This window comes from Pseudonaja textilis, chromosome 3 (genome assembly GCF_049901715.1).
Source record: "Pseudonaja textilis isolate UNSWEBS1 chromosome 3, rPseTex1.2, whole genome shotgun sequence".
Classification (NCBI taxonomy): domain Eukaryota; kingdom Metazoa; phylum Chordata; class Lepidosauria; order Squamata; family Elapidae; genus Pseudonaja; species Pseudonaja textilis.
The window spans coordinates 131,732,515-132,020,872 of NC_141992.1; the positions used below are offsets into that span (position 1 = coordinate 131,732,515).

At 39.1% G+C, this 288,358-nt stretch overlaps 2 protein-coding genes, 1 long non-coding RNA gene and 1 pseudogene across 8 annotated transcripts; 1 reads left to right on the forward strand and 3 right to left on the reverse strand.

Moving 5' to 3' along the window:
• Positions 1-1,819: 1,819 nt before the first annotated feature.
• SLC22A23 (solute carrier family 22 member 23) lies at positions 1,820-94,801 on the reverse strand. Its single transcript, XM_026715086.2, has 10 exons — positions 93,349-94,801; positions 64,721-64,824; positions 59,291-59,445; positions 23,778-23,946; positions 22,352-22,479; positions 16,860-16,962; positions 12,723-12,955; positions 9,264-9,296; positions 8,071-8,194; positions 1,820-2,617 (listed from the first exon to the last, which is right to left on the reverse strand). The coding sequence occupies exons 1-10, from the start codon at positions 93,922-93,924 to the stop codon at positions 2,260-2,262; spliced, it is 1,983 nt and encodes a 660-aa protein (XP_026570871.1). The 5' UTR covers positions 93,925-94,801; the 3' UTR covers positions 1,820-2,259.
• A 2,636-nt stretch (positions 94,802-97,437) lies between these two features.
• LOC148126326 (uncharacterized) lies at positions 97,438-136,822 on the forward strand. The gene is made up of 3 exons (XR_015743099.1): positions 97,438-97,562; positions 99,069-99,292; positions 136,023-136,822. It is a non-coding gene; the product is annotated as an uncharacterized LOC148126326 (long non-coding RNA).
• PXDC1 (PX domain containing 1) lies at positions 129,571-237,460 on the reverse strand. 6 transcript variants are annotated; one of them, XM_087930791.1, is made up of 6 exons: positions 236,354-237,410; positions 217,819-217,910; positions 212,838-212,955; positions 207,926-208,037; positions 138,707-138,784; positions 129,571-130,580 (listed from the first exon to the last, which is right to left on the reverse strand). In XM_087930791.1, exons 1-5 carry the CDS (start codon positions 236,607-236,609, stop codon positions 138,709-138,711), a joined length of 654 nt encoding a protein of 217 aa, XP_087786917.1. In that variant the 5' UTR covers positions 236,610-237,410; the 3' UTR covers positions 129,571-130,580; positions 138,707-138,708. The 6 variants fall into 6 exon arrangements, with proteins under 6 accessions (XP_087786917.1, XP_087786916.1, XP_087786918.1 ...); XM_087930790.1 differs by lacking the exon at positions 138,707-138,784 and having other exon boundaries at positions 129,572-130,580; XM_087930792.1 differs by lacking the exons at positions 129,571-130,580; positions 138,707-138,784 and adding an exon at positions 184,400-185,138.
• LOC113445755 (U6 spliceosomal RNA) lies at positions 205,591-205,688 on the reverse strand (annotated as a pseudogene).
• Positions 237,461-288,358: the final 50,898 nt, after the last annotated feature.

The window sequence follows — 288,358 nt, forward strand, 5'->3', positions numbered from 1 at the left end:
CAAAGATTAATGGAGGAGGGGTGGTCATGTTGTTAAAACCAGGTTACTAGAGTGTGCAAAAAAGGGGGGCTGGAAAAACAAGTTCTACTGAGGTGAACCCAGCAGTAACAACTTTAGAGGGAAACCCAGAGTCATGATGCTGGGCAACCCAGTTGCTTTATGTTTCCCTCCTCCTATCAGAGTTTACAAAGGATTTCCCCATGCTTTTCATTCTGTGTATGAGAGTTAGCAGCTTTATGACGATTATTTCTCTTTTCAAGTATTTCAAAAGTCTCATCTCTTCTGCAGAATCATTTTTACTATCCCCATTGGAAGCTGTGTGATACTTGCTACTGGATGCAGGTCTATATCTATATCAGGGATGGGGAACAATGGCCTTTTCATGGCTGGCTCAGGAATTCTAGGAGTTGAAGTCCACAAGTCATAAAGGGGCCATTGTTCCCCACCTCTGATCTACACAAAACAAGTCTGACAGGAGAAGGAAGAAAATATATGAAGAAGTCAGCAGACAATATACAGAAAGAAAAAAAGAAAGTGAGAAAGAAGGGGCATAACAAGGAGGGGTGCACAAAAGTGGGTCCCTAACACTTTACCTACAAATGCAAAATATACATCAAACAAAATGGCCACCAAGCGAAGAGCTCTACACATCACCACATTGGCTGCTGTGATTTAAAATGGCAGTCATGTTGGCCAATCGGTCTCATGATGGTGATGTTAGTTTAAAAAGAAGGGAGTAAGAATAGTTTAACTAGCCACAAGTACTGATCTCCTTGCATGAAGATGACTTTGGGTGACTCTTGCCTAAGAAGCACTGTTGAAACTGCCAAGGCTTGAGCAAGAGCAGGGGGAAGAGGAAGGAAGAGATGTTCTGTTTCATTAGCTTGCTGCTCTTAAACACAGCTGTTGCAGGAGCAGCTGAGTTTCAAGAGCAGTTACCTTCAGGTATACTTAGGACCAGGGAGTTAAGAATCTGCTTTCAGCCCCAGTGATCATATGGGTCTTGGCTTTTATTTATCATAGGGTAAAAAAAAAAAGAAGAATCCTACAACAGCACTTTGGATTTTGTGTTGGTGCACTTATGGCAGCCATTTTGTAAGGTTTCTGTAGTAAAAGGGGTAGCTGGCTGACAGTATATGCAACCTAGAAAAATAATTACCTTGGATGTCACATGGAGGGTGCTCCAAAGTCTTCTTAAAGAGGCATTTTCAATCGCATTTTTGCCTATATTTTTCCCCCTAAATTTGATCTTTAAGTCATTGCACTCATCCATCAGAATCATCAAACATTCCTTAGAACAAGGAAGATGAGGTTGTGGCTGCCTAGAATCCCAGCCCATGGCTTCTGGGACGGCCAGTAACTATTTTGCCATCATTTTCCCCCTTCTCAGCTCAGAAGTAATTTTCTAAAAAGCATTACCTATTTCTTTTGAAGTTAAAAAATAATTCTTGATAGTGTTTATTATTGAGTGTTTTGAAATGGCTTCTTGTTCTTAATTAGCAGGCATTTAAAAGAATCATCAATAAACATCTTTCCACTTAAAAACCCTATCCATTTAACCTCTTCTTGAAAAAAAACACCTCCTTGTGCAGTGCTTTTTGTTTTTACTGTAAACAGCAATTTACATGTGGATTCCTCAACTTCTAGATTAAGAGCTGTTAAAAATACCCTACGGCTTCTGATCCAAACTTTTCTTTCTGCTACTTAAAACATGATTGGAATTTAGCTTTACGTGCACACTTTCACAGTAGGTAGGACTAGGAGGTTGGAAGGAGGAAATATTAATTATCTGGAGAGAAAAAAAAGATGATTCAAAATGTCAGTAGCCAACAAATTCATTGTTGCAGCAAGAGATGCCTCATACCCCTAGTAAAAACAAAAATGAACAATAAAGTGAAACCAAAACCATACCACCTCGTGATTTCTTTCTTGGAATGGCTGCTTTTCTTGAGAGTAACATGGCTTCATGTTTATGGTCAACAAGAGAAGAAGAACAGAATAAAGTGCTTTCGTGGGGAAACTCAACAAAATAAATAGAACTATTTCATGGCAGGAAAAAAATGGACAGTGATCTCCAGCCAGTTTTTCTGAAAATACATTTCCCCCCATAACTGTGCCCCAAAGCAATTTGTATCCCCATCACAGATTTCTAGAAGTGGCTTTAGCAGCAGAGTCTAATTTCCCTGTATATTCATCCCTTCTTCTCAATGCTTTGTAAATCTTGGACGAGAAGCAAGCTAAACGCTCCTCCTCTTCCTCCTACATTGCTTTCATCCCGTTGGCAGTGACAGTCTCGGTCACTCCATCATTTACGGTTGTCGAATCATGGAGGCCAGAGTAATCTTTAAGTTCAGAGTTCGTCAGCAGCAGGGGCTGCTCCCCCTTCTTATGCGGTAGGAGAGGCTGCCGGGTATAATGTTCACCATCTGGAATGTTCTCTGGCAGGTTCTGGTTTTTGCTCTCTGGCAGGAGGAGAATGCAGATGATGCAGATGAGGGTGCAACAAGCAAAAATCACATGGTGGAGGAAGTAGCCTTTCTGGTTGTGAAGTTCCATGATGGGTGCTGTCAGCATCCCAAAGCCTGCACTAGCCAGGACGAGGCCAAGGCCACCACCCCTGTGGAAGCAAGCATAATTCTTCAGTATAGGCCAATGGTCCATGCAATCATGTAATAACATTAGAATAGCTGCCCTTGAGCACCTGCTTTCATGGTACAACCCCTCCTCCTTATCTCTGAATGCAGCTACCTTGTTTAATACTTTTGTTTAGTATTAAATATATAAACAAATATATAAACATGTTTTTAACAACCAAAAACTCAACACAATTTGCAACCATTGAAGGATTACAATAAAACGATAAGAGGAACACATATGGAACAGAACCCTTTAATTATTTAACTGAATTATAATAATGATGGCAATTAGTCATCACAAATAATTTTCCCAGCATCTGCCTGGAATATAAAAGTCGCCCAATTATATCCTTGACCCTAATAGAAGCCAAGAAACTAGTCCTCTTACTATTGACTTTTTAATATTTGGTTACACAGTAATGAGAGAACCAAAGATGCACCATAGCCAAGTCTGAGGACTTATCTACATTTGTTGGTCTCCTACCAAGGTTGGCATTGGTCATAAAAGTAAAAGGAGTAGCTGATTGGCTAATAAGTGACAATAAGTGACAACAGTTGACAACAACAAACAGTCATGGAATCTAATCGTTTCCTTCAAGAAATATTTTGAGACATCAAATGAATTTTTTACTCAATAAAGTCTTATTGTGCCAAGCCTTTGCTTAGATGTTTAATACTCTCTATCCCTGTGATTTATTGTATATGTATACTTCGCACATATTTGAGTAAAATGCACAAAAAGCTGAACGGTTGGATATAGGTGAAAATTACTTCATAACTCGGTTCTAGCAATAATCAGCATTACAATGACGTGTTCCGCTGTCTGCTTTAAATCTGCATTTATCATCAAGTACAATCCAAAAATAGGTAAATATATTATTAAAACTATTAGAATAACTTTAAATGCCCTCCTCCCTCTTTCTGTGTATTTATGTGGGCATGCTTTAACTATTTTTCTATTCCACAGATCAATCTTTGTTTTCTACCAAAAAGAAAAAAAGAAAAGAAAAGAAACCTGGAACTTATGTAATTCTTTGTTTTATCACTAGAGAGCAAGCTTTCCTCAAATTTATTTTATAAGCACTATAAAAGCAAGGAGTTGGGTTACTGGAAAAAGATATACTGATGACAGGCTTCTTTAACCAGCATGCCTGCTCTCCTTTCACTCTCATATTTTAGATGCACTATTAATTTGAAAGTCCTTCAGGACCTATCATTTTTTTTTAAAAATGTTTCTTTTAGCTAATGAATTAAGTACATATGAATGTGTGCAGACCAATGACAATACTGGCCTGGATCCAAATATAACAAATGCAATGACAGATGGTTTAATCACATAGCAAACTCTCACAGATTTCTAAAAAAAAATTTTTTTTCCTAAGTGTGACTCTCTGGATTTAATCCATTATTCAGAATAAAACCATCCTTTGATCAAACAGTGGAAGACAGAACAATTTCTATCCACATTTTCCATACTATCCATGAATTCAGGTACTTTTGTTATGTCCACCTTTACCTATCTTTTATCTAAGGTCAGCCTCCAAAGATTTCTTTTTAAGGAAGGTACCAAATAAATGTATCTGCTGTTTTCTCCATCTTTCTTTTATCTCTCTGTAACAGTCCTCTTGAGATCAAGTGATCACACTCTTTCAGCTCCTGAAATTCAGTCTGTGGAATTTATTATCCACTGACTTCTGGTAGTGCTTAAAATCAGGAATCTGTACGAATATATTGGCTCTGTAAGGATTCTAAGATAGGCTTTTTTGGGGGGTGAAAAATGTTTTTACTTATATATTCACACTTTAGGGAGTTTCCAAAAGCTGCTCCTATATTTTCATGAAATATGCACATATACTTCAATGGAATATGAATGAGAATCATTCCCAAGTAATTTCAGGGATTACTCTCTCACACATTCTGATTGCTCTCTCTCTCACTCTCTGAAATGATTGGGAGTGATTCTCCTTCAGCTTCCTTTGAATTTTCTGCTTGTCCTCTTTGCACAAACAATAAAGTAAAGGACAACATAAATCCAGGTTTTTCTATCCGGAATGAAGAGAGAAAATGTGATATAATGATAAAGGTGCTGGACTAGAAACAGGGAAAGCCAAGTTCTGGTCCTCCCTTAGGACAGAAGCCAACTGGATGGCCTTGAGCAATCACTCTCTCCATACAAACCAGCAAACTGCATGAAAAGTACAGTCTTTGTCACAGCACACACTGATAAGCTTCACTGAAACAATGAGGCGAGTTCTTTCAGTGATACTAAGAAGAAAAACAGACTCTTAGAAGAGACAATTTCAATTCCTACCCCGACCCGTTTGCCCAGATTCTGATCTGGGTAAGGAGATTGAGAAATGTTTCAAATGGGAAAGGCCCAGCTTCTTACCACCTGTACCCTCACTGAACCTTTTTCTTCCCTCATAAATATCTCATCCTATTGAAAAGAATTCTGCTTTCAGTAACCAAAATACACAGTTATTCCACACCAAAAAATACTACAGGAGATTTAGGGTGTTCACTTTGCGAAGTGTTTGGACGCATATCTATTATCAGTCCTTTGTAATGTGGAATTAGGATTCTTCAGAGATGTTTAACTGCTTAGCAGCGAGAAGCTGGAAAAAGCAACCAGACTTGGTGGATTGGCATTTATCTCAGGAGTGGGGAACTATGGCCCTTTTTTGACTTGTGAACTTAGTTGCCCAGAATTCCTGAGCCAGCCAAGTCATAAAGGAGCCATATGAATGAATGAAACTGTATTGAAGGATCTCTCCACTTCTCTTTACAGCAGGGGTCTCCAACCTTAGCAACTTTAAGACATGTGGACTACAACTCCCAGAATTCCTCCCAGCTTTGCTGGCTGAGGAATTCTGGGAGTTGTAGTCCACAAGTCTTAAAGTTGCCAAGGTTGGAGACCCCTGCTTTACAGTTCAGTTTGAAATTGTTCACAACATATCTTTTCTTGTAACAACACAAATTTTTAATAAATGTCAGTAATTGCCCCTCCAGTCAATGCCTTTGATTTTTGAAAGCTAAAAGTGTTTTTTATGAACTTATCAAATTTAGAGCCAGTGAATTATATAGCTTAGGAAAATTAACAGGAAACATCGAGACTCAGAAATACAATTTTAATGACACTGGTTCATTGTAAAGAATAGCGTATTGAGAAGATTTTATATTGATTCGATTTGAGTTATCCGTTCTTGAAAATCAAACTGGGTTTATATTCTAAAATAAACCTAAAAATATTTTTCTAATAACCTTAGCAAGAAAATAATTTAATATTTATGCCCTTCAAATTTTTTCTTTTAACAACAGAGCTAAAGGAAGCTTAATCTTCTCCCTTCCAATATTAATTCAATTTACTACAAAGTTATATAATAACAGTATGCAAAAAATTGTATATCTATCATCTCACTAATATTTACAATGCCCCGTAACTACAGTGTTCATGATAGCAATACAGATGCAAAGTCTAATATAGTTTCTAATATCTCATTTGCCGCAGGCAAAAATAACAGCAATAATACATGTGTTAATGGTATTGGAACAGCTTACATTCTGTGACAATACCTTTAGCACAGCCACATTTACCTATCCCGGATCCTTGGAAAAGACTCGATAGGTTGATAAAAATGCCAAATCCAGTCTGAACATTTGGCTGACTGCGTGACAAACAACAACAATAATAATAGTACCGATATGAGCAGGAGCACTGGTGCTACTTGAAACAATGCATGCATTACAATTTATTTCACTATCCTAAATTTTTGGGAAAGATCTGATAGTCAAAAGTACTAAACCCAGCCAGAGATATCTGGAGGGACAAATAGACTGAGAGGAATGATTGGTCCTGGAATGAGAAAACTCATCATGGCCAATTCATCAAGGCCAACTCACCATGACCAATTTGCCATGGAACAATTCGCTGCAGGACAATTCAACAATTCAACTTAATGATTTAAAATAATTTAAAAATTATTTTAATTTTTCTCATTCCCATTTAATTTTTCCCTCCTTTGGCATTCTTTCTTTAATGCTTCTATTCCACTATTTCTTCGATATTGCTGTAACTCTTGTCCCGCGGCAAATTGTCCTGCAACAAATTGGCCATAGCAAGTTGGCCTTGGCAAACTATTGTAGACCACACTGTTCCAATGTCGCCCAGATGGGCTTACTGCATATGGGATGACAAGGTCCTAGGTCTCTCTCCAAGCCTAGACAGTCCCTCAACCACTACACCACATTGGCTTGCCTTCAGTGAAACTTCCTCTGCAGATTATAACCACTAGATCAGGGGTCTCCAGTTTTGCTGGCTGGGGAATTCTGGGAGTTGAAGTCCGCCAGGCTTAAAGTTGCCAAGGTTGGAGCCCCCTGCACTAGATTATGCAAATTCTCACCAAAGCTGATGGTAGTCACAAAGCACCCGGCAACTGCCATCAAAACCTGGACAGACCATTCAACCACTAGCAATAAAATTATGAAATCCACCTTTATTTTATTAAAAAAATCATTATATTTTTGTCTAAGGAGCTCAAGCCATCACATGACCCTCCAAGAAACAATGTCTCCTGCCTTTCTTCTTGCAACAACAGAATAACTCTGCAAACTATATGATGGTGAGAGGGAGGGGTTTTTTAAATTTAAAATGTAATAATAAGAGAATATTAGGTCAATATATGCAACAATTTGATTCCATCATTATGAATTGATTAAAAGTGTACATATTGCTTCTTATGTACACACTCCTGTAATGGTTGGCCACAAAAGTGTAAAGAATAAAGCCAGGTAAAAAGAACAATAGTGAGCTAACTGGACATGCCAAATGTTTGGTTTGCCAATATTCTGAAGAACCCTATGGCATGGAGAAGACCTTTTAAAAAGAATATGATTGTGATAATCCCTTCAAAATCAGCATTTTGATTGGACTAGAAGACAAGGACTAAGGAGAGACAGATTAAAATTTCTATTAAACAAAAATGAATATTTTTATTCTTTTTATATTAAGCCTGTTAATTCATTGATAACTGAAAGCTTCGGTATTCCCCAAGCTCAAATCATTTTATGACACTCAAAGAGACACTGGGATAACTATGTACACTGACTGGAATATAGATTAAACAAAAAGAAAAAAAGAAAAAAAGAAAAATGCAGAGGACAATTGGAGAATAACCACAATCATTTCCAATTATAGCAAACAGCTTTCCTTTCATTAGATTTAAGGATCAAAGTTACTGTATGGACTAATCACAGGTGGTATACAAAACAACAAAACAATGTCCTTACTAGTTTTTGGAACTTTACATAACAATCATAAGACTCAGTTGCCCCAAATGTCTAACCCTAAAACTACTTGATCGGAGGATCAATGTCTATTTAAGGATGGAACTTCAAAATATCTTCTCTTCCTAGAATGAACTCTTTATTGAAATACCTTATTACTGTTGGAGTGATCTCTGCACAGAAGAATACACTCAGACTTCCAACTGCGTGCGATGAAAACATCCCCACGATGGAAAACGCAATGGAGAATTTGTCCTTTATGGTGTCACTCATACCTGTTTAGAAACATGCAAATATGTCATTTGCATTCAGCTCTCAAGGACTGGCAGCTCCCTGTTCAAAGTGCCCCTCTACAAACTACAACTGCGGGCTCTTGTACACATTTAGGAGAGTACAATGAAGAGAAAGTATAAGGCAATTTGAGGGCCATTGTGTATGTTCGTTTGCCTTTGTGAATTGGTGCCTTTGAATCAGTGTTGATTGCTGATGACTGCATGGACTAATTCCTGCAGTTTGCTTGGCAAGGTTTTGGAAGTGGCTTGCCATTGTCTTCTTCCCAGGCTTGAGAAAACATTTATTGGCCCAAGGTCACCCAGCTGGCTTCACGCAGGACTAGAACTCACAGTGTCCCAGTTTCTAGGGCAGCATCTTAACCATAGCACCAAACTGGCTCTCTTATCTCTCATCTGAAGTATGGAGAGATAAACCTGCCCTTACCAACCATCCATGGCACTGAAAATAAAAACGACCTCCCATTCTTATGTAATTATAATTAGTCTAAAAGAGAAAAAAACAAGACCTTGTTACACGTGCAGATAAAACATGCCTTTGGGCTCAAGAAATAGATATTCCCATGCCATGGAAGTCAAGGCTGTGCAAATTTAGGAGGTGGGGCTGCCCAAGGAAGTGCTCCAAAAAGGAGACACAACCAGGAGAAAGTCTAAACTTGATTCATTTAAATTTACATTTGATTAAAATTAATTACACATTAATATTACAGATATTGTAATTATTTCCCATATGTCTGATATTTTCCCTTGTTTTGTTACCTGCACTTTTGTGGGAGGTTTTTTTTTGGGGGGGGGTGTGCCTTGACCAATAAGGTTTCTGCCTGTTCACCCCGATTTAAAAGTATGCTTGTTGGGGAAGTTAAAACACAATAACAATAGATATTAAATGGAACCAATGGACAAAGCTATGCTGAAATAAGGGAATAATATGGGTGAAATAGGATTTTCTAAAAACTGGCTTATAGTACTTAAAATGGTTGAAATGCACCCCCAGAGCAAAAAGATTCAGTAACATTAATTAAATCACATTTTAAAACTGGTTTGGAAACGATACCTGAGTCTGGAAGTTGACTATATTTTCCTATCACTGGATTCCAAACGATAAGATGATTAAAACATGGGAAACAGAAAAAGAAGAAAGAACATATGAAGGAAAACACACATGCAATTGCAGTTGTTTTAAAAAATTACAGTGTAGAATTGCTCCTCTAACTACCTCAGCACATTTGTTGTTGAACGATTTGATAAAGTAGAAATACATCCTTTTCCCAGAGGGCCTGGCCTGCCGTTAAATCTCCAATTCCCAATAAAAAGATAGAATTCTAATGAGACGATAATAATGATGCATAATGGTGAAGGATTACAGGCCTGCAAGGAATGCAAAGGCTCAGCAAAAGCTTTTATATTGGTAATGTAGGGAAAATAGAAAATATTAGACAAAGATTCAGTATTAAAAAACCAAACTCTTTCAAAATTTTAGGCAAGTGTCACTGGAAGGGACCTCCCACAAAATCTTGTTATTGTAAATATTAGGACTCAACCCTTCTTGAATGCTTAGATGTGGAAACCTGATCTCCACTTTTTTTCCTGTTTCTCAAGACATCTTTCGGTTATTTCAATATTATTTTATGCAACGCTATATAAAATTTTACAAAGCTGCTTTGCTGTCATTTGTATTTATATGAAGGTAACATTTCCTTGGAGTTAAGCTTGACCTGTGTATCTACATGGATAATATCCATGCAGTTGAGAAACAGAATGGAAGTTATTTGTTACTGTCTTCTTCCAAAGAAAAGTTTCTCTGTCTACCCTATAGGCTGAAACTCTCTAATGTTCTTCCTTCCATGTATGAAATGTCTACAATCCTTCTTAGCTTTTGAATGCCAAAAAAAATCATCATTTTGCATCTGCTAAGAGCTGTATGTGGTATGTTCAAAGTTTGAGGGGAGGCATAAATCGCATGGCGCTTCTGCTAGAATAGGCCTCTCAAAAGCCTGGTGCCATATTTCATTATATCTGTCATCGTCAGAATCACCTGATCGTAACAATCTCTTACTAAAAGGCACACAAGGCCAACATTAATTTAGGCTTTGAAAAGGGAAAATAGTATTGAATAAGAAAAAAATAGATGGTTATAACTAGCAGTTTTCATGGCATAAAACCACAAATACACAGGGCACAACTATAAGTTTATAATTTGGTCTTTCTCTCAGAAGGAAGCTTTTGGAGTGTGTCAGCGCATTGCATGAGCCTTCTAGCTAGTGGAATGTCAATATATTGGCTTATAAGGTGGTATCCAGAGATCCTAGCCTGCATAGAGTAGCTTGCCCTACCTGGGGTAAAACTGGCATTTGTGGTACCCTGACTAAAATATCTAAACCAACACCATGACCAAAATATCTAAATCAACACTGAGATATGCAAGGGTAGAGATGCAGTATTTAGTAATAGGCATTCTGATGTGAAGAATGAAAGGCTATCAAAAGAAATAAAAATGGCTACGTATTAAAATGTGCTTCTGCTTTGTTATATCTGAGAATAGGATATGGTAGGGGTGTCAAACTCATGTCGTCATGGTGACTTTTTCCCTCTTCACTAAACTGGGTGTGGGTGTGGCCAGCATGTGATGCATCTGCCTCACAGGCTGGGAGTTTGACAGCCCTGGGTTAGGGCAAGGGAAACACAATGTATATTGAAGGCAGTGGAAATAGAGTTCTTAGCATGCATGTAAAAGAAGAGATTGAGTCAGGGTTGAGTGGGTAGTGTCTGAATGTGGATTCAGTGAATGAGCCACATGACAAAAGTATGCTGATGGTTTGGTCGTGTAGAGAATGCAAATCAAATCACAAAAGAAATATATAAAGTGTGTCTGGATTGAGGGCAAAATGAAATCAAAGGAAGTCATGCTTACATGGAGTTCAGAAAAGAGAGGTGAGAAATTTCAGGAGCAAAAGGTAATGTATGAAGAAGTGAATGGATATGGTAGAAGTGTTTGCAAAGATAGAAAGGTATGGAAGAATACAGGGAACGCTGTCGATGTACAATAATTTAACTATGCTTCCCTTTCTTTTCTTTTTCTCATAATTTGCATATGTGTTGTTTAATAATTTATACTCTTTTCCCCTTGAGCTTTGTGTAATTGGTGCTTTCCCCAAAGGGTAAGATATATATGAAAATGTGCAAATGAAAATGTGTACGCATAGGAAGCAAATGGAGAAATCAGAAGACTAAAAGGGCCTGGTTTGTTTTGCCAGGATGAGATCCAGTCTACCTGTTATTCACACTCCAAGGTGTTAGAATTTTCTGCCTTTAATTACAACATCTCATGCTGGTTACAGTGTGACTTCCTTTGTAGCACATGGATAACTGCCTCAGTAAAACAAGACGACGGTAGTCTCCATTGGAGAAAACTTGATACAGGTAATCCTTGTTTAGCCACCACACTGAACCTGGCAACCTGATTGTTAAGTGAAGTGGTTGCTCAGTGAAACTGTAACTGTGGTTATGATGTTGCTTGTGTTTTCCTTTGCTTTACTGACGTGCAGAGGTTGTAAATGCTAGATAAATCATTTTTCCATCCCTGACATAACTGCAAGCAGTCACTGAATGAGGTAGTGGGAGTTATAGAGCAAAACAGCAAGGATGGCCCAAGCAAGACTGCATAATGCCTGATACAGACTGCTAAATACAGTAGCCAGCTGGATGCAAGGCATTCTTTACTTCAACACACAAGCAATGGGCTAGCCTCCTCCATGCAACTAATGGCTAACGTTGACTTAAAAGATCCAAGGTAAACTGCATAGTGTACAGCACTTCTAACCTCTAACACCCACTCCTTTCTCCAGCATCTGTCACCAGAGTCAGCTGCTTCACTTTGCTTAATGACAGAGCCTTTTATAGCAGGGGGTCTCCAACCTGGGCAATTTTAAGACGTGTGGACTTCAACTCCCAGAATTCCTCAGCCATCAAAATGAGCTTTGCAAAGGAGCAAAGCTGGTTGAGGAATTCTGGGAATTGAAGTCCACATGTCTTAAAGTTGCCAAGGTTGGAGACCCCTGTTCTATAGCCTTGCTAGAAGTTAAATTGGGAAGATGGGGAATCAACTACAACAGGGGTGTCAAACTGGCAGCCCGCGGGCCGGATGTGTCACACGCAGGCCACGCCCACCCCAGCTCCGTGAAGGGGAAAACCATCGCGAAACGTCATGTGATGGCAACGCGATGCTGCGAATTGGACACCTGTGAACTACAATCAAGAAGACGAAGTAATACACAGAGACTATATTAAGCTTTGGCAAAAGAAAGGTCTAAAAAAATGTACAAATTTACATTGTTCTTTCTCCCCCCCCCCTTTTATTCATAATCAGGGCTTCTAACTGCCCATTGTGCTGGTTCTCTTATCTTTGCTACCTACAACTAAGGGTCGTAATCAACTGGAAACCCTGCAGTAATCTGAAAGTCAGGGCTCAGCGAATCTGAACTAAGCTTTGCAACAATCCGATGCTGATACTCACAGTTGAGAAGGCCCAGTTGTAAAAGAGAAGCGAGTGCAGTGAGAATCATGAAGAGCAGGAGCCCCCCTCTTCTCCCGAGAAAACCAACCACTGGGCACATAGCCAGGCAGGATACCAGCGTGATGCTGGCCATGGTGTAATAGTCTGCATAAAAATTGTTGGTGAAGGACATCTTATCTTCATGACCCATCATACTCTTTGCAAAGCAGTGATGTATTCCATATCCTGTCAGCCTGTGGGAGACAACATGAGACAAATAACAGGAACCATTCCTTTTATGACCGTATGCTAAATGATTACTTAAGACTATCATGTGGGCCTTAGCTCAATCCAGAGGTGGTATTCAGCAGGTTCTGACCAGTTCTGGAGAACCGGTAGCGGACATTTTGAGTAGCTTAGAGAACCGGTAAATACCACCTCTGGTTGGCCCCGCCCCCATCTATTCTCCAGTCCTAGCTGATTGGCTGGGTCTTCTTTTGTTGCCCTGCACAGGAGAATGGGGCTGGAAAGCAGGTTAGTGTGGTGGGGAGGGAATGGGGATTTTACAGTATCCTTCCCCTGCCATGCCCACCAAGCCACACCACGCCCACCAAGCCACACCCACAGAACCATTAGTAAAAATAAAATGAATACCACCACTGGCCCAATCCCAAAGAAATAGATATCCTTTTTAAGAATCATGGGGGCGGGGAGGAGAACCGTGAATGATGTATTTCTCCCATTTGCTTGGATTTCAGGAGAAAATTTAGCTTTATCATACCAGAATTGTTCTAGAAACATTAAGGAGAGCTTGGTATGTGGATCTCTATATGCCAAGACTTGGCACGCAAGCTACAGTGCCATTCAGTTTAAACTGCCTACATGAGAAATCTCTTCCCCCTTGTGGAAAAAGACACCGTCACAATAACTAAGCAACATGCTACAGAAAACTGTACATGAATGCACTTGGTTCCCAAAGATTTGCTTAGATTCATGGTGGAACAATAATTCTGCTCAATATATCTATATTGTTCTGCCATGAATTTAAGCAAATCTTGGCATGGAACAGCTGCAATTTGCAATTAAGTAGTACCTGGTAGGAATCTTTTTTTATCTTCAGTGTCTGATATCTGCTGGTATGAAACACCCAAAGCTGTGAAAACCCTTGTTAAAATATACATATTCTGAAACATGCTTAGGTTATGCAGATAAAGTGAGCTGCATTGTACTCCTCCTTTCCTTTAGGGAAAGAACAAGGAACGGTGCAAAATAAAGAAATCACACCCTTGTCCATGAGAAATGAGCTGCTTTTTTCAACATTATTTCACCGATCATGGACCAAATCTTGGAAGACAATGTTTACAACCAAAAGGGACTATAAATTTGTTTAATTTCTTTAAAGCAGTTTCAAATAATGAATTCTAAACTAAAAGACATTTTTTTCTACTCTAACAAAGAACTGCAGAATCTAAAGGCTAACATAAAGCCATGTACCAAAGCAATCTTTTCATGAAACCTCATAGTTTGTCTTTCCCACAATGAACAATTTATATTAGGTTAGCGCATCAGTTAACACAATCAAAAGAGCAACCAATATTTGCATAATTTATTTTTGTTAAAGAATCGTTTCCTACAAGAGCCTGATAAATTAGCCCACAGTCTCTACCCACTACAGGTAGTCCTGTATGGCATATGACCAAAATTGAGCCCAACATTTCTGTTGTTAAGCGAGCCAGCTGTTAAGTGAGTTTTGCCTCATTTTACAATTTTTTGGGCTACATTTGTTCAGTGAATCATTGCAGTTGTTAAGTTAGTAACCAGGTTGTTAAGTGAATCTAGTTCCCGCTGACTTTGCTTGTCAGGAGGTCGCAAAAGGGGATCACATGACCCCGGGACACTGCCACCGTCATAAGTATGAGTCAGTTGCCAAGCATCTGAATTTTGATCACATGGCCATGTGGGATGCTGCCACAGTCATTAAGTATGAAAAATGGTCATAAATCGTACATCACTTGTTTCAGTGTCATCGTAACTTTGAACAGTCACAAAATGAATTGTTGATAAGTCGAGGAATACCTGCATCGATGATGAAGAGTTCCTGAAATCATAGTGGGTTGATATCTCCATAGACAACCCTTGTTCAAACATCCCAGGCAGCTGGATGTTTGAAAAAAATACTCTGTATTTGAGTGATATGAGATCTGCATCGGGCATAGCGGTAGAGCATTTAATGCTGCAGTCACCAAACTATGAACATGCCTATGCAATCATTCCTAAGATGGGTCCTAAAGAACGTTTACCATCCTCATTATTGAGATAAATAGATGCCTTACATAAAAATATTATGCCAGCGGGCAACCCATCTCCAAAATCAACCTGCTAATGATGTTTTTTAGTTGTTTGCTGTTTGTTATTACAGTCATTCAAAGGTGATATTGTTAAGGGGGGAAAAAAATAATCAGTTCAATTTGAAGGGGCAACAAAATAATCAGTTCAATTTGAGAGGGCCAGGGGTATCTTCGAGTCAGTCATGGTGACTGCCTGAACTAATACCTGTAGTTTTCTCGACAAGATTTCAGAAGAGGTTTGCTATTGCCTGCTTCTTAGGGCTGAGAGAGAGTGACTGGCCCTTGGTCATCCAGCTGGCTTCATGTCCAAGGAGGGACTAGAACTCACCATCTCCTGATTTCTAACTGGGTGCTTTTAAACACTTCCTCGAACTGGCTTTCATAATCCGTTCAATAGTATGCATTTATGATACTATTTAACCCAGAGGATGGCAGATGACTATTTTTCTTCAAAAGATCACTTTCATGAAGAATAAGTGAGCTTTGTTGTCATTTTATTGATCAGCTTAGGTACTTGCAGTTGTCAATGAAGCATCTACATCTATACATTGTTTTAGCTGATTTCTCTCCTCCTTTGTTAGATGGTCATATTTTTCAATGAGATTTCAGTGAACTTTGCAGCAAAGATTATGGGACCTTAATAGTGCTAAGGGAGTCACTGAAAAAGTTTCAAGATGAAACTAGCAAATAAATAAGCACACAAATATTTGGATAAGCAGGACGGAAGGCAGAGTAATTTTGTGACTGCTATTGTTAAACAGCTAGAATCTCCTCTCTTGTAAATCATTATCTTCCAAATCATTGAGAGAGCTATTAGTCATAATTGTCTCAAAAGTACTTTAAAAAAACAACAACTGGACTGTTTTTTTCCATGCATATCTTTGGCCAGCTTGTCTTAGTCTTTGTCTCATCTCAATTGGAATCATAGGAAAACCAAACCGGAAAAGCCACTCTCATGGAATGGATGGTAAGATGCAAAGTAATTAAAACAAATTCTTCTGCTGTAAACTGCCTCTTAACAATGGTAGGAGTAGCAATTCTGGTGTAAAATATACATGCAATGCTCTGTCTGCATGTAGAGCAGGTGTCCCCAACCCTCGGTCCGTGCACTAGCACTGGGCTGCAGCCAGGGGTGGGATTCAAAAATCCCAACAACCAGTTCTCTGCCCTGTTGCCATGGTGGGCATGGCCTACTGGAACTTCTGGGAGGGCTGTTTTTTTGCCTTCCCCAGAGTCTGGAGGCTTCCCTTGGGCCTCTGGGAGGGCTAAAATGGTCTCCCCCGGGCTCTGGAGGCCCTCCCTGGAAATAGGCCCATTTCTGGCCTTCTGGAACTTTCAAGAGGGTCATTTTTCACCCTACACTTACCCACATCCAAAACAGGCCGCGTGGAGACTCCTGGGAGAGGCAAAGTGGATGGGGCCAGCCGGTCGGTTCAACTATTCGTTTGGTGAACCAGATGTAAATTTAACACCTGGTTCACCCAAATCGGCTGAATCCCACCCCTGGCTGCGGCATGCCAGAAACGAGGCCGCGCAAGAGAAGCCCCATCTGTGGGGTGCAGACCACGCTCCCTCTGGTCCACAGAAAAAGTCTCTCCACAGAACCAGCCCCTGGTGCTCAAAAGATTGAGGGCCACAGTTGTAGAGAAAAGGCAGGCAGTTTTCTGTTATTATTATTCACTTAAAAAGGTCTAACATCCAAGCTACATGGGTTGCTAATGGTGCTAACAGATAGAACATTTTCGCTATTTTCCTCATTGTCCATGGAGGCGCTCTTCATAATGTTTCTGGAAGGCCCATTCATACTTACGAATTGATGCAGAGCACAACAATGTTTTTCCACAGGTTTCTTGTTCCCACCACCTTAACAATGCAGACTTTTTTTGGTCTCCTGGCAAGCTCTTTCTCTAGTTCTGAAACAAAAGCAACATTTCATTATTTAAAAGGTAGGCATTTGGGAAGGAGGCAGATCAGCTCAGCGGAAAGGAGGAAGTTCTAATTAAAGCTCCTTGTTTCTTTTATCCAAGGTTCCATTAGACAGTGAATTGTGTTTAAACCACACGTGCCCATGGTTTCTGAGGTTTGGGAACCATGCAACAGAAAAAAAGAAAGTAATACGGCTTTCCCTAATCTTGATCTCATTTCTGAATTAATTAATTGAACCTATCCCCACTTTTCTTTTTGAGCTATCGAAGCCTTGGAGAGTTTTACGATTAGATTAAGGAGGCATAAATTTCAGGATTATGTTGTGCTTTCCACAACCACAGCTGGCAGGAGATAAAATTAAAGAATTCTTAACCCAGTCATTTGGTTTGATTTCCAGAAAGGAACAGATCTTGTATGCTCACAAAAATCTTACTCTGGATTTCTTATTTCAGCTTAGTATAGTTTTGGCAATGTACAATCTCTTCGTTATTCCCTTCTGCCCATTCTTGAATTAAATGTTCTATCTTGAGAGTTGTTAACCCTGTTAAAAATGAATGAAGCCACAAAAACGTTTTGAAACGGACACGGATTTGGAACTAGGGCAGGCTTATAAAGCCAGTCAATTACCTCACTACCTTTGGCAAATTAGAAATGCCAGTAGTTGACCAGGCAGATTAGAAAGGTGGGTTTTTATATATGTATTTGTTACTAATTTGAAGATGACAACTGTTGGACTACTGAACATTTTCTGAGGTTTAGCATTTCTTCTAAGTTTTATATGCAAGACTCTGTTCCTAGATACTATATAGTCACCATATTGAACTACCTGATATTAAAGTGTCCATTCAAGTTGGAATTAATATGCATTGAATACAGGAAGGAATAACTGAATAACACAATACTCTTGAGACTGTGATGGTGTCTGGGGGAAAAAAAAGCTGTGTAGGGGAATTATTTGGATCTACATATTGGGAGTTGATAATTCCTTCCCGCCTCTCCTTTCACAATCAAGAATAAAAAAGATTCATCTTTCATAGCAGGAAGTAGCAATAGCAATAATAGCACTTAGGCTTATGTACTGCTTCAGTGCTTCATAGCCCTCTCAAACCGGTCTACAGAGTCAGCATTTTGCCCCCAACAATCTGGGTCCTCATTCTACCGATCTCGGAAGGATGGAATGCTGAGTCAAGGTTAAGCCAGTCAGGATCGAGCTCCTGGCAGTCAGAAGAATTAGCCTGCAATATTGCATTCCAACCACTGCGCCACCAGGGCTCTTATCTCGAAAGTCCAAATAAATAACCATTTGAATTAGCACAGGAACCATAAAAGCACTAACAGACAATTAGATTTCAATGTCCAACCAAGCTATATTCTCAAACAATAGAAAAAGAGGGAGGTAAAACCTTCTTGATATTTTATATTTTGAAATAGGATTTTTCCATTTATTATCCTAGTATGCTTTTTTCATATCTAATTCATTTTGCCTAGTTCTAACAGAATGATTTCACATCTGTTTTCTATTTTATCATTGTTAAGTCTGACCCTATACAGAAAAATGGTTTTCTCTTTAAATTTTTTTAACTTTCAGCTTTAAGAAGACTTCTGCGTGGCTTAAAAACTTCTACAACCAAGCCATAAAAACAAGCAAAATAAAGATAATTGCTTTGACATGCCCGTAGATTTATTTCCCCATTCCCTTGAATCTTTGTAATAAGTTCAGCCTCTCCAAATTCTTGAATTAGTGAAACATCTCATAAGCAAGCACAGGAAATAGAATATAACATGAAGAAAAGACCAAAAGAGAAAAAAAGATTTTTAAATTCATCTTCTTATAAACATTATTGACTTTCTTAGATAGCACAGATAAGATAGGGTTGCATCAACAAAATAATCAGACAGAAGGCCATTTCAGAACTGGTTTTACTTGGTTTTTTAAAAAACTATGTTTGTGGATATATACCGTTGAAAAAACTGAAATGCCTGTAGGTTTTCAGTGTGACAGTCCTTTTACAGAAGCTTTTGTGAAAAGGAACAAGGATCTATATCTTTATTTTCAGAGGGGTTGGACAATGATGGTTTTCTGATTAGGCTTATCAAGAGGTTGTCGGCAATGGAGAGCCAGTTTGGACTAGTGGTTAAGGCACCAGGTTAGAAAGCAAGAGACCATGAGTTCAAGACCTGCCTTGGCCGTGAGTGTCTTTGGGCCAGTCATTCTCTCTCAGCCCAACTCACCTTACAGGTCTGAGGTTATGGGAGAACAGGAGGAGGAAAGTGTGTTGGATATGTTTACCACCTTGAGTTATTTGTAAAAAAAGTAATAATAAAGATGGGATATAAAACAAACATGGCAAAACACATCATCTAATCAATGTGTAAATAACATAATGACTTCTTCTAAAACCTGTATTCTTTTCATACATATTCAGCAAACTTTTCTGAAAATTACCTTTCTATTTATACCTCTGCAACATAAAGGATAGATTGCCCAGTTCTGGTTTTTATTCAACATATGAACAAACCAGCATTATAAAATCTAGCAGGCAAGAAGTTCTATAATACCTCCATCAGAAGAATCAATAAAATGTGACCAGCAACCTTACATAGAACTCATGGTCTCTTGCTTTCTAACACATTTGCTATCTTTATTGGTTCAGATAGATTATCCAAATACACTATATCGAAGCACAGCCCATATCACTCTACCTACTGCATTTCAAAGAATCCATTGTAGTATTTACTTTTTATTCTAAAGCAGCCAATGTTAATGTGGCTACAAATTAGTTTTTACAAACATCCAGCTAGCCATTTGATTCAGAAGCATCCTTCTCCCAAAATTCAGTTCATGGCAGCACACAAAATATGAATTCAAGGGAACACAAGGGTCAAATTACAATAGAGAACAAGACCATTTAAATGACAAGTGCTGTTCTATATTTCACTTTATAGAACAAAGTATCGAGTTGAGATAAGTAAGACATTTGGTGGGGAGGAAACCTAAGTACAGTATATATGATAAGGAGGTTTGGACAAGATGATGCTTCTTCTATTGTAATTCTTGAATCTGCTATACACTTTTCAGTTTACATAATGAGAGACCAAGTAACTTTCTGGGATAAATGAACATTTATAGTCAATGACTTCTAAAATTATGCTGTGCAAAAATGAACAAAGTTACCACCTGCAGTTTATTTATTTATTTTGTCAAACAATTATTAGATAACAGGTATAAGTATAATCATGGTTATAAATACATGAAATGGATACAAATAAGAAAAAATAAATAAACAATAGGATAGGGATGGTAGGCATGTTTTGGTGCACTTATGCAAGCCCCCTACAGACCTCTTAGGAAAGGGGTGAGGTCAATAGTAGATAGTCTAATGTTGAAGATTTTGGGGTTTGGGGAAGAAACCACAGAGTCAGGTAGAGTATTCCAGACATTGACTACTCTGTTGCTGAAGTTGTACTTCCTGCAATCTAGTTTGATGTGGTTTATCTTTAGTTTGTATCTATTTCGTGCTCTTATATTGTTTCGGTTGAAGCTGAAGTATTCATTGATAGGTAGGACATTGCAATGTATGATTTTATATACTATACTTAGATTGAACCGAAGGTGGCGTAGTTCTAGGTTGTCTAGGTCTAAAATTTCAAGTCTGGTGGCATCAGGTATTCTGCTACGAGTAGAGGAGTGGAGGATTCTTCTCGTAAAATATTTCTGGACTTTCTCAATTGTATTAATATCAGATATGTAATGCGGGTTCCAGACTGATGAGCTGTATTCAAGTATTGGTCTAGCAAATGTTTTATATGCTCTAGTTAGTAGAGTAATATTACCGGAGAAAAAGCTACTCAGGATTAGGTTAACAACTCTTAATGCCTTTTTGGCTATGTAGTTACAGTGGGCTCTAGCACTTAGATCATTAGAGATGACTACTCCAAGGTCCTTGACAAAGTTTTTGTCATCAATAAGGTCTTGACTATTCAGCTTGTATTTTATTTTTTGATTTTTTTGCCAATAAGTAAGACAGAGCATTTATTTGTTGAGATTTGAAATTGCCATTTGTTTGACCATTCTGACATATAGTCAAGGTCTTTTTGAAGGGTAGCAGCATTGTCAGTGGTGTTGAATAGCTTTACATCATCAGTGAAAAGAACGCAGTTGCTCTTAATATGGGTCATTAATATAGAGTATGAAAAGAGTTGGTCCTAGAACACTGCCTTGGGGGAAACCACTGTTGACAGGTACAGGATTTGATAGGACGCTCCCAATTTTGTCCAATTGAGGTCAGCATTCTATGGCCACAATCTTGAGCAAAATACCCATTGCCACAAAATTATATTCCTAGTTTGTTTGTTTTCTTGTTTCTTTCTGGCTTTCTAAGATATTTTTTTCCTAATGCTTGTCCTCTCATTACTTTAATTAACTTTTGAGATAGTTTAAAGGAAAAAAAGTGTGGTGATAAGGACAAAAAGGAGAGAGAGGTGGAGAGAGACGAAAAAGAATTACCAATTGATTTGGTACGACTACAGAAACAGATGTGTCCTGTTTTTTAATATTACCTAAACAAAGCTTGCAAGATGTAAGATAGTGGTATATCTCTGCTAATGTGGTGTGTATAGATAGTTTAAGCCTTTTAGACCTGTGAAGCTGTGATTGTTCTGTCTTCGAAGTAATATACCCAGCTTATTTAGGTTATATTAAGCATTACAGGTAGTCCTTGACTTACATCAGTTCATTTAGTGTTCAAAGTTACAGCAGCATTGAAAAAAGTGGTATATGACTATTTTTCACGTTTACAACCATTGTTTCACCATCCCCATGGTCACATGATCAAAAGTTCAGACGCTTGGCAACTGACTCATATTTATGACAGTTGCAGTGTCCTGGGGTCAAGTGACCACCTTTTGCGACTTTCTGACAAGCAAGGTCAACGGGGAGGTCAGATTCACTTAACAAATGCCTGACTAAGTTAACAACTGCAGCGATTCCCTGAACAAGTGTGCAAGAAAGGTCATAAAATGGGGCAAAATTAACATCTGTCTCGCTTACCAACATAAATTTTGGACTCCAGTGTGGTCATATGTCGAGGACTACCTGTACTTCTATATTCCTTACTCTCTATATTCTGTACTTAATTTAGTTCTTAGTAATCAATTATTTACTCCGTATTTAGATATGGAACTTAACTGAGGAACCGAAACCTCCCCCATGAACCAAATAATTCTTTTCTCCATTTTGTTGGTTAAGTAACCCGAAGGAAAATAGCAGATGAGTTGTTATACATTTTTTTTCCCCCCAAAGCAAAAGTGTAATTTTTAAGCCACAATTGATAAAACCATCCACGTGTATTTTCACGGTCCACTTCAAACACTTACCAGGCATCACTCCCTTAATATTGTACTCTGCGCTTGTTCTATTCCTGTGAGTCAGACGAAGGATGAGCTTCTTTGCAGCTTCAAACTGTTGCGTGGCCATCAGCCAGCGAAGAGATTCTGGGAAAATACTTCAAGGAGGGAGAAATGTGTTAGTGAAGGTTCTGAAAGGGTCACCAGTGGGTTTTGTTTTTTTTTAAAAAAAAAAAATTTTGTTGAATATAAACATTAAAAAATATTGACCGTACATTTCTGTCAAAAGATTTTACATTAGAAAAAATCAAAAGATATAAACATTTATATACATATATACATTTAAGCTTTGTACCTTTTTATTTCTTTTTCTTATACCTCAGGTATGAGGTCTCTCATCTCTTTTCTATTTCATCTTAAATTCTTATTTCCGTTTTGTGAACTCCCTTTCATGTCCCTCCAATAATAGAATTTATTCCATACTTTATAATATTCTGATTTATCTTGTCCCTTCAATTCTAGTGTCAACCTATCCATTTCGGCGCATTGAAAGATCTTATCAGTCATAGCATCTTCACTTGGAATTTCATTCGCTTTCCTATTTTGGGCAAATATCATTCTTGCTGCCGTGATTATGTGTATAATTAGATAGGCATCAACTTTGCTAAAGTTCTCTTCCATTATTACTAGTAAGAACATCTCTGGTATATAACTAGTATTTAACCTCGTCATTCCCTCTAGCCGTGACCAAATTTTGTACCAAAACTCCTAAGTCTTTTTACATGTCCACCATACATGATAGTACGTTTTCAATATCTCCTTTTTCTGTCCGGGTGTATTTTGTTTTCTTTTTTAAATTGAACTATGAGTAACAAATATTATCAAGCAGCTAAATTAACCCAAATCCAAGATACATAAAGAAAAATAGATACAAAAAAACACCCCTATAGAGGAAGTGGAGAAACAGGTAGTATACATGTTCACACTTACCATATATTAAAGTATTATCCTATTGTGAGCTATTGTAATTGAGGTTAAACCATAAAATCCATCCAGATTTGGTAGAAATATGGTTGTCTCATTGGTTTAACTTTTCCTGTGATTTAAAGAACACAGGCTGGAAGAGAAATGGCAGAGGAAAAAGATGACAGTCTGGCTCCTACCACTATTTCTCTTGAGTTTCCATATGAAGCAGGGTTTTGCAACCTTGGCCACTTTAAGACTTGTGGACTTCAACTCCCAGAATTCTTTGCTGGCTGAGGAAGTTTTGCTGGCTGAGGAATTCTGGGAATTGAACCCCACAAGTCTTAAAGTGGCCAAGGTTGGAAACCCTTGATATAAAGAGTGTCAGGGAAATTTGTGACCAAACACCTCGTTTCTCCTCTAACATCTGGCTCCAAACATTCAGTTGTTACTAATGAACCACTTCTGAAAGTAAAGCATTGCAGATACTTACAACCAGTACAGTAACATCAGCAGGAAAGGGCAGATGATCACGGCTTGGAGAATTTGCCAGTCCTTGCAGAGGGCAGCCAACCCTGGCATCAGGAACTGTCCTGCCATTGCTACTAAGCTTGCTATCATTGTGATCATGAAACGGTGGTTAGGAGGGCAGAGCTCTATCCCTGAAAAAAAAAATATATATATAAAGAACATTTTGAGAGCGATGACAATCAAAAAGGAAAAAAAAATCTTTGCAACCGTCTCTCAGGTACTTATAAATATATAACTGTACATTCAAAGAGGATAATTCCTATCTGAAATATTCTACATGGCAAATTTTGTTTTAAGGTGTAAGGAAAAACTGTAAAGTTACCCAGCTTGCTTTGAACCTCTCTCAGAGTGACAGTCTGCATTTAGAATAGAATAGAATAGAATAGAATAGAATAGAATAGAATAGAATAACAGAGTTGGAAGGGACCTTGGAGGTCTTCTAGTCCAACCCACTGCTTTGGCAGGAAACCCTATACCGGGCAGGGTGGGGGTCTTCAAACTTGACAGCTTTAAGACTTGTGGACTTCAACTCCCATAATTCCTCCTCCAGTCATGTTAACTCGGGAATTCTGGGAGCTGAAGTCCAAGAAACTTGCCAAGTTTGAAGACCCTTGCCCTATACCACTTCAGACAAATGGTTATCCAATCTCTTCTTTAAAGCTTCCAGTGTTGGAGCATTTACAACTTCATAACTGCAAGTTGTTCCACTGATTAATTGTTCAAACTGTCAGAAATTTCCCCTTTGTTCTAAGTGGCTTCTCTCCTTGATTAGTTTCCACCCATTGCTTCTCATCCTGCCCTCAAGGTGCTTTGGAGAATAGCTTGACTTGGCAATTTATTTGCATGAATACAGGTGTAAAAAGGAGAAGGGGCTGCCATAGCATCCTCTGGCTGGACACTGTAAAAGATAACACCGAAATGACCATGGTGGACCTGAAGGAGGTAGTGCAAGATAGAGGGGCATGGAGAGTGATGATCCATAGCAGGGGTCCCCAAACTTGGCAACTTTAAGACTTGTGGACTTCAACTTTCAGAATTCCTCAGCCAACTATGCTGGCTGAGGAATTCTGGGAGTTGAAGTCCACAAGTCTTAAAGTTGCCAAGTTTGGAGACCTTTGATCCATAGGGTGGTGGAAGGTCAGGCATGACTGAATGTCCGTCAGAGTTGATGATGATGGCAGGAGTTAGTAATAGGTAAGGCTGCATTTTATATTTTGTGAATCACATCAAAACCAGTTAGACTTGACTTAATCAAGAGTCACTGTTTTCAACCAAATTAATCATAATAATCTCACTTGGATCCAAACTATCTCTACAGCTGGAAAAAGAGTAACATCTTTTTGGTTTTGGGTTTTTAATAGCCACCACAAATATTGAATATTCGCTTGGCATCATTAGATACCTATTCCCATTTGAACATCCCAGAAAATCGTTAGTGGCCTGAATATTTGACTGTCAACATGTAAATATTTGGATGTGCCATAGTTCACCAAATTAAATGGCACCCAACATATTTAGAAAATAATTCTACTCTGGGTTTTGGAAACACAGCTGAAGACATTATTTTGCTCTAGACCTTATCAGTCAGACTGTATTGAAAGATAACACTGGATTAAAAAAAAGACCAATTGTTTCCAGTTCAAAATATTGATAGTTCTTGCAAGCTCAACTGTTGTTTGGTTTGGCTGCACTGTATTTATTCTGCCCAAAAGAGAAAAAAAATCTACAAATATAATATATGCGCAGTTGTTTCTAATACCAGCAGGGGACAACAAGAAAGAGCTGTATTGTCCATCCATTCTGCTTATAATAAGATGCATGTAAACTGGTCTTGGATGGAAAAGATTGCTCACACATGCTGCAGTGCAAAGCAGCATAAAGGATTGGTTGATTTTATTTTCCCCCTTTTGATTAAAAATGAGAAAGAAATGCAAAAGGGGGAAAAAATGAAATCAAAGAAAGCCAACCAATCTCACACTGCTTTTGTAATAAAAACACAGCAGGAATGTAATAGCATTCAATAAATTATTCCAAATTAGTTTACGAATGAAGGCAAATATACATGTCCAAAGTTAAAATTGTAAGATCGAATTTGGATCAGTCACCAGAGATTTACTCTTCCGAACTTTCGGACTCATGCTGGAGCCATCTTTAGAAAACTTCTCCCTACTGGGATATGTGCTTTGGACTATCCTGGGAGTCATATTTATTTGGTGCCTTCCTATTGATTCATTGGTGTGTTGATGGCTGGTGATTGCTGTTGTTTCTTCAAGCTGCCAAGCCCTCAGCTCCTAAGTACTTGATATCTAGGAGCCAAGGGCTTCTTAGCAACACAAGGAAACAACAGCCAATCGCCAGCCATCAACACATGATGCCTACATCTCTGACTGGAATTAAAAATTCAGCCTACATTTAATATATTTTGTCAGTTTTTCCACAAAGGTACAGATTGGAGGCACCCAAAATTTGAGGCACTCAAAATATTTCTTGGAAGGTCACATGCCAACTCCCCTCCGCTCATATTAATTGTCCTGTTCAATAGCCAAACCTATTTCCTGCTGGCTACTCTCTTCCTTGGGAAAAGATATCACTAAAACACTAAGTGCCTGAGAAAATAACTCTACCAAATAGAGGATTATATGACAACCCTATTTAGATTTTGGGCAGAGCTTTCGGCCTTTGATATTAACTGACTTGGCGATTTTGTATTTCAGCAAATAGGATTGGTTATATACGGTACAATAAAGCCAGATCAATCAGGATGGTTAAATATGACATCATTAAGTCTATTCAAACTGAGAAGAAACATTACCTTACTTTGAAGGTATGTGAAGTAGGAGGAAGAAGAATACAGTAAATGACATTTGGGTATCTGTGAAATGGGTTGGGTGAACATTTTTGTTCTTATTGCATTCTCAACTGAAGGAAATCAGGATAAGCATTTTAAAGGTTACAAAAACCAAATTTATCATATGGTCCATGAACAATGCACTAGGCTAGGGACTCTCCTAAAAATGCAACTAGTGATATACAGCAATTTATAAATGGTACGTTTGGAAAGCTAATTTTATAAAAGAGGTAACACAGAGGATCACGATTAACAGAATATGAACCCTAATCCTAATAAGTATTTATTTATCTGTGAAAAGTGTTTTCATGAAAACAATAACATTCCTATTGTCTGATTTTTGTCTCCTTCAAATAGCTTTCTATTTACAGATGAGAAAGGAATAACATGGAAATGATTTGATACTTATTGTCCTTGTTATTGGTTCTTTCAGGTTAAGGCTGCAATGCAATTATCTTATGGAAACAAAAATAAATAATTTCAAGTTTTAAGTGAGGATAAAGGAATGTGGACGTGAAGAAGTGCTGGATTGAATTATGTCTTAAGAGACTGTATTCATAGTCGACATAACAATTATCTGCATAACTGATAAATGTAGCACAGGCAAACGTACATATAAATATTATTACTGGTTTATTTATTTGTGGCACCCTACTGCTTACTTTCCTCCATGTAGATGTAGTACCAATAAGGTCTACTCATTGAGTATGGTTTGTCAGCCAGTTACAAATCCATCTATGCTGTCTATCATAATTATATGAAAATTGGAAACTTCTCACATTTAAGTAGAATCCCACTTCACAAAATAGCAGTAACAGTGTTTGTGGACCAATATAAATTGAACACAAAATCTATCCATATTGAAATAAGCCCGAGCTACACCATACAAGATAGTGTCTCTGTGGCATACATGCATATTATCTTCTATTATTCACTTTTAGTAAGGAACAGGATTGCCATCCCAATGTGAAACTAGTATTTGGTTTCATTATTGCTGCCATCATCCACTTTAGCCAGTTTGATATTTTAACAACCTGTGGTTACTTACTTAGTAATAGTAGGCTCATAAACTAAACTTCCGAGTTTCATTGGTCAAATTAGACTAATTTTTCCTTATTCTACAGTAAATTAAAGCTCATAGTTTAACTTAAACGATTTGCATAGTATGGAAAGAACATTGTCCTTTGTATGGTTTAGAAATCCAGTGAAGCTCAGTTTCCAAATTAACAAATATTTAAATAAAATGTGGAAAACAGAAGAAAATCAGTCTGTACATGACAAAGCAGAACTAAATCATTTACTAATCTCAAACTGACCTTTTTGGGTTGGGAAGAAATATTTTATAGAGAATCAAAATTCCATAGAGAAAAATGCTCAAGAAGTAAGTCAGGTGGATGTTAAATGACAGTCAAGAGGTAATCAATCAAACTAATGGAGTTGAAGCACAAGCTTTCCACCAAAATAAGAGAATGTCTCAAGAAGAAGAGATTGTGCTAGCTGGTTTTAAGGAATTTTACGACATGAAAAATCTCAGGAAGTTTCATCTAACAATGGTAAAAGTTATAGAATTCTAAAGCAAAAAAGGTTCTGGATTTAATTAGGATGATGATGTTAGTCGCATCCAACTTTTGGAGAGAATATGGACCAGGTCTCTCCATTTCTTCCAATCTTGCATTATTTCTTTGAATTTTTCTAGGCTCTGCTTGGTGTCAACTTTGATGGTGGCTAGCCAAAATGTTCTTTTGATGGTCTGCCTTTTAAACTGGTAACTTATCCAAACATAATTGCTTTCACCAGTGAATTCCCTGGTGAGACATGGCCAAAGTTAAGTGAGATTCAGTTCCATAATTTTGCCTTTAGTGACATGTCTGATTTAAATCCCATCACAAACATAATATGGTAAGTTAGATTGCTCTAGGGAACTCACAGAACGGAGCTGTCACAGTTGCCTTTCCAGGACCTCATTTTCTCACTGCTACATTCTACCTCAGGAGTCTCCAACCTTGGCAACTTTAAGCCTGGAGGACTTCAACCCCCAAGCTTGGAGACCCCTGTTCTAAATAACTAACCTCCATCAAATTACAAGGACAAAAAAGCATCCACCTATTAAATGTATCACGGGAGCAACCAAGATCCTGTTTTTCACACTTTGATTTGACTTGGATGAAATATGGCAGCTGCTTTCTGAATCCTGGGAAACATAAACTGTCTTCAGGGGTTACAAAATTGCTCCAGCTCCACCTCATCAATCTTATCTATGCTGTGCTGACAGAGGAAGTCTAAAATCACGTGGTAAGCAGGTTCAGCTGAACTTGGTTGCAAAATTTAATTTTACATTTAAATCTAGGCAGACAGCAGGATCGTGCTCAGCTAAACATCGGTATATCTGTCTTTTGATCATTTGGGCAATCTAAAAGAGTCAAAGTCGAAGAAGGAGGAAGACATGAGGTACAAGTTGTCCAACAGTTCAGGAAGTACAACAGTTCATTTAGTGACCATTCAAAGTTACAATAGCACTGAAAAATGTGACTTATGATCATTTTTCAGTTGTGACCTTTGCAGCATACCTACAATCATGTGACCAAAATTCAAATGCTTAGCAACTGTTTTTTTATGATCGTTGCTATGTCCCAAGGTCACGTGATCAGCTTTTGCAACCTTCTGATGAGCAAAGTCAACGGGGACCCTAGATTAACTTAACGACCGGTTTACTAACTTATGACCTGCGGTGATTCACTTAACAACTGTGGCAAGAAAGGTAAAATGGAGCAAAACTCACTTAACAAATGCCTCACTTAACAAAATAAATTTTAGGCTCATACCTGTATTACAAACTACAATTTTGTAGTGCTTTATTTAAAATGGTTTGGGGTAAGAAAGTGAGAGAGGGAAAGATGGAAAGAAGGCATCAGAAACCATATTAGTAGGCAAATTAGTCAAATAAAACTATGCTAGACTTTGCACAGCAAAGAGGAGGTAATTATAATAAAACGTTCCTCAAAATAGACCTGGATTATCATCAGCATTATTAATTTCTCACTGCAATTTTCTCTCTAACATTTTACATTCCATTTCTAGTCACACTTTCATTCTTACAATAATACCCACTATTTTTAGCAGCAAGCTACTAAACACACACCTCCCTTTCCCCATCCATGATACCTTAATCAGAGCTTTCTAATTTTATTCCAAAGGGAAATAATATTCAAGCTATTAGGTACACATTTTGCTCAAAAAGACTCCCCTCCCCCATCCCAATTTCTATTCTTGCCAGCCAAATAAAATTCAGTCTGGCAATATGCAGGTATAAGAAGTTCTAAATATAGGACTATTAATTGGAACGTTTGAATTTTAGACCAAAATGCCAGTTGCTTGAAGTTTCTTTCTTGTGTTGTACATGCACAGAAAGAGAACATAGCAGCTGAACTAATTGCTTTTCCTGCAATTACTAAGGATATCCTCCAACATTTTCTTAAATGTAAATAGGGATTCTGGTTTTAAAGAACTTCTGCTCTCAGATAAGTTTAAGGAAGGCACATATTTTCCTGTATTATGTTAAATGTTGCTACTGCTTTTTTCAATCTGTCCAGTATTGGATATTGGAGCAGAGTGTTATTAGCAAATCGAGCATCCAAGTTAAGATTAAGCATATTTTAAAAGAATGGCAATACTTAGTTTGCAATAGATTTAAGGGTTTTGAATGGAGAAAAATCACCTCAGAAAAATTCAGAAATAAGTATTGTTTGTGGTGACATTAGATAAGTTTTGTTTTAATCTAGTTTTCTGGTCACATGAAGGGTTAAAAAGTGGGAGAAATGAATGGGTTGGTATAGTCCTCCAACAATGTGAAGGGGAAAAAAGCAGAAAGGAAGTTACAGCCTTTGGATCTATTTTGCACCAGCTGGGACGCTAAAAAAATGGCTGACAGAAAACTGAAAGCCATCCTGTTCATGCTACAGTATTTGGTGTAAGAGGGTAGCTGGAATGGAGAGGAGGCGACTCAATAGCAATGTCATGAGACCATGATCAATGAACAATCAACGTAATGAGACATCAATAGTGATGTCATGAGATCAACTGTTTATTTCTGGTCATATTGCAAAGATAAAATGTTTGGGGTTTTTTTTACAAGTGAGGGAAGTGTGTTCTATAGCACCAGCAGGTAAAATGCTTTAATCTAATCCCATTCCTGACTGTATGCGGTCTGAGACAGTGTCCTTCTCCACTGGGAAAAAAACACCTAGGAAGCAGATTTGGTTTATGGTTCAATGTAAGATATAAATCCAATCAACTATGGTCGATTCATCAAACCTCCCCCAAAAAACCCAAACCACATCTTAGCAACATTTGTGAACATAATCTGAAGAAAACACACCTTTTGAAGTTACTTCTAAAGCATCTCAGGCAAATGACTCTACCTCTTACAAAAAAAGGGAGAATATGAATCTCTTATAAGGCAAACTACTCCCTCTTGTTTTATTTTCCTTTCTCAGTTCCTTTTTGATATACACCTTCTGCTGGATCACCTTGTCTTTTAATCTATCTTGCCCTTTACCTTAGTGAAAAAAAACCACAGGTAGGTGTTATCTCAGTTAAATATTTGCTTGGGGGAAGAACGACAACAAAGTCCTTTAGTTGCTGTGAACAAGTAGAGGAATTATTTCAAAATAGGTAGCACTTAAATAACTGTTCCAAAATAGAACTTCTGTGCATTCTTGCCTGAGATTCTTGCATGTAGAAAAAGTAAGCAAGAATGAATATCTGTTCCAGTGCCATGGGGTGAGGTGGGGGTAGGGGTTTTATATGGTGGATTTTTAAATATTGTAAACTACTTTTGTGTGTGCTGGGTGGCCATATGAACTTGTCAAACGAATAAATAATACCCCAGGTCATGCAAACTGTCACTTCTCCTGACACTAGTCCTTCACATAACAAAATTCATAGCCTAAGCAATCAGTGTAGAAAATTTAATATAAGGGGCGGGGGTGGGGGAGGAAACCACATGCACCAAGAAGCACAAGTATCTTCTTCTTTTAATTAGGAAACTGAACTTCCTTCTTTCAGTTTCCTCCAACTTTGCATTTAATACCTAAATCTTTGTTAATAAACCAACAGTGATTTACAAACGTTTTTGGTGTCAGGACCCCTTTATATGTTTAAAAATGATTGAGGACCTCAAATAGCTTTGGTTTATAGAATAGAATAAAATTCTTTATTGGCCAAGTGTGATTGGACACCCAAGGAATTTGTCTTCGGTACATAAGCTCTCAGTGTACATAAAAGATATAAGTGATAAATCATGATCATACTCATCATAAACACATTCATCATGAATCATAAGATACAACACTTATTGATAGTCATAGGATACTAAATAAGCAATCAAAATCGTATTAGGAAAGTAAATAAAACAATAAAAATAGCAAAAATACAAGCAAAAAGGTTATAGTCATAAGTAGAAAAGGAGATAGGTAATAGGAAGGATGAGAAGAATAATAGTAATACAGTCTTACTAAGTAGTTTGACAGTGTTGTGGGAATTAATTGTTCAGCAGAGTGATGGCATGCGGGGGGAAACTGTCCTTGTGTCTAGTTGTTCTGGTGTGCAATGCTCTGTAACATCATTTTGAGGGTAGAAGTTGAAACAATTTATGTCCAAGATGTGAGGGGTCTGTAGATATTTTCACAGCCCTCTTTTTGACTTGTGGAGTATACAGATCCTTAATGGAAGGCAGATTGGAAGCAATAGTTTTTTCTGCAGTTCTAATTAGCTGTTGAAGTCTGTGTCTGTCTTGTTTGGTTGCAGAATCAAACCAGACAGTTATAGAGGTGCAGATGACAGACTAAATAATTCCTCTGTAGAACTGTATCAGCAGCTCCTTGGGCAGTCTGAGCTTTCTGAGTTGGTGCAGAAAGAACATTCTTTGTTGTGCTATTTTGATGACATTTTTGATGTCAGGTGTCCATTTTAAGTCTTGAGATATAATAGAACCTAGAAACTTGAAGGTCTCTAGTGTTGATACTGTGTTGTCTAGCCCTGTAAGAAGTAGTAGTACAGGAAGGTTTCTCATAAAAGGGGCGTTGGTTCTTACCTGATACGCTTCTTTTCATGGAGCTGTCGAGAGCGTCCAGGTTGGGAGGAGCTCCAGTCTCGGCTCTTCCAGGCTGAGCTTGAAATTGAGGAACGCCCCCTCACCGTCACGTGGTCCTCGGGCGCTCCCCAGGTTTTTGCACAGACGAGAAGGAAAGTCCTGTTCTCATCACACTCAGGAAAAAAATATATTAGATTGCTCGGTCGAACAGCCAGGTTTCCCACCAGACGGCCTACGGGTGGGGCTGGACGCTCTCGACAGCTCCATGAAAAGAAGCGTATCAGGTAAGAACCAACGCCCCTTTTCCATAGAGCTGTCTCGAGCGTCAGGTTGGGACATACCAAAGCTTGGCTAGTCCTGCGGGTGGGGCCCCGTCTGGTATAGAATCTCTCCTGGAACCCTGATGACCCGCTGGAAGGCATGCCCAACAGGAGAAAACCCTGGATATTGGAATGTCTCAACAAGGGGCCTAAGGAGGAGGCGGAGCTATCCGGGAGGCAGTCCCGCCAAAGAGGCCAACAGGTGTGCACTGGGACCGGGATTCAAAAAACTGGGAAGATCGACCCGTGTTGGGAATTCCCTGGGAGAACTCTGGGACAGAGAGAAGGAGGGAGGCGCAGAGATCTGTGTGAGGCCCGGGAGCGCAAGAAGGGACCCGGCTAGCATTGAATGGGGGTAGATGTGTTGCCGACCAGTTGCCCAGGGCAGGGTGAGGAGGACAAGAGTGCTCCTGGAGTAGGAGCCTGTTGCAAGCAGGGGTTAAAGGTCGGAGTAGAGATAGGCCTTCTCGCACTCCTTCCTCTTTTTTTTTTTTTTTTTTGTTATTTAAAAGGACAAGCGCCTGGGGCGACTGCATTATCGAGAACGACGGAACGAACCTCTCTCCGGATCCCGGGAGGGCTTCCTGGAAGAATTACCTCCGGACCCATCCGGCTCCGCACAGTAGGGAGATCTATAGGGAGAGGATCGGTAGTATCTGGCAAAGGAGGAGGAATGGGAAGAACCCTGGCGAGGAGAGGGGGAGCCTCTGAAGTCGGACCTCCTAGAGAGGGAAGGGAGGTACTTGCGCTTGTTCCGGGTCTCGCCAGGAATGGGTCGAGAACCGGTCCAAATAACTTCCCCCAGAGATGGGGGCTGTTGCTAGCTTAGTCTTGTTTTTAACGTCCGCTTGCCAGTGGCGGAGCCAGAGTAGACGGCGGCGGTAACCTGGGACGAAATGGCCCTGGTGGAGAACTTTGCCGCCTGGAAGGTGGCGTCTGCGAAAACTCGGCCGCGGCCAGGATCTTGGCAATGTCCTGGTGCGCCCTGAGATTGGCTGTGGGAACATGCTGCTTGAGCTGCTGGAGCCACTTGATGGAAGACCTGGTGAAAAAGACGCGGCAGTGGAAGCCCTGACTGCCCAAGCGTCAGAGAGGTGAGCGCGGCACAGGGCCAGTTCAGCTCGCTTGTCCTCGGGCTGGAGAGCATCGGTGAGTCGCTGGGAGTAGAGCGGAAGCCAGGCCTACCACGGGCTCGTCCACGGGAGGATCGAGCAAGGTGGAGAACTGCGGTTCCAGGTTAAAAACCGCCTGTCCTGGGCATTGGGGGCGAGGAGGCCAGCTGCCTAGAAACCATGTCTGAGAATATGGGCGGGACAGGGATCACCTCAGTTTCCGCCACGGGCTGAGAGAAGAGAGAGTCGGGAGGAACCCCTGCCGCCGCTGGGTTGGGTGGGGAGGGGGTTCAGGCCCGAGGTGGTCCTGGCTTTGAACAGGAGGGACCTAAATAGGTGCGGTTTAAAGAGCCCTAGAAACGCGGGCTGACCTGGAGGGAGGCCCTCGTCCTCCGACATGTCCCCTTCTAGGGGACCTGTTCCAAAAGAGTTCACTGCCTATGAGGGACCTCATGTCAAGGTCCTGCTCGTCCCCAAAGAGGGAAGGGTCCCCGGGTTCTTGGGCCTCCATTCCCTCCATCTCCAAAGGTAAGGTTAAGTCCTCTTGGGAGTTGCCTGACCATGCGAGGCCGCTGATCCTAGGGCCTCGGGGCCGCGGGCTGAGGAGCCGGACCGGCCATCTGCTGCATCTGTTGCGCTACCCTTTGCCGGATGGCCAGCTCCATAGCCTGCATTAGGTTTTCGGGTATTTCCGCCATGGGGAGAGACTCCTCCGGGCGCAGTTCTACAGCAGTGGTGGGCAAGGTGACCTCAGGGGCCTGTCCAGGCTGTGGGGAGAAGCAGAAGCAGGAGGGGAGGGGAGAGGAGGATGGGTGGAGGTTGATGGAACGGAAGGGTCCCGGGCACAGAGCTTGACTCCTGAGAGCGTCTGTCAATTTCCCTTTCGAGGGCCCTGTGTCGCCTGAGGGCATCCCTTTGGGAAGCTTTGGATGGTTCCTGTGCCTGTTTGCGCAGGTGGCGGGATTTGGCCTTGGCCTTCAGAGAAGTGCCACGAGAGGTATTGTCGTCTGCCATCTGGAGAGGAGAGAAAAAAGGAAAAAAATTTTCTGGTTAATGCGAGGCGGTTAACGGGTCTGGGTAGAGCCTAAGCAGAGGCTGGAACTCCCAGTGCTCGTATTGCACCCCTTTTTGTCAAGGCCACAGAATTGTTCTGTAACGTGTTGGGAAGTAGGGCCTAGCCGGGGGCCAATCAGCCAGAATAAACGCCAAGCTGTCCCTGCCGGGCGAACCGGGAAGGGACATGGCAAGCAACTAACTCCTTAGTTGGGGGAGACTTAGGCAGGATTGCAAGGTATTTGAGCAGTCCCAGGATCTGCCCAGGAGTCAGGGAAACAATGCGGCCTACTGGTAGGCCTCTGATAAAAACCAATGACCCTGGGGCCGCAGGCAGAAGGGAATAATGTAAGCTGAAACCAGGTCTGGATGCGGCCTACGGGAGGCCGGGAATCCCAACGCACGTTCCACGCCCCCTTTTAGTCAAAAAAATTTTTTTTGTTTAAAATAGAGGTTTGGTACGAACCAGGGCCTGCCCAGAGACCAATCAGCCAGAAAGGTGAACGCCAGGCAGCTACCCCTGCCGGACGGACCGGGAAGGGGTGGGAGGGGGCAGAGCTGCTACTTCGCCTGCTGGGGAAAAAGGCTGCAGGGCCAACGGGCCCTATTTCTGCAGGAGGCCTGTTGGTAGAATGAAAGACAGGCTGAGACGAGGGAATCCCAGGCTGCCTAATAGTCAGTTAAGGCTGCGGCCTGTAAAGGGCCTCTAGTAATGGCGGACGGCCATGCGGCCACTCCCAAGATGGCGGCCGTTCCAGGGCACACCCAAGATGGCGGCCGCTCCAGGGCACACCCAAGATGGCGGCCGTTCCAGGGCACACCCAAGATGGCGGCCGTTCCAGGGCCCACCCAAGATGGCGGATGCCACAGGGGGCCCAAGATGGAGGCCGCAGTAACGGAGGCAGCCCCAGCGGCGGTAAACTCCCAGGGAAGATTAGAGCCTTTGGGAGAACCAGGAAGCGTACCCTGGGCTAGAAGGCGTTCGGCGGGGGAACGGCGGCTAAGGCGAGGAGAGGCAGGCAGAAACGGCGGCCTCGCGCGGAGCGATTAGGCGGCAAATGAAGTGGGGGAGCGCTCGAAGCGCTCGTTTTCTCCCTAAAGAAGCGGCTCGGATATTAAAAACACTCCCTGGGGAGTTCAAACCTGAGTTCCTGCGCTGCCTGCCGGTGATCCACGTGAAAGCGATGAGAGAAGAGGCCTAGAATGCTGAACGACCGGAGCAAGGGAAAAACAGCCTGTTAGCCACGAGGCTGAGCAAAAAACTGGGAGCGCCCGAGGACCACGTGACGGTGAGGGGCGTTCCTCAATTTCAAGCTCAGCCTGGAAGAGCCGAGACTGGAGCTCCTCCCAACCTGGACGCTCGAGACAGCTCTATGGAAAATCTACCACCATTTCTATGGTTTTGAGTGTGTTTAGTTCAAGATCGTTCCGGTTGCACCACAAGGCTAGATAGTTCAACCTCCAGCCTGTATGCAGATTCGTCTTGAATAAGACCAATCACTGTTGCAAACTTCAGTACTTTAACAGAGGGATCCTTTGAGATGCATGGATCCTCAAAGATACAGAGAGAAATGGAAAGAGCATATAGCCCGGGGGTGGGGAGGGGGCTGTGCTAATTGTACAGGAATCTGATGTGATTTTGCCTAGCTTCACCTGCTGCTTCCTGTCTGTTTAGTAAGCTTATCAAATATCCAATAAGGAGTTATATGCATTGTAGTTATTGATATGTACTGTATTAGAAGTTAAAACAGGAAAATGAAAACAAATATTTATTATTTGACTTTGCAGACCTCCTAGAAGGGTCTTGAGGATGTCGAGAGGTTTCCAAATGCCAATAACCCTTGGCCTATAGGATTTGGAACTCACATTTAGATTTCCTCTGTACTTATGAACAGCAATAATTTGGACAAACTTTTGAGTTGAAGAAGCCACTAATTCTGAGAATCAGTAATTTAAATAAACAACTGAAAAACTGGAGAAGTTTTTTTTTCCATAGGTAGTTTACAACTCAGTGCAGGAAAATAAGGCTGTGTTGCCAATTTTTTATTCTAGAGCTTGTATTATCAGCGGTTCCTCATTTCTATAGGAACGTCCCTTCTTTTAGTGAACCTTTTCTTCATTTTCTTCATCCTTTTATAACATTTACAGCACATTAAAGGTATTCATTTTTATTCCTATTTGTTTTAATAGACTATAGGTTACTTAATATACCACATCTGACTTGGTTTACACAAATGCTAAACCAAAACCATATTGCATATGGTAAATTCATATTGCAGCCTTGGTGTGTTTATAGTAAGCAACTAAGTGGAAGTGCATCTCAATTCTAAGTATTTGGTAACCTTCACTGGGACTCCCTTCTGAATATACACAGACTGGAGTTGTGCCTTGCACCTGTGACATTTCACTAGAACATAAATAAGTTCTTACAACAGCTAAGCACCTAAGCTGTGTGTGTTAGCAAGACAGTGTCTGTGCTTATGTGGAGGAGGGAATTACATTTCCAGAACAAGTAGGCAACAAATCTGGAGGGAACCTTCCTCCACAACATTTCAAGTATCCATAAATAGTTTTGTGATATTCTATGTCTGTTATGAAATATAAATACCACAAGGAACAAGCCATCTGCCTCACCATGTTGTTTGCCTTTTCATTCTAGATCCAGTTTAGCTTAGTATCCTTGTCCATCTGTGGAGAATTCTTTTTTCTTCCTTGGCCGTCTTAAAAAAATCCACCATAATGAACCTTGTGTCATTCATTTTAATGCTTTTAATCTCTCAGTTCAAATTTTGATTTTATGCATTATTTTAAATCAGTATTAGATACACAGTTCTTAAATATTCATATACATTCTAGGTACTGGGCTAGAACTTATAAACGAGCAGCTAGGTGCTCTGCTTCATTTCTTAACAAGATAGTTTCAATGTACAGTAACAGCTCGTATTTATTTACAGTGGTACCTTGGTACTCAACTGCTTTAAAACTCATTGAATTTGGTGTTCAACACATTTTAATGTGAACATTTTGTTCCGGTACTAATTGTTTGTTTGATACTCAATGCACAAGCCAGAACTTGTCGTCAGCTTCATTGTCACTTACTACATTATTCCTTATGGGAAAAATTTGTTTGGTACTAATCATTTTTGGTACTCAAAGCACTTCCCAGAACAATTAAGGATGAGTACCAATGTACCACTGTACTATATTTGTAAGATGCTCATTCCCAGAGGCTCTAAGCCAGTGATGGTGAACCTATGATATACTGCATGGGTCAAAGGTGATATGTCACAATGTTTTCAGTGACATGCCAGATTGCCAGAGTTCACCAACACCTAACAATTATTCTTAAAAGCAATTCAAAAGAGTTGAACTCCTAACAAGACTTAAAATGTCTCATCAATCCCCAGCACTGCTGTTTTCAGTAATATTCCTTCCTCCCAAACAGATTCTAAAAGCCATCGGAAAATATAAAAATGATGGGTAGTTGCAATGTTTTGTTTTGCAATGCTTTGTTGGGAAATTCGCTCCGCCCCCCAAAAAGGATAATGAGCATCTTGGAGGAAAAATAAAGGGGGTAATGGACATTGTTATTGGTATTTTTTATGTTGTTTATACAAAATCTCTCGTTCTCTCACCTGTTGCATTTTAAAGTGTGCCTAGGTCTTTACAAGGATCTTTTTAATGATGTATATGCTTTATTTAGGGTGTTGTGTTAGGTCCAGGATCATTCTGAGGTCTTTTTTCAAGCAAAATGCCTCAGAGGTTTTTATGGGTTTAAACATGTGAAGTTTCTGAGAAGCTTACAAAAATGGCAACTGTCTTCATCTATGATTGGCAGTTTGCTTCTGAAAATAAGAATTCAGTTGAAAATTAGCTAAAATACGATATGTACCAAAACCTCCTGTTCAAAGATAAGATTTAAAGTTCTGCAAGCAGCAGAGACCAGCTCAAACTGTTCCAGCAGTGTTCTCTCATTTGATATGATGTCTAGATCTACAAAGAGAATTCAAAACTGGAGAGTCTGGACAATACCAGAATGGAGAAGGCTGCAGAAAGCTACCCATAAAAAGATTTGGACTAAAATCTTGGGGAAAAAGTACTTTTGTACAATCATTCTAGTTGTAGACAGGTGGGAGTTCTTTGTACCATCTGTATAATTACGTTCAATCTGTAATTCTTTTGGAAGTTATTCCTGTTTACAGGAAAGAAGTACTTATCCTATTCTTCCCGCATCTGGAAAGTAGAAATTAAACACCCTCATATGGTATCAATAAATAGTCAAAGTACGATTTTCTGCTTATGATCTTGCTATTCCTTTCATTATTAGAATTATCAATAAAATAAACTCTTTTGCAGACTCTGTCCTTTTAAAAATGTAGTACAAATATCTACAAGTAAGAGGAATTGATATCCAAGTAAACAAACTTAGGTCAAAGCCTAAAAGCAGGCTGTAAAATAATATACAGTTTTTGATTCAGGGGGATCTAGCAAACCACACTGTAATTACTATGTCATAAATTTTAGCGTGCTGCACAAATCAAATCTATGCCTTTCATTAGAAATAGCAACAGCACTTAGACTTATATACCACTTCATAGTGCTTTACAGCCTAAGCAGTTTACAGAGTCAGCATTTTGCCCCCAACAATCTGAGGCCCTCATTTTACAGACCTCAAAAGGATGGAAAAAGCTGAGTCAAACTCGAGCCAGTCAGGATCAAACTCCTGGCAGTGAAATGTAAAGTTAGTCTGTAATATTGCATTTTAAACACTGCACCACCACGGCTCCATTTTTGAACATTTTAGCTGTATCCCTGGCTTATTAATCTCGTAACAAGAACTGAAACTAGGGCCTGTTCTTCAGAATTGTATGCCGGGTAAAACAAGTGGCAAATCAAAACAAAAAATTAAGCAACATTTAAGCTAGCTGAGGAACCATCTCACACCAATGGGACTGGCTTGCCCAACTGTGTTGTCAGAAGGGGCATGCTGCAGGCCCCGTCAGTCAAAGAACTTCAGTGGGTGGGGTCCAGGAAAAGAGCCTATTTTTTTGCTGTGGTTCTGCCTTTTGAAAAGGTGAGATCTGTTCCCATTCTTCTGACCTTCTTTTAAGGGTCCAAAGACCTGGCTTTGCCTGCTGCCTTGGGGGAGGGTGTATCATGCTGGAGGTGGTTGATGCATTAAAAGAAGCTTCCACCTTTCCCTGCTGCACATCCTGCTCCCTTCCTCCTCCTCTTTTTAATTGTAATCTTTACCGTTATTGGAAATATTTATTCTCCATGGTTTTACTGGCTTTTATCGGTGTAAGCCATCCAGAGTCCCCGCAAAGCAAGATGGGTGGAAAAATATCTAATAAATAAATAGGTATACACTCAGTTTCCAAATTCTCCCAGAGCTCCAACAGCCCAGGGAATGGAGGCAGCTTGCTATAGACTTTCCTAATAAAATGCCTTCCAGGTGCATTGGAAATACAGTATCTTGAATACCCAGCCAGCAATGCATCTAGATGCCTCAAGGCTGCATTAAATATTGGAAATTGAACTAAACAGCAGTGCTCTAATCATAGCTTCTTTAAGGATCCACACAATCATTTAATGACCACAGGGAGAGCCAGGACTATGGTTATTAAGCAAAATGGTCACAGGGTGACTGCTTCACTCAACTACCAACATCTTAGGCCCAACTGTGATTGTAAGGGGAGGATTACCTATATCCTAAAGATGTATTTACCTATCCGGTGTTTCTACAGATATTTTAGAATTTGTCATGCACCTGTCAGACTCTGGTATGCATTCTGGAGCCTGGTTCTAAGTTGATAAGCAAGTAAGGTGGAGAAAGTCATACAAAGCTGGTTCTGGTTTATTTTTATTTTTTAATTGCTACATTTAAGTACAGGTAGTCCTAGACTTGCAACCATAATTGAGCTCAACATTTCTGTTGCTAAGCAAGACAGTTGTTAGATGACTTTTGCCCCATGTTATGACCTATCCTGCCACAGTTGTTAAGTGAATCACTGCAATTAGTAATATAAGTTGTAAGTCACTTTTTTTCAGTGCAGTTGTACCTTTGAATGGTCACTAAATGAATGGCTATATGTTGAGGACTACCTGTATCAAGGAAGGGCACTGAATGTGCTGCCAGGTTGCTAAAGGGTACCTTAAAGAAATTAAGCCTTATTTGATATATCCAACCTTCAAATGACTTAATACTAAGTAGGCTCTGCTCCAAATTGTCTCGTTCTGCAAGAGCTAGCCCAAGCCATTTTCTGCATGATGGCATAGCACCCAGTCTCTACAATAGCCACAGAGATGGAATTAACTAGTGTTTGTATTTTAGTTTAAGACTGGCAATGGGATACACTAACCTAATCTAGCAGGCTAATATAGGCACCTGTAGCAAGTATTAGTTCAATTTCCTCATTGAAGATTGAGCCTAACAGGTGGGCGTATTAAATCATATAAAATTCTAGCTTTCTCATGCTGTCATAGCCCTTAAAACATCTCATGTTTTTAAAATGACTGAGATAGGCAAATTAACAATGCTATACATTTTTCCTTGATAATGTTTAAGTTCTCCTTTAAGACTCTTGGACCCAAAAGACAAATCGTATTTTAGTTTGCTTCTTTGGGTTTTTGGTAACATAGCAATCAAGAATGAACAAGAAACCGAGATTTTATCTATAAAACACAACAGCTCAAACATAAAATAAAGGAATAAAAGTGTATTTATTAATTTATCAATATCTAAGATCATAACCAATTCTATTCAGATCGTATTAATTTATCATATATATTATCTATATGACCATGTTCTATTTTTATATACATATACATACATACATATGTATATAATAACATAACTTGGGTCAGAAAAGCAATCATTTTGTACCTATTTATTCAAAGCTGACCATATAATACTATATCTATATTATATAAGTTATAATATAACTTGGTCAGAAAAGCACCTACTTATTCAAAGCTCTTAAAAACACATGAGTTGCCATCCAAATTATATTGTTCTTGATATAATAAATCATCCCTCTGTAAGAGTTTTGTCCAGCAATCTTAACTTGGACATTTTTTATGATAGGGGCAAATGTCAAAATTACAAGGGACCCTGATCAGCCACATTCCCACTTAAAATTATCCTAGACAATTAGCCGTTCACAGTCATTGGAAATTCTTGTTTGCAAATTAGTCAATGTGTTCACACAAATATCTCCCTAATTGATACTAATGGACTGTGTCAGGTGCTTTGAGCCAGGTTAGTAGGACACAGTACTTAATGATTTAGAGGGGTGAAGCAACTACTATTCATTCAAAGCCATAAACGTTTGAGAAGATCACATCTGACAGATGGTATTTCTGAGAGGGAATATTACTCTGAGCCAGTTCTTAAATATGTGGAGATTTCGCAGTTGAGATTCTCTTTCTTGGAATAATTTCTTAGGGAATAATCATTACTTTCAGAAATGTTGCTAGATAATCTGCATAAGTAAAAACCATGTAATTAAAGTGACTGAAATTAATTTGGGGGTGGGGAAACAAATTTGCAAGAATCCAGATAATCAGCATTTAAAATATATGAACAAGCAAAAGTTTAGAATCATCTGGCACAATTCATATCGTAACTGGCTGGAGGCTTCATGTGCCTTCTTCAGTACAGTAATCATGAATTATTCAGGCCTTTTTCTAAAGGGGAAGGAGTGGGAGTAGAATAATGACAAAGGAAAGTATTTTCTTATTTCTGTCATGCTAACAGGAGATAAGCAGAGCTTAAGGTAAAGTGAAGATCTTCAAGGTTGAAGGTTTCTGAAGAAACTCGTAATTGCTTTCCCCTGCCTTTTTCTAAGGGAAGACCTTTTTGACTCCAGATAAAACCTAATGATCTATATGTAAGTAAAAATTCTTATTTGAGTTCAGTGACGTTTGTTTTCATAACCTAATGACATAAGAAATGTGACAGAACAAAACAAATGTATGACCCGTGATTGGGCAAAGAATAAATGTTAACACAGCACACTGACATCTATAATCAAAGTACCTTGTTACTTTAAGGGAGAAGATTGAATTAAAACTCCTATAACAGTTACCAATTATTCAGTGAGTGAGTGAGAAAAAGAGAGGCAAAGCTTTTTTTGTGGGGGGCGGGGGGAGAGCAGTATGGGTTTGAGGCTTTTTAAAATACAGACCAAATATCTGGGCATATAACAAAACAGTGCCTTCCCATGGAGTGCCAAAATCCAAGGGTTTGAATTTATTATGTTTATAAACTATCATACAATACTGGGGACTTAAAAGATAAAATTTCTTTATGTAATTTCCTACATGCAGGGGGTTCCAAAAAACACAAGTCCATTCAAATTATTATATAACAAAGGTGGGGAATATGAATTAAAGTCCCCACCACCTTCTCACTTCAGCCAACATGTGAAAAAAATGACACAAACACTTGTTTCGCTGCCCAACCTTTCCCTTCCTATTCTATAGAGCATCAACTATTATGTAGGTGGAAAAGTTCAATCAAATTAAAGTGCAGTCATAGAAAACTCAATTCAGTTAGTATTAGCAACACTTGAAGTCCAAGCTCATACATGAATGAAATTCTGTGCATTAATCGAAGAAATCTAATTTAATTATATTTAATTACAGCATCCGTCAGAACCCTGACATCTAACAAACTGTCTCTCCAACAAATACTGATTGAAATCCTAGGTATGTGGAAGTCCTCAGTCAGCAGCACCATATGAATACAGGTTGTCCATGGCTGACATCCATTTGGAGATCAACAGACTGAGGTAGGCTATGTAGTTATAACACTACAAAGTCTGTATACAGTTAAGAGCCAGTTTGGTTTTGTGGTTAAAGTGCTGGGTTAGGAGTTGAACAACTAGAGTTCTATTCCTATCTTAGCACAAAAGCCAGCTGGATGATCTTGGATCAGTTATTCCTTCTCCATCCTTAGGACAGTAATGGCAATCCACTTCTGAAAATGCTACCTAAAAAATTGTATAGATTTAATCATCAGAAGTCAGGTCTGATTCAAAGGTTAAAAAAGGAGTATAAAACTTTATTCACTCCAGTAATATTACCAACTTTTCTCTGTTTATCATTACACAAAATGGAATAGTCTGACACAATGATGCCCCTAGATCAAGGCTATCAAACTCCCGGCCCACAGGAGCATCAAACACTGGCCATGCCCACACCCAATTTAGCAAATGGGGGAAAAAAATCCCGATACGTCACATGACACTGTCATGACGATGTGTGTTTGACACCCCTGCCCTAGTTAAAGGCCCCATGCAGTGGTGGGATTCAGCCAGTTCGCACCACTTCGGGAGAACCGGTTGTTAACTTTCTGAGCAATTTGGTGAAATGGTTGTTGGAAGAAATCAGCAGGGCAGAGAACCGGTTGTTAAATTATTTGAATCCCACCACTGGCCCCATGGCTTATCTGGATTTGGTTCTGTCTTTCACCTCTAGAGTTACAAAAGAAGTATTACATATATATCTTTTACTCAATGCATATTTACCAATGTAGGTTTTTTAATACCATGTAATTCAACCCCAGTGAAGTGAAATTACCCGATTCTAAATTTCTGTTAAATAAAGTTTTCCTTCAGCGCTGTAATGCGAAACTGGTGGGTTAAATGTTATCCTTCCCAACAGTAGGAATACTGCCAAATCTCTGGACAAAATTATTGCTTCCAGGAGGCAGATTATTTATTAATATCTGCATACATCAGGCTTTTATTTATTTTCAGCTGTGTTTCCTTAATGGCTGTTAGCAAAAGCTCACGTTATCATTTCATTCACTTTGATCTAACAGTTAGATCAAAGGCCAGAACTTGAAAGCTGACTGTATTTTTTTAAAGAATCAAGTTCAGAAATATACTGAGCATAAGAGACTCATTCTGAAACAAAATATAGTCTAAGTATTCATTTAGAAGTTCATAAATTGTATGAGTAGCTATGGAAATAATTACTATCCAGAACCAGTGAGCTTTGTACACAGTTGTACATATAGTACCGACTCTCATCTGGTTGAACATAGAAGAAATTCAACTAATCTCAAAGTCTTGCTCCAAGATAGTTTATTTTGAAATGATAAGTAATATTAAATATTAATAAATATTAAATCAGTCACTGTAACATGAAAAATAATTGCTTGCTGGGGACTCCGGTTTGAGCTTCTTCGGTGACAGACTGAAATCTGCAATTGTGCGCAGCTTCGATCTGTGCTCGCCGCTGGAGCGCCCCGAGCCGGCTGGTTTTGGGGCTAAGCCACCCCGTAGAGGTAATGAAGAGGGGGGAGACTTCCAGCAGGGTCAAGGAGAGCCACATCTCTCCTCCCCAGCTGGCCATTACTCCCTTTCCCGAAGGTGGTTGCAGCGGTGGTCAAAATGGCCACCTCAAAGAAGAACTCGACCGGAAAAGAATGTGCAGGAGGAAGATAAGAGGAGAACGTTTTTGGCTGACTGGGTCGAACTGGAAAAACAACAATACAAGGTACCCTGGAATTTGAATTATAAAGAATAACATTGCTCCCAAAGAAGACTTTGAAGTGGTGAATGAGAGAGGGAAGGGAAAGGATTTGGATTTTTTTCTTTTCTTCCCTATATTGACAACTAAGAGATTTAAGCAAAAAATTGGCAAAATCCACTTTGACATTAACAGGTATTTAAGCTGAAAATAAAATGTCAAAGGGAGAATAAAGCTTTCTGGATTCTCAAACACTTTTAGAAGAAGGAAAAAAACAAAAGGGTGGGATCTGAAAAAAGGGAGGAGACCGTCTGGAAGTGAAAGGAATTAACAGTGAAACTTTAACAAGATTCCTAAAAGATACATTTTAACTGAAATTTTGTAACAAGATAAGAGAACCCAGGAAGGGAAAGTGGAAAAAAGAAGCAAGAAGAAACAGCTTTGGATTATTTGGATTACTTGGTGATTTTTGGATTTTTGGCTATTGAATCTAAAGGACTAAAATTGATCAGATGGTTTTTTAAAAGTTTCTAAAATGGTATCACTCTTGGAAGAATTGAGAATGGAACTTAAAAAAACAGAAAGAAGATGCACAAGAAGAAAGAGGTTCTTTTGGCTTCGTATGTCAATTTCTAGAAATGGCGATCCTGAACTATGAGAAACAACAAGAAATGCCTGTAGAACAAGAAGGGCGGGACAAAGAAGAAGCCATCTTCAATGACCAAGTATTTCTATGTGGAGAAAAGAAAGGAAAGGGGGGAAAGAGAGTGAAAAATTTAAGATTCGAAAAAACAACCCCAAAAAAGACTAGTTTGCATCCTAATTATAACATTAGGAAGAAACAGAAGAGAGGATTACAGAAGAGAGAATCAGAATTAGAGAGAGAAGGGATCAAAAAGGGAAGGGAGAAGAAGAGGGAAAGAAAAAGAAATTATAAAGGACAGAATCAGGACACAGAGAAACAGGGAAAACGTACAAGACATGGAGATAATGGGTGAAAACTTAATTGAAAGGGGGATTCTGCAAGGGTACATAAGATAGTATTGTTATATTAGAAATAGAAATGAACTTTGAAAATATGAAGCAAGTGTGATTAAAATGATAGATAAAATACTAATTGTAATGTTATGGAATGTTTAATAAATAAATGAAATAAAGAGAATGAGAGAATGAAATTAGGAAAGGAGGGGAACATTTTAATTATTATAAATGTATTATAAAAATTTAAGTGAAGAGGAATATGAAAGAAACATGAAAAATTATGGAAATATTATAAGTGTTCCTAGAAGTATGATATCCTATTGAAAAGGAATGTTAAAAATGTTAAAGATTATAACTAACATTAATGATAGAGCTGAATGTACCAAGCAGAATTCGACTGGAAGTTGTGTGTTATATTGAATGTTATAATTGTAAAGGCATAAATTAAAGTTTAAATATGAGTTGAATGGATAAAAATTAAAAGATACAAAGGTGTCACACTCCAATTAGTAACTACAGGGGAAAATTTTGTTTAATGAGAAAAGAAAATATGAAATTGAAACAGGACAGACAAAAGTATAAATATGATGACTAGAAAGGTATTGAAACTTAGAAAAAGATATATATAATTGAATTTAGAAAGGAATGAGATATTAAAAGTAAGATTGAGAAAACTAAGGGAAGGGAAAAATTATTGAGAAAATGTTAAAAATAGTAATAAGATATGGAATAGAACACAGATGAATATGAAATTGAATTTGTGTCTGTATGGAGAAGTGATAACCCGGGACCATGCTATTCTCAAAAAAAGAAATTTTACTTGTATTATGTTTTGTGAAAACCCAAATAAATTTTTTATATAAAAAAAGAAATAATTGCTTGCTCGAGGAGGATTATGGTATCACCAAGAGTGGATGTTTGATTCCATCAACTGGAAATAACACAATGTCTGACATTTTATATCAAATATATTGAATTTTAGTTTAATCTTTATGAGATATACCAATATAAAATTTGACTTTTTAAACTAGGCTCCTGAATTGGGATTAGCAGCTCCCAAGAACAATGTAAAGCTGAATGTTGCTCTGAGCACTTTGTATTTATCTTAGTAGGGTTATACACCATTCCAGTACTGAACGTAGTTTTGCTTTATAGTTCATTCCTTCATTCCTCTTCTAGGGCAGCCCATCTCAGTCAATGACTTTGGGTGGCTTAAGTTCATAAAATGTGTGTGTATGTGTGTGTGATAGGTGGCAAACAAATTAAATAAACAATACAATTAAAAATAAAACAAATTAAAATAATGAAAACAGTAAAATTAAAAAAATATCAAAAACTTCCAATTCATCATACATAAGAGCAAGATATTTGGCCTATTAGCAATACAGCTAGGAACGGGGCCCTTGGCACACATTCAGAACCCCAGGCTTGGGAACATAAATGGTTTTTTAAGGCCTTTCACAAAAGGCTAAAGACTGGTTCAAATTATTATATCATCAAATTCCATTGCTTCCATCTGCCTTAGGTTCGAGCCATCAAAAAGAAAATGTAGATCTTGATTTACAAAGAAATAAATCCACACAACCCATAAAAGATTAACCTTTTGTCTGCATGCTATTACATAACACAAGATAAGTAAATCAGCTAAGGTATAAAGTCATTTCCAGTATGTCGTCGTAAATGTGTCAATAAAAATTATGATCCTATAATGCTTTTTATTGTGACATTTCTGTAGATAATTCTGCTAGCCAGAAAGAAGCTAAGATTTCAGAAAAACTATTTGATGATATCACTGTCAGTATGTATATCACCCCTACAGAATCTTGCCTTCTCTTTATAAGTACTAGGGCTGGGTTAACATGCATTACATTAAAATTAAAATGCATTGAATAGCATTTTTATTTTAATAAAAAGGAACCATGGAACAATTCAAGTTTCACTGCTTTTAATTAAACCTAGTTTTAATGAGACCTAGTCTAATCTGTGGTGAGATCACCTGTAACTCAGATTTATTCTCTAACAGCTCAGTTCACTCATTTTTAAACAAATAATCAAACTTATGTGCAAAATAGGAAAGACACAACTTTATTTGGGTTCATATAATCTCTATTCGGAAATAACTAAAGGTGAGATTTACCAACCTTATAATTTACTTTGGAGATGTACAAGCGAAAATTTGGGTCCCTGATCTCCCACACTGACCACTAAATTGCACTCTTCAAAGTGTCAGAAATAATTGCATTAACTAAATGTAATTAGTTAAATTTTAGTTAATCCAAAAATATTTTTCTACTTGTCCCATCTTTGTGTGTGTGTGTATGTATGGGTACCCTGGTATTATAAAGAAAGACTTTTGGCCCGAAAAGTTGAAGTGAAGATAAGTATAAATGACCTCATTTCTCCGTGTCTGTGCCAAATCTTACTTCAGTTTCACTACTAAGAAAACTGGACTTCAGAAAGATGAACCACATCCATTTCTCAGTCATCAATCATCTCAACAACTCTTTAGGAGAGGCTGTTAGGAAAGTCACTGAAGGGAATAAAAGGTCACAATCTAAGGTAAACAAGCAAGTATCTTATTTCAGATAATTTAAGAACTATGAGAATACACATCCAGTTAATATTATCAAGATACATACACAAATCTTGGCTAAAAGGTTCTGGAAGATATATATTATTGGCAAACATCTTGACCACTTATAACATGGCACAGAGCAGCATGCCAGAATACATCACCTGCATAATTTTATTCTGCAATCCAGGGATGAGCTCCTGGAAGCTGCTTTCTTTTTACTTCTACTTCCAAGATCTAACTAGAAAATCAATGATTTTTCTCCTTTTGCCTGCTCCAATTACTGCCTCATGATCAAACCATTTATACTGTATACAGTATATCAAAAAAGAGAGAGAAGGGCGAAGGAGGACAAAATTTTATAACAAAATGGAGAAAACTGATGTCCTCTTTGAACGAAGGAGAAAAACAGCTTAATAATGCTGTTAATATACTTTTTCAGTATATAAAAGTAGTAGGAAAGTCCTTGTGGAATAAGGGTTTTTTGCTTTTATAAGCTGTTTCAAAAAGAGGCCTGGCCTCTCAAAGGCCCCCACCAACAGCTACCCATTCTATATTGTGCTTTGCTATGTTTTTTTATAAATTATCAGACACCCAAAATCATTATGCTGAAATAGGTGGCTATGGTGAAATAAAAACTAAATTAAGAAATATGTGAGGATGGAAAAGCCTCACGTCAGTCTAAGTAAATAAATAATATCTTGAAAAGAGGAGCTATATGTGTGTGAGAGACGGAGGGGAGAGGGAGGGGAGGGGAGAGGGAGAGAAATCCCTTTGTATTGTAAACACAGTGACTCAATTAATAGACTAGTGAGAAACAAAGCGACATGTATGAAAACTCTTCCACTCATCTATTGTATCCCTAGTAGTGAAAAAGACACAAGTGTGCACTTATTAAGCGAGTTATGCCCCATTTTACAACCTGCCTTGCCACAGTTGTTAAAGTGGATCACTGCAGTTCTTTAGTAACTCGGTTGTTAAACAAATGTAAGTTCCCCATTGACTTTGCTTGTCAGAAGGTTGCACAAAGTGATCATATGACCCTGGGACAATACCACCATCATGAGCCAAGCATCTGAATTTTTGATCATGTGACCATGGGGATGCTGCAATGGTCATAAATGGGAAGAACAGTCATAAGTCACTTTTTCATTGCCATTGAACTTTGAATGGTTGCTAAATGATGGTTGTAAGCTCAAGGACTGCCTGTATAGGCTTTTTAAAAATGCAACTTGCACAATGCCTTGCCATCAACTGATTTTGTTTTGTTTTTCTATCTTTGCTGTAGTAGACCATACATAGGTTTGCTTCCAAAATGCTTGGGAGGTATAGATTATGGATGGTTACCCCCATTATTATTCTAGAATTGCAAAGATCTAATAGGTCAGAAGAAACCACATCTAAACTTTCTGCACAAAAATTCAGAGAAATCCATTTGAGGTAAATTTGTGACACCATATTACTGATGTAGACATCAGGTCTGCATTCTGAAGATTTACAAAATAGTAATCAGAGGTGTCAAACTGGATTTCTTTGAGGGCCAGATCAGCATTGTAGTTCTCCTCTGTGGACTGACGGCGGGTGTGTGTGTGTGTAATGGCAGCACCCTGCCGGCCAAATCGGGGGGCAGGGTGTCCGTGTGCACCCCCCCACACACCTTGTCTTTGCCCTCCATGGCCTTCTGTGGCACTTTGCCAGCCAAAAATGGGCCGCATGGGCCGTATTCAGGTCGTTTTTCAGCTGTTTTCAGCCCTCTTTTTGGCTATTTTCAACCAGCTTTTGGCTGGCAGAGTGCTGCAGGAGGCCATGGAGGGTGAAAACGAGGTACGGAGGACTGCATGTGGCCTGTTTTAGCTGCCAGAGGCAACGGGCCAATCCCTTGATATTTCCAGACTGGCCCTGTGAGCCGGATTTAAGCACCCGCGGGCCAGATCTGGCCTGCAAGTCTTGAGTTTGACACCCCTGTAGTAAATGGTCCAAAATGTCAACAAAATAAGTAGTAGCAACAATTTTAAGAAAATAAATAAACAATGGAATGGTAAAGTAAAACCCCCAACAGCATTATGCCTGAATTCTATGTATACATTGTGATTCCACTGAACTGAAAAAACAAAGGGTAATTCTGCATATTACCTCAAAAGCTGCAACTTGCAGCCACTCCGAATTCTTTAGAGAACCTCCTTTCCTCAATAAAATTGTGAGAGGAAATCTTTATTGAAAGCTTCAAGGAAATCTCTCTAATATTTCCTGTAGCTTTTGAAATTTATGGATCAGCTCAGTTGCAGCTTTATTATAACAATTTGTTGTGTTACACATAGTAGAAAATACCATGGTAGTTTTCACAAGTTACATATTGCTGAAAGAGAAAAATCTGCATATTTTCAATGAATTGTTAGATTCATTTTCCCCACCTTAAAGCCATCACGTTTTTCTTTTCCTTTCTTTAATAACCTTACTGGCTTACTGTCATCTTAATTTAATTTCTTTTGGCTGAATTAAAAAAACACACTGCCTTGTTAAAATGTTGAATTACAGCCATTCTACTATAACTCTATTTGATTTAATAGTTATTTCCATAATGTTTATTTTAAACATAGCATACATTATCATTTTAGCACAGTTGAAATACCAGGTAAACAGCCTCATAAAATCGCAACCACCATAAATATTATGTTGAATCTTTACTGAAACGTAAGGGTTTCACCTATCTAGCATTACCATCTACCTCCAAACAAGATTTTTTTAAAAACGAATGGAAGAGCATCAATCAACTATATCTTTGTGCACATTTCAATATTCCTGCACCTTCCTTGAAAAATAAAACTTGTAAAATGTGCCAGGAACACTGATACATTTCTGTCCTTCACATGTTTGTGTGCATCCCTGCATGCATGTCTATCTTTCTACCCTGTGGTCTAATATTAGTATGTCTTGTCAAGTGAAAAGAAGGACTAGGAGAGAGATGATAGCAGTTTTCCAACATGTAAGGGACTGCCCCAAAGAAAAGGGGCCGGCCTGTTTTTCAAAGTACCAGAAGGCAAGACAAGGAACAAGGGATGTAAACTAAGCAACCTAGAACTAAGGAGAAATTTCCTAACAGTGAGAACAATTAGCCAGTGAAATGCTTTGCCTTCAGAAGTTCACTGGGGGCTTTTAAGAAGAGACTGGACAGCCACTTGTCTGAAATGGTGTAGGGTCTTCTGCTTGAGCAAGGGGTTTGACTAGATGACCTCCAAGGTCCCTCTCAACTCTGTTATTCTGTATTATGGCAGTCAACAAGGAAGGAAGAATTGGGCTGCTAATGCCAATGTCTGATAAACCTGGGTGTTCTTTGTTTGTTTGTTTGTTTGTTTTACTACATTCCGAGTTCAGGAAAAGGAGTCACCCTGTGTAACCTTTTAGCAATTAAAGTGCAGGTATGTTTTCTCCTTCCTTTATCCTGTTCACTAGAAAGTTTACAGCAATGCGAACAACACCGCCACAACCAAGACCAAGTCTACAGATAGTCTTCAATGTGCCACCACAATCAGCCCTGGTATATCTGGCTGTTAAATGAATTGCATCTGATTTAAGGACTCTTTTTCCCCCCACATAGTTCTCAAGCAAATCACTGGGCTTGTTAAGTGAATCAAAAAATAGTTAATTGAATCCAGTTTCCCACCACTGACTTCGTTTGTTGGATGCTGGGTGGAAAGTCATCAAATGGCAATCATATTATAACCCCAGGATGCAGCAATAGCTGTAAATATATATTGGTTGCCACACATTCGAATTTTGATCACATGACCACGGGAATGATGTGACAGTCAAAACCGTTACTAAAATCGGTCATAAGTCTTTTTTTTCAGTGAGTGCAACTTCAAACCATTGCTAAACAAATGGTTGTAAGTTGAGAACTACCTTATCTTGCCTGTATGGTGCCCTTGCATTTTCCCTTGGGTGTATTTCAGTTCAGAGATATGCCAGTTATTTTGTGCCAACAGAGAGGCTTATTCTCTACACAAACAAAACTATTTTTAGAGCCCAATCACCTGCTTATTCTTGCTTGTGCTTCATAATTCTGCAGCGTAATTTTTAGCACAGCTGATTTTTTTTGAATCCTTGACTTACAACAGTTCATTTAGTGACTGCTTGAAGGCACTGAAAAAGTGACTTATGGCCATTTTTTCACACTGATGACCTGTGCAGCATAGGATCAAAATTTGGATGCTTGACAACTGACTCGTATTGCAACTTTCTGACAAGCAAAGTCAATGGGGAAGCCAGATTCACTTAACAACTATGTTACTAACTAAATAACTTCAGTGATTCACTTAACAACTGTGACAAGAAATGTGATACAATGGGGCAAAACTCACTTAACAGCTGTCTCACTTAGCAGCAGAAATTTTGGGCTCAACTGTCGTCGTAAGTTGAAGACTTATCTGTAATAAATAACAAACTACCATGACAGCTGTCAGAAACCCTTTTCAGATACATGTGAGATTTATCATTTTTGCTAGCAACTATTGATACTTAGATTTGGAAACTTTAGAAACAATATAAGAGGAAAGAGAGAAGAAATATTTATTGATGTAGAACAGTGAAGGACAGCTAGGTATTATTGGACTTCAATTCCCATCAATCCCATGCAGCTTACTAACTGATCAGGAATTAGAAGAGCTATTTTTGAAGATTTGAGAAAAACCAAAGCTTCTTTAACACACTGAAATGGGAGTCCGTATTCAAGATTTGAGTATTCAGAGGGTGAACACGTCCTGTCCTTAAAGTTAATAGAATGATCTTGGCCAGTATAATATACCAGTAACAGTCAGCACTGAAAATAATCAAATGTTATTACTTCCAGCCTTCCTGACTGCTCAATTGCTTATGAGTATTTTTACTTCAATCACTAATAGCAATAGCACTTAGACTTATATACCACTTTACAGTGCTTTACAGCCCTCTCCACATGGTTTACAGAGTCAGCATCTTGCCCCAACAATTTGGGTCCTCATTTTACCCACCTCGGAAGGATGGAAGGCTGAGTCAACCTTGAAATGTAATAACCTTACATTTGTCCACTAAGAAAGAGGAATATTTGAACATTTTATTCAGTCTAGGTTTTAATGGTCCTGGACTAACAAAGAACATAACTGTTATTTCATTGTCAACGCCTTATATATAGTGAGGAAATTCTGTGTGAAAAATACAAATATTTGTAAAATTGGGGATACATAGAATTATAAACCTTGACAAAAATACATTTGGCAACTAGTGAAACGTGAATACTTCTTTAGAGAAATACAATGTTATGTAGAAATTTTTAAAAATTGCTGATCAAAACAGAAATTAGATGGAATGGATTTACAGATGAGCATATGTCAAACTGATATGGACTACAAATATCAGTTTATCTCTGAAGTAATATTTAGGTCCAAGGAAGTGATCACAAGATTTCAGCTGGACTGAGGCACTAAGCAAAATATATTCATACCCATAATGATAGCTTATGGAGATTTAAAGAGGCCCATTGTGGTTTGAATTGATTTAAAAAAAAAGACTAAAAAGAATACGTACAATCTGAAAATACCAAAAAAATACTATGTCACAGAGGTGAAAGCTTAATTATTATAGATTGGCAGGCTGCAATTAAAGGGGTGTGTAACTCTAAATTCTGTTCTGTGGCGATATGGTACATAGAATGAAAATAATTGCTAAGTGATAATTGATAAATCACAGCACTGACAAATACAGTCAGGTAAAAGCTGAACAGAATGAGAAATTCGTAACCTGGAACATAATTCTATAATTACTTTTTGCTTAGCAGTTCGAAAGTAGAGCCGTTTCCCCAGCGATGTGGTAGGTTCCCTTCATCAGAAATTGTTTTAAGTGGACACTAGACAGCCATATGTCAGAAATGTTTAAATTTCAATCTCTGTGTTAAGCAGAGGGTTGGACTCAACGCTCTAATGGTTCCTTCCAGCTTGTATGAGTTCATCACATTCTGACACAGATTCATTTTCAATTAAAATTAATTTCATGCCTGTTATAGCCATAGCCAAATATATTTTTTGTAAAAAAGCCTATAGGAAACGAGCAACTTTTGCACAACAATCCAGAATATAAATGCAGCTAGCCAGTATTTCTGAAGCTGCTTAACTGCATTACTTTCTTATATTTTTACATTATTACAGGAATAAGGAAGGAAGGAAGGATTTATGTAATAGATTCCAAAGTTGTCTGGGAATATTACTTTTCTTCTTGGGTTATCTGCCCATACATTTATCTACTGCAGTTGGGACAGGCAATTCAGGCATTAAGCAAAGTGGTTACTAAGTGAAAACACAACTGTGCTTATGGTCTTCCTTCAGCTTTTTTTTTGCTTTACAGCCTTGTGAAGATCATAAATATGAGGATTGGTTGCAAAGTTTTTTTTATCACTGTCATAACTGTGAATGATCACTAAATTATGCAGTTGCTAAATGAGAACTATTTACATTACTCAACTTAGCCATGGAGATATCATTTTAATCTAAACAAAAGTTTGCTTGCGGTTGTGTACATTATGACTTTTGTTTGGGGAAAAAAACAGGTTCCATAAAGCGCTTTGGAAATAGCTATTATTTCTTATAATTAAGTGAATCTAGTTGATTCATAACTTATTCAGGACTGATTTATATATCCCTCCTGTAATATTACACTTAGATGCCCTTTTTCAGAAGAGCGAAACCTTTGACAGAATGTTTGTTGGAAAGCTAGGATTGACAGATGTTTTCCTGCTATTTAATTCTTAAAAATAAAGCAAAACAAGAGGCGGAGGAAAGCATTCTATAAATATTCTTTCCAGAGGTGTGTGACTTCACTACTATACACCATGTAGCCTCAGAAAGAAATATTTGGTTTGTCTTAAACTGAATTGAAATGATTTGGAAAATACTTCCGATTCTGAACAAAGATATAGTAAACTACATTCATAAAGGCAGTTTTTAACTGCCTTTTAAATGCCTGTTTAGTTTTTAATGCCATGACTGAATTAACTGATTATGTGGCATCAGGTCAATATCGATTCTTTATAACCACCCAGATATATTTTCAACTGGACAAATAGTACTCAGCCTGGTCCTTCAGACCTTCCAATGGTACATTCATCATAACTGTAATTGAATCAATCCATCTTACGGGAGTCATCTTCTCCTTTTCTTTCCTTGCAACTCACACCATAAATCACATTTTTTTGAAATTCCTCACATTTTATTAAGGAGTGCTAAGCACCAAAAGGACTGCACACTACTCAACACAGATGTCAATCAATTTATAGTCCACTGGGCCATGAAATCTCAGTTTCCTTTTCTACTGATTGAGGAACTTACTTTGGCAAAGTATTCTTATTGAAATTGTAAACAACATTCCACTTCTGAGGAGTTAAATGATGGTTTCTGATATGATTGCATAAAGCATTTTGTATTTGTAATCTAAATTAATTGCATGGTTCTTAATGATTAAACATTTCCCCTGGCACCCCTCCTACTTTTTTTTAACTTGGCAAGCACAATTCATTAGATTTCTCTATTGGGTATAACACTTTAAACATGATGTAATACTGTTTTTGAAGGCCCCCTCAAGGGCTTTCATGGTGAAAAAGCAGAGTATGCATCTTTAAACAAAAGAAGCAACATTGTACTGAAATGGGCCTGGTTCCAACAATTGTTTAGCTAGCAGAAAGATATTGTGTTTCTAGAAGAGCTATTTCTGATCAGGTGAAATTATACTGTGTCAAAACAAGGATCACAAATCCTAAGATCTTCTAATTGTTCAAGGTCATCTCTAATAATACTTTGCATCACATTATGGTGTGCCTGTATCTTTTTATGTGGTATCTTGTGACCTACATTCCATTCCTATGTTTCCAAGGCATATTATGAAAATTTTGTTTGGTACACAAAGATATCAAAGGATATGGGTACTAAATCAGGACATCCAATCTACTCAGATTCAAAATGATCAGCTGTCTCCTGGTTCATCCAACTCAGTAAACACAGTGTTTACTGAGTTTTGGGGATGAGATGGGGTTGTATAAACATAGCCACTGTGGTTTGTTAATCATTGAGCCTACAGCTCAATGCTCAGTCAACTGTGAGGAAGTGTTTTCCAATAAACTATCCTTAGATAAGTCACGCCTTTGCAATGGTTTCAGGGAATATTCCCAGCCCTACCTCAATGATAGGAAGTGATTTCTTCCTATACGGATTTGAAAACCTTTACATATTCGCACTTTTCAAAATTTTACATACAAAAAATATACGTAACAAGGTAGCCATCACATATGACCCAGATGTTTACAATTTGCAAAAAGGAATCTTCAAACAGATTTAGTTTTAAGAACACTGCTTGCAAAAAGCCAACAGATTTATATTCATGTTTTAAATAAATATGCATATAAACATTAACATGGGCTTAAGTTGCAAATGAGGAAGAAATGAGGAAGAATAGGATCACCAGTTGGAATGTAAGAATTTGATAGTAACTGAGGCATACATCAATTGCCTCATCTCTTTACTTGTTGTCAGAGTCCACAGAACAGCTCTGAGAACTTTTTTTCATTTGTGTAGAGAATTTTGGATATAAGCCATTTTTATGACCTTTTACCCTGCACAGTACATTCAGTACTTAATTTTCAGGTGTAACTGCTAGAATTGATTCACATGCACCAAGTTTTCTGACTGAATTTTTTTGAAGTGAGCCTCTTCCCTTCCCTTCCCTCTTTGCCCAAGAAAAGGATTTGTGTTTAAGAAAACTTGTAAAACAAGTAAATAAAGCACAGCTACGTGGCAAGTCCTTTTGCCTATGTGATGTCAATATGAAGACAAGAGCAATACTGATGGATATTTCCTTATCCTAACTCCACATGAACTTGTATTATTAACTTAACTGGGATCTCCCTACATGGGAGTGGATTTGCAGAACAAACTTGCACCATTGCATGGATGACATGCTATTTGTATTCCTCTGAAGACCATTTAGCTCAGGGGTCTCCAACCTTGGCAACTTTAAGCCTGGGGGACTTAAGCTAGCTCGGGACTTCTGGGAGTTGAAATCCTCCAGGCTTAAAGTTGCCAAAGTTGGAGACCCCTGAGCTAGCTGACCTTAACCAATCTTACTAAAATTAATATTTGGCTAGACTACAGAGCCCAGGAAAAAAGACCATAGGAATCTAATTTGATTGATGCAAAGAAATTTATCATTGCCAATAAATATGTACAGTATTATATATGTCCCACCCTGTTAATTGAGGGGATCTTTAATTTTATTCCATAAGAGGGAGAAATAGAGAAAAAACTGAAGATTGTAAAATCCAGGCAAACTGTATTTAGTATATTAGCTGGACATAACGATAAACTGGTTTAATGAACACTTGGCTGATTTCAATGGGATCAATTAGAGAGGGTATTCAAACTGTTTTCTCTGGACAGGTTAACAATTACTATCAGAAAAATGGTCTGTTCTGATCTCAGAACATGTTGTCTAAAGACTGCTTGGAGATCTGGGTGCACAGTATTTTCCCAAAGCAACTCCGCAGTAAGTTTTAATGTGAAATGTTGGCCTTTAGCCTACTTGCAATCGAGATATGTTTTGGTGCAGTGGCCAATCAAAAAGGCATTTGGCTTCAATGTGTAATTATTTTTAATGATGAGATGGAAAAGGCATCTTATATAGTCTATAATCATGCCCTACCCACATATTCCCCAGAGCATCTAACTTGCCATACTTGGTTGGTTAGTTTAAATGTGATCCAAGAGAATATCTACCCCACTCTTAGGTTATCTTCATTCTGCATCGCTTATTCTGGTGTTCTGCCTAACACCATAGCTGCACCAGCCAGTTTGACTAGGTTTTTCAGTAATATGACACAAGAAGAAATTGAGTAATTCATGTAAGCATAATCATACAAAAACACAACCAACAATGACATGAGGCTTATAACATAAACGTTTTTTACAAAGATATCCAAGATGTATTCTGAAGACAATACTCACGTAGTGCATACAAGGAAAGGGTTATTCCAGCCAGGCAAAACCCTTCAAAAAACCTGAGTGTGCTGAACATGGTCACATTCACTGAGAGGGCCACTGTCAGTCCAAATATTAAGATGAGCAACACTGAGAAGAGCAGCACTGGGTGACGACCAACCCTGTCAAAATAAAAGAGGAACAAAAGGAAATGTGTTACATCTTCCATATTATCCATTCGCAAATTAGAATTCAGCACTGGGTACAATGTTCTCCAGCCGATTTCAAAGAACCGATGATTGTTAACCCTTTCCATCAAAATATTCCCAAAATGTTTTGGGGACAGCATCTCGCTGGAGATTTGTGATTCAGATTGGGTTTATTTAAAAAAAAATTATATAAATTGATTTTGGAGCTTCTCTATGTAGAATATAAATTGTGGTATGAAAAATACCACATATAAAAAAGGGAGGGAGGAAGAGAATACAATACGTCTGAAGAAGCTTGTTCCCTCTTACATCTTTTGAAAAATACCTGCATAAAAATGTTCAACCTGACTAAAATGTTGAACTTTGGCTGATATTCTATTGCTTCTAGTTATTTTTTTTCCAATGATTATATGTATCCCTTCGAAACCAAGCTTTCCTGGCCCCAAAAATTGAATGTCATGAAATACAATTGGGAATAAATAATGTCACAAGTATGGTAGCCTTCCACAATAGACACCGTGGATCCAGTCTGTTCTGGAAGAATCAGTTGGGGTTTTTTTTTTAATTTTGTTTAGAGATGTTTATAATCTTCTGGACTTTATTCCAACTCTCTGTAAATTAACAGAAGGACAATAGAAGTGACTATTCTCTGCTTTTATAATTGCAAAATAATTGACACTGAAAGAGTGAAAGGGATTCTGTTCTTTATCTGGTTCTATAAAGGTCAGAGAAACCTACCCCTCTTTCTATGAACAACCATTTTACCAAAGGGAAATTATCAGGCAATTATCTCCCCAATTTAATTCTAAAACATATTATTTACATAGAACTAGATTTATTTGGTACAAGAGGTGTATGTTTGTGAGCCTTCCTTCCTTCCCTCCCTCTTTTTTTCTCTTTTCCTTCCAAATAATTACAACAATAATATTTTTTTAAAAGCACAATTGTTTTTATTTGTTGCTTCACCCTCATTTTATGCAACAAGCATGAAAATGCTGCAGAGGTTTCTTACGTTGCTGAACTGTAGTTCTCAGGAGCTCTAGTCAGCATTGTTAAAATTAAGGGATTTGAGAAATTGTAACTCAGTGGTATCTGGAAAGGCCAGAGATTCTCCACCTCTAATCAAGATCAGGACTCTCCAATCTTCTTGCTCGACATGTAGTCCTCCGCTTACAACCTTCATTTAACGATCGTTTGAAGTTACAACAGCACTGAAAAAAATTGATTTATGACCATTTTTCACATGAACGTTGCGGCATCCCCATGGTCACGTAATCAAAATTTGGATGTTTGGCACCTGATTCATATTTATGATGATTGCAGCATCCCAGGATTATTGGGACGCTGCAACCATCAGCGATCACCTTTTGTGACCTTCTGACAAGCCAAGTCAATGGGGAACTTAATAACTATGCTACTAACTTAGCAACTGCAGTGATTCACTTTTCCAACTGTGGCAAGAAAGGACATAAAATGGGGCAAAACTCACTGAACAGCTGTCTCACTTAGCAACAGAAATTTTGGGCTCAATTGTAGTGACTAGTCAAGGACTACTGTATTTCATATTTTGAGATCAGGCTGTGGGGCACACAAAGAAAATGTTTTTTTTCTTTTTTTGGTGGGGGAGGCAGCTAGTGAGTCGATCATCTGTACCTCTATATCTGTCTGGTTTGGTTCTGCAACCCAACAGGACAGATACAGACTTCAGAGAGTAATTAGGACTGCAGAAAAAACAATTACTACCAACCTGCCTTCAATCGAGGACCTGTATACTACACAGGTCAAAAAGAGGGATGTGAAAATATTTACAGACCCCTCACATCCCGGACATAAATTGTTTCAACTCCTTCCCTCAAAACGACGCTATAGAGCACTGCACAGCAGAACAACTAGACACAAGGGCAGATTTTTCCCAAACGCCATCATTCTGCTAAACAAATAATTCCTTCAACACTGTCCAACTATTTACAAAGTCTGTATTACTATTACTATTAATCTTCTCATCACTCCTTATTGTCCATCCCCTCCCACTTGTGACTGTATGACAGTAACTTTGTGGCTTGTATCCTTACAATTTATATGGAATGTTTCCTAGTATGATTTGATTGCTTATTATACCCTATGACTATCACTAAGTGTTATAACTTATGATTCTTGACTCGATGATTGTATCTTTTCTTTCATGTATACTGAGAGCATTTGCACCAAGACAAATTCCTTGTGTGTACAATCACACTTGGCCAATAAAGAATTCCATTCTGTTCTGTTCTATTCTATTATTTACAGATAATCAATCATTCAACATTTTTATTTTCTAAGAAACATATTGTTTACTTTAACAACTGCATTGTTTAGTGGCTGTTCAAAGTTAAGATGATGCTGAAAAGGTAACTTTACAAACTGTCCTTGCACTTACAACCATTGTAGCGTTCCTCAGTCATGTGATCATCATTTGCAAGGCTCACAGCTGGTTTCCAACAAGCAGAGCTGATAGAGGAGCCGGTGGTAACATCTTAAGTTGTGGTCACATCTCACTTAATGACTGTGGGTAATATCATAAGTCTGGTGTGGTCATATGGCTATTTGCATAATGACCGCATCACTCAGCAATGGATTTACCAGGCCCAATCGTGGTTAAATGAGGATTACCTGGATCTATGAGAATCAGTGTAGAATCCAAAGGAATTCTTTGCAAATAAATATGATTGGAGGTTGGTTCTTTCCTTTAGAACATACTGACTTCCCTTTTCATGTTATTTAAAATAAGCCTTTAAACAACTGAAAAGCGCTGGCATCTAGAAGGTGAAAAGGAAGGTTTCCATAGCTGCATGATGCTCATAAATATAATGTTGGAGATAATGGCAGAAAAATGGTGGATTATAAATATCTGGATCAAAACCTGACTTTGAAAAAGATGATGTCTTTATAGCCAATAAAGGCTTTCTCCTGGCAGTATAGAATTTACCACCAAAAGAAATTCTTTCTTTGCCCTCTCAACTTACCACAAACCTCACCAAATTTCTTCCAGAATATTGAGAGGTCTTTTGGAGAAAATCTGAGGAATGCTAGAGAAATGGTGAGGAGAAGTAGCAGACGTCCTGTTGCTTCGGCAGATATATTTGTAGATGGTTAGATAAATCCCATACCTCATTTTTCTTAGGATTACTATTTACAGCACTATACTTTTTAAAGTTTTTCTAAAATATGAAATTGTCTTGTTCAATGAAAACATTAATGAAAACATTAAAAAGAAAGAAAACGTGTTAGTGAATGGTGAAAATAAAAACAGAAAAAAACACTAAGCCTGTATAATATCCTTTTTTGTGTTGTTTTTCCAAAACCTATGGAATTGCATCAAGCAGCCAGTGAATTCTGTTGGTGTATTTTACATAACCAACTCAGTAGTATTTTTAAAAAAGGCTAGAATAAACCTACTTAACATTATCGTTTCTTAAACATCCATTTGCCATATAATTTAATCTACCCACAGAACAACTCTAAAAGGATTTTTAGGAAATAATTTGTTTTGGTTGGTTTTTGTTTTTGTTTTTAAGGAAATAAAAAAATATCTAGTCCCTAAAATAGCCTGCTTTCCAAATCAGCCAGATCTAGCTAGGAAGCAAAAGCAGGTAAAAATGACATTTATATTATTTACCCTGTTTTTATATTTACCTGTGTTTATATTATTTATTATATTATTTACCCTGTGATAGACTGCAGCCATTATCCAGATAAAAAGCCCCAATGTCTAATCCATATTCAGGTATCCACATGCTTAATAAAACACAGTCTCTGCCTGTTACCAAGCAACTGTAAAATGCTCAAACCTCTAAATCATGATTTTTTTAAAAAATGATATTGTTTACCCAATTCAAATCACAAAATCACCATTAGGTTAATCACCATTAATCCTATAAAACTTGAAGAAAATACAAGCATCTTATATGGATGATTTTCTGATGATTGCTGATGAATATATAATTCTGAGTAAATAAAGTAAGTATAAGGCACATTGAATGGGCTTCAGTTAATATTACACTGATGCATCTTCCCTTCCCATTAACTTCTTGATCAAAACAAGCTCATTGAAAAGCTGCTTGGCCAAATTATCAATTCGAAAAGCCTATCTGGGGAAGTGCCAAGCTATGACAGCAAGGCGAATGGAAATATGTGGAACTGGAGCTGGCGAATTTTTGCCCATGCAGGACTCCTGGCATTAGGAGCTGCAAATATAAATCCTGTATCCGTTTTGCATAGCAACAAGTGGTATAAAAGTTGTTTGAATTGCATACAGATGTGTATGAATGTACAACATTCTACATTCCCAAGCAAGTCACGGCTGAAAAATATATATAAAATATTTCTATTTTGTGCTTTTCTAAATTTAAGAATGAAAGTAATCCCTTTTTTAATACTTGATTATTGGATGCTTCTTTTCAATTTTATCTACAATTCCTAGTTCTTTTCTTACTAGCAATGACTATAGAGATATAAATATTTAGCTGCATTAAAATTCCATACGGGGATAGGACATTTTAGATAAGAAGTACTGTCATTTTCTCTAAAGTACCTCAATAGCTGGGAGATATTGGAAGCTGAATTTCAACATAAAATGGACCTGAAGGTAGCTTTAATTCAAGCACCCCCGTTTAAGCCATCCCCCATTATCTCAAATGCCTTTTATTCTTTAAAATTACTTTATTTAGCACAGCAACAGTACCAATCAATGGCAAGTCATTTGTGAAATACTGTGCTTGTGTATGTGTGCATAAATGTTACTGAAGATTTTTATATCGATAAAACCTAGATGTAAAATATATATAAACCAGTGAGAAAATATGTGCAGAACCAATTAGAGAAAGAAAAGAAGAAAAAGATAGTTAAAGAAGTGACTTTTGATCTTATTCACAGTTGCAAATGAATTTATTATTAACCCTTGTCCCTCTTTAAAATTATATTACAGAAATTCCATCGCATGTTCGACCCTTTTTTTCAATCAAAAAATACAGAAATCAACCATTTCACTTTGTCCCATTTTCAGCAACCTGTGGTTTTATCCTGAACAAGACAGGTCCATTTTTCTTATTCCTGCTAATTCTTTAAAATCCATTCCTCCCCTGTGGGTCTGAAATTCTGGGCTTTTGTGCATTGAAATGGAAACATATGGAAAATATTTAAACATCACCAGAGATGAGAAAATGCCATTTCCTCACGGAGAGCAATTTTGTAATGTTTTAGTTAAACTTACCAATCAGCGATACATCCTGTTATAAGGTAGCCAAAGATTAATCCAACAAGCAGGGAAAACTTCGCAATGTGAACTTTCCAGGCAGAGTCACAGACCAGATCCCACTAAAAAAAGAAAGAAAGAAAGAAAGAAAGGAAAGATGATACACTTAAAATGGACAGGGTTATTTTCATATACTTGGAGCAAGATCACATATAACTATCTAGTACAGGTAGTTCTCTATTTAAAAACATTCTCTTAATGACTACTTGAAGTTACGACGGCACTGAAAAAAGGGACATAATCATTTTTCACCCTTATGACCATTGCAGCATCCCCATGGTCATGTGATCAAAATTCAGACTCTTGGCAACTGGCATGTATTTAAGATGGTTGCAATGCCCTGGAACCATGGGATCACCTTTTTCGACCTCCGGATAAGCAAAGTCAACGGGGAAGCCAGATTCACTTAACAACCAAGTTATAACTTAACAATTGCTGTTATTCACTTAAACAACTGTGGAAAGAAAAGCTGCAACATGGCACAAAACTCACTTAACATCTTGCGTAGCAACAGAAACTTTGGATTCAGTTGTGTCAAGAGGCTACCTGTATGTTCACTACAGCGACTGTCGGTAATTTTACCTTGGTGTTGTCATGTTTACAAAAGGCTAAGAATTGCTTCCCGCATTACACTTTCTCCCTAGAAGCAGCTAGCGAAAAACTAACAGAAGCTGATAAGTAGACCATTTTATAAGATTTTACAATTCTAGTCATTCACTCTTCCTTCCCTCTGGCAATTCAGAGTTTTGACATATATTCTCTGAATATGGAGATCTTCTGTGGTAAACGTATCGATAATAAATCTGTCTAATTTTTAAAAGCAGATTATGTATTTACTAACATCATCTGCTTTTGGTACTAACTTGTGCCAAAAAGAAGTGTCTCCTCTGTCTATTGAATTTATTGCTTTACTTCCATCCCTTTGTTTTCCCTTTTATTTTTCCTTTTTCTATTTCCCATAAGAAAATATTCTAATGGCTCTTTAAAACAGCACCCGGAACTCATTTTTTTTTTGTTTTTCAGTGGAGGTCGATCTCTAAGGTCATTTAAGCGAATGGTAAACAATCGTATTATTTTTCTGTATTCAGAGCAAGTATTAGCAGAGGTTTGGCCAGATCATCCGTAATCAGAGAAGGAAGAGTTATTGTTAAGCTGTTCAGAGTTCTGGGAAGCTTGTATATATCCAGTAACATGAAATGACTCGATAAAATGTGCTTTCTGGCATCTTCTAGAACTAGTCTTCACCTTGAAGAAAATGGGAAGAATTTCAGTTTGTACTGTTAACTACTTAAGGATTTTTAAAGATAGTTTCACATCTCTGAGCCATTTAAATAAAGATTACAGTATCTAAAAGGAAGCAATCTATAGGGATTTATCTGACTAAATATTTAACTCAAACAAATCTTGAGTTTAATCACAATTGCATTCAAGAAGATTTATATCAATATTTTTAATCCTGGAAGCTTTGTCAGAATAGTCAGTTCAGACTGCAAAGACATATTTAAGTGAAGTTCTTTAATTATACTTCCTTCAGGACTTGCCCAAAATCCTAGTTGTTTAGTAATGTTTTTTAGGTTAAGCAGCAAAGGATAGAACTTCAGACAACCAACAGTCAATTCAATAGGAACTATTTTCAGTGTTCCCACATCACAAGAGGATCGAGGCAGAAAGGAAAGGAAATCTCACTAAGTAGATTAACTAACACAAGCAGAAATCTCAGGCAAAATTTGCTGCAATGAATTTTATGTAGCATCAGTGCCAACCAAACTAGATATCCTGCCCTAGCTTTCGTTAAATGCCAGTTAAAAACAATTTAAAAAACCATTAATATTTTTTGGAGAATGGGATGCTTGAGATCCTGCTATGAAGAATCTTCATTGCATGACTTGAGAAAGCTGTTCAACCAAACCAGCACAATAAACAAACACAACAAACTGCCCCATTATCCAAATCTCTTCAATGAACTGTTTAGAGAAGATCTGTCAGACAAAATGGGCAGACAGGAATGCAGACAAGAGCACTAGCATCTGATCCCTTTGTTGAGATAATATTTCTGTGGCACATCTGCTAGCTAGCAGGCATGCTTGCTGCTGCATCATGAGACAGTGTGGCTAAACCACAACAAACCGGGTTTCCTAGATTTCTCCACAAACACTTCTTTCATGGCAAGAGCAGTCTAACCACAGTTTTCTTTATGAAGGAAGTTCATCACAGATACGAGATTCTGCAGAGAAGATTCAAGCCAGGTGCAAAAGACGAGCAGTTTGGCTCTGATCCTCTATAGACAGATCAAAACGTTGTTGTAACTTCTGCACATGTGTTGCTCCACTGAGTTACAGCACAACTGCATCGCTTAGTGATGGCATTCCCTGAAGTTCTAGTTGCTATTGTTAACCAAATCCCACAGTTGTTAGGGAAGGTAACTTCCTGCTGGCTTCCCACAGCCAAGTCAGTGGGGAAGCTAGCAGGAAATTGCAATTCCCAGGCAACTCGCAAGCAAGCAGAGGCAGGTGAGTGACTGCTGTCAGATGAAGGTGTAAGGAAAGGTGAGGAAGGGTACACATACGGCCAGTGTGGTGCAAGCAGAAAGGGAGGGTGCCCAAATGAGAAAGACAGCCCAGCAATTTGTCACCTTCTCTGCTGGCTTCCCTATTGATGTTCTGGGGAAACAGCAGGGAAGGTTGCAAATGGTGATCATGAGAACACAGGACACTGCAACCTGTCACATGTGTTAGCTGGTTGTCAAGGACCCAGATTGGATTATGTGACCACAGGGATGCTGGGATAACCAGACTATCCAGTCCATAATCATAATTGATTTAGCACTGTTCTAACTTTGAACAGTTGCTGAACCAATGATGATAGGTGAAGGACTATCTGTAATAGAAACCAAAGCTATGTATCATATCTACAACTCATTCTGTCAATACCATGAAATGAAACTTGGAAAAGAGCAGATAGAAGAGGTAAATTTTTCCCTCTATCTTGACCACAAAATCAATAGCGTACACAAAATTGACAAAGAAATATTGCATTAGAATAGCAGCATGGCTCAGCTTTAATTGGGTAAAATCAATCCTCCCAACAAATGGGCAATGCCAGGGCAAGAGCAAGCGCTTTCAACACCACGGTTTTTCTAGCCATAAAAGATATGAAACAGAAAAGCTTGGGGCCATACAACATGCAATGGAAATATGAATGCTAAAAATCTCACTCAGATATTAGTTCACAAATAGGGAAATTCAGCTCAGCAATGGATTAACTTCAAAGATGTCTCAGCAACGGACTACCTTCAAAGATGTCATAAAAACAGCATAAAAATCTAATCTAAGTAGACAGGACACATTGTACATTTACCTGACAATAGGTATACCTGGTGGTGGCCCCAAAATTACATACACTTACTTTAACGATCTTCTACAAGATGGAGGATATAGAGATGGCCTTGTGTTCAATATAGGGACCAAATGTAAATGCCAAGATAATGATTACTATCTAAATTCTTCGTCTCTTTCCAGCAGGTACAAACAGATCATCTGCCCAATAAAGTACCAGATTATGAATATCAAATCATTCTGGAACATTTTAAGTGTATTTCTTTCTCTACTCCCAAGCAATCTTGACAGGATGCATGTGAACCAAGACCAAATTTCTTGTCCTTCCAAGACAACTGTGCCACATACTTTTGAAAAGCTTGACCTGTTTTCATTATTTAGAAATATTATTTGGAACATTCTTTTATCGATTTCTTTAAAGTAACAGGCTCTGTTCCAGTTATTTGAGAAGAGTGAAAAGCCAGAGTTTATTTCCAATCTTTCGCTTGGAAATTCTTCTATCCAACACCTCTCTACTTCATCTTACTAAAAAGACATTATTTCAATCTACTAATTCCCTATTTCCTAACCTGCTGTTTTCTAACACGCATGGCACTGCAACAACCAGAGTCTCCAGGAAGAATGGCCCCGCAGCCTAGGAATGTGCTGACTTGAAGTTGCATCCTACTTAGAAAGTACCAAGTTGGAAAAGGCTAGTCTTAACTTTTAAAATATTTGAAGATAGACAGTGATCAATCTTACTAATGAATAGCTCCTTTTGCAAGCAATGCTTATCTACCATATTTTGAAAGCCCCACAGCTACAATATCTAAACATACAGCAGTCATAACCATCAGCCTCAAAACTCATCCATAAGCCAATCTCAAAAATGTTGAGGTGCATCTTGAGTATGACAGTGTACTAGCAAAGCAATAGTTTGCAATGTCTCACTTTTTCTAGGCTGCTCCCAGCACTCTCACCAATCGTCTTGTTTGCCCAAATGTCTGACTCAAGTGCTCTTAAAGCAGGCCTCTCTCTGTTTGCATGGTGCCCTCAGGATAACTAATGTCTCATTATTATTGTTGGTTGCAACAGTCCGCCAGATTTTAGACTGTCTTTGATATTTTTATTGATATTGGGATAGGCGTATTGTCACAGAACGTAAGCTGTTCCAAGTGAAGTTGCCTTTTTCAATTGACTGATGGTGGTTTTGTCAATGTTCAAGTGGGGTCCAGATGAGATAGATAGATAGATATGATATATATATATATATATATGACAAATAATGTCCCCAAGAATGTCAGATCAGGCAGTCTGATTGGCAAGAATGCCAGGTATGCTGTGCTCTGCTATTCTCACCACCAAAGGAGTGTGAAATCTTACATTTACACCTTTGAAGTGAAAAGAGCTCAATTGTTAACTGATCCTTCAGCTACTATGCAGAACATTTTGAAAAAGTGAAGCCATGAAAAAGGCTTTTTAGGGATTCCTCTGGAGGAACAGATTCATGAGCAGATACCAACACCTTTGTTTTTAAATAAGTGCGCCACTGCTTTACGTACATTGTGTGGGCAGTAATTCTCCACCCCATCCCAAGTGTGCCTATATAATCACATGTAACTATATTTGCTCATATCCTTAAAAGCAGATCATTAGCTTGGATGGAGGCTTGTCCAATGGGAGGTCTAAGGACATTCTCAATCATCCAGGTCATGGTTGTCCCAAAGGTGTTTTTCCTAAAGACAACTGGGCTTTCTTGGGTTTTTTTCTTGAAAATATTTCGCTTCTCGTCCAAGAAACATCTTTAGTTCAGAAAACTCCAGGTGCCTTTTGGAAAAGCATCTTTGGGATTGTCCAGCTGGAGGTTACTAGGATCAGAAGGCTGAGCTTCTAGGAATCTACTGTGGATTCCCCTGGCCATTTTAGCAATCAAAATTGTTGCTATAAAATATCTATCTCAATTAGAACTATAGATTTGGAAGGTACCTCCAAAGTCAACTAGCCCGCCTCCAGGCAGGGCAAAAAACTGATTAAAAGAAACTGGCATGAACTTTGGCTTGAAAACATAAAGGAGGACATTTAATCAGCTTCCAAGACAGCTGGTTACCCTCTCAACAGTATGCTGTACTCTCAGGAAATGCTTCCTAAATGTTTTGTTAGCCTTTTTTCCTTATCACCTGAACCCAAGAGTTGAGTTTTTTTTTCTATTTTTGCTTATTGTTTTTCTAGCCTAGGTGATTTTTTTTTTTGATGGCTAGGATCACCCGAGGAACTATATTAAATTTATCTACAGGCTTGCAATTACACTTTCCATGTGTTTACGGGCCACAGATGCAAGATGTTCATCACTAATACAAACGACAGCTCTTCCAATATACAAAGACAGCTCACATGTCATGCCTCATCAGTCCTAATTCCAGACTACACATTCCTAATTCCTCCAATCTTCCTCATTGACTTGGTTTGCAGGAGCCAGTGATTCAAAGGTTCCTGTCCAGATGTAACACCTTCCTGGAGGAAACGATCAAAGTCATCCTAGCCTATTTATAGAATAATCGACCCGTAAGTTTCAATATTTAGAAACATCCCAAGATTTAATACCTTTGCATACATGAATCTAAGGCGGGGAGTTGTGTTGCAGGCTACAGTATAGCAGAAACCAAGGGTTTATCTCTTTATAAGCATAACTATGTAGCTATCAGACATGTCTTTTACTGAAACTAGGACTTTTCTGCAGTAGCACCCAAACTTTGATTCAAACTCTCCAGAAAAGCTTTAATTAGCTTCATTACTGCTTGTGCATTCTAAACAAACTTCTCAACTCTTTATTTTATAGCTTTGTTGCCATAGAAACATGAAAAGGGGAGGGTGATTTTGTCATATGTCTGAGTCATTACTCATATCACTATTCATACTATTAACTCTTTATTTTTTCCCGTCTACCTTTTATCCATACCTGACCCCTTTTTCTTTCTTGTCCATTTTACTAGCCCAGGGGTCCTTACATTTTATGGTGCCAGGAACCTTTAAAATAACCAATTGTGAGAGAACAATCCTCTCCATGAATAATACAGACTGTAGAGTTGGGACCCCCAGAAACAATAAATGATGTTGATCTCCTTCAAATCTATTCTTGATTCATGACGTACGGTTTAAAAACCGCAGATCTAGTCCCTTGATACCACCAAGAACTGATGCACAGAATCTAGATCTAAATCTGTATGTACAGAATTGCTTTATTAATTTCACCGAGTTGACTCAAAAATACTTCTGACTCATCGGATCAAAGCTTGAATGTTTAATACTTCAGTATAATCAAGATAACCTCTGCTCAAGACACAGGAGGTGTATACATACACTGGAAGGAATGCTCCTTAACCTTAACAGCTACCTCTGAGTAACGGTTTGTTATTATGCACATCCCAAAATAGTATAGCCCCAAAGATTGTGATTCCTGTATATTCTCCTGTTTTTCAGTGGCTTTAAACCAGCTGAGGCAAAACTGAAGTCAGTTGCCATTTCATGTTACATATTGATTGGGCAAACTAATTTACTAAGATAATCTACCCTTTTGACATTCTGTCTCTCTGAATAATATAACTTGGTGTTACAGTTCCTAATGTAGTGCCTGATGGAACTTCCCTGACCACAAAGCTTCAGCACTGAAAAGGCAGAAGGATGCTTTCAACCCAGACTCTTGAGTGCACAGTCTTTCAACAGGGCCTTGACATGTCCTGTTAACCTTAAACAACACCGGTCAACATCATCACCTACTTCCAAGGCCTAATTTCTAATTTGCTGGATTTGTTTCTATATTTAAAAATACACATAAGATGCATCTGAGAGGGGTTTTTTTTTTGAAGCCTAATAATCAATGAAATAGGACTTGAACCAAATTGTCATTTGCACAATGGCGAAATGCAATAATCAGGAATCCAAGACAGCTTATGATGGGTAAATGGTCAGTAAAAAAAAACATTATGTTCCACAGGACCTCTAAATGAGCAAAAGCAAAAAATGCTGAAGAAGCTTCTTGGATGAGAAGCAAAACATCTTCAAAGAAAAACCAGAAATTCCAGTTGCCTCTAGAAAAAGCACCTTTTGGACAAGCAAAAAGAAGTTAGTTTGGGCTCAATCCATCACAAACATGGTTCCAAGAAGGTCTTCCTCTACTAAATGGAAGATCTTTCACTGTATTTGACAATTCAACAGGCTTATCTGTAAGAACTATCTGAACAGAGGGCTGCTGCTTTCAGTTCCAAGCACCTTCAATTATGCAACCGACCCCTACAAGCAATTCCATGCTTAGAATGCAAAGGACTCGCCCCTGGCAAGAGATTCAATCTGGCTTGGAAACCCCCCCACAATTTTAGGGATCATCTTCGTGATAAACTTGCCCCAGGAAATCAACCAGTCAACTGAATAGGAGAGGAGGAGGAGGAGGAGGAGGAGATGGGGAGACCTGACAAACACTTTCAATCAACATGGTTCCTGAGATATCAAATATTCAGTAACTACAGATAACTACCCTGTTTCTCCAACAATACGGCCTCCCCCGATAGGAAGTCCCAGCATGTTTTATAGGCATGAAATGAAATTAAGCCCCTCCCCCCAAATTAAGGCCTATATTAAAACATGCGAAATGGGGGGGGGGAATGGTGGGGGGGCTTGCCGTTAAGAAGTACTTTTGTTGCACACCCGGATATGGTGCTGCCTGCATTGACTCCGATATGAAGTTCCCCACCAACGCTGAGGTCAACATCCAAGCCATCGCCGCCCGCCTGCCCGAAGATGCAAGGGGGGGGGAATTAAGTCACCCCTGAAAAGATGGCCTAGCCATTTTTTCGGGGCTCAAAAAAAAATAAGACCCGGCCTTATTATATGAGAAACACGGTACCACCCTTTCTAAAGTGTGCTGCCTCATTTTGATGAGAGGCTGTTCCTGGGTGGAATGAGTGAAGAACATTGCTAGTGTGTGTTCCTAACAGGGTGACCTTAGGTGTGAACCAGAGGTGGTATTCAGCCAGTTCGGACCAGTTCCGGCGTACCGGTAAGGGAAATTTTGAGTAGTTCGGAGAACTAGCAAATACCGCCTCTGGCTGGCCCTGCCCACCCTCCCCCGCCTTTTTCTGTCCTATATTCCCTTGGTTTTTTTTAGCTCAGCTGATTCCCTCAGCAGGTCGTGCCTCAGCTGAGCTAAAAAAAAACAACTCATTTCACTAGCGCTGACACAGAGGGCGGTTTTTCAGTGCTGTGCGCACGTGTGAAGTGAAGCGTGCTCTCATAGAACCAGTAGGAAAAAACTGTGGAATCCCACCACCGGTGTGAACGTCATCCCATCTGCCCAATTAAAGCAAGCAGGCCCCTATAGTGAGCAGCAGTAATAAAGGAGGTAGATAATCACTTTAGCGGCAATGGCAAAAGACATCAATTCAGAATCATGGATAAAATCTATTTATGCAATTGCTAGGAGATGAAAAACTACTTGATGGCATATAATTAATCAATCAATCAGAATATAAGCCAGCGTCCATCTGCACATCTTCTCTGTAAAAACAGAAATCCCAGGAACATCGTAGTAAATCTACATTCAATTCCTCCCATTCTTTAATCTTTATGGAACCATTTCAAAAAGGAAATATGCTTTTGGCAAAATGTATGTGTTTCTTCTAGTCCAAAGGGATGCTTGACGTGAAAAGATTAAAAACTACCCCAAATGCCAAGGAATTCTTGGTTCATTCCACATAATCCAGTGTCTGGTGATGAATGCAGAATGGCATTTTCAGCGTTCTGGAGCTTTTAAACAGCACCAAAATTTACCCTATGTGATAAATATAAGTTCAATAAGTTGCTCAGAAGAATATTTCAAGACAATAAAATAACTAAGAGATATAAAGGCAGCTGCACAAAAGCCATTCATCTTATCCACTGCTGTGGACAAGAGAAAAGTGCCATCTCAAAGCAATTACCATAAACTACTGGTTCTTAAAAATATAGTACATTTTACTGAGAATAAATGGCAGTTCTGACAAGGATGAAAGGTTCTTCCGAAGACTTGTCATATTTGAAAAGTCTCTATATTCAGCATTTATATTTTGAATAGGCCTACGGTAAAGAATTCCGATTCTGAAAATATTGGGAAACCTATTGAAAAGTGCCTGACTCAAAACTCAGCTTGGAATAGGCACTGAACTCTACTATGCTCATTATCTGAGTGTACTTTTTTAATTTAGACCACAGGAACAGGGGCAAACACTGCTTCACACCCAATTACTCAAGTCTTGCTTGGATTCAGGAGTATTCATAGGAAGGGTTAAAAAAAAAAAGAGATGGTGGTCAAAAAAGTCCTATCCTTTTTTATGTGCATTTTGACCTTTTTTCTACTTTCCTGTTTGGGTCTGTCCTCTAGGATTAAGAGCCATGTTGCAGTTCTATCTACTATAATAGAGAAATGGAAAGCTAGAGACTACTTTAACAAGACAGAAATATACAGGACAAAAGCATCACAGCCACAGGTTTACAAAGTTATTTAGAATTGCTGATCTGCTCTATTGTCTGTCTTGGACTCGATCAATAATCAAAATTAGGTTTTCTTCAATATTAGATGGGTTTGTTTTAAATACAGTATAACTTCTATTTTGCACCACATGTTTTACATTTAAAGAGGTGCTGTCATGCCCCTGGTGGAGACTGACTCTGAGGGAGAGGAGGAACAGCCCACAGGGAGTAGAAGTGTGGCTCCAGAGGTGGTGGAGGAGGCTAGGGAAGGGCAGAGGCTGGCTGGGCAGTCAGAGGAGGACCCAGGCCCATCCCCTCTCCATCCTAGGGCACGCAGGGAGGAGAGGATAAGGGAGAGACGTGGTCTACTTGGGAGGAGAGGGCCTTGATCCTCTTCATGGGCTACAGCTGTGATAACTGAATAAGAGAACAGACCTGCGTACGGGACGAGTGCTGGAAACAAAGCATGTAAATATCTCTAGTTTGGTGTCCTTCCCAGTGTGTGTTATCTGTGGACATCCTCCAGCCCTTATCTTGCCTGGTTTGTGTTGCTTTTTTCCTTCTTCATGCAACTGTGTGGCAGGTTTTTTTGTCTTCTGTCAAAGAGATTCCGAGCTTGGAAGCAAAGTGAAGGAATAAAAGGGGCTTCGCCCGTTTTTTGTGACTGTTTGTTTTGTATCCCACCCTGGGTCATCACAGGTGCCCTTAGGTTATCTTAACATTTTACAGGTCTGTCTTAAGCAGAGGCAGAAATCACATTGTCCTTAGTCGTGGTTTGTCAAATTAGCTAGAATTGGATTGTTTTCCATAACTGTGAAGTCCTTGGTGCTCTCTGAGCTAAGTTGCTTGCTTGTGGATATTTCATTACCTGAGTTGTTAACAGAATGTAGAATAGCAAGAGTTGGAAGGGATCTTGGACCTTTTCTAGTCCAACATGCTACTCGGGAAGGAGACCATCTACCATTCTGGGCAAATGGCTGTCCAATCTCTTCTTAAAAGCCACCAGTGATGGAGCACCCACAACTTCCACAGTCTTAACAAACGGTGGCGCAATGGTTAGAGTGTAGTACTGCAGGATACTTCTGCTTGCAATTTGGCAGTTCAAATCTTACCAGGCTCAAGGTTGACTTAGCTTTCCATCTTCTGGGTAAAATGAGGACCCAGATTGTTGGGGACAAGATGTTCACTCTGTAAACTGCTTAGAGAGGGCTGTAAAAGCACTATAAAGCAGTATATAAGTCTAAGTGCTATTGCTATTCTGGAGGCAAACCATACACTGATTAATCATCTTCATCATCAGGAAATTTCTCCATAGATCTACGTTGGAGCTCTCCTGCCCTCAGGTGCTTAAGAGAAAAGATTGACCCCCTCTTCTCTGTAACAGCCCCTCAAATACTGGAAGATTTCTATAATGTCACCTCTAGTGCTTCTCTTCATTAGACTAGACAAACCCATATTCTAGCCTCCAGGACTCTAATCACCTTTGTTGCTCTTCTCTGCACTCTTTTTAGAGTCTCGACATCTTTTTTCTGGTAACTCAAATTAGATGTGGTATCCTTAATTGACAAGGGATCTACCCTAAAACTTCCTGATAGAAAAAAAAACATACAGTAGATCACTGCAAAGTTTATCTTTGCCCTTCCGTTGTCCATAAGCTACAAGACAAGGCAACTGTTTGGTGCAGCAACACTTTGGAAATCAGCCATCAGCCGTATTAGGATCTATTCCAATCAGAAATCCTGGATGACCAAGGAAGTCCAGCACCTCTTGCATGACAGGACCAAGGCCTTTAGGTCCGGTGATGGGGCAAGATACAGTGTTGCCAGAGCTAATCTGAAGAAAGGTATTTGGAAGGCCAAGACTGATTATAAGAGGAAGATTGAGGATAATTTTTATAGCAATAACGTGAGGCAGGTGTGGCGAGGGATTCAACAAATTACAAACCATCAACCGACCAATGTCATCCCTGCTGAGGGGGATGCTTCATTGGCAGAGGAACTGAATCATTTCTTTGCTCGCTTTGAAGTGGAGACATCAGAGTCAAAACGCAACTGCCAGCCAATTGTAGCCCCCACCTCATTGTGGAGGAACAGGAGGTGAGAAGCATTCTGAGGGCTGTGGACCCTAGAAAGGCTGACGGTCCTGACGGTATCTCTAGCCGAGTGCTTAAAGACTGTGCTGATCAGTTGGCTGGAGTCTTTACCAGGATCTTCAATCCGTCTTTATCCCAGTCCACTATTCCATCTTGTTTGGAGGCTTCCACCATTGTTCTGCTGCCAAAGAAGTTCCCTATCAATAACCTCAACGATTACAGACCAGTTGCACTCACTCCTATCATCATGAAGTGCTTTGAGAAATTGGTCTGCCGGCACATCATTTCTGGTCTTCCGCATACATTTGATAAACACCAGTTTGCATACCGAAAAAATAGATCTACAGAGGACGCTATAGCCATCACTCTTCACACTGCTCTGACTCATCTAGAACAGCGGGAGGGCTATGTGAGGATGCTTTTTGTGGATTTTAGTTCTGCGTTTAACACAATTCTTTCACATAGACTAGTGTCTAAACTTCTGGACCTTGGGCTTTCTAATTCAATCTGCCTTTGGATTATGGATTTCCTATCTGGCCACTCACAGAGGGTCAGATTAGGTAATCATACCTCTTCAGCCCTTATTCTTAACACTGGTACACCACAGGGTTGCATGTTGAGTCCCTTACTCTATACTCTTTATGTGTATGACTGCATTCCCACTCACGCTAGTAATACTATTGCTAATTTACAGATGATACAACAGTGCTTATCTCCGGAGGGGGGATGAGTCTGCCTACCGAGATGAGGTGGAACAGTTGCTTTCATGGTGTGGAGACAATAACTTGGTCCTCAACACCAATAAGACCAAGGAGCTTATAGTGGATTATAGAAGGAACAGATCAGACATCCAGCCCTTGCTTATCAGTGGAGACCGAGTGGAGCAAGTGGCCAGTTTTAAGTTTCTGGGTGTTACCCTAAAAGAGAACTTAACCTGGGGTGCCCACATTGCAGCCCTGGTCAAAAGGGCCCAGCAGAGATTGTACTACCCGAGACTTCTCAGAAAACAACAACTAAATGAAAAACTGCTGGTGACCATTTACCGCTCCCCCATAGAGAGCATTTTAACATACTGCACCTCTGCATGGTTTGCCAATTGCACAGTGGCAGATAGGAAAGCACTCCAGAGGGTTAACGTCATTGCCCAGAAGATCATTGGTTGCCTTCTCCCCTCTTTGGAAGAGCTTTACAGCTCCCGCTGCCTAAGAAAATTCAAAACATTCTCAAAGATCCATCTCATCCTGGGAACCCTTTTTTTTGAACTATTACCATCTGGCAGACAATACAGAATAATAAAAACAAGGACAAATAGGCTGAAATACAGCTTCTATCCCAGGGCAGTAGCTCTTTTGAATTCTGCTGTATAGTGCAGTATTGATGTGGTGTCGGGGGTTTCTGGTTCAATGTGTGAAGGGTGAAGGATGTGTGTTTGTGTTTATTTTCATGGTCATGGTAATGATGTACATTGAAAATGGTGTTTGATTTCATTGTATGAGGTACAATGACAATAAAGTAAACTAAATCAAACAATTGTGATTGTTCCACAGGAAACATTTAAGTAGGAGAAAGAGGGAAAGGAACACAAAGGAAGAATAATTAGGCGAGAAGCAATTGTGCCAAGGACAGAACATATAATGAAATGAAACAAAGAGTTTGGATGGTACTTAACATTATATCCCTATTCTCTTCTGACAACTTTCCTGCTCTAGAAATATTTCTTGTTTATCTTACCTTACCCGTAATACCATACTTTACCCTTCAAACATAATTGCTTACCAAGAAAGCACAATTAAGTTAGACACAAAACTGGGATGATAAATATACTACCACTGGATACTTAAAAAAAAAAAACCTAAAAGAGAGGCTAAGTATGAAGACAGTGTTGATGCTCATTTGTTTTTACCATATGTCCCTTTGAGTCAGTGCTGATTCTTTGTGACTGTTGGGATAAATTCCTGCACTTTCTTGGCCCCATTTCAGAAATGGCTCACCGTTGCCCGCTACCTAGGACTAAGATGGTATGACTGGCGCAAAGTCACCGAGCTGGTTTTGCACTCAAAGTGGGACTAGAACTTATAGTCTCCCAGCTTCTAACCTTAACCACTCACCAAACTGTCTCTCTTTGATCTAGAGCAGGCTTGTCCAACCCGCGGCCTGCAGGCGGCCCAGGTCGCCTCATAATGCAGCCCAGTGCCCACCCCAACCTTCGTGCCAGAGCCAGCAAGGAAGAGGAGGAGAGGCAGGCACGAGGCGGGGCGAAGCGAGCGCCACGCCAAGCAGCAAAAGAAAAGGCGGGCGCCGTCAGAATGCCACCTCCTGCTGTTGCTGCCCCCGCCGCCGCTGCCGCTTCTGCCTTCCAGTCCTGCTGCATCCAGCCAGGCCATTTGCAGAAGGAGAGGTAGGCGCGAGGCAGGTGAGCTTTCTTCCCCCCTCCCCCCCACCCCGCAAAATTTGGCCAGAAAATAAACCGTGATAAACCGTGATAAAAAAACAGATAAAAAATAAATAATTTTTAATAAATAATTAATAATAAATAATAAAAATAATTTGGCCGTATTTTGGCTGGAGTTTGGCCGCAGAGCCAAACTGCGATCTGGCAACCCTGCGCCCCATCCATTATATTAGCTCCGCCATCTTATATTAGCTCCACCATCTTGCGGCCTGTGCCACTTTCTGGTAGTCAGGAGACTAAGGCTGGGTTCACACAACAGATTTTGACACAAAATTGGCTGTGGAATTCTACATCAAAATCCAATTGCATTCCACTTCCCATTAATTTGAAAGGAATTAATGCACATAGTAATCACATTGATTATTAAACCAAGCTTTCTAAAAGTCCTTTATTTTTACATTCCAGCATGGCTTCTGAAATCTCAAAAAATAAAAACAAATACAAAAAAAGAAAAATTACAGATGAAGGAAGAGTGTTCCAAGAAAAGTGGACAGATGAATACTTTTTTGTTGAGTCCAATAGTAAGGCAATCTGCTTAATTTGCAAAGAATCAGTGCCAGTTTTCAAAGACTACAATTTGAAAAGGCATTACATGACAAGACATGCTGAGAAATTTTATTTTATAAAATATATTTTATAATTTTTATTTTATTTTATGTGCGGCCCAAACCAAATTTTCATCTTCTAATGTGAAGGTGAAAGGTTGGACAAGCCTGATCTAGAGACTGGGTAAAGGAACGGATATAATTCATACATCGGTAATGGAAATGAGGATTTTCCTTCTGCTTTTTGCAGTTACAACAGATGTGCAAAGCTATTATGGAGAAGGTTGTTTTTAACCAAGAAAGCAACCTTTAGAGGATGTCGCTAAAAGAGAAAAGCTGCAATAATGCCTGGCACCAAGAGTCTGGAACTCTTGCAATAAATGAATATAGCTTGTGTGTAGGCTCCGACTGAGGAATAAGTATAGCCAACTTTTCAAAAGACCACAGCAAAAAGTGGTCAGAAAAAAAAAGTAAAAAGATGTGTTGGAGAAAAAGCACTGGCTTAAATATGTTCTAAATTTAGGGCCTCATTGAGAGTTCTTTGCAAGATCAAAATTACTGCCTGTCCTCAAAACCTGTATATACAAAGTGCCACACTGAAATGTAAATTTACCGTAATTGCAACGTGACAATCCAGCACAATCCTGAAAACACACACTGCTATATTATGCTGCATTATAGTTATCCTTCTTTTTAGGGAGGGGGAGAGAAAGAACACCTATCAAATATGAAATGACTTCCAAGATCTTACCTGTAAAAGTCCCAGTTTAAGAACTGGCTACAATGTAAGTCTATTAGCTGCATTAACGATTTGCCATCTCCTCGTATTATTGGTGCCCCAGTGGGAATTCAGGGCTCAGAGTGATAGTTCCATCAGAAGCAACTAAGCAGGACTCTTAATTAAAGACCTCAGGGTTTGAGATAAATAATTGGCCCTTACCACAGAAGAGCAAGAAGAGGAAGCCATTCAAAAACATAGATAAGAAGCATTTATTCTGAACCACCAGTCTCACGGAAACATTGTGAACTAGTAACTTAATCCGGTTAGGAATGCTGACTTTGTGCAATTATAAGTTTTACTGGCACAGGCAAATGCATTCCAATGCATTTATTGGGACTTACTCCCAGGTCAGTGTATTATAATAATAATTTTTAAAAAGCAGGCCTTAACTTGGGCATTTAAAGTTATGGAACCAGAAGATAAAAATATGTGAGGTGTTTGTTGCTAAAGCAATTTCTTCTGATAAGAGAGCAGAAATATGTCTTAGCATTCGGGATAGAAAGGGGGAAAGTAACTTTGTTATAACTTAATCAGGAAATATTCCAAATATCTGATTTATTTTACTGTAGTATACTAGAATTTCCTGAGATAACTGTATTCCTTACAGATTTGTTTATTATTGTTTGAATATTGTCTAATGATAGGATACTGGGTAGCTTACAATATATAAAACTAGAAACATCCATTAAAAGCTTAGCATTTCTTGGAGGCTGATGCTCCAAAGAAACCCTGGGGTTGTGAAAGAACTTGAAAGACAACAGGCAAAATAAATTCACTTACACTCATCCATAGTAATTTTTATAAATAACAGCAGAAAGGGTAAAAATGATGGCCAAGATCTTTACCTAGAAAAATACCTTGGTCATGTAGTTTTCTTCTGTGGTAAAACCTCAGAGCTACCATTTTGTTCATGTCTACTCTTGTTTTCCGCCCTTTCCTTGAGCAAGAAATTTTCTATTTCTAGAACCAACTTTCCTTTCCTTTCTCTTCCCTCCTTCTTTTTCTTTCTTTCTCTTTCTTACTTCATATGGCTTCCCAACTCAAAAAAATGGCTCTGGCTAGTTTTTAAAGACCTTTTTCTGTTAATCAGGGGTTCTAGTGATTTTTTTTGTTGGTTTCTTTTGAATTCTGTTGTATAGTGCAATGTTTGTGTGGTGTCAGGGGGGGTTAAGCTTCCTGAAAAAAAGGCTCTCGTTTTTTGGCCTTGAAAAAAAGGGTTTAAACCCTCAGCAGAATTGGAGAAATGACAATCCTGTGTGTCTTTGGTACTTCTTGATGCAGGAACAGGTGTAATTAGTAGAACTTTTGAAGCTGGCCAAAGTATCTCCTGGCCACAGCTTCACCTGTGAGTCCAAGAGATATGGCAGGTTGTACACCAACTCCTTTGGGGGAATCAGACATTTCAGAGCAGTAGGCAGAAACTCCATGAGGGCCTCAAACCTAATGCCATTTTGTTGGGATTCATCCGCAGTCTATCTTTCCCCATCTAGGCCCTCTCAAAGCCTCCAGTTACTTGGATAACACTTCCTCCACATGTTACGTTACCCAGAGTTGTGACCTAAGATGGGAAGCCATGTAAAACTTTCAAATAATTTAAATAAATATATGCCACAGAGGATCCTGCCAACACACTTAGCTGATAAGCAAAAAAAACAATTCCCAGATGGTGCTACAAGGCATTTACCTGTTGGCTTGTGAGACTCCACCTAGCTCGCAAACTTGTTCTCAAAGGGCTTGGCAAGCTCTTCCCAGAGGCCAGCAGGAGAAATTTCCTGTGACCCAGAACCCTTAAGTGAATAAGTCAGTCTGCATTCAATTCAAGGAGAGAACTATAGCATGGTATTTAACAGGTCAAGTGGCATACTGGTTCAAATAGCTGCCAAGCCATATATTTGCTGCTGGGTGACCTTTGACAAATTTCTGAATCTTAAGATAGACATCTCAAAGTATCCAAGGTGAGGTGAGGGATATAAATGGTCTGCCTTAAATAAGTAAATAAATAAGCTACTGGTGCCCTTGAATCAGTTTTGACTCCTGCCATCTGCCTAGACTAGTTTCTGCAGGTTTTTTGGCAAGGTTTTGGGGAAGTGGTTTGCTACTGTCTCCTTCCTAGAGCTGAGAAAAATGATCGGCTCAAGGTCACAGTCCCCCCATTTCTATCCTGATGTCTTAATCACTAACTCCAAACACACTGAATGAGTATGTAATGTGCGTGTGTAGGTATATGTAAGTTTCTAGACACCCTTATTTAGTCCCACTATGCTCAATGAGGCTCTGTTCATCTATCACAGATATGCTTACTTTAAGATACAGGTAGTCCTTGACTTATAACAGTTCATTTAGTGACCATTCAAAGTTACAATGGCACTGAAAAAGTGACTTATGACCGTTTTTCACAGTTACAACCTTTGCAGCATCCCCATCATCATGTGATCAAGATTCAGATGCTTGGTTTATGTTTTATTAAATCACTTTTCTCTTTTTGTGTGTGTGTGTGTGTATGTGTGTGGATCCTTCCACAGTTCTATCACAGTTCTTCTAAGCTTGTCTTGCAATAGATTTTGCTGTTGTTCTTTTTCTTATTTCTTCTTGCTAGCCCTCGCACGCATGCTTTTGCCGTACCCCAGACATTTTGTAGGAATGTTTCTTCTTTTTTATTTTCTTTAAAGAAAAATTCCATTTCTCTTCCCACCATTTGTGTGAACTCCTTGTCTTTTAAGATGGCTTGATTCATTGTCCGTCTCAGTTTTCTTATTTTGTCCTGTTCATGTAACTTTTATGGGATTGTGGTCTGCCCATATGTTCGTTGCTTGCTCTACCTCTTGGACATCGGTTCTCATTCCTGTTGTCATCCACACCATGTCTATTCTCGACCATGATTGATGTCTATTTGAATAGAATGTGTATTGATTTGCCTTAGGGTTAAGCTCTCTCTCCATATATCCTGCAAGCCTATTTCTTGTGTCATATCCGAAAAGGTTTTTGGAAGTGTTCCTCTTATTTTTTTTTAATTTCTTTTGTTGTCTCTGTAATCCTTTTTGACATCCACAATTGCATTGAAGTCCCTTATAATCAATCTCCTTTTGAGACCTTCTGATAGGCAAAGTCAATGGAGAAGCCAGATTCGCTTAACAGCCAGATTACTAAATTATCTACTGCAGGGATTCCCTTAACTAGTGTGGCAAGAAAGGTCATTAAATGGGACAAAACTCACTTAAAACATCTCACTTAACCACAGAAAGTTAGGGGCTCAATTGTGATTGTAAGCCTAGGACTTCCTGTACGAGCCTCAGCATTTCTTATTTCTACTACTACAAATAGCAAGGTGCTATTTTGAGTGCTGTGAGGTCAGAGAAATCAAATATTGTAGGGTTCCTACAATGTTGTATGTATTCTGCTCTTTGGGGCACCCTGTGTGAGTGAAACTCAGGGTAAACACAGACGAAATCACAACCACTCGCTTGAACAGCAGACAATAAAGGAGCACTGTTACAAAAAGAGTTAAATCTATATTTTGTCCTGAAATCAACGCAGTAGTCACTAAATGTGATTTCTTAACTTTTAATATCAGCATACTAAGAAAATTCTATTTTCCTGGATTTTCTTTAACAAATTACTAGTAAAGGGATCATTCTGAAAGCATCGACACAAAATCTGGAAAAACTGTCTCATTGTATACAAACATCTAAGAGCTTGCCCTAAGCAAAAATTACTTAAATTGGCATCTCATGTTAAATTGGGTCATTTAAAAAAAAAAAAGCTCATGGAAAAGAAATATCTGAGGGATTCAGTTAACTTCTACATTTCTACAATCTGAGCTGTGGTGCTGTGTTGGTGTAACCAAAACACTACCCTCATGCATAACAGGGAAAAAAATGGCTATCTTGGGGAAATCCAGGATTTGCAAAAGAACAAATAATATTCAGAAGATGAACCTGAGGGGAAAAAAACCCTCTAAACACTAAATCAGGTCCAGAATGCTCATTGAGAAGCAGAAACTCACCACAAAGAAAAGCTGCAGGAATTCACTTTAGGATATTTCAGAAACTATATATAGACTTCCTCATACAGAAATATGATCCCCACCAATTTTGCAATGCCTTCACAAGAGCAGGAAGTCCACTATACACAACAAACAATTTCTTAAATATTATAAAGCGGTTTCCAAGCTGACTTTCTTCCACAGGAAAATCCATCATGGCAATGACTGTTTTTTTTTTGAACTGTGTTGTATATCTCATTAGTTTTATTCTGCAAAAACATTCCAGGTCCTGCATTGTTCTAGGTCAGGGGTGTCAAACTCAAGGCCCGAATGTTGGATCCGGCCCATGAGGTGCTTAGATCTGGCCTGTGGGGCCGCCCTGGAACAGTGAAGGACTAGCCCATGGTGCCTCTGCCAGTGAAAATGGAGCTCGGGAGCCCGTTTTCTCTGGCAGAGTGCTCAGGCCACCACAGGAGCCCCCGACACAAGTGATGTTGACCTGGCCACGTCTACCCCAGCCACGCCACCCCGCTCCCTTGAGGTCAAGCACAATCCTGATGCGGCCCTCAATGAAATCGAGTTTGACCGCCCCTGATCTAGGTGAAGGCTTGCTCACATTGCTCTGGAAGATCACAGATCATCTCACAGAATCCTCTACAACAGGGGTTCTTAACCTTGTTGAACCCCAGGATACTCTGAGAATCTGATGAAACACAAAGACCCTTCTCAGAAAAATGTACTTAAATACATAAAATAAAATGGTAATTCTCTTCCATCCAAGCTCAGGGACCACCAAAAGTCTATCACAGTTTAGAACCACAACGCTACAACAAGGACAGGATGTAACAGCCATCAAGCTGAGATTTGGAAGCAAAGTTTGAAATAGACTTACTACAGATGTAAATTAAATAACGTACAGTATTTTATGAAAACCTTTTACATAGGAACTGAAATATTATTATTAAATCCAGTCTCTAAGTTTATCTAGCTAACACTGAACATGTGTATGGAATTGGGTCTCTATAAACAGGAATTTTAGAAAATGATGACCTATACAGTTGTTGTAACTGCTTTTTTAAAAAATCACACACAGAGAGACATGGAAATAATGAAACATACTAAATAAGACTTTCAAGAAATGTAAAGAGAAAGCTGTGTAAACTTTGCAGTGGGAAGTATCACAAAAATGTGCACTACACACACTGTAACACGAATCCTCGCATTCTTTACTTAATACAGTAAGCCATGAATCTTGTAAAAATTATGATCAAGTCTGTTTTTCACTGTTGGGATAAAATAAATGTTCCTTTTATTTATTTCTTACCATTATTTTTATGGCTTAAAGGAATTGACAGATGTAACAAAATGCTACGGGAGACTTAGCAGCAAGCTGGTGTCTCCAGATTCAGCAAAAACAACTACATCCTGTAGAGAGAGTTTGTGTATGAATGTGTGTGCATACCACAGGTTGGGTTTTATGGACATTAGCTTTCACAGACATACTTTGGGTACAAATAACTTCCAATCTGATTACAGAAATAGATGCTATCGGGAAATTGATCAAATTTCCAGTGAATATAAATATTTATAGACCATTAGGAACTTATCCTAGGATATAACAGAATGATTAAATGTAAGTAGCCCATATATACTATTGTTGTAAGTGCAGACCCAAAGGACTGGAAGTTATCTGGGGAATGTCTACACACCACTGAAATCTTGACTATCTCTACTATTACAATCTTAGTAAAACAAAAATATATATGCAATTGTCCTTATCAGATGTTTTTGCAGGTATTATGTAAAACTGACATATCTAGAGCTTTTTTAAGGAGGACAAAGAAAAACCTACACTGTAAAATATTAAATGCATGTTGCAACACACATACACACACCGTACAAAAACCAGAATAGACACTAATTTCAGATCCAAAGGATCTTGCTGAATCCTGGGGTGTTTTGTTTTGGCATGCTGTATGAACCAGACATTGTGATATAAAATCAAGCTTGTCTGTTCCTGGTCAACTAGGATGCATTCAATAAATCATGTCTAAGATTACACAGAAGATTTTTTTTTTCATATGCCAAGCAGGCATCAAGAAACATTTACTCTGTTTATTTCTCTTATATCCTGCCTTATCTCTAACAGGTCAAGGCTGTATTCTCTATTCACACCTGAATAAAACACCATCAAATAGATAGGGCCAAAGCAACTGATTAGGCCAAAGTTACTAGAAGAATCATAACCAATTAGACAATGAATCTCCCTAGTCAAAATCTAAATCACAGCAACCTAAGTCGTTTAGAATTTAAAAGATTCAAACCGATAATGACTGGCAATCAGAGCTTTTAGCATTGGGGTGATACAATTGAGGATTACAGTATCATTCATTAGTTAGCAACAGCAATGTAGTTGCCATACTTGGCTCCAGCTGATTTTTTTGGATACTCTTCAGGGTAATATTTTAGTGGTAATGCAACCAGGTACCAGATTGGATTAATTCAGTGTGCATGAAGATCTGGCTCATGAGTTCCAGAAAGCTGCTATGAGCTTTGCTTATTTGGAAGCTAGTGCTATGAATGAACTGGTCACTCTTTAGCAAAACTACTATCTTAAATATACAGAGAAACAGGAGAGTAAAAAAAAAAATTATATATTTTGGGCGGTGGGGGGTGGGTTCTGCATCAGATTTCCTGCTCCTCAACAACACCCCCAAATTGTCTCATAAATCACTTCCTATGTCCTTGAGATAACTGTAAAAAGCTTTGGATAATCCAGGGACTGTCCATTCCAAGAGCTACCCTCAAACAAATCTCTTTGAGTTTGGCCTTATCTCCTTCCATATGTTCTGGCATTGCTCAGTTATCCTGAATATCAGGAAATGAGCTGCACTATAGAAATGTCCTTATTTTACAGTGCCAACACCACAACAACCTTTCACAAGGAAAGTGATACACACTACATCAAATCTCTGGAAAAGGAAAAGCCATTAAATTTAATCCTGTATTAACATTAATTTGAAAATTTAGGAAACTCATGAGGACATGTAAAGATGTATAGTGGTGGGCTCTACATATCACACCAAGCTATAATGTGATTTGTCTGATTCCAGCTGAGCACATTGTATGTGGTTGATGTTTTAGCATTAGGAACACAACCAAGTATGGATTTCTCCAAACATTATTGTTAAACCTTGTATGAACAAGATAATTGGGAGTGAGTTCCCATATTGCACTAAGTCATGGTTTACTAAACAGTGAATTTCACAATAAAACACACCACTGCCTACAATTTTTTTTCTAAATCCCATTTAGAGCAACAGGTTTTGTTTTAATACCACGAGCAGATGGCCTCCAACACCCAATATCCCCAGCCAATACACTCAATAACTGTGCCTGCTAGCTACAATAAAATACAATCTACCTGGAAATTGGGAAAGTGACTTATAAGAATTATGTCCTTGGTCCATTAGACATTTGTATTCGAGAAGTGGAAGAATAAGAGGGTACTACTAACATCTTAAGTAGTTTTATTTCTTTCCCAAATACATAACAATATGGAAAACAACTAATTAATAACTCTACCACTAATGCAGTTTTCTTCCCCAACTGGACACCCAGGACCATCAATGCCCAATAAACATTGTGCTGTTATTTGGAAGTCAGATTATGCTTTAATAGCCACTGTAAATCCAATCAGAGATTTAGAGATCTAATTCTCTAAAGGAATACAGATTGATAAATCTAGACTCTAGAACAAAGAGATTTACGGATGCCCAACATTACTAGCTCTGAATTATGACCAGAGTCAAGACCTAAACCCAGGCCTGTGATTAAATACATTCACTGGCAGCTCTGAGTTATGTCATCAGCTATTTTTTCCATTTGTTTGAGTTGTAAAAAGGACTCTTGGTTGTGTATTATCTGCTTCAAATCCTAATTGCTAAAACTGACAGTTTAATCTGGGTTCAGTATCAGAATTCAGCCCTAGCAGAAAGCAGGAATAGCAGGATGGGGTCACACAATGTCAAGGCCATGTTTAATCACAATTTGCTGAATAATCACAAGAGCTGCGTTTTTCCATCTCACCATCATCAATCTAGAAGTAAAGTATAACAAATCTCCTAGATCAACCGAGAAGGCTTTCCACAAACATATTCCATCCCAGTTACAAATTGTATTACACTCCCATCAATGGCTAAATATGTTGGCTGTATCTATAAACATATTGGTAAATGATGCAATGGGCATCCCATTGCTGTAGAATTGCAATACTCATTATCCACAGCTGTCATGCAGCCTAATAGTGCTAGACCTCCTAGAGCACGAGTATCAAACTTGCCGTGTCATGTTGCCATCACATGCTGTTTTGTGACATTTTTCCCATTCACGGAGCTGGGGTGGGCGTGGCCTGTGCGTGACACATCCAGCCCAGGGCCCACCAGTTTAATACCCCTGTCCTATCAGTTGGAGGCTATCAGTTGGAGAAAGCTGATTTACTTTAACAACAACATACTTGGTCTAAAGCTCAGAATTTTCACAGCGCCCCATTTTCAAGAGATATTAAAAATGAAACTTGGGATTTTCTGCATGCAGAATAGATTACACTATGGTATCGCCAGTAATTTAGCTTCTTACCAATTTGGATCTTTTACAAGAAATAGCACGTTGAATTTGGACTGTCTCCCTAATGCTTAGCTATGGGTATCTGGTGATTATGCAAGAATACATTTTCCTGTATGAGTTTCCAATTAGGAAGGCAGAGGATCAAAATGAGATATTTAATTAAATCTGGGTTACAGTGAGGAACATTACTGGAAAAGCAGTGTACGATAATTCTGCATGAAATAAAACAGTATTGAAAAACCCATTTCTGCCACCAACTCGGAAATTCAGCCTATTTTTTTTGTCTCATTTTTTTATTATTTAACTTCTACTTCACAAAAAGGTTTTTGAAATATTCTCGGTTTTTCAGTCTAATAAACTAATCCTCCAATAATCACTTTTAAGTTATACACCTTTTACTTGCTTCATGAAACTAGCTCTAAAATAAATGAAAAATATTTCTTTTACTCTAAAAATTAGCACCTATTTCAATAATGGAATTTCATTCCTACTTTTTGACATACAGTACATATGGTTTTTCAGTAAAATTGTGCTCCTTTTTGTAATAAATATATACTGTGCAATGCTTTGGATTTGATTTCCAAAAGGTTTTCCAGAATGCGGTAACTCTCTCCCAAGAAAACACACACACACTTGCCTTAAAATGTTGCTAACTGATGTTGTACTCCTAGAAATCGAAAAGAATTTTTGGGGAATCCTACATTTCTTCTGGCGGATGAAAAATGATATATGGGACTTTAATCATAACATAGCATTATAGGATTAATAAGAAACGCATATGGAAATATTATTTGTCCCTGAAGGAATGAAGTAACCATAGAATCATAGGATGTGCAGGAGCCTTTTACCATCCCAGTCAAATGGCTGTCCAGACTATTCTTGGAAACTCCCATGATGGAACATCTACAACCCCAGGAGGCAAGCTATTCTGTTGATTAATTGCTCTGTCAGAAAATCACTCCTGACTTCTAGGTTATCTCTCTCTTAGAGAAGCTTCCACACATTACTTCTTGTCCTGCCCTCTGTGTCCTCGAGCAGGGGTCTCCAACCTTGGCAACTTTAAGACTTGTGGACTTCAACTCCCAGAATTCCTCAGCCATTCTGGGAGTTGAAGTCCACAAGTCTTAAACTTGCCAAGGTTGGAGACCCCTGTCCTAGAGAGTAAGAAAATAAATAACGATTTGAGTTATGGGCTTCTTCTAAAGGTCCAACAGAATGGGTGTGTCCCAGTCCTCTTCCTTGGACAATGTCATCTGATGAGATTTAGGAAGAATCTGTCTCTTCTGCTGCCCTAGAGAACAATCTCTCCGACTTTCTGTTCAAGATTTGATTGTCCCCAATTCTGTTAGTCTTCAAGAAGGCGTTGAGGACCGGCTATTTCTTCACTGGTTGAGCCAGGATGTTAGAGGAGTCCATCTTGGGTGGTAAAATACAGGTTGATGTGTCCCAACTGTGGATTTGTTGCCTTTATTGATTTTCAGTTCTTCTGTTGCAGGTGACACTAATCTCATTTTTATTATTGTATGCCCCTAGGAGTCACATTTTTACAAGTGGAGTACCTCTATAATTTCTTTAACAAATGAATTCTTAATCACAGTTAATAGATTAAGAATGTAACTAAAACAATTCACACTCTGTCAAGATACCATGTTTTACCTACCATTGTTGCATCTCTTAAAAATAAACTAAGGGAGGTCCTCTACCACTTTCAAGAGGAATTGAAACAATATTTAATCCTTATCACCAGGCAGTGAAAATTGCAAGGTAAAGCAAGAATGCGCTCACTTGATTAGCCCAAACCACCGGGCAGTTAATTCTAACACAGTTCCCAGAAGGACTGCATTTTGCTGAGCTTTGGTGTTTGGGGACTAAGGGAACTACAATACAATCATGATGAACAGTTTCATTTTATAGTGTAGTTGTTTATTTGAGTCATGCTGGAAAGGCAGGCAACTTGAGTTGAACATGACTCCTGATGACTTCATAGTATCTTCATGAAGCTTCTTAGCAGCAATTGGAGGTGATTTGCCACTGCCTTTTTCTGGATTTTTTTTTTTTAACTTTCTATACTAACCTGTAGCTTTGGGATTCCCTAATTAATCTGCCATCCAAATAGTACACGGATCTGGCTCAATTTAGATGCCAGAGGCTAGAGAAGATGCAAAACACCAAAACAGCTTTCTATCTGTTCCCAAAGAAAAAAGAACCATCTGTTTAAGGAAGCAAGTGAGGAATACATTCTAAATATTAAGAACAAGTTCCTGCATCAAAACATTATACTGCAATTCCATCCTTAAGAGCACCAGTCTTATCTGTGATTCTTACGCTTCTGCATACTATGATAAAAAAAGTCCAAAATAAATTTAGCATTTATTTGAGATTAAACCAAATTAACATCAATATATCATGAATTATAGTGAAATTGCTTTGCTGTAATTTTGGAACACAATTTTTTGGTGTGTTTGATAGAAACCTTCCTTCTATTGAAGTAGTCAGTGTATCTCTAACTGGCTCCATCCGTTCATCGACTAGGTGCAGTCATGTTAAGGTCTATTTGGCTTTAACCATGATTTATTAAATTAGCAACTGGCTAATTATAAATTCATGTTGATAAAACATAATGGCTAGTTCACAGTAACCCATCAAATCACATTATAATTAGACTACTGTGCAAGTGTACCAGCCTATTCAATGACACTTTCACTTCTTTGTAAGCGCAGGATTAGCATTTGTAGTCTAAAACTAACAGCTCTTGTTTAGTCCCCTTGTGTTTTAAGCTTGTTTTGTGTCAACTTGCTCTTCACCAAATATATATATATATCATCATCATCATATGGCAAAAGTGCTTATGAAGCAGCACAAGCAAAATTCCCAAGTGAAAAATGCATGAATTGGAATTTTTGGGTAGACTCTAGAAGCTAGGCAGGCATTGTCCTGTGTTGTAGTATGGGTCATCTGGTTTGTCTGAATGATGCCATTAAGAACCCAAAACTTCATTTATGGTTTTGTTTCACAGCAACATTAAAAAGGACCTCCTTATCATAGGAGCTTCGCTTACAAACATATTATTGATTTTGCCAAGAAGGGAAAAATAGATGCTTTGGTGTCTTCTTGGCTTAAAAATCTAAAGCAGGATAAGTTATAAAAGGATTGTGAAAATATATGCTCACATCTTACTGACTTAAAGCAGTCAAAGAATCTTTTCACTTTAGTCATCAGGGCAAAGGGCATCCTTAGGAGGGTTTCCCCGAAAAAAAAAATAAAGGTATTATAGGAATGCAGTTCAAACACAACCAACGTAAGTATTTTTTTGGGGGGGGGACCATGCAAAATGAGCGCACATTCTTTATTAGGTTCATGTCAATATTGTGTTTGAGAAGCAGCTTAAGAAACATTACAGCTCATAATCATCACTCCCATACAACTAGGCTGCTTTTGTACAGCTTAATTACCATCATTAATTTAGCCACAGTTATTCCATTAACCCAATTTTTCTGGGTCACCTGACATACCATTTGACTACAAGGGGCTGAATTCACACTGGGTGAAAATGTGGTCGAGTAGCTTATATTAACCTTTTCCTTCACCACTGACCCCCTTTAAATACCTTTTTGAGGCCACGGACCCCATGAAAATTAATTCAAGATTTAAATCATAGCATTTCTTCAAGCTTTCTCAGATCCTTCTCGGACTCTCCTGCTCGAGCAGGGGGTTGGACTAGATGACCTCCAAGGTCCCTTCCAACTCTGTTATTCTGATTCTATCCCTTGTGATGACATCACAGGCCCCCCCCTCCAGGGAACCACAGACCACTGGTTGAGAACCACAGGCTTATATTAATCTACTTCTAATCTAGTCGGCAGTTACTGTTGCAATGTCCCATGACAAGGCATCCTTTGTCCACGCAGAGGTATTAGAAATGTAAATGCCCTGCTCCAAATTCTTGTTGCCTCCCTTCCTGGAATCTTCTCAAGCTCAGGCATATATGAAGCCTTTGCACAACCAGAAAACCCCTCACTCAAGAACTGCATTCAAGGAACTGAAGCGATGCATGATCTCTCATCCATTCGTTCCCCTGCAGCTAATGTGGACTGCAGAGAAGAACTTCACTAGAAGTTGCAAGGTCCGCTCCTCCCCACATGTAAGGGATACAGGTAGGAGGATGGGCCACCTTTCCTGCTTTAAACTGTGCTGCAGGGAAGAGGCCAACAGTCCCAATGAGCCACACTGCCCCTGGGGAGGAGGCAAGGCGGCTTCCCACCCCCCAAATCAGCCTCCTACCTCCATTACTCTTACCTTACTCACGATATTCTGCTGTAGGCCTGCAGGGATCCGATGGTACCTCTCACTGCAGTGGCAGTAACTGTCGTTCTTTCCCTCAGGAGTGGGCAGTTCCGGGGCGGCCAGGATCCCCCTACTGTAGCTGTGGTTGCTGTGGTTGTAGTAGCTGGGGCTGGGGGCGAGGCCCCTGGCTGGCGTTTGCGCGGGGAACTCGGTCCAGTTGCTCTGCCCATCCGTCCCCTTGCACCAAGAGATGGGCTGCACCAAGAGGAAACTGTCCGAGAACTGGCTGAAGCCGATAAAAAGCGCGGGGATCCAGGTGAGGAAGATGAAGGTTTTCTGGTGCCCGCCGCCCAGGCTCCCCAGGAAGGGCAGCACGGAGCCATCGTAATCCAAAAGCAGGGGGCTGCAGGACCCGGAGGGAGGCGTGGGAAGAGGCAGGCTCTGGATCTCCGCCGAGGGACCCCCTGCAGGGGGTGCGGCCGGAGCTGCAGCGGCCGGGTCCGCCTCCCCGGCAGGCAAAGAGCCGTTCTCTTCGGGGAGGGGCCGGGCCCCCCCGCCGCCCTCCTCTCGGCGCCGGTCAATCGCCATCCAGCAGGAGGAGGAGGAGGAGGAGGAAAGGCAACCTCACATAGAGGAGAGCCGAGGAGGAGGCGGCGCCCGGGGCAAGATCCGCGGTTTCGTAAGCCGGCCGGGCTGGGGGACGAAAGGCTCGCCTGCGGGATCCTCGGCGAAGTCGCGCATAGGTGTGAACAGCTCTCAGAGGCGGCGAGATCCCCGGGAGATCCGAGGGTCGCCCGCCCACCTTTCGCTCTTCGCCTCGTTTCCCAAGCACGGCTCCCGCCGGCCGCCCTCCTCGGCCGCCACACCCAGCACTCCCCTTTCCACGTTGCCCTTAAAAACCACCCCTGCGTCTCTTTCGCCGTACCCGCTTCTCCCCCGGACACGCGGGGCCCGTTTCTTCCGCTTGCCGAGGATCGCCGGCGGGCCCGACCACCGGCCCCCTCCGGGTCTATGGAACTGGGAGATCCGGGATCGACTGGCGAGAAAAGATCTAAAAGATCTCTTGCTGGTGGCGGGAGCTGGGTGGAACCGGCGAACGGCTCCTGCGGGTCCTCCGCCAGTCCACGCTACCGCCCCATTAAGCACGCCGGCGGGGAGGGAGGACGGCCGATATCCCTTCGCCGAGGATCGAGCGGGAGGAGAGTACAAAGGAGCCGCATTCGCTGCGCTCAGCCACAGGGGGATCCGGTCCTCTCGCGGCTGCGGATCGCCTCCTTTCTCCAGTGGGGGGTTGGGAGGCTCGGCGGCGTCTTGCCTCTCGCTTTCTCCTTCTCCCGCCGCGGCTCTCCTCCGTTTGGCTCTCAACCTGCAAGCCCGGCCCCCTGACCCAGCTCCCGCCCCCGTCTCCTCCTTTCCCGGAGGTAAAGGTAACAACTGCAGCCGACGCCGCACCTGCTGCTGCTGCTTCTCCCCCTCCTCCTCCTCCAGCCGTATTGAACCTCTGCGGCCGCTCGCCCCCCCCCCCAACAGGAGGCGGTCGCGACGCCCCCTCCCCCCGACATCGGGTCGCTTGGCACGACGGCAGTAAGGGAGAGCTTCCAGCCAGGCCCGCCGATCTTTGGGGCGAGTGCCAGAAAAAAGAGAGAGAGAGAGAGAGAGAGACGGCAGAAAATAGGTCGGGCGCCTCAGCGAGTATCAACTCCTTGGGTTCGCCCGGTACGCTAAGCTGCAGCGGGGGGGTGGTTGGGTTTCCGACGGCGGAATACCTTGTGAAGCTGAGGCGTTTGTAACCTGGAACTTATTTTAACGCTTAAACATGCTGGGTCAACCCACACCACAGGCTAAGTCATAAACTGTGGTTAGTATCCATGGAATAGGGCCAGGCTAGGGAATTCTGGGAGTTGAAGTCCTCCAGGCTTAAAGTTGCCAAGGTTGGAGACCCCCCCTTTGCTGCCTGGGGAATTCTGGGAGTTGAAGTCGTCCCGGCTTAAAGCAAAGCTGACTGGGGAATTCTGGGCATTGAACAACTCCAGGCTTAAAGTTGCCAAGGTTGGAGACCCCTGGACAAGATGTAGAAAACTAACCAATTGTGGGAGAATAAATCTGGACAAGGCTCATCATAGCTTAATGTGATGTGTGCATCTACAAATGTGGTTCAAGCCTATATAGTCTGTCAAGGTAATTTTCTGGTGGGGTTTATCTTGATACCCTCCACTGGTAGAACAAACAGGCCCCATTAACCATCTTCAATGCTGTGTCCTCTTTTTGTCTCATCTTAAATCACAGCGGAGGCATCTTTAAGTGTTTCGGCTTTAAACTTGCATTTTCCCCTTTTCTCCAAAGACCCTTTTAGCTGTGAACCTAGCCCTATATCCATGGTAGCCAACCTATTGATGGGCACATGTGCCATCACCCCAGTTCAGCTCCATCATGCATGCACCTGTGCTTCCCACCGACCAGCTGGCCTTCGGGTCTCTGCCATGCATGCATTGTTGCATTTTGGGTATGCACCCACACACGTGCACACACTTTGGGCACTCAGTTCAAAAAAGGTTTGCCATCACTGCCCTGTACATTAGAGATGATGAGGTAGTCAATGTGGGGTTCCCTATTGGCCATACCACACTGCTGTACTCTCCCCTCCAAGCATTGCCCTTCGTGACTGGGCTGCAGGACCAGACAGGTTATCTGGTTCTGCAGAAGCCTCTGTGTACCTAAATGCAGGGGTTCCCAAACTTGGCAACTTTAAGACTTGTGGACTTCAACTCCCAGAATTCCAAGCCCACAAGTCTTAAAGTTGCCAAGTTTGGAGACCTCTAGCCTAATGCTTTACCCCAGCACCTTTCAGACCTCATAGGAGGTCCTTGCATACATAGGTTTTAAGATCTTTTGAAAGTGCTTGGCCTGTGTTTAAAACCAAACAAAAAACACCAGCATTTTCTTCCACTAGGAAAAAAAAAACTCCTAGCTTCTACCCGCCGCATGTTGTTGGTTTTGCTGCCAGAATGTATTTTCTATTTATTCTACTGACAAGGGGCTTTTTAGGATTTTTATTTGGGGGGGGAGGGTGGCACTATTTTACTCACTTCACATGCTACTTCCAATTACAGCCAGCCACAGCTGCTGGGGGAGAATCCTTAACTTGTCCTGTCTTAAAACAATTAGGGTAATAATACCACTTTCTGGTTTTCTTACTGAAGCAGAAACAAAGCACTGCAAAATATTCTGCTTTGCTGTCTAGATAGGTGAAAGAACTGTGAACAGGCTTCCTTTTTAGTGGAAGGTAAAATAAATAAAAACCTTTGATTTCCAAGGATTTGCATATCAACCTTTCAGTAGGGTTTAATATAAGTCAGGGGTCCCCAAACTTCTGGGAGTTGAAGTCCACAAGTCTTAAAGTTGCCAAGTTTGGAGACCTCTGATATAAGTGAATCCAGACATAGAGACTATGCAAGATGGATGATGCCTAACAAGGCTGTTCATGTTGCAGAGATAATATGTCCTCCCTTGATAGGGCTTGGAGCCAGAGCCTTTCCTTTTTCAAAACCCTTTACATATCCAGAAACACCACAGGTGCTTCCTTAGTGCTTTCTCTGCTTAGTGTGATGCTTTGCAGTTTACAGGTAGATTCATGAAGCTGCTTCAAAGGAGTATTTTGCACGAAACCTCATAGAAAGCAGTGTACGATAATTCTGCATGAAATAAAACAGTGTTGAAAAACCCATTTCTACCAGCAATTCGGAAATTCAGCCTATTTTTTTGTCTCATTTTTTTATTATTTAACTTCTACTTCACAAAAAGGGTTTTGAAATATTCTTGGTTTTTCAGTCTAATAAACTAATCCTCCAATAATCACTTTTAAGTTATACACCTTTTACTTGCTTCATGCAACTTGCTCTAAAACAAATGAAAAATATTTCTTTTACTCTAAAAATTAGCACCTATTTCAATAATGGAATTTCATTCCTACTTTTTGACATACAGTACATATGGTTTTTCAGTAAAATTGTGCTCCTTTTTGTAATACATATATACTGTGCAATGCTTTGGATTTGATTTCCAAAAGGTTTTCCAGAATGCGGTAACTCTTTCCCAAGAAAACACATCTTCAAAGAATTATGCAGCCTTGCTTGAAATCTCATTGATACTTTTTGTGTGGGATTAACACTTAGAAAAGTGTGAAGGAAGGTTTTATGCAGTGCAATTCCTGATGTACCTACTGAAAAGTAAGTATATAATTCACATTCATTAAGCCAGAATGTTTGATTTGTTGGACAAGCCACAATGCACATAAGTACCTTAAGTACTTCTGGATGCATATTAGCACTGTCCAGTAGCACTCCTATAACCTCATTTAAAATTGTGTGTGAACCCAGCCTCTTGATAGTTTGCGCATGAATTTGCAAGGAGAGTCTGTCACCTTTGTTCATGCAAACATTAGTTTTACGATGGGTGGAAGTTGGAGAAAGTTCATAGGATGTCACAAATATGAAAGGCTAAATGTTCTGGGAACTGGAGCTGAAGAAAATAGCAAAGGAGAGAGTTGAGACAGAATATAGTAAATACTATCTTTTAAAAAGAGACGATAGATTAAGTTATTTTTTTCCAGAATCTAGCTATCTCGTATTGTTCATAGATATGACATCAATTATTAAAAAACCTAATTGTTATTAATTTGACCGTATTATTTCTTTTAGATTTTAGATTTTTAGATAAACCTGTCTCTTTGTAACATTTTATACATGTGTGTTCAGACAATTAGTATGTACATGCTGTTTTTTTTTGCCCAAAATAATGGAGAGGGATACCTATTCAAGAACAGGCATTCTTGAAAAAGCAATTATCTAGATCTATTTTAGATTAGCTTTTGGCCTGGAAATTATACTGAAGTAGTTTTAGTTGCCCTGAATGTGACTGATGACCTTTCCAGTAGTGGCATGAACACAGGGGAATGCTACTGTGTTGGTTCTTCTGGGTGTTTCAGCTGCCTTTAATCGTGAGCTATTGATCATGAAATACTGCTGAAGAAGCTTAGTTAGACTGGGAATAGGAGGCATATATGTCAGTTTCTTTTTGTATTCTCAGCACATTATCAGAGTCACAAAAGCAGATTCCTGTTCATCTCCATGCCACTTAAGTTATACAGTCTCATCAAACTTTTAGACTCAGAAAGAAAAATATATCTTGTTCCGGGCACTCCAGCTTTCTCTCGAGAAAGAACCAGGGCCAAACTTCCGGGTTCCTTCTGATTCTAAGTAGCTTCATTAGCTAAATAAGCTTACCTTCAACTTTGGTGGTGGTGTGCTAGCTTTGGTGATCCATGATTTAAAAACATCTCAGTTGGATTACAGTAGTCACTGTAATGGAGCTACCCTTGCAGAGTGCCTGGGAATTTCAACTGATACAGAATGCCACTATGAATTCTTAATTGGGCCAGGCAAATCAGGCCAAATAGCACAGTCATGAAAACACTGAGTTGTAATCTCTTACTTACCAATCCCAAATTAGGGCATCAACATTAATCTGTAAAGTCCTTAAATGTCTGTAAAAGATCACTGCCCAACACCAAATTATATATTAATGTCAACTGCAAAGATGCTGCTTTTGTAAAGAGCCAATATGGTACAGTGGTATTGGTTCAGGTGATGGGTCTAGGATTCAGTCAATCCTCAGTCATTCCCAGTGGATGACTTAGGTTGTTCACTTTCTCTCATGTTCAATCTATCTCACAGAACCATTGTTGTAGAGAAAAAGGAAAGGAAGAAGCACTTCATAGGCCACCTTGAGCTTGTGAATGAAAGGCAGGATATACTTTAATAAATCTATAAATATGTGGTCCACCAATGAGCTCAACTCACAATGCAGGATTTGGATCTTCTCAAGGGCAGCACTACAATTATGGAACTCCATAACTCCAAGAAATTACAATGGCTTTCTCTTGTTTTAAAAGACAAAGGTAAGACGGTTGTATTTTAAATTGAAGCGAGTTAGCATTACAAGTTATCCTGGACTAGATAGCAATTTTGGACAGCTTTTTAAATCAGACTCTTTAAAATAGGTATATTTTAATACCTTTTATGGTTGGTGAATTTCTTGTTTTTATTGTTCTTGTGGACACCACTTCCTTTTTGAAGGAGGAAGATTAATATAAAATAATCCCATCTAGAGAAGGAAAATAATAAATGGACAGTTTATTTGCATCTATTTATAAAGGTGTAAATTAATTTCCTTGTGCAAAAAACCATTTGCCTAGAAACAAAATCCATTGGACCCAATATGACAATTTGCCATGGCAAACTTGCCATGGCAAACTCACCAAAGCCAACTTGTGGTGGCCAACTTGGTGTGGGACAAGAGTTACACTAATATCAAAGAAATAATGGAATAGAATCATTAAAGAAAGAATGCAAAAGGAGGAACAGAATGAAATGTGAATGGCTGAAATTTATATATTTATTTTAAGTAATTAAATAGAATTGTTAAATTGTTCTGCAAGGTGTTGTCCCATGGTGAATTGGCCATACTAACAGTTGCGTTGCTGATTCCTAAACCTGTTAAACCTGCTTTTTTAATGCTCATAACTGATTTCCTGATGGGTAAAAAGATCTGAGTTGATCCATTGTAAGAATGGCTGAGCTTGACCACATTTCTTCCGTTGAAACAGGAAGTCAGACCTGCTTGAAAAAATATTGCTCAATGTCTTATGTAAATTGAAGTGATTATTTTTAACAATACATCATTAAACAAGCCACGTTTAAGGCAAGAGGTAAGGGCAATTTTGCTCTTAACAATTTATCTAGAGATCTGAATGGAGGGGTAAGAGAAGGCTGCATATCATACAAACGAGTCACATTCCTTTGCCTAAGGTGGAGGTCTCCAAACTTGGCGACTTAAGATTTCTGGACTCCAGAATTCCTCAGCCAGCATAGTCCACAGGTCTTAAAATCCACAAGTCTTAAAGTTGCCAAGTTTGGGGACCCCTGGTCTAAGGTTTATGCTAGCATAAGAGCAATGAAATGTACTTGAAATTAGATACAAACCTGGAACTTCTAATTCTATAACAGTGGATGATGCTGGCTTGGATTTAGTAAACGGATTTCAGAAGTATTAGTGGGTGGATGTAATTTATCCTTTCCACACCCTGCTATAGCAACAAAAAAGCAAACAAGGTACCCTTTATCTCATTCCAGTTATATCTTACCTTCAAACAGATATGAATATCATTGCAGGCAAATTGTGCAAATTCCATTGTATGCCTAGATAGATATATAGCCCAGTGTTGTGAGCCATGTTTCTTACAGCCATACTTTCTTTGTTTCCGTGTGTGCACATGTAGTGATCTTGATACAATTGCTTGAACTATTAGTATTTTTTTCTGGAGTTATTTCTAAGGCTGAAATAATAAAAAGGACAAAGCAAGGAGAGAACATACCAAGGGCAATAGAAGTAGACAGGGCATATTTGGTAGGCACAGATTATTAATTAAAACAGAAAAGGAAAAACTGAAGAACAGAGTGACTCTCCTGGAGGGAATGGAACAATGAACAGGAACAGAGTTATTAAGAAGGAGATTAAGAGGGAATATTATTGCTTATTGTACCTATGACTATTATTAAGTGTTGTACCTGATGAGTCTTGACTCCTGATGGATGTATCTTTTCTTTTATGTATCCTGAGAGTATTTGCACCAAGACAAATTCCTTGTGTGTCCAATCACACTTGGCCAATAAAGAATTCTATCTATTCTATCTATTCATTATAGGTAATCCTCAATTTATAAGAGTTCATTAAGTGACTGTTCGAAGTTACAACAGAACTGAAAAAAAGTGATTTATGACTGTTTTTCACACTTATGAAGTGTGCTACGTTTTAGCATCCCTATGGTCACATGATCAAAATTCAGATTAAATTCAACTGACTCATATTTGTGACGGTTATAGAGTCCTTTTTGTGAAGACAGATGCATTTAAGAGCCGTGTTACTAACTTAACAACAGCAGTGATTCACTTAACAACTCTGGCAAGAAAGGTTGTAAAATGGGGCAGAACTCAACTGTTTTACTTAGCAGGAGAAATTTTCAGCTCAATTGTCAATGTAAATTGAGGATCAACTCTACTTGTTCTAGATTAGGGATTGTAAAAAAAAATGTGTTTTTATTTTAGGAACTGTTTTAAAATCCTTGCATTATTTTACACTTTCTATTTGGGTTTTTGGCCAGTATTATGTGCTCTTAGTCGTCATTATCCTGGGTTGCCATCATGGTTTTATTGTTGTCCTGTATTTTATGCTCTTAATATATACAGTGCCCAGAAAATTTTTGTTTATTGGTGATTTAAAATGCACCACGTGTAATTGAAGGAATAAAAATGGAGCCAATATGCACTCTTTTAATTTTTCTTCTCTAGAAAAACAGCGTGGTTTCAATGTAAAATTTGCTAAAAGTAAAACTACTTTAAATCCTTTCCACTCAAGCCATTAAAATTGCCATTTCATTCTCTATAATAAAAGTGCAATCTAATACAATATTAAGGCTGAGAAATCATTTTTTAAATCAATGCTAAACATTCAGCTGTCGTCTTGTTTTTAAGATATTATTAATAATTAAATATAATTGTAAACAATTATATAATATCTGCATGAACTTGGTAAATAGAACAAAATGTATTGCCAACCTGACAGTTTAAATCAAAATTATGAGAAAATTGGTATGAGACAAGATTATCTTAAGGTTGTTTCCAAGGCTGGTGAGTTTAGATGCTCTGATCTCATTCTTCCAGCAGAAAATCAAATTATAGAATGTAAGAGTTGGAAGGAAACTCAGGAATAATCTAGTCCAATTGCTTGCCCAGTGTAGAAATCCAGTATTCTACCCATTGCCAAGGCTTGTTCCCTTGTGGAACAGCTCTTACCATTTAAGAAAGTCTTCTGAATGCCCAATCAATATTTGCTTCCTTTGCACTTTAAACCCATTGTTTCTGGTCCTTTCTTCTGGAACAATTTGACCATTATCTACATCTTAGCCTTTCAGATGCCCCCCCCCCCTGCAATCATCTCAGTGCCTCCAATTGTTGGTCTTAGGTGGTCCCTTATTAGACTGGTTGCCATCCTCTTTGTGCTCCACTTCTTCAATATCCTTCTTAATATATTATAGCGCCCAGAAGTGAATGGAATATTGTCTGAATCGTGCTCAGAATGCTCTGGTCTTTCTGTTAGAAGAGGAACAATTGCTTCTTTTGATTTGCATACTCAAATTCTATGGATGCAACCTAGGATTGCATTTTTTTTTTCCTTGCAGCTGCATCACAAGTACAATTAAAGATACATTGCTTTTTGAACTTTTTAATCATTTAAGCTAGAAAACGCTTTGCTTTCTAGCCCAAAGTATCCTTAGCGGTAATGAGTTTCTGTTTGTATAATCGTGTTGTGCAATTTCAGTCACTTCTGTTTGGAAACCATTATCTAAGGTCTGTTGTTTGTGAATCAAGCCACTAGGGCTTGTCCCACAAAGCATATATTTCCCTTATTCTGTGAACCAGGCTATCTAGGGACCAGGATATATTAATCAGGGATGATGAAACAATCTTTACTGCTATTTACATTCAATTTCTATTAACAGGGACTACCAGATCTGGTCTGCTCATCTATTGGTTATTCAGATTTTTCAGCCCAGGCCTGGAAGCTTAAAACAATTCTGGTCAGCGTGGTATATATGATGAAAGAGGTTTAAAGTATTAATTATAAATGCTTGGAAGTCTACGAGTCTGTTCTACTGATTAAAATGTTTACCATTCCAACAGAGAAGCAATCTGGACTTTTCTGGAGAAGCACCATCACTTTGCCCTGACTCCATGGGTGACCTGATAGCAAACTGGTCTTCCAATATTTGAGGGGCTGCCACAAAAAAGAGGGGATCAATCTATAATCCAAAGCACCAGAGGGCAGAACAAGGAGCAATGTGTGGAAACTAATCAAGGAGAAAAGCAACCTAGAACTAAGAAGAAATTTCCCAACAGAACAATCAATCAGTGGAGCAGTTTGTTTTCAGAAGTTGAAGGTGCTCCATCACTTGGAGGCTTGTAAGAAGAGATTAGACAGCCATTTGTCTGAAAGGGCATAGGTCTTGTGCTTGAGCAGAGGGGTTAGAAGACTTCCAACTCTTTTATACTGTATTTGGTATTCTGTAAACAAAGATCTATTTCTACTTTTGAGCGATAGGACTTTTCCCTCTCTTTGCCTGGCATCCCTATGATTTTACTGATTTCTTGTACACAGGTATTCCTCAATTTATGACCGCAATTGGGTTCTGTTGCTAAGCAAGGCAGTTGCAAAGCATCCAACTTTATGATATTTTTTGTCAGGGTTTTTAAGCTTCCGCCATTGACTTTGCTTGTCAGAATCTGGCAAATCACATTGACCCCAGGTGATTTTGCATTTTTGCATCTGTCAAAAATACAGTATTTGCCCCTGGCCAAGGGTCTGAATTTTGATCACATGACTGTGAAGATCCTGCAATCATTGGAAATGCGAGGACCTGTCATAAGTCACTTTTTTCAGTGCCGCTGTAAGTTTGAATAGTTGCTAAACAAATCATTGTAAAGTGAGTACTACCTGTATAAGTGATTTCCCTTTCAGACAGCCTGAAAAGGGAACCCTCTTAGCTGTTTACACAGGTGAATGTGATTCAGCATTTGCTATCTAAATAATGAGCAGAATCATCAATTGAAAAGCTGCAATCTAAGTTGTGTGCATTCTAATGAAGTCACGAAGGTTTAGCAACTCAATTGTCTTCTTTCTTTTTTAAAGAGTACAGTAGAGTTAATTACTCAAATTCTGTATATAGTAGCATGATAATAAATCTCTCTGAACTTTTAAATAAATATAAATGGGATGTGGCTTTGAGGTACTCCACATTAAATTGCTGGTTCACATATACTAAACCACAGTTTGTTAGCCATGTATTGCTGAATAAGAATTGGTTGGGTTTGTACTACAATGTAAGCTTTAACGCTATTGGTTATTAATTGCAATGGATAATAATTTGTCATTGGTCATAATAAACCATGTTCTGATATAGCATAATTTATGTTCCACACAATAATGGTCTGATGCGGTGCAACACCTTAAGCCATATATATATATATCATGCTGCACCACAATATAAATCAGTCACTCCGAGAGGGAGAAGGGCCTAAATTTGACAAAAACCTAAATAAAAGATAATGAGTAATTGTTATTAGTCATTGCACCAACATCTTACCACTATTCATTCAGAGGGTGTGAACTAGTGATGGTACAATGCAGAACTGTTGAAACTTGCAGGTATAACCAGAAATGTAAACTATTGCAAGTGTTGGAACAAAATATCCATCTGGTTCAGTTCCAAGTTGGGAGAAAGACACTGGAAAAATGGAGGCTGATTAGAAAGATGGTTTATGGATGAAGCAGAACCACCAACCAACCACATGAATTCTGGGCAGCTGACAAAATGGAGTTGAGAGTGGATGGGTTTTATACCTTCTTTGGGCTTTGAATTTGAGTTCCTGTTCCTGTGCAAGAACATGTCCTTTAATATTCTATTGGCTGTTGTCAGATTCCTAGGGGGTTCATGTAGGGGTCATAGCTGGCTCTATAGGCAAAAGAGTAAATGCAAATCCTAGGTGTTTGTCTGAGCTAATCTGGTCAACCTCTAGCTTATTGTTTATCTGAGCTCTCAGGTTTCTGTGACTTTGAAGTTTGGACTGTTCTGGGGGTGGTTAATTGAAGGGGTTGTGTTTTGAAAGGGTGTTGGGCAATTCCTATTGTGGCTAATGGCTTTTGGATCTTGGGTGATGGGCTGGTTTCTAATCCTACCATTTGACAAGGAGTTTTGAAATATCCTGTCTTGAATTAATTTTTGCCTGCAGTATTTGCTTTGCTTATGAATAGAGCTATCTAGATACTTGTCTTCCTCTTTCAATAAGCTCTTTATCTCTTATCATCTGCTGTGGGCTATTAAGAAAGACTTGGGGACTGCTTTCTGTTTTTAAGAGCATGTTTCTCCATTTCTCCTTTAATGAAATATATTATTCTGCCTTTTTAATATTTCCCAAAGTATTTCATTCTTTTAGGAGCGGGGGCTTCCCACACAGGAATAGTTCATTTATTATCCCAAACCACAGGTAGCTCCAAACCTCCCTTTAGTTGGCTTTGGGAACCTCTCTGAAAATTGCAGTTTTCCCCTTTTTGAAATGCAAAACACATGCACTTTCAGTCCTGAAGTTGGCATGAATCAGTTACAAAATTATGAGCGTATAAACTCCCACAACCCCGTTTCATGGATGATGCAGTCCTACACACTTTTGTAAGTCCTCAGCCTCACAATGTTAAATGTGGCCCTTGTCTGCTCTTTCAGTACTGTACACAAATGATTGTCCATTCTTTACGGGAGGGGGAAAGAATTATGTAACTTTGCAAAGCATTTTTAAAACACTGGGCTCTGCAAAACAAAGTTGTATTATAGTTGCATTTTAAATATATAAAAATAGGATCATATGTAGCCAAAATTCCTGGTGCATGATGTTCAATCTGCTTAGTCAACTCTTACAGCCAGTTATCATATGGGAATGGGTGCAGGGTATGCTTGGCATTTCAGGTAGTCCTTGCTTAATAACCGGATGCCTAGAAAGTACCATTCAAAGTTACGACCGGCACCCTCAAAATACTTATAATCTGGATTTGAAATACTGATGGCTGCTTCCCCCACATGGTCACGTGATTGCATTTTGGCCATTCAGCAACTGGCTTGCCTTTACAGCCATTTGCAGCACCTGGAAGTCATGTGGTCGTGGTTTAGGATGCTTTTTGCTGGAAAACTCCATTGATTTCCAGCAAAAAAACAACAACCAAAAAAACAGCCAATGTGTTCACTTAATGACTGTGGTGCTTAACAACAATGGTTGTTGATTCTCTTAACCATGGCATTTTCTTAACCACAAAAAAAGGGAGTAGAATCAGGTCAGTCACATGATGACCTGCTTAAAGACTAGTATGACTTATGACCATAATTTCAGGCTCAATTACAGTTCTAAATTGAGGACTATCTGTATGCGGACAAATATTTATCTCAGCCTCTTAGATTTGTATTATCCTATAAATCCTTAGCAAAATGCTAGGTATCACTCACACTTTCGTAACTACCCTAATGTGATTGCAGCAGAAATGTAGAAGACAGCTAGCTATGTTCCACTTCCAGGGATGGGGGATGAATTCATATATAGCAATAGATTTATTAGACCAACAGACTATTCGGAAATAGCATGGAAACGTTCATATTTCTGAGAACATCTGTCAAAATGACTCCTCCCTACCCACCCCCAAAATCTGGAAGATGGGAGAAGAGGAAAAAATGACTAATGTTTAAGATACATCTACATCAGATTAGTCCTAAATGAAAAGTAGAAGAAATGAGCAGGCGGGCAAATTGGACCTATCGGATGCAAGAAGCGGTATTGGCTAATTAAATTTCTTTTAATTTATTCCCTAAGTGCACACATTCTCATGTAAAAAGAAGCAATGAAAAAGGATGTGTGTACAAATTAGCTTGAATCAAATTATCTGAGAGATTGCTTTTTCTTCCTTTGAAGCGGCCTGAATATTGTTATATTGTTATAAATCACAATTCATAGCTTCATATTCTAGGTAAAACTAGCAGTTGGGAATAATATAAAGTATAAAGGAAACCGTGGCTAAATAGTAATGTGAGAATCAGTAATTGCACCCAGTTTTTAAATCCCCTCCCTTTCTTTGCTTCCATTCTTCATTTAGGCACAATTTATTATTCTATCTAGACCAGTGGTTTTTTATGCTCAAGCAACCAATTAAGTTCCTTTTTTGATAGTCTATTATTTTACTATCTAATGCTTTAGTCGTTTTTAACATGCACGTTTGAAGTTTATTTCTGTTTATTTATTTATTTTAAATGGTAGCACCTAGAATGCCTCATACATGGAAATAAATAAATAATGTGCACATATAGGAGTTATAATTACACTGAAATTCAACATGAAAAATAATCCCCTAGTCCACTTTTGAACATTTGATTTCAATTGATGTAGCTGCAGCTAGATGCATAGTAGAGCTCAATGTACTATATACAGGGGTGGGATTCAATTTTTTTAACAACCAGCTCTGTGGGTATGGCTTAGTTGGTGGGCGTGGCTTAGTAATGTGACTGGCTGGGCATGGCCAACTCAACAACATTCACATCAAGGCATGCATCTCCTCACCTAGCCTCTCATGACTGTAGGGATGCTGCAATAGTCATAAGTGTGAAAAATGGTTATAAGTCTCTTTTTTCAGTGCCATTGTAACTTTGAATGGTCACTCCACACAAGCAAAGTACCAGCAAAGGAGAGACAGGAAGTCTAGTCCTGCCAAGAATGTAATAAGGGTTAACAGAGAGGCAGTTTCTGTAAGCAACACCAGAATGTTTCCTTCCTGCCTTCCTTACAGGATTAGGCCAGTAATTTCTTCTAACAACCGGTTCTCCAAACTGCTTAGAATGTTAACCGGTTCTAGCGAATAGGTGCGAACCTGTAGAATCCCACCCCTAACTATATATTCCTTTTGTTTTTTCACCTGTGGCTTCTCCATTTTAACACAATATCAGAATTATAATATAATATAATATAATATAATATAATATAATATAATATAATATAATATATAATTATATACAGTATAATAATTATTATATATAGAATCAGAATTATATAGTTGGAAGAGACATTGGAAGTCTTCTAATCCAATTTCCTGCTCAGGCAGGAAACTCTTTACTATTTCAGATAAATGGCTGTCTAATCTCTTCTTAAAAACCTCCCTTGTTGGAGCTCGCACAACTTCTGGAGGCAAGCTGTTCCACCGATTAATTGTTTTAACTGTCAATAAATATCTTTTTAGTTCTAGGTTGCTTCTCTCCTTGATTAAGTTTCCACACATTGCTTCTTGTCCTGCCTTCAGGTGCTTTTGAAAATAGGTTGACCCCAGAGGTGGTATTCAGCAGTTTCCGACCAGTTCTGGAGAAAAGTAGCAGAAATTGTGAGTAGTTCAGAGAACTGGCAAATACCACCTCTGACTGGCCCCACCACCATCTATTATCTGCCTCCCATTGAGTCCCAGCTGATTGGCTGGGTCTTCTTTGGTTGCCCTGCACAGGAGAACGGAGCTGGAAAGCAGGTTAGTGGGGTGGGGAGAGAAAGATGCACAATTGTCATTCATCACCTTGGCCATTCACGTTTTGCAATAAAGCACATACTAAGTGATATGAAAAAAAAAAGTTAATAGTCTGCTGCTCTGGCTTTTTAAATAGCTAGACATACAAAGCCATCAGCCAATGAAGTTTTTTTCCTGGGGTAATAAAGTAAGTCATTCCCAAAACTTGATCTCTGATGTCTGGTTGCTATCCTAGTCACAAGAGCAGTCATGTGAGATTGGAGATGAAAAATCCAGACTGCTGAAAATGTGTTTTTTTTTTCTTTTCCAGTTGCACAATGCTGATATTCAGACCCTAACTATACTCATTGACTCATAGGCTGATTTGCTGCCCTAAAAGTCAAATGAAAAGACAGACTTTAATGAAAAAAATGGACTAGGAGGGACATGATAGCAATCTTCCAATATCCAAGAGGCTGCCACACAGAAGAGAGGGTCAACCAGTGGTGGGATTCAATTATTTTTACTACCGGTTCTGTGGGCATGGCAGGGGAAGGATACTGTAAAATCCCTATTCTCTTTTGATGTTCAACCAATATAGTTAAATTTTGAAACCTAGAGCCCATTGTTTGAACACATGTCTTCACCAATACTTAATAGGAATTAAAGATTAATGTTCACGTTGCCTAACATCTCAAGTGTCAGATTGTTAAATGCAAGAGTTGTGTGAGTTTGGGAAGCTAGTCCTCTCTCATTCTAACAGACAAGTATATGTATCCCTTCCTGGTCTTAAAATAAACCTGCTTAAGAGCAGACCTTGAAGGTTATTTCCCCCTTGACCTCTTTGCTTCAGTGAAATGCGATAACCGAGTGCATAATACGCATGGAATAATCCTCAGAGTTGCTTCCTATTTACAGGGAGCACTTGCTGCCACCTTTTCCCTCCTGCTGCCTGCAACACTACCTATCATTTCCCAGAGCCAAGTTATACTATGAGGCTACAGAATAACAGAGTTGGAAGGGACTTTGGAGGTCTTCTAGTCTAGCCTCCTGCTCGAGCAAAAAACCCCATACTATTTCAGACAAATAGCTGCCCCATCTCTTCTTTAAAATGCCCACTGTTGGAGTATCCACAACTTCTGGAGTCAAGTCATCCCACTGCTTAATTATTCTAACTGTCAGGAAAATTTCTCCTTAGTTTTATGGTGGTTTTTTTCCTTGATTTGATTGCTTCTTCTTGTCCTGCCTTCAGGTGCTCTGGAGAATAGATTGACTCCCTCTTATTTGTGGCAATCCCTCACATATTGGATATCATGTCATCCCTGGGGCCAGTGGATGGGGATGGTGACAGCCCACAGATCAGATTGAATTAGCTACTCTGCAGGGTCCTTGGACAAGGTCCCTTAAGAATTTGTTTCTCATATATGAATCTGCCCCAATACATACATTGGTAATGGAGGTTGTGCTCCACCATCCCTGGCTAGTTTTGATTTGTCAATCGCTTACAAGATACAGGTATAAGAATAAACATAGTTTGAAAACATGAGATAGGTATAATAAAAATAAAAAGAAACAATAGGGCAGCGATGGTAGGCACGATTGGTGCGCTTATGCACGCCCCTTACAGGCCTCTTAGGAAGGGGGTGAGGTCAATAGTAGACAGACTAAGTTAAAGTTTCTGGGGTTTGGGGAAGAAACCACAGAGTCAGGTAGAGAATTCCAGACATTGACCACTCTGTTGCTGAAGTCATATTTTCTGCAATCAAGTTTGGTGCGGTTAACCTTGAGTTTGTATCTATTGTGTGCTCTTGTATTGTTATGATTGAAGCTGAAGTATTCATTGAGAGGTTGGACATTGCAATGTATGATTTTATATATTATACTTAGATCGGACTGAAGGCGGTGTAGTTCTAGGTTTTCTAGGTCTAGGGTTTCAAGTCTGGTGGAATAAGGTATTCCGCAATGAGTAGAGGAGCGGAGAACTCTTCTTGTGAAATATTTCTGGACTTTCTCAACTGTGTTAATATCAGATACATGATATGGGTTCCAGACTGATGAGCTGTATTCAAGTATAGGTCTAGCAACTGTTTTGTATGCTCTAGTTAGTAGTGTGATGTTACCAGAGAAGAAGCTATGTAGGATTAGATTAACAACTCTTAATGCCTTTTTGGCTATGTAGTTACAGTGGGCTCTAGCACTTAGATCATTAGAGATGAGTACTCCAAGGTCCTGGACAAAGTTTGGATCCTCAACAAGGTCTTGATTATTTAGCTTGTATTTTATTTTCTGATTTTTTTTGCCAATATGTAAGAGAGAGCATTTATTTGTTGAGATTTGAAGTTGCCATTTGATTGACCATTCTGATACATAGTCAAGGTCTTTTTGGAAGGTAGTAGCATTGTCAGTGGTTTTGAATAGCTTTACATCATCAGCGAAGAGAACGCAGTTGCTCTTAATATGATCACAGAGGTCATTTATGTAGAGCATGAAGAGAGTTGGTCCTAAAACACTGCCTTGGGGGACACCACTGTTGACACTACAGAATTTGATAGGATGCTCCCAATTTTGACCATTTGTTGTCTGTTTTACAGGAATGCTTCTATCCATTTATGTATGTGTCCGGAGATACCATAAGATTTTAGTTTTAGTAATAGTTTGTCGTGTACCACTGAATCAAATGCTTTACAGAAGTCTATGTAGATTGCATCTATTCCTTTGCCCTGATCGAGTTGTGTAGTCCATATGTTTTTGCAGTGTAAGAGTTGCAGAATACAGGATAGTTTTTTTCTGAAACCAAATTGTTTATTGGAGAGTAGGTTGTTTGTCTCTAAATGGAGGATAATGGATTGGTTAATAATTGATTCCATGACTTTACAGGTGACGCAGCATAAGGAGACTGGTCTGTAATTTTCAACTAGGCTGGCGTCTCCCTTTTTGAAGATGGGGATGACCATGGCTTGTGACCATAGTTTTGGCAAGGAGCTGATCCTGAAAGATTTTTTCAAAGATTATGCTTAGAGGTTTGGCTATGGCAGTGGATAGCCTTGTTAAGAAGTGGGCACATATTCCATCTGGTCCAATAGATAGAGATGGTTTTAGATTGCACAGTGCTTTTTCAACAATGTCTTCTGTAAAATCGGTATGTATTAATTAGATCATTGTAGTTGTCTGTGGTTCGACTAGGAAGCACTGGGCTTGATCCATTGCTGTTTACAAATACTGAGCCAGAAAGAGGTTTGCTTTGATGGTGTCATCGTTGCAGTCTTTGCCAATATGTCCTTTCAGGGGTGGGATGGAGCTTGAGTCTTTTAGTTTGTTGTTTACAAAATTGTAGAAAGCACAGGTAGAAATTGTGCATAGAAGGTTTTCCTCTTGTTTAATGTGATAATTAGTGCATTCAGTTTTTATCTGGTGACATAAATTTTTGTATCGGCTTTTGAAGTTGGCAGCGTGACCGGATTTGTTTTTTCGCCAAAGTGATCTCTTTTTGGATTGAAGCTTCCTTATTGTTATGGGTAATCTGTTTTACCCGGTTTTGGGAGTTGTTATTGGTACATATAGTTTGATAGCTCTTTTGATTTCTAGTAAGAATATGTTGTAATGGTCTTCAACAGTATTGCATCCAGTGAATAGAAATTGTCAATCAAGGGAAGAGAGATCGTTGATTATAAGATCATAGTTGCCTTTTTTGAAGTTATAATTGGGGATTTTGTCATTGTGATGATTTTTGTTGGACGTATGTTGAGACAAAAGTCAATCATGTTGTGGTCACTTTGGAAAAGGGTTCTTTAATTTGTATTCCGTAAATTGAATTCAAACTATTGCAGAAGATGAGATTGAGGCAGTTGTTAAGCCTAGTATTGTTGGTTACTAGTTGTTCCAGTCCCAGATTTGTTACAACATTGTAGAAGGTTGCATGTATGGGTTCAGTTTTACATTCATTTAGGGTCCAGTTAATGTGAGGTAGATTGAAGTCACCAAGAAAGTTAAAAGCATGTGGGCAGGATGCTGCCCATGTTAGTAGTGTATTTAGCTTGTTTGCATGTTCAATGTCATAATTAGGGGCTCTGTAACATAGTAAGAACCGAAATGTGATATTTAAGGACAGTTCACAGACGATGGTCTCAGGAATAGCAAGCTCCTGGATAACTTGGATGTCTTTTAGATGTAGGGACTTTTTATAGAAGATATAAACACCACCTCCTCTACGGATTTCACGATTGGATGCGTACACATGATAGTCTCTTACTGAGGTAATGGAGTCAGGGAGAGATGCATTGATCCTTGTTTCACAGACAAATATGATGTCGAATTTAGCCGTATTTAGTAAGAGGAGTTAATCTTTTCTCCCTTGGCTTGAAAGATTGAGTCAATCACAGCTCAACACAAGATCCCCCCTTTCATTCTATTTGAACAGGTAATTTAAAAATTTGGACATGAAGAGGGGTTTTTTGAGGAAAGATGCTCTTTAGATGCTTATTGTATATTGTTTCACAATGTAGTAAGCCAATCCCATCCAATGTGACCCTGAGCTTCTGCTCTGAATCCTTTTCCTTGAAATGAGCCATGAAATCTGCTCTATTGCAAAAAGGAATTCTTTTTAGTTTAATGTATTTTTCTATTATATTTAAATATTGTTTCCCCCCTGGATTTTATATTTTATATTTGTATGGGAAAATAATTATCAATTAGATGAAAGTCATTAAGAAAGTCAATGCTGTACTCATCCGGATTATAATTTTCTTGCATATGGGCTTACAAGTATAGGCAATGGAATTTAATTTAAATGAAAGGTCTGCCACATAAAACAGCATATAGGCAACAAGGGTTTGCTTTTAAAACATGCCTGACACCATATTTAAATGAAGATTCCATTTTTTAGACATTCAAAAATAAAAGTTATATCTGGTTACTTGGTTCAAAGTAAACCAACCACCATAAAAATGATCAGCTAGAATTGCAACTAAGTTATTCTAGGTTAATTTTTTAAAAAAATCTGACATATACCTTCATGAAAGATGCTATGGAATTTCTAGTTATCGTTTTCCTATCAGAATGACTTCATATGTCACTGTTGGAAAACCTTATTATTTCAGTAGAAAACATTTCTGCGCATCAGTTATTCCATTGTGCTGGGATTTACTGTGTCTTCGTCGTATGAACAACTGATGTGTGATTTGAGCACACGAAACAGTACTCCTGCATATGTTAAGCTGTCGTCCTTATGTAAATTGCAAACATAATGCATAATTATATTGCATAATGCATAAATATATCCATTCCAAATACATGGAAGCGTGAAACAGGAATAAGGCACAAGATAAGTGTAAGAATTATAAGTAAATTACTTCATTAAAACTGAGTTTTCGAGCTGTTTCACTATGCCAACTTTAAGATGGTAGTGTCCATATATGCTAGAACCCTAAATGATACAAATTCCATGATCTACCAGTATATATTTGTATCTGACATCAGGACATAAGTATGTAAGGGCAGTATTTGTATTATAAGATTGCAACATGCTTGCCATTATTTTTTATTCATTATGTTTGCTACAGATGTTTCTTATTGGAATTACAGTTTCTAGAATTCATAGTCATGCCAGTTGGCAATTTCAAGAATTATAGTTCCAACATGGCTGCGGCACTTGTAATAGAAAGGTGAGTGACTCTATTTGAACAGCACATATCACAGACTCTTAAAAGATGAAGGATGTGAATAAAATTGTTGATGTGAAAATGATTGAGATAATTCCTGCTGTAGTCCAGTTCTAGTGAAATTCACCATAGTTTGTGTCATAGTGTATCTTGGACCTTGCCATTTGTAGTTTATTAAATAATCCATGGCTTATAGCGATGTGTGAACATCGTAACACATTTCAACAAACAAATACTACCTATGTGAATTTGACCAATATGAATTAAAGTATATGTAAGAATTCAGCTGCGATGACAGAAAATATTAAGTCCTTAACACCGTTTATTTGTGGCTTGTGAGCTATGATTTATGGCTTATCAAATTGTATGGAACTTATTGAATAAAACATAATTAATAGTCTTGGCTTTGGGTGATGTGTGAATTCTCTTTTTCAGATTAATATATCGTTGTGGCTATAGCCTTCATTTTATAGGTCGTCTTTGCAGGCCTTTAGACCAGCAATTTAATAGATGAAGCTTTTCTGGATACAGAGAAACAGTGAGGAAAAATAAGTTCTTTCTGTGCCACATTTTTGTAAAAGGAACAAGTAGTTCCAATTTCACATAAAATGGCATCTTCCCCTTTAATCAATGCCTGTTCTATAATATGCAATTAATTATGTTTTATTAAAGTTGTAGTCACAGGTTAAGCCTGTTCAGTGTACATGATATGAAGAAGACATAACAAAACCACAATTGTTTTCTTTATGGTCTAATAGTTTTATTGGAGGCAGGAGACTCCAGTTTGCATTGGACAATACTCAAAAGTAGAAAGAATTAATTCCTTCCTCCTCACCTCATCAGTCTAAATCAAATTCATTAGCATTCATGGGAATTTAATACACACATATTTCTTCGTAAGAGTGAGATGTGGCACAGTAGTGACATATCCTTATTTTCTGGAAGGGTTTTTTTTTTTTTGCTTTTTAGAACAACTCCAGGTTTTTCTATAGGCAGTTACCGATTTTTTTCATTCAAACAGAATTCTAGACTTCTTGCTATTTCCTAATGAGATTAGAATAGGAGTACAGTGCAGTACAGTACAATTCAATACATTTATTGCTATTTCCTAATGAGAGAATAGAATAGAGCATTCTTTATTGGCCAAGTTTGATTGGACACCCAAGGAATTTGTCTCCAATGCATAAGCTTTCAGTATACATGCAAGCAACAAAGAAATCATAAATCATAAGATACAATAATAAATCATAAGGTACAACCAATGAAGTGATAGTCATAAGATATCAATTGGAGTAGGTACTAGGAAAGAGGAGAAGGATAATAGTAATAAACTCCTGCTACATGGTTAGGCATCCTTAGATGTAGACAGGTGCTGCCTATGCCTAAAGTCCTGTCCTGTCCCATCACATCCCAAGAACCACGGTGGTGCAGTGGTTAGAGTGTAGTACTGCAGGATACTTCTGCTGCCTGCGGGCTGCCTGCAGTTTGGCAGTTCAAATCTTACCAGGCTCAAGGTTGACTCAGCCTTCCATCCTTCCGAGGTCAGTAAGATTGTTGGGGGCCAATATGCTGACTCTGTAAACCATGTAGAGGGGGCTGTAAAGAACTGTGAAGTGGTATATAAGTCTTAAGTGTTACTGCTATTGCTATCCTATCCCATCCAGATTTATCAAGCTTAGCAAGGACAAATTCCAAAAATCAACAACTACTATTTCCAAAGTTTGTCTGGCTTACTTGGGAGGTAAGCAGAAAACTGAACATGGTCTAAGGCTCTCTTGACCTATAATTAGAGTCATAAATGGAATCAAGCTAATTTTAGCTTTTTTTAAAAAAATAATAATTCCATGTTGGATATGTACTGCAAAGCTACCAGTAACAAGCTTCCATTTCTTCTCTACCATTTGATCATTAGCATGTATTCAGTTATAACTAAGAATGCTAACCTTCAGTCTCGTTTAATAGTTTATAATGAGCGGAATTTCAAAAGGTGGAGGTATTTTTCTCTTGAAAATATATCATCAAATATGCATGCCCGGAAGTGATAACCTTATGGGATGTCTTGGATAGCTTTGCAGGGGAAGGAAGGAAGCTCCGTTCAGAAAGGCTGCCAGTCCAAACTGCATATAAGGTTGCCAACTGATTAGGAAAGCAACTACCTAGTGTGCTCCTTTACCTTTGGATGTTCAAAAAAGGAGCAGATCAAGCCTCTCGGAAAGGAAAGCCAATTTTATCACCAGCTAACCTGTTCAAATCACAGTCATATTACAGTAGAATCCATTTTCAAAGCTTACAACCCTGGCTGTCATAGATGAGATTCCCCCACTCCCACCCCCTGTATGTGTTGCTTTCAACATATCTGAAGGGTGCGATAGATAACCAAATATTTTCCTTATTTCCATAAGTGGGTTGCTTGCTGATGCTGCTGTTTCCTTAATGCTTGTGATCTAAACTTGCCAAATTCTGCAAGGAGGAGAAACCTGCATGGGAAGCTTTTCCTATCTTAGTAGAGAAATGTAAAGGCTTCATAAGATTCTTTCTGCTGGTGTTAAAGGCTAGTGTTGTTTAGCAAGTTTGAGAAATAATGCTGCCAGTGATAAGAATAGCTGCAGCTTCAACAGGGCTTCCTGGAACTCTTTAAGAAAGAGGGTATCTTTTTCATCTTTTCAAAATCCTTTGGTTCTCCCCCTCCACTTTTGCATCTCATTACCATTTCCAATTAAAAGTCCTCCGAGGCTACTGCAAAATGCACAAACAAATGCCAGAATCCTGACACAAGGTTTGTTCCCCTTGGCTTTTCTTCTCCTGAGCCCTTCTCCTCTTTTCATTCCATTCCCAAGGCGAATGTGTTTTTTTCTTCCCCTCCTCCGTTTGCCAAAAGAGAAAGAAGGCATTTAAAATCTCCACCGAGGAAGAGAGAGCCTATAGTCTCTACCACCTGTTTTTGTTGTACTTGTTATTGCTTTCTCCAAATTATACAGTGTTTGAAGGGTTAGCGCTACCCAGCAACTGGGGCCAAGGAAACATTCTGATTGGCTGGAGGAAATAGAACTCGGTTTGGCGCCTGGGCGCACGCAGCTTAGCCTTCTAATCTGTATGAGAAGGAGAATGCCACGTTCCTTCACTTCCTTTTCAACATTCGTAAATCTCCCAACAGGCATGGCTAGCTTCAACTGAACTCTGCTACAAAGAACTTGAGCAAAGCTGCGGATATGTCATGCAGATATTTTCTTACCTGAGCTGTGCTCTGAATACATGATGACTGAGTCCCCTGCCTGTGCCAGTTCCTTCCGAATCAATTGGGCAGCAGTGTTTAAGCTCAAGGATCCGTTGAGCAGGGATTGCTATGGACTCGTCATCTTTTAAGATATGGGCAGCAGGCTTTGAGACCCGTAAGGTGGTTGCCAAGTTCCAGTGAGCCAAGGCAGGAATTTCATTTGGACCGAGGGTTAATTCCATGCTAAAAATTAGCCTCTCCTTGGATCAGCAAAAATGTGTTGTGTTGGGTGAAAATACTTGCAGATACCCATAGTACAGGCAACATTGCATAAAAAGCTAGCTATTAGTAAGTCTGTCCTAGAAGCTAGTCTCTCTCTTAATTATAGATCATATATCAACAATGTTTTTCAATGGAATGGAATGGAATATTTTGTTGGCCAAGTGTAATTGGACACACAAGGAATTTGTCTCTGGTGCATAAGCTCTCAGTAGACTGAATTGCAATAGACTGAATATACTCCATATTTTTGAAGTTCTTCATTCTAAACTTGGTGGCCCTAGGCAAGAAATGGCAGCTGTGCATATAAAACAAATTCCCAACTAACATTAAGATATTTTGATATTCATTAACCTTTCAATTCAGATCCTTTTGCTAGTTAAAAGAAAATTTGAAGACCACCCACTGCAAGCAATTATAGCATTTAATTTCGCTTAATTTTTTCCAAAGGAAAATAGAAATAAAAGGGAGATTTTTTTTTTCTGCAAAAAGAATTATGTTTTGACTGCTGTTGATTCTTTTCACCCCTTCTCAAGACATAACAGATGTAATGTGCAGTCTTTGAAAGTAAGGAAATAAGTGCATAGGCACAAACCCCACGCACACTGTCTTTTTCACTCAGTAAAATGTTCCAATTTCCTAAAGTGTGAGATTATGTTTGTCTCCCAAGGGACCTCAATGTTTAATTTGAACAATTATTTCAAGTTGGGTTGTACAAAAGCAACATAATAAAGACAAAATTCAACTCTCTCCCCATTGTATATTTTTCTCAAAAGAGAAAAGGCTAACCCCTTTTTGTGAGCTTCACAATGGAGATCTACAGAACTTCATTTGGGGCTGTCACAGACCATTCCATTGTTTTGAAGACCGACATGGCCTCACAAGAATGGGGAAAGATGCTTTTTGTGTGTGTTTTTTTAACAATAAGCTAGTCAAGATATAGTATTGACATTCCGTTGGACAAAGCAAAAAATAGAACAGATTTTGGAAGGCAACAACACATGCAGCCAACATTAATATCTATAGACCAGAGGTCTCCAAATTTGGCAGCTTTAAAGACTAGTGGACTTCATCTCCCAGAATTCCCCAGCCAGCACTGGTTGGGGAATTCTGGGAATTGAAGTCCACAAGTCTTAAAGCTGCCAAATTTGGAGACCTCTGATCTATAGAACAGGCTGCCAAGATTCTCCTGAGCTGCATTACAGTTTTAAACTGCAGTCTCCACCCCCACCCACCTGCATCTCAGTTGTCCTTACATCAGACTCCCATAGTCACATTTAGGAATCTTAGTCTCAATGACTGGCTTTAAAAAGGACGTGTTTTATTTTATTGGTGGTGGTGTTCCAAAGTCAGGCAGTTTCTTATTGATTTCTAGATAGCCTGAAGGACACTAAATAAGACAGTGAAAGAGAAACATTTTTTTAAAAGAAAGGAAGTTCATTTTTGTGGTCAATTCAGGTTTTCTTTAGAAGTTTGAGAATACGTAATGCATTTTCTTCATGCTAAAACATTGAAAGCAGTAGCAGCAAACCGTGAATCACTCAATTTAATCCCCCCTTCATCACAGCACCCAACTTTTTATCTCTCAGCAACATTTGGTCTCTTTTGTCCAGAAAGTGAGAGTAGTCAGAGAAGGCAAAGCCTTTACATCACCTATCCCCGAGCTCCTGTCCCTCAAAGCGTGCGGTTCCTTGTAGGGTAAGCCTAGGTAGTTTATGGCTCTCATATCATATGCAGCTCCATAGCCCAATTTTGACTCCTCGGGACTGTTTTATCCAAATGCAGCTGCAGAATGCTGAATAATAGTGCCGTGATTGCTATCCATTTTCTAACAAATGTCCTATTGCAATGCTGTTAAAGCATATTCCCCACAAAAGAAACCTGAGAAGTGATAGAATGTGATGAAAGTCCAGCTCTGGCTTTTCAAATGACATCACTGAACATTCTGGCATCTCCTCAATAGAGAAAATAATTAAATCATCATTACTGTCATCATCACCTATATTCCCTGTCTGCAAGATGAATGTCCCTTATGCAAGCCTTTTTAAACACCTACAAGGCAATTTCTCAATTGGACTGACTATCCGGAAAAGGCCTGTTCTGTTATTTGCCTGCTTTCTCTTTGTAATCCTAAATAGGCAGTCCTAATGCGCTTTATATGGCGTTTCCCTTGAAGAGTAACCAAAAGCTTCAGACGGCAAAGATTTTGATGGCGCAGGCAGTTATGCATGGTATGCATTACACCTCTGCTCCACAAGCTGCATTGGCTGCCAGTTTGCTTCTTCAATTGGTCACAAGAATTGAATGCCAGGTTAATCAATATTTCTCCTCTGGTAAAACATTTGTGTGACTGCCATCTCAACCAAAGGGACATTGAGCAGCTCACAAAACACTTGTCAAAAACTAAGAAGAAGAATACAAAACTACAATATATAATCTGATAAACATGAATGAAATAAAATAATACCCTTTTTAAACACTGGTAGGGTCAGAATCAACTGTGTGTAAGGTAGATAGAGGCACTACTGAGAAAGTGGACTTCCTGGGTCTTGCCTGATGACATACTTTTGGTGAAGGGACCAAGAGTGCATAATCCCTGTTGGAGCATGTGGGGCAGGCAGATACCACGGGGAGAAGGCAGTCCTGCAAATAGCCTGGTCCTCTGCCATGTAGGACTTGGTGGTACAATGATTAGAATGCAGTATTGCAGCCTGGAATGGAGTTCGATCCTGATGAAGTTCAAGGTTGAATCAGCCTTCCATCTTTCTGAGGTTGATAAAAATGAGCACCCAGATTATTGGGAGCAATATGCTGACGTTGTAATCTGCCCAGAATGTGCTGTAAAGCATTGTGGGGCACAGAGGTGGTATTCAGCAGGTTCTGACCAGTTCTGAAGAACCGGTAGCGGAAATTTTGGGTAGTTCAGAGAACCAGCAAATACCACTTCTGACTGGCTCCACCCCCACCTATTCTCTGCCTCCCAAGTCCCAACTGATTGGCTGGGTCTTCCTCTGTTGCCCTGCACAGGAGAACGGAGCTGGAAAACAGGTTAGTGGGGTGGGGAGGGAATGGGTTTTCGCAGTAACCTTCCTCTGCCACACCCACCAAGCCACGCCCACAGAACCAGGCAAATTTTTTTGAATCCCATCACTGATGGGGCAGTATATAAGTCTGCTATTGCTTTAAAGCTGATCACCAACACTTTGAACTGCCCTGGGAAAGCCGATTGGGAGTAGTGTCATATGAGTATAATTACTTGTGCGCTGCTGCATTCTGGACCACTTGTCGCTTCTGTTCTCTTCAACAGCGACCTTCAGCAGAATGCATTGAAATAATCCAATTGGGAAATGGCTAAGGCATGAGTGACTAACAACAGACTGCCAAACCCTGAAAGAGTATAATTGGCACACAGCATAAAGCTGTGTAAAGGTCCTTCTGGCCATAACTGTCACCTGCTACTTAAGCAGGAGTTGTGAGAAGATTTCCTGAAACTGTATCCTAAATCCAAGCAGGTGAGTGCTATCCTCCACTGGATGTATCTCTTCGAAGATGAAAATCTTTCTTAATTTTAAATGGTAAGAGGTGTTTTCAGTCGTAGATAAATAATAAGAATCAAAATGTATGGAAGCATAGATTATTTCACTTGTTTTACCTTTTAAAGTAAAATCCAATGATGTGAGTTTTGGTGAAAATTTCTTTCATGGGAAAAGTAAAGGGTTAGACATGAAATCAGAAGTGAAAAGAAGAAAGAAGATGGGATCCACTTTGGAATTTCTCTTTAGATTTTTGCACAATGTGCTAATAGCCACTGGGACAATTACCCTCAAGTGATAATCCACCCAAAAGATCAGTGAGATATCTGATTATTCCATCAACATCAAATGCTATTTCCCAGAGCCCTCCTCTGCATTAAACTTTGAAGCAATGTGGTAACCTTAACATATCTGTTTAGAAAACATTGCTGATGTTGGACATTGATATCACCCTGTTTTGCCGTGGAACACTTTGCTCACAAACATTTTGTCCTTGCTAAATAGAGAGGATCTGCTCTGGCAGAAATAGAACCAGGAGAGCAGAAAGGAAGACAAAGTTAGGAAGCCAAGAACAATATCAATTATAAACCAAGGTCTGTTAAACCAAAGCTTTACAGAAACCTCTTGCACACTGGAAATATTTCTACTTATTGGCACAAGTCCCTTCCCTTTTTAATCCTTCAGAATCCAAGGGCTGAAGGTTTTCATTTTTGAAGTATAGCTTGATTTCTTTGCAAACATCAATGTGTATTTTATTGGTTGGCCCTAAACCAGGGGTGTCCAACCTTGGCAACTTTAAGACTTGTGGACTGGCTGAGGAATTCTGGGAGTTGAAGTCCACAAGTCTTAAAGTTGCCAAGGTTGGATACCCCCTGCCCTAAACACTGAGGTCTATCACTCATGTCCTTCTATAAAATTCCCAGGGACATCCTGTTAACCATGGTGGGAACCAAGATGGATCACAGGTCTGTCCCAGCATGATTTTGTCTCTTAAAAATACTGGGGGGTGGGCGGGCCCCAATACAAGATTATATGTTCTGACCAGGGCATAGTGATGTTATCAAATAGCTCTTATTAATGAAAGTTTTACAGCATTCTTTATATTTTCTTTCTGGCTTGGGAAATCTTTGTCATAATGAGACACCTTTATTTATGTCCTACCATTATGACTTGATTGTGTACCTGTAGAAATGTAGGGCAGATGTGTCATTGCTACATGATATAATGGTTTGTTTCTCACAGTCTCCTGTGTAATAAGTTGAGGTATAATCATTAGACATACAAATGCATGTGCTCAAACTGATTTGTGTATAACCTTACTTTAAAAAAAAATCATTCTTGCTTGGGAAGAGTTGCAAGAATCTGCAAACTGTCAAAACTGACCAAATCAATCCAGAACATGATCATGTTTTGTGCAGAAAACAAATCTATAAGGGACACCTGTCAAGTCACCTTGCTCCTTAGAGAGCACTTATGGAGATCATACTAAGTCAGCTGAAACCCAATTAGGCTCAGTGAGTTAAGACTTCTCATTAATGTGGAAACAGACTCCCCCAAATCTTTGCAGAACTTAATCTCTTGTAAACAAAAAAAATAGGATTTTCTCCTCCCCATCTTTTTAGCTAAACGAGTTCTGGTGCTGAGTATGAGTTCTAAAGTTGATTGTGGAATGGAGCAATGATCACATGTAGAAATGCTTAGAATCTGTGGTTTTAGTGGTCTGAGCTGATACAAGCAGTTTCTTAGGATCGTCTACTTCAGCGCTGGAAGAAATGTCCATCTGGGCTCAGTTCCAAGTGGGAAGAAAGACACTGGAAACATGGAGACTGCTTGGAAGGATAGTTTTAATGGTGGACAGGATCACATTGAGGTCCTGGGCAAAAAAAGCACATGGGTGAGAGAGAAAGAGAGATTTCTGTTGTGCTTTGAATTTGCTTCCTTTTCCTGTGACAAGAAATGTATTCTGATGGAGTCATGCAGGGGTAATTTTGTAGGTTGTCTTGAGTCCCAGGCTTGGTTGAATCTTGCTGGGTGATGTAATCTTCCCAGGTACCATGTGGTGAGATGGGTAGAGGGCTAATCCTATCATGTCCTGAGGCCCTTGCCTTAATCCCATCACCCTGGAGATGAAGCAGAGGCAGGGAGCTGCAGGAAGCTGCTTTGTCTTTAAAAACATGTTTCTCCTTTTCTCATCCAGGGAAATATAACATTCTGCCTTTTTAATATTTCCTAGGATATTTCATTCTTCTAGGAGAGGGCTGGATGCTAACTTTCTACATCAGTAAAAGGAATGTGATGGCAGTATTCTTTTGCTCTCTTGATCTTTTTTCTCCCTTGGTTATAACAATCACAAAGTGCCCTGTTTTACTGTTTTTTTTGTAGATTTCAGCCCTGCCTTTTTGATCAGCAGTATCCAAATCCACAGCAAGTCAAGCCAATAACATTTGTGCCTCCATTTGCTATGTAATATTGTCCAAATGACTATTAAGAGAAACAATGCTAGGAGCTGGATATTATTTAAATGGTATGTAGAAAGTTATTCACCCACCCCTCTCCTACAAGAATGAAATACTTTGAGAAATATTTAAAAAGGCCGAATGTTATATTTCTCCTAAAAGAGAAAGAAATTTTTAAGGAAACATAAACCCGGAGCCACAGTTCCCTGCCCCTAAGCAGATACTACCGTAATCTGAGGCCAGCTTTTAGAAATGCAGATTTGGTAATCCATTCAAGGCAGGATATTTTGAACAAAGGCAGAATTAGGTAGAATGGTAGGATCAGCCCTCACTCAAGATCCAAACCAGAAAATCCATTAAGAGACAATAGGAATGACCCAACACCCTTTCAGGACACAAGCCTCCTCATTAAATTATCTCAGAGTCCAGGCTTCAATCAGATTTAATTCAGACAACCTAAAAAGTTAGCTATGATCCCTGCATAGCCCCTTGGGAATCTGACAACCAATAGAATACATTTCTTGCACAGGAACAGGAAGTTCAAGGGCAAGGCCCAAGAGAGGATATAAATACCTCTCTCAGCTCCATGTGGTCAGCTGCCCAGGACTTCAAACCCATGTGGTCCTGAGACTCCTGTCCATCAATAAGCCATCTTTCCAATCAGCCTCCATGTTTCCAGTGTCTTTCTCCCCACTTGGACCTGAATCAGATGGATATTTCCTCTAACAGGTGCAAGCAAAGAAACAACCTGAGAATGTAATATACACGGGAAATATATTTGAACTAAACATTAGCAACCTACAGGCATGTTCTGAACTGAATTATTTGGTGAAATAATTCAGTTGAAAAGACCCCCTCACCCACACACAAAAATCAAAGGAAGTATAGAAATACAATATTATAATAAGGTGTTATACAGTAGCTACAGCATCAAGGCTTAACACTATCTTTTGGAGTAAGGGGCTGGATTGTGTAGGTACAGCTTACAATACTAAGAGATTGCAAAGGAATGTATTATAATGAATCCATGATATTGCTCTATGTCTGCATGACTAAAGTTAACTTTTAGGGTGACTCAACTTAAGGCTGACTCATTATAGTGCTTATTGTTGCTCTCAGCAGCTGTTCTGTGTATGTTTTGCATATTTTTATTGCTAGTTTCAGGGGTTTTTTCTGCTATTCTTAGTAGTCTGTTTCTACCTAGCTTTAATTTTGTTAGCCATACACAGGAATTCTGGGAGTTGAAGTCCACATATCTTGAAGCTGTTAAGGTTGAGAAACGCTGCACTAGCCAATGCATCTGTTCTGCAAAGTTGTCCTGAAAGTGAGAAACAAAACTCTGACTTCAGGAGCTGACTCATGCTGTATTTTAACAAAATATTGATCTGTTTTCTTACAGAACAACCACTCCCTTGAAATGGGATGTACCTGAGAACACACAAGTTAAGATCTTTTTCATGCATACAAAAAAGTCCTTTCTTGAACTCAGGTTCTTCAATAGTGTAGTTTTCAGGGAAGAAAAGATAAAGAACTCTACTTTCCAACTGCATCTAAACCAGGGGCCCTCAAACTTGGCAACTTTAAGACTTGTGGACTTCAACTCCTAGAATTCCTCAGCCAGGCTTAAATCCTCCAGAAGTCTTAAAGTTGCCAAGTTTGGAGACCTGATTCTAAACAGAAATCGAGGGTGTGGTCGAGTGAGTTAGCCAGTAATTACGGCAGTCTTAGGTAATTACTAAAGCACTCTTAAATTCAAGAGTAGATTATACCTATCTCTTACCTTCCAAATCCAGTTCTTCCTGTCCTCTAATTTCAGGCTTGTGATAGTTTTAAATTGCAGTGCATCACCCTGTTAGGCAGAATAATGGCTAACTCGTTAAAACTAGTTTCTACTTGTGACAGAATGTGATCATGGGATGGTCCCAGACCTAAACCAAAATCATCAGGATTCAGTAAAGGCATCTCAGCTGCAGGAAGCAATCCAAGTTTTTGTTCTCAATCGTGTCAGTAGGCAGATAATACTCTAATTGTTCGAGGGAAGGACAGAGCACAAGATAATTATAGATCAAGCTATTGCCGAGATAACCTGATTCCTGATTAATTTGAAAATTGTCAGGCCCCAAACCCAAGAAAAGACACATGGTGAGCCTTCCAAGCAGATTTTTTAAAATTGTTCTACACTTATCGACAGAATCTTGCCAAACTAAAGCACCCTATTATCTACCTCAAGCCTATCATCAGAGAACTATTAGGGAGGGACAGTCTTCACCCTTTTTCTCTCATGCAAAATATCTAGACTGTGCTGCCTCTTATTCCTATGGAATGTATCCACTCCCTCCTGGGAATTCATACAACTACCATCCATCACAAAAATGCTCAGTGTCTAGTCTAGGCAATCAGACAATAAATCAAATAGAACTATACATTAGTTTTCACAACCCAATTTGGCAATCAGACAAAAAGTAACTTTCACAATCCAATCTTTTGTGGTGAGATGTATTTACTCTGTAGGAATTTAGCTTAGAATTATTCCATTCTTTTTAAATTGAAAGACTACAATACAAGCCTATGACTTGTCAATGGAGATTCTCAGTCATCCAGGTTATGGTTATCCCAAAAGTGCTTTTTCAAAAGACAACTGGACTTAGCCTTTGCCTGGCAGAACTGAAGAAGCTTCTTGGATAAGAGGCAAAGCATCTTCAATGAAAAAGAAAGTCCAATTGCATTTTGAAAAAGCACATTTGGGACAATCCTATGACTTGTGGAGCAGCAGTGGAAACATATTGAGGGGGAAAACTTGATTCTGCCTCCTGCTTTTCTTCCAAGCTGGTCTTTTTCCAAAATTGGTTTAAAAAATGACTTGTGCTGCATCAGAATGACTTAAAAGAGAATATGGAGGGTTGGTGAAAGAGCATCTTAAGAAAATTACGTACCTTAAGCATGTCTCTACTACAACTTTGACCCAGAGGAGCATAAAAAATATAGACCATCAACTGAGCTTATATAGATTAATTCACTTTTGTTGGATGTAAATGGAATAATGAAAAGTAAATAATTCTACCAAGACTTCTTTTAAGATTGTGGTAGTATATGAATAAATCATCCCATAGAGGATGGAAATGTCACATCTCCTTCAGTTCTATTCTACCATTATGTTGTTGCTAAGGTTAGGGAAAGGTGAAACCACTAATACTATTTGATCTGAGATATGATCAGAATGACATAAAACTTAAAAAGAAAGAAGAGGAGGGTTATGACACCTATTAGTTTCAGAAATAAAATGCTTCAGAAGCACTTGAGGCACTTGGAAAAGTTGGTTTAAAGATTCAGAAGAGGAGCTGTTTGAGATGGGGTCAATTAATTTTTATTTAGTTAAAAAAAACAATAGGAGGTAAATAATTTTGGAGAACATTGGTGCAGGATATGAATTGACTTTAAAATCAATATGTACAACAACCAATTATGACATAGGTGACATCTCCAAAGCATTTCACCATACCTTGTTCATCATTTTCTCATCCAGATTGCTCTGTAGTTTTCTCAGTACGTGCAATTAGAGAAAAGATGGAAGAAGCCGTACAGAAACATAAGTGCTCTATGGACAGAAAGGCAGATGAAGTGTAAGTAAGAACAATGGGATATCTGGATTTTCCTGGAATTGCCTAAAGGTTACATGATAGAAACACCTGAAAGTAGGACAAGAAGCAACAGAGGGAAACTAATCAAGAAGAGAACCAACCTAGAACTATGGAGAAATCTCCTATGCTGGCTGGAGAATTCTGGGAATTGAAGTCCACAAGTCTTAAATTTGGCAAGTTTGGGAACCCCGGCGTAGGGTTTCCTGTTTGAGCAGGAGGTTGGACTAGAAGATCTCCAAGGTCCCTTCCAACTGTTATTCTGTTTTGATGATCCAGCCTCATCTGAAAGTGCTCAAACTGCTAAAAAGCGGTGCATGCAAAATCCAGAAGTCACCTGCTTCTTACTTGAAATCTGAGTCTCAGATGGTACATAGATTGTTAATAAAAACTGCATCACTCTAGTTCTGCTGATGTTCTGAACCTAAGTATCTGAGGTTTACAAGATAGTGCTATTCACCTTAGGGGGACAAATATTTCTCTCTGACACAAAGTAGAAAAGAGAGCTAATAATAGGAGTAAGAGTCAGTGGAGCAGAAAATGGCACTGCTGACCGAGCAAGTGCCTAATGACATAGATGAATGCTAAGCTGGAAGCAGCAGCCATTTTTCTGACACTTGTAGACATCTACCTCAGCACTTCCAAGTCTCAATCCCAAGATCAAGAGGTTCAGGGTTTGTTTGTTTTTTGCGGTTTTTGTTTGGTGTGATAGTCACAACCAACCAGAGGTGGTATTCAGCAGGTTCTGACTAGTTCTGGAGAACTGATAGCAGAACTTTTCAGTAGTTTGGAGAACCAGTAAATACCACCCCTGACTGGTCCCGCCAACCCCATCTATTCTCTGTCTTCCAAGTCCCAGCTGATCAGCTGGGTCTTCTTCGGTTGCCCTTCATAGGAGTACAGAGCTGGAAAGCAGGTTAGTGGGGTGGGGAAGGAATGGGGATTTTACAGTAACCTTCCCCCAGCAGTGGGGAAGGAATGGGGATTTTACAGTATCCTTCCCCTGCCATGCCCACCAAGCCACCCCACAGAACCGGTAGTAAAAAAAATTGAATCCCACTGTGCCATACAGAAAGCCATTTGTAGCAGATGCACCAACTATCTGGGAAAAACTCTCTTTGTGTGGATGCACTCTTTTCAACACATGTATTGACTGGGGAAGGTGTGGATGCTAAAGAACCAGGAACATTCATGAGATGTTGGAAGGGAGAGCTGGACAAACTCTGTGGATTGTCCTGCTTTCTCTAGGTTATCTTGCTACCCTCAGGAATCAGGGAAGGCGTTCCGTTGCCAATATTGAAAAAAGATTCCATTGCCATTCTACTTAATCTCTCCATATAGAATTGGAGAAGGACAACCATTTATCTTCCATTTTTGGGAGCAAAGAATCTTGAAATCCAACATGTAAATAAAAAAAAAAAACATCTTTTATATCCAGGCTGGGGATATTCAAACAACACATTAAGGTGGTCTTAACTAAGACAGCCACAGTTTTATTAAGATTGTTAGTCGAGCACACAGTGGACCAATAAAGTAACTCAACTGAAAAATGAGTATGGTGAAACTAGCGATTTGGACATTGTTGTTACTGCTTTAGGATTATATGAGCTTGGGACAGGCCAGCTGTTAGAGGAAGAACACTGATACTCCAACAGTAAAAAAAAAAAAAAGGTAAACTCTTTCGGGGAGAGATTGGGTAATAGAAATGGTGCCTGTGGAAGTGCTGGTTGTGAGAATATGCAAGTCTGAAAGCAATTTATGACTGTTGCAAACGTCCCACATGCAAGACTCAATAATTATCATGTCTAGTGGTTTTTAGACCATCTACCATTTATCAAAGATTGTCAGAATTGGTGGTTACTATTACATCTTCTGGCAGCAAACAACAACATTCAACCATCTTTTTAAAAATTCTGTTCTGAATCTCTGATCATTAGTTTAGTTGGATAATCCTGGGTTGTAGTGTAGAGTGTATAGATCAGAGGTCTCCAAACTTGGCAACTTTAAGACTTATGGACTTCAACTCCCAGAAAGTTATGCTGGCTGAGGAATTCTGGGAGTTGAAGTCCACAAGTCTTAAAGTTGCCAAGTTTGGGGACCCCTGGTATAGATGATCAAACTATTGTTTATCTCTGTTGTCAGAACAGAGGCAAACATTAATATAAACTGAATTTTGTGAGGGACATTACGCTGTTGTTGAGCTGGTTGATTCTCCCTATAAATTGTCTGTTTATGTATCTTCATCTCCATGTTCCTATGCCCATACAAGGCAGCATTTCCCTTATTGTTTCATTTCCCAAGTACATCTGCTCAAGATCACACGGAGAGTTGTGACATTTTTTATTCAAGGAGGGAAAAAAAGAGTCTTGGGGGGAAGGCATCAGTATTCATATTCAACTGAAGACTTTTATTCTCATATACAACCCTTAAAGAGTGTTTTTATTTAAAGAGGCATGGAGAAAAGGCATCTTTCTGGTTTGACTGACAGTTTAATCCCCCTCAATTCTGGTTTGTCACACAGCATGGAGATCGGAGTAGAAACATGTGAGGAAGTAGTAACTGAGACGTCTTCTCCATGAACTGGAATGGAGAGTCCCCACTTCTAAACTTTTCCCACTTTTGAACCAGGGTGGGTGCCAACATTACCCCTTCCTCCAAGATACTTCCCTGTGGCTCAAGAAACCATGACCCCATGCAGCCTCCTGTTAAACAAGCCAAGTTGAGACTCCTTTTTCTCCTGTTTGTACAAAACTCAATAGCAGAACAAAGCAGGCTGTTGCTATTCTTTGGGGGAAATGAAAGATAAGGATCCCACTGTGACCCACAAGGAGGCTTTGTGAGCAGATATAAAGGAGCTGACACAGACATCTCCCCACACAGCTTGTAGGGACAAGGTAGGCGGCTCCCTTTTCAGCTGGCACATGTTTTGGTTCTGGGTTCCAGAAGAAAAGCAGATGAACAGCGCTGTTGGAAACATCTCCATCTTTGGATTGAAAGGCCATCAATTTGCCCAGTCTTATCTTTTCAAGAAATGCTGAATTACAGTTCCCATCATCTATGCTGCAGCAGATGGGGATTGTAGCCTATTACATCTTCTGGGGAACATCAGGCAGAGAAGGCCGATTTGATTGTTCAGAATGACTACAGTTCTCTCGTCCTCATGTGTTTTTTTTTCCCTTAACAAACTCTGGTTCTCCTACTCAAGTCTTTGTCTGTTCCTAGGACTTCTGCTCTCTCCTAAAGTTATCTTCCTGCAATTCTTCCATGCCACCTCTCCAAGCCTGAAAGTGATATTGCCAAAGAAGATAAATTATTTAAACTGATGAGAATAATAAATTAATTGCATTTAAAAACCAATAGTTTTTTTCCCTTAGTCCTGTTAAGTTTACTTGAGTCATTTCAAGGCCAAACAGTATACCTCTTATATTAGTTTATGTGACCATATGTGCAGTGGTGGGATTAAATTTTTTTACAACCAGTTCTGTGGGTGTGGCTTGGGCATGGTGTGGCTTGGTGGGCATGGCTTGGTGGGCGTGGCAGGGGAAAGATACTGCAAAATTCCATTCCTTCCCCACCCCACTAACCTGCTTTCCAGCTCTGTTCTCCTTTGCAGAGCAACAAAAGAAGACCTAGCCGATCAGCTGGGACTTGGAAGGCAGAGAATCAGAGGTGGTATTCAGCAGGTTCTGACTGGTTCTGGAGAACCGGTAGCAGAAATTTTAAGTAGTTCAGAGAACCAACAAATGCCACCTCTGACTGGAGATTTTACAGTACCCTTCCCCTGCCATGCCCACCAAGCCACGCCCACAGAACCATTAGTAAAAAAAATTGAATCCCACCACTGCAGAGAATAGATGGGGGCGGGGCCAGTCAGAGGTGGCATTTGCTGGTTCTCCTACTCAAAATTTCCACTACCGGTTCTCCAGAACTGGTCAGAACCAGCTGAATACCACCTCTGCATATGTGCCTTCATGTGCACCTAGTTAGAATAAAGGTCAAATTGTGCATGAATATCAATAGCAAAAATTTTGAGAGCCAGCAAAAAATGTACAGTTCAAATGACAACTGCATTGTAGGTTATTGTGGTTCCTGTCAAGAAAATGACACAAATGATATTGCAACCATTCATTTTGGAATAATACTATATCCTTCTCCTTACAATTGTTGTTATATCTGTATACAATATAAAAATTACATGTTAAAAATAAATATTATTTATTATTAAATAATAAAATTACTACTACAACAACAAAATCTTGTTCTTCACCTGCTCTGCAGCATTCTGAGGAATGAAAATATTCTGAGAGTGAAAATATTTTAAAATCATTTGTGCATCAATTTAAGAAAGGACTTTTGAAACTAAGCAAATATGATCTGGAATGGTGTTTTTCAAACTTGGCAACTTTATGATGTGTGGATCTCAACACTCCAAATTCCCTAGCCAGCATGTCCACACATCTTATAGAATTGCCAGATTTGAAAAACACTGATTTAGAGTTTTACAAAGAAGTATTTCCCCAAATAATTAAAGGTCTTCCATAGTCTGCAACATAGACAGAGATGGGGGAGGGGTGGAGAGAGAGAAATGCATTAGCTTAGCTTTCTATTATTACGACTCCCAAACTGTGGTCAGGAAGGTTGAGAGTTCAACCCTAGATAGCGGCAGATATTTATCTTCTAGGATGGGGACACATATATATCTGCTGTGAATTCTGCGTAGGTGTCAGGAAGGGCATCTGGACAGTAAACGCTCAACTCCATCCAATCTACCCCGAATAGAGATTATGGGGTCGTAAAACAAAGGGAGTTTGCAGTGGTGTAATTCAATTTTTTTTACTACTGGTTCTGTGGGCGTAGCTTGGTGGGCGTGGCAGGGGAAGGATACTGTAAAATCTCCAGTCAGAGGTGGTATTAGCTGGTTCTCCGAACTGTTCAAAATTTCCACTACCGGTTCTCCAGAACTGGTCAGAACCTGCTGAATACCACCTCTGAGTTTGCTACCCATCTCACTGCAATATCAATTACTTATAATGAATGTACCAATATGGAACATTTCATATATACTATATACATATTAAATCCACAACACATTAAATGGTTGAAATCTCAAGGGTTTACACGTCTCACAACATTTTTTATATGTGACATTCATGCCCATATTTCAGAAGATTTCAGCCAGAAATATGAAAAACTTGTGAAATCATTTCAAGAGTCATTCTGGACATTATTAGATTCTTTTTTTTAACATAAACATGCATTTTGTTTAATGTCCCATGGATTCTATGGGAAAGGGGGAAATCTCACAACATGGTGTGCACAGTTGCTATGTCACCAAGTCCTAGGTAATATGGCAATCGTCAAACCCTTTAGTTCAGGGGTTTTTGAACTTTAATAATTTCCATGAAAAAAAGCACAAGAATAAAAAACATGAATTCACTTAAAGACAGCTAGGAGCATTGATAAAACACTTTTTCAATGCTACATGTAGTCCTCAATTTATGACCATTTATTTAACAACTGTTTGAAATTACAACAGTGCTGAAAAAGTGCCTCATAACTGCCTCACACTTATCATCATTGCAGCACCCCTGTGGTCATGTGATCAAAATTTGGGTGCTTGTCATGTATTTATGGTTTTCCAACATGCTGGGGTCATTTGTGATGTTCCCAGGGAGGTTCCAACATCAACATTAATAGGCTTGGTGGTGCAGTGGTTAGAGTGAAATACTGCAAGCTACTTCTACTGCAATTTGGCAGATCTAATCCCACCAGGCTCAAAATTGACTCAGCCTTCCATCCTTCCAAGGTGGATAAAATGAAGACCCAAATAGCTGGGGGCAATACGCAGATTCTGTAAACCGCTGTATATAAGTCTAAGTGCTATTACTATTGCTATCAAAGTCAATGAGGGAAGCCACATTCAATCAATGTGTTAAGTTAATCACTTAATGATTGTGGCAAAAGATGGCATAAACATGGACCTGACTCACTTATCCATATCGTTTAACAACAGAAATTCTGGCCATGCTTATGGTCATAGGTTGAGGACTATCTGAAAGGGTTCAACTTGTTCTACCATAAAAACAGGCCAAGGCAGCCATTTTGCAGATGAGAATTGGATTTATTAATTTTTTTAACTGACAGCAAATATAGCATTTTCAACCTCTTCGAACAGGCCAAATGCTCATAAAATTGTTTAGTACAGATTGAAAAGCTGATCTAAGCATTACATAATTTTGAAGAGATTGTGATCAAAGTTAATAGAGGTTTTATGGTTCCTTTTGGTTTTTCAGAGTCCAACTTTCTTGCTGTCATAAATGTTGATATAGCAGAACAAATAATTAGAATGTACTAGTAGTTGTAATAATTAGCATTCCTGCTTTGCAGTTCATGAGGAAAATCTATCGATGTGGTCATTAGGAGTAAAAAATGACTTGATGGGACATAATCAATCACTTTGTAGTAAATATTAATAATATTGAAACTGTTATCAAGCTTTCTAACAGATAGATGAATTTGTGTGTACAAAATATATGCAAGCATGCGCCTAATTAGATTTTGTTCTTTATTGATTTCCTTACAGAAATTCCAACCACATCTTGAACTTTACATATTATTTCCCTTTCCTGTCTCCCTTCCCTGCTTTTATGGTTTTTCCTCGGTCTTGAACTTTTGATTGAAATTCCCTGAGAGCAAGGATTTATCCTCTTACACCCTATAAATTAAAGCATCATTCACACTGATTTGAAACAGTATACCGCATAATAACTCAGATGGTTAAAATCTATGTAGACGATTTTGTGGTAATAGAAGCAGGATGTGGAGTGCTTTTTTTTACGGCTTCTTTTCTTTCCATTTGTTATTTTTAATCTAAAAAAATAAAAGCATGCGTGGGAGCCTAAGGGACATAAAGGTGCTGTGATCATAACGCTGGGGATGCAGACTTTAAAATGTGGTAGCAAGAGGCTGATTCAGTACAAGGGATCTCACTAGGAGTCCATCCGTCTTCAGTGAATAAGCCTGAAAAGGACTACAATGTACTTAGGAGACTTATCACATTATCAACAGTAATATCATGTTAACACAATCTAAGCTGCATTTAAGTACATTTGGATCTAAACAAGATTATTTGTCAGCAACAAATTTTAAAAGCCACTGCATTGGCCTTCGTCAGGTCAGTGCAGATATAAATCAACTTGGAAACAGCAGCAATTAAATATCTATCTCCGTCAAACTAAAAATAAAGCAACTCTTTCTCTCCAGTTCACTCACATTCTATTTTTTTCTAATTCTTTAAATGAGAAGCAACATAAAGAGCATTATGACACTTGATTAATGTCTTTGTTCATCAGTGACTTGTACTGTACCCTGCTGTACATGTTTCTTCCGAATTCCAAGTGTCTAAGGCTGGTTGACATCCAAGTTGACATCACAAACATATTATGTAAATCACTACTGGATTTTCTTGATTGTAAATACATGTAGTCCTTGACTTACAACCACAACTGAGCCCAAAGTATCTCCTGTTAATGTGAGACATTTGTTAAGTGAGTTTTGCCCCCATGTTACGGCCTTCCTTGCCACAGTTGTTAAGTGACTCACTGCACCTGTTAAATCAGTAACACAGTTAAGTAAATCTGGTTTTCCCATTGACTTTGCTTGTTACAGAAGGTTGAGAAAGCTGATCAATCACATGATCCCCAGGCACTACAACAGTCATAAGTATGAGTCAGTTGCCAAGCATCTGAATTTTGATCATGTGACCATGAGGATGCTGTAATGATGGTGTGAAAAATGGTCATTTTTGAGTAATGTTGCAACTTCAAATGGTCATTAAACAAACTGTTGTAAGTCAAGGACTACCTGTAGATATTTCATCTAGAAGCTAGCATGAGATGATCTATTTTTCATCATTGTTTTAGGTTTTGGTTTGTGTTCTGACCCAAACCCTTTTCCAATAAGACAAACAATAACTAAAGGGAACAGAAACTGGTTAAAAGGCTGCTGCAAACTAATTAACTTTGATAAGCACAAACCTTCGTGCAAGACTGCCAAGAATCACAGATAAAAAATATTTCACAACATAAGAGCCTTCAAATACTAACTGTAATGCCCACAAGGCTGAGTTTCAAAACGTCTTTGCTTCCTGCAAAGAATGTTCGCTTCACAGCTGCCTTTTATCTTCTTGAAGGAGGGGCCATTACCTTGTAGCCTTATTCACGAGTCGCCCATGTTGTTGCAGCTAGCCTTTCCTGCTACCAATCCTGCATGCACGCGCACTTGGCACAGGCTCCTCGGGAACCTCCTCATCACTGCTGCCAGTCCCCACAATCTCTGTAAGGCAGCAGTCCACTCCCTAATGGTCCTGGCCCCTCATCCAAGTCCTCACTCTCCTCAGCCATCCGCACCTGCTGCTGGCTAACCACAACAGTTTGAATGTATTTTTCCCCCCACAAGGCAAGTGAATAAGGCAAAACAGTCCTGGTACAGCATTTTATTTGGACCCAAGACCAAGATGGCATATAAGAATGCTTCTTATGTTGCAATGTATCACAACAGAATTTTTAAAACTTGCCAGTTTTTCTTTACCTTATATCAAACAAATCAAGGTTGGATTCTTTTGAGTTCTATTTATTTTTTGTTCTCATGCATTCTGTTTTCCTAGGACTGAGTAATTTTTATTGAACTGCTTCCTCCTTAACCTTTTGTTCATTCCTTCTTAGGACCAGAATGACAATCTATCACACCTGCAGAAGTGTTGATTTTGTTTTGAAGGGTAAAAGAGACCACAGAGTGTGTAATACAAACAGCTTTCTCAAATGCACTAGGAATAGAGTTTGAACCTGTCAAATTAGTTTTTTAAAAAAGTCATCTGGGCACCCCTGGGATATAAAGCAGACCTCATTAAAGTTCTCTGAGTATAACTCTCTGTTCATCTGTTACAACTGGAGAAATCTGTCATAATCTTTTTCTTTTCATTGTAGCAGGCAAACTGCAAAACAATTAATCAAATCTCTCATAAGGCAAAAGCTATGCCAGACAGGCTGCATTCATTTGGTCAGAGAGGCTTGCTATAAAAGAGAGGTGGATAGGCCAATAACAAAGAGGGCAGCTTATACAGGAGTGTGTATATTGAGAATATTTGTTTGTTTGTTTGCTTTTATTTATATAAATACATTTGCCACCCATCTTATTTCAAAGCTACTTGTTTCAAATAGCATGGATAGAAGATTAGAAGCCATGTTTAGGCAGAATCTAGAATTGAACAAATGGGATATTATATGATAATGGGATTTATTTTCTCAATGGTTGGAAAGCAAATATAGAAGTTAGAAATTAAAAAAGACTAGCGTAAAATAGTAAATATGTGGTAAGAATTAAAAATGTTAAGATGGGGAATCAGATATATGATGCAGATTAGTAACAACAGAGTATTAAAGCTAAGCCATGAATATGTATAAACTATAATGGTTATTGCACAAGGTATTTATACCCAGATGACACACTGTTCAAATGAAAGATGGAATGTTTGTATAAATAAAAAAATTTTTTTTTTTAAAAAGACAGAATCTAGGATTGTATATATCTTTTAATGATACCGTAAATAAGTTAGAGATGCATAAAGAAGCTTTTGGAATTCAATTCAGCCAGTAGTTGCCCAAACCTGATGTTTGTATTTCGTCCAATGTAACAAAGCAACATGTGTATGTAGTCCTGCTTTTCCCATGGGATGCTCTGAATGTTTTTGTCTGTGTGCACACTGAACAACACAGAATAGGCTGCATATGCTCAACAATGGATAATGAATGGGGGGAGGGGTTGAAATCAAGAAGTTGGTACCAGAGCCATGGTGGCGCAGTGGTTAGAATGCAGTATTGCAGGCCAATTCTGCCTACTTACATCAGTTCGATCCTGACCAGCTCAGCCTTCCACCTTTCCAAGGTCGATAAAATAAAGACCCAGATTGCTGGGGGCAATATACTGACTCTGTAAACTGCTTAGAGAGGGCTATAAAGCACGGTGAAATGTAAGTCTAAGTGCTATTGCTGGCATTCCAAGTGGCCAGCCCACTGCTTCTCCCATAGGCAATGCATGAAGGATTTCATCTCAGTCCCCAGTTGATTCTGGCTTATTTTCAATCTTCCTTATGCCAGCTCCCCCCACCATTTCAAATTTGGTTCTGTTCTGTACAGTTTTTCAAGAGCTATTATATGGAAACGGATAGAATCTCAACTTTGTCTAATTTATTTTCAATTTCAGTAGAGTTTAAAGAATAAACGCTGTTGCTGGGCAACCTTCTATCAAATGAATTTTACTGTTTCCCTACCTTCTAATCATTTTAACTGCATCTGATAGAAATGACAAGGGTAGATACTAAAAACAACCGTGGATTCCCATATCATATTAAGGCACAATCTGTTGAATAGCCCCACAGTTAGCTATAATAGCATAATGCATTAAGGTATTAGCTGTGCTCTGAATACTGGGGCAAAGTGATACAATTGAACCTCCTTCACAGTTTTGAAATTTGAATTCCACACCCACACCTCAAAGTTAAAAACAACCAGAACTGAGGAGACACAAATGAGCTAAGCTTAAAAGAAAATGTCAGGTAGCATGATGAGAAGTGTAAAACTTTACGTTGATGCAAATAAACAAAAGCTACTGTGTTTCTCATTAAAAAAGGCTGGGTCTTTGGAGTGCCGCCGCCATTTGGAGCACCGCCATCATGTTTGGAGCTGCCACTTCCGCGTTTGGAGCTGCCGCCATGTTTGGAGTGGCGGTGGCGCTCCAAATGGTGGTGGTGCTCCAACAGCAGCAGTGCTCTAAACGCGGAAGCGGCAGCTCCAAACGCGGCAGCAGCTCCAAATGCGGACATGGCAACTCCAAATAGCGGCAGTACTCCAAACAGCGGTGGGGTTCCAAATGCGGAAGCGGCAGCTCCAAACATGGCGGCAGCTCTAAATGTGGAAGCAGCAGCTCCAAACAGCAGCAGTGCTCCAAACAGCAGTGGTGCTCCAAATGTGGAAGTGGCAGCTCCAAACGCGGCGGTGGAATGGGCAGAAGGGAAATCAACAGCGGCGGGCGCTGAAGGTCTTGGGTCTGCCGCAAAGGTGCTTGGCAGGAGTAGGGAGCTCTCTGCGCTCTGCCACGATCACCCATTAGGAGCAGCTGGTGGTGAGGAATTGCTGCCCGTGGGGCGCTCCTAACGGCAAGTCCCCCCACCCTTCCCCCCATTTTGCATGTTTTCAAATAGGCCTAAATTTGGGGGGAGGGGCTTAATTTCATTTTATGCCTAGAAAACAGGTTGGGTCTTCCTATTGGGGGAGGTCGTATTGTTGGAGAAACACGGTAAGAAAAGCACAGGAAAAGGAAGCACTAAGAGTTTGTAAGATTTTTGTCCTACCTTCACATCGATGTGCTTTTATTACAGTCAGGTAAAGTGAAATTTCTCATCCCACCTGGTTTCAGGTTAGCAATCCACCTAAAAAACAGGTGGAACTTCAGTTACACATTGGAGCAGCCATCTTGCCTTTTTGAACAAACCCTGAAGATATCTTGATAATCAGCCACAGGTAGGTCAACAACTAGCTACTTAACTCTGAGCAGTTACTATTAGACAATATGGACCAGAAGTCTCCAATACAGCAAGTGATTGCTCCCCATTTCGTCAAGCTGTAATAGCACTGGTCATAAAGACCATAATATGTAGCAGTCAGGAAGAAAATTAAGCACACAATCCAAAGGAAGTTGATCTTGTCCTGTCTAAACTTCCTACAGAGCAAAGAATGAGTCACAGAGATCAGCTGAATGCACACACAATTATTAATCAAAAAAGAGAATGTTTCATTCAATGAAGGAGCTAAGACAGCAATTCTTATGACATTTTGGCCTTTTGTCATCGTTTTTCCACTGACAGGCTTCATTTTATTGAAAACCTGAAGACTGATAAAAGGTATTTTATTATTTTAAATGGACCAAGTCAGCCATCTGGTTCATTTCCAAAGGATATTGATAAGCTTTTGAAAATCTTGTTATACAATCATAAGCACAGATGATGTGCAAGTCCAACAAAAATATCTTCGTTATTCTCCAACTTTAGGCAAATTCTTTTCCCAGGTATTTGGGAAATTGATATTTTCCAATTATGGACAAAGCAAATCAGTGAGTGATTGGTATACATGGCTGGCTTCCCTTAAAAAGTGGTATTGTGAGTAATGAAATGCCCACTGCACAGGACACACTGGCTCAGAATCTCGATCAGCCAAGTCAAAATTGCTAATCCGAGACTCTGCTGAAGCTACAACAATGATTGAAGTGTACAATATAGTGGTGTCCAAGGTAAAGAGTAACAACCAAACACTATATATTTTCATGAGGTTCCTCACTGCTCTAATGATGCTACACCAGTTCTTCCAAATATGTAAATACTCTCTGGAGTTATGGAATGATTTTATCTTTCACAGGGTATTAAAAAATGGCTTTATATATGGTCTCTTAGCCCAAGTGTAAGGTTTTGTATGTAGGTGCAAGAAAATGACCTCACAGGTTTCTAAGGCCGATTCATTTCCACTTTAGAGATATCCATAAGGTGCCAAAGAGGTCATTCATCTTGGAAAGAAGAACAGAGTTAACAGAAGTTAGAGTTCTGAAATGTTGAATAAAGAAATCCCACCCTTTCTTTCTTTTTTTTTTTTTATATATAAATTTTTATTATTTTTTTAACATAAAAAACACAACAACAAAGCATAAAAGTATCAGCTCCCCCATATTTTTGTACACACCGTAAGTCGGTTGGTCCATCGGTTTTGTGCATTCACCTCATAGTCACAATTACAGTTACTTTATATAATACTCTTATCAATACAAATTTATAAATCCTAGTATCTCTATTAAAGAAAAAAAAGAAAAAATTTGACTAAACTTTTATTCGGTCATGCCTTTATGAGATAACTATATTTTAAATATTTTATTCTAAAACAAATCTTATACTCATACCAATTCTATCCCAAATATGAAAAAGAAAGAAACAAAGAAAGCTATTATATAAATATAGTATCAAAAACCAATAAAAGGAAAGGAAAATAAAGTCATTATTATTCCTTATTATCTAACTTTTATATTTTAATATTTCATCATTCAACCATTGATAGAAAAGATCCCAAACTAAATAAAATTGTTTATCTTCTTGCTCTCTAATTTCAAAAGTCAATCTACTCATCTCAGCACATTCCAAAATTTTCTTTACAACTTCTTCTTGCAATGGAATTTTCTCATTTTTCCAATTTTTGCAAATACAATCCTAGCAGCAGTCAATACATTTACAATCAAATATTTCAACTCTTTACTATAAGTATCTGGTAGTATTCCCAACAGAAAAAACTCCGGTTTCAAGTCTATATGCTTCTTTGTCATTTTTTCCAGCCACATGTGGATTTTAGTCCAATATTTTCTAGCATCCTCACAAGTCCACCACATGTGATAGTATGAACCAGGTTTCTGATGACATTTCCAGCATTTTTCGGATTTGTTCTTAAACATTCTTGCTATCCTTGTCGGGGAAAATGCCACCTGTAAAACATCTTATACAAGTTTTCTTTATAGGCTGTAGACATTGTCATTTTATAATTTTGCACCATAATTTCTGCCATTTCTCTAAATCAATCCCATATCCAAAATTCCTCCCCCACGCTAAATCATAGTTTCTTTAACTTGTTCTTCCTCAAGCTTAATTTGCAATAAATAACCATACAATTTTTAATCACCTTTTCATCAGTACCCATCAAAATCTTATCCAAGTCAGTTTGCTTATCATAAAATCCCTCTGCTTTGGAATCCTCATGGTACTTTGAATATATTTGCAAATATGAAAACCAATTCATCCAGTATACCTTGTTCTTCCAATTTTGCATCGATTTAAGTTCACCCTTTTCATCTAATAATTCCCCATAGTTAACTGTTTGTTCCTTTTTATAGATTATAGGATAAGAAAACGCTTCTATCATCGATAACCAAACTGGAATTTTCAAATAACACTGTTTTTTTATCTTCTCCCAATTCAACCACAGAGACTCCCTGTATATAATGCCTTCTAAAATACCCCTGTGTTTTAGTTCCTTGTACCATAAAAAGCATGCCAGCCCAACAACAAATCATGACCTTCTAATGTCAACAATCTGGTTTTCCTTAATGTTATCCATTCTTTAACCCACGCAAGTTTGCAGCTTGGTAGTACAACTCCCAATTAGGCAGTCCAAACCCTCCTCTAAATCTAGCATCCTGTAAAAGCTTTAACTTTATTCTTGCTTTCTTACCTTGCCCATATACTTCAAAACAATTTTATTTAAATCCTCAAAATATTCTTTTCCAAGCCTAATTGGTATTGTTTGAAACAAAAATAAGACTCTGGGTAAAATGTTCATCTTAATTGTTGAAATCCTTCCTATTAATGACAATTGTAAGTTCTCCCATTTTTTCAAGTCTTGAGCTATCTGTTGTTTAAGTTTAATATAATTATTCTCCTTCAATGTACTACATCTTGATGTCAAATATATCCCCAGATACTTAACCTTGTTTGTGACTTGAATTTTTAACAGTTCTGCCAACTCTTCCCTTTGTTTCAGCAACATATTCTTTGACAAAATCTTTGTTTTATCTCTATTTATTTTCAAACCAGCCACCTCCCCATAGACCTCTATCTTTTCCAACAGTTTCGAGGCTATTTCTATAGGGTCTTCAAGATAAAGACTAGGTCATCTGCAAAGGCTTGTAGTTTAAATTCTTCCTTTTTAATTTTCATTCCTTTTATAGTTTTATCTTCTCTGATATTTCTATTCAACACTTCCAAAGTCAATACAAATATCAAGGAGAAAGAGGACAACCTTGTCTTGTGCCTTTTCTTATATTAATAGGATCTGTAAATTCTCCCTCCATCATTACCTTAGCTGTTTGTTCATTATAAATTGCTTCTATTGCCTGAATAAATCTTCTAGCAAAGCCCATCTGTTCCATTAAAAGTAACATAAATCTCCAATTCACGTTATCAAATGCCTTTTGAGCATCTAAAAATATCAAAGCCATTTGCTTTTCAGGATGTGCCTCATAGTATTCCAGGGTGTCCAGAATTACTCTCATATTGTCTCTGATTTGTCGCTTTGGCAAAAACCCATTTTGGTCTGAGTGGATAAAGTTATTCAAGTACTTTTTAAGTCTTTCTGCTAATATTGAAGCAAAAATTTTATAATCTGCATTTAGTAAAAAAATCGGTCTATAATTCTTGATTTGCAGTAGGTCCGCCTCCTCTTTTGGAATAAGTGTAATGTAAGCCTCTGACCATGTTTTTAGGTATCATCTTTTTAACATAACTTCATTCATAACTTCTAACAGTGGAATACACAGTGATTCTTGAAAGATTTTATAAAATTCTACAGGAAACCCGTCTGGACCTGGTGCCTTTCCATTATTTTGTTTCTTAAGTGCTTGACTTAACTCCATCATTGTTATATTACTTTCTAGCATTTCTTCAATCTCTTTAGGTATCTTAGATAGATTTGCATTCTGTAGGTATTGTTTAACTTTCTCCTCGTCAATGTCTTCTTTCTTATACAAATGCTTATAAAAATCATAAATAATCTCTTTTTTTTTTTTCTTTGCTGCCATAACAAATTTTACCTTGAGTCGATCTATTAACTGCGGTATTTTCCTCGACTCTTTCTCCTTTCTCAATTTGTATGCTAGCCATCTACCTGGTTTATTTGCATCCTCAAAATAATTCTGTTTAGCATTCCTAATTTTCTGTGCCAGTTCTTCTTTCTCTATTAAATCCATTTTATGTTTAGTTATATCCAGTTTCATTTTAACATCTTTTCTGTGTGGCATTTTCTGTAATTCTTTTTCAAGTCCCTTATATTCATCATCCAAGGCTTTAAGAGTTCGCCTTTTCCTGTTGTTCTTTTTCTTGTATAGTCTATTATCAAGCCTCTAACATAGGCCTTCATTGTGTCCCAAACATTCTGTATTGAGGTGTCTTCTTTTCTGTTCTCTTTAAAGAAGAAGGCCAATTCTTTCTCCATCCATTGTATAAATTCCTTATCCTTTAAAATAGAATTATTTAATGTCCATCTCGATCTTTTCCTTTGTCCCTTCCATTCAATTGTCAATGGGTTATGGTCAGCCCAAGTACTTGTTTCAATATTTACTTCTTGAATACTAGACATTAAATCTGTTGAGATCCAAATCATATCCAGTCTGGACCATGATAAATGCCTATTTGAATAGAACGTAAATTGCTTAGATTTATCATTTCTTTCTCTCCATATGTCTTTTAAAGTTAATTCATCTATCATTTTAAAAAGGATTTAGGAAGAGTTTTCCTGTTATGCTTTACTGTTGTTGCAATATAGTCAAGTCTATTATCCACAATTCCATTAAAGTCTCCCATCATAATTACATTAACATAGTCAAGTTCGGCAGTCTTAGTATGTAATTTTCTATAGAATTCTTCCTGTTTATCATTCGTTGCATAAATTGCAATCAAAAGTATCTTTCTATTATTGTCCATTATTTCTACCATTAATATTCTCCCATCATCATCTGTATAAATCATTTTTGCTGGAATGGCCTCTTTAATATATAAAACCACCCCTCTTTTCTTGGATTGTGTCAAAGAGGTATACAATTTCCTAATTTTGGTTGTAATAACAATTGTTCATGTTGCTTTTAATATGAACTTCTTGTAAACAAATTATGTCGAACCTTAATTTCATTAATTTATGGAAAATCTTCCTTCTCTTAGCAGCTAAGTTCAGTCCATTTATATTCATTGTAATCAATTTTTTTCTTCCATAATTATGTTTTATATTTAGATTTAACCACTCTCGTGGGTCTTGCCTCACGTTGATCTTTAATATCCACTTGTCCACCTACTGCACCTTCTTCTTTTCCAACCTCCATTTGTTCCTCTTGAGATTCAATTGATGGGACCTCCTTTCCTGCTCCTCCTTCTCTGCCTCCAAAAACCTCTCGCAAAACAGTTCTGCTTTCTCAATTGAATCAATTCTATGTCTCTGTTCCTGCCACGTAAACATCAATCCTTCTGGAATCAACCACCTGTAAGACACCTCTTTTCCAATAACCTTTTAGTCAGGAATCGGTATTCTCTTCTCATCTCTCTCACTCTTCTAGGTATTTGTTTTTAAAACCAAAATTTCTTTACTTTTGTATTTCAGTGGCTTCTCTCTTGCTACTTGCAATATTTGTGTCTTCAAAGATTTTTTAATAAATCTAATATGAACTTCTCTGGGTAGGTTATTTCTCATCGCATATCTTGTAAAAACTCGATATATCTCATCAATTCCATCCATCATCTTCTCTTCTGTTATCTCGAGTGCCTCCGCCAAGATTCCTACCATTATCGCAACCAAATCTTGTCCTTTTTCTTCTTCTATATTTTGGAATCTAAGATAAAATTCTGATCTATCCAACTCCCACTTCAACATCTCACTTTTTTTCTTGTTCAATCGCTATTAATCTATTGTCGATATTTCCAATTTTCTCCTCTCTTTGTTTGCCTCCCTCTTCAACATTTTGGAGTCTCTCTTCATATTTTTCCATCATCTGTTCCATCCTACCTGTTCTTTGTTCAATAGTATCCATTTTTACCTTAAGATCTTGAATTCCTTGCATAATCATCTGGAAGGATACTCTTTCTTGTTCTTTTTCTTTCTCCTTATCTTGCTTTAACAATGTCTGAATTGAACGCTGTCCAGATGGTGGGGAGGCAGAAGCAGACATAGAGGCACCCGAAGATATAAATTTCTTACTCATTTTAAGTGGTTCCAACTCTTCAAGTTTTTCAAATTTTAGTCCACAAAAAAAAGAGAAAGAAATATGAAATTTTAATCCAAGGTAAGAAGGCCAACAATAAAAAAGCCAAAAGTGAGAGAGAAAAAGAAAAAAAGAAAAAGAAAATTCTTCAAATTCTTCCTGACCTTAGTTCAATAAAAAAGAATGAGAAAAAAAAACCATAAAAAAAAAAAAAAAAAAAAGTAACAGTAAAAATAAAAACCCAATAATAATAATAAACAAGACAAAGCCAAAAAGGAAGAAGGGAAAAAGAAAAAGAGAAAAACAAAAACAAAACAAAAACCAAGAAAAATAAGTTTCTTCAGATTCCACACCTTAGTCCAGCCAGAAAAAAAAAAAAAAAAGAAAAACCTCAATTGAAAAAAGGAAAAAGAAATAGTCCGCTAATGTACATTAAAAAAAAAAAAGGAAAAAGAGAAAACAGGATCCAAATAGACAAAAGAAAAATAAAATCAGTTAAATCAAAATAAAATATAAGTAGAAAAAGAAATTCAGAGGCTTCCTTTGCAAATAAATCAAGCTTAAAAGTCAGGACCTTGATGTTAGTGAAGGGGTTGGCAGAACTCAAAAAAAAAAAAAAAACAACAACACTGCACTCTATTTAATTATCCAAGGCTCTAATTATAACTCCCTTCTCTTTCCCACAAGCTTCAAAGCTGAGCCATGTATATCCAGAAAGACACCTGTAATAATATTCCACAAAGTGCTTTCCTCTATCTTATCAGGGGATGTCCTTGAGAAGAAGAGTCTATTTTTCTTTTTTTAAATATTTCCGAGCCTCTAGGTGGCAGTGTTACAAAGTATCATAGTTCTCACTTTCCCCCTCCTCTCTTAAGGGAAAGCCGCTTGCAATACACAAAACAAACACCGAAAAATCAAACAAAATCAAGAGAAGCCTCTAGCCCAGAAAAATAAAAATAAAAAGTCCAGAAAAAGAATAAAACATATGAATATATAGAAAAAGAAAACAGTCCAGTTATCCAATAAGTAACAATAGAGTCCGAAAGCAAAGAAAAAAAAAAAATGGATTCTCTCTTTGACGTTTCCCTAAAAACGCCGCTAAATCAATTTTGTCAAAAACAAAACAAAAATCACACAGGTTTCTTCAGATAATTAGAGTAAACTTTCCAAATTCAAAAATTAAATAAAAAAAAGAAGTTCTCACCCAACCGACAAACTCTTTCTCAAACTCTTTCCGTCTGAGTCGCCCGGCCTCAGCAGCATGGGGCTGCCTCTCCGCCGCTGGCAAGAAGAGCTTCACCCGGGCTCTCCAGGGATTTTGCGGTATCCCCGGAATCCTCAGGATATGCTCTTCACGATGGCTGTCCCTACGGGACAGCGTAGGTCCGTTGGACCGCCAGTGGCGGAGATATCGGCTGCAATCGAGGAGCTCGATTGCAGACCGTATCGCCACGGCGCAAGCTCCTCCCATCTCCCCCACCCTTTCTTTCTTTTTAACTATATTTCCTCACGAACACCTTGGAGCCCAACACCTGCAATTCAACATTTTAGCTACTCTAAAACTGACTTAAATAAAGCAGCAGATCTGCTCCAGACATCACTCTGTAATTTACAAGATGTCAGCAACTGATAAAGAATTGTAGGCATCTAGAGAACTTCTGGTCAAGAAATATAATAGTGACTTGCCAGAACGGCTTTGTGAGCATCTTATTGTAACAGAAATCTAGTGATAAAAATGAACAATAATGGAAGTTATCCAATTTCTTGTGATCGGGAGCTGTAATTTATTATCAAATTTTGCCGAAGTCTGCATTGCATGCCTGCTTGTTTTTTATCATCTCTATGGGAGACAGAGACAGCTATGGTTGTAAAGGGGCCATTCTCTAAACTTAAATCAATAAAAAGAAACCCATCTGTGAAGTTAATATCAGAAGAACATCCAAGTGGTCTGTTGGTATTCTCCATGGTGATGAATTGTCAGAAGACTTGATATTCCAATATAATCGATATATTTGTAGATTGAAATGCAACATAGAAAAATGTTTCATAGTTCCGTTGCAAGTTGCATCCATGCCCTCCATCTGCACATAAGGTAAGATAAAGGTTTCCCCTGTCTGACTCTTAAGGGGCAGTGCTCATCTTTTCTTAGCCAAGGGAGCTATTGTTGTCTGAAGATACTTCCATGGTCTTGTGGCCAGCATGACTATGTGTCAAGATACACGGAATGCTGTTACCCTCCCACCAAAATGGTACCTATTAATCTACTTGCATTTGCATGTTTTGAACTGCTAGGTGAGCAGAAGCTGGGAGGAGTAATGGGAGCTCACCCCATCATGCAGTACTTGGGTCTTGAACCCCAACTACATAAGCTCAGTGTCTTTAACCACTAAGCCATCATGCCCCTTGTCCATCTGCACACAGTCAAGAGTAAAAACAGGCCTTCTCTGTAATGCTCCCACATTCTGAGGCTCTCTGACCACAAGCCAAGCTTATCTCCTCTGTTCTGCCATCAAGAAGATGTTGAAAACCTTCCCATTTAGGCAGGCTTTTCCTACCTAAGCTATATTTGGGGGATAGTGTGTATTATTATAATTTCTTTTAATTGGGACAAGTGGAATTTCCTTTTTATGCTTTTTTTTACACACAGGGCTGATAGATACCTGAAGATCCAAACACTTGGAAAGGGGGATAAATGGAAAAAGGGTCACATTATTGAATTTTCTTGGCATCTATGACAATAGTCCTACATGTACATGAAATTTCTTTTTCCATTATCAAAAAGGTTGGTTTTTCAATCGCAATATTTTTCCAACAAACCTTTGTTTTCAAGACTGTACACTAGCAATAATATAGATAGATGCCCGCGGCTATGATGATGATGTACTTTCCATATTTTACCATATGGCAAGTCATGTGATCTACAGATGATATTAGATTTGAAGGAGCTGGAGTGAAGCCAGCTGTGGAGTCAGGCAATAAATTAAATAACATAAATCTAGCTTGCTGAGTCTGTGAACAAAAAAAGAAAAGAAAGAAGCAGGAAATGTACAAAGTTACAACATATCTTTTGTCCATTTTCTCTATCAGATAAAACTTCTTTGATCTTTTATACATTAATTTTCACCCTTGCTCCAAAGCTCTTTGAATTCTCACCAACAATATTGCATTATTTACATAGACAATTTCATGTATTATTGTACACCTCCGACTGTGATTCCCCCAAGGTTACCACAAGCATTCTTTGGGTATTTTTTCATAAATACATTAAATAGTCAAGAGGACACAAACACCATTCTTAAATTCTGACTCATTGTTGAACTGTTCTCTAAGCATTTCATTTATTCTCATTCGATCATATACTGCTCTTGGCATACTCAGCAACAAATCTTCAATTCAACATTTGTGGGGCATGGCTTGGTGGGCGTGGCATAGCTTGGTGGGCATGGCAGGGGAAGGATACTGTAAAATTTTCATTCCCTCCGCACTCCTGGGGGAAGGTTACGCAAAATCCCATTCCTTCCCCACCCCACTAACCTGCTTTCCAGCTCCGTTCTCCTGTGCAGGGCAACAAAAGAAGACCCAGCCGATCAGCTGGGAGGCTGGGAGGCAGAGAATAGATGGGGGTGGGGCCAGTCAGAGGTGGTATTGGCTGGTTCTCCAAACTACTCAAAATTTCCGCTACCAGTTCTCCAGAACTGGTCAGGACCTGCTGAATACCACCTCTGCTCTGTTACCTTTTCCCTCTTTCTCTTTATTTCACAAACACACAATATATACCTCCTTCAATTTCTTTCTTAATGTATGTTCTTTTTATTTTCCATTCATGATCATCCTTAGTAACTTGGTTATTTACCAAATAAATCTATAGATAATATCTTGGTGTTGCCTAATTGAGGCATTTGGATAACATTTATCAGAGGAGATATATAGACTTGTTATCAGCCCTAATTGGACCCATGCTGCACACAATTTTCAATGCTAATGATAAGAACAGTAGTGGTCAGTTTTGGCACATTTTGCCCCTAGAATGCCACAAACATATCAAATCTCACTTTTAACCCAACCATGTTACACAATCCTAGGCAAGCTAGAGTTTCAAATCTAATTTACAAGCCACTTGAATTTCCATTGCAGATATAAAACAATAAACTGTGCATAATATGTAGTCATGCATTATGCTCTTTGATATAACTTTACAGATTGAAAGGCAAAAGTGTAAAGTTTGAAGGTCTGGGTAGGTAATTTTAAAAATGGCAGTGTTAGTAATTTCCATTAACAAAAATGTCTGGATTCATATTCTGAATTTTTCTTCCTCTCCAGTATCACCAACTTCCACAAAGAGATAATACAGAGGCAGACACAAGATAATTCAGATTGTTCTAATCCACGTGGGCTGCTGAGAAATGTAGGAATGTAAGCAACTATTCTGTGTGTGTGTGTGTGTGTGTGTGTGTGTCTGTGTCTGTGTCTGTGTCTGTGTCTATCTGTCTGTCTGTTACCTTCATGTCTATACAGACAATTCAGATTGTTCTAATCCATGTGGGCTGCTGAGAAATGTAGGAATGTAAGCAACTATTCTCTCTCTCTCTCTCTCTCTCTCTCTCTCTCTGTGTGTGTGTCTTTCTGTGTCTGTGTCTATCTGTCTGTCTGTTACCTTCATGTCTATACAGACAATTCAGATTGTTCTAATCCATGTGGGCTGCTGAGAAATGTAGGAATGTAAGCAACTATTCTCTCTCTCTCTCACTCACTCTCTCTCTCTCTCTCTCTCTCTCTGTGTGTGTGTGTGTGTGTGTGTGTGTGTCTTTCTGTGTCTGTGTCTATCTGTCTATTACCTTCATGTCTATACAGACTATTCATATTGTTAATCCATGTGGGCCTCTGAGAAATGTCTCTCTCTCTCTCTTTCTTTCTGTGTCTGTGTCTGTGTTTATCTGTCTGTCTGTTACCTTCATGTCTATACAGTATATATGTGTATGTGCATGTATGTGTGTATGTACATACATACACACATACATACATATATACATACATATTTCAAATCTTTCCTTCAACACTACCAGCCATGAGCAAATAAAAAAGTGAGCTCATCAAATGTAGGCATTATAGCATTTTGTTTGGTTTTTATTATGATTTGGAAATGCCCTAAGTTTCACTCTACATATCAGTTAAATCAGAGATATTAAAGAAAGCCATTTCTTTGTAGACTCAAAGATGCCTGAAGAATAACTCATCATTCTGAAGGCTAGCAAGAGTGGACGCATACATTTATATACATTTACTTCTTAAAAGGTTAAGCTAGAAAATAACAACACTCCGATAATTCAGAGAGAGAAGGAGGGAAGGAGGGAGGGAGGGGGGAAGGGAGAGAGAGAGAGAGAGAGAGAGAGAGAGATTGGTCTAGCAAGATTGTTTTTTGAGAAATGGCAGCTATCACCATTGACTAAACTGTAACCCAGAGGATTTCTTTTTCCTTAAACCCATTCATACACAGGGAATGAGAGAAAACAGGATTTCCTATGCAACCTCATTGCTACCTAATAGCCTCCCTATGAAAGGTATGAAGAGCAGTTAAAATAGTTGTCAGCATAATCTGGAATCCTGCTTTAGTTGAGTTCTGGATATGCATCTTTGAAGCAGTGCATATACAGTATCTGTCTAACTGCATGGAGATGGATGAAAGAGGAGCTGTATACCCAATTCTACTTCCAAATTCAGATCAAAGCCAACTGTCAGCCCTACCAAGTAGACCAGATCAGGAAACAAGTTCGCATCAAGGTAGGATTATTTATATTGAGAGTTTGTTATGTGCCATCAAGTTGGTATTGACTCTTAGGGATCCCATGGATAGATTTTCTCCAGGACATAAAAAGAAATGCAATATATTAACCAAATAAGAAATAAATTAGATTGAAAATGAACCATTAAGAATAATAAAGAGTTTTTTTTCCTTCCCCAGTTCTATGACTTTGCAGAAGTGGAGATATCTGGATGGAACAAATAAGAAGCACAAAAAAACATTCTACTAAAAAGCTGATTGTTTTTTTTTAAATCATAGGTGATGTCATCTCTCTCTCTCTCTCTCTCTCTCTCTCTCTCTCTCTCTCTGTCTCTCTCTGTCTCTCTTTTCCAAGGGCATACAGCATAAAGATGTACATACAATAAAATAGCTGGACATTTCAAGTGATGTATTCTTCATGTATCACAAAAGCTATTTTCATTTTTATCACCAAATTAAGGTCCCACAGTCAAGCTCAACTCAGAAAAGATTTCATCTACTTTTTTTTTGAACCCCAAGGAGCACATGAAAAGTGAACCTAACAATTACTATATTTTTAACTCCTCTTCAAAAGAACTAAACCTTACAGGCTCCCATTAGGAGACTTCAGAAAAGGTTCCAAAGATAAAATTTAAGAGTGTAACTGAATTATTTACTCCAATTAAAGTACTGTAATGCCTATGTGGTATAATAGCCTACTTACCAATCTGCTACAGATTTGCAAATAATAGCATTAACCATTTTCCTTTATTATATTAGTTTTTATCTTCCTTTTAAAAACTTTAATTAAATGTGTATATATGTATCCCTATCTCTGTCTGTCTGTCTGTCTGACTCTCTCTCTCTCTCTCTCCTATGTCTATTTATCTATCTATCTACCTATCTATCACCTATCTGAACCTTGGTGGTGCAGTGGTTAGAATGCAGTGCTGCAAGCTACTTCTGCTGTCTGCCAGCTGCCAGCAGTTCAATTCTCACCAGCTGAAGGTTGACTCAGCCTTCCATCCTTCCAAGGTCAGCAAAATGAGGACCTAGATTGTTGGGGGCAACATGCTGACTCTGTAAACTGCTTAGAGAGGGCTGTAAAGCACTATGAAGCGGTATATAAGTCTAAGTGCTATTGATATCTATTTGTCTGTCTGTCTATCTATTTATCTAATTCTCTATCATCTATCTCTCCATCTATCTATCTATCTATCTATCTATCTATCTATCTATCTATCTATCTACCTATCTACCTACCTACCTACCTACCTACCTATCATCTATCTAGTTATCTTCATCATCATCTTCTATCTATGAATTGGTATCTATCTGTCTATTTATTTATTTATTTCTCTATCATCTATCTCAATCCACTGATCCATTGATTCATCCATCTATCTATCCATCATCTATCATCCATTTATCATCATCATCATCATCATCATCATCATCATCATCTATGAACTCTACCTTCTAAAATGACTAAGCAGATGGGAGAATTATGTTTTGGGATTTTTACCAATGTCCTTTCGTGATCAAGATCCGAAAAGACTCAGCATTTGGTCACAGGAACATGTCATCTATGTCAGTTGTTTTCTAATGATCAGCCAGCCTTCTGCCAGCTAGCAGCTGATAACCCACCTTCTCCCCCCCACACCCAAAAGCTGTGCACAGTCAGGGCTTCAGCAGCAATTCAGAACAGCTGACAGCAACAGCTGACAGTAACGAAGTTTAAAGTGGCTAAAGACTGCTACAGCTCATGCCACAAAGGAGAAAAGACATTTTCATAAAATTCTGTAGGAAGCATAAAAGCACCCAGATTTCAAGTACAGTATTCCATGTAACATATCTTTACCATAAGTGCTGAGTTCAGAAATAAGTAATTTGTTAATTCTTTATATACAGGTAATCCTCAACTTCTGACTTCAACCAGGACCAGAATTTCAGTTGCTAAGCAAGGCAGTTGTTCAGTGTGTCATGCCTGACTTTATGACTCTTTTTTTGGTCATGTTTGTAAGCAAATCATGACAGTTGTTAAGTGAATTGTATGGTCATTAAGCAAATCTACCTTCCCTCATTGACTTTGCTTGTTGGAAGCTGGATAGAAAAGTCACAAATGGTGATCACCTGACCTTAGGATGCCACAACTATTTTAAACAGATGCCAGTTGCCAAGTACCCAAATTTTGATCATGTGACTATGAGGATGCTGCAATGGCCGTACGTTCAGGGCTGTTTGTAAGTCACTTTTTCAGTGGTCATCGTAACTTCAAACACTCACTAGGCAAATGGTTATAAGTTTATGGCTATCTGTAATAAGAACATTTCTGGGAACACAAGAAAGGCAACAATAGTCTTTGGTTGATTGTCCAAAAAACCACCTCACAGGGACCTATTCTTCATATAACCTCCAAATAAAAACACCAAAGAAAAAATTAAATAATTCCAAAATAAATATTTAAAATGTTAACTAAAAATTCATACTTTTTTGGGAGCATATAGCTGTCTAATCTTGAAAAGCAAAAAAAGGTGAATCTTGCTGAGATGGGTTAGAGTTAGACTAGATCAATGGTGGCTAACATTTTTGGGCTCCTGTGCCAAAAATTGTGTGCCAGCTTGTGCACACATATTCGCGTGCCAGCACCCAGAAGACAATACGTGCATCCCCCTACGTCCCCTGCGCATGCACGATCCCCCCGCTGCCCCCTGACCTGCACTGTGCATGCAGTAGTGCAAAAATGCAGTTCAAAGCCAGATGGTGCATATTGGGGGCTAATGAGAAAAACCATGTTCCAAAGAAAGTCAAATATTGCATTCAGATATGCCAAATTCAGCACAGTATAAAGCGATATCTAATATTTTGCTATTTATATATTTTGTTACATCCAATATTTTGCTCATTAAAAGGTTTGCTTGTTTACAAAAATGTCATAACAAAGAACATTCTCTATTAATGGTCATATTGAAGATTTTGAAGCTTATCTTAACAGCATTAAAGTTCAGACTTGGTAAAAAGTGCAATGGCTCACGAGTGAACTTGTCAACTGAATAGCTAGACAGTCATCATGGTTAAGAGGCCCTGCTTTCTTTGTCAGGCTTCCTGTTGTGTGCCCCAGCTTCTGCTGCCACACCCTTTCTTTTATGTTTGCACTACCAGCATGGGGGTGAGGTGCAAGGCTCAGCAACTTGTCAGCTGGTACCACTTCCGTTTGAGATCCAAGCTCAACAGGTGAGCTCCTGTTGTTTGCCTCAGCTCTTGCCCACCTAGCAGTTTGAAAGCAGCCAAATGCAAGTAGATTAATAAGTACCACTTCGGTGGGAAGGTAACAGTGCACCTTTGGCGTCTAGCTATGCTGGCCACATGATCAGAGAAAATGTCTTTGGACAATCCTGGCTCCCTTGACCAAGAAACGGAAATGAGAACCATACCCTAGAGTTGGATAGGGTGGCACAGTGGTTGGAATGCAGCATTGCAGACTAATTCTGCTGACTGCCAGCGGTTCAATTCTCACAGGGTGGCTCAAGGTTGACTCAGCCTTCCATCCTTCTGAGGTCGGTAAAATTCGGACCCAGATTATTGGGGGAAATTTGCTGACTCTGCAAATCACTTAAAGGGGGCTGTAAAGAACTGTGAAGCGGTATATAAGTCTAAGTGCTATTGCTATTTGGAGGGGAATGTCCAGTAGGACCAATAATAATTGGATTTATGAATAACTGCCTTTCAATTGCCATAAAAATCCAAAACACTATTATCTTAAGTTAATAGAACATTATTTTATCCCAAGTACATGGACAGGACAACCACCACCCCTTTTTTAATGTTGGTAATTCTGGAATTTTAAATGAATAAATTTGTCTTGGCAGAAGAGCTAAATGACACTTTTTCAAATAAATTTAGCTTGGGAAACTGAATTTGGAATAGGACAAAAGAATATGACATAGCAAGAGAATAGAAAACCTTTGTTCTCCTTCTGCATTTCCAGTTCAAATTGGGAACTCTGTGACTGTAATCTAAATAGCACAAAGACACTTCATTGGGGTACCTAATATGTCTCTAAACACCAATGGAAAACTTGTAATGTTCTAGAGATTAACTACAAATCCCAACAACCTCATCCACTATTGTGTTAAATTCTAAGAACTGACATTCAGCAATATTCCAAAGGCTCTCCACACACACACACACTTTAAATTAAGTCGGTACTTTGGCCTTTACCTTTTATCGGTTCCATAAGTCACTTTGGAAATTATCTTGCTGCTGATCTTTTTATGTTCTTGTTAAACATTCCCTCCCACACAGACACAGAAACTACCAGATAAGAAGGTATGTATTCATAAACAAAGGAGTAATACGAATAAAGAACATATGGAATAAGGACAAACTGAAGTTCTGAATGTACTGCTCAGTGGTGGTATTCAAAATTTTTTACTACAGGTTCTATGGGCGTGGCTTGGTGGGTGTGGTATGGCTTGGTGGGTGTGGCATGGTTTGGTGGGCAAGGCTTGGTGGGTGGGCAGGGGAAGGATACTGTAAACTCCCCATTCCCTCCCCACCCCACTACCTTGATTTCCAGCTCCGTTCTCCTGTGCAGGGCAACAGAAGAAGACCCAGCCAATCAGCTGGGACTCCAATCAGCTGGGACTTGGGAGGCAGCAAATAGATGGGGGCGGGGCCAACCAAAGTTGGTATTTACCAGTTCTCCAAACTTATCAAAATGTCCGCTACCGGTTCTCCAGAACCTGTCAGAACTGGCTGAATACCACCTCTGGTACTGCTAGTTGTGCTTGGCAGACAAATCCCCACTACTTTTTATCTGATTCTTGCTGAGCTCTGCCACACCACAGCATTTTGTTCTACATTTTCTTAACCCGTGATCAGGCTATTCTCAAAGAAAGATGTTTTATTTGTATTATGTTTTTTTGGTGAAAACCCAAATAAAATTTATTTATTTTTAAAAAGAGGTTCAGCCAGTTCTGACAGGTTCTGGAGAACTGGTTGTGGAAATTTTGAGTAGTTCAGAGAACTGGCAAATACCACCTCTGACTGCTCCTGCCCCCATCTATTTGCTGCCTCCCAAGTCCCAGCTGATTGGAGTCCCAGCTGATCGGCTGGGTCTTCTTTTGTTGCCCTGCACAGGAGAATGGAGCTGGAAAGCAGGTTAGTGGGGGTGGGGAGGGAATGAGGATTTTACAGTATCCTTCCCCTACCATGCCCACCAAGCCATGCCACACTCAACAAGCCACACACCCAGAACCGGTAGTAAAAAAAATTTAATACCACCATTGATTGGCATCTCTCCAATTAAAATAACAGAGCAAAGGCCCTATGGTCAGAAGAAACATGCTGAAAAGTATGTTCCATGTGGCCTTAAAATGTAGGGCCAGGAGATCCCGTTTTTTACATGTTGTGATTTGTCAGCATTGGCTTGTTGTCAGTGGGTCATGATCAGTGGGGAAATAGCGAGTAGCAAAGTGATGCCAATTTCACTGGGGCTTTTCCTGCTACCGAGTGAAAGTGCTATCTGCTCATCTTTGAGTCAGCACAAAACAATGCCAGCATGGAATTAGTTATCTCCATTGTCAATTCCTGTCCTGTTTCTGTTCATCTCTTCCAAATCAGTGCCAATAGCATTTTTGATTGCTGAATAAATCATTAATTTTAAACAAAGCGATTGGCTTTATCTCTCTGTTTTTGCTACAGTGCATATCTACAAAGAAATCAGTCTGGCTTACCACTAAATAAATGATACAGGACCACAGCCTTTATTATGTTGGCATTATACTACTCACAATACTATCGAACAATTAATTACTTTAATAATGAATCTAATACTAAATCTAATAAACAATTAACCCAAGTCAACACCCATTAATTCTGGATGAAAATGAAACATGCAACATATACATGTTTCAGTCTAACTGACTGTTATAATCATTTATTTTAAAGACTATTAGATTTTTCAGAACACCAATAAAACCCCCTTGTATAAAGGTGTGAGATGGATAGATGATAGACAGACAGACAGACACATACACACATATACATGATAAACAGAGATGAATCTTAATGGTGTTGGTAATATGTTTCTATATTGGTGCTGACACTTTAAAACCTTTCTTATAGTACATAAATTAATCTATTGGCATAATGGATGGTTTTAAATTTAGCATTGAGTGTAAATTTGCTGATATAAAGCACTCCTATTACTAATAAAAATGTTTGCACATAACTCTAACAGATTCCCATTTTTTTCATACACTCAAAACTATTTTGGAAATCGGGTGTTTTTTTTAAAAAATCACTGTTGAAAATCTCTCAACTTCTTTCTGAATAAAAACAAGGAATTTGCTATCAAGAATTCAAATATCAATCAAAGAAAAACTACTCGATGCTCTATGAATTTGCTTTCTAGGCCAATATGTGCCTTTGCTTCAAAGCAGTCTTTCTTGAAAGCAAACTTTCAGTTAAAATAATAATAGACAGCAGGGGAAAAATAGCTTTCCTGTGATCCTTTTAAAAAGCTGAAAAGCAGGCACACTCATAGATCTTTTCATTTCAGCCTATTAGACAGGTTTGTCCTTATAAGATGAAATGAAGTTGGCATTCTTTAGCACATTTATTAGGGAATAAAAGTCCCATACTTATGATGTGAGAAAATCTTCAGTTCAAAACCAATTTGTGAAATGCATTAATTAAGATGAATGGTTACATTTTCCTGAATCCTGAAATCGTTAAGAAGCATTTCTGAATATGATTGTCTGTCTGTCTGATTGATGGACTGACTGACTGATTGATTGAATTCCATTTGTACATGGGGTGAATTCCAGCAGCTCTGGGCAGTTTAATAGGGTTGAATTGGTTTTGTTCAAGTTCTATAAGAGCGTTTAAACCTTTTTTAGCATAAACATAAGTAAAAACCTCAACTTGATGTCTAAAATCTTATAGTTTGGTGATATGCATTGCAATTAAAATTCCAAGGTTGAAAAAACTATTCTTTTCCAAGGCTCAAAAGTTATCAGTTTTACTAGAATCTCTCATGTTGAACTCTAATAGTGCTTAATTTTTCAGTACAAGTAAGAAATGAAAAGTTGATTTTTTTTAGGTTGTCTGTCATTTAGCATTATTATTTCTAAAGTCCCACATACTTGCGTTTTATTGGTCTAGCATCTACACTGAACTACAGGATTTTCATTTGTTCCAGAGTTCATCTTCTTACTAATTAATTTTCAGGCATTTTAAACTGTTATGACAGTTTTCCCTGATTCATCATACCAAGTAAAGTTTCAGTCTTGAGTTCCCAGTATAATCACCTCAGTTCAAAGCAATATTTATGTGTATGTCACTCACTCATAAGCCTTGGATTTTTTTTAAAAAAAATATATCAAGTAGTCTATCGTCTCAGTCATCTATTAGCTAGTACGGATGCCAAGGGGATGAAAGGAGAAGTATTTCAGGGTATACAGGAAGATGGAGTTATGCAGAACAAAACCTCACATGTAAAGATAATGGGATTTTGTGGCATGGACCAATTTAATTTTACAGAACATAATAGAATTAAATGGTTTTTCTTTGGCAATTCTTTATGCCCTATAAATAATCACGTAAAATGATCCAAAAAACAGGAGCCATCTGGGTCTTTTTTAAAATGGAAACAGTTGGACTGTTTTTGGATGGACAGAGTTGGACTGCAACTACCATCATATACAAAGCATGCTTAAATATGGCAGATGAAAGGTTCTGCACCTTAATAGCATTTCTCAATTCCAGTTTCTTTTATTCTTATATGGCTTCTGGGAACTGCTTCCCAAAGGAGATACAGGTTGTCCTTGAATTACAAGTTTGTTTAACGACCATTTGAAGTTAACAACAGCACTGAAAAAAAGTGACTTATAACCGTTTTTCACACTTATGACCATTGCAGCATCTTCGTGGTCATGTGATCAAGATTCAGATTCTTGGCCACTGACTCATGTTTATGACAGTTGCAGTGTCCCAGGGACATATGGTCACCTTTTGCAACCTTCTGACCAGCAAATCTTATGAGGAAGCCAGATTCACTTAACAACTGCCTTACTAATTTAACAACTGCAGTGATTCACTTCACAACTGTGGCAAGAAAGGTTGTAAAATGAGGCAAAATTCACTTTAAAATGTCTCACTGAACAACAGAAATGTTGGGCTCAATTGTACTTGTAACAGATAACAGATAATCAGAGTTGGAAGGGACCTTCTAGGTCATCTAGTCCAACCCCCCCACCCAAGCGGGAGACCCTACACCATTTCTGACAGATGGGAGTCCAATCTCTTCTTGAAAATCTCAAGTGATGATGCTCCCACAACTTCAGAGGGCAAGCTGTTCCATTGATTGATTGTTCTCACTGTCAGAAAGTTTCTCTTTACTTCCAGGTTAAATCTCTCCTTGTTCAGTTTCCACCCATTATTCCTTGGCTGACCTATGGGTGCTTTAGAAAATAGCTTGACCCCTTCCTCTCTGTGGCAGCCCCTCAGATATTGGAAGACCGCTATCGTGTCTCCCCTGGTCCTTCTCTTCACTAGACTATCCATGCCAGTTCCTGTAACCGTTCTTCATATGTTTTAGTCTCCAGTCTCCTAATCTTCCTGGTTGCTCTTCTCTGTACTTTTTTTAGAGTCCCAACATCTTTTTTATAATGTGGTGACCAAAACTGGATGCAGTACTCTAGGTGTGGTCTTACTAAGGATTTATAGAGTGGTATTAATACCTCACATGATCTCGATTGTATCTCTCTATTAATGCAACTTAGGATTGCATTAGCTTTTTTGGCTGCTGCTGCACACTGCTGGCTCATATTTATCTGGTTATCCACTAAGACTCCAAGATCCCTCTCACAGTTACTGCTGTCGAGCCTGGTTTCACCCAGTCTATATGTGTACTTTTGGTTTTTCTTGCCTAAGTGTAGTACTTCACTTTTCTCTACACTGAATTTCATTTCGTTAGAGACGGCCCAGTGTTCTAGTCTGTCAAGATCAATGTAAGTTGAGGACTACCTATATCAAATGCCTCTTTTTGGAAAGCCAACTGATTTAGAGCTGGAGCAGAGAATGGTAAATCTCCAAACTTAATTTAACATAGTTTAATCATTACATGAGATTCTTATGTATTAGATTCCCCTGGAGAAAGCTGAAGAAGGATAGGACTTGACAAGACTACATTTAGCCCCGTGAGCCATCATCAGCAATCAATCATAATGTCTAGCTGGGGCCATAGATTAGTTTTTTTTCCAACGAGACACCCCAGGCTGTGTTGGATTTACAGTTTTTAACTTCTCTTTCTTTCTATTGTACACCTTTCGCTATATAGGTAGTCCTTACAACCACAATTGACCCCAAAATTTACATTGCTATTTCTTAAGGGAGCTTTGTGTCATTTTTACAACCTTTCTTGCCACAGTTATTAAGTGAATCACCGCTGTTGTTAAATTAGTAACATGGTTGTTAAGTGAATCTGGCTTCCCTGTCAGAAGGTCGCAAAAGGTGACCCCAGGACACTGCAATATGAGTGAATAAATATAAACCAGTTGCCAAGCTTCCAAATTTTGATCATGTGTGATGGTCATTAAGTGTGAAAAATAGTAATAAGTCTACTTTTTCAATGCTATTGTAACTTTGAATGGTCACTAAACTAATGTTTGAAGTCCTCTCTCAATGGCTGGTGAATATCTGAGTACGCTAGTCTCTCACAGGCTGCCTTTCAGGACTCTTTCTGAAATACTCTATTAGAGAATTAGAATGCATATCCTTATCTATTCTATGATTTAAAGAAAACAAAGTTATAGAATAAATTGAAAAAGCAGAATCCCAGCTTTCCGATGTCACCAATTCAAATGTCCGAAAATATAGACCAGTGATGGCAAACCTTTTTGTTACAATGCAATGCGCCTTGACCTGCGCATGCGCACGCAACACCCCTGTGCCCCCTTACCTTCACTGTGCATGTGCGCCCCTCCCTGCTAATTTTTGGCCCATTTGAGGCCGTTTTTGCCCTGCTAGAGGCTCGAGGGAAGCCTCTGCAGCCTCGGGAGGCTGAAAAACAGGCCTTCCAGAAATACCGAAGGGCCTGCTTTCAGCCTATGGAGGGCTTCTGGAGCCCGGGGGAGCTGTTTTCACCCTCCTGGGGGCTTGAGGGAAGCCTCTGCAGCCTCGGGAGGCTGAAAACAGGCCCGATTCGGCACTTCTGGTATTTCTAGAAGGCCCGTTTTTTGGACCTCCTGAAAAACACCTGCCATAGGTTCACCATCATGGATATCCATGTATTCATAACTACGTTTTTATTTATACCTATTATCTTGTAAGCAATTGACAAAAATAATAAATAAATACATTACTGCATTGATCAGATTAATATAAGCCACAGCTATACGCTTTCAGCAGCATCAATGCTAGGCGAAATTGTCAGTCCTATATAAACCAAGAACAATATGACCTGGAACAAAAGGAGAACGGGATAAAGATTTCCATATCCTGGTGCTCTCAGGCTGCTTTGGAATGGCTGCTGGCTGAGAATCTGTAAGAATTGTGGTCTTAAAATAGCTGCAAAGCCAAACAATTGGAGTTGAAGAAAGTGGTGAGGGGGCATTCAAGACATGCCTCAGATACATAAAAAAAGAAAAGAAAAAAAAGAAAAAAAATTGGTTCAGCATTTAAGAAATCCAAAAATGATTTAGGAGTGTTTAGTATTAAAACTTTTAAAATATGCATTTAGAATTGAGAATAGAATAGAGCTGGAAGGGACCTTGGAGTATCTTTTAGTCCATTTGAAAGCATTATAATCCTCAGTAAGACTGACCCATGGCTATTGGCCCTTTTCTTGCATCGTTAAAGGTTTTCCTCCGAAGTACACTCAAGTTTATACTTTCACAGGCTGGAATAATTGGGGCGGAAGGTCAACTTGGCAGATCTTGTAGAGGCCTAGAGTTAGCTGAGCAGGAAGTGCAAGGGGAAAGGCTACATCCAGATGAGTCACTCAGTCACACATTGCTGGGATCTTTTATCAATATTGACATGGTGTTTTATTTTCCACCACCTTAATTAAATGAAAGCTTGGCATTCTCTCATAGATCTCTTGGGTTCACTGTGTATTTGCCTCATAAGCCTTACCTTTTTCGTGCCTTCATCCTCCCCTGGCATGTCCGTTCTTGATATTCTGACTGTAGTGTTTACTCCTATAATGGCTCATACGTACTGGGTAGATTCTTTAAATCTTTCATCAGAACAGAAGTTTGTATAGCTATTTATGCAGTTGCTGAGGAAATTAGGGCTGCCAAATCCTGGATTGCAGTATTCTGGTTGATCACCATAGATCAGCAAGTAGTTACTCTTCACTGCCATGTACAGATTATCTGGACTTTTAAAGCCATCTCTGAAAGCCCTAGAATATATCAAGTGAGGGCAAAGTTCGTTCATGGGGCAACGTAAGATCTTCAGCACAGTTTAGGGGATATCAGTGTCATCACGAGACTCACTGATGACTGACAATTGACACACCGATGCCCAAAGCCCTTATAAACAAAAGAACACTGACATCCCCTAAACTCAGCTGAAATTCTTACCTAGTCTGGTAAGGAAACATTTGGAAACCAACACACAAGCTCGGGGAAGGGACCTTCTTCCTCATCCTACACCTGAGCTACAGATATTCGCCACTATTGCATATCAAGTGAGCTTTAGGCCTCAAACATCACAGCTATCATACGAGTAATCTTGGTTTAGCAACTGTCTCATAAAATGACTATTTGCAGTTATGACAGTGATAAAAAAAAATAACTTTAGTCATTTAAGTCATTCCAGATCCGTAAAGCAAAAGAAAACTGAGGTGAGATCATACGCACAGTCATAGTTTCACTTAGTAATGTTTAACTTAACAACCAAGTGGCTGATTGTAATTGTGGTTGCTAAACAAGGACTACCTGTATTGCCATTTAGAACTGATGCAGATGGAGCAGCTCTTTATGGGTATGAAATAATATTTGGATGACTGCACTCACATGTTTGTGGCCTTTACAATGATAATAGTTGCAACTAATCCTGGTAACATCCCAGTTCTTCAATTTTCCTGCCACAGTTACCCCACCCTAAGATAAGAAAAGAACCAAGAGGTGCATGGCATATCTGTGGTTTTTAGAGGGGGATATAGGACAAATGGAGAACACATCCCTTTGCCTTCAGTCAAGAGACAAGACAAGACAAAACAAGACAAGACAAGGCAAGATAGATGGCACCTTCATCTTCAAAACCCCAACATTCTTGAGAGATTAAGCAGCTGCGGCTGAGCAAGGCACCGCCATTTTGGAATCCATTTTGGAATAACTTTGCAACTTTTTTGGTTCTAGGCAAAAATTTAGTGAGGCATTTTTTATTAATAAATGTATTAATCTTATCAAGATATAAAATACAAAAGAAAATGAGAAGAAGGGGGAAAAAGAAAGAAATATAGGGTAAAGAGGAGAAAAGAAAGAAGAGCATTGATTTGACTCTTTTCAGTACACTACAATAACATAACATCATCACAGCCTCAACTTTTTATTTTTATATACTCAATATATACTAGCTGTTTCTATAATGACAAACTTAGCTAATTAGGAAAATCCAAAGTGTTATATATTTGAACACTTGAAATACTGCCTTTTGATTGGTCCGTCAATACTGCCTTTTGATTGGTCCGTCTGACGGTGGGAAATTCAAGGAGCCGTCATTGGCCGCGAGCCTCGAGCAGCTGCTATAAAAGAGGCTGCTGCGGCTCCGCGGTTGTTCAGTTTTCCGAGATACTAATAAAAAGAGCTGAAGTCAGACTGGTCTCGAGTCCATCCTTCCCGCGACTTAACACTGGCGACGAAGGTGGGATCCTGAGACAAAGGAGACCAGTTGAGCACGTGGCAACGAGAACCGAGCAAAGACAAAATGGCCGGCAGCAACTCGCCACCCGCACCATTCAACCCAGTGACAGAGGACTGGGACTCTTACATTGACAGATTCCTCATGTTCCTCGAGAGCAATGAGTTACAGGGGATATCCGACAACAGAAAGAGAGCTGTTTTCCTAACCCACTGTGGGCCCACAGATTTCAAGATGGCCAAAGCGTTGGCAAAACCCCAAGATGTGAAGCAGATGGCGTGGCCAGATTTGGACAGAGTGCTGTGAGCCCATTATGCGCTAGCCATCTCCAGCCTCATCAGGAGGCATGAATTTTACAAGCAAGACCAAAGAGAAGGTGAGAGCATAGGAGATTTCATTGCGGCTCTAAGAAACATTGGCGGAGTGTGCGAATTTCTCAATATGGACAAGGCCATGCGGGACCGCGTGGTCCTCGGACTCAGAGATCTCACCTTGCAGAGCCGGTTACTGACCAGACCTAATATAACAGTAACCGAGGCTATCGCAGAAGCTACTGCAGCTGAAGCAGCGCAGAAATCAGCAGCCACCATGCGGAAAATGAACACAGGAAGCTCTAAAAGACCCCAGCACAGCTTGAGATGAGAAGCCAGAGGGGACACAAAAGACCACCGCCACAACACACCATGAGGACATTGAATCCCTGTCCGAAACCAATGAGGAGGAAGAAGAGATCAATAGACTCCAGTCGGAAAAAAGCAGTCTAGACCGAAGAGAATGGAAATCAGAATTCTGTTGCACTGGGTGTGGAGGGGACCACCCACGTTCCGAATGCCGTTTCCTTGATGCTGTTTGCAGGTATTGTGAAAGGCGGGGACACATAGCCCGGGTCTGCCGCAACAGAAATAGCTACAGCCCTAGACGAAGAGGAAGCACTCCCCCCCCCAGAACGAGAGAGAGACAGACAGGGAGCCATTGGAGCCGAGAAAACAGAAATAAGCATTTCAACAAGACCAACAGAAAAGAACAAACACACCAGACAATAATAATTGGCCACTCGAGCACAACCAATGCAAGAAAGGTGCACGTACAAGTCACCATAGAGGGACAGCCATGTGAGAAGGAGGTGGATTCCGGTTCACCCACCGATAAGGTCGAATTCCTGGGGTACCTCATCGATAAAGAAGGGATTCACCCCACTGAAAAGAAAATCAGAGCAATCAAAGAAGCTCCCAGACCCCAAAATAAAACAGACTTACAAGCATTTCTTGGACTTATTAACTTTTACAATGTCTTTTTGCTGCAGAAGGCAACGACGGCAGAACCGTTATACAGGTTGCTGGATAAGAAAGCTACCTGGACCTGGGGGCAACGAGAAGAAACCGCATTCCAGGAAATCAAAGACTTACTCACATCAGACTCAGTGTTGATCCAATACAGCAAAACCTTGCCACTAACATTAACCTGCGATGCATCACGGTTCGGCGTCGGGGCCATACTCAGCCACACTTTACCCAATGGGAGAGAAGAACCAATCACGTTCTACTCCAAAACGTTATCAAAGGCAGAGAGAAATTACAGCCAATTGGACAGAGAAGCGCTAGCCACAATAACTGGAGTCAAACGATTCCATGAATACCTCACGGGTGACCCACTTTGGATACCAGCTAAAATAACCCAGATAACAGGACCCCGGTCATACAGAGTAGTGACAGAGGACGGGAGAAACTGGAGGAGACACATAGACCAACTGAGATCAAGAACACTATTGAGAAATACTAAGAACCCTATGAGCGAAGGAGAAGAACACACACACACACAAGAACCACATCAAATATTAAAAAATAATAATAACCAAACCAGAGAGGGGGGAGACCCCTCAAACACAAATGAAAGGGGAGGGGGGGACCCTCCACAAACACGAGAAACAATGAAACAAACCCTAACAACAACTCACCAACCAACATCACCAGTAGGCCCGGCAAGAAATCGCAATTACTTACCTGAAGATGACTTCAGAAGAAGGGAGCAGGCAGCGGAAAGCCAACACGAAGCCACTCCTGGAGGGAGCAGCCGAGCCGACTCAACCAGCCCGGGTAGACCAGGCGGGAGCGGCATGGCTGACTCCACCTTCCAGGAGGTTCCACGGAGAAGGACGGGAGAAACAGCGATCCCGTCCGAACCGCCTGAAGACAACACTGCAACTGAATTGCGCAGGTCAAGTAGGAACCATAAAAGCCCCGCCTACTTATGTGACTACGTAATGTAGGTTGGACTAAACCACATGGGGAGGGGTGTTATATACTTGAATACTTGAAATACTGCCTTTTGATTGGTCTGTCAATACTGCCTTTTGATTGGTCCGTCTTATATATTTGAATGCTTGTAATACTGCTTTTTGATTGGTCCATCTGATGGCGGGAAATTCAAGGAGCCATCACTGGTCGCGAGCCGCGAGCAGCCGCTAGAAAAGACGCTGCCGCAGCTCCGCAGTTGTTCAGTTTTCTGAGATACTAATAAAAAGAGCTGAAGTCAGACTGGTCTCGAGTCGATCCTTCCCATGACTTAACACAAAGTCAAAGTTGCAATTTTTTTTTCCACTTCAAGCAGAAAATGCAGAAGCTGTTTCCAAGTGCAAACAAACTTGGAGGTGCTATTTTCTTTGATCAAAGCAGTTAATGTAGCTATATCTGCTAGTTTCATCAGTTTTTTCAGCCATTCATCCACTGTGGGGCAAAAATTTACTGAGGCATTTAAATGTCTACAAACCTACTGCCATCCTCCCAGATGTTAACAGAGGGAATGAAGAGAAGAACCCTGACAATTATACATTATTCATGCTGGTATTGGTAGCTTCTGTGGCTTCCTTACTCAGCTCTGCCCCCCGCCCCCCATGAGTGAGTAATTTGTTTCCTAACTTATATTTTTTATCAGAGCACATCTTTTACTCAGACCTGAGTTCAGCAGGATTCACTTTTAAGGGGACATAAATTGGACACATCAAGCATTTTATGTACTGTGTCGCTACAGAGAATTCTGACAGTCAACAAGAGAGTCTTTTGAAAGTCTTAGCTGCTTGAACTCCTGAACTGACTTATGATATTGTATCATTATAAATGGTACATATGTCTAGAGAGTAAGGAAGATCATCTTGACAGAGATACAATATTAGGGATTGTTACCTACCTAAAATGATGCATTTTAAAATCCAGAACTATAAGATAACATGAAGAAGCCACTCAGGCAGGTGCCTTCCTAATTGACTGGGGTTTAATAAGGAGGAAATATAACACAACCACACTTCCAAGATTCTGTTATTATAGCCAATCTCAATAAAAAAAAATAGTTTTAAACTTTTTCTGGAATTGATTTCCGGGTCTGATCTATCTAGTGGGGCTGACCACATGAGTATATCCATTTATCATTCCTTATTTGTTAGAGCTCACTATGGTGATCCAAGTGTTTGAAAGATAGTTAAGGGTTAAAATGTGAATGTTACAAAGTCACATTAAATTACATTCCAAAATATAATTTTGAAAATTCCTTTTTACTGGTGGACTGCATTTTTATACATTTTTATGCTTTTAAATATACAGTGCCCAGAGTCATTCTGAGAGTAAGGAGATAGTACCTAAATTTGACTAGATGATAGATAGATAGATAGATAGATAGATAGATAGATAGATAGATAGATAGACAGACAGACAGACAGATATGGATGGATGGATGGATGGATGGATGGATGGATGGATGGATAGATGGGGTGGGCTGGTAGGCAGGCAGGCAGGCAAATAGAAATCTAGAATATTTCAATCTATGAAGAACTTGGGATATTGATCTTGGGCTGCTCTGAAAAGATGATTAGGTATTTATGAAGAATGCTTGTGTCTTAGACTCTAAAAGGCACCTTAATTAAATTTGCTAGCTCTCCGTCTCTGAATTAGATGCAAACTGAAAGAGAGGCAAGTTGTAACATTATAATTCCACATGGTGGGTTAGGTTTAATTGATTATTTTGAAAACAGAATCATAATATTGATATTGATGGAAGTTATATAATTTTATCTCATATATTTTGTTGTTTTTTTCTTCTTCTTTTAACATATATGTTTAGAATTAGATTTTTCCTTATTATTTTTATTTTTGGTTGTTTTTTCTTTTGCTCCCCTTTTTGAGTTAGTTTTCAGCAGTTCCCCCAGGTCCAACATATCTTTCTTATTATTCTTTGTTTTTTGCTTGTTTTTCTTCCCTAAGATTTTGCTTTGCTTTGTCCCCCTTCCCCCACCCAACTATGTAGCTCTTTTTATATAATACGGTCAATTTCTCTTTTATAATATTTTATAATGCAGTTATCATAGAGTTATATTACTTAGTTTATGTACAATATTACACATTAGTAACTATGCTTTTAAAGAAATGTTAATTATAATATTTTCAAGTTTAATAAAATTATATTTTAAAAAGTATAACTAAGAATGGGGGTCTAAAGCAAGGTTATTCTAACTAGGTTAAACGAAACATACGTGTTACTATCACAATTTGATTTAAGTTGTTCAACTGATATTTTTATATTCCTCTATTACTATTACAACATAGTAATAACAAAGATTCCTTTGAGCTGAACTCAGTTTCAGGTGTCTGTATCTATTTGACTTTTGGGGCAATATTACCTTGGTGGCTTGTTACTGCCTTCTTTTGGAATATTTTTTGACTACCCAGTTTAGCCAGCAGCGCTGGATATCCCAAAAGGTTCCAAATCCAAATATTTAAAATCAGCCAGGGTTGATTGAGCTTAAGTTTTGAGTTATTGGGAAAATCAACCACGGTTAGACAGGTTCTGCCAGAAGCTAGTCAAGCAGAAATAGCTTCTTCAATCATCTGCAGAAAGGAAGAAAAGGCAGAGCTTAAAGAGTTTAGTGAAAAATAAGAAAACAGTAAAAGGTAGATGGTTTTGGTGGAACGCTCACGTTTCTATGGGAAATGCCGTGATATGATTATTGTAGGTGTGCTAACTCATTGGGGATTTCCAGATGAATGAGTCATGGCAGAGATGTCACAATTGGAAGAGCTGCAGATACCTTCTTCTAAATGCCTTGGGCTGGGAAGAGGCTTCTTAGAAGGTTTGACATCCAGGAAGCAAAAGTTATTACAAATGCAGAATTGGATTGCACTCCAGCTCCCCTGAAACTCAGGACTGCAAAGAAAACACTGCAGTTTCAAATGCAAATCAGCTGCCCAGCTGATACTGTGTCTCACAGAAATCTAAGCTGCTTTCCCTTCCAAAAACACAAAGTGATAATCAGATACCCCACTGAACATGATGACTAAACATTCATACCGTTGGTCTGTTAATCTGAGATCTCTGCAGGTCCATTCCAGAGAAAGTTCAACAAGAACTAATCTCATTTTTACTAGGTCCTACATCAATCACAGAGTCAGATTGTTTCAAACTAATGCCTATGCTTCACTGGACACGATGTGGAAAATATTATTAGGTGAATGTGTTCCTTTTTACATCAGCCACTTAATGTCACATGTTTGTTAGGTTTGATAACATGAAGTAATCTAAATGTCAGTCATTCCGTTGGGATCCTAGGAACAAGAATATCTTAGCTGCAATGTGAAGGGTATTGTTAAATGAACGTAAATGAACCATTAAAAATTAAGAAATAGATTTTTAGCAAATCAATTACTGTAAAAATAGTAGGCATTAGACAGCAAATTTTCTGAATCCCCTGACACTAAGGTGAAGTCAATGCAGCATCTGTCTTCTGCCTTATTAATCACCAAAATCGATGTCCCAAATGGTTTTTTAAAAACTATTCTTTTAAAATACTGATACTACTACTTGTGCAATATTGCTACAACTACTAAGTTATATGATCCCAAGAAATCAGATTTGTGCAGGCATTTTTTTCCCAGTGATCTGTAATAATTGCAAAAGTTGAAGTCTGAAGAAGCAGGATAAACATAATATTGATGCTGTTGAGCTTTAGTTTTGACAAAGATTCCTGAGAATACTATGGATAGCTAAGGAAACAACAAATGTATTATTGAACAAATCAAGCCAGAATTCATCCTCAAAGAACCAAGGACTAAACTCAAATTATTGTACTTTGGACATATTATACAAAGACCAAAAGGAGGAAATGTAGAAAGAAGGAGAAGGTGATGACCAGCAGCAATGTGGATGGACTAAATTATAGTAGCAATGGATGCACCACTAGAAGAATCAAATTGAGAGCAGAGTGACCTGCAGAAAATCTACTTGTGAAGACTAAGAGTTGATACACACTTAAGGGCAATCAATCAATCAATCAACCAATCAGATTCTAAAATAGAGCATCAAGCTCCAGCATTGTCTTTTCACTTCTGCTCTTTACCTCACAGAAAACTCAAGAGTTTCTCAGGAATTAAAATATGTGGCTGCAAGTGCAGTGGTTTGTGTTGAAGTGAGCTTTTCCACACTGAGGATCCTTACTCTGTCGTCTTGCTGTGGTGATGGGCCTGCTCACATGAGGCCACCTTATGCGTTGCTTCTCGGTCTTTGCCTTCCATTATATTAGGCAGCTGGTAAGTCTTTTGCTAAATAGAACATACAGTGATGCCTCAGTACTCGACTGATTCAAAACTTGTCAAATTTGATACTCTATGCATTTAGATATGAAAATGTTGTCCGAGTATTCAATGTTTGTTTAGTACTCAACACCTTGTGATAGGAAGAGTGGGATAGCTGAGGAGAATGGACAGGAAGTCAGCCTTGCTGGGAAAGTCACTGCAAAAGGAGCGGGACAGCCACAGAGGGCAGACAGGAAGTTGGCCATGCCAGGAAGATTGCTGACATAGGAAAAGGGACAGGAAGAAAGTTATTCCAGGCTGAAACAAAGGGTCACATGATAAGTCATGTGGTTTGTTTGGGGCTCATCCTTTTTAGTACTCATCACACCTCCTGGAGCCAATTAATGATGTGTACTGAGATACTCTTGCCACAGTAATGATGGTCTCCAAGTCTAGTAAAATATGAATTCCCAGGCTGTTCTGCTGAAGCTATAAAAATTAATATGGAAATCCTCAGAGAAATAGAAAATACTTATTGTAGAAGACAAGATTGCAGGGGAAATCAGATTATTTCTAAGATGAGGCAGTGTGGAAGAATAGTGTATATTACGGTACATCTATAGGGAGCAGGCAATATTCAGTGCAATAATCATAGCTCATGTGCCCATTTTGAACTGGTCCTCCAGAATGCTGTGCAAATTCTGATGGCTTTTAATCTGATTAAAAGTTCACATTCCTGCTGAGTTTTCCTTCAAACATAGATTTTCTTTGTCCTGTATATTTTAAACAAACTAGACACAAATACAATTATTAAAATAATATACAGACTTGTTCGGAAACCACATATTATCATTTCCTGTTAAAAATTGTAGAAAATTATAGTGAACTTCTCAGCTTTTTCCTATCACTTTTGAGAGGTAGGATATGGACTTGATATTGATGATTACTCATTCTTAAAAAAATGAAACAAACACTGGGTACTCTAGCACTGTGGTCTTCAGGGGTGAAAATGAGACGATCCAAATACTGACATGGAACGGAGCTCTATTTTCTTCTTATAATTAATCAAAATGAACATACGGTTTTCCCCTTGTTCAATCTGTTTCTTTGAAAAAATGATTTTTTGTTTTTTTTTGTAAAAAAATTATTTGGGTTTTCACAAAACATAATACAAATAAAATATCTTTTTTTTTACAATAGCATTGTCCCAGGTTATCACTTCTCTATACAGACACAAACTCAATTTTATATTCATCTTTGTGTTCTATTCCATATCTTATTACTATTTTAACATTTTCTCAATAATTTTTCCCATCTCTTAGTTTTTTCAACTTTGCTTTTAATTATCTCATTCCTTTCTAAATTCAATTATGTATATCTTTTTCTAAGTTTCAATATCTTTCTAATCATTATATTTATACTTTTGTCTGTCCTGTTTCAATTTCATATTTTCTTTTCTCATTAAACAAAATTTTCCCCTGTAGTTACTGATTGGAGTATGACACCTTTGTATCTTTTAATTTTTGTCCATTCAATTCTTATTTAAACTTCAATCTATGTCTTTACAATTATAACATTCAATATAACACATACCTTCCAGTCAAATTCTGCTTGGTACATTCTTAAAATACACACTAAGTTCTTAAAGAGAAAGTATATATATAACAATAATAAATAAAATACTTATTCTATTCCAGTTCAGCTCTATCATTAATGTTAGTTATAATCTTTAACATTTCTTTTCAATGGGATATCATACTTCCTTAGGAAGACTTATAATATTTCCATATTTTTTCATATTTCTTTCATAAATTTTTATAACTCATTAATAATAATTAAAATGTTCCCATCCTTTCCTAATTTCATTCTCTCATTCTCTTTATTTCATTTATTCATTAACAAATATTCCATTACATTACGATGAGTATTTTATCTATCATTTTAATCACATTTGTTTCATATTTTCTAAGTTCATTTCTATTTCTAATATAACAATACTATCTTATGTACCCTTGCAGAATCCCTCTTTCAATTAAATTTTCACCCATTATCTCTGTCTTCTAAATAGGCTTATACCTTTAATCCTTGTACGTTTTCCCTGTTTATATCCCGTTTCTGTCCTTTATAACTTCTTTTCCTTTCCCTCTTCCCCCTCTTCTTCTCCCTCCCCCTTTTGACCCCTTGTCTCTCTAATTCTAATTCTCTCTTCTGTTTCTTCCTAATATTGTAATTACTTTTCAAACTATTCTCTTTTTTTGGTTGTTTTTTTAGATCTTAAATTTTTCACTCTCTTTCCCCCCTTTCCTTTTTTTTCCCCACATAGAATTGCTTGGTCATTGAAGATGGCTTCTTCTTTGTCCCACCCTTCTTGTTCTACAGGCATTTCTTGCTGTTTCTCATAGTTCAGGATCTCCATTTCTAAAAATTGAAATATGAAGCCAAAAAAACCCTCTTCCTTCTTGTGCATCTTCTTTCTGTTTTTTAAGTTCCATTTTCACTTCTTCCAAGAGAGATACCATTTTAAAAACTTTTAAACAATCACCCGATTGATTTTAGTCCTTTAGATCCAATAACCAAAAATCCAAAAATCACCAAGTAATCCAAATAATCCAAAGCTGTTTCTTCTTGCTTCTTTTTTCCACTTTCTCCTCCAGGAATTCTATTATCTTGTTACAAAGTTTCAATTAGAAAGTATCTTTTAGGAATCTTGTTAAAGTTTCACTGTTAATTCCTTTTACTTCCAGGTGGTGTTAGGAATGATAGTCACCCAACAGTTGGGTTGGAAATATATAAACCAGGAGAGTAATTTAATACTGTATCTTTAAGAGAACGCTGTAATTGTGATTGGCTGAGGTTCCTCCAACGGCCATAAGATGGAGCCAGAAACCTGGTTTCTTTCTTCTTGTATTTCCTGTTTTGCCGTGTTGACTGATCGTCATTCTACTTGGATTGCTCTGAGTTTTGCAACTGTTAGCAAACTATGTTTACTGAACTTTGTTTATGATGCTTGACTTCATTTTTTGGATTATCCCTGGACTGATACTAACTGCTTTAACCATGTATGATTTGGACTGTTTGTTGGACTTTGTTTACCCATTTACTGGAAGTAAAACCTACATGTTACTATGTATCTGTGTGCTGGTTGAGCGTTATTCATCACTATGTTTTCCCTGAGTGCACTCATTCTCCTAACAGGGAATACCTCAACAATGGTCTCCTCCATTTTTCTAGATCCCACCCTTTTGTTTTTTCCTTTTCTCTCCTTTCCTTCTTCTAAAAGTTTTTGAAAATCCAGAAGTCTTTATTATCCCTTTGACATTTTATTTTCAGTTTAAGTGCCTGTTAATGTCAAAGTGGATTTTTGTCAGTTTCTTACTTAAATCTCTAGTTGTCAATATGGGGAAGGAAAGAAAAAAACTCCAAAATCCTTTCCCTTCCCTCTCTCATTCGCCGCTTCAAAATCTTCTTTGGGATATTATTCTTTATAGTTTAAATACCAGGGTACCTTATGTTGTTGCTTTTTCAGTTCAACCTGGTCAGCCAAAACTTTCTCTTCTTATCTTCCTCCTGCACATTCTTTTCTGGTCGAGTTCTTTGAGGTGGTCATTTCTGACCACCGCTGCAACCGCCTTCGGGAAAGGGAGTAATGGCCAGCTGAGGAGGAGAGATGCGGCTCTCCTCAACTCTGCTGGCAGTCTCCCCTCTCTTCACCACCTCTACGGGGTGGCTTAACCCCGAAACCAGCCATCTCGGGGCGCTCCAGCATCGAGCATGGATCGAAACTGTGCACGATCGCAGATTTCGGTCCATCGCCGAAGAAGCTTAAACCGGAAGTCAGAAAATGATATTTTGTTTTGTTGTTCCTTATGGCATGAGAAAAATGGTATCCACGTCAAGATATTAGTGGAAGAAAGGCTATCTTTTCTTCCTGGGCCCAGAATGAATCAATGACTGGAAAGGCAAATATTGCTATAAATATACAAAGGGAGTTGAATCAATTTCTCTGTATTTATAATAATGGCACAAGTCCTTTTTATGCCTATATGCTTTTATAAATCTAATCTTCCTACTTCTATAGGCCCAAGAGTAGAAAGTGTCCCAAAACTGGGATTTGGAAGTACACCAATTTCTGATTACCCATCAACAAAACAATGCTCTGGTTGATTTATGGTTCTAAGAAAATATTTTGTGTGTGGTTTTTTTTAATGCGGTTATTTGAAAAAGCCTAGTGGCTTAATCCACACAACAAACTCAGCCAGAGCTGGCAGCTTTTGGGGGATTGTTGTTAATATTTGGAGGAGAGCAAGAGTTTAGTAGGGGAAGGCCATAATATAAATAAGGGAGGTTGTGTAATACCAGAACTCTCCAAACTTGGCAATGTTAAGACTTGTGGATCTCAACTCCAAGAATTCCCAAACCTGCATGGAATTCCTGGCTGGCTGAGGAATTCTGGGCGTTGAAGTCCACAAGTCTTAAAGTTGGCAAATTTGGAGACCTCTGTGTTACACGTATGTAAGCTATCGCTTTTAGGAAACCTAGAAGTTGCTCTTCTCAGGGGATGAATCTGGGGTTTATTGTTTTGTTTTCTCAAATCACGTGAAACCCTTTTTAGGGATTATATTGCAAATTTTGCATGCTTTGCATTACACTGTAACTTTTACATGCGCTGCACCTTCACTACTACACCAAACTGGCTCTTGCTGTTTAGCATTATGGATGCAGGGTTACAAAACATGGAAGATGCTTGGAAGGACTTGGTCTGTAAAAAAAAAAATTAGGGTTTCCCTAGTTTATGTTAATTTCAAATTAGAGCATAGCAGCCAAGTCAGGATTGTTAGTCCCCATTCAAAATGGTAGAGGATGAGGTTAACCATCTTGGATATAGGGTGATGATTTTCCAGTTCGGACCTTCATGCAGGACCCTGTTTAAAGAGGGCTTTACAAGGCTGTTTGCTTTGGTTTTATTCAGTTCTTCCTGGGTATCATCCTCATGCTGAGTCCTGGCCCGCAGCCCAGACCTCTGCTTCAGATAACCTAAACACTACACGTCCTGTTTCTCTTCTAATTGCAGTGGGAAGCCAGAAAACTCTGCAGCTTAGACTGAGTAACTATTCTTTCATTAGGTTGTTTTTTTAAAAAAAATCAATACCCTTATACATGGGAGAGAAGAAGGGAATAAGTCCTGTAATCAGTCTTCCATGCTGGGAGAGGGGGAATTGGGGGAAGAGTGAGAATGGGAACAGACTGACATTGCTGGAACTGGTTGTTGTCTAATTTAGATAACGACGCTGGTTCTCCATTGCTCATAAAAGCTGAGCGATCTTACAGAAACAACAAATTCTCTGTCTCAAGGACTCTTCAGATAACCATTTTTTGGGGAGGGGGGGCAGGAAAAGAGTTACGTTCTCAAAAAAAAACAAAAAACCTACAGGTCTGTATTTATCTTACACTTCTTAAACGAACCAAGAGATGGATCCCAGTGAGGCAATGTTGTATCTCAGGCAAGGAAACAAAGAGATTTGGTTTTCTTATTATACATGGAGCATCTGCTGTCTCCCCAGGCATGACCTTGCCCCATCCTTCAGCTGTTTCCACCAGCTGTCTGAAAAGAAACACTTCCTTGTTTCTCTGTGCCAATATGAAATCCCTTCAGTGTCACCGGCAAGGTAGCCAGGATCCATGAAAAATCTTCCAAAGTCTGGAAAGGGTCAAAAATCACCAAATTGTAATCCTGACTGGGATTTCATTAAAACAGGGGGATTCATTAAATTAGAACTTGGCTTTCAACGAGAAGCTGCTATGTGAGTGATGGAACACTGCTGTTTTGTGATGACTGCCTCCCCCGATTAAAGCAAGTCATTTAAAGTGGTTTTGGCCACATAGTGCCGTTCTTGCTGTTCTTGCATTTTAGGTCCCTTTGACACCACATTAATAAAAACAGGCATGGATAATGGTTAGGGTTTATAGTCAGACCTAGTAAAACTAGATTCCAATCTCCATTCAGCTATAATAAAGCACATTGGGCAGCTTTTGGCCAATTATATTGTACTAAACCAAAATTTGATTCATCATGATTTGGTGAATGTATTACATTTATATATCACGATGGCTGGCTTCATTTAACACTCTAACCAAAATAAAGCATATCACATTATAACTTAATGCAGTAAGTAAGTCTATTCAGTTTACTTCACTGGATAAAACAGTGGTCCCCAACCACCGGGCCCCGGACCAGGACCGGTCCGTGGATCATTTTGTACCGGGCCGCCTATTTTGCTTGGGCGCCGACATCTTGTTTCAACGGCACTTGAGAAAGTGCTCCTGGGTGAGCTTGTCGGTCATCAGTTGGAAAGTGGTGTTTGGGTGCTGAAGGAATCCTCACGCCTTAGTTTTGTCAAAGAGGGGGGGTGGCTTCAAGCGAAGAGCCGTCCCAATGGCGGTGGAGTCTCTCATTACTCAGGAGGAGATTAAGAAAGAGCCCAAAAAGCCCATCGACCGCGAGAAGGTACAAAGGAGGAGTTGAAGGTGGCAGGGAGAAGTGGGGGACGGCTGGGTGGCCGGTTGCTCGGCTCGCCTTGCCTTGATCGTGCATGCTGATGCCGGTACTGGTCCGTGGATTGTACTGGTCCGTGGTACAAAAAAGGTTGAGGACCACTGGGATAAAACATTATGTCAGGGGTCTCCAAACATAGCAACTTTAGGACTTGTGGACTTCAACTTCCAGAATTCCACAGGGACCTTGCAGGTCTTCACCACTTCTGAATTTCAATGATGTGAACGGTCAAGGCGAAAACAAGGTAATAGCTGACCAAGATTGTATATGTTGCATACCCTTGGTCTATAGGGAAATTATCTTTCCATAGTTACCAATGTCTGGGCTAGTCAAGAGTATTGACTCTGGTGGTCATCAAAAGTGGTGGAATGTAGCCTGGATTCCAAGAGGGTGGGGGCTGCATTACAGAGGATAAGAGACAGCTAAGTTTAGACAGTTTGGCTGGGAGGAAGAGCAATTCCCAGGAAATTCTGAGACTATATCTTCAGTGATGCAAGTAGTTTGCTTTAGTTGGGCACGATTTCTGTCTATAGGTAAGGAACAATAAAGGAAACAGCTTTGAAGTAATTCAAAATGTCTGTCTTGGTTTTTGGAGCCTGACACCAGATAGGCGAAAACAGGTTTGTAAGATTAAATATACATGATTGAGTTTTGACCAGTAGAGATAATAAAAGTATACTTCCCTATGGATAATATTTCCATTATCAGTTGAAAATTCATAAGGCTTGAGTTGTTTTCTTATGTTGCACAGTTAAAGGCATTAAAGCAAGCAATATGTTGTCCAAGGTTATCTGCAAATGGCTCTGGAATAATGCCTTTGTTAAACAGCTGTTGCTATCCTGTTACATTGCTATTCTTAGCCAATCCATTTTGGAAAACAATTGCAGTCATTGATCACTGTATTAAAAAGTATCTGCATGTTACCATTATTTAACAGTCCCTTCATCAAAAAGGGTTGAAGCCACTGTTTTTCAGCTGCCACACACAGGCCGCTAAACATTTTACATTTGCATGGTATCACTACATTAATACATTTAATACTTATTAGGAAAAATAATCTTCAGTTGTGGCCAAATGATATTTCTTATTCCCCAGTTGCTGGTCAAAACCTATATTTTAAATATTACCTTTCATTCCCAGCCATATTCCTCTCAAGTCTGAAGTTTTAGTAAATTATAATAAAAAGCAAAAAGTGCAAGGGCAAATGAAAATTTACCCATATCTTTATATTCGTCTCCAAAAAAAGAGAAAAGAATGCCACCTTCTAAGATCCAAAAGATCTCTCCTTATAAAGCCAAGAAACAGGACATGAATGAGATGGCTTACATAAGAAAATAGATCTGGTTAATTTGGTCAATTTTAGCCAGTTTGGTCTAGTGGTTAAGGCATCAAGCTAGAAAGTAGGAGACTATGAGTTCGAATTCTTCTTTATTGGCCAAGTGTGATTGGACACAGAAGGCATTTATCTTGGTGCAAATGCTCTCAGTGTACATAAAAGAAAAGATACATTCACCAAGAGTCAAGAATCATAAGGTACAACACTTAATAATAGTCATAGGGTACAATAAGCAATCAAATCATACTAGGAAACAGTCCATATAAATCGCAAGGTTACAAGAAACAAAGTTACAGTCATATAGTCACAAGTGGGAGGGGATGGGTAATAAGGAGTGATGAGAAGAATAACAGTAATAGTGCAGACTTTGTAAATAGTTGGACAGTGTTGAGGGAATTATTTGTTTAGCAGCGTGATTGCTTTCGAGAAAAAACTGTCCTTGTGTCTAGTTGTTCTGGTGTGCAGTGCTCTATAGCGTCATTTTGAGGGAAGGAGTTGAAACAGTTTATGTCCGGGATGTGAGGAGTCTGTAAATATTTTCACAGCCCTCTTTTTGACCTGTGCAGTATACAGGTCCTCTATTGAAGGCAGGTTGGAAGTAATTGTTTTTTTCTGCAGTCCTAATTATCCTCTGAAGTCTGTGTCTGTCCTGTTGGGTTGCAGAACCAACAGGTTCGAGTCCCATCTAGTCATAAAAGCCAACCAGAGTCTCCAAATTCTGACCTTCTGATAAGCATTGTGTCCGAATTGTGACCTGATACACTGCCTTCAGTCCGATCTAAGTATAGTATATAAAATCATACATTGCAATGTCCTACCTGTCAATGAATACTTCAGCTTCAACCATAACAATACAAGAGCAAACAATAGATATAAACTCAAGGTTAATTGCACCAAACTTGATTGCAGAAAATATGACTTCAGCAACAGAGTGGTCAATGTCTGGAATACTCTGCCTGACTCTGTGGTTTCTTCCCCAAACCCCAAAAACTTTAACCTTAGACTGTCTACTATTGACCTCACCCCTTTCCTAAGAGGTCTGTAGGGGGCGTGCGTAAGTGCACCAATATGTCTACCATCCCTGTCCTTTTGTTTCTTTTATTTTTTATTTTTCTTATATGTATCCATGTATTCATAACTATGTTTTTACTTATACCTATTATCTGATAAGCAATTGACAAAATAAAATAAATAAATAAAAATAAATTTTAAAAAAATAAAGTCAGTGTGGAAACCAGATTCATTTAACAACCTGGTTACTAACTTAACAACTGCATGATTCACTTAACAGCTGAGGGGCAAAATTCACTGAACAAATGTATCACTTAGCAACAAAAATTTTGGGCTCAATTGTGGTCGTAAGCTGACAGCTACCTGCTTTGGTGTCCCAACACTATAGAAAGGATCATCTATATATTTTATTTTTTCCCTGAGTACATATTCTTGATTTATAATTGAAGTGATAGATTGGATATTATTGGATTGAATCTACTATTACCTGACCCTGCCAAAATCATAGCATCTCAAAAATAAAATCACACTCACAATGTGTCCAAGGTAGGCAGAGAATGAAAAAAATAAATTTTTAAAAATCTCCTTTTAGCAGGATTTCTTCATTGAAACAAACACCTTCTGCAGATAGCTCTAGCATTTCCACTTACTGGTGGCAAAATTCAGATCAGAGCTAGGATTAATGTAACTGCACTTATGAACTTGAAAACTTCAAGTAAATGCTCTTCTATATAACTCTGCTGCACGAAAACTTTCTAACTTTGCCCACATTTAGCCTAGCTGCACAAAATCCATTTTAAGACAATTTCATACCATCGATTTTACACTCCATATACTCAAGGGTGGGATTCAAAATTTTTAACAACCTGTTATATGGTCGTGGCTTAGGTGGTGGACATGGCTTGGTGGTCAAGTTATTGGGTGGGCATGGCCAACTCAATATCACTCACATCAAGGCATGCATCTCCTTGTCTGGCATCTCATGACTGTGGGGATGCTGCAACAGTCGTAAGTGTGAAAAATGGTCATAAGTCATTTTTTTCAGTGCCATTGTAACTTTGAATGGTCACTCCACACAAGCAAAGTACTAGTAAAGGAGGGGAAAAAACCTCCAGAGACATTCCTGAGACAGGAAGTCTAGTCCTGCCAAGAATGTAAAAAGGGTTAACGGAAAGGCAGTTTCTGTAAGTAATACCAGAATGTTTCCTTCCTGCCTTCCTTACAGGATTAGGCCAGTAATTTCTTCTAACAACTGGTTCTCTGAACTGCTTAGAAGGTTAACAACCGGTTCTAGAGAATAGGGGCGAACTGGTAGAATCCTACCCCTGCATATATACTGTAATTCATAATGTTTGCCACGCAATTCATGGGCCACAATAAGGCAGAACATGAAAGAATAGATATATTGTTTTTAGGGAAATGTTAACATGATTCTGCTTGATAGTGAAATGTGTGTATTAATGAAAAATGCCAGATCTGTTAGATCTGGGAGGACGGTTCAAGAACGGAGGCAAGACTCAGATAGTAACTAAAGCTCTTTATTTGTGACTTCAGATCTGAGCAACTAAACCCAGCCGCAGGAGCCCCTTTTTAGGGCTCGCTGCGGCTAGGCAGCCAATGAAGGCGATTTGAGTTTGCTGCTCTTGGCAGGGCCAATCGCGGCAGCCCGTTTACTGGCCAATCGCATCAGTCTATGGCGACCAATCACGATCGGCTTTCAGCGGGCCAATCAGATTTGTAGGCTACGAGCCTGCTAGTCCGGAACAAGATCAAAGGGTCATCCATCAGTCATTCACCCATATTTGTCAAGCAGGAAATGTCTTGCTTGCAAAAAAAACCACAGCAGAGCTACAGGAAGCTAGAGGGTTTAGCAAGATGGGTTATTTGTAATAATCCAGCTACTTTAACCCAGCAACAGGGGAGGGGTTAGCTGGAATTCGAAGTAACCAATGAAATGCTGACAAGTTATATTTCTGTGGTTTGGTATTTCTGAAAGGTATAAATGTGGTGTCAAATCTATAGGAAGGCGTTCAGATGTTGCCTTGGCTAAATAGCTCTAAACCTTTGTGCAAATAAAACTATTTCTGATTCCAAGGTCTGAGTCTTGTAATTTCCTGCAACAACGTTTTGAAGTCTTATGAACGAACCTTTGCTGTGTGTGGAGAAAGTCTTACTCTCCTCCACGAAACTAACATTTTATGTTATATTAAAAATAATAATACAATTCACTGCCATTAAGATACATTAAGATACATTTGGAAGCAATCCTGGCTTGAATTATAGAGAAGACAAATGCTTCAGACCTTAGTAAAAATAAAATGCCTGCATTTCAGCTGGCAGCAAATGTTGTATAGCACTGCAATATTTTTTTTTTACCAGTTTAAAAATAAAGTCCTACAGAACTGGATTTCAATATTTAGTTTTAATGTGAAATTCTTTTCCGAAGAAAATCTGCACCTGTCATATTTCATCTTATATTATGAATTTCTTCTTTGCTTTATGTGTAGGTCTATTGAAAAAGGAATATATGAATCGCAAAAAAAATTGATGCAAATTTTTTAAATGCTGGCACTAGGATTGCCAATACGTCAGCAGGAGCAAGCTTGTTTTCGGGCCTGTTACACATCCTGCCTCAATTTATTTCTTTCATTTAAAACAGTCTTTTTTTATTTTAAACTAAATAAATTAAAAAGGGAATTGGTGTCCTGTTGGGTTGTAGTGAGAGATTGAGAGCCACAAGCATAACTTAAACTATTTCTATTGAATAGATTTAAGCTTCGGTTCCTAGCATAACAAAAACAGAGGTTGCAATGCCTTCATGTAATAAAAAATTGTTTAATTTTTTTTTATTTCCATGGTTATATTTGAATATATATTGAAAATTCGATCATGCTTCTAGAGTCTAGATACTTTAAAAATATTCTTATTTTGAACTGAATTATTTTTAACCAAGTTAAACTGACATAGAGAAATGTCATCCTAAGTCTCCATATGATCTAATATGGTCCCAGGTTTTCTAAGTTTTATATTAATAATAAAAATAGTCACTAATTTTTATCAAATCTTCTATTCACATATTTAATTAGACCATGCTGTTTGCCCAATTTAAATAGAAAAAGGAGCTAATGAAAGTATAAACAGTTCCCATTTCTATGTCAAGTTATGAAAGAAAAAGAAATCCTTAAGCACAAGAGAGAGACAGAGATGAGAGATAATTTATATAAATACTAATAAATTGTATCCTTTTTCAACATTGAAATAAAGTTATGTGTAGAAATAAAAGGTGCTTTGTAAGAATACATCACTAAAAGATGTCAAGGAAAGTATGAATAGGAAAAGAAGATAGAATATAGAATAGTAGGCCTGGAAGGGACCTTGGATGTCGTCTACTATAATCTCTGGGATGTTATAAAGGCAGGAGCTTTATAACATCCCAGTCTATTCTTGAAAACTCCAGTAATAGAACATCCACCCACCTAGGAAGCAAGCTAGTCCACTGATTAATTGCTCTTGCTGTCCGTAAATCTCTCCTTTCTTCTAGGTTGGATTTATCTTTAACAAGCTTCTTCTTCTTCTTCTTCTTCTTTTTCTTCAGCGTTTGTCTCGCGCTCGGGCGAGGTCCGCTAATGTCCTTGAGTACTGCTTCCACGCCTCTCTGTCTGCCACGTGTGTCGGGTCTGCCTTCGCGATCTCTAGATCGGCCTTGATCGTGTCCATCCAGCGTTGTTTATTTATCTTTAACAAGCTTCCACCCGTTATTTCTTATCCTGACCTCTAGAAATGAGAAAGTCTTACAGGTGAGAGTGGGGCCACAGGAACATCAAAAGTTTCATCAACTATTAGGGTTTGGGTAGGGAAGCACAAGTCTCTAGTTCAGAAACACCTCCCCTCACCACCATGAAATGGGATGTTCTACTGAATATTTGGGTCATTCATTCGTTTCCCATCCATCAAAAAGGAATAACTTCTACTAACACTGGAGTTTTTGGAACTATATAGCACAATATGCAGAAGCAATTATAGTGGGGACACAATCACAGAAGAAATTGTAGAGCTAATGAAACGCACTACCAAATTTCTTAAAGAATATACATCCCTTCCTCACAATACCGCAACGTGAGTTTGCAGATCTGACACAATTTTGTTCCTCCTTTTTCCATATCGAGAGGTGAGTGCTATCACATGTGCAATCAAAATGGTATTACAGAGAAGGATGACAAAAATTGGGGGAGCGCCACAATGTGCCCAAGCAGAGAAAGCTGTAGAAACGAAGTCAAAACATGGTTGAATCCTGCCCTCCTTACTCAAAACCCACCGAAACTGATGTTCAATAGTTATGGAATGTGTAAAACAAGATAATTATATTGAGCAGAAATAGAATAATTCATGAAGACATCTGGCTGATTAGAACAAAAACTGGACATAATTTGCATTCCTGTATTTTCTTGAAGATCTATTTGTTTTCCTATAATTGCTCTAGCCTCTGATCAAGAATTAATGTGAAGAATTTTGTAACATATATTTATAATTATTAATGACAAGTTTGGACAATAAATGGTGTGGAAAGGGAACTTCATGAGGACAGTGGTGACACCCAAGCAGGAAAAGCCCAAAGGGAACATCAGGCCAGCCATAAAACAAACTTGCATAGGAAAAGAGATTTAATAAAAGGTATTGAAAGAAGCCCCCTAGACAAAAGCCAAGTAATTAAGAAAGCTAGGGAAACAAGAGAAAGAAATCCCTTACAAACAACAGGTCATGCCAAATCAGCAAAACAAATAGACAAAAGACACGAAATAAATTCCATAGCAGACAGGAGATTGCCACAAAACAAATATAATAAAACATTAGGATGAAACTGATAATCCAATCAAACCACCCCGCGGAGTTTACCCTCCAGTGGAAATGAAGACAACCCCTGACAGGATTTAAAACATTAAGAAATACAAACACAAGCACACACACACACAAAAGGAGAAAAAAGTATAAAAATCAGGGGTTTATTATACAAGGCTGGCTAGCCCCAGGAACGCAGACTTCTTGCTATCTCTCGCCTTCCTGAAAAATAAAAAGAACCAGCTTTCAAGCAGTTGTCTGTATCCTTGCACTGGAGCTCTCCCAGCAGGAAAATGAATCCTCAGAAGAAAGGCATTTTCCAAGCCTTTCAACAATGGAAACATATACATTTTTTTTGTATGTTTCCCTAACAGAGACTTGACCCTTCTGCACATTTTAAAAAGCTCATTTATCACACCATTTGTTGTAAAGTACCTGTAAATGGTTTACTTAAGGCAGAAAATAACTATTTTATTATCTTCAAGTACAGATTCAACTGGATTTGAGGCCCTTTTGTTTGGGATACCAGATATGTGCTCCACAAATCTGGATGACCTCTTGATGCCTCCAACAGGTTTTCTGTATTTTCTTCTGCACATCTAGATTTTTGCTTTTCCTGGTTGATAGCTTTTCTTTGAACCAGTATATTTACAATTTGATTTCTTGTTGCTTCCATCTCTCTTAGAGTGACTTACTCACTTTGGCATTGCAGAGGCTAAACAATAGGTGGACCAAGACAAAGTCATAGGCATAACTTATGGCTAGCAATAATTTTGATTTAGTTTACAATTAGCACCAAAATTAGCATTTGATTTTCTCCTTATATTACATTAATTCTTACATTTTGGTGGAGCACTGAAAATTATATCTGTAGGGCTCCTTGCACCTCTGGCACCTCTTGTAATTTAGAAAAGGCTTCCTGTACACACTGGATCCCAAGTACACACTCAGCGCATGGATACAATGCAGAAAAGTGCCACTGGTTTATTTATTTACCCTCTAGGGACTCTTCATTATTAGAAAAGCCATGTCCTGGTTCCTATGGCAACAGCTACTCGGCGGCAGATTCCATCAAAATACAAGAGCAGGCTATGAAAAGGGGAACAAAAGAATGTTAAGAGTTTGAATAAATAAAAAGAGGCTGTCTTTTTTCTTTCATTCTCTCTCTTCCTCACTCTGTCTTTCCCACTTTCATTAAAAAAAAAAAGAACAAACTTTTACAAATTTTAAGAGAGAAATAATGCAGAACCCTGACAATAATTTAATCAGCCCAAAGTTCTGTGGGCTTCCAGCTCCAGTAAGTAATTTTGCTCATCTTATTGGTTGATGCTGGTACTTTAGTCTCTCTGAGCCTCAGAGAGCAAATATACAGTTTGGGGGAGTAATATGGCCATGCTGATGGTAACAAACAATCAGTGGTGTATTTGGTGACTCTAAAATCATCCTTTGAAGGGACGGATGTTCTTCCTTGTTCTAAAGACTTGCGTATGAGAACTACGGTATCTCTCTGACTGATAAGAAGTACTGTACAAGAAAAAGAATCAGAACCTTCTGACCTGGACGGACGGAGGACAACTCTGTGTGTGTGTGTGTGTGTGTGTGTGTTTGTTTGTTTGTTTGTGTGTCTGCATGTGTGTGTGTGTGTGTGTGTTTGTTTAAAATAAGAGCACTTGCTGAAATTCATGGGTGATTACTTTACCTTCTACATAACAAATCTTTCTCAACAATGCTTTGAGAGTTTGGTTTTTGAGATTAATAGCATGCAATCCAGGTTCTCTAGTACAGAGAAGTCTGATTTGGTCTCCAACTAGCCTTAGGCAGCTGTTTGAGAGTCATTGACCCTTATTTAACTCTAACCTGGGGATATCCATTAGCGGAAAAGATTCCTGTGCAGAGGCTTTTAGCAATAGCTTCACCTGGTGCTTCACACTTGACATTACTATTATTATTTAAATGGAAAGAGGAGAAATTAAAAATCCCAGTCCCACTTCCTCTAGAGATATCACCATATAACCACTATACTTCCTTGTCATGGGTTCTTTTACATATACCCAAGTCAGAGGGCTCCAAAACCCTAGAGAGGCAACACAACCACACAGATCCCTAGGCAACACATACACACAAGCGCTCAAAGGCTAGTACTAATTGCTCACTACTGCACACTTTCCCTCTTCTACTATAGCCCCTCCTCCTCCTGCTTCTCCAAGTACTGCTCTTTGTGAATCCTACTGTTGGAGAACAGTATCTTTTTGTTGCTGTTTTGCTTCCACACACAAACAAGAGAATGAGAAACACACACCTCCTTTCTTCTCTCCCACAAACTAAAGCAAGACATAGTTGTCTCTCTGCTCAACTTTGTAGCCAACAGTTGCCTAGGGGGGGTGTCTTAAAAGGCAGGGCAACAGTATCACAAGTAGCACACTCCTGCACAGGTGTTATGGTATGTGGAGATGGATAATGACTTTGAGAGACAGGAGGAACAGGTGCAGGTAGACTTACAACCATGCATTTGATGACCATTCAAAGTTGGGGAACTATGGCCCTTTTATGACATGTGGACGTCAACTCCCAGAATTCCTCAACCAGCCATGCTAGGAGTTAAAGCCCACATGTTATAAAAGGGCCATAGTGCCCAACTTTGGTCTAAACCAGGGGTCTCCAACCTTGGCAACCTTAACACTTGTGAACTTCAACTCCCAGAATTCCTCAGCCAGCAAAGCTGACTGAGGAATTCTGGGGGCTCAAGTCCAGAAGTCTTAAAGTTGCCAAGGTTGGATATTCCTGGTCTAAACCATGGTCAGATAATGCAGAAGAATAGGGGCATGGCAAACAGAAAGGGAACTCCCAATTATTCAGACTTTCAGAATTTTATAACTTTATAATAAAGATATTGCTAGTATTTCTGAATGCGTTTCTTGTCTGAATTACCTTGGAGGCCTGATAATTGGTCAGTGCCACTTGGAAAAAGTATGTAATAAATAAATAAGCCCAGTGGCCAAAAATTGTGTGTGCTTGCACTCATGTGCTTGCATGCCAGCACTCAGAAGGCAATGCCCCCCCCCACACACATGTGCACGCAATTCCCCTGCTGCCACCCCCTTACCTGCACTGTGCCTCACAGCTGATTTTCAGCCAGCTTGAGGTCTTTTTCGGCTTTCCAGAGGTTTGAGGAAAGCCTCTGCAAGATTTTCAGGCCTAATAATAGGCCCGCTTCATCACTTCTGGTATTTCTGGAAATACAGGAAGTGACGAAACGGGCCTATTATTCCTCCTGAAAGGCCAGCAGAGGCTTTCCTCAAGCCTCTGGGTGGCTGAGAAAGGCCTCAAAGCAGCTGAAAAGCAACCGTGAGGCACGCGCATGTGCAGTGAGGTAACTTTGCCTGCAGCTCGCATGCCAGCACATGGCTCTGTGTGCCACTTGTGTGTGCCATAGGTTTGCCATCACGGGTATAGCCCATTAGTGTTTTACTTATTTATATACAAAATTCATTACTTGGTAGCAAAAGGACTGCTCACTTCTGGCGACATCCTTCTATGGCAATTTGTCTCTATGAATGCAAGGTTGGATCTGTACAATCAGCATGAGAGTGGATCTGCAGGGCAGGATAAAGAAAAGTCAAAATGGGAGGTATGTGATTGAAACACCATCTGTTTGGTGTGTGTGTGTGTGTGTGTGTGTATGAGAGAGGGAAAGACATGTGTGACACACATAAGAAGTAACAGAACTTTGATCTCAGCATTGCAGCTGTCATCTTAATTTTTTTTATCCCCCCCCCCCCATTAGTTTCTATCAAAAAGAGATCAAGGCAGACTTTTCTGTCAAGAGAAACAAGGATAATTCTTCAGCTGTCATTTGTGTTGCCCATATTTAACACATACTGTTTCTGTTTTCAGGCAATATATTACTTACGTACTGTAATAAGTAGCAGCTTCTTAAGCATTCCCTGATGCACAATTAAAATCCAGCTTGAAGTCTTAGAAAGAGAGATGTGTATTTAAAAAAAACAACATTGCATCACACTGCTCTTTAAAATAATGGTGTTATATTCATTTTCCCAGCCCTTCTCCAGCAGAGCTTTACATTATGGTAAATAAGTTCAGAGAATTGGATGTTTAGTATCTTTGAGACAAAATGTGTACCTTTTCCCCCACCACACAAAGTAATGCATCAAAATCAGTGTTGTGCTTTCCCGATGCGGTGTGTGGAACTGCATAGGTCGGTGTGACTTTGTGTGTTATCCGGACTTGTCTCCCTCGATTGTCATGGACACAACATTACTTGGCTGTCTGAGCAATAGATTTTTTTCAGCTTAGTTCACCAAAACAGAACACAAACAAATATTCGTTGCTCAGGATTTGAAGCAAGTGAATCCAGGACATCCAGCAAATTCCTTACATATTTCTGGAACATCTGTCACCAGCCTAGAGGTAGCTCTTTTTCCACAAACATTTTTTTTAACAATAAGAATCTGCCTGCCTGCTGTGCCTTCAGTTGTATAACCAACTCCTTGAACCTTGTAACAAGTACAACCCTTATTTCATAGATAGATTGGCAGATGACTAAGATGGCAGGGATCATACTCACTTTATTTTCTATGTAAGAGCAAACTAGACAAAAGTCAGGATTGGGTACATCAGTTCCCTCCAATTTGAGGTGGTGATATAAATATAAATTCATTTTCAATTATAAACTGATTTTCTGGGTTCATCTTTCAAATATTTGAGGACTGTGGTGCAAGTTTTTCTTTACAAGAAAGCCACTCTACACAAGTCACATAAAGTGCCCAGAAACTAGCTGTGTAAATCAACATGACTTCAAATTTTGTGACATCCCATCACAGAGTAACTGCTCAACATCTGACCAGCATGCTGCAAGACCAGCCTTTTGCTAAGATGAAGGGGACAGGAGACAGGTGAGTTTGTCAGACTGTTACATCACTGAGAGTGAATAGGTGTCCTTCTAACCATCCAGTGCCTTTTGCACTAACCATCATTCTGTTGTTTCCACTATCCTCTTATTAGTTTCCAAAATCTTAATATATGAATGAAAAGGACAAAAATATCAAAGAAAGCCAGTTCATCTTCTGGAACAAAGCTGATATATGAAATCCCAAAAGGAGCTATTATACCAATAAAGGAGAATATCTGTAGCTCAGAGTTGAAAAGAGGGGGTCCTTGTTGCTCTCTGAGCTTGCTTGTTTTCTTGCAGACATTTTATTATCTTAACCAGATAGCATCATCAGGACTAGCACTGATGATCTTACCTAGTTAGGGTAATGAAACGTCTGCAAGAAAACAAGCAAGCTCAGAGAGCACCAAGGAACTATTATAGCACATCATATGCAACATCTTGACATTACATTTCCCATAAAACCTGAACTACCATGATCCCATTTTTGCATCGTTGTCCAATAGATGTCAAACAACAACAACAATAAATAGCTGCAAAGGGCAGCTTTACTTGGAACAGTGTACACCTTCTGACAGTGCTTTTAACACCATTGAACAACAACATTTGCCTATTCCAGATTCCTTGGGAAGGACTTGATGGGTGAAAGTGCCAAATCCAGTCTAAACCTCTGGCTAATTATGAGGCCAAGCATCATAATTTTAAATCATCAAAATATGACATGAGCATCCATTGATTCTTTGCTGGATACTCCAATTTCTTAGTCTATGTCTCCCACCATTTGGAATATATTTACTCTGCATTTAAAACTGTTTTCTAGGTACCGTTATGGGAAAACTTGAGTTTACACTGCTTTCTTTCCATTCAGAGTACAGGCTGGAAGTGCAGATGCTATGCATCTTTTTTTTTTCCTGGTTATCCCATTTTTCTCCTCCTCAATTCTCCAGCCATCTGCTATGACCGGCTGCCCTCCTAGCAAATGTTAGTCAAGTTTAGAGTGGGAAGCTTATAAACAGAAGTCCATAAGAAACTTTATCTTCCCTTCATGAAGATGTATCATTTTGCCCAAGAGAATACAAGGTCCAATCCCTCTCAGTTATTCTTCTTTCCTTGACTTGTGTTACATTAAATATTCAGAAGATGATAAAATGCTGACTAAGGAATCATTTCTTAATCTTGAGCCTCAGCAGATGAGAGAGAGAGAGAGAGGGAGAGAGGGAGGGAGGGAGGGAGGGAGGGAGAGGGTGGGGAGAGAGAGAGACCCAAAATGTGATTTCTTTTGCCCAGAAAATAATTTCTTTCAGCTGCAATAAAAAGTGAGAACCATATTTTTAATACTGCGGCCACATTAATCTCCCATTTCCCCAGCTGGCACCTGCCATATGTACAGGACTACAATACCTGTTCATGGAGGTTATGTATGCCTTATCCCAGCCATGGAGGATGGCAGGATAGGAAACATCAGCTTAGAATGAAATTTGTCCAGTAAGTGTTTACTCCCAAAGAGGAAACATTGAAAGATCTGGCTTGTCCCTTCTCCTCATCTGTGCTATGAATGAATTAAATAATTTGTTTGAATCTGCAGCTGCCAAAAAAAAGGCCAATGCAATCCTAGGTTGCATTAACAGAGGGATAGAATCAAAATCACACAAAGTGTTAGCTCCACTTTATAATGCCTTAGTACAGGGGTGTCAAACCCGTGTCATCATTATGTGATGTATTCGACTTTCTTCCCCTTTGGTAAACCAGGCATGGGCACGGCCAGCAAACGACATATCCAGCCCACAAGCCACGAGTTTGACAGCCCTGCCTTAGTAACACCACTCTTAGAATACTGCATCTATTTTTGCTTACCATATTATAATAAAGATATAGAGACTCTGGAAAGAATGCAGAAATTAGGGGACTGGAGGATAAAACATATGAAAAACAGTTGGGTTGTCTTGTCTTGTTAAAGGAAGGACTAGGAGTGACACAGTAGCAGTCTTCCAATATTTGACTGTCACAAAGAAGAGGAGGTCAACCTATTTTCCAAAGCACCTGAAGGCAAGACAAGAAGCAACGGAGGGAAACTAATCAAACAATCTAGAACTAAGGAGAAATCACTTGACAATGAGAGCAATTAACTATGGAAAGGTTGCCTTCAGAAGTTGTGGGCACTCTATCACTGGAGGCTTTTAAGAAGAGACTGGACAGACACTTGTCTGGAATGGTTTAGGGTCTCCTGTTGAACAAAGGTTTGTACTAGAAGACCTCAAAGGCTCCTTCCAACTCTGTTATTCAGTTACACTTGTCTGCATTGAATAAAACATAAAGGAGTAATTTCTTCAGATTCAAAAGGAAAATGGAGCTTCGGATTCCGTGGGGGAATTGAGGTAGCTGTCAGAAACTCTTTAGAGCAGCTGGGATCACACAGCTGTCCTCTGCAGCTGCCATACATTTTCCAACCCAGGGAAAAAAAAGGCAGAATTGAAAGATGGCCTTACATGTCCATCCCCATTATGTTCCAGTGCAACTGTTTGTCTTGGAACCCAAAACACTGCACGGTGCTAATGCATAGCTAAAAGGCACACTTTGTGTATCCAGGATCAGGGCTTTCCCTACTGTAGGAATTTCAATTATATTGAAAGACGATGTGTCTCTTTAAGCGTAGAATTATAGATCTCCATTTAAACAACTTCTACGGAATGAAGGGAAATAGGGTCGCCATTTTAGCTGCTATTCCAGTTCATCTGTGAAATATTCTGTTCTCCTGTTGCTTTTAATGAATGGAAACCCCAGAGAATTATCCACTTAACTAGGCAATAAAGTCTGGCCTCAATAAGAAAGGAAAGTACAAGAATAGGTAGTCCTCAACTTAGGACAGCAATCGAGACTAGAATTTCTGTTGTGAGTGAAGCCGTTGTTAAGCAAGACACCCACATAACTGCTTTGCTCAATGATCACAATCCCAGCTCTCCTAGTTGTGAGTCATTAAGCAATCGCATGGATCATGAACAACAGAAGCTGAGGGAAGTCATGGCAAGTGAATCTTCACCTACTTCTCCTCTGGGTCCTTTCCTTTCACTCAAACTGCAACGTTCAGATCATATTTATTTTCCCAACTCCTTCTCCCTTTCATTACTCATTTATTGGATTTCTTGGCCACCCAGCTCAGTAATATAGCAACTCTGGGCAGCTTGCAATATAAAGAAAGTTTAAAAAGCACAAAACAATTAGAATGGAATAAAAAGTTAAAAATTAAAATTAAAAACAAAGATGGTGGGCAGCCTGGAGTCAGAATCTTCTTTATCCTGTCAGCCAACCCCCATGGAAGAGGCCTCTGTCAGGACCCTAGGCTGAGGGGCAGAGACCAATTTTTGGATTCATCCAGAAGGCCAAGAATGTGCAGGTGGATCTCACCTCTGGTGAGAAAATATTTCAGAGGGTGAAGGCCACAGCAGAAAAGGTTCATCTTGTGGACCCCACCAGCCTAAATTCTTTGGCCAATAGGATTCAAAGAAGGCTGGAACGAGTGAGGCGGGTTATAGTCTCCTTAGTGTAAGGCAGTTCCTTAAATATCTTCCTTTTACTTAAGGAGTAAGTGTATTACAAAAATAAAGAGCAGCAGTATTGATGTTGTATTCCTCTAACAATCACAATGGAGAGAACTTTATTTCCATCCCTACACACAACACAGAGAGGAAACCGGAAGAGCTTGATCAAAGAAATTACAGCCTTCAGAAATATTCTAAAATTAAGAAAAAATATAATTTCCACTTAAGACGGTAACACCAAAGAGAACATGCATCACCTATAGTAGCAGCTAACAGTAGGAAGCAATAGTTCCTTGAAGAATAAAAAAAAATGGTATGAAATTGATAGGTGGACAGATAGATGCAAAGACAGAAATTGAATTGCCAATTGAGAACTGCCCCTTGTAAAGCAGAAGACATGGGTTACCCAGTGTTTTCTAACTACTCGGAACCATTAATCTCAATTTATTCCTTTGTTGGTCAGATGGAATTCCATAACTGAGTATAAAGGAAAAGCAGGAAAAGGAAGTCGACATCCTCCTGATGTTTTTTTTTTTTACGGACAGGAACATGCGAATGTGCACATGGTAGGAATTATTTGGCAACCCTAGATGGAAAATACGTTCATTACAGGCAGCTGTGCGTGTAACTCAGTTCCTGGAGGGAGCCAATGATTCATAATCTAGAAAAGGCTTTTGCTGATACCATTTTGTTTTCAGAGGAAACATACGCTGTGAGGTGGCAGTGGTGATGATGGCAATGTCTCTGCTTCTAGGGCCATTTCAATGAAGCAAAAGCAGATTGTTTGTATCCAGGAAACTACAATTTCACGCTGTCATCCAGAATAGCAGAGTTGAAAGGGACCTTGGAGGTCTTCTATTCCAGCCCTGAAACATTTGTCCAATCTTTTCTTTAAAACCTCCAGTGTTGGAGAACCCACAACTTTTTTTTGTTTTTTAAATAAACTTTATTGATTTTACAATTGAAATAAATGAACAAACACATACACAACATAGAAAAATAAGAAAAACTAATAAAAGACAGTTCCATTATCAACAGTTTGTGGTTCCTTATTTGTATCATTATTGTCATATTTACAATTAAAGCTTAATGCGAGTATATAGTTACTATAGTTATAGCTTAGCCTCCTTTACAGTTTATTGTTGTTTATTATTATATTATCTATCTTCGTACTATCCAATCATACCAATAGTTCCAACTCTTATAATATTCTGATGATTCTTTTTCTCTAAGTACTAGGGTCAATTTATCCATTGCTGCACAACTTACTATTTTCTGAATAGTCATTTCCCCTGTTGGAATATAAGATTGTTTCTAACATTGTGCAAAGGCCAATCTAGCTGCCGTGTGTATGTGTAATATTATATATTTGGGTTTTGGGGGGAATTGTCTATTAAATATCCCTAGTAAGAAGAATTCTGATTTAAGTTCAATCTGTTCAGTCATAATTTCTTCCAACCATTTTTTAATTCTCCGCCAATATCTTTGGGCTTCTGTACAGGACCACCACATGTGGTAGAATGTTCCATGTTTCTTTTTGCACTTCCAGCAATTCGGATTCATATTGGGGAACACCTTCGCTAGCCTTGAAGGAGGGAGATGCCATCCGTAGAACATTTTATAGGCATTTCCTTTGTATGTTCCCAATTTTGTAATTTTATTATTTCTGGTCCAAATCTTTTCCCATTCTTTTAAAGTAATGCTACGTCCTATATTTCTATTCCAAGCTATCATATTACCTTTGACTACTTCCTCCTATAGTTCTATCTCTAACAGGTAATTATAAATTTTTGTTATTTTTTTTAAATCTGGACCTAATAAGATTTTATCTAATTGTTGTGGTTTACTATAAATTCCAAAGTCTTTCTTATCCTGTCTGTATCTATTTTGTACTTGGAGATATGCCCACTGGTCAATTCGTAGCCCTTGAGAACCCACAACTTCTAAAGACAAGTAGTTCCACTGACTGTTTTCAATGTCAGGAAATTTCTCTTTAGTTCTTAGTTAGTTTCTCTCCTTGATTTGTTTCCATCCATTGCTTCTTGTCCTACCTTCAGGTGCTTTGGAGCAGCGGTCACCAACCAGTGGGCCGGGGACCACTGGTGGTCCGCAAGAAAATTTTAATGGTTGGTAGAGTAATGTCACTCCCAAAGCAATTAATGCAGGCTGCGCGGGTATACAAGGCTGTGCTGCCCACATGGCCTGTGGGAACAAAAGGCTTGCATCGCTTGCATTGCGAACAACACAAGGTAGTAAGGGGATGGGGGAAAGGGCAGAAAGGGGAACTTGCCCCACTCATCCCACACACCTGGCCTGGCCATCAGGCTGCTTCTTTCTTCTGCTTTTGGCTATACGCAAGGAAAGCAGCAAAAGTCTTTCTTTTTCTCCCCCCAACTCTGCCAGAAATGAGTCTTTGGGATCCTGCAAGGCATCCTGTCCCAAGAGGCTGCACCAGCATGACAAGTCTCACTAATTTCTGGCGGAGTTTGGGGGGAAAGAAAGACAGACGTCTGCTGTTTTTCTTGCATGAAGCCAAAAGTCTCTCCCCCCCCCCCCCTGAGATGGAGCTGGAGACAGTATCCTGTGATCCCAAATAAAGAATGATCGATTGGTAGGAAAATGGGGTGGGGGATTTTCCTGCAGACTTTGGGGGGGATTTTTCCAGGGTCTGTGGTCCGCGAGATTTAAAATTATGAGTTTGGTGGTCCCTGAGGTCCAAAAGAACAGGGACCCCTGCATTGGAGAATAGCTTGACTCTCTCTTCTTTGTGGCAGCTCCTTAAAAATTGGAAGTCTGCTCTCTTGTCATCCTTAGTCCTTCTTTTCATTCAACTAGACATATCCAATTCCTGCCACCATTCTTCATGTTTTAGCCTCCAGTCCCCTAAGCATCTTTGTTGTTCTTCTCTGCAGTCTTTCTACAATCTCAGCTAAATGCAATCACGTTGTCCGCCATAGCTTTTTTCCTCTTTTAAGAAATTTATTGGAAACAGAAGGCAAAGGCATCAATTTAAAAATATGACGTCAAGGATTAATATGCATCCACCTGCAAAGTTATGTCAAGCTGCCAAGTGTAGAGAATTATATTGATTTATGTACACTGTAAAGGAAATGCATTCGACTTTTTAAAATGGAAAATGACTAGGGGGTGGGAATGGGGTAGTATTTAAAGGTCTTGCATGAAATGACAATACATGATTACAAAAAATATACAATTTTAAGATGAGCAAGAAAAGAGTTATTGTGATAACTCAAATATAGTGGCCAATTTTATAGGGTGATTTGACTATTACTTTGCTGGCTTCATCCACAGAAAACCTTTTAAAATAAGCTTGGCATCCAACGTACTTGGCTGATCTTGAGCACAAAGGTAGGGTAGAGAAGAATTATTTTGCTGAAACGAAAAAAAGATACACATATGCCAGATGTATTTCTAATAGAAGATCAGCTACAAAGAAACTTGAATGGATTTACACCACCACCCCTACTTTTTATTACCAAGATTAATACTTCAGGATCTGAAACGTTTTTTTTAATAACGCAATAGGCTCAGTTCGGAGTTTTGAATTGAAGGTGATTCAACTGAATCTCTGAATTGAATGTCTAAATCAGATCGTTGGTTCAGATCAAATTATTCAATTGTTCCCAAATCAGTCTGTCAATTTGATGGCCTTTTGCCCGTGTACCATAAGTCTTTCTTTTAAACTGAAGCAACTTTCGGATCCCCATTTCCAGTCAAATGGGGATTTAACTTGGCAATCTGAATCAAATTAATATGGAGAGCGAAACTTAATGAGCACTATGAATCGGATCATTCTGTCAATTCAAATCCACCTATACAATCCTATTTAGTGATAATAGATGATAAGCAGCCTTCAAAGTTCATTTTTAAAATTTTGTTTCAAAGGCTATTACATCTTCTTGCCATTCCATTATGCAGCTTTCCATGTCTTGTTTATTTGCTGTGTGAAGAACATTTCCTTTTGTTTCAAAAATATTATTATTCCACTAGAATAATATTATTCATTCTCCACCAAGTCTTCCCCCAATTGCATATGGATTAATTATATCCAAATTGCTGTCCCAAAAAATAAACAAGAGTAAATCTGGCATTCTGTATAAAATTAATTTTTAATAAAATGACTGACGTAGATTAACGAGACATTTCCCACCTCCCCCCAAAATGGCAAATCTTGTGGACCCTTAGTCCCTAATTTCAGAATCCAGCAAGTCACAAAATATTTGGCTAGCATGTACAGCTAAAATGTAGCGGAATAAAATATGCTAATTATCCATATATTTAAGGTTTAATGCCAGAAGAGATACTGGGAAAAGCAAGAGGCGCTGAATGCAGGAATGAGATACAGTGAATCGTTTTTTAAAAATAAAAATAAGATATTGGTATCAAATTTATTTCTGCATTCAGAACTAGATTACAGGCTGTCCTCGACTTACAACAATTCATTTAGTGTCCGTTTGAAGGTATAATGGCACTGAAAAAAGTGATTTATGACCATTTTTCACACACGTATTTACTAAGGATTCTTAGGAAACAACAACTGGCTGAGAGTCTACTGACTACCTTCTATCGGAATTCAATTGAGAGTATATTATCCTACTGTCTCTGTGTATGGTTCTCGAGCTGCACAGTGGCAGAGAAAAAGGCAATTCAGAGGGTGATTAAGATGGCCCAAAACATCATTGGCTGCTCACTCCCCTCTTTGGAAGAACTGTATAGGAATAGATGTAAGAGGAAGATATTTAATATATTGAATGACTCCTCTCATCCGGGACATCAGCTCTTTGAACTATTACCATCGAGAAGGAGATTCAGGGTATTAAGAATAAGGACGACTAGATTTAAGAACAGTTTTTATCCAAGTGCAGTTTTGAGTTTGAATGCAGGGTCATAAGATTTTTGTGGAATTTAATGGCTGAGAGTAATGGGGTATTTACATTTTTAAATTGTATAGAGATTATTGTATGGTCTGTTGTGTTTAATTTTATTTTTCTTTCAATGGTGTTGTCCAGTTTTACTTGTGGAAGAGCACCTCATTTCGTTGCATCCGCTTGCGAGTGTAATGACAAATAAATTCTTATGTCTTATGACTGTTGCGGCATCCCCACGGTCACGTATTTACGTTCGGATGCTTGACCACTGGTTCATATTTATGACGGTTGCTGTGTCTCAAGGTTATGTGATCTCCTTTTGTGACTTTCTGACAAGCAAAGTCAATGAGGAAAGCCAGGTTCACTTAACAACTAGGCTACTAATTTCACAACTGCGGTGATTCACTTAACAAAAGTGGCAAGAAAAGTCATAAAATGGGGTGAAACTTGCTTAACAAATTTCTCACTTAGCAACATAAATCCTGGGCTTAACTGTGGTCATAAGTCGAGGACTACCTGTACTTTTTCAGAGGCAATGATTTATTTATTTATCTCACTTATTAATCAATTGTATAGGGCTGCCTATCTCACCAAAACAGCAACTCTGAACGGTGCACGACGAGATAAAATAACTATTTGCTACTATTCTCATGAAAAGCATCTTCTTTAACATTCTTCTTTGCTGAAATTCATTGAACCATTTGCCTTTTGATCGTTTGCTCAAGAAGAACTGAGCTACAAAATGCACTGGGCGGCAATAAATTGTAATGTATATAAATGACTGGTAGCAGAAGTTTCTTATCAGCTACTTCTCTATAGAAAGAAATTTCTTTAATCTCCCAAGAACTCCACAATTCCCAGGCTGTTTTACTGAAGGTAGCATTATTCAGCATTAGGACCAGGCATTACTATTTTCTCTTGGGAATTAATTTACTTTTTACCGTACCAATTGACTAATTAAATTAAGTGGGCCCGTGGGGTGGACAACTGTAAGCAAGACAACTGTAGTATGTAGTGAGTATTGTAGTACTCAGACAAGGTGTTGGAATGCCTTTGTGGATCTCAGCACAAGAAGCACTTTATAGAAAAGACTCAGCCAAGAGAAACGGTTGACTTATCGTAAGTTGTCTGAACAAGAACATGAAGAATATAAGATGAAGTCTAAATATCAACTGATTGCAGAGGGGTTTAGTTTCCAATGATTTTCTTATATACAACTGAGAAAAAGATTTTAATTAGACAAAAGAACATTAGGACCTGAACAATACAAGATAGAATTTGAGATGGAATTATGTGCAAATGATGAATGTATAATTATTTAAATATACAATTTTTACTTCTACTGAAATTTGAAACAGAATAACAAGTTAAAGGTGCATGATAAAATGGGCTAAGAACTTTGGTTACAATATACAGATGGATCAATGGGAAGATACAGCAATAGCACTTAGATTTATATACCACTTCATGGTGCTTTACGGAGCTCTCTTAGTGGTTTACAGAGTTGGCATATTGACCTCAGCAATCTGGGTCCTCACTTTACCGACCTCAGAAAGATGTAGGGCTGCGTCAACCTTGAGCTGGTGAGAATCACATTGCTGGCAGTCGGCAGAATTAGCCTGCAATACTGCATGCTAACCATTGTGCCACCATGCCTCCTATGCAGCTAAAAGGCCTGAAATTCACATTATGTTATAATTTAAAAGAGGATTTCTACAAAATGATATACCTTTGGTGTCTATGATACCAGAAAAATGTTGTAGAATCTATAAAGTTATTTCAAATTTATGCTGGAAATGCAGAAAACACAAAGGGTCATTTTATCATGCTTATTAAAAACAATAGAAAATTTTGGATTCAAATACACACAGTGATAGAAACAATGTTAAAGATTTATTTTCAACTGAAACCAAAACTTTTCTTTCTGGGTCTAATGGACAGGCAACTAGAACAATAAGGACAATTAGGTTTTTGTAACTGGAGTGAATTTATTATATGCACAAAAATGAAAAATTCTAAAATACCCATAATGGAAGAATGATTAGAAAGTATAGACCATAAAGAAGAAAATTAAACAGTAAACTTAAGAGAGGAAGAGTAAAATATAAATGTTTTTAACTGCTATAAAGAACATCGGAACACACATGTATAACTTTTTCCCCCTTTCTTTCTCTTCTCTAATTCTTTATATCTCTCTTTTTTGTTTCATTTCTGTTCTAGTTATTACTTTTCTTTTTGTTTGTTCTTTACATTTGTATTGTTTTTATTTTTCAAAAAGCTTCTTGAATCTAAATTAATTTAAAAGAAAAAATGTTGGATTCTTAAGAATAATATTTTACACGTTTTCTCCCAAACAACATTAAAAAATAAAGTCTCCTTCCAGTCAACCCCATCTTCAGGATATACTTATGCTGTGTTTTTGATAGTAGGTGATTTGTTGTTAAGTTATTCTAATTTAGAGTGCAATTATTCCCTGGAGATGTTCTATTAAAGTAGCCACCAGGGCTAGCTCTTACGTAGCTTTTGGACAAGGCTACCTGTGCAAGTTCCATCACAGGTAGCGTAGAAAGAAATAGACTTCTATTTCTTAGTCAATTAAAAGGGTTTATAGCACGATTTTAAGTTCTTGGCTGCATAAGTATGAGATGTATATCACCTTGACTTTTGAAAGGAAGGCTAAGGTAACTATTACCTGAATTCATTTTAGGATTCATAACTCACCATCCTGTGACAAACACAGTAGAAAAATACAAGAATACCTGTGTTGACTTTGTGCTCCCAGATAGTACTGGATTACAATCCCATAATCCCAGACTTCTAGAGATGATGAGATTTATAGGCAACAGTAACCGAAACTATATAAAAAAGGCCAACCAGTGAGCTCCTTTTGTGCAATTAAAAAAAATTCAATTGCAAATGTTACATTGAAGATGAGTAATACTTTTATTTCATTAAAATATAATGGAAACATATTTTGTAGAAGAGTTAGGTTTTTCAATAACTTATTAATATTTACAATTGCAAATGTTGCTTTACAGTTATTATACAAAAGATTCTGAAAAGCTTTAGCGATGAGGAAGATGTACCATATGCTTCCCAGCCAAGAGGGGGGAAACAGAATTAATTAATAGAATGTACTGATTTCCATTACATTATGGACATTAATCAACATTGCAAGCATTTGTTGGTTTAATACTGCCTTCACTGTCATTTCCCAATCCTTGTAAACTACAGCTTGGCATCAATAATTCACTGTAACCTAACTCTAAAATACAGAACAATTCCAGAACATCTTGACAAAGGAAGTGATGACTGAAACACCTGCAGATGGGCCTCTTGTAAATAATTCAATCACTATGTGGTTGAATGCTACCCTGTGAGCTCTCTCTCAGATCAATGTTAAAACAACAACACCCAGCAGTTTAAGCCCCGTTTTGGCTGTTGTATTTTCACGGGAGAATCAATTCTCTTTTCTCCATCCATGTCTCATTCGTGGCCTTAGCTCCATGGATTTTACTTCTGCCATACCTCTTTCATGGAGAATTGTATATTCTCTTCTTCGGGCTTATGGCCACCTGAAAGGAAGGTCTAAGAACGACAAGGACCATGCTTTGGGGGAGTGCCTGCATTCTTAACAAACGAGTACAGAAGTTCAGTATAGGCTGCATGTCAATGTTTTGGTACTGTAGGCCATCAATCTCCTATGCCAGTGAAGGCGAACTCCGAGTGCCCAAAATGTGCACGTGCACATACCCAAAATGCAAGGATGTCCCACGTGCATGCACCCCCGGCCCCTGCACATGCGCGGCCAAGACCCAAAGGCCAGCTGGCAGGCGGGAAGAGCATGTGCATGCACGGTGGAGCTGAGCTGGGGCAATGGCACGCATGCCCACAGAAAGGGCTCTCCTTGCTACATGTGGCACTCATGCCATAGTTCGCCACCACGGTCCTATGCTATTATTACAGGAAAAGAAGTTCTTGTTCGCTTATCATAACAGATGCTATTACTTTCCCACTGAAGTGACACCTATTTATCTACTCACGTTTGCATGCTTTCGAACTGCTAGGTTGGCAGGAGCTGGGGCAAGAATGGGAGCTCACCCCGTCACGCGGCGCTTGCCGACAAGCCCAGTGTCTTGACTGCTCAGCGCTACATGATGTCATGCTGACCACAGGACCACGGATACGTCTTTGGACAGTGCTGACTCAATGGCCTCGAAATGGAGATGAGCACCACTCCCTATAGTCAGCAATGACTAGCAGAGTAAAAAGGGACTCCTTTACTTTTACTTATCACACAAGATGAGCCGGGGAGGAAGGCTGGTCCTTAAACAGAACAGTGGGGTAATTTTCAAATAATGATAGCAGTAATAAGCTGATTGAGGGGTATGAACAATCGCTTGCATTCCTATTATGAGTGGAAGAAAATGTTCTCTCCTTTCACAAATGTTTAAGCTTTGCTGCTGTAAAATCACCTAATGCAAGATCAGATTTTTCTCTGGGCTGAAGCTCATACTGCGCATGCCAGTGATGTGCCACAGAAAGCAGTGTTTTTGCGGCACATAATTCATAACGTTAAAGCTGTTTGATAACATGAATCTACCCCACCAAACTGTGAATTCCACTCCATATTCCTTTGTTGTTATTTATATTTAAGAGAGCGGTGCTGCAGATTACTCACCATGGAAATCATACTTTTGGCAAGTTACTTGTTCTAGTCCATGGAAAGTTAAGTGACAGGAAGAAATGTACCCCACCTGTGTAAACATTAATACTGAGCATTGCAAAATGTTCCTATTGTAGAAGAAAAAAAAATCATGGAGAATTCCTGGGGAAAAAAACCCAAAAGTTTAGATGGATCACTTAAAACTCATCAGCATTTCCCTTTATCTTTGAGCTACAACTTGCTTATTTACTCTTTTGTTTCACTATTATTATTTATTTCAGGAGAAAATGATAGCTGCTCAACAGATTAAAATCCTCGGTTTCAAATTAAATTAAACTAAGCAGTCAATTCATGAGCTTATTTCTTGTAGGCACACATTACATAAGGCATCACTTACTCTGGAATACTTCCCTGTAAACAAACTACTGGACGTTTCTTGCAAGCCGTCATGAGAAATGAAAATATAAATCCTCTAGCGTCTGATCATAATGAATCTTTCAATTAAAAAGAAGTTCAAAACGTTGGGTGGGATTGGAGACCGCTTGACCGAGGAAGAACATGAAGTTTCTTTTCAAAATTCACCGTAGCTATTGGTACCGCTGATGCTTTGTTTCCATTTTGGAATCATCAAAGTTTTATCAGTGCATCACTTATTCTTTGAATCAACTTAAGCTTTTGATGTCCTTGCTTCATTCTTTTTGGCCATATAAAAATTTCTTTGCCCATTAGAGGAGAAAAGCACCCTTGCAAGTTGACCCAGGCAGCCACAGTGAAGAATCAAACAATGATATCAGCCTTCCAGATTTACATTTGTAGGAATCCTTTTCTGTCTTGTGTCATATACCTATAGCAGGCATCATCAGTGCAAAAGCTGCGGGGGGAGGCACTGTATGCCCAAGAAAAGACAATTGCCTGATGTCAGCCGTGAAGTCTGTTTTACAGTCTTAGTCCAAAATATCTGTTTCAAATGGAACCAGATGATAGTATGACAAGTTGGTGACATAAGCTGTTGGGTCATCAGTGTCCTGCAACTCAGAGGTAAATTCACTAACATTTTCAAACCTAAAAATGGACAAAACAAAGAACTGTCATTCATACTTGGACATACAATAAAGAAGATACTGACACAAAAGGAGACATGGGTTTATATTGTTTATATTTTCTACGTTGTAACACCACCACCACCAAGATAATAGCCTGAGGTGGACACTATAAGCAGGGGTGGGATTCAAATTTTTTAACAATCAGTTCTGTGGGCGTGGCTTAGTTGGTGGGCATGGCTTGGTGGTCATGTTACTGGTTGGGCGTGGCCAGCTCAACATCACTCACATCGAGGCACGTATCTCCTCGACTGGCCTCTCGCGACTGTGGGGGTGCTGCAACAGTTGTAAGTGTGAAAAATGCTCATAAGTCACTTTTTTCAGTGCCATTGTAACTTTGAATGGTCATTCCACACAAACAAAGTACCAGCAAAGGAGGGGAAAAAACTCCAGAGACATTCCTTAGACAGGAAGTCTAGTCCTACCAAGAATGTAATAAGGGTTAACAGAGAGGCAGCTTCTGTAAGCAACACCAGAATGTTTCCTTCCTGCCTTCCTTACAGGATTAGGCCAGTAATTTCTTCTAACAGCCGGTTCTCCAAACTGCTTAGAGTGTTAACAACCGGTTCTAGCAAATAGGTGCGAATTGGTAGAATCCCACCTCTGACTATAAGTCATTAGCCCAGCCAGAATTTGGGGAATTCACACGACTGGTCAAATTTATCTGTCTTTTCAAAAAGATTATCCAGTCTGAGCAATCTACAAGAGCACCTGTACAGATACCACTGGCCTATGGGATTTGAACACCTTGATCTTGAATGCAAATAAACTTGCCTGACCTTTGCTGTCTGCTCTGCACCTTGTTTCCTGCCTGATTGGAATGATGCCATTCTTTCTATCTCTTTCAAAATATTTATGTGGAAGGATCCCAATTCAAAGTGGCAGAGTGGGCTCTTCCTTAAAAGAGATTAACTGGATCTGTGAGATGATCATAGATCCAATCAACAAACAGCTACAAGAACATAACTAAATCTAGGGCTCCATTTAATCAGAGATTCCTTAAACATGTTCTTCCAAGTCAAGAGTTGGCATTTGTAATTACCATTCCACCTGATTCCCCTTCCCATGGTACAAACACCAAGCAGTATGCCAACTTGCAAAATCCTAGAATAAATAATTGAAAAGCAATAACAGTGATACCTTTGAAACCAAAAGTTTTCATTTTTAAAACTCTGTTCTTCAAGGAAGAGATGCAACCAATAAAGGGTTTGCTCTACTCTTACATTCATCAGAGCTAGTTGGTCACACCTAGAGTACTGCATTCAGTTTTGTTCACCACATTATAAAAAAAGGTGTTGAGACTCTAAAAAAAGTACAGAGAAGAGCAACTAGGATGATTAGGGGACTGGAGGCTAAAACATACAATGAACGGTGCAGGAACTGGTCTTGGCTAGTCTACTAAAGAGAAGGATCAGGGGAGACATGATAGCAGTCTTCCAATATTTGAGGGGCTGCCACAGGGAGGAAGAGGTCAAGCTATTTTCTAAAGCGCCTGTAGGCCAGACAAGGAATAATGGATGGAAACTGAACAAGGAGAGATTTAACCTGGAAATGAGGAGAAACTTTCTGACAGTGAGAACAATCAACCAATGGAACAATTTGCCCTCGGAAGTTGTGGGAGCGCCATCACTTGAGACTTTCAAGAAGAGATTGGACTCCCATCTGTCAGAAATGGTATAGGGTCTCCTGCTTGAGCAGGGGGTTGGACTAGATGACCTTCCAACTCTGATTACCCGTTATCTGTTATTTGCAGCCATCATCTTCCGAAAATGGAGTAACAACTGCCTTGGAATATTGCTCAAGTTGTTTCACTATTGCACTACATTTCACATGGTAACTCACTATTTTTAAGCCACTCACAAACCACAATTTTGCAATCTGCAAGGGTTTCTTCAAATGATGCAACCGATGAATCACAAAGAAATTTTCCATTCTGAGCATATGCATTTTAATTTACAGATCATTATGACAAAGTTTTATCTATACATTAGGAGGCTCCATTGTATTATAAACTAGAGTGAAGAATGAAGGAAAGAAGTTAGCTAGAAAGCACTTGAGCAATGAGTGATACATCTGAAGCCCATTTCACTCTAAAAAGCTTTTGGCAGCTGCTTTGAAGACCTTTGTGCTTGGCAGAACTCAATGAAATTTTTAACTTTTTTTTAATTTCTGAAAATAAAGATGGCATTTCTTTGATCATTGGCTTTTGCAGCATTGAAGTACAAATACTGCACCAGGGATGAGGTTTTATTCCAGGGTAAATTTATTCAAATACAAAGCTTCTTGACAATGGTATATCAGCCATAGTAACAACTTGGTTAACTTGTTCTCGATGGATCAAGCTTTGCAAATGCCCAGATTGGTATCACAAACTGATTACTAAATAGCCTGTTGACCTGGACTTGTTGAACGGCAGAAGCCCTCCACAACCAGTTTTTCAGGAAACCTTGATATATTTTTTTAACCACCTTGAGCAGGGGCCATGCTAATCTTCTCTGTATCGTTCCAATTTTAGTATATGTGCTGCTGAAGTGAGCATGGGTGGTTGTATTTTTATAGAACGGTATTTTAAATATTTTTCAAATAAAAACATGTCAGAGAGTACACGGGGTGCAGTAAACTGGTCTCCATTTCAGTCATGGGCGGCTGAGGTTTACACCGTAGATGAAAAGGATATAAATTTGTGTGCTCTGCCCCAAATCTCTTTTTTTTAACGCTTTCCATAAGATTCATGATTCACGTATTTACATAGGTTGTTTACTGGATAATGGTTCATCTGCACATTTTCTGACTCGTGATTTTACTATTACTGAATTTTATGTGCAAGTGGATCATTTCAAACTATCCTAACTGCAGCAACAATACTCTGTATAGATAAAGGCACAAAGGGGAGAGACTGCCACCTATTGAATGAAAAACAGCTTTTTTTTGAAGGACTTGTATTGAGTTTATCTGCTTCCTCTTTAATCAAAAACCAAAGCATGATCCTTTCACAAGTTTGAAAGTTCATCCGTGTGGAGAAATATAGTCGGTATGTTATTCAATCCTGTCTTTAGATTAAATGCACAGAAGTAAAAATGGCACTATTATAGTTTGGGATATGTAAAATGATTGAACAAATTGACACAGGATCTGTTAAAATAGCTACACACACACACACACACACACACACACACACACACACACAGATTCATGAGCCTATGGCTATATAACATACCTAGCATAATGTTTGGTCCTTGGTAACATTTTTTTGTGGTTAGTATTTTTTCTTATTCTGCCACCCTCTTCAAGACTCCATTTTTTACATTCTAAATGTTTGTAGAGATTCTCAGTCATCCAGGTCATGGCTGTCCCAAAGGTGCTTTTTGCAGGAGGCAACTGGACTTTCTTATCCAGTAGTAGGATGGATTTCCAGAGGAAAAATATTGCAGACTGCAGGGACAGGTGACCCTGAGGATACCGATAAACCTCCAAGTGCTTCAAGGACCCTCTAAAAGGATGCAAATGACCAGCTGTCTGCAAGGAAGATAAAGTCTTCCATTCCCCACTATCCTGTCAGAGCTGAAGAAGTTTCTTGAATGAGAAGAGAAACGTCTTCAAAAGAAAAAATAAGAAAATCCAGTTGCCTCCTGAAAAAAAGGAGCTTTGGTACACTCCAAATATTTAAACTCTTGTAAAATTCTGGCAGGGACACATTCATCACCTGCCACAATAGAATTACCCAGGATTTTTCTGTGACACAACTCAGACTGTCATCATGTTATCCACAATGATTGTATCTAGCTGAGCTAACTACTAACCCATAAAACCAGCTCTAGGCATGATAAAGATAATCTAGAGACAGAAGAGAAAATAACTGCAGGCAACTGCAGCTCCAATTCTGCATTGGTAACATGGTCTCTAATTCCCTTAAGTGATGGTGGGCAGGGAAGGAAGCGCCAATTCACCTTTGCTCTTAAAACAAGCAAAACTAGTGCAATATTTAATGCAGAGCAACCAAGGAAAAATGCCTTAGAAATGACTTAGAAATATTTTTTGGGAGAAAAAAGAAACAAGCCCTGAAATGGAGGCTTGTAAGGGTGGAAGGAGGTCTTACTGAGACAGGTAGTCCCCGACTTACGACCATAATTTGAGCCCAACCTTTATGTCATTAAGCAAGACGTTTAAGTGAGTTTTGCCCCATTTTACAATTTTTCTTGTCACAGTTACGCTGTGGTCGCTACGTTAGTGACACGGTTGTTAAGTGAAACTGGCTTTCCCATTGATTGGGCTTGCCAGAAAGCCTCAAAAGGTGGATCATATGATCCCAGGATGCTGTGACTGTCATAAATACGAATCAATTGCCAAGCCTCTGAATTTTGATCATGGGACCATGGGGATAGTGCAATGGTCTTAAGTGACAAAAACGGTCCTAAGTCCCTGTTTTCAGTGCTGTCATAACTTTGAACGGTTGCTAAGTGAACTGTTGTAAGTCGAGGACTTCCTGTATTCACCAGGTTTATAAAGACTACTTTTGAGCTTTAATGGATGCGCTCCCTGACCCCTTTGAATGGGAAAGGATGGGCGACTGAGAACGTATCTGAGCTGCAAGGAATGCATTGGCCTCTGATCCTATTTAGTCTACAATACAAAGAAGTGGCAATACGCTATCTTCCTCCTCCCTATCAGGAGTTCAATATTCTTTTTTCTCAATTACACTCAACATGGGGGAGAAAAAAGACATGTAGTTTTATACCTACAGGAGAGGGTGTATATCCAGGGATGACGATTACTTACAAGTGTTCTGCTGAATCGGCATCACAGTGTCTTTCTTTGCCGTTCGGTATACTGTGATCAATCACTATCGTTTCAGTATTAGCTAAACAAAATCCGTTCGAACGCATGATTTCTGAAGAAAAAGAAAAGCGAAACATTACAAATCTGAACTATATTTCTAAACAGGTACATGCTTAAAGGTAAGTATAGCCTCCTATTTCAAGGTGTGCGGTCTAGGGAATTTACAGGATTGCTATTAAAACAGTCAGGAAATCCCAATTTCCTGATGTTTACTCAGAAGTTAAGTTCCTCCAAGGAAGACAATAATAAGGTGGCTTTTCTGTACAATTAAAAAAAAACCCCACAAACATAATCCTTGAAAATACAACCATAATACAGACATTCTTTAATGAAGGATGAGAGGGAGAAGAAGAAACTATTGTACTTCTAAACCCTGTTTATACAGTTTGATGGCAAGCAGCACTGAAGCTGGCAGTGTTCCTGAAGCCTAGAAAATACTCAGTAGTATGTCTCTTGGGGTTGGCAGTTACTGCAAAAAAATTAGGCAGGATTTTTTTTACGATTGCAAGCAGATATTAAATGGATCTCTTCTGGCGGCGGTGAAGTTTGGCAATGATAGAAAACAATAGCAGGGATGCATAAGGCTGCTTGGAAGGCCCCACATAGCCTACAAGAGGAATATTGTGCAGATCTGCTCTGAACTTCCTTGTGCCTCTCTTTGGGAGTGACATAATGTCTGAAACACTGAGGGGAGTTCATCAGAGTTTCTTTTATATGAACTGAATGATCAAGGTTTGAGAGCAAAAAAATATTCGTACCTCCAAGAATCAAGGGATCACCCCTCTGCAATTTCGATATGTGATTGAATTATTAATTAAATAAATTTTAAAACAATATTTAATTTCGTTAGAATTTGAGGCCTACACAGAACAAGCGTGTTATTTTCCCATGTTCAGTCTGAAACATTATAAGGTAAAGGTTCCCTTCACATATACGTGCTAGTCATTCCCGACTCTAGGGGGCAGTGCTCATCTCCATTACAGAGCCAAAGAGCCAGCGCTGTCCAAAGATGTCTCCGTGGTCACGTCGCCGGCATGACCAAACGCCAAAGGCACACAGAACACTGTTACCTTCTCACCAAAGTGGTCCCTATTTTACTACTTGCATTTTTACATGCTTTCAAACTACTAGGTTGGCAAAAGCTGGGAGAAGTAATGGGAGCTCACTCCGCTACCCAGTGCTAGGGATTCAAACCGCCAAACTGCCGATCTTTCTGATCGACAAACTCAGCGTCTTAGCCACTGAGCCACTGCATCCCTCTGAAATGTTATAGACTAAAGTATTAATCTCCATCATGAATTTGTTTTTCCAAGTTCCAAAATAATTTTCTAGAAGTATGATAAATGTTAATCCAGAACGCATGTATTCCTTAATAATTTCCAAATCCCATTATATACACAAACACAGTGAACATATGTGAATGCACACATACACACAAACACTCTTTCTTTCTTTCTTTCTTTCTTTCTTTCTTTCTTTCTTTCTTTCTTTCTTTCTTTCTTTCTTTCTTTCTTTCTTTCTTCCTTCCTTCCTTCCTTCCTTCCTTCCTTCCTTCCTTCCTTCCTTTCTTTCTGGAATTGAGGACAGGTGCCCCACCAAAGCTTTTCCATTCTATAACCTTTTCTGCGATTCTCTAGGATCTCTATGACTTTTTAATTTTAATGGTTTTGTCTTGGACAGCAATAATCAGGGAATGAAGAGTTTTCAACCTTCAGTTGGTGTGAGGCTAAAGTTCTCCTGAACTGAACAAAATTTTGCCAAGTAATCTCTGCCTTCAGGAACTGTTTGCCAATGGGAAAATAACATAGAAAGGACTCTTGTATCTTACATGTCAGGGTTTGGTTTTGTACCAAAACAATAGAGATTTTTCTCTAATTATAGAAAAACTTTCAGAATCAGAAATGTTTATCCACGAATCCCGAAGTTTTTCCTCACTATTTCTAGATGATCTGAATATGTAAGGCATAACTAAACTTTCTTTATGTATTCTTCATATCTAATCCTTAAACATATAGATGCTTCTTGTATCAGTTCCAACCTTGTTTCCTCTATTCCCCACACCAGGAAATGCAGTTAAACATGATTTAGTGCAAGAAGGAAAGAAAAGAAAAGTCACAGCCTTATTCTTCTCCTTCCTTTTCAGGCTGGAGAGAGGCTTTTCTTTAACTGAACATAAAATCACATCCTTTTCACTCTTCTGATGATGCAAGTAGCCCAAGCAAACAAGCTAAACAGATCCAAAGTAAAATATGACCGGAAGGCCTTTTTTTTTTCCTGTTCTCCCTAACCCTTCTATTGTAAAATTAAATATTATTTTGTTGCATACCATCTGTTCTAGCAAACCTACCAGATACATTTGCCCTGCGATATTCTAAATTCAACAGCATATCAAGAGAGAACAAAGGACGTTTTTTTATTTCTCCATTCATAGCCAAAAAAAACCAAATGGGAAAAAAACCTTACCTGCGTGTATGCCTTAAATAGTACACAAAGTGTGCCATAAATAGATATAATGAATATATTTATATTTTATCCTTTCTATTCTGCAATAATCAAGGACACATTATTTTCCTTTATGCACAGACCTAAAAACACTGTTCAATATTATGTTTCAGCTCACAAATTACGCTTCAGATTACGCTAGCCTTCCCAACCAAGTAACCCTTCAAATAGGAGGAATTTATTTCAGGGATCTCGACAATGGTCACAACTGCTAAGAATTCTAGATGTTGAATTCAACATATGACTGGAGGCTGCCCAAGTCAGGAATGTTGCATAAGGCTGTTTGTGTGACCCTTGTGCTGATGGTACACAAATTATTCAGTCACTTCCAACTCTTCATAACCCCAAAGACATCACTTTCAAAAGATTGTTGGGAACTGCTTGCGTTTTCTTACTTTTTATTTATTTTATAGATACTTGAAAGTGTAACAAGGAACAAAAAAGAGTCAAGAAGAATAAAAGAGAAGAAAAGTAATAGAAAAGAGATTTGCAAACTGTATAAAACTGTGTAAGAGTTAACATTAGATTAGTACTGCATATAAAGGTGACTTTTAAAATCAATTTAGCACTTTAAAACCATTCTGAAAATCAAATCAATATTCAGTAGTAAAATAAGGCAGTCAATAGGATAAACATCATTGCCAGAATAAATAATTAATGGGTATTTATGTGTAATCCGAGAAAGCCTGCCCATATTATAATAAATAAAGCTTTACGTTAAGAGAGATACAACTTTAGGATGTGGCAGAAATGTATATTCACAATTATAATCTATAAATAGTTTCCAGGCTAAATTAAATTCAGTACTGTGTTATTAACTGCTTTTATGAGTTCTTGCAAGCTCATGCTTATGTTATTAGTGATAAAATCTAGCCATTTTCTTTACCAGCCACTTAACAGATAATCAGAGTTGGAAGGGACCCTGTAGGTCATCTAGTCCAACCCGCCGCCCAAGCGGGAGACCCTACAGCATTTCTGAAAAATGGCAGTCCAATCTCACTTCTTCATTTGTCTTTGATTTTTCAAACTTCGGTGCCTTGCAAGATTTTATATTGTTTGGCAGGCATTTCAGAAACTCCTGCAGCTTTGCTACTAACAACCTTTTCTAGAGCGGATTGGTCTCTACTTTCACAAACATCTGGCTGTAGTTCTGCGAACAAACCTTTGTGTGGGTACATAGCAGGGGTGGGTTTCTAGTAGTTCTGTCCACCTCTGTAGAACCGGTAGCTCTGAAGAGCAGGAGACACAGAACCGGTTCTATGTCTGCCGATGTTTTTGCCCATCCGGGCTCTTACCTGATCTTTATTTCCTGATTTTTTCCAACTTCAGCTGCCGTGGGAGGCACAGCTGCAGTTAAAAAAGCAGGAAAAGAGGGCTGTTTCAAAGGCTGCTTCTCGGCATGCAGTGTGCTGATGATGATTTACAGGCACGTGGCTCGCAGCGTGCAGGGAAGCGCATCATAAATCACCGAGCCTCATAAATCCCAAACCGGTAGTTAACCCTGTCGTATCCCACCCCTGGTACATAGATGTATCTCCCTATCTCTTCTTGCTCTTTTCTGGAACTCAGCAATTAGGAAGGCACATTTTTCTGTGTTTGAGTTGCCCTATGTGCGCAACCATACAGATATACGAATTCTATGGCCATTTATTCCTAAGAACACAACTGTAAAACTGCAGCCTAAGTGTGATATCATTGATTCAACCTCACTCAGGGAAAGGGGTGACCTCAGCAAAAATCTGAATCAGATTTCACCTGCACAAAACTGTCAATTTCTTCAAACTAGAAGACCGATAATGAAATGTAACATCATTTCGGCTTCCAAGATGTTGATATGTGTAGTTTAGTTTCTTACATTTTAATAACCAATATCAATAATTAAGGCTGTAGTGGTAAAAGAATGTTCAAAGAGGGAACAAGTCTAAAGTGAGTAATTATAGCCGGTTCATCTAATGAATAATCCAAGGCTATTCTGGGCATTCTCATCCTTCTTTTTTATGCAGAAGACTACCTTGCCATCAAAACCTTTTGCAGACAAAAATGTAATCCAGCAGTTACTATTGCAATACCTGCTGCACAAGTAGCATCCCACTAATAATGTCCATAGAAACCCAAAATGAATACTACTGGATTTGGGGAAGGGGGAAGAGAATGTAAGCATGAAAACAGTTAAAATTTTCTGAGATTATAAAATCTCATGTGATTGAATAATTTCATAAAACTGAATATTTTTTTAAAAACACCATAAATTATTCTTATACTCCACTAGTTCATACTGATTTTGTATTGAGATGAATCACAATTCCTAATATTATCTAATGCAGCTTAAAAGCAAACCACTAAACCTTACCAGATATTTTAACTGGACTCTGGAAACTTGGTTGGATTTTATGGACGTTGTCGTTTTTTAACACTTGATCTAAAGGAGACCTTTCGAAAAAGGTGAGGACAACTTCAGATCTGGAATACTGAAAAAATGAAATTAACAAAGACAATTATAATCACGGGAGGAGGTAAAATAACATTTGAGGCATATTATACGCGTCCAACTTGAAGCTCCTTTGTTCAATCCTTAGCGCTTGCAGATAGGACCAAGAAAGATTTCTGCCTGAAACTCTACAGGTTGCAGATCAACCTTCTGGTGATGCCCTTCACACTAGCTAGGAACGCTGCAAGTTGTAGTTCCAACAAATATAAAAATTGTGAAAATTTGAAGTGGGTAATGAGCTTGACAGAAAGTAGACCATCTATAGATCTGCATACTGTACCATATGTAACAGCTATATTGCACTGCTAAAATTCAGCAGTAAGCTATTGTTAAGTGGCTGTTTGAATATTTTTAGTTTTAGCAGAAAACAAGTAAAAAAGTCACTTGTGATTAGGTTTTATCCACCTAGAATATCTACACTCATAAACCACAAACAACCAAGAATTTAACTGTTTGGTTTGGTGGCAGCAGTGCCCCAGATAGAAAGTCCATACAGAGAGTGGTAAGGACAGCCAAGAAGATTATAGGAAGCTCACTTTCCGTTATTCAAGATACCGCTTATAAGCACTGTGTGCTTAGAGCTCAAAGAATTGTTAGAGACCCCAGACACCCACTTCCCAGTCTGTTTCTGCTGCTCCCCTCTGGGAGGAGGTTTCGAAGTATTTCTAGCAGGCCTTCCAGATTCTGTAACAGCTTTGTTCCCCATGCCCTCCGTCTGGTAAACTCACAAGATTCGTTTTTCTCACCATGTACATGTATACATCCGAACTAGACTGCGTTGTTTTTCTGTGTCATATAACATAGGTGGGTATATACATAATTTTGTATTCATTTATTTATTTATTCATGTTCATGTAGTGTATATTGGAGGTGCCCTTTGAGAGCTGTATGCAATGAAACTTCATCTTTAATGTATGCCAATTAGTGTATATTCAAAGTGACAATAAAGTTATTATTCTATTCTATTATTATTCTTATATTAAAATTCTCAACCAACCCATGTTGGCGACATCTTTTCCTTATTACCCTAATACAGGCCTTGGATATTCCCTTAAAAAGTACAATACTTGGACTCTTCCAAAGGGAAGGCTATCTGCCTCTCCGCTGTACAACCTAATGGTCTAGTCTTTGTATCAGGAGGACTTTCACACACAGAAAATACTTTACAGGTTATCCTTGTTTAATGATCACTAGTTCAGCAACTGTTTGAAGTTGTAACAGCACTGAATGAGTGGTAATTACAACCAGACTTCAAACTTACAACCCGCTGCAGCAACTTCACAGTTCATGTGATTGCAATTCGGATGTTTGGCTACCGGCATGCATTTATGATGTTTGCAGCATCCTAAGGTCACAAGACTTGTGATCTGCAACTCTCCTTGCCAGTTTCACACCAGCAAAGTCAATGGGGAAATTGGCAAGAAGTTGGAAGTCACAGTCAAATGAGGTCCTTCCTTAATATTTGCAACTGGCAACCGTGGGACTGCTGTTTCTGAACAGCACAGTCACGTGGTTTTCAACTTATGATCACATCACTTAACAAGAAGTTTCTGGTCCCAATTAGCATTGTTGCGTGACCTGTGTTGAATTATGCCTTGCTTGTGAAGCAGCTCCAATTCTTTAAAATAACCTGACAAATATAAACCCTGGACAACACATGCAATATTTCTCTAATTGGCTCATAATACTTCTTTAGATTTCTTTTTTCTAGTAGTACATGTACTAAAAAGTCTCATAGTCCAACAAATTATGCCTTCTAGTCTACAGCTACATGAAGATTCATTCCCAGGGTATTGTCTAGCCCTTAAAAAAAAATCACAAAAAGGCAGTTGCAAAATAGTCAGATTGATAACATTCAATAGCCACGGCAGGGGAAATAAGTTGGGAAAGACAGGCCTTAGGGCACACCAATTCCCAAGAAGAAGAGTAACATTTGTATTTCCTCAAATCAACCACAACACCTTGGGAAGTGCTCAACTCTAAGGCCTTTAGAGATAAAAAAAGGGAGTGATTTCCCTTTCCCTCAAGGCTAGGGTGCCTTCAGATGGGAGCTGGAAACATCTCCTGATGTTCCCTTGCTGTACCTCTTTGGTCTGAGGAACAAGGGCATGTTCATTGGATCCTCTGTGGACCTTCTGGGATGGGGCAGAATGAGAATTGCAGGCGTAGCTGTGAGATGGGAGAAGGGCAAGTCAGTCCACTAGGTATAAAGCAGAAAAGAGAAAAAAGGAGGTGGGGAGGGAAGGCTGGATACCAAAATATTCAGTTGAGGAAGAATTGGGCAATTCTTGTCCTCCAGAATGAATTATGATCCTATCTATCTTTTCCTAAGAGTAAATCCCAGGGAACCACTTGTTTTCTAATTTGGACAACAAATTAGTGCCCGTCACAGATATTAATCATTTTAGCAGTAATTAACTGTGGTACTCTTTTCCTCATTCAGGATGAATAAATCCTCAAATGTTACCCTAAAGAGAAATGTTTCTGCTATAAGTTTCTCTACATCCCTCACAGGAAAAATATTATACATGGGATGTTCAAGGCTATGATCCAATCAAAGCTTCCTTGGAGAAACTTCATTAAACTCAAGGATACTCAATACTCAATTCTACTACACTGAATGAATTGGTGACAGCTTCACTTTCTGATACTTCTTATATATGCAGAGTGGGTTTTTTGGAGGTGGGATGTCACAATGTACAGGAAGGGAAGTTTATCTCTCTCAGCCAGGCCCCCACACCAATAAATTATCTCACTACCACAGCTAGGAAAATTATTTTAAAATAGAATGAATGGTATTTTCTCTGAAATTATCCTTGTTCAGGGGGAAATTCTGGTTCCTTCCAAAATTACCCATAGAATTCAAAGAATAAGTAAATGAAAGATAAAACTGGGATGTGCAGCTTGGCCTGTACTTCAAAACTGATGTTTTGTACAGCATTAACTAGGATCTTGGAATTGAAAAGGACCTTGGAATACTCATCTCTATTGATCTAAGTGCTAGAGCCCACTATAACTACATAGCCAAAAAGGCATTAAGAGTTGTTAACCTAATCCTACGTAGCTTTTTCTCTGGTAATATCACACTACTAACTAGAGCATAAAAAACATTTGCTAGACCAATGCTCGAATACAGCTCATCAGTCTGGAACCCATATTACATATCTGATATGTAATATCAGTTGATATTAGATACACTTGAGAAAGTCCGCAAATATTTCACAAGAAGAGTTCTCCACTCCTCTACTCGTTGTAGAATACCGTATGCCACCAGACTTGAAATTCTAGACCTAGAAAACCTTGAATTACGCCGTCTTTGGTCTGATCTAACTATGGTATATAAAGTCATACATTGTAAAGACTTACCTGTCAATTAATACTTCACCTTCAACCATAACAACACAAGAGCACACAATAGATACAAACTCAAGGTTAATCGCACCAAACTTGATTGCAGGAAATACGACTTCAGCAACAGAGTGGTCAATGTCTGGAATACTCTACCTGACTCTGTGGTTTTTTTTTCCCAAACGCCACAAACTTTAACCTTAGACTGTCTACTACTGACCTCTCCCCTTTCCTAAGAGGTCTGTAGGGGCGTGCCTAAGTGCACCAACGTGCCTACCGTCCCTGTCCTATTGTTTCTTTTATTTTTCTTATATGTACCCATTTCATGTCTTTATAACTACTTATACTTATTATCTTGTAAGCGATTGACAAATCAAAATAAAAAAAATCTCATGTGTATCTTCAACTCAAAGGAATGGAGTGAGGTGATCTTGCTCATGAAAAATAAAGCACCTTATTTCAATACCTGCAGTGAAAGCGTTTTGCTTTACCTCAACCACTTCACTTTGATGGAAATGGCTTCTCTGAAAGTGTAAAAGAAGGCAGAAACCGAGCAAGGGGGCTGTTGGAAGGCAGCTGTTCTCCTATGATACTTAGAAATGGGGCATCACTTTGATTTGCAGGGCTGCATGTCTCATGTAGAGCTGAATCCTCTAGCCCGGGGTGTCAAACTCAGGGCCCGGGGGGCCAGATCTGGCCTGTGGGGTGCTTAGATCTAGTCCGAGGGGCTACCCTAAAAATAGGGAAGGACCGGCCCGCAATGCCTCTGCCAGCAAAAACAGAGCTCAGGAGGGCCGTGCATGCCCTCCTCAAGTTCTGTTTTCGCTGGCAGAAGGTTGCAGGAAGCCATCACAGCTGAAAACGAAGCTCAGGAGGCCATTTTCACTGGAAGAGTGCTCGGGCCACCACAGGCACACCCCCCAGCAAAAGTGATGTCATGCTGGCCACACCCACTCTGGCCATGCCCACCCCAGCCCCCCAAAGTCAAATACAACCCTGATGCGGCCCTCAATGAAATCAAGCTTGACACCCCTGCTCTAGCTACACAACTTGACACTATAGGCCATGAAGCAGTGCTAGAGAAATCATTTCACTTTGTTTTGTGATATTTTCATCCCTAGAAAGGCAGAACAGAGAGAAGATGCCAAATGAGACTCCTTTAGGAAGATAGAGAGGAAGATCAAGATGTAAAAGTCTTTTGAGGAAAAGGGTTTGAGATCTCCATTGTTCTACCACAAGGTCTTGGCAGGTTTCCTATAACCCATAAGGCCTACTTTAAGGTTTACACCACAGTTTTAGTGTTAGCCTGTTATCTAGGCTAAAATGCAGCCATTTGTGGCTCTCTTCCAACCATAATTCTTAAGACTAACTTAGTAGACATTTTAAAATTTCTTCACAGGTTTTTCACATCTCCCAAGTAATAAAAATAGAACGATTGAAAAAAAAATCAACATTGATTAAACTTTCACTGAAATTTATCATTTTTCTTACTTACCTTCCAAGGCATATTTATAATATTCTTTAGAAGCTTCTCTACCTCGTTCAGCCTGGCTTCTATGTCATGAGACTCTTTAATTGTAATTAAGCCTAGAAAAAAAAGAGAAGAAAACCTTTAAGGAAGTATTCTGAGGGAAGCTACATTTTATTCTTGATTATACACATTTCGACCTGTATTTTATGTTCTCGATATATGAAAATATAGCTTCAGTGTGTAAGAATGAATGAGACAGAATAATTCCCACTAACACACCTAAAAGACGCATGAATAAGAAAACTTATCCATATGCTTTAACCCTTTGCCAAACCCAACATTGCTCCTAGCAATAACAGCTTAAAGAGAAAGCACCTTTGGGTTTTAATGCCCTCTTATCTCATACCTTGTAACGTGAATATAAGTCATATCATTGGCCAGAATATTCATCTACGTTTTAAAAAGCAGCAAGGAGAATTTAAAACTATCTGAAGCCTGAGCTTTATAGACTATAATAACGCAAATAACATACAATTGATCCTGAAGGTTAACTTTTTCCAGATGTTCATCTGGATCTCCCTGGGTTACACTTTCATCTTGAATGAAAAGACCTCCCTCTGTAAACCCCCAATGCTGATCTACCAGAAGAAAAGAATAATTTAAGACTTTCCATCAGCCTGTATGTCATGCTTTTATGAATGAATGATTGTGTGGAAAACACATTGCCTCCCTCTTGTTATTGAGGAAGCAAATGAATCGGATGCCTTGACCCTTACTGCAACTGACTACAAAACTGCTGTATCCTGACAAGCTCAATCCTAACAACTGATTTTTTCCCCCTTAATTTGCTAATTTCCTTGTGTCTGACATCTCAGCAGAAGGCGATACTGGGCTGACCTCAGAATTACCTCAGAGGCTGAGTTGGTTGGGCCTGGTTGGTACTCGGACAAAAGACTATCAAGAAATATCAGAATTGTAGGCCAGAATGGCAAGTTGGAAAAAAACAGAGAGCGGCACGCTCATTTCCATATTCTCACCAGAAAAGCAACACAAATGTGCTGTGTCAAGGAGTCAAGACTTTATGAAATCTTTGCACTTATATTTGTCAGTTCAAATCATTTCCATTCCTTCCCCAGAAGTAAGAGGAGTGGTTGTGCAGCAAGTAATTACTTTTGGTTTTCTGGTTCTACAGGATCTAACAGGGCACACAAGCATGATTGCGTCGGTTTTCTCCATTCTAGTTCTATCTCTGCCTTTCGTATCTCACCACATATTTCTTGCTTTTACATCGTTTTAACTTGGGAATGCCAAAATAGGGTATGGGAGAGGACAAACAAACTGGTCTAAAAAAACCCACCTCAGGTCAATCCTGGAAATCAGATTTACTAGATTCATGTTGCATTGCCGTTATTCATGGATGTTTTCCCTATTGGCAGATAATGTGCTGAAGAATGAGGGCAGCCAAGCCAAAAGAACAATCATCTTACTTTTTGCAAGTGGCACACTCACAAATCAGGACATCATTATTAGTGGCGCATTCAAAAAGATGCAATAAAAAGCACAGTAGAAATTGGAAAGCGGATAACAACTTTTATACCAATATTGATTGGATTGATTCAGTGATAATGTTATGGTGGGGAAAGCACATATTCTCATTGCAATAGTATTATTTTTTATTATTATTAAATTTACTGGCCACCTATCTCACCATGTGGGCCACTCTAGGACACTTGCAGCAATTAAAAACGAAGAAATAAAAATGGAGTTTAAGCAAAGTGAAAGTAAACAATAGAGCAATAAAATAAAGAAAATACATTCACGTGACTAGTAAAAAAGATGAGAGAGTAGGGAGCAGAGAGCAGAAGGAAAGGTGGAGTCTGCTGTCAATCTAACAGCCACCTCCAGAATAGAATCCCCCCAAAGATAAATGCTTTGAATTTATCTGAAATCCTAAGTGGTATTAAATATAGATATCCACAGAGACCACCCCATGTCAACCAACAGTTCCCCTTGGAGTAGATCTTCTAGGGCAGGAACCCTCTTACCATGCAATTGCTTAAAACATCCAGTGCAACCCAATTACTAAGTACGGACAGCAAACCTGGGTTACTCTATTCCAGAGGTCTCCAAACTTGGCAACTTTAAGACTATGCTGGCTGGAGAATTCTGGGAGGTGAAGTCCACAAGTCTTAAAGTTGCCAAGTTTGGAGACCTCTGCTCTACTCCAAGAAATCTGTACATTCAGGTTTACCGCATGCCCTACTGACGTCTAAGTGCAATAGTACACAGCCTTTCCCCTGGCTTACTAATTTCATCACAGTCAAATCAGTAAGATTTGTTTTGCACTATTTGTTTTTAACTTTTGTTGACACCTTGTTCTTTTGTATGAGCTTGCAAACTGACAGTCTTTCTAGGTATTTCCAAAAACTGATGTCCAGCTGTTAGTTTTCTAGGGCCATTTTTTTTTAAAGACTGGAACTTTAGCTTTTCTCTAATCTTCTGACATTTCTCCTGAACTCCAGGAATTCTCAAAGAGTCTAATCAGTGGTTCCAATATTATGTATTAATGTGTTAGGAACCAGCAGAGTACAGAACAGAATCAATGCCCCAGAGTAACCTCGTTATTTTACTTTCTGACAAATAAATATTTTATGATTGGTTAATTGCCTCCTTAATTCTTTTTGCTCATCATAGTTCTGTTCGCTCCTCTCATTGTGTACTCCAGTGGCCCCAACCTTTGGGGCATCAGGGACCGGTTCCGTGGAGAGATATTTCTGTGGACCTGAGGGAGAGTGGTTTCATGTGCTGCTTACATCCTTTGCTTCTTTGCGCGGCCTGGTTTCTCGCACGCCACAGACTGGTGCCGGCCAGTGGTGGGATTCAATTTTTTTTTACTACCGGTTCTGTGGGCGTGGCAGGGGAAGGATACTGTAAAATCTCCAGTCAGAGGTGGCATTTGCTGGTTCTCCAAACTACTCAAAATTTCTGCTACCAGTTCTACTGGTCAGAACCTGCTGAATACCACCTCTGGTGCGGGCCCATGCACCGGGGGTTGAGAACCCCTGGTGTACTCTATTACAGGGGCCCCCAACCACCGGGCCCCAGACTGGTACCGGTCTGTAGATCATTTTGTACAGGGCCGCAAAGAATGAAAGTAGGGCCTACTTTGCTTGGGCACCACCATCTTGTTTCGACGGCGCTTGAGAAAGTGCTTCCGGGTGAGCTTGTCGGTCGTCGGTTGGAAAGCGGCGTTTGGGTGCTGAAGGAATCCTCGTGCCTTAGTTTCGTCGAAGGGGGGGCAGCTTCAAACGAAGAGCCGTCCCGATGGCGGTGGAGTCTCGCGTTACTCAGGAGGAGATTAAGAAAGAGCCCAAAAAGCCCATCGACTGCGAGAAGGTACAAAGGAGGAGTTGAAGGTGGCGGGGAGAAGCAGGGGACGGCTGGCCGGCCGGCCACTTGGCTCGCCTTGCCTTGGTCGTGCGTGCTGATGCCGGTACCGGTCTGTGGATCGGTCCGTGGATTGTACCGGTCCGTGGTACAAAAAAGGTTGGGGACCACTGCTCTATTATATAAGTTGTTTTTCCAACTTTAGAAAATCTCTGAATATGAGATCTTTCCACTGCAATTTGGTGAGTATCCAATAGAGGGAGCCATACCTCTACATATTGCTACTACTAAAATCTACTGCTACTCCAACATAGTAATTTCATTCTGTTAAATTCAGTGATTTTGTCAAATTACATGTGCACACGTGTCCGGGTAATTTACCCAGACGGAGAGACCTAAACTAGTAGACCATCTCTTAGTTACGTGTCTCCCCACTTAACTGAAGTGCATTCAGCAGAGAAGCCACCATCTAGCAATGCAAGATACCTTTTGAAGACTGACCTTTCAATAAAAAAAATATCAAGGAAAAAGGAAGATATGAGGAGAGGATGATCCTGCACAGAAAAACCTAATTGTTCAGCAGCTACTAGCTGGTTTGACAGTGCAAACAAAAGTGTAGAGGATTTTATGTGACGGAGAAGCATTTAATTCCAAAGCACATTCTTGAAGTTTGAAACAGCACAGCCAAGACACAGGCTTAAGGGTCTAAATATCAGAGATAAATCCAACATAAATCTTCCTCTTAATCAGATTTCCTGGTGATTTGGGTCTCCATGAGTTGACTTTGGCTTGAGCCACATTTAGATACTTGAGATAGTTCATAGAACATAGAATAACAGAGTTGGGAGGGACCTTTGGTGCTGCTTGCTATCATCTCCAGCTATTTATTTAGGTTATCGATATGGTTATTGGAAGTTAAAACCCACCCCGCCCTAGAAAAATGAAATATTTTAGCATATACTAAAAAGGAAGAATATTTCCCCTAGAAGTAGAAACTCAGAGAGGCAGAAACTCAGCCCCCTCCCCACCTTTGTTAATGGGCCATTAAGGCCTGGGCCAGTCTATTCTCCATAACAAAGATCTACCTCCTTAAGGCAGAGCCATTTAATCGCCCTTCATTGCACCACCCACCAAGCTTCAAACAAATTTAGCACACAAACAACCTATAAAGCTAGCTGTGATCTCTGACAGCAACCAATCAGGATATTCTTCCTGTGCCCCAGGAAGTGCAAAGCCAGAGAGGGTATAAAATCCAGGGACTCTCAACAACTCTTCCGTTTTTTTTTTCTTTCTTCACCCAAAAACTCCAAGGCATGTGGTCCTGTCCACCATTAAACCATCTTTCCAAACAGCCTCCATGTTTCCAGCGTCTTTCTCCCCACTTGGAACCAAACCCAGATGGACATTTTCTTCCAACAAAAGATATTCATTTTCTTTTGAAATTTATCCACAGGTGTGTATAATCCTGGAGAAAGATTCCATGACTTCTCATATATATATATTTGTTCCATGAGAATGGGCAAAATAATTTGCTTTGTTTTCTGGTGACCTGGGGCTAAAAAAGTTAAAATAGTGGTGGGGGATTTTAATAGTTAGGGGCTGCACTTAATACTGAGGGGAGGGAGACAAGAAATGCCTTGATGACACCCTCTATATTCATCATTACACTTTCCCTGCGCTTTCTTGTCTATGGAAAGGCATGAGCTTTGTTGGTTTGACCCTTGGCTGTAGTTCTTCTGTCCCTTTAGCGTGTATATAGGTAGTGTATACAGGTAGTCTTTGTCGTACAATTGATTGAGCCCCAAATTTTTGCTAAGTGAAACACTTGTTAAGTGAAGCTTGCCCCATTTTACAATTTTTCATGCCATTGTTGTTAAGTGAACGATGGCAGTTCTGAAGTTAGTAACATGGTTGGCTCCCCCCACTGATTTTATTTGCAATAAAGTCACAAAAAAACGAACATATGACCCATAAATATGAACCAGTTGTCAAGCTTCCAAATTTTGATCACGTGACTGTGGGAATGCTGCAACGGTTTTAAGTGTGAAAAACAGTTGTTAAGTCCCTTTTTTCAGTCCGGTTGTAACTTTGAATGGCCATGAAATGAACTGTTGTAAACTGAGGACTACCTGTAAGTAAATGCTGTGTTGCTGAGCAAGTGTGTATATATGATTTAGAATTATCCTTTTCTTCTGAATATTACTGAGGCTGTAAATGTTATTTATATATAAATTTAAATGCTAGCAGTGAAGCAAAATCTGTTTGCATGTGCTTATTGTTTCTTGTTCCTTCCTAATCATTCAACAAGGGAAAGAAAAACTATAGTTCCTATTTTTGTTTTGTTTTTTTGGCATCCAGCAGGAAAAGACCAAATTTGCAGATTTTTTTGGAATGGATGCAGATAGTTCAATATTCCTGCTTGCAAGATTGGCTTTAAGAATGGAAAGCACAGACTTAAAAAGATGTTTATTTTTAAATGACTTGCCTGGAATTAATTTAATGGTTTCAGCCAGGATGCTCTCCTGCCCCGAAGGAGGTAATTGGTCAAAAGAATTCTACACTGTGGGGAAAATTGAAAACGCAGAGACTGTTTTATTTTTCCTACATTTTGCTTAATTAAAATGTCTCCATTTCTAAGCCAATTGATACTCAATGTTCAAGAAAGACTAAGCAGGGTGCAAAAATCTCATCTAAAATGTGATTTGTTCCCCCCACCCAGCCTGAAAATAGTAATTTCTTTCAAGTGCAACTAAAAGTGAGAACTATATTTTTAATACTGTGGGCATATTAACCTCCCATTTACCAAGCTGGCACCTGCCACATCTATAGGACTACAATACCTGTAGATGGAAGTTATAGAAATCTCTCTCTCCCTCTCTCTCATATAGGATTATTTATATGCTCTTCTGTTTAATCTTTCCTTTTTTTGGCAGTGGTCTGGCTCTGGTCACTTAAGTCAACTGCTTCCAAACTGACTTTTTCAATCACTCCTCAAAGATACCCCTGACCCTATCTGTGCATAAGAGTGAAGACAGCCTACAAACAACATAACTTTTTTAAAAAAAAAATCCAGAAACTCCTCAAAATGGCTTCATTGAAATTTGACAGAAACCCCCCAAAATAGGCATCGTGATTGTTCGTGAATTTTCCCTATTTTACCTTAAAACCTCACCCTTCAATTGCCCCCAAATTCTTTTATTTCCTTGGAAAGAAATAGAACCAAACCACTAGGGGCACAGACAGTGGAAAAACTGTAAACATTTTGCAAAATACTATTGGATTTAATGTTTGGGTTTTATTTTTATCTTTAGAAATATTTATTAAGTTCGAGTTTGCAACTTCATTCACTAAAGCTCACAAGTATACATACACATAAAAACCTCATTTGGGGTTTATGTCACGAACTTTGGACCAAACATCTATGGAGTGCATTCTAAAACTAACCACAAGTTATTCTGAAATATATTAGTATGATCGCTGACACACAATATGGAAATGAGGGCTATTTCCTCTCTCTTTAAACACCATCTGAAAAATCAGTGCATCCTGCCACTTACTCATAGTTTGACAAACATCTGTTCCTTTACACACTGAGTATGCTTATTCTTAAAAGTGCTTTCAACAAAATTCCATTTATCTCCCTGCTATGAAAAAACAGATGGATAACCTTATTTTGTGGAATTGTGATGATTGCATCTGTGCTCAGGGTTTTGAGCAGAATTTTATGTAAAGTTGTCCTGAGTGGCTGACTTGAGAAACAGCAAACTAGCATAGCAGTAGCATTTAGACTTATATACCGCTTCACAGTGCTTTACTCTCTAAGCACATTGCCCCCAACAAACTGGGTCCTCATTTTATCGATCTTGGAAGGATGGAAGGCTGAGTCAACCTTGAGCCAGTCATAACCAAACTGCTGGCAGCTGATAGTCAGCAGAGTTAGGCTGCAAGACTGCATTCTCACCATTGCACCACCATGGCTCATATGAAACCAATATTAAAAAACATGTGGCATTAATTGTTGATGTAATAATTAAATTACTCATACATATGCACAATGTGTAGGATTGTCTTCATGGGTTGTGGAAAATATCTCTCTTGCTTTACATTACAATTACTATGGTAACTAGAAACATTTTTGGATATTTTGTCCAGTGATTAAAATAGGCTGCATTCCCAAAATATATTTTAACTATTAGAAACGTTTTTCTGTGCAGACACAACAAAGTTGGTTTCCTCAAGGGATGCCACCCAATATCATTTTAGAGTGGTAACTGCACATTGTATATCCATGCCAGCAATATACTGTGATATCTCATATAAGCTCACCTTACTGGAGCAAGGAAAATAATTGTATCTAATGTGAAGAACACCAAAAGAGTCTTCTGGTTGAATTTGAGTTATAGGTAGCCCTAGCCCTATGACCATTTGTTCAGCAACTGCTTGCAGCACTGAATGAATGATGGTTAAGACTGGGCCTTGGCTTTCTGGCTGATTTAACACCACCGCAATTGCAATCTGAGTATTTGGCAACAGGATTCCACTTATGGCCAGTTACAGTGTCCTGTGATCACATGATCACCATTTGCAGCCTTCTCTGCCAGCTTCCCCAGAAAGTCAGTGGAGAAGACAGCAGGGAGGATTGTCAGTCTCTTGGGTATGTATGTCTCCACGGTCCATGCACACCCACACCCCAGAGACTGTGTTTGCACCACACCAGACACTGGCAAACCCTTGCGCACAATCCCCAACTCCTTTGCATACTCACCCCAACCTTCCTCACACCTCTACACACCCCCACACTTCCTCTCCTATTTGGCAGGTTCTGCTTAGCTGCCTACCAGCCTGGAGTTTGCAATTTCCTGCCAGCTTCCCCACGGACTTTGGTCCTTTAACAATTGTGGGATTTTGTTAACAGCAATTGATTGCATCACTTAGTAATAGAAACTTCAGTCCCAACTGCCAATGTAAATCAAGGACTACTTATAAAGCTGTTCAATGTAGTTTTTGCTACTATCTAGTGGTCATCTGGATGTTTGCAAGCCATGTGTGGTAACACTATCTTCAGATTCACTTTTCAGTCAGATGCCTCTAAGGCAGGGGTGTCAAACTCGATTTCACTGAGGGCCATATGAGGGTTGTTTTTGACCTTGGGGGGCCAGGGTGGGCATGGCCAACTCAATGTCACTGATGTCAGGGGTGCCTGTGGTGGCCTCGGGAGGGCCATATGCAGCTCTCCCAAGCTCAGTTTTTGCTGACAGAGGCACTACGGGCCAGTCCTTCATTGTTTGCAGGGTGGCCCCGCAGGCCAGAACTAAGTTTGACACTCCTTGTCTAAGGAAATGCATAACTGGGCAACAAACAGTCTTTCATTGTTTGGGGAATAACAATATAAAGGCAATGTATTTACTTTATGGAACATTAACCATGCAAATGAATGAAAAAAAGCCTTTCCACTCCATTCAGACAACATCTGGTTATATAGTATATAATCAATTGAATCCAGCCTTAGTAATACATGTGTGGATTAATTGAAAGCTATGGGGCTTACATTGGTTCTGATTGCCTTAAGTACCACTGAGGGCTACAGATTTATCCTAAATACTGCTAAGTTTGCAGAGGTAAGTAGAGTAAAGTTATTACTGATGGAGAGCATTGTTTGCACTGATATTTTACAGTGTAGAAGTAAATTAGCTATTTCCAGACAGTAGCTGTTGTTGCTATGCTGCAGCGATAAAGTTTCACCACAGATAAATTGCATCCATTGTGACACATTTTATTGTGCCGATGTCAAGAGTCCATTAAAAAAAGCCCTGCCTGCTAAACAAGGGATCGGATGTTTTGATTAGCTGACTGAAAGTAAGTTTTTAACTGTATCATTCTCCTGTAATTGCTGTTGTTCTTAATGGGGGTGGGGTTGAACATCGTGAGGCGCAGTTCACAGAATCAGAAGCTTGTTTGCATTTCTGGGAAGAATCAGCAACTTTCATGCATTTTAATGAAGCGATGGTGTTGATGTGCTCCAAGTATCCTAGCCATTCTTAGGACCCAGACTTTATTTGCTTTTTTAAGGTAGCCATGATTTAGGGACTATAACAGGGGCCAGCAATTCGGTCATTAAGCAAAGTGGCCACTAAGGGAAACATCGTGATTTTACAATTTTACTTCAGCTTTCTGGTGCTTTATAGTCCTCTAAAGGTTGTAAATGTGAAGTAACTGGTCCCAAAGTTACCTTTTCATTCCTGCAAACATAACTGCAAATATTTACTAAATGAACTAGTTCATAGCCTTACAAATAAAAAGCTACTAGTCCACATTTTTGTTTGCTAACCACAGGCCTACTCATACCTCTGCTAGGCATGAGTAGCCCTTTACAGAAGAAACGTGAGGAACATTTTAGAATAAGAAAGGTCCTTTTTGTTTAAAAGATGCATATGGATCTAGAAGTTTTCCGTAATGGGGTGAGGAAGGGTTTCCATTAACTGTCTCTGCAGCTGTTTATACTGTATTGCCTCTCAGGTTGCTGCAAAGAATTATTCAGTTTTCCACACCACATTTTCAGATAAGTTCAGGGGAAAAGGAATAATGAGAGAGTTAGCTTCTGCTCCTTCCTCCCTCAATTTTTGCAAAGTGCCCCTCTAGTAGATCTGATTCTGTACTAAGGCTTTGGGCGGTGATATGGATAAAAAATATCAAAGCAAGTAAAATGCACAAGACAGGAGACATCAGTGCTTTTCAGGCCCTGGTCTCCACTGTACAAGTCTTGCACAATGGCCCATGTGATTCTTTATTTTATTACAAAATATTATTTTAAGTATTCAGTGCCACAAATCTTGTAAGTTTATGGCATTCCTTCCTTTTGGATCTCACAAAAACATCATACAAAATAAATAAAATTTGACAAGTCTAGGAGGCTGTCATCCCTATTTTATATGAATCTGTAATCATCTGAACTTTAGCTTAGCATCCTATAGTCTTTTGCAATTGTTTATTTCATCAGTAATATTTAATGCAAGGGGAGAGGGTACAATACAGAGGAAGATACATGGTTTATAAGGCTATTATAAAATAGCTCTGCAAAATGGACAAAAGTTTTATGTTTGTAAACAAGTCTTTGCGATCCAAATTCCTACATATACCTACATATACAAAGAGCCATGGAGGCGCAGTAATTAGAATGCAGTATTGCAGGCTAATTCTGCCGACTGCCAGGAGTTCGATTCTGACCGGCTCGAGGTTGACGCAGCCTTCCAGCCTTCCAAAGTTGGTAAAATAAAGAACCAGATTGTTGGGGCCAATATGCTGACTCTGTAAACCGCTTAGAGAGGGCTGTAAAAAGCACTGTGCTATTGCTGTATTGTCTTTTCAAAGGAACTAAATTATCTTCTCACTTATTCTGCAACTTCCATCTCAAATCCTGCAAAACAACAGATGCCTGGCACAAGCAACTTTGTCAAAATAGTTCCATTAAGCTATCCTTAAATTTATTGTGAAGTATTAATATTGAGTGTCTATGGAGATTCTCAGTTATCCAGGTCATGGCTATCCCAAAGGTGGTTTTTCAAGAGGCAACTGGACTTTCTGGTGACCTCCTGAAAAAGCACCCTTAAGATATTTTAACATAGAGACTTTTTTTAGATAAAGAATTGCATTTTTGTTGGTTGGTAGGTTTCTGCAGCAGTATTGCAGATTTGACTGCAGATGGCAGCTTAGGACAGCGAGTCTCAGCCAAAATCCTTTCAGCTTCTTGCTTCCGGCCAAGGAGAAGCAAATGAGGGAATAACTTCACATTCCCAAGATCAGAAAAAAAAGAAACAAGAGCCCAAACAATATAATGAAGATCATGTGGCAGAAGCAAAGGAAAAGTGAAACTATGTGACTCCCCGAGAAACAAACCGCAATACTGCAGATTACCAGAAACACCTGAAATTTAACTGAAGATACTGCTAAAACAAACAATATAATGAAGATCATGTGGCAGAAGCAAAGGAAAAGTGAAACTATGTGACTCCCCGAGAAACAAACCGCAATACTGCAGATTACCAGAAACACCTGAAATTTAACTGAAGATAACAGGTCTAGCACTGCTAAAACAGGTAACTCTTTCTCTAACAGATATAAGAACCCCAAGGAAACGAATTCCCTGGCTGAGAACTTTCTCAGTAAACTAATTTTCTCTCTGTCATCAAGTAACTCCAGGCATGCTTGTTGCCCAACTCATTTCACCAGTGTCCACTGGTGTCTGAAAGAATACAGGGAGTCCTCGCCTTATAACAGTTCACTTATTGACCATTCACAAAGTTACAACTGCACTGAAAAAAGTGACTTATGTCCATTTTTCACGCTTACAACTGTTGCAGCATCCCCATGGTCACATGATTTCCATTTGGATGCTCCGCAACTGACTGGGTCATACAATCCCCTTTTGCAGCCTTTTGAAGAGCAAAATCAATAGGGAAACCAGATTCACTTAACAACTAGGTCACTAATTTAACAGCTGCCATGATTCACTTAACAGGCGTGGCAAGAAAAAAGTTGTAAAATGAGGCAAAACTTGCTTCCCAAGTTTCTCACTTAACAACATATATTTTGGGCTCAACTTTGGTCATAAGTCAAAGATTACCTGTACTGCAAGAAGTTCATGATGTAGAATTGTTTTTTCTTCCTACTGCTTTCCTCCAAGTGTAAGGTCTTTTTGGGGGGAGGGGGGGAATCAACTGAGTGTTGATCGATTGATTGCGTCAGGAATTGACACCTGTGTCACCAATTGCCAGTGTGCCTGATATTATGGGCTGAGAGTCACCTACCCAGCTTTCATCACTAAGGCAGGACTAGAACTCATAGGTTTCCTGCCTAATCTCACGCCTTAATCACTAGACCAAAGCGGTTCACCAAAAAAAGTGAAATAAAAGCTAAATCTTGCAAAATTTGCCCTGTTCATTTGAAATCTTCTGCTCTTTGTCAATCCTATGTGTCACTGCCAACTCAGATTCTGACAAGGAAATCGACAAAGAACAGCCAGTTCCTGAATTGTTGGACAAAACCCCGGGGGCAGAGGAGATTGTGCCGCACTGGCCACAATAACCAAGAGACACAGTGGCCCCCAGTCTCTAAAGATCAGTTGAAGCCTGTCATGCCCCTGTTGGAGTCTGAATCAGAGGAGGAAGACGAACAGCTGACAGGGAGTGGGAGTGTGGCTCCATTGGCTGTGGAGGAAACTGGGGAAGGGCAAAGTCCGGCTGAGCAGAGCAGGAGAGAGATAGAACAAGGGAGAGGGAGTTCAGAGGAAGACCCAATCCCACCCCTCTTCATCCTAGGGCACACAGGGAGGAACGGAGAAGAGAGCAACATGGGTTGTGTGGCTTACGGGGGAGGAAAGGGCCCTGATTCCCTTCATTAGCCACACCTGGGAATGAGAGTTTAAAAGAAATGCATGCTGAGTGCAGCAGCTGCTGGGAGCAAATGTGAGTCTATCTTGTGTCGACTTTAGTTATCTGCGTTCCTGGCATCTTCCCAGACATGTGGAATTATTGGTGTGCCTTCACGTCTGGAATTCTTGCTCCTGCCCTGTTGAACTAATTACTTCATTTTGCCTTGATTGGACTTATAGTTACAGTTTTTGTTGACCACGTTTTGGACTTGAATCTCTGCAGCGAATGGCTGTTCCTGGGAGAGTTTTTTATTTATTGATTTATTGATTGATTGATTTGATTTGATTTGTCAATTGCTTACAAGATAATAGGTATACGTATATACATAGTTATGAATACATGAAATGGGTACATATAAGAAAAATAAAAGAAACAATAGGACAGGGACAGTAGGCACGTTGGTGCACTTATGCACGCCCCCTACAGACCTCTTAGGAAAGGGGTGAGGTCAATAGTAGACAGTCTAAGGTTAAAGTTTTGGGGGTTTGGGGAAGAAACTACAGAGTCAGGTAGAGTATTCCAGCCGGAATGTAACCAGGACATTGGGGGCAAAGTTAGAGCTAATAAGGGGACTCCTACTGATTATCTGACTGTGTTGTCTTTGTGCCACACCCTGGTCATCATACTACCTCTCCCTCCCAGTGCAAGGAACCACTGTGCCATAAGCAGAGCAGAGGCACTCTCCAAGGCTGTTGGCTAGAAAAGAGCCTCACCCTTCCAAATGACCAACATGCGGTTGCTTCTATTTAAGACAGGGGTCCCCAAACTTGGCAACTTTAAGACTTGTGGACTTCAACTCCCAGAATTCTCCAGCCAGAATAACATAGCATAGCTGGCTGGAGAATTCTGGGAGTTGAAGTCCACAAGTCTTAAAAGTTGCCAAGTTTGGAGACCTCTGATTTAAGAAGAGCAGCGAGCTCAAGCCTTTCCAATGGTGAAAACCATTTCTTGACCTACAACTTGAATGTTCGTGTATGTGACTCTGGACCTGGATTGGCTGATGACCCTATCTGGTCCTTGTGGCTGCTTTTTTTATTTTTTTGATTTGGACACTTTCTCAAGGCAAGCTTCCTGGGCTTCGAGGGACTTGATTTCTCTCCTCTGTGCGTGCACAGTTCCACACACATTTCCTTGATCGCTTCTTTATTTAAAACAATTAGTCCCTTTTAATAATTTAAACAATACAAATACAGCCAAAAGAAACAGAGGTAGATGCAAGTATTTTGTATTGACTCATCAGTACCTAGATTATTACTTGTTTATTTGCTTAAAAACTTTCTAGTAAAATTTGCAAACCTCTCTGCAGGTTGCATGTGTGTGGCCTGAGACAGGATTCTTTTATTTTATTGTTTTAGTTACGTAAGCTTAAAAATGAAATTAATGTGTTTTGGTGATGCCATCTAGAAAAAGTCATGATGCCAGCAAGTGTCCCATAATTAATGTTGATTTATGTGCTGGTCTTTAAAAGCCTTTGATGATGCTGTAAGGGCATGCCCAAAGAAGAATGACGGGAAATGCTATTGCATACCTGGCTGATTTCTGATAAATAGAAGGCTCAGTACATAAGGCTAGCTCATGATGATGGTGGCCTCATCAGAAAAATCAAGTGTTCCTGGAAGTCTACTGATGAAGCCACCAAAAGCATGATCTAGCCTTATATACTTAATCTTCTTTTGAGAAGAACTGTAGTTCCGAACAATGTAATTTAGAACTGCAATCATAAATGAGCATCCTGGTGAGATTAATTAGTTCCTTTCCTATGCAATACAATATCTCCCTTTCTCCTCCCTTCATCCAATATCCCAAAAGTCAGGTAAAGACATCACAGGAGCTTATGCATAGTATGCTAAGCTTGATTAGCTTTAATCCTGGTTTGTTTATGACCATAACATTATGAAGTTCTCCCATTTGCTTAGTAACCATATTCTATGGATTGCATGATTAAAGGAACTGTGAGGGAAGATCAATTTCTAGATTGTTACCAGACAGTAGACACCATTCAGATATATTGTGGTCAACTGGTTTCTAATTCTACTGACCAAAGGAAGCTCCATCAAAGTACAGTATGTGAACTCTGCCTGTGCTGTCCAGACAGTCTAGAGTTAATGGGATTTGGGACAGTTAGGAATTGTGAGCTGTCCCCTTAAGGGAATGCATCATGGTAAATGTAGTTAAGGTATCCTGGTAAATGTAGTCCATGTCATGTGATCACATCTGTAATCCAGATTGGTCGCTAAATTGACCCTTGGTGGGTTGGGGTAGATCTCCCCCACTCTTGCCTGAAACCATCTTACCATGCAGCCGCTTCAATCATCATGTTTGTGCCTATCCTGCACAAACACTGTACATATACTGTACAAAGGCAGACAGATAACTCCACAAAGCATCCATACAAAGTCTTTTTTATTGGTTCATCAGGCATCCTGTCAACTCACATTTATGACGAAGTTCTTCTTAATGTCCAATCCTTTGCATATCTGAATTGTGGTGTAGGAAGATTTCTGCCCTTAGCTAATTTAATTCTTTAATAAAGTATGATCATCAACCAACTAGAGAAGAAGTGGTATTCTTCTAAGTTATACCTTCAAATATATCTACCACATATATTTGCCAACTCAAAACATTCAGCAAGCCATTATTTGGGCTGCTATCCAGACTTCCAAATCTGAGACCACTTCTCCAACCAAAAGAAAAACATGTGAATCCAGTCACCTCACATGTGCTTTACTTAGTGGCCTGAGAAATATTAACTTGAACTATCTATATCTGTATGAAATCGGTGTTGTCAAGATGTCTTATTCCTTATGAGGATTACGAGGCATTTACGGCCTGACCACAAATGCTCAAATTTCTCTAAGGTAGCCCAGAGCAGTGAACTAGCTATGAGACTCTAGCTGTGACTTTATGCTACCTAGCCAGAAGATCAATCCACAGAGTTGCTGAAACAGAGGACTCCATCCATTTTTCTCCCTCTGTATCTATCTATTCAGCAGTTTCAGCAGCAACTATGTACTGCCTGTGTACATAGAGCTTGAGTACCCCGTTTGGTTTCCCAGCAATCGGAGCCAAAGTACAACCACAGAATTAACAACAAAACTGCCTGCCAAGGATTTTAACGTGACTTGACTGCACTGCTTGTTCTTACGGTCATGCACTTGCCATCTTATACATGACTCCATGCAAAACTGCACAAGGAACAAGCAAGGCCTTCCACAACATAGCATTTCATTCTTTTTCTTAAAAACAATTATCATAAACACAGGTGTAACGGAGGCTACAGTTTGGGAGGAACAATGAAATGGAGAGAAAGCTTCTTAACACTGCAGAAAGGGGTCAATATTTAAGTTTCATTTTTATTATATTATCATATGGATGTTTTCTTTATTTTTTGCCAGTTAGCCTTTTTCCTTCTTTTTGTTACATTTAGATAAATTTAATAATGACCAAAATAAATCTATGATTTTTTTTCTTCACTGTATACCACTATCATTTTTCTTTCTTTTCTTGTGTTTCTTTGTATTTCATTATTAAAAGCAAGCTACGTCTTTTAAAAAGATTCTTGATCCTACCCTTTTTTCTATATTTAGGTTTCTTTTATTTCAGTTAAAATCACCTCCAAAATGAATTTAAAAAGGGTTTTTTGATATATCCTGGGCTGGAAATATCATCCAACTAAGAGAGGTGGTATGATAACAGGAATTTAAAATATATAATATAGAGCGTTTACATTTTCAAGGTGCTTTAAAGGAACATTAGCATTTAAATATTTGACTCTTACAAATGTTACCAAATAGTAAGGGTCAAAAGCCCTTTATCAGAACGTATTTTACACATCAAATTAAACCTGCCTGTGAGAAACGCATATATTAGTTGAATAAATGCATACATGTTGGATGAAGAAATGTATGAACCATATACCATAAATATCAAATGTAAAATTTGCCAACATGGTGATTACATCTGAATTTAGAGTCAGGAATACAAACCAACAGCCCTTAATTTCCCTTTGTGACAAGTGTTTTTCTGGGATTATCTTCAATAATTATCTAGATGATTATTCAATTTGATAATCAGTTTATCACAAGGATAAGTTGGTTCTGAGGATCTGTTCTGTCATTCCACCTGAGTCATTTTTGTTTCAACTTTTGTTTCTCATAATGAATGAAGGGGTATTTCTGAGAGCTGCAGTATAATTATAGGATTCCCTTGCAGACCCAGGTAAATTCAGTCCCTGCAACACTTATAATCTTGAAACAGCATGGAAAAGCTAGTTGGTGGCAGCACATTTCTTACTGGCTTTACTATTTTAAAGCATCTATTTTAATGAATGTTTCAAGGTGTCCAGCAGCTGATTTGAGTCTATGTAGTAATTTAGAAATCTGAACGAACAGAACAAGGCTGGAAGGGAGAAAAAGTTTATTTTATATTTTTATTTATTAAATTTTTGTGCTGTCCAGCTCACTATTCAAGCAACTCTGGGAGGCTCAGAAGGATCATCTGTCCTTCCACTTTGCTATCATGGATTCCTGGATTAATGTCACTTAATCAGAGTATCATAGTTAGCTTCACTTATTCTGCTGCAATAACTGTTTATCTACTTGGGTCGGTAAACATTTGATGAATTAGGATGTCCTGCACTTATACCAGCTACACACAGAGGTGATTACTGAGAGTCCAAAGAACAAACAGGACTCACTTGTATGAACAATCAGTAATTGGTAAAACAAAATGTGTTATGAGGCTATTTCTTTGCTGTTTTCCGATTACCAGCGTCCCTACCACTTATGAGGCTGAAATTTAAGGTGCATTGATAAAATTTGCGAACTCCAGCCAAAAGTCAGAAAATCCGAATAAGTGCACATTACATCACAACTCCCCATTACAACAGCAATCACAACTATAGTAAAGTTTCATTTTAGGAATGTACTTGAGCAATCCTCAGAATTAAAAGGCAGTGCAACAGGCTAACCATTTTCAACACCCACAGAAGCCGACACTCAGAAAGACCCACGCAGGACTTCTCATTCTCAAAAGCTGAACTCAAGGAGGTCTAGGGTGGAGCTGACCAGCCACGTGGCTCTCTGCCCCCTCAATTCCTACAGTCCTTCTTCGTGGCCAAGGAAAAAAGGAGATTATTATTCTGTCCTTGTGGAACCGGCCCCATTCATTCCCATCCTCACTTTCGGTCATTAGCAGAAAAAATAATTATCACAAGTATTTCTTATCCCCGTTTTTGTGGTGAAGCCTTGGGAGGGGGGTGGGGAGAAAGGGGCTTTTGGTATGCCCAGAGACATTCCATTGGTCATGAATGTCAAGAGGCTGACTGAGACCAGGACTAGTTCTGAGTCTATGTCTGAAATGGTATAGATTTAGATAAGAGTTTCCTGCCTGAGCAGGGGGTTGGACTAGATGACCTCCAAGGTCCCTTGCAAATCTCTCTGTCCTGTTTTGTTCTCTTCGAAAGTGGCTTAGACACTGTCCTATCCTGGTTGCCTTCCTCTACTACAAGGAAGGGATTCAGAGAAAACGTCGGGGTCTATTTAGGCTTCGGCAGCCAACAAGTTTAATCAGAAGCGAAAAGTTTCCCCCACTACTCCACCCCGATCCTTCAACTGTGGCGGGAAGGAAGCGCCGCTCCTTTTCAGGGAACTTCCTCTCGCCTTAGCGACGGTGCATCAAGTGGGCAGAGGATGGGATGGGGGTGGGGGGTGGGAGAAAGTCAGAAAACGAGGCGGCCGGCAAACCTTGGAGGAAGGGGGACTGTGACAGCTCGGGGCGATCCTCCGGGAAGGAGTCCAGCAGGCGCTTGAAGAGGCGGCCCAAGTCCGAGTAGCTGCGGTGCAAGTAAAGGACGTTCCGGTCCGACCACTCGGTTCGGATCTCAAAGAACTCCTCCTCGTCCCCGCGTCGGTTGACGATCAGCCTCCGGATGCCGTTCACCCAGCAGCCCCGCACGTACATGTTCACCAGCGAGGTGCCCTCAAACACAGCCGAGGCCATCCCGCCGCTGCCCGCGCATACCAGCCCGCGGCCAGGGGGACGGCGGAAAACCCTCCGTCCTTGGCTATAAAAGCCGCTCGGCTTCAGGAAAAGGGAGCCACCACCATGGTCGAGGCTAGGCGTCGACGACGGAGGCACCAGGCGCTGCCTTCAAGCTCCGCGCAGGGCGGCCACAGGCGCCTCCGGCATTCTTCGCCCAGGCAAAAAAACGAGGAGGAGGGGAGGGCTCAGCCGTCCTCCTCCTCCTCCTCCTCCTCAGCCGCCGCCTCTTCTGACTACGGTCGCCTTTTTTGCCGCCACCGCTCGCTAGTCATGGGCGCGGGCTGAGGCAGAGGAGCCGTCGGGCAGAATCAGACGGGCTTCTGCTTTTCAGGCCGAAGGGGGGCCGCGACAGGCTTTTGCTCTCGGCAGGGCGGCGGGGCGTTGCATCGTCTTGTGGCTTTGACGCTTCTTCCTTTTCTCTCTCTCTCTCTCTCTTTTTGCGATCTTCCTGAAGGCTTGGGAGGCAGGGCGAAGAATTAGGGCTGCATTAAAATAAAATAAAATGAAACTTTAAAGAAAAAAACACGCGCGGACTCGGGGGGCGTTTTGGACTCCGGTTTTTCTTTCTTTCTTTCTTTCTTTCTTTCTTTCTTTCTTTCTTTCTTTCTTTCTTTCCTTCCTTCCTTCTCTTTCTTTCTTTCTTCCTTCCTTCCTTCCTTCCTTCCTTCTTTCTTTTTTCCCTATCTGAGGTTTTCAATACGTGGAAGAAAAAAAAGAAAAGTGGGGAGAAGCAAACACTCCCCGGATTCCTATCTAGCCCTTCCGATTCTCGTGGCAGGGGAGGTGCTAGACGGGGAGTTTTCTCGATCAGATGTTGGCAGGCTATCGATTTTGGCAGTGGCAGGTTTTTTTTTTATTATTATTGTTTGTTTAAAAAAGGTTGTGACGCAACCGGCCGAAGAAAATAATAGATTAGTTTTGCTCGCTTGCTGGAGAAAAGAGGGTGTGGTGAACCGCCGGGATGCTGGCTCCCCCCCCCCCGCCCACGCACCCCTCTGTTGTCGGTTTCCCGCGGGGACTCAGGGAGCTTAAAGCTAACTTCTCCCCGCTTCCTTGCAAGAAAACTCGAAAAGTGGTTTTCCTCAGGAAACTAGGCGAACTTTCCCGCTTCGGAGACACCGGTACAGTAGGTCTCCTGGTCGAGCAACTGGCGCGTTTCCCAATCTGCTCGTCTCTTTCTTTCCGCCGAGCGCGGGTTAAAGCGAAGGGTCGAAAGAAGCGGAGCGTGGCGCAGATACACGCGCGCCACTCTCATCTCCGGCGTGGGTTATTACCAGGGATCTCCAACCTTGGCAACTTTAAGCTTGGAAGACTTCAACTCCCAGAATTCCCCAGCCGGCAAAGGGGGTCTCCAACCTTGGCAACTTTGAGCCTGGAGGACTTCAACTCCCAGAATTCCCCAGCCAGCAAAGGGGGTCTCTAACCTTGGCAACTTTGAGCCTGGAGGACTTCAACTCCCAGAATTCCCCATTCGGCAAAGGGGGTCTCCAACCTTGGCAACTTTCAGCCTAGAGGACTTCAACTCCCAGAATTCCCCAGCCAGCAAAGGGGGTCTCCAACCTGGTTAACTTTAAGCCTGGAGGACTTCAACTCCCAGAATTCCCCAGCCGGCAAAGGGGTCTCCAACCTTGGCAACGTTGAGCCTGGAGGACTTCAACTCCCAGAATTCCCCAGCCAGCAAAGGGGGTCTCCAAACTTGGCAACTTTAAGCCTGGAGGACTTCAACTCCCAGAATTCCCCAGCCAGCAAGGGGTCTCCAACCTTGGCAACTTTGAGCCTGGAGGACTTCAACTCCCAGAATTCCCCAGCCGGCTGGGGAATTCTGGGAGTTGAAGTCCTCCAGGCTCAAAGTTGCCAAGGTTGGAGACCCCTGGGTTATTCGGAAATGGGAGCCCCAAGCTGCAGATCAACAGCTGGAAAAGAGGAATCGGATCAGATTGGATCTGATCTGAGTCCTTATTGATCCAGACTCACAAACTGCAGCTGAAAAAGCCCGAGTAGTAGAGGTAATCCTAGATTTACGGTGGTTTGTTTAGTGAACTATTCAAAGTTACAACAGTAGTGACTTATGACCATTTTTCACAGTTAACAACTTTTGCAGTATCCCTATGGTCACATGATCAAAATCCAGATGTTTGGCAACTGGTTCGTATTTACCATGATTGCTGTGTCTGGAGATAAGTCAATGAAAAAAACACATTCACTCAGCAGCTGAGTTACTAACTTAACAACAGTGGTCATTCTCTTAACCGTGGCAAGAGATGTCATAAAATGGGACAAAATTCAGTTAACAAATGTCTCACTTAACAACAGAAATTTGGGGTTCGATTGTGATCATAGATCAAGGACTACCTGTACCAACTATAAGAACCGGACTCTGCTAAACCACCTCCGTGTACAATTATGTTAAATGGAGCATTTCAGTTCTCAATATCCCAAAAGATTGAACCAGAAAGAGCATATGCTATGGTTAGCTTCAGGTTGCCTGCACTTGGGGCAAGACAGTCACATTTGTAATCAATGGGACATGGTGACCTTAAAGTTGGAAGATGGCAGAATGTTAGACTCTATGCAATATGTGTCTTCAACTTGGGGATAATTCCTGGCCACTGCCTAGTCCAGTGATGGCTAACCTTTTCGGTACCAAGTGCCCAAAGCACGTGTGCGCATCCCCAAAATGCAACATGCGTGCATGCCCCACACCTCCGTGCATGTGCACACAACCCCTGCGTATTTGTGCACAGCCCCGTGCATGTATGTGCAACCCCTGCGCACAACCCCCCTGTGCCCTCGTGCATGCATGCGTGACTCCAGTGTGTGCGCCCCCGCGTGTGCTTGTCTGGCCCCAAATCCAGCCAACCTGAAGCTAACCATGGCATACGCTCTTTCTGGCTCAATCTTCTGGGATATTGAGAACTGAAATGCTCCATTTAACATAATTGTACATGGGGGTGATTTAGCAGAGTCCGGTTCTTATAGTTGTGTGCTGTCCAGCCAGTGTATGGGAATTGGATAATTAGTTAGCAATTGTGAGCTGTCCCCTTAAGGGAATGCATCATGGTAAATATAGTTAAGGTATCCTGGGAAATGTAGTCCATGTCACGTGACCACATCTGCAATCCTGATTGGTCACTAAATTAAGCCTTGATGGGTTGGGGGAAGTTTCCTCACCCTTGGCTGAACTCACTGACTCGTGGTAACTGCTCTACCTCTACCGCTACCAGATGGGAGGAAAGGGATAAGGAGATAACCATCTTTTTACCTACAAGACAGATATGCAAAGGATTGGCCATTAAGAAGAATTTCATCACAAATGTGAGTTATGAGGATACCTGATGAACCAATAATGAAGACTTTGTATGAATGTTTTGTTGAGTTTATTTATCTGCATCTGTACAGAAGAGAAAATCTACGACTGTACAGAATACAGAACAAGGTAGTCCTTGACCTACGATCACAAGACCAGTTGGCCGGCAGGAGGCACGCACATACATGTGCAGCAGAGCTGAGCTGGGGCGATGCCTCACGTGCCCAGAGAGAGGGCTCTGCGTGCCACCTCTGGCGCACGTGCCATAGGTTCACCATCACGGGTCCTAGTCCATCTTGTTTTCCTGACAAGATTTTCAGAAGCTGTTTGCCATTGCCTGCTTCTTAGGGTTCAGAAACAATGACTGGTTCAAGATCATCTAGCTGGTTTCGTGCGGGACTAAAATTCCTGGTCTCCTGGTTTTTAATCTGGTGCCTCAGTCACAACACTTAACTGACTGTCTGCGCTCAGGACTACTCCCAGAACATTGGTCGCTTGAGTTGAAACCGTGTCCTCCTTGCTGGCCTGGCATACTATCCAACACAGTTATTTTGGGCCCTGAGACCTAATCCCACAGCTATTCTCCTACCAGTTAAAAGGCGGTAACAATAATTACCAATTAGCTTCTCTTTCATGACATCCAACATCTGCTGACTGCTGCAGATGCCACACTGTCTAATGGTAGGGTCGGCGCTGTGCCTTGCTACCACTTTAAATTCCTACTGTGGCCTGATTAAATAGAAGCTATGCCTAGTCATCCAGCAGTATTTGGAAGAGAGGATGGAAAAATGGTATCAAAGCCTATTCTTAGGGCTTTCCAGGGCCTGGTGACGAGGCAAATCCTACCATCTTCACATGATGGTAGAACTTGCCTTCAGTTTACACAGATGCAAGTAAACCTTTGATGCCTGTGCTGGGCAGTCTTTTTTCCTTTCTCCCCCCAACCGAAAGTCATGTCCCGAAAAAAGATAATTGATAGCCACCAGTCTGGAACCATTGGCCCATCCTGAAAATGAGTCCTAAAAAGCAGTGGGTGCAGCTATATCATTAAAAGCAATACTTAAATAACACTTTAAATAGCCTAAAGTACAACAAGTGCCAAAAAAATCCCATATGGGATAATCCATTCTGAGGTTCCACTAATATTAGCTGGTGTGGGAGTACTTCCTGATGGATTTCAGCCAATATTATTATTGGAAAAGTTCGTCAATAGGACTTTCTTATTTAGGTATTAAGTCAGCTCTAATGAAGTCACTTTTTCATCCTTCTGTTCTTTACGGTTCCTTACATATCAAGAGGAAACACCATTAAAAACTCTTGGAGAAGTTTACTAATTGTTTTTTAACATGTTCAGCTTGAAATTAAAATATGTGAGCAGGAAACGTTTGTGGCCTCATTTCGAAACTGGGAAAGGCTTGTGCCTTTGCTCTTGCTTAGTGCCACTGACCCACCGCAGACATAATTAATGGAGGAAGTAAAGTTTTCCCTCCTCCGCCTGAGGCTGGATCGGAGGAGATGCCTCACCAAACACAAGCACAGATGTCTACTCTTGGCTCCGGGATCTGGCTTTCGGGAGAGAGAGAGATATATATATTTATGTTTTTGTTTTTTTCCAGATTATGTTGAGGAAAATCTGACATGGGAAGCCAGGGCTACAGACCAAAACCTCTCCAGGGAAGACTAGGCTGACAATGAGGACACGGTGAATTGAGGCCTTGCGTCAGCTTCTCCAGAAAGCAGCCTTGGACCAAAGCCCAGGGTGATGCAATGCTGCTGGAGCGACAAAAGTTTTGGCTGCGAATGCCAGTGTTTGACAACAGTGGTAACGAGGGAGAAGAGGAAGTCAAAAGGGTTTTCGCTTTTGAGCAAAGAAAGCCACATTGGGAAGTGAAATGGGGATGGCGGGGAGGGGCAGGGAGTCTTGGTTACATTTCTTAGAATTGAGTGGGGTGGTTTTAGGTCTGCCTGGAAGGAGTGGGGTGGCGTTTCAAGGGGTTTGGATTGTTCCCTGTTCATTTTAAATGTGATCCTGAGAAGGCACTTCTTTTCTATAAGTAGATTGTTCCAACTGGCTGCAATTATATTACATTCCGTAAAAAGATAACGGATGGTGTCCATTACATTGTTCTTCTTCATGAATAACCTTAAAGTTACAGAAATTATGGATATTTGTCCGTTATATAAAGTTGAAAAGGAAGCCAAGGGTGTTCAGACCGGCCAAAGATATTCCTAAAAATCGACTGTTGTGAAGTAGATGAGCCAGAGAAAATCATAATCCCCTTTCACACATTTCATTTTTTAAAATACACTTTTACTGCAGCTGCCGGGAATTCATTTTAATGTGCACTACAGTGTTTGAAAAGCGATTAAAACCCTTTGGAACTGTATTTTTCTCTGCAGAAATTCAGATTTAATTTCAATTTTAAAACCTAACCCCCATGTGCACTTAGTCAGGGTACAATGGTGGCTTAGTAGCCAAAATAGCCTCCCTACAACTTTCCTAAAATCATTCATATCTTGTCCTCAGCCCATAAATGAGGCATACTTAAATCATCATTAACTGTAGTGGTACAGAAATAACATCCACCTCTTTATTCCAGTTCTAACAATGACTTTAAAAGATGTATAAAATCTGTTACACTTTGTCAACTGTTGTTTTGGAGACAAAATCAAGTGACCAGTAATAAATTTCGTCTCTTTGACCTCTGTGACTTGTAAGTACACCCTGTCCTTTGGTCGCTGGCTGTTCTCTCCCACTGCTTCTTTTCCAGATTTTGCTTGTTTCCCCAACTTCCTCTCTTTTCTGTCGTTTCCACCCTGTTCTGTTTTTCATATCAGCTTCTCCACAGATTTCCCCTGGGATAAAATAGCTTAATGTAAAGAAAGAGAGGACGTGTATTTCTGCTTCTCACTATTCATGAGTTTCTATCATTCCATTCAACCACTAGTATGAGAAATGGTTGTCCACCATCTAGAATTGTTTTATTCTTTTGCGGAACACAACTAGTTGCAGGCTATGGTCTCGTCTCATAGGTTTCTTCACATTTATATTAATTTTGGAGATGCCCAGATGGGGTGTGGAAGACCAAGCAGCCTGAAGAAGCCTTGAAGTCAGACCTTCCCATTCATTCTGACTGGTGGATGTTATCCCTGCTGACTGGTAGCATGTTGGCATGGGAGGCAGCAAAATCAAGGGAAATCAATCATTCTTCCAACAGCAAGTGGAGAATACCATTCATCAGTGACTCAAAAGAGATACAATAAAGGCACAAAATGAGTTAGCAGCTGATGGGCATAGCCCATACTGGCACCAGGGACCAGCAAATTATATGCCTTGTGCTGAGTCTACTTTGGGTGCCTAGCAAGGGAGAACGATCCTTCACACTGAACTATTTGTGAGAATGTAACATGAGAGCTGTGAATGTTCCCTGTGAATTGCTGTGGTTAAGGAGACCACAAAAGTGCTTGAGAGGGCTATTCCCTCAACCTCTCTTGCTAAGCTGGTTCAGGCATGCTGCTTGGTTTACTGAAGCTCTCCAAGAAATCAAGCACATGAGGAAATACTTTGAGTGGTGGATGAGCAGAATTGAAAATGGTCAAATATGTAGATGGACTGAAATGTAAACATGTACAAGCAGAGAAATATTAGTGTGTCTCCACATTTATTGAGCCTTTGGGATGCCGATCAACTTTGGGATGCCAACCAGCTCTGTTATTAGGATGACTCAATTCCTCTTGAGAATTTTGGTCCAAATGTCTTCCTGTTGTCCACTGTGGCCAGTTTACAGGCACAATCACTTCCAGTCACTTGAAGTAGACACTATATTAGTGGGTTCTCATGAAATGACAAGGCAACAATTTTTGACATTGTTTGGAATTCTTACGAGCCTGTGATAGATCTAATTTGCAAGTGGTTGAATTCATTCCACAGGAAGAAGTGAATAGGATCTACTGTGGAATGAATTCAACCACTTGCAAATTAGATCTATACACTTCCTGACTCCTGGACAGGAAGTGGATTTGAAAGAGGAAGCAGCTTTCTTCTTTTTCAAAACAACTTTATTTTACCAAAATGCCCTAGAGTCAAGATGAATCCTATTCTTCTGTCATTTAGGAAGGCATTGAAAACAATCCTTTTTTTGCAAGGTGAATTTTATTGATATTTTATTAGTTTTGTTGTTATGTTTTAGGCATATAAACTGTCTAGCGTCTGATAGGTGGACAGCATACAAATTGATTTAATAAATAAAATCATCACAGATTGTGGTTTCTACATTATATTTACTTACTTCAGTGGAACAGTCACACAAACAACACTGCTAATGTTGGCTATTAATATTGTTTCAAATTTTTCATCTTGGAGGATATATGTATATTTAAGATTTGATTTGATAATAAATTAAGACTGCATCAATGTATATAATTGAATATATATATATCATTCAGTTTAATATCAGCTACCCTATTTCTCCAACAATACGGCCTCTCCCAATAGGAAGTCCCAGCATCTTTTATAGGCATGAAATGAAATTAAGCCCTCCCCCCAAATTAAGGCCTATATTAAAACATGCGAGATGGGGTGGAATGGTGGGGGGGCTTGCCGTTAGGAAGTACACCCAGATATGGTGCTGCCTGCGTTGACCCCGATACAAAGTGCCCCACCAATGCCGAGGTCAACATCCAAGCCATCGCCGCCCACCCGCCTGAAGATGCAAGTGGGGGGGAATTAAGTCACCCCCCAAAAGACAACCTAGCCATTTTTTCGGGGCTCAAAAATAAATAAGACCCAGCCTTATTATATGAGAAACACGGTATTCTAAATAATCGTATAATATCTGGTTGGATCCCACCTGGTTGCACAGATGGTGGATCAATTTTTTTGTAGGGGAAGTTTATAAACTATCATGACATAAGGAAGGTTCTAAAACCCAAAGCGTCTCAGTCTTGTCAGGGTTCAACCAAAACCTATTCTTCCTCATCCAGACTTGTAGTATCTCCGGCACCGGGAAAGCATCTTGATGACATCATTTGGACAACCCAGGGCAAAGTTGATATTTGATGTCCGCCTGATGGATGACCTCACTCAACAGTTTCATGACAATGTTAAGTGGAACAAGAAGAGAACTGTTAACCCTGTGTGGTAGTTGAGACAAGAAGCACAAGAAGAAATATTGGCTTTTACACACCAGTTGTCCAATCTGCAGCTCTCCCTCCTGTCTGCCAAGTTCATTCCCACAGAGCATTACAAGAATTAAGCCCTGGACATCCCCACCCCCACCCCAGACTGACTAAACTGATCTTGAAAAAAGGACAACAATGCACAAGTATGTTTCCTGCTCCTAATCCAACCCCTCAACTGGCTCAGAAGGGAACCATGATTGACAGTATTGAAAATTGCCAAGAGATCAAGGAGGACCAAAATGGATATACTACCCTCATCCCAAACCCACCAAAGGTCAATCAATGCCATAAATACTATGGCCCAGTTGTTACACATCCAGATAATCCACTTCTTCCATAGTTCTTCTGAACAACCTTTTGTAAAAAAAAAGATGGTTGGAACCTGGACAAGGATGGGTGAACAGACTTTATATAGAAAGCTACTCCATCTTTTCATTCTTAGTAAGTGTTTTTCTAATGCAGCAAGACAACAAAAAACAGTGATGAAACACAGAGCATCTGAAACCCTGTAAAATGTTGTGCATGACGCAGTGCGTATGATCAATAAAAGACTCCATTTTATGAATTATTTAGAATTATTTGACATCTATTTTTTACAGATAAAAAAAGAAATATCGCCATACATTTGACCAGTCAATATGTACAGTATCAGGAGTGTCCAACCTTGGCAACTTTAAGATCTGTGGACTTCAACACCCAGAATTCCCCAGCCAGCCATTAGTTGAAGTCCACAAGACTTAAAGTTGCAGAGGTTGTGAACTCCTGCAATATATTATGCTTTGCTGCATTGAGTTATCTGAGACTAAAATATCAAGAAATTGAAACTAAGACCATAGTATTCCAATCCATCTTTCTTTCCACAATACTTTATGGTGATATAATTTGGTTTAGGACTGTATAATTCTTGATGAACTCTGTTGATGTACCTAGAATTATCTGCAGCAAATGACAGCATGCCTAGAAAAAATACACGTTTAAGATACGATCAATCTCACAAGGATAAAAATAGTGAATTATTATCATGCTATTACGTTGAAGACGAAAATATCTAACTTTGTTTTTCTGCTCTGTCACCTCAGTGCTTGATTATTTGTTTCCTTAGGCAATTCATTTTATACTTCTTCTAAAGAGAGGATGATCATTTATATTCAACTATCTCTGCAGAGAATTGAGAAAAGAAAAGAAAATCTATCTGCTTCTCCAAGGGTAATTGGAAATATTATCCAAAGGACAGGCTTCTTAAATACAATTTTCTTTCATCTCTCAATTTCTTCATGCCTTTTATTTATACTGAGAATAGAAAATGCTAGCCGTCTTTGAGAGATCTAGAGGCACAACTTCTGATATTATTTCTGCCTTAAGAACTATAATCATCAGGATGTGTCAGCTACTTCGGTGGCTATTTCTAAAATTTATCTGTCTTATTAAAGGAATAAGCTGTTGCTTGAACAATATATTGATATTCCAGCACATTTAAGACTTTCAATGTTTAGTCTCCAAATACATTTCTTCATATCATGTAATATTGAAGAAATGACTGTCTCAAAAGATGATCACTTTAAAAGATAAGCCAGTTCTCTGAAAACAAAAGTTTTGAACATTTTTATTGAAAAGATTGATAGAAACGTTTGGTAGAAATTGGTAGAAACCAAGTTTGACATGATTCTTTTAATGTACTCATTTTATGCATTCATTTTTAAAATATATAGGTAGTCCTCGATATACAATAGTTTGTGTCATGCCCCTGGTGGAGACTGACTCTGAGGGAGAGGAGGAACAGCCGACAGGGAGTGGAAGTGTGGCTCCAGAGGTTGTGGAGGAGGCTGGGGAAGGGCAGAGGCTGGCTGGGCAGTCAGAGAAAGACCCAGGCCCATCCCCTCTCCATCCTAGGGCACGCAGGGAGGAGAGGATAAGGGAGACACATGGTCTACTGGGGAGGAGATGGCCTGGATCCTCTTCATGGGCTGCAGCTGTGACAACTGGATAAGAGGATGGACATGCGTATGGGCGAGTGCTAGAAATAAAGCGTGGAAATATCTCCAGTTGAAAGTTCCTCTCTGAGTTTGGCGTCCTTCCCAGTGTGTATTCTGATATCTGTAGACGTCTTCAAGCCCTTATCTTGCCTGGTTTGTGTTGTTGTTTTTTAATATAAATTTTATTTGGATTTTCACAAAAACATAATACAAATAAAACATCTTTTTTTGAGAATAGCATGATCCTGGGTTATCACTTCTTCATACAGACACAAACTCAATTTCATATTCATCTTTGTGTTCTATTTCATATCTTACTACTTTGTTAACATTTTCTCCAAATTTTTTCCCCTCTCTTGGTTTTCTCAACTTTATTTTTAATTATCTCCTATCTAAATTCAATTATGTATCTTTTTCTAAATTTCAATGTCTTTCCAATCATTATATTTATACTTTTGTCTGTCCTGTTTCAATTTCATATTATCTTGTCTCATTAAACAAATTTTCCCCTGTAGTTACTAATTGGAGTATGACACCTTTATATCTTTTAATTTTATCATTCAACTCTTATTTAAACTTTAATTTATGCTTTTAAAATTATAACATTCAATATAGTGCATACTTCCAATTGAATTCTGCTTGGTACATTCTTAAAATATACATTACGTTCTTAAAAATTATATATGACAATAGTAAATAAAACACTCATTCCATTCCAATTCAATTCAATCATTAATATTAGTTAGAATCTTAACATCTTTAACATTTCTTTTCAATTGAATATCATACTTCCTTGTGAACACTAATAAACTTTCCATAATTAATTCTTTTTTTTCCATATTTCTCTTCACTTATATTTTTATAAATCATTAATAATAATTAAAATGTTCCCATCCTTTCCTAATTTCATTCTCTCATTCAGTTTATTTCATCTATTTATTAACAAACATTCCACTGTATTACAGTATTTATCCATCATTTTAATCATACATTGTTTCATATTTTCTAAAATTATTTCTATTTCTAATATAACAATACTATCTTATGCACCTTTGCAGAATCCCTTTTTCAATTAAATTTTCCCCCATTATCTCTAAATAGGCTTATACGTTCAATCCTTATACCTTTTCCCTGTTTCTCTATGTCTTGTTTCTGTCTTTTATAACTTTTTTTCCTTTCCTTCTTCCCCATCTTCTTCTCCCTCCCCTTTTTACCCCTTGTCTCTCTACTTCTAATTCTCTCTTCTGTGATCCTCTCTTCTATTGCTTCCTAATATTGTAATTATTTTTCAAACTATTTTTTTTGGTTGTTTTTTCAAATCTTAAACTTTTCACTCTCTTCCCCCCCTTCCTTCCCCCCCCCCACATAAAATTACCTGATCATTAAAGATGACTTCTTCTTTGTCCCAACCTTCTTGTTCTACAAGTGTTTCTTGTTGATTCTCATAGTTCCATATCTCCATTTCTAAAAATTGAAATACGAAGTCAAAAGAACCTCTTCCTTCTTGTGCATCTTCTTTCTATTTTTTAAGTTCCATTTTCAGTTCTTCTAAAAGTGATGCCATTTTAAACATTTTTAAACAACCACTTGATTGATTTTAGTCATTTAAATCCAATAGCCAAAAATCCAATAATCACCAAGTAATCCAAATAATCCAAAGATGTTTCTTCTTGCTTCTTTTTTCCACTTTCTCTTCCTGGGGTTCTATTATTTTGTTACAAAGTTTCCATTAGAATGTATCTTTTAGGAATCTTGTTAAGGTTTCACTGTAAGTTCCCTTTAGTTCCAGGCAGTCTCCTCCATTTTTCCAGATCCCGCTCTTTTATTTTTTTTTCTCTCCTTTCCTACTTTTAAAGGTTTTTGAGTATCCAAAAGTCTTTATTATCCCTTTGACATTTTATTTTCAGCTTATATGCCTATTGATGTCAAAGTGGATTTTTGTCAATTTCTTACTTAAATCTCTTAGCTGTCAGTATAAGGAAGGGAAGAAAAGAAAAGCCAAATCCTTTCCTTTCCCTCTCTCATTCACCGCTTCAAAGTCTTCTTTGGGAACAATGTTGTTCCTTATAATTCAAATTCCAGGGTACCTTATATTATTGCTTTTTCAGTTTGACCCAGTCAGCCAAAACTTTCTCTTCTTATCTTCCTCCTGCACATTCTTTTCTGGTCGAGTTCTTCTTTGAGGTGGCCACTTTCTGACCACCACTGCAACCACCTTCGGGAAAGGGAGTAATGGCCAGCTGGGGAGAAGAGATGCGACTCTCCTCGACCCTGCTAGCAGTCTCCCCCCTCTATACTACCTCTACGGGGTGGCTTAGCCCCGAATCCAGCTGGCTCGGGGTGCTCCGGTGGTGAGCATGGATCGAAACCACGCACAATCGTGGATTTTGGTCTGTCACTGAAGGAGCTCAAACTGGATTTTGTGTTGTTTTTTACTGTTTTTAATTTAATAGGCATTTTTAGTTTAAACAGCATTTCCTCCTTGTAACTGCTTGTGTGGGAGTTTTTTGTCTCCAGTCAAGGATATTTGGAGCTTGGAAGCAAAGTGAAGCAATAAAAGGGACTTTACCTGTTTTTTGTGACTGTGTTTATTTTGTATCCCACCTGGGTCATCACAGTTTGTTTAGTGACCATATGAAGTTACAACAGCACTGAAAAAAGTGACTTACGATCATTTTTCACACGTATGGCCATCACAGCCTCCCCGTAGTCATGTGATCAAAATTCAAATGCTGGTTTGAATTTATGATAGTAGCAATGTCCTGGGGTCATGTGATCCCAACGTGCTCAAGAAATTTTGCATTAGCACTGCAATAAACATGAGCTGTGCCTTGATCCCAAAATCTAAATGATCTATGGTTGGCCTCGTAACCCACAAAAAATAACTTCTTAGCTCTATGTTGCCCTTTCAGTCTTGCTTGTGAGGGAATATGCACCCATGCTGGAGCTCCAAATGTGTGTAGGTAACTTATATTTGGTTTTCTGCCATGCCAACGAGTGAATAGCAATTCTCCAGTTGTTGTATTAACTACATTGTTTAAAACATGGTTACTACACATTATGGCTTCACCCCAAAGTGTTTCAGCTAAACCTGAATCAGATAACATAGTGCGAGCCATGGCTTGTAATGTTTGCCCTCTTCGTTCTATAAATGAGTTGTGTTGTGGTCTGTAAGGTGCAGGACATTTATGCTCAACACCAGCCAATTTCAGCATAGTTTGGAATCTTTTGTTAACAAACTCAGTCCCATTATCAGTAACTAAAGTGATTACTTTATTTTTCATTTTTCTCTCAGCAAACCTTAGCCAGTTAAAGAAATGTTGGAATGTTTCTGTTTTGTTTTTCATAAGATAGCAGAAACCATATCGTGAGTAATGGTCCATAATACTCAAAATATAATAGGCACCTCCTAAACTTGGTTTCTTAGGACCAATTATGTCAGCAAGCACAACCTCTAAAGGTTGTTTGGTCTTAAGCCCATTTAGTCTGTTTGCAGGAATAACCTTACTCTTCTCTTGGCTGCAAGCATTGCAGTTTAAATACTTGCTGCAGGGTTTCAATTGTACTCCCTCTGACAATTCAACAGTTTGTTTAAGCATTTTGAAATTAATGTGCCCTAGACGTCTATGCAGTAAATGTATACATTCATCATGTGGCTTAACATTGTTATAAACCGGGTTAGCCATCTTCAACTGGTCATCATGTATCACATATAAATCATTCTCTAAATTAGAAGTAACACTTTTACCCTCTTTCTCTATTATACAGTTATCTCCCCTAAAGGTTACTACATAACCAAGATTAACTAAAGCTCTTACTGATAATAAATTAAATTTCAGTTTAGGTACATATAACATAGTTAAATGTTAGTTTATACAAGAACAATATGCAGTACCTTGACCTGATGCTTTAATCTTCCATCCATTTGCCAATGATACATGTTGCTTACTCATAGACATCTTTATAAACTTCTTCCTACCTTTAGTAATGCATTGCGATGCTCCACTATCAACAACCCACAAATCATGGTTTACAGTTGAATTGCTAGACATAGCTAAACTAACATTCTTCTTGGCCTTCTGGTGTTTACTAGTATTCTGTCGTTTTCCCTTCTTACAGAATCTAGTTATATGTCCCATGGCTCTATCTTATGGCCGTTTGAGAAACTACACCCAATTACACTTCTAGGATTCTCTTAAAGAGACAGTATTAAAATGTCTGTCCTAGTTTATGTATTATCCAACCCAAATAGCTGTTAGGTGACTTATATTCCTAACATTCTGTAAAATATTAATTGGACAATGTGATGAGGATAATTCTATCTCTAAGCACCTTACCCAATCCCACCTTGCATTAGGAAGAATGGTTGCTTTCTTGCTGACATGAGAAAGGGTAAATAAAAGAGGAATCCATCAAGACTTTACTCTAACTAGGACTGAAAAAGAGACATAGGGACAGCATCCTTCAAACAGCCTCCTAAAAGAGGCATCCTAATTTATGCTGGCATATTTTTCTGCTTGCTTCGGGACTGGTGATTCGCACCAGTGGCCATGAAAATAAGATATATAAGGGTTGTTGTTGTTGTTTGGCATTTTGCTGCAATTGCAAAGCATGCATGAAACACTCACAAAAGTTGAACGGGTCAATGTTCTTTCCGTTTGCCATCAAGTGACTTTTATATTGCGTGCTTTCAGTTTATCTCCCTGGTTAAGCAACGATAAAGCATTATAAAAGAAAATTTTGATAAACAGACCCTTTTCTTTCCTACAGTGGATATCTCCAAATAGTTTCTATAGTTCTACAGCTCCTACAGCCAGTATAATAAAGGGCAGTATTATGGGAATGAAGTCCAGCTATCTCTGCAGCAATTTATTTTATTTCTAATATACAATTTTACAGAGAAGCAATGCAATCTTCATCCGGTCTACCATTAAGCTTCTCTCTTCCTGGAATGAAACTCCCCTGAAATCATTTTTGAGAGGAAGCTACAGAATCAACAACTAGTAAGTGCAGAAGTCTTGGTAGGAAATAAAGCAATGCCTCTGAATGGAAGTTGAATGCAGGGTCTGAACTTTTTCTGGGCTCTTTTACTTTGATCCATTCATGCGAGGTGGATAGCCTCAGGCCAGAAACAGGATGCATTTAACAAATTCTTCATTTTTTCAAATAGGGGAGAGGACACTTTGTAATTTACAAGGCCAGTGGCTTCATTTCATCACCTTTTTGTTAATAATGTACATATATACACACACACACAGAGAGAGAGAGAGAGAGAGAGAAAGAGAGAGAGAGATTTTTTCCATTTCCAGGAGCCTGTACCCTGTCTGAAAGCAATATGAAACATTCTCACTTCCATCCTTTTAATAGTAATGCTGAATTTCATATAATGGATGAGACTGAGATTCATGCCATTAAAACATCTGTCATAAAAATTCAAGGATGCATGAATAGCCTGTAAAGCTGGCTGTATCAATGCCATAGGGTGATTGTGTTCCATCTAAAAGATAGTGCTTTCTCAGAGGAAAAGAAAAACAATGTTGTCTTGTGTAAACTTCAGATAACAAGGAAATTATCTACAAATATTGCAAGAATTTCATTGTCAGGTTTTTGGGGACAGGGCTATGACCATATATTTCTGAATGACACTGTTGTCTATCTTACAACCTTCCAGGTTTTATTTTTTGGACGGTATATCCCATTATCATCAGTCAACACAGAGAAAAATGTTATCAGAAAGACGCAGACCCGCAGACAGGTCCTTCGCTGTTTCTAGGGCAGCGCCGTGGGCCAGATCTAACCAATCTATGGGCTGGATGTGGCCTGTGGGTCTTGAGTTTGACACCCCTCTAGGGCAGGGGTCACCAACCTTTTGGACCTCAGGGACCACCAAACTCATAATTTTAAATCCTGCAGACCAGAAACTCTGGGAAAATCCCACAAAAAGTCTGCAGGAAAATTCCCGCCCATCATTCTTTATTTGGGATCGCAGAATACCATTTCCAGCTCCGTTCTCGAGGGAGAGAAAGAGAGAGAGAGATATATATATTTTTGGCTTCATGCAAGGAAAGCAGCAGAAGCCGCAGAAGTTTTTCTTTCTCTTCCCCAAACTCCGCCAGAAATTAGTCTTTGTGAGACTTGTCATGTCGGCGCAGCCTCTTGGAGCAGGATACCTTGCAGGGTCCCAAAGACTCATTTCTGGCGGAGTTTGGAGGAGAGAAAGAAAGACTTTTGCTGCTTTCCTTGCGTGCAGCCAAAAGCAGAAGAAAGAAGTGGAAAGAAGCAGCCCGGTGGCTAGGCAAGGTGTGTAGGGTGAGTGGGGCAAGTTTCCCCCCTCCGGCCTTTTCCCCCTCCCCTCATTACCTCATGTTGTTCACAATGCAAGTGACACAAGCCTTGTGTTCCCGCGCAGCCTGGATTAATTGATTTGGGGAGTGGTTTGGGGGTGACATTTCTCTGTGGACCACCAAAATTTTCTCGCAGACCACCAGTGGTCCCCAGCCCATTGGTTGGTGACCACTGCTCTAGGGTATGCAGGAGATTTAAACCAGTAAGTTATGCTCGAAGTTAGTGCTTTGATAGCTTACCATTTATTATTTTTCATTAAAAAAAATCTAAAATAAATAAAATCAAATAGGGCATGGTGTCAGGTAGGTTTTGAAGGAGGCACACTGTTTTCCATTGGGTTTGCATTGGCTTCCATACAAAGGGATCCTGCCTATTTCAGTTTTCCCTGTTTAAGTCACATCTCCATCAATAGATTATTCTTCCTGTAGTCACAGAAGCATATATAAAGCTGTCGGTTTCATCTTTATAGCAATCTTTGGATTTAAAGTAGGCTACGCGATGATGATGATGATATCCATTCAATCATGTCCACACTTCTTTGAGTTTTTCTATGCTCAGCTTTGATGATGTCCAGCCATTGTGTTATTGATGGCCTGCTTTCCTATTACCTCTAACTCTTCCCAACATAATTGCTTTCTCCAGTGAATTTTCCCACATGACATGGCCAAAATAAGTGAGATACAATTTTGTGATTTTTTTTCTTTCCTGGTGTTATGCACTCCAGTACTTGCTTGTTGCTCACCTTTGCTCTCCAAGGAAAGCTCCATAAACGGCAGGAACCTTCTCCAGCATCACAGCTCAAATGAGTTGACTTTCTTCCTGTCTTGCTCTTTTCAGGTCGAAACATTCACAGCCATAGGTAGCTACAGGGAACACAATAGAGTGAACCAACCTACATTTGATGTCCTTGCTTTTCTATATTTGGCTCGTGTTCATCACTGCTGTGCAACCCAGTGCAATCTGACAATTTACTTTTGGGTTGCATTCACCCTTTTCAGTGATCTATGACCCTAGGAATGTGAATTTTCCCACGCGGTCTCTTGGTTGTTCAGAAAGGGACCAAAATTCTCACTTTCTTCTTTGATTTTCTTAATCAGACGTTCCAAGCCTTCTTTGGTTGTGTTCACGAGGATGAACGATCTCATAAACCTAAAAGGCTGAGCAATTATTTCAGGCATAATTCTAGCCTTTGAGGAAGAATTGGAACTCTGCTGTTCTGTTTGAAGGTGAGTTCTTTCCATTTTGCTTTATGTATTCAATATATTGAAAAACTTTTCTAAAATCTTGAATGGGCATTTAGAAAAGTGAAAATCAAGAGCCTTTTTTGATATATGGGTAATAGCTCAATTGAACTTCTTTCTGTTCCCAAGAAGATACTACATGACTAATACATAGCCCTTCTGGATTTATCACTTTAAACGTTTCATGTCAAAACAGGTATAAATGATTGGAAGTGTCTGACTAGCATAATTAGAGATGTAAATAACTTCTTGTCAGAAACGGGAGCATTAGACTATGTAATTACTGTACAAGAATTACACATGGAATTATTTCTGTGTAAATGTACTGTAATGCACAGCATTATTATGATTTGAAAACCTTAACTTCATGCCAGCATTTTAAAAATTATTTTATTTTTAAAATTTTGAAACTTCCCGATTCCCTCATTGACCATTTTTTGTTGAACATTTCTGACTCAAATAGTTCTTTACTGATACTTTTTAATGACACCTGGAGGGATGAGTCAGTTGCTACCTTCCCTTTATGACGGTCATTTCTAATTATCTTAACTCCCAAATTAATCTAACCATACATTGTCTGAATTTTGGTACTGGAACTGTTAACTCAGCCAATCCTTGAGACCATCCCAAATTCTGTATCTCTTCAGATTATATACATTTTCTACCTAGTGTACATACTAATTAATACAAATATTGAAGAACGTTTCCGTTTTTGCAGTTCTGGTTACAAACAGGTTTTCAAGTTAAAAATCCTTTTTGGCTTCTTGATAAAGAAATAACTGAAACATAAATGTCTTTAATGTATCTATATTATTGTGGAAAAAATATTCATCATTTTTTTACATTTTTTGTTATTGCCAAAATTGAAACTATCTTTTTCCTATTTCTAAATGTTCATTATTGTCTCTTTAGGTAATTAATTTCAGGCAATTCTACATGGCACAGTGAAGTGCTGTGGTTCAGTACGCATGCTTGCAAAAAGTATGCCGGCTTAAAGAAACCCTGACTGCATGAGAGGGGGCAGAAGAAAGAGACAGGATGGGGGATCACTCCCCTGGAGCCAGCAATCATTCTTTGGGATCAGAGAATGGATAGCAAAGGAGCCATTCTGCACTATTTCTCTTCTTCTCCCATGGGAGAAATAGGGCCTGGCTTTTCCATCTCTCTCCCGCTTCGTTTGCTATGGATAGCAGATGAAATGGGAATAGAGAAGAAAGGAAGCAGGTCTTGTGCTATCAGCTCTCCTGTCTGAAGGAATGATCCAGTGGTGGGATTCAAATTTTTTTACTACGGGTTCTGTGGGCATGGTTTGGTGGGCATGGTGTGGCTTGATGGGCATGGCAGGGGGACGATACTGTAAATTCTTCATTCCCACCCAACTCCTGGGAGAAGGTTACTGTAAAATCTCCATTCCCTCCACACCCCACTAAACTGCTTTCTAGCTCCGTTCTCCTGTGCAGGGCAACAAAAGAAGACCCAGCCGATCAGCTGGGACTCGGGAGGCAGAGAATAGATGGGGACAGGGACAGTCAGAGGTAGTATTTGCCGGTTCTCTGAACTACTCAAAATTTCCGCTACTGGTTCTCCAGAACTGGCCAGAACCTGCTGAATGCCGCCTCTGGAATGATCAGTATTTCTCAAACCTTGGTATCTTTAAGATGTGTGGACCTCAAGACTCAGAATTCCCAGCCAGCATGCCAAATATTCTTAACATACTGTAGTAGTTACTCATCTCATCAATGCAAGAATGTCTGTGCCACACTTAATAACTGTTATGTGATTGCTCTCTACCATTAGATGAATTATCACAGTGTTGGCATTTCCATTTATATGTAGTCCTCATTTAGCAACTACAAATGGGACTGGTAACTCAGTTGCTAAATGATGCAATCACTGCGTGGAAAATCACATGACCATCAGATGACTGTGGTTACAATTTTACTTAGCTTTCCTTCCCCCCCCCCCTCCCGCCACTCCTTCGCCCTTTGGAATGCTGACCCAGGCACTGGGATGAATAGCAAAAAGGGAATTAATGTTTGTATTTGCATTCATTGGGGAGGAAAGAATTACAAAAGAGTCAACTTTTGAGGCACACAATGGGGAACACACATAGAAAGGAATGCTGCACCAGTTGTTTGCCTAACATGCTCAGGGCTGGGAGCTGCAAGCACACTAGGCAAACGGCTGATGTATTCTCCATTGGGTGCCTACTTACTCTCTTGCAATCCCTTCCACTCCAATATCTCCACTCTGCAAATGGGGAGTGGGAAACAGCATTGTGCATAAGCATATGGGGTGTGCATAAGTGCACCAATCGTACCTACCGTCCCTGTCCTTCTGTTTCTTTTTATTTTTCATATAAGTATCTATCTCATGTATTCAAAACTATGTTTATTCTTATACCTCTATCTTGTAAGCAATTGACAAATCAAATAAATAAATAAATCTCCACTCTGCAAGTGGGGAGGGGAAAACAAACTCTTAGGAGAGATTGCCTAAATGGACTGCTTGTTTAAGCCATTTCTCCATCTGCAACACGGGCAAAAAAATAAAAGTGGGGAGGAGACACAGGTCAGGCACAGAAGAGCTTGCTTAAAGAGATCAGTTGTTTAAGCAATCTCTCCATTCTGCAGGAAGAGAAAAAAAAAATGGGTCAGGCACGGGACAATGCATATTGACTGACTAATGGTGAACATGTGACTGAAAAGAAGATATGTGAAGGACATAAATGCATGCCTTAGTTGCAAAGTAATTTTTTTCAGCACTGTCATAATGAGACTGTCATTAAGCGAGGTCTACCTGAATTATGATGGTTTACTATTCTTCAAAGGGATGTGGTGGCTCAGTGACTAAAACGTTGAGCTTGTCGATCAGAAAGATCGGCAGTTCGGCGGTTCAGATCCCTAGTACCGCATAACGGAGTGAGCTCCCGTTACTTGTCCCAGCTTCTGCCAACCTAGCAGTTCGCTAGCATGTAAAAATGCAAGTAGACAAATAGGGATCACTTTGGTGGGAAGGTGACTGTGTTCCGTGTGCCTTCGGCGTTTAATCATGCCTACCACATGGCCACGGAGACATTTTTGGACAGCGTTGGCTCTTCAGCTTTGTAACAGAGATGAGCATCGCCCCCTAGAGCCAGAAACGACTAGCACGTATGTGCGAGGGGAACCTTTATATTTACTACTCTTCTGTTTTCAAAATAATGCCCTTTATATCTGATGAAATTGTCTATAGTCCATATGATCTTGTATCATAACAAACATGGCATAATTAAGAAGCCACAAGATTGCTTTTAGAAAAATGGGAAACCCAGAACATCTCATGCATGTCCTCACGTGAACCTATAGACAAATTAGGAAACCACAATACAGACAGAATATGGTGAAACAGACTGGTTCCAGGATGGTAAAGCAATGCAACAGAGTCGTATATTCTCCCCTTATTGATGGAACTTACGGTTTGAATATTCATTAAAGGAAACTGTTCTGGGAGAAGTGAACATGATTTTAAAACTGGATAAAGAAACATCAAGTACCAGTGCTATGATGATGGTATTGCTCTCTGATAGCCAAAAATGCCAAGAATTTGCGATTTCTAATAATGAGTTTAGGAGGACAATCAAAGAAAGAATGGGACTAAAATTAAATATAAAGCAAACTAAACTACAGGTACAACAACATTGTTAGAATTGAATTGGTAGACAGCCTCTGCCTTTTTGAGTCAACCATCAACATTAAAGGAACAAGTACTCAAGGAATGTGGCACAGACAAGCAACTTCGGAAGGCCTTGGAGAAGATATTCAGATGCTTTGATGATCTACAAAGATTGAATAGTGCAAGCAATGGTATTCCCAGTGACATTCTATGGAAGGGAAAGTTGGATGCCTGGTAGAAATTGACAGTTCTGATTTTTTGTGTTGGAGAAGACTTCAAAAAATACCAGAGACAGCCAAGAAAACAAACAAATGGATCTTCAGACAAATCAGCTGAAAGTTCTTGCTCAAGGTAAAAATGACCAGGCTCAAATTATCATACTTTAGACACTTTTGGGCAAAGACCAAGCTCTCTGGAGAAGATGCTAAGGTTAGGAAAGATGGAATGAAAGAGAAGATGACCAGCGGCAATGTGGATGGACTCAGTTACAGTGGCAGTAAGTGCACCATTAGAAGACTTAAAGGACTAGGGGATAGATGGAGAGCATTTATGTGATTGCTAAGTCTATACCAACTTCATGGTGCATAACAATAAATAAAAAGTGAAATTAGTGTTCTGTTTAAAGGGCCTGCTTCATCTGCTGGAGCTCAGGAGTCAGAAAGAAACTGAGAGAGAGGCTTCTTCTAATGGGGAAATGGATAGTTTACAACCTCTCCAGATCCCCTGCAACTTCTGATGGAGGACTTTGATTACATCTTAGCTGAAGTGGAAGTAAACTGTGGGACTACAGGTTCCTGGAACTGCTTATGAACTGGTTCAGAGTACTTGTGTGGATGCTTTTGGGAGGCTAGAATAGAATACATAATGGAATACATGACATTTTCCTTTCAAAGCAGAAGCAAAGTTAAGGTTAGGATTCATTTCTGGAACTTACTGAATAACTTAATATCGCTGCATATATTTTATTTCCTATCTCTTCATCTACTAAATTCTCCATCAAAAACCAATAATGTGGAGTTGAAATGCTGATGTAATGGATCTTATTTCAGGGCTAGAAGTAGGAGAAGAAACTACACAGAAAGACTGGCTTATTGCCCTTCATTGATGGCTGGGTGATGCTAGTAAATTACTATGAAGAAAGGCAATCTTAAATTCAGGACAACAACCTAGAGAGGAAAAACTTAAGGCAACATGATCAATACAAGCTGTCCTTCTATATTGTTGCTATCCATCTTTATTCCCATGGAAGGTATACCCAGAGAATTGTTTTTGTGAAAAATATGAATATGTGTAGAATCCAATAAGATTCCTCCTGAAACAAGGGTAATGGAATAACCTAGAATTATTTGCAAGGTTACAAAGGAAAAAAGTCTTGAATGGTGATCTAGTTTAAATGCAGTCGGTCCCCAGGCTTTGCCCAAATGGCATAATCGATAAGAAAGAGAGGTCAAAGAAAGATTAGCGAGCCGAAAGGCAAGTAGGAGTTAAGCTGAAGGTTTAACAAAATAAGATCCATTACAAATTCTATTCCCAAGGGGGAAAAAATTACAATTATTTATACATGTAATGAATGTGTTGTTGTGGAAATTGCATTAGTCGAATAAACAAGTAATAAATATTGCAAAAGAACTTTGGTGTATCAAATATGTTAGACATCAATTCCCATAGTTTCAATGGAACACATGTCCTTAAACCAAAAGTAGGAAAATTTTAGATAAAGAACAAATATTAATAGCCAAGCACAAATCCTATAAATTGCATTATCATTTTTGTAGCCTCAATCTGGATGATTCAATAGAGCGGTTGAATCAAAAATTAAACCACCTTATAGAAAACCCTATGTCACTATTCTGTCAAGCTGAAATAGATTTGATTATCATAAAAAAAACCATAACATAATAATCTTGAATAAGCTTTTAAGAATTCAGTGCACACCCATTGGTATCCAGACACTAAAGGAAGGACATTCTTCCCCTGCTAAGTCAGCCAGTTGAATTATCTGCATTCATCATTTCTCCTTTGAAAGAGTATTTTGATTTATTAGATCAGCAGTCATTCTAGTTAGTTCAGTTAGCTTGCCTTCCAGGTATGTTCACTGGGACCTGCCCAGGATATAATTTCATTGCTTTAAAGGGTGTAACATCAGAGGGGGACTAATAGAAAAAAATAATCCATCTCAAGTAGGTGTGCCTATTCCTAGTCTGTCTTTTGACCCACGCTTGTGTCCATTAGAATGTATTTTGAAAGTCTAAACATAGAAACTTTTCGAAGTACAATGATAAGCCAGAATTTCTGGTCTGATGGGAAAGTGAGACAGTTTATATAATAGATCCATATATCGCTAAAGGGTTGATTCAGCTATTTACCCTGTTGTGCAGAAAGTGCTGAAAGATTTTTCCTCAGGTTCCATTTCACATAGGAACTATCACTGGTTTTTGTTTTATTATGAACAATATTATAGATCTAACAAGATAAAAATTCCCCTTTAGGATTCAAGCGGTAACCTGAAAGATCTTAGACAGAAATCCCATCTATGAGCCATCATTTGCCTAAAATGGAAATTATATCTTAGACAGCTATTTGGCTCCAACAACCCAAAGTACTGTTTATTCTTTCAGATTAGGTCTGTTCCTTAGCATGACCAACTGGGAGATCTGCTCTTTCTATGGATGCTCAGCCTTTGTCTCTGAATCTACATTCCAGATAATAACCAATGTGCTGTCCAGAACAGTGCAGTATATGACTATAACTTAGCGTGAATGGAGCCACACTAAGCCCATATCTACATGGGTTGGACAATTACTCCATGGGAAAATGCACACAGCTCATCTGCTTCAATGTCCTTTAATACTCACAGACCCCATGACCGTTACTGAGGCGACCTCTCTTTTTTTCTCATTATGCCTCAACTATGAAACCCCATAATTTCATAATTAAAACAGTTAATTTTAGCAGCAATTCCTCTCCATCCCCAATGTAACTAGTCAATTAGATTCTTGGCAAGGAAATCACCTTGAGTAAAAACAAAACAGAAATTGTAGTGCTGTATTTATAGCCATCCTGTGAGGACACAGCTTGAGAAATTGCTCAGTATGACCCACAGGTTTGTATATACAGAAAAGGAGAATAGTTTTGTTTGAGAAATAGTGCTATAAGCTATGCAGATCAACTCATCTGAAAGCTCAGAAAGAAAATGTTAGCAGAAACAAATCCTTGCATTATATTGTCATGCATAGAATAATTATCTTGGCTGACAATTTGTATCCAAGGTGGTCTCCTCCTCCTCTTCCTCCTCCTCCTCCTCCTCCTCCTCCTCCTCCTCCTCCTTTTCTTCATTTTTGCCGTTCAGAGGATCTCCCTCAAGTAGGCTGATGTCTCTTGTTGTAGATGGCTACTCAAGAAAAAGGAGTTGCCATAATTACATGGCTCAAAAATTGATTGAACGAAATTATCTTCTTAGATTCTGAGGCAATAATGGTAGGGTATCCCCACTGGATATTATTAATGAGTCTAAAACAAGAAGGGGATTGTTTAATTTTAGAAAATGCAGATGTAAAATTCATTTTTCAATATCCATAAAATAAAAACATTAAAAATATTTTTAAAAACAAGCATCAGGTCAACCAGGGGAGTTAAAGCATTTTTTTAACCTCAACCAGAATCAACATGATCTTCCTTTTTGAGGATGAAGGCTATTGCAGAAAACTCATGAATCTTCCTCTTAGTAATAAATAGTAATTATAATAATAAGTAAACAATAGACTAAAAATAAAACCTTGTAAGAACAGATGCGGCTTCCTAGGGACATTATCCTGTGTATAATACAGATCTATTACTGAGATGGGTGATCCAGAAGTAGCATAAATGAATACCACCCAGTTTATGTCTGAATGGCAAATTCCTTAGACAGAAGAATCATACAATTCCACAACTTTATGTTACAACCAGTGAAACAGACTTAAAATTAAATGGTACAAATGCTGTCATATATCAACAGTAGAGCCATTGAGTCTTTTGTTATGTCTAGAGAAATAACTGAAGAAATGTATTACAGTATAAAACCACTTATTGTTATTTCCAAGCCAGCATTATTTACAGGAATCCTTTAAAAGGAATATCAGGTGGACACAAGTCTGGAATCTCTTAAAATATCCATCTAATTCTAAACGCTATTCCATATGTTCCTACATTCTGCAGTGTGAAGATGCTCCACAGATGCCTTATATAGAACATTTCCTAATGTTGCCTCCATCTCACTTCCAGCCCCCAGTTAAGACAAGCCAGTTAGTTTAGATGTTGCAATGTAAAAGTAATGTTTTCCCTTTTAACCTGGTGCAAGACTTCCTATGAGGTTAATTTTGATGCCCAAAGAACATGTCAGTCAAGTAGGGCATATTAACCAAATCTTGAAATCTTCTCTGGCCCTTTTTAAGGACAATAAAATTATAGTGGGGCTGTTCTTTATTATACTCTCTAATTCTCCAAGGCTGTGTTACTCTCTTACCTCCTTCTCAAGGCCAGAACTCAATTTGTCTCTACAAGATGACAGGCATTTTGACATTTGCTCAGAACTTATCTTTCCATATTTTCTTTCCAGAATGCAAGAAATATGTACCTGTTTGTATACAGAGATAGACAATTTATCTGCATCAATGCATTTAAAACAAAAACCAGCTTTTTCATAGCCGGCCTTATGTCAACCTTGATTCTCTACAGGCGAAAGAGAAGAAGTGTCTTCTTCTATCAAATAAAATCTAGATTTATTTCTTTTACAAGGTGGGAGAGATTGTGAGGAGGCAGTGGAAACAGTGGAAGAAAACAGAGACGTAACAGTTAAGAGACGTAAACAGTTAAGTCACTGCAATAGCCAAGTCAGCTGACAGCTTATCTCAAAAATAACACTTCAGTTCAGGTGATGAGATATTTGGGAAGAAACATTTTAAGGTATTCAAAGAGTCCCTGCTTTAATTAGCTCACAATAAACGAGGCTGGAAAAATTCCTATTGCGATTTTATTTGAGTATAGGTAGGCCTCAATTTACAACCAGTTGCTTAGCAACCGTTCATAGTTATGATGGACCCCAAAAAGTTACTTATGACTCAGACTCAAAGTTTCAATGCCCAGCCCTCTCAAAAGTCATGTGACTGAATTTTGAGTGCTTAGCACATTTACAGCCATTTTCAGCATCCCATGGTCACATGACCACGATTAACAATGTTTTTGCCTGAAATCAGTGCTTGCTTCCAGTTTCTAGAAAAATATACCCCATGGCAATTAATGGGTTTGTTTAATGACTGCAACATTCACATAACAAACGCTGCAAAAATGATTATAACATTGGGTACGGTCACAGAGTGACCTTCTTTACATCCATTGCAACTTATGTCCAAAATTGGAGGCTCAATAATGGTTGTAAGTGAGGACTAACCGTAATGCATTCAAGATACCTTACAGATAAGTCTTTGACTTATGACCACAATGGAGCCTAAACTTTCTCTTGTTAAGTGAGACATTTGTTAAGTGAGTTTTGCCCCATTTTACGACCTTTCTTGCTGCAGTTGTTAAGTGAATCACTGCCATTGATTAGTTAGTAACCTGGTTGTTAAGTGAATCTAGATTCCCCGTTGACTTTGCTTGTCAAAAAGTCGCAAAAGATGATCATATGACCCCGGGACACAGCAGCGGTCATAAATATGAGCCAGTTGCCAAGCATCTGAGTTTTGATCACGTGATCATGGGGATGCTTCCAAGATGATAACTGTGAAAAACAGTTTTTTTTCAGAGCCATTGTAATTCAAACAGTCACTAAACAAACTATTGTAAATAGCAAGGGTACCCATATTTCAAAAACAGCTTCTTCTGTTGTTACAATCTATATAGGAATGTTGGCTGGATGATTATTCACCAAAGGGACGTTGAGTGGCTCGTGATCCTGGAATTCCAGTTAATATTTTTTTAAAAAGAGGTGCCCACTTGTAAGTATGAAAATTACCCTTGAGTGCTAAGTGCAGCTGCATAAAAGGGAAGAGGAGTAAGCAGTGTGGGAGTGAAGAAAAGCTGAGATGATCAGAAGAGAGCAAAGGAAGGGATTATATTTAAAAAAGAAAATTAGCCAGAGAGAGAGAGAGGGAGGCTGCATCATGAGTTGGGGAAACCAGCTAGAAGTGCATAAAATAGGCTTCAGAGGGAGCCCAGCTCTTCAAGCACAAGGGAGACCATGTTGGTTTCCCTCAGCCTCAGGGAAAAGGTATTAAACTAATAAGGTGTTACACTGATCAAATTAAGTACTCTTGAGAGTTAGAGGGCAGAAGAAGAGATCAGACAGTTGGGATTCCCTCTTCCAGAAAGATTAAATAATTTTCTATGTGTCTTTCTTTTTCTTTGATAATGTCTTTTCAATCTTTGCCAGTTTTTTCCTGTTTTTTTTTCTTTTGTCATTATTTTAAAAGCAATAAAGTTTAAAAAAATAAATAATTAATTAAATTGTTCTGTCAAAAAGTCTCAGTTAATTTTCTCCTTGAATCCATCATCCAATCTAAAGTAAAAGTAGTTTAGCAGCACAGCCAGCAGACTTCAGGGCTGTTTAAGGCTGTTGTCCTGGGGACTCAGGTAACTGGCTTCCTAGGTGAAAGGTGTATACTACTTCAAGGAGCTTCCTTGGAGTAGTTGTAGAAAGTCAGCACCCACCCAACACTCTCCTAGAGAATGAAATATTTTGGGGAATATTAAAAAGGCAGGATAGAATATTTTCCCAAAAGGAGAAATGGGGGGAAATCTTAAGGGAGGCAGAAACCAGCACCAGTCTCCCTGCCCCAAGTAGTAACTGAGGAGGCCAGCTTTTAGAGATGCAGATTTGGTAATCCATTCAGAAAGACTGGGTCAGACAGAAGCTCCACATAAGCAAATGGCAAGACAAGATTACCTCAGACAAACACCCTTTCCTCTTTTGCTTATAGAGCCAGCCATGACCCCACATGACCCCATAGAAATAATAAATGTATAAAAACACACCCTACTCTCAACTCCATTTTGTCAGCGGTTCCAGAACTGCATGCTGTGTGTGTGTTGGTTCTGTTCACCAATAAACATAATCTTTCTTTCCAATCAGCCTCCATTTTATTCTTGGCTTGGAATGGACCTGGATTTTAATTCCAACAGAGTATACTCCAAGAGGTCAAAGGGTTAGAAAAGAAAGTATTTCTTGGAGACCACTGAAGGAGAACAAGAGTTTTGCAGCTATTTAATTGTCAATAAGAACTAGCAACATAGGAGTTGCAAATCACTTTGCTGATTGATTATAGCAACCAAATACGGTACAGCATGCCAGCAATAAAGGCACAGTTCAGAGGAATGATGGCTGAGCTCATCACAATAATGACATAATAAATAGGGTGGTGCAAGTCCTTTAAAAAGTTCCTTGAAAAGGCACAGGAGCAAATGCAAAGACAGCTGGGAGATGTTTTCAAAGTAGCTTCAGAAATCTGGAAAAGGAAGCTGCTGTTTCAGCAGTGTGAAAAAAGGTGCTATGTATATGTATTTGCACACTTTGTTAAGCACTTCTTTCAAGGATTTGTACAGCCATTATAACACATGAATACTAAATGTACCAAATTCCAAGAGGAATTTGATCATTGATGCTTAGGCTATGGATTGTGCCCTTAAATATTTTTAAACTAAACATTCCTAGAAACATGTATTAGTTTCCTAATTTGGGAAAAGTTCTTTGACTGAAGAAAACAATATTTGATTGTCTTCTGGTTCTCATTCCTCTCCAAACAATATCAATGGGAGTTCAGCCAGATGGAAGCATGATTGAGCCATTTCAATCTCTTTTCTTTGCAATCCCAAATTAAATGAACCAGCTTAAGTTTAAAAGTTAACCGGATGAATATCTAGAGTGAAGATATGTAGAATGTTACAAGACTCTGAGCATAATACTGAAAGCCAAGCAGTGTTAAAGGAGGTTGGTGGAATGTCCTGGTGGAATGCATGCCACTTCTAACCCGTGAAATTTACACCGGCAGCTATTTTCATAAAGAAAACTCTGAGGAATAGTGCTTTCTTTATTTGGAAGGGAGTTTTACGTCATCTACATTTCAATCTCAAGTAGGCTCCAAACATAAATGACTGCATAAAGAAGCTCCCTTCCATGAAGGCTACATTATACTTTTGTGTTAAGAATACTGTTCCCCAAAATTGAAACGAGATCCAACCTTGTTCTCTTACATAGCATACAGTGATGAAAGATATATGTAACATACATTTGTGAATCCCTTTGGGCCAATCAGTCTCTCTCAGCCCAATCTACCTTGCAGGATTGTTGGGGTGGGGGGAGAAATAGGAGGAGGAAGCAAAACAAGGTGGAATAAAAACATAATACATAAATGCATTCCAATTGAATCTTTCTGTTACTAAATTATAAAATGCCACTGCCTCTCCTCCTTCTCAGAATCCATGTGTTACTTGCTGCCATAGTCCATGCCAATAAAAGAGCCTTAAACCAATATGTAAAAAAAAACAAAACCCAAATCTAGCACTCTTTTGAAAATGTGTATTGATAAGGAGCCCATGAAAGACTTGGAAAATATTAGGGAAGAAGCTGATGAGGCATTACATAGCCAAAAAATATTTATTATATGACACTGGAGAGCTTAAAAATAGGAGCCAAATACAAATTCAAGGAAAGGAGATAGCATGGTGGCCCTTTGCACAAATACAAACCCATTATAAAAAAATAGAGAACAATATGGCTTTAATATGACTCCACAAGAATTCGATAAAATATGGCTAGGAGAGGAAAAGAAAACAATTACTAAAACATATAAATATCTTTTGGACTACAAATTAAAAGAAGAAACAGTTACAGAATCTATGATAATTTGGGCTAAAAACGTGGGTCATAGTATTGAATTAGATAAGTGGGAACACATTTGGCAAACAAATTACAAATTAACCATGTCAGTCTCGTATAAAGAAAACTTATATAAAATGGTTCATCGCTGGCACCTACCTCCTGCGAGACTGGTTAAGATGTTCCCCAACCTACCACCCAATTGTTGGAACTGTAACTACGCACAAGGAACATATTTTCACATGTGGTGGACTTGCCCATGTGCTCAGAAATTTTGGAGAAATATTAGAAATTGGATTTTAAATATAACCAAACAAAATGTAAAACTTGAACCCGAAACCTTTCTGCTAAGTGTGATAGATTCAAGCATGGAGAAAAAATATCAATATTTAATTTTGCATATCATAACTGCGGCCAGAATAACCTAAGCACAAAACTGGAAACTGTCTTCCATTCCTTCAGAGGATATGGTGATTAAAAAATACATGAATGCACTGAGATGGATAGCCTAACCAAACTGTTAAAAAATAAACAAGATAGTGACTATTATGAAATATGGAACATTTGGTATGAGTGGTTAAAGAAAAGGTAATATTTGATATTTGGATAAGTTATGGAAAGGCCAGAAGACGTGCATTTAATCACAAGCTATATAGAGAAATTAAAACATTAAAAGAACGAAGGAGTAACAAGGCAGATCACGTCAATGATAAAGAAAAAGAAAAAAACCATTGCTCAATATATGCTGTAAAATGTGTGTGTGTGTGTGTGTGTGTTGATTTGTCTGTTTTAAATGTATGTCAAATAAATGTTTTTTTTTAGAATAAAAATTAATAAAAAAAAAGACTTGAAAAATACTAGGGAAGAAGCTGATGAGACATTACATAGACCAATGCCTCTGCATACAAACCATAGGTCAACTCTCTCTGTCTCTCTCTCTCCTTCAGCCCAACCCCAAAAGATGATGGAGAGTGGTGATTAGTGAAGAGGTGGAATGTCCAGCAGCCCATGGTGAACAATAGGAGCTGGTGAAATTCCAAGATTCCAACTCTTACAGGAGCAACCATAGAGTCAATGAAGTATAGCAGATTGCATCCAGAGGGTGGAAAAAGTGGCATCTGTTTGTGCCATGGTTAGGGCAAATAATGAAGAGTCTTTAGAGGCAGTTAAGTATATAACTCAATATTCTGTATAGGTGCAGCATTCCAAAGAAGATGGACAGAATATCCAAGCAGCTGCCCACATACTGACTCTTCATGCCAGCCCTGTGCTTAACCATACTGAGAAAAATACAAGTATCCTTTCAAATCTGATATTCTAGGCATCTGTTGAAATGACAGCTTCCAGAATTGCTAGTCAATCTGATTACCCCTATTTGGTCAGGAGGTTGAATTAAATTGAAGGAAGTTTCCCTATTACAGTATTTAGTATCTGATTCTGGTTTGAGAGGGGAAAAAATTGGGTTGGATGGGAAACTTCCTAGGTATGATACAATGCAATCAACTTAATCTTATTCCCCAATATTATTAGACAAGCCTCTTCCAATATGGCAAGAACATTATTATTTTTTTAAAAAAAGAAAAGAAAGCACTGGTAGCTTTCAAGGGCAAGTTGTAAACCTCTCATTGTGCTAAAAGAACAAAACGAAACTATTAATAAAAAAGAAACTTGTTACTATGAAGACTTTTTCATATTAATTATATACAAGATGTACCTAATATTTAGGAGTCTCGGATTCAAGACTATCCATCACACAGTTGCTGAGATATGTTGACTGTAATTAAAGCATTGAGGTGGGAGGAAATTTTCCTCCTTTACTTGGCTAATTAAAAATAGCGCTGAGGTTGCGGGGGCATAGCCTCTGTAGAGAAGCTTTGTATTCTGTTTGCAATTATAGCTCATTTTCTGCTTCAACTCTTTCAGCTTTACTAGGTGAGAAATTCATGTGCTGGACCTTGGGGTTAAGGCTGAAAATGTATGTTCAAGTTACCATCCATAGGTAACTGTTTTAATGAACTCTAAAGAACATACGTAGCTACTAACATGAAATCAAACATCAGGAATTGTTAAAGCAAAGTGCTGCAGGTTTTTTTTTCTAAGACTGCAGAGGAACTATGTCAAATATATTCTCCAAGCCCACAATGCTTTTGGGTGAGTGGGAAGGAGGAACATCTAGCTTTAGTTTTGCAATAGAAGTGAAAATATTTTTTAAAGCCACTGAGAGGTATTGCTGTTTTACAAGGTTATGAAAAGTATGGCATAAGCCTGGTTTTCATGGTCTGTCCTTTAACTCTAACATAACATGGACCCTAGGGACATCTGGATTAATAGATTAAGAGAGTATGACTCTCTGGTTTTAATAACTACCTGGGTAGGGTGCTTTTACCATTTACAGGTCTATTATCTGAAATATGAACATTTGAAGATGAAATCCAATTAGTTAAAACCACATTTTTATTGCATGGGTACGTATATCTTCCTCTCACTCTTGTCTGGCCTGCACTCCTATTCTCTGCTATATTTTCATAATTGGGTCTCAAGGTATTTTACAACTTGAAGCAGAGTAGAAAATGATGAGTCTTTCCCATTCAAATTAACATACATAGAAGCTAAGCCAGGCAGATAACTTAGGTATAAGAATTTGCTTTTAAATAAAGTTTGTATTTTAAAATGTAAGCAATCAGGTTTGGCAATTGTCAAAGGAGAAGCCCTCAGGAACCGTGGTGCTTCCAAGCCAAAAATTCAGGATTCTAAATCTAGTTTATTGGAACTGTATTCTGGAAGAGAAATTAAAAGGAACTACACATGAAAGAGAGTTTCCACTTACCTAACCTGTCTTGCTCTGAAATGTTTATCGAACCTGTTTCTGTTGAATTGTAAGCCATATTTTCAAGTTCTACAAAGCTGCAAATGTTGAATTTTTTAAAAAGTAAAAAAAATAAAATGTGATTACAATTTCACTGAAAGGATGTTATTATGTGTATAGGAATACAATTCCCATTAATAACAAAGAAAAGTTGTTTTGCCCTTTTAAACATGAAAAATTGTGTGTTTGTTACCTTGTTCATTTTTTCCCTTCTTTTCTATCCCTCTTCAAACTTCTGAATCATATGAAAAATCCATGCCAACATTTTGACATTCCAGCCATTCTCTTATAATACCATCACAACAGAAAAAAAGAGTTGTCAGAAGTTCATAATAATTGAGGACTAGAAAAAGAGGAATCTCCTCATGCATACCTAAAATCTGCTTTTCTCTTTATTTTTAATGGAGGGTTGGAAGAAAACACATTTAATGCAACCACATTGCATTAAAATAGGAAAAGATATTACAACAAGAACAAAGGAGAAAAAAAGAAAACATCAGAGTTCTCAAAGAATAAAGAACAGTTTTGATGTGAAAAGAAAACAAATATATGCATATACACAAGCATATATAAAAGTTGCATTCCATGTCTATATCTTCATCTCATTACATAATTATAGCTTCATATTTAAAATGGAAAGACAACTACTTCAATTTGAATTAAGGCCAAGGTCCCATTCCTGCAGGCCCTATTCTAAGGTGGGATACACTGTCACTTCCGACTCTTGGCATCCACCTGTCAGCTATTTATATTTACCTAAGAAATGTCTTTTTCATTTAGGAGACGTCAGTTCATTCTCTGGCACTGAATTCTAAAGATACAGAAGAAAGGAAAAGCTTCTTTGGCTGAAACCCCCAGAGTAGCAAGTGATGACAGCAGACAATGCTTCTGAGATAGACAAACGCAATGACCTGATATGAAATAGCTTCCATTGGATGTTCACTCCAAATCCAGTGGCAGGTTGCTTTAAAAAGTATGACATTTATTTATTTTGAACTCAAAATGCAAGTTAATAGAGCAGAAAATCTTGCTTTGTGTATATGGAATACTTCAGAGAATGTTTTTTCAAGAATTAGCTGCAGCAGCCTTATTGTTCAGAAATTGAATGATTAATCTTATGATTGTGGCTTTTCATATTACTGCCATATTTTGTGCAAAAATTCCAAGGATTGTCAATAGACTTTATAGTGCATATCTATATCCTTTGGGTCTATGACAACTTGCCATAGCCAACTTGCCACAGCCAATTCAACATGGGCTGACTTACCGCAGGACAAGAGTTGCACTAATATCAAAGACATAGTGCAGTGATGGCGAACCTTTTGGGCCCTGAGCAGGGGTGGGATTCTATCAGTTCGCCCCTATTCGCTAGAACTGGTTGTTAACATTCTAAGCAGTTCAGAGAACCAGTTGTTAAAAGAAATTACTGGCCTAATCCTGTAAGGAAGGCAGGAAGGAAACATTCTGGTGTTGCTTACAGAAACTGCCTCTCTGTTAACCCTTATTACATTCTTGGCAGGACTAGACTTTCTGTCTCTGGAACTTCTCTGGAGTTTTTTTCCCCTCCTTGCTGGTACTTTGCTTGTGTGGAATGACCATTCAAAGTTACAATGGCACTGAAAAAAAGTGACTTACAACAATTTTTCACACTTATGACTGTTGCAGCATCTCCACAGTCATGAGAGGCCAGGGGAGGAGATGCGTGCCTCGATGTGAGTGATATTGAGTTGGCCACACACAGCCAATAACATGACCACCAAGCTATGTCCACCCAGTCACATGACCATCAAGCCACGTCTACCACCTAAGCCACGCCCACAGAACCGGTTGTTAAAAAATTTAAATCCCACCCCTGGCCCTGAATGCCCAAAACACGTGCATGTGTACCTAAAATACAAGGCGCACCCTCCTGTGCACGTGCGTGGCCCCTGTGCATGTGTGTTGCCCTGGGCACTCCACACCGATGCATGCACATGCCCCCTGCATGCACCCCGCCCCCATACATGCACCCCACCCCTGTGCATGCACTGCAGAGACCCAAAGGCTAGCTGGCCAGTGGGAGGCACGCGCACATGCACGGTGAAGCTGTGTGGGGGCGATGCCGCACATGCCCAAAGAGAGGGCTCTGCATGCCACCTGTGGCACACGTGCCATAGGTTCGCCACCACGGACATATTGGAATAGAATAATCAAGGAAAAGATGCCAAAGGAGGAACAAAACGAAATGTGAATGACAAAAATTAAAATATTTTTTATTTAAATAATTAAATTGCATTTTTGAATCGTCCCTTGGTGAGTTGTCCCATTACCCGAAGTAGCCCAAATATGGACTGAAAGCAATTGATAGATAGGCCTTCTGGAAGAGCGTTAATCTTATGTTCCCAAAAACACCAAGCAACAGTTGTGGGGAGACCTGCATCATGAAACAGCAGAGAGGGATCTTGTCTGTTTGGGGCAATTCATCTGTGCACATTCTAGTTTGAAAGAAACAGATCCTCCTGCTATTCTGACATGAATGACCTTGGTGGATAGTGTCCAGAGATGAGAAGGAGGACATGTTCACTAGTGGGAGCTAAACTGATCCCAGTTCCCTAGACGTCTTTGTGTGAATGAGATATGCCAGATTGTATCAACAACAAAAGTGATGTCAGGTTAAGAATGGAAACCCCTAATTTGAAACTAAAAGAATGTTGACTTTAAGCCTGAATGATTTAAGGTTGCCTCCGGGATGGGATGGGGATCAAATGGAAGTTGCTGTAGTCATGAGGATACTGCACAAAAAGGAGGTTGCTGAGGCATGTCTGTGCCATGGTTAGATACAAGCAAGGACAGGCAGTAAGAATTTTGCTGCCTGAAGCATGATATTGTCTCTGCTCCATCCTCATTGCAGAAGGTGACTGGACTTACAATAGAGATTTCATCACTGTGGATGTGACAGAGTGGTGGGATTCAATTTTTTTTACTACTGGTTCTTTGGGCGTGGCTTGGTGGATGTGGCTTGATGGGCTTGGTAGGGGAAGGATATTGTATAATTTCCATTCCCACTCCACTCCTGGAGGAAAGTTACTGCAAAATCCCATTCCCTTCCCACTCCATTAACCTGCTTTCCAGCTCCATTCTCCTGTGCAGGGCAACAAAAGAAGACCCAGCCAATCAGCTGGGACTCAGGAGGCAGAGAATAGATGGGGGCGGGGCCAGCCAGAGGTGGTATTTGCTGGTTCTCCGAATTACTCAAAATTTCCTCTATCGGTTCTCCAGAACTGGTCAGAACCTGCTGAATGCCACCTCTGATGTGACGGCATTTCTCCATTCATCTAAGACCAAGAGGGTAGTTAAGTAGTGCTTTCAAGGAACACATATTGGTTGAAAGGAACAACCAGGGATCTGGTATAGCTGTGACTTTGATGCCATGTGTCTGAGGTTGTTACTACACTCTGCCTAATAGCAGGGCTGGACTTGGTCAAAAGATGAGATGTGATTCTAGGTAAATAGATAGCAGGTTACAGCAAGACAAGTCTAACACTCCTGTGGTACATTATTGTAAAATGGTGCATATTACTCCCTTCTCTTTCTTTCTTGTCTGCCTTGAATGCCTGATTTCCCGCACACACGCACACACAACCCTTGTTTTATTTATTGGTATTTCATCCAATTAAATGGATCTCCTGTTTGCCTTTTGTGCTTGTTCTCTCCGAAAGCATTACCTATCTTCTAGAAACAGCTGAAGGCTAATTTGAGACATGAAATGTTTCTGCCTGTTGCAACTTGTGTCATTTAAGAGAAACTGCTAAACTTTGGATTTGTTGTAATGACAAGGCAGTCGAGTTGTTTGATCATGAACAACTGAATCATGATGATCTTTATTGGAGTCTATTCTTGCATTTATACACATTTTTAGTTATCCTCCATCACTGGTTAACTTTGGTTACTGCTTAACTTTCGTTACTGTTTAGCACAGTAATTAATTAACTCTAGTTAAAGTCTAACATATGTTTACTTCCTCTCTCTAATCCTCCTTTAGATTAGTGACTTTGTTTACCTGAGTTGTATTTGCTTGGAAACATTCTTTATCTGAGGTTTGCCATCCGAGATTGGAACATTCCTGCAATTACAACTCTACATGGATTCTTCTTTTCCTTCTTCAAGGTTTACTGCTATTTAGTACTTAACTGGAGGACATCCTTAGGAAGACAAAATCTGGAAAGCAATTTATGTCACCAAGTACAGCTTCCAGAAGAAATGGATGCTGTAGTTCTGAACATACTGTACATTTTCAATATTGATGCTGTCCAATTCAAATCAAGCAGAGATTTGGGTTTGATAATCAGCTCTTAAATTTTATCTTAAGAAATGATGAATGATACTCAGCTAAGAAATGTGCATTTTCTGGAAGTATTTCAATGTTAACATATAATTGTTCATGTTTTATTTTACTTATAGTATATCCCAGATCTATTATTTATGTTGGCTCAGCAAGTTTGAAATGTGTTTAATATTCTATATATGCAAGATCCTAAAATATGTCCATTTGGTGAAATATGACAGATTTGGAAAATATTTCAATTCTTCTGAGATGAAAAAAGAATTCCTATCATTGATCCAACATAATTTAGAAACTTGATGTAATATGATCAGTAAATTATAGCCTCTTACTATCAGATATCAAAGTGCTTTCTTCCTGGTATATGAAGATTCAGAAACTGAATAATATAAGGATATAAGTCAGAGATCCTTGGTGGAGAAATGGTAAGATATGAAGGCTCACAATTTTGTATAAGTAATAACTGCCCACAGTTTCTGGGAGTCAATATCATATAAATTTATTTTATTTTATTGTGGCTAGTTAACCAGTTCAAGCCAGATATTTGGACTGGATTTGACGTTTTTATCCATCTATCAAGTCTTTCCCAAGGATAGGGAGATATTTTTGTTTGATGGTGTTAAAGGTATCATCACAAGATGCAAGCTGTTCAAAGTAAAGCTGCCTTTTGCAATTGACGGGTGGCGATTTTGTCAATGATGATGCTATTTCCAGTTGTTTGGGGATTGCACGCAAAGCTCCTCTCCAGTGGTGGGATTCAATTTTTTTTTACTACCGGTTCTGTGGGCGTGGCTTGGTGGGCATGGCAGGGGAAGGATACTGTAAAATCTCCAGTCAGAGGTGGGATTTGCCGGTTCTCCAAAGTACTCAAAATTTCCGCTACCAGTTCTCCAGAACTGGTCAGAACCTGCTGAATACCAGCTCTGCTCTTATCACTATTGGTACAACCTTTGCTTTCTTTAGTCACAGCCATTCTACTTCGGTTTGCAAGTCTTTATATTTTGTGATTTTCTCCAATTGTTTCTTTTCTATTCTATTCCCATGTTAACAATCCAAACTTTTTTGGGTCTTTCTTATTGATAGTTGTTAAATCCGGGGTGTTATGTGGCAGGTGCTTGTCTGTAATGTCCCAGAGCATTTTAGCTTCCTCATTTTCTTTTATTTTGTCTATTTGGTGGTGCTACCTATTCTTCCTTGAGGCAAATGGTATTTCTTGCAGATATTTCAATGCACCATTGCTGCTACATTGTCATGCCGTTGTTTGTAAACAGTCTCTGCAAAGCTAACTAGGTGATCCACTGTTTCTTCAGCTGCTTTGCATTTGTTGTCCATTGCTGTCTCCTCACTTCTGGCTTTGTACGTATTTGTTTTTCAGGCTTGGTCTTGTGCAGCCAGATTTACTCCCTTTGTCTCGAACTTTGTTCAAGTTTCCTGTACCTACCCATTGCTGTGCTAAGTTGTTCTCTGTTATCTTGTCTGCATTTTTTTTAATGTACCGGTCATCTACTACTACTGCTACTAGTAGTAGTAGTACTACTACTACTACTATTATTATTTTTTTATGTAATAATCTTTGAAACAATTGATAGATGACCATTTGCAGTTTGATGCCAGAGTTTGGATATTGATCAGGAACTGAATTTCCATCTAGAAGGGCTTTTTTGTATCAATACTTTACTTTTGGGGCTAGTAAGCCTCAGTGTTAGAAAACTGGGCAGTATGAATTGGCAAATGGTTTAATGATATAAATATAGGTAAGAAAAAAAGGATGCAACACAAGTAGTATTTGGAAAGGATAAAATGCACTCAATTTGAAATACTCAGTGATCCAGAGCAGTTTATAATGATAACAATTGATTTGGGTTTTTGAATATTTTCCTCCGGTTTTAAAAAAATATTATATGTGTTATGGTATCCTTTCATTGGATCTTCGGATTACTTTACAGTCAAGGATATGACTTCTTTCTTAGTCTGTATGAGGATACCAAGATAATGATGTAATAATGATCATATTTAGGGTTAGCCCTTCCTTTTGCTGTTTCTTCACTGGAATCATTCCAGGTTAGTCACATGATCCACAGTTCATGCCACAAATATTTGGAATTACACTTGGAACGAAGCAAAAATCTTGAAATTAATATAAGTCAGCTTTTCAGGAGAAAAGTCAACAGATTATTGCTATAAAAAGCGCAGGGGAAAAATTGTATGCATAGGAATGCACCAAAGCATCTAGCCCTTGGGACCAAATAGAACAAGCTCATCTCAGTCATAATTGCTAAACCAGTCTGTTGCTCGTTTCCCAGTTTGTTGTAGCTGAAAAGCATTGGAAACTCACGGAACAACTTTGCACCGTTCACTTTCAGTCTAACCTAACCCACTTTGCATGTTTATTTTGCAGAAAAATGAACTCAGAAATGCTACGTAAACAATAACATAAAAATTAGTAAAATGAAGTGATGCTAATTTAAAAATAAATATGCTATGCATCTACTTATTAATCATTGGTAAGATTCTCAACTACTACAGATATTCTTAACCAAGGAAGAAAATAAACTAATGTACTAGCAGTCCTCAACTTATAACAGTTCACTTAGTGAGTGACCATTCGAAGTTACGATGACACTGAAAAAAACAACTTATGACCGTTTTTCACACTTATGACTGTTGCAGCATCCCCATGGTCACGTGATTTACATTCAGATGCTTCACAACTGATTCACATTTATGACATCCCGGGGTCCTGTGATCACCATTTGTGACCTTCTGACAAGCAAAGTCAATGGGGAAGCCAGGTTCACTTAACAACAGAATTACTACTTTAACAATTGCAGTGATTCACTGAACAAATGTAGCAAGAAAACTCACTTCACCAATGTTTCATTTGACAATATAAATTCTGGGCTCAATTTTGGTCATAACTCCTGGTCTACCTGTACTAGCCAGAACTAAGGAACATGGCGCTAGTGGGCATCCTGGCTGCAAACTACTCTGCCTGCCACAGCTAACTTTAGTTTTTAGGTCAGTTTTCATATGTTTGTTTGTTTTAAAGAGGGAGGACTGAGAACTCCAAGGATACAACCAGGTTCTAGATTCTTCTTCATTCACAAATGTGCTTTCTGTCCCCTGCCAACTCTGGAAAATAAAAATAGTGGATGGATGTTACCCAGGGCTTTGTTTGGAAGTGTATCAACTTCCTCCAAAAGAGAGGACCAGAACCAACTTGGGAAGCTGACTGGAATCCAACAACTTCAGAGAAGCAGTTCTTATGGAAGAAAATTTAAGAAGGCATAAGGGCAGAATTCTAACAACTGCTCGGTTTCAAGAGCAAATCCTATATATATAGAAACAACGTTAAAACTGGTTTTGCCTCTTTTTCTTTCCCACCTTATTGATCAACCACGTCTCCTCTTTTGGACAAAAGGTCCATTTTTTTCATTTTGCTTTTGTGCAATGATCAGATTTGTGGTGGTCTTGTTTTCAATGACCCGTAGAAACTAACTCCCGCTATTTTGTCAGCTTGTCTTCTGGTAGATAAGTGTCTTGTAACTGGTTGTGTCCACCATGGCAATCATTTTGTGAGTGAAGTCCACTTCATAAGATGTTGTCAGTATTTCAGAGGTGCTTGCCAAACTACGGTTAAGCCTATCCTTTTGACAAAGGGAATCAGAATACAGAATAACAGAGTTGGAAGGAATCTTGAAGGTCTTCCAGTCCAACTACCTGCTTGAGCAGGAGACACTATACCCGGGCTGTCAAACTCCCAGCCTACGGGCTGGGTGCATCACGCGCTGGCCACGCCCATGCCCGATTTAATGAAGGAGGGGAAGTCCCAATACATCGTGTGCTACCACCATGATGATGTGAGTTTGACACCCCTGCTCTATACCACTCTGGACAAATGATTATCCAATTTCTTCTTAAAACCCCCAGAGATGAACTACCTACAACTTCTGGAGACTTCGGCTGATTAATTGTTCTCACTGACAGGACCTTTCTCCTTAGTACTAGGTTGGTTTTCTCTTTGATAAGCTTCCCTCAGGTGTTTTGGAGAATAGGTTGATTAGCATAGTCTTCCTCTCATCTCCCATCTTAAGGAAGGAGAGGGGGGAAAAAAACCAGCATTCTCATGCTATTGTATGTGTTGTACATTAGGAAAAGAAAAAGCAATTCAGCATTAACTGATCAGACTGGACTCTGTAACTTCTTGTGTTCTGCTTGGTGCTTTATTTCATCAGCCTTAAATTCTTGCTTAAATAAGCATTCCCTTATCTGGGCGGTAGGGGGAGAGTATTTACCTTTGATAACATCATTTGTTTTGTAGATGCCTTGTGTACATTGAGCCTGACTCATCATTAAAACCTCTACCTATTAGAATATAGTATTTTGATTTAACTTTCAAGCCTTCAAAAAGCCACAGGGTGCCTCATCTGTCTCTAGCTGGTTTGTGAAAGACTCATCAGTCTTTCAAACTTACCTTGTATTACATTCTTCTCAGCGTTGGAAGAAATGTCCATCTGGGTTCAGTTCCAAGTGGGAAGAAAAACACTGGAAACATGGAGGCTGTTTGGAAGGATAATTTTAATGGTGGACAGGATCACATTGAGGTCCTGGGCGAAAAAAGTACATGGGTAAGAGAGGGAGAGAGATTTATAACCTCTGTTGGGCTTTGAACTTGTTTCCTGTTCGCGTGGCAAGAAATGTATCCTGGTTGGTTGTCAGACTCCCATGGGGCCATGCAGAGGTAACTTTGTAGGTTGTCTTGAGTCCCAGGCTTGGTTGAGTTTTGCTGGGTGATGCAATCTTCCCAGGCACCATGTGGCGAGATGGGTAGAGGGCTGATCCTATCATGCCCTGATCCCATCACCCTAGTGCTGAAGGGGGGGCAGGCAGGGAGCTGCAGGGAGCTGCTTTGTCTTTCAAAAATATGTTTCCCCTTTTCTCATCCAGGGAAATATAATATTCTGCCTTTTTAATGTTTCCTAGAATATTTCATTCTTCTAGGAGAGGGGTGGGTGATAACTTTCTACATCAGCAATAGTATCATGGTATAGAATTTCATATAATATATTATGATGCATGTTCTGGACTAGCAGGTTCGAAAGCCTGCAACTCTGATTGGCCCGCGAATAGCAGATCGTGATTGGTCACCGCAGACTACTCCGATTGGCTAGTAAACGGGCTGCCGCGATTGGCCCAGCCAAGAGCGGCAAACTCAAATCGCCTTCATTGGCTGCCTAGCCGCAGCCAGCCCTATATAAGGGGCTGCTGCGGCTGGGATTCTTCGCTCAGATCTGTAGTCACTAATAAAGAGCTGTTGTTGTTATCTGAGTCTTGCCTCCATTCTTGAACCATCCTCCCAGATCTAACAATGCAGCTGTCGCTAAAGAATTTTAAAACCTTTACTGAATGTTTAAAAAACACTATTTTATCTGAATTAACAGATGTGTGGCAATTGCCCACCGTTCTCTGAAGACAAAGTGTCTTTCTGAGGCTGCCTCTGTGAATTGGGTGCTGCTTTAATTGGGCTACATGGCAACATATGACAGCCAAGTTTTAAACTATGACCTGTGGGTTCTCTCTGCAGCATGCCTATCGTAACAAGGCATTTTGTAACTAGTTACAACTCACATGAATGCTAAATATGCTTCGTTTCCTGGCTGTGGATCCCATGATCTTGTGCCATCAAGGGAGAAAGGTCAAACCTTCTGTTGGCTGGACAAACAACAACACTGAAACCATTCTATAGGAATGCAGATAGTTAGCTACAACTCTGCTTTTGTAATCTGCAGCTAAATTGGACAGAAGCACAAACATCGGTCTCTCCAAATGAAGGGAAAGGTTAAGACATTTAATGCTTGATGGTCTTCATTTAAGACCTAATAAATACATCAGCTGGACTTTATTATGCTTCCTGTTAAACTTCTATTATCTGTCTTTTGGAACATTATATTGAAAAGATGTAAAATGTGCATATGGAGAACTTATGAACTCTCCATGCAAGAGAGGAAATTCCAATTAACTTGTGTTTTCCTGGCATCAGGAAACAATAATATATAACATTTACAGGCTCATTCATTCATTCCTATTAGCACAAGGAAGGAGTATAATATATTCAGGAGTTACGGATTTATTTGCTTTCCATGCACCAATCAATGCTTGGTTAGAAATTCAGTTGAAATTCAGCATGAATGTATCTAATCTACAAGGGAATTAATATCATACCTGTTATTCATTCACCCTCCCATTAGAAGTATGGAAAATGCCTGTAAACATCCTGCAAACAAAGAGGTGATATAAGTTATATCATGGAATATTCGCTTCTGATTGTTTTCCTAATGTGGGAAGCACCCCTCCCCCTAGAAGAATGGAATATTTTGAGGAATATTTTAAAAAGGCAGAATATTATATTTCCCTAAATGAGAAATGGAGAAACATGATTTTTAGAGGCAGGAAGCAGATTCAGTCTTTCTTAATAGCCCCAGAAGATATTTTTGTGTCCATTAAGAAAGATTGGGCTGGCCTATTCAGTAACCAGCCCCAGTTTCCCTGCCCCAAGCAGAAACTGAGGACACCAACTTTTAGAAATGCAGATTTGGTAATTCATTCAAGACAGGATATTTTGAAATTCCCTGCAGCAAAGTCTGAACAAAGGCAGAATGGTAGGATTAGAAAGCAGCTCCTCACCCAAGATCCAACATAGGCCATTAGCCACAATAAGAATTGCCCAACACCCTTTCAGAACACAAGCCCTTTCATTGCATCATATCGGACACCGCACTGCATATCAGACATTAATACAATCGAGCAAGTCCAGAAGTATTTCACGAGAAGAGTACTAGATTCCTCTGCTCTCAACAGAATACTCTATATCACCAGCCTTGAGATTTTGGGCTTGGACAACCTTGAACTACGCCACCTATGGTTAGACTTAAGCGTAGCACACAAAATTATCTGCTACAATGTCCTACCAGCCCATGACTACTTCAGCTTCAACCACAACAATACAAGAGCACACAACAGATACAAGCTCAATGTAAACCGCTTCAAACTTGATTGCAGAAAGTACGACTTCAGCAACAGAGTGGTCAATGCCTGGAAAACACTACCTGACTCTGTTGTTACATCCTCTAACCCCCACTCCTTTAACCTCAAACTAACCACTATTGACCTCACCATCCCTGTCCTATTGTCTCCATTTATTCGTACCTATTTCCTGTATACTTACTCATGTTTATACTTATATCTATTATCTTGTAAGCGATTGACAAATCAAATCAAATCAATCAATAAATAAAATAAAATAAATCATCTCAGAACAGTCCAAACTTCACCAGGGAGCTCAGATAAATAATAAGCCAGCGGTTAACCAGAGGCGCTAAGACAAGCACCTAGGATTTTCATTTCCTCTTTTGCCTTTAGAGCATGGGTGTCAAGCTCACCATGCCACGTTGCCATCACATGACATTTTGTGATGTTTCCCCCCTTCACGGAGCTGGAGTGGGCATGGCTTGTATGTGATGCATCTGGCCCACGGGCCGCCAGTTTGACACCCCTGCTATAGAGCCAACTATGACCCCTACATAATCCCTACATGACCCCCATAGGAATCTGACAACAGCCAATTGAATATTAAAGGACATGTTCTTGCCCAGGAACAGGAAGCTCAAATACAAAACCCAAAGAAGCTATAAATCCCCACCCCCGACTCCATTTTGTCAGCTGCACCAGAACCATAAACACTGGTGGTTCTGTTCATAATTAAAGCTTCTTTCCAATCAGCCTCCATGTTTTCAGTGCCTTTCTCCCAGCTTGGAACTGAACCAGATGGGTTTTCCTTCCAACACTAACATGTCTTCAGGAAACTGGGTCAGGAATATCTGATTTAAGAAATCTTGGAAAAGCACTTTTATATGTTGAAATTGAATACAGTTCCTATTTCAACTGCTTCCAACCAATTCAAAATACAGTGGCATCTAAATCTGAACACATGTTCAATGCATAGAGGCTTCAAAGGGGAAATTAAACTATGGAAAAGTCACCGTGATATATTGTTTTAATTCAGAAAAGCGGTGAAATAAAAAAATACAGAAAACACTGGCAATCTCTTTATAGACACTTTAAACTGTTAAAGTATTTCTTATTGCTTCCACAGCATCCAGGTGCCCTAAGGAAAACATGTAAAATTCACACCAGTGTTCGTTTTATTGCTATGGTTGCATTATAATATATAGCAAAATCTTGCCCCACCAACATGCAATGTAATTTTGGCAAAGGATGAATCTTTAGAAGGAAGGAATGAAAATAACTTCAAACATGGTTAATTAAAATATTATTATAATATATTGTTTTGAATTGGTCCAAATTTCTCATCTTCGCTTTAATATAACAAGTATTTTGAAAAACCAGCAACTGATTTTCTCTGCATTTGCTTGTAGCCGGAGGGCATGATTGAGATCACAAGCTAAAATTAACAAAATCAGTTTCTATTGCTTTTCTTAAAACAAATAATTGCTTGTTCAATTTGAGCAGAGTATAATTCCACCCCCTCTCACCCACCCCCAAATACTCACAGGCAGACATGTGACGTTTTCATGATGCTTGAGGGCTGGAATGTATATCACTGCTATTATAGTCGCCGTTGTGGAATATTTATCAATGCCACTGAACAGTTATTATTACTGCCTACTCCATATAGTGATGTGCTGACTCAGTTATCTGCAGCAAAAAATCATTTAACATTTCAATAAGTCACAGCAAATGGCTCTGTTGAAAAGCCAAAAACTATTGGATACGAAGTAAAACCAGAAAATTCAGTTGCCTCTTGAAAAAGCACCTTTGGAACAACCATGACTTGGATGACTGAGATTCTCCATAGACAATTGGACATAAATGCGTATAGCAGTAGCACTTAGACTTATATACCACTTCAGAGTACTTTACAGCCCACTTTACGAGGTTTATAGAGTCAGCATATTTCCCCCAACAAACTGGGTCCTCATTTTATCAATCTTGGAAAGATGGAAGTTGAGTCAACCTTGAGCCAGTGAGAATTGAACTGCTGGCTATCGGCAGAATCAGCCTGCAAGACTGCATTTTAACCATGTCAATTGAGAATATGTTCAAGATTAAGGTACAATTGAAACCAGAGGCTTTTTTTTTGGACTAATGGGCAGGAAACTAGAAAAGGGTCATGGAAATTGATTTTTATATATGACAAGTGAAGCAAGACTATGATTTACTAAAAAACAGAAAGGTTCAACATTATCCACAATGGAGGAATGGTTAGCAAAGATGATGGAACTTGAGGAGTTGAATAAATTAACTTCCTTGATTAGAGAAAAGGTAATATTTACTGTCTCCCACTTGCTTATGCCATCTCTACACAATGAAGACACGGTTTAGTGTTGTCTAATCTGTAGATAAATGGAAGCCATAAGAAAGTAAGCAACAGGTGCACCGCTAAGATCTGTACCCCATGTTGCTCCTCAACCCATTTTATACCCTCCGGTTATTTTTTCTGAAGGAGACAAGTCTGACTCTAGTGGCAGTCAAAAAGTTGTCATTTGTTTTATGGCCTGACTTGTTTCTGTTGGTTACCCTGAGTCTTCGAGTTTTGCAAAGTCATGGCAAAAACCAATTGGGCTGAAGACAGATGTTCTTCATTCTGAGACAGATGCATCCTTCCTTTTGTCTACCTTCTTTATAGCCCCCTGGCAGAACTGTGATGGCATCGTTTTCCCTGAGTTGCAGCAGTCTGACATCTGCTGGAGCTGGGAGCTGGGCCTCACCAAAGATTTAAAGGGCTTCAGATAAGGGAGTGCCACAATCCTTCTAAACAGAATCCAAGAATCACCTGCAGGGTTTTTGTTTGCAGTGTTGGCTGATGTCTTTTTGCCTGTAATAAATCTGCTATTTGAGATAACTGGTGGGGGGGGGGAGAGTGGGGAGGAAAGATCCCAAGTTATTCACAAGCGTTGCAGTTTCGCTGGGAGACGCCCCGCTTTAAATATTGTTATGGCTATATCAGAAGAGCTGGAGGGATTTTATTCACTTACATGCTTTAAGTGGGAAAAGTAGGATTACCTGAAATGTTAACCTTTATAAAGTAATGCATGAAAGTTTAAAAAGCTTGTCACTCCCGTAAGCATCCCAAATCCCATATGGTTTTAAATTCTATGGCTTCTTATTCCATTATCACTACCAAAAAGAGGTGAGGAAAGTCCTCAATCTCTTGGCTTTCCAATGAAGGGATCAAACATGGGCCTTGTGAGCCTTGTGAGTGGGGGGAGGGACTTGTACAGGGGACCTTACAACCATAGGATTGTTTAGTCCCTTGAGAGCCCCCGTCATAATGCAACACTAAATGGCCATCTTAGGATTCCCCCCTCCCCCATTTCATATTTAATTGTCATTATTCTATAATTTTGAAATTTTAACCCCAATTTAAATTTTAATCTCTCATGTTAATTTTTATGCATTGTTTTATTTATCAGGTATATTATATTGTACATCACCCAGAGCCCCTCTTTGAGGGAAATGGGTGGTTTAGAAATTTAAATATATATCTAAATATAAATAAATAACATAACCTAATCAATCTTCTGATGTATCAATAAGGGAGAAAATTGCACCAAAAAGGGGAGAAACAGGAAAAGTTCAATAGTGACATGTTTTAAATTAAGACATTGAACTAGAACATTCAAATAGAAGTTATAGAACTGAACTAAAAACTAGGATGACTTAAGTTTAGACATGTAACTGGAATTCAATTATACACAGAAGAAAGCTGGTCTCATTAGTACCCAGAAATCTGGTTTTAATGGGCTTTTTGCAGGAGAGGGCATTCATTATTACCCAAAGTCCAGGGAATTAAGCATTTTGTCATCCCACTGATGTGAATAATGCAAACGAGGCCTTTTGTTATTATGAAGATGATGTATTTTATGCCATTTACATCATTAGAAATATGAAATAAATTAGAACAAAATGTGATCTATTGCATGGGGAGCCATTTCAATGAGGTTCTGAGAATTGAAGTTTCATTGTAGGTTATTACAATCATGGTTGGCTTACTAAGAATATTTCTGCACATAATGCCTCGGTAGAGAAATAAATATAATAATCTTATCTTGTCTAATGCTTTTAAGGAAACATTATAAGGAAATCAGATACAGAAGGGCATATTTTGATTTTAAAAAAATGGGACTCCAGAAGCAAATTAATGTTGGATAGAAACACAAAATTCCAAAAACCTATGTAAAATAAATGAACAGAATCACCGAGAAAATACAGGTGTGTATTTTTAGGAGTACAATAATAACATTGGATATCCAAATGCGAGAAAGCTCCAGGTCTGGCATTTTGAAAGAAAAAGTAGTTTCCTGAGGCTGTGGTTTTAAGCAGCAGATGATGAGTGGGATGGATGGTTTTACAAAATGCTCAAACAGACTTTACCTCTTGCTCTTTGTTGCATTTGAGGTGCCTGTTTACCTCTATAAAGTTGTGCTAGGTTCATAATGGGAGGGGAGGCCATTTTGAGTGGGGGAAAAAACAGACAGCAGAAAAGTAATTAACTCTCCCTGTTCTTTTCTTCATTGCCTGCTGTTCTTCCACTCAAAATGTCAGCTTTTCATTTCATTTTGGTGTTTGATTTAATAGGAAAAATTTAAATATGAAGTTGCACTGGAAAGCTTGGCATTGGAGGGTTCCACTGGTATTTTGGTCTACCACTTCACTTTACCCCTGTTATAACCTGTATAAACAGATTGTACCGAAAGACCAGCTTTCCACCTTTTGTGACAGTGTTCCCCACAGCTGCTAAAAATTGGACAAATCCAATTGCGCAAGATCTCCAAGAACTCCAATCCATTTGCACAATTCCTCCCAGAGTTCTGACTATATCTGATTATTCCAGAGACATACGTATCAGTATGAAAAAATTTGGAAAGTTTACCATCTGTTGCTCCTTTTCCTGCACTTCAGTCCAAACCTACATACAGAGGTTGTAATGATCCATGTTCTATAATCACGATCTGTATATAAAAATAGAGAAAAAGAATGCTAGGCTATTGGTGGATATGGTGTGGCTTGGTGGGCATGGCAGGGGAAGGATATGTAAAATCTCCATTTCCACCACACTCCAGGGGAAGGATACTGTAAAATTCCCATTCCCACCCCACCCCACTAACCTGATTTCCAGCTCTGTTCTCCTGTGCAGGCAACAAAAGAAGACTCAGCCGATCAGCTGGGACTCAGGAGGCAGAGAATAGATGGTAGCAAGGCCAACCAGAGGTGGTACATTTACTGGTTCTCCAAACTACTCAAATTTCTGCTACCAAGTTCTGCTGAATCTGTCAGAACTGGCTGAATACTATCTCTGAATGAAACATAAGAAAGTGCAATGTTCCAGGTGAACCTAATCCTTAAGCTCTATCTTAGAGACTGACAACATTGTCCCTAATATCGCAAGCAATTAAGAATGCTTTTGATTATTCTTTTAACTAGAGACACAGTGGAAACTAAATCTGGACCTTGTCATGCCCAACATGTGTTGCATCAATCAGTATTAAGAGGACATTGCGGATATCTTCACTACAGATAATAGACATACTTAATTCCCATAACTTTCTTTTTGTTTAATTAAGTAGAGGTTGCCTTCAATAAATCAATGGGGCTGTAAATTGTTCCTTGCTGGCAAAAAAAAGAAGGCCAACTGCAGCAGACTGCAATCAGAACCTTGCTCAGATACTAATGTCGGGTTTTTTGTTTTTGTTTTTTTGCTGGCAAGCAAGGTAAGATGTGTTTGTGCAGTATTTTAACATGTCCCATGGTGTAGGCACATATAGAAAGGGCTTGTGCAGTGGCAACGCTATGAGACAGGACTTGCAATATCTTGTTCTGCTTTGCTGCAAACACCTCTAGATACAATCCTGTGTATTAAATCCATGTATTAAATAGAATGGGAAGAGATGAGTTTGAAACACTAAACAATTGGCTTAATGACCAATGTCTGAAAATGCAGGATAGAAATCAAAATAATTCACAGAAAACAAGCAGCATTCATATTTCTTACATTAACATGCTGGTTGCAATATGGTTACTTGTTCTTCCAGTTGCACGGTTCTTTGAATTATATGGGGTAAATTTTGGTAGCTTAAAAATTGCATATTGGACATTTGTGAAAGTTCATGACTTTCCCTGCAGCAGGACATCCCTTTTCCCCACCATCACGCAGTCTTGTATGACCCCTAACACACACCCTCAGGTAGACTTGGGAAGTGCAGGAAGGAAGTGAGAATAAATCTGGTTGACAGATATTGTTTCTTCCGTAGAATGACTCCACCAAGTCTGATCCTTCATATGTGTTAGAGGAAATGGTGTGTGTGTGTGTGTCATTTAATGAGTAAACAGATTCAGAAACTGGACAGAATGAATTTGCAATTAAATATATGTACATCTGATCACAATTAAATAAAGACGGAACTGAAAATATCTCAAGCTGAGTATATACCCTTATCTGACAAAAATATAGCGGGAGAGCAGAAATTTAGACATTACCAGTTACTAAGGAATTGTATTCAATATTTGAAGTACCCAAATATATCTGAAAGGTGTATGTGCACGCACAAAGAGAACAATAAATCATATTTCCAGGTTATGGGTAGGGCAATTCTATATCTGAAAATTCCTATGTAGGAGAGAAACAAAGAAGGATTGTTTTTCCCCTCTAATATGCTAGCTTTCCATTTATGGAATTTCCCCTTCCACACAAGATCATTCCAACAGTTTATTTCTACCAGAAAACCTAAGATAATTTATCCGACGATCTAGTCCCAAATAACCTAGTCCAAATTCTGACTGATCTTTTTTTCTTCTGCAGAAACAGAATCAGAAGTAGGTGTTCCAATTGCCTTCTTGTCACCCAGCTTGGCAAGATACTTTAGACACACACATACAGTACACACACAT

Bases quoted from the DNA above. Each gene is read 5' to 3' on its own strand.
- SLC22A23 (XM_026715086.2), bottom strand. From the start codon at position 93,924: ATGGCGATTGACCGGCGCCGAGAGGAGGGCGGCGGGGGGGCCCGGCCC. The intron at 23,947-59,290 runs GTGAGTATTGTC...TTTTTTTTTCAG, and splicing joins CCTTTCCTTGTATGCACTAC to GGATAGAGCTCTGCCCTCCT. The intron at 16,963-22,351 runs GTAAGTGTTTGA...CTTTTGTTTCAG, and splicing joins TATTAAGGGAGTGATGCCTG to AACTAGAGAAAGAGCTTGCC.
- PXDC1 (XM_026715027.2), bottom strand. From the start codon at position 236,609: ATGGCCTCGGCTGTGTTTGAGGGCACCTCGCTGGTGAACATGTACGTG. The intron at 217,911-236,353 runs GTTTGCCGGCCG...TTTTTTTTCTAG, and splicing joins ACAGTCCCCCTTCCTCCAAG to GCTTAATTACAATTAAAGAG. The intron at 208,038-212,837 runs GTAAGGTTTAGT...CTTTTTCTTCAG, and splicing joins GAGTCCAGTTAAAATATCTG to AAATCATGCGTTCGAACGGA.